This window comes from Tetrao urogallus (genome assembly GCF_951394365.1).
Source record: "Tetrao urogallus genome assembly, chromosome: Z".
Lineage (NCBI taxonomy): Eukaryota > Metazoa > Chordata > Aves > Galliformes > Phasianidae > Tetrao > Tetrao urogallus.
The window spans coordinates 18,877,097-19,165,454 of record NC_136816.1 but is presented as its reverse complement, the minus strand read 5'-3'; the positions used below and the strand labels follow the sequence as shown (position 1 = coordinate 19,165,454).

The 288,358-nt window shown below is 41.5% G+C and overlaps 8 protein-coding genes across 9 annotated transcripts; 5 read left to right on the top strand and 3 right to left on the bottom strand.

Moving 5' to 3' along the window:
- Positions 1-33,784: 33,784 nt before the first annotated feature.
- Positions 33,785-42,022, bottom strand: FUT10 (fucosyltransferase 10; the record flags this gene model as incomplete). The annotated part of the gene is made up of 4 exons (XM_079548955.1): positions 33,785-34,009; positions 34,801-35,636; positions 39,731-40,010; positions 41,942-42,022. 4 exons carry the CDS (start codon positions 42,020-42,022, stop codon positions 33,785-33,787), a joined length of 1,422 nt encoding a protein of 473 aa, XP_079405081.1.
- Positions 42,023-49,187: 7,165 nt separating this feature from the next.
- On the top strand, positions 49,188-57,450 carry FNTA (farnesyltransferase, CAAX box, subunit alpha; the record flags this gene model as incomplete). The annotated part of the gene is made up of 9 exons (XM_079548710.1): positions 49,188-49,312; positions 49,544-49,629; positions 50,223-50,337; positions 51,185-51,289; positions 53,649-53,775; positions 54,217-54,365; positions 55,340-55,402; positions 55,642-55,813; positions 57,322-57,450. The coding sequence occupies 9 exons, from the start codon at positions 49,188-49,190 to the stop codon at positions 57,448-57,450; spliced, it is 1,071 nt and encodes a 356-aa protein (XP_079404836.1).
- Positions 57,451-71,675: 14,225 nt separating this feature from the next.
- On the top strand, positions 71,676-123,855 carry KCMF1 (potassium channel modulatory factor 1; the record flags this gene model as incomplete). The annotated part of the gene is made up of 10 exons (XM_079548236.1): positions 71,676-71,896; positions 81,964-82,039; positions 82,126-82,353; positions 83,598-83,766; positions 98,827-98,994; positions 109,850-109,989; positions 115,617-115,741; positions 117,669-117,832; positions 122,428-122,710; positions 123,594-123,855. The coding sequence occupies 10 exons, from the start codon at positions 71,676-71,678 to the stop codon at positions 123,853-123,855; spliced, it is 1,836 nt and encodes a 611-aa protein (XP_079404362.1).
- A 17,954-nt stretch (positions 123,856-141,809) lies between these two features.
- On the bottom strand, positions 141,810-211,511 carry HOOK3 (hook microtubule tethering protein 3; the record flags this gene model as incomplete). The annotated part of the gene is made up of 22 exons (XM_079548932.1): positions 141,810-141,950; positions 143,305-143,376; positions 143,488-143,592; positions 145,321-145,421; positions 147,366-147,448; positions 148,236-148,270; positions 153,460-153,547; positions 155,302-155,442; positions 156,985-157,054; positions 157,593-157,680; positions 160,534-160,644; positions 166,102-166,303; positions 169,335-169,475; positions 171,637-171,800; positions 173,533-173,616; positions 174,569-174,631; positions 178,943-179,010; positions 181,125-181,257; positions 184,769-184,819; positions 191,778-191,850; positions 198,273-198,358; positions 211,455-211,511. 22 exons carry the CDS (start codon positions 211,509-211,511, stop codon positions 141,810-141,812), a joined length of 2,157 nt encoding a protein of 718 aa, XP_079405058.1.
- A 7,374-nt stretch (positions 211,512-218,885) lies between these two features.
- On the top strand, positions 218,886-232,263 carry RNF170 (ring finger protein 170; the record flags this gene model as incomplete). 2 transcript variants are annotated; one of them, XM_079548155.1, is made up of 6 exons in its annotated part: positions 218,886-219,022; positions 223,895-223,970; positions 225,080-225,188; positions 226,190-226,263; positions 228,460-228,564; positions 231,994-232,263. In XM_079548155.1, 6 exons carry the CDS (start codon positions 218,886-218,888, stop codon positions 232,261-232,263), a joined length of 771 nt encoding a protein of 256 aa, XP_079404281.1. The 2 variants fall into 2 exon arrangements, with proteins under 2 accessions (XP_079404281.1, XP_079404280.1); XM_079548154.1 differs by having other exon boundaries at positions 225,077-225,188.
- A 25,268-nt stretch (positions 232,264-257,531) lies between these two features.
- LOC306956901 (transcription factor Jun-like) lies at positions 257,532-258,833 on the bottom strand (the record flags this gene model as incomplete). The annotated part of the gene is made up of 1 exon (XM_079548235.1): positions 257,532-258,833. One exon carries the CDS (start codon positions 258,831-258,833, stop codon positions 257,532-257,534), a length of 1,302 nt encoding a protein of 433 aa, XP_079404361.1.
- A 1,099-nt stretch (positions 258,834-259,932) lies between these two features.
- Positions 259,933-263,847, top strand: THAP1 (THAP domain containing 1; the record flags this gene model as incomplete). Its single annotated transcript, XM_079549030.1, has 3 exons — positions 259,933-260,003; positions 260,248-260,443; positions 263,380-263,847. 3 exons carry the CDS (start codon positions 259,933-259,935, stop codon positions 263,845-263,847), a joined length of 735 nt encoding a protein of 244 aa, XP_079405156.1.
- Positions 263,848-278,779: 14,932 nt separating this feature from the next.
- CHRNB3 (cholinergic receptor nicotinic beta 3 subunit) lies at positions 278,780-287,881 on the top strand (the record flags this gene model as incomplete). Its single annotated transcript, XM_079548064.1, has 6 exons — positions 278,780-278,822; positions 280,845-280,996; positions 281,726-281,770; positions 285,237-285,346; positions 285,543-286,425; positions 287,747-287,881. The coding sequence occupies 6 exons, from the start codon at positions 278,780-278,782 to the stop codon at positions 287,879-287,881; spliced, it is 1,368 nt and encodes a 455-aa protein (XP_079404190.1).
- Between the last annotated feature and the right edge of the window lie 477 nt (positions 287,882-288,358).

The window sequence follows — 288,358 nt, the reverse complement described above, 5'->3', positions numbered from 1 at the left end:
TCCCAAAACTGACAGTGAAAAAACCCATAACAGAATAACGTCATAAAATGTTCAGCTCTGGCATAATGTGCTTGTTCTAGATTTTCTCATCTACAATTTCATCAGTATAATATTGTACTCTGCGGGTAGCAATTAACCTTTATCCAGCAGGCTCATTTATCACACTAGGTTTCCTGGCACAAAGGAGCATATTCTGATGTTCAGTGCTTCTTTGCCTAAGCAAGACAAAGACTTCAGAAGGATCTGCTTGTATTTCATTAACAACAAGAAGAAAGTTCTTTTACTCAATAAACAGGCACCACCAGAAGTAAATAACAAAACACTGGCAACAAGAATTTAGTTTACTGAATTAATTTTTCTTTCTACTTAGAGCTGTTTATATAATCAGTTTCATCTCTATATGTCTTATAGTTCCTTTCCCTTTTTTGAATGCAAAACTATCCTTTTGCGGGGATAAGAGTTTATCTAATTCTAACCACCTAATGTTTCTCTGTTAACCACCAGCCTAATGTTTAGTCCATTCAAGACATCTAATTCCTTGCAAATTTGTAGATCATCTCCAGCCTCCAATTCGTCTAAAAGACAGATGCCCCAGATGAGAGGTTCCTACTGGAGTTGCTTCCTTGTTCTCAGCTGTTCAGCATGTGCAGAAACAGGTAATCAGATCACCAGACATGTTCGCCAACATGAAGTGGGGCTGCCTCATTAAGGCTAGACATGCAGGACTTTATGATTCTTTGATTTGCAGCAATGCTGTGGGGTCCAAGCTGGCATCAGTGCTCTATTGTAGCACACACCCTTCAAATAGCCAAATGTGGGTATTTCAGAAGGAAAGAAATGGCCTAGCAGGGCAAGACAGAAAAAAAGACCAAAAAAAACCCGAAGAGGTAAAGTGGCTCCCTGAATTCCCAGGCATCTTCTTTTTTTGGGTCCATACCACTTCTATCAAATCATTCTACTCCAAATTAAACTGCTTGTGTCTATCTGTCCTGAATAGAAAGGTCATTTACGCAGTGTCTCCAGTGGGAACGTCAGCTCCAGTGAGAATGTCAATCCCAAATAAAGGAAGAAAAATGTAAGCCTGGCTTCATGTTAGAAAAATAGTATATGATCTACAGCCTTGACAAACCTGTGACTAAATCAGAGATAGATGTGAACACTGGTTACTTTGCATAGAGTATGTTTTTTGGACTGAGTTACAATAAATTGAGAAGGAAATAAATGTCAGTGAAGTGTGCAAGAAGGGAGGGAGAGCATCTGCCAGCCAAGCAAATAGTTTCTTCTTCAGGATGAAGAAGAATGAGAGGACTTCTTAGAACGGGTCAGACTTATTATTTGTTCTTGTGCTGGATGATTTGTTCCGGGTTTTCTTTAGATTAATCCTTCATTTCCTCTCTGTTTCTCACCTTCAGAGACATAGAGACTTTTTTTTTTTTTTTTTTACTGTCCCAGCAATGCTCTAAACTTGCTGAATGATGTTCCCCAGTCTGAAAAGCACTGAAGAGGAGCCAAGGAAAAATGGCTGTGCTTTAAAATGCCAGCCTTTGTCCTGCTGAAAGGGGGCTGGGTAGTGCACCATCACACAAAGCCTTTATCCTAATGATGTCGGCTGTGAAAATTCACTGCCCACTTGCAGAAGCACTTCCTTTCCTCAGAGCAATATGAGTTCAAGCTTCAGCATTTCTGCCCTAGTGTGTGACCATCTCCCTCAAAGGAGAGATGATTGCTAGGCAAAGAGCCAGACCTCCCTACACGGCAAGATATCCATGCATGGTCTTCCTACACGGCCTGGAGATGGGGACTTGGGATTCTGCACCCGCGCAGACCATGCCTCCTGCACACTGAGGCATCTTTGTGCTCTACTCCCGCCTTGGCACCGCCTGGCCCACAGAAATCTCCCTCCAGCTGGCAAGAGAGTTGACACAATTGTTGTTATCCCACCTCTCTTCCACTGCCCAATGCAGGGAGAAAGAGCAAGACTGGATCTTGTGTTCAGTGTTATTGCACTACTACCCTAAAGCTGGAGTGTTCCAGTGACAGCCACCTGTCTATACAGGGACAAAGGGACATTAGCCCCTGCTTTTTGTCTGCCAATGAACCTTAACCCACTTGGGGCAGCAGAAACCAAGGAAGAGCAGAACAATCCAGCTGAAGTACTGAAATACAGAAATGGAAAAGTGCAAGGCAAGCAGTGCTTGACCCAGGAAGACCAAAATCCTTCCAGCCACATAAGCTGATCTGGTGGCAGGCATACAAACCTCACCAATACCTTCCTGTTTAATTCTTCATGGACACAAGCTCTGTCTGGATTTGGAGGGCATGATGCCAGAAGTGAAATCTTCCTCTGAGCAGAGCTGTCTGATGATCAAGGATGTGGGGCTGCAGCAGACTCAGTGAGGTGAGCCTGGCTGCTCCCTGCCTGCTCCTGGCAGACAGCTCCTTGATAAAGTGTGACCAGATAAACTGAAAAATAATGCTCAGAACTTGAGCAGTCTGGTACCTCATCACACACCTTTGATTCCCACACCTGTTTTATTCATTGTGAACTTATTCCTGCACAAAACATGGTCTCTAAAGCCTTCCCATTTGATTTAAACATTTTGATTTCTCTCATTTAAAAGAGGAGATAAAAAAAAAAAATTATACTAATTTTTCCAATAAAAATCAAAGTACTTCTAGGCTAATTAAGTGTCATACCTTTCTTTGGCAGACAGCATTGTAGTGTAATTCCAACCTATTCATATTCCTTAACTCTCTTTCCAAAATGCCAAGAATCCCTTTTCTTGCCAGATGACAAAAATGGTCTGCCATCTGAGAGGTGGTTTTAAAATAATTGCTAGTATTGAAATGGGAAGTAGAAAATAACTTGATGGTTAGATAAATCACCTGTGATGAATACAGATCCATGTCTTCCATAATAGCCCTCCTTGCTTTAGGACCTGTTTTGAGTGACTCACCTGGTGACTTCTAGTGTTAATTTGTGTGCAATGAAACAATGAAATCTATTATTTTATCTCTAAGAACTGCACAGAACGTGGAGCTTTTTGTAATGCTACATGAACAGAAAATGGGTGCTGATATTCTGGGTGGTGCACACTGAAGATCCATTCTGTAAGACTTTAGATCAACACGAAGTCCCTCAAGGAAGATCACAAGTGGCACAGACAAGGAGTTCTGTCAGAATCAAGGAGTGGCAGCAGCTTCCTATGGCACAGCAAAATGTTGAAGTCTGGTTGAAGGAGGAGAAGACATGTCATTTGTCTTACCCTAAAACTCCTTAGCTCAGTTCTAGCTCTGCATACACATTATTAACCTTCATTGCTTCAGAGCATTTGTAAGGACTCTGATTCCCAAAACCACAAGGTTTCCTGATGTGAAATTTTGAACCACAAAGATGGGAGATTGGACAGGGGAAGAAGCCCACATCCAGGACTGTGCACCACTGATCATGCAGACCACAGTCCCAAGGAATACACTCTGTGTGGTAGATGCCTACAGAATACATTCCTTCTTTTGCCCTACCTTCCCAAAGGGAGGAAGAAGTATGGAAACCACAACTTAGTTTTCTTGTGGTGCAGACAGCAAGAAGATGGACTTTATTCTCTATAAGAAAAGTGGATAGGGTGCTCAGAGGAAAAAAACTAGACTCTCCAAAAATTAAAGTAGGGATTGTTACTTTCCATAACTTCCTGAGGCATCTGACAGCTTTCAACTCAAAAAGTATCACAGTATCCTAGAATATACAAAGTTGAAAGGAACACTAAAGGATCACAGATTCACAGAATCATAGTATATTTTGACTTGGAAGGGACCTTTAAAGGCCATCTAGTCCTACTCCCCTACAATGAACAGGGACACCTGTATCTGGTGCTCAGAGCATGATGAACTTCATCAGTTTTACCTAGGCTCACTGCTTGAGCCTGTATGAGTTTCTGTGGATGGCATCCTGTCCCGCAGTTGTGTCAACTGCACCATACAGCTTACTGTCATTCATAAACTTGCTGACATGCACTTGATCCCACTGCTGATGTCATTGATGACGGTGTCGAAGAGCATTGGTCCCAGTGGACCCCTGCAGGGCACCACTTATCATTGGTCTCCATCTAGACACTGAGCTGTTGACTCACCCTCTGAATAGGATCTCACAACCAGTTCCTCATCTACCAAACAGTCCACTCATTAAACTCATATCTTTCTGATTTGGAGAGAAGGAGGTTGTAAGGAACAGTGTTGAATGCCTTACTGAAGTCTAGATAGATGACTTCAGTGACTTTTTGTCCACTGACGCAGTTCCATTATCAAAAAAGCTACCAGGTTTGTCAGACAAGATCTGCCCTTGATACTGGTTATCTCATACCACCTCCTCTCATTCATGTGCCTTAACTAAGCTTCGAGAAGTATCTGCTCCATGATCTTCCTGGGTACTGAGTTGAAGCTGACAGGTCGGTAGTTGCCTGGGTCATTCCTTCTATCTTTCTTAAAAATGAGTGCATTACCTTTTTTCCAGTCACAGGGACTTCACCTGACCGCCATGACTATTCAAGTATAATTGAGAATGGCTTGATGACTATGTCAGACAATTCCCTCAGGACTTGGGATGCATCTCATTGGGCCCCACAAACTTACAGATGTTTAGGTTCCTCAGGCAGCTGCAAAGCTGATCTTTGCTGAAGTCAGAAGGAGCAATGCTCCCTTGATTTCCACCTTCTGAACTCAAGGGCTGTATGTAGAGCAGTTGCTAGTGAAGACTAATGCAAAAAAATTGTTGAATTTCTCAGTCTTCTCCTTGTCCATTGTAAACAGCCTGTATTGTTCACTATGGAGAGTGTGCCCTTCTGGACTTTCCTCTTCCAGCTGATGTACCTCAATAAAACTTTCGTATCCTCCTTTGCACCTCTTGCCAAGTCCAGTTCCAGCTGGGCCTTGGCTTTTCTGACCCCATCCCTACATAGCTTAGCAGCACCTTTATAGTCTTCCAACCACTGGATCCACACAGCATCACCCAAATGCAAACCCTATGTCTGGGAACATTGTCAAAACATTTCTTGAACTGACAAGCTCAGTGTCATGACCACTGCCCTGGAGAGTCTGTTCCTTGCCCAGTGTCTAAATTTGTCTAGAAGCAAGTGGATTTCAAGCAATAATGCCACTATCAGAAAGAAAAAAATATATAATAGAGGGGAGGGAGGGAAATATTCTTGTAATGTGGTGATTTAATAAGAAGGAGAAAACAAGAAAAAGGGTAAATTATATGCAAGCTTAGAAAGAGAGTCCAGAATGAATGTCAAGAAATCCTCAGCAGCCATAACAAGAAAGATCTTAAGTCTTTTTCTTTTTTCCTAAAGGCTATAATGAAATAGGCATTTTTTATCAAAACTTTTGGGATTTTCCAGCACACAGGGATCAATACTTTTTCTCTAAATACTCAGGCAATGAGTCACTGATCAAATGTCAGCCACAATTTATTCATTGTGCAATGTTCAAATTTCAATGCACAGCCTGCACTGTGAATATTCCTAGACTTACTAAGAGCCTATTCTGGTATTTCTCCCTCTCTAAATTGCTTTTGTTCTTGAATGTCACCAGAGCATCTCAGTGGACACAGGCAGTCAAAGCAGTTTTCTTAAGACAGTTGGTTATTTACTAAATAATTCATCAGCTGTACAAAAGCCAAAAAGGGGGCAAAAAAGCTACAGAACTGAACAGCATTTCTATGAGATTTAGTGTTGCTCAGACTCCTCTGTTTCTGGAGGCCACCCAGAATGTACAGCATGCCTTGCTCTGAGAGTGCAGGAGGGCCAGAGTGTATGGTTGGTTTGCAGCTGAACACAATTTGGCCCAGAAGGGAGCAAGCTGCAGACCCAGTTTGCCACAGGATATTAATTGCTAAACACTGCTATGACCTCCACCCCTGCCAGCTCCCCACAACTTCCCTTTGCCTTCACATGCTGCTGCAGAGCTCCTACACTGCTGTCCCATCTCTAGTCCACTGCTAGCTCAGCACTGCATATTGAGGCTCTGAGGGCTGAGGGCAATTTTGAAGCACTAAAGTGCAGGTTTTCTCGAGCTGCAGTGCCTTAGTTCCTCATGTCTAACCCCTTTTCTGCCATGGTGGAAGAAGCAGCTAACTACTGCAGGGTAGGAGCTGACATCCTCATTGGTCAAGTGAAGATGCGGGCCAAATGGAAACCATCAAGGTCAACAAAACTTCTGTGTTCTCCCACCACTTGGACAAAGCTTGATATGTCTTGTGATGAGCACCAAGCCACTCCTTGAGTGGTGGAATGAATCACTTTTTCCAGTGTTCCTCCTGTGTGGGTTCACTTACACCAAGCACAACCTCCCTCCTCTGCAGGGAAGTGAGCAGAGACTTCTCCACCACCCTCCTAGACTGGGAGAATGTAATTATCACTAAGATTTCTCTTTCCCAGTCAAACTGCATTGGAATTATCCAGCAGATTCAAAACATGCTGGGGCTGCTGGGATGCACACATTGTTTCTGCATAGCTTTCACTTTCTGAGGTAATCAGTCTGAGAACAACTCTGTGTTGGCCCCCCAAGGCAGGCAGAAAGGGTCTGTCTTCCTCTCCGTTTTCACGGGTATGTCTGGCTGTGCAGTTCTCCATTCACTTTGTTTAGTTTGCTGCTCTTTATTAAATATAACAAATTGCTGTTACCAAAATTATACACATAGTGGTATCTTCAGCTATAATTGCATTAAAAGAAATGTGCAATTTTCTCTTTCAAGGAGTGGGGGTTGGGAGCAGAGAAAAAGAACAGAAGAACAGCACCACTTCAAAGATTACTAGTGATAGAAGTAAACCTGGCTTTGATTTAGCCAGGTTCAGCCTGATATATTTATAGATTTTCAATTACGCATATCACAGTTAGCTTGAAATGCTTTCCTAATACTGCTTCAGAATTTAAATCACTGTCTATTTTTTCTTCTTATCTATTTCAAATTCAAGCCATTAAAAAAAAAAAAGGGAGAGAGATAATGGTGTTAAAGTGGCCAGAAGAAGCACATATCACTTTTCTGTGCTATTAAGTTGCAAAGGTAAAAAAGGACTCCTATCCAACACATTAAGAAATTAAACCTGGACTGGCAGTTTGGAACAGATTTTCTGCAGATTTCAGCATTTTTGTACACCAGGAATTGTTCTGGAACAACTACTCCTGATTGCCCACTCCATGACAATTCTTGCTCCAGAGCAGATTAGATTAAATTAGCATATTTATGCCAGCATGAGAATTAATCAAACACAAGGAGCAAATAACAAATCATTCTATTTCTTTATTTTAAACCCGTAACATTAACCAAATGAATGTCCCTTTGCAGACAAACATTTGGTCTTTGTCAACGCAGAATGATTTCAGAAAATTAATTCAGAATAACTTTGGAAAGGGATTTGTTAAATTGCACTAAAGCCCCATGATTTCAGTTTAGTTTTATTGGACCTTAATTCATTTAACTCAATTCTTGTCTTAAGTCAATTAAACTCAGAAGAATTATGACCCTTTCAACTCATAAAGAGAATGCCCACACGCTGCGCTCAGCAGTTTAATTACTACACAAGGAACGTACACCTTTTGTTTAATTTGGATTGTTTTTCTTCTCATTCTGTGCTGACAAATCGTCTACAGTGGCCCAAGAGGATTTCCCACTGACTTAGAAGGTTATATATTTGACACCAGACTTACAACTCCCACCCATATTACATGCCAACCACTCCTTCAGTTTCTTCCAGTGTTATGCATAATGCCATGGATACCCATGCACGTGGGGCCAGTGTACAGACATTTTATTTGAGCAGACATTATACAACACCACAGTCACATAGGATATTCAGAATAGGTAGGATTGTCTTTAGCATAGACACATGGCATAAAATGCTATCAGCAGAGTCTTCCCAAAAGTCTTTTCTGCAGTTGAACAGTTCTGGTGTTGTGCATAGAGAAGGTCTTAGTGATTTCTTGATGCATCCTTCTCCATAGACAACACTTCAATCTGTTAGAAAACTTTTGTTCTCTAAAAAACACTTCACTGAAAGTTGCAGTGAAATATGGAGGTGCTTTCTACATGTGGCAGGCTGGCAGATGCATTCTTAACTCAGAGTACCTCTTCTTAGTAGTCTGCAAAGGGGATGCTTCCACTCAGCTCAGTCACTTCAATAAAAATATTCTCTTCTTGAGCATGGTGACCTTAGTTTAAACACAGAGAAGGTGGACTTTGAAGAATGTCTTACTGTTTCCCAACTATATGGACTCTCTTTCTCCTTGCCTGTTATTTCCACTATCATTCTGGAATTACTTTCTCATAAAAACGACAAAGAACTAAGACACAAAAATACAGAAGTGAATGTAGCAAGCAAGAAGTCTTGGGTGATGTATAACTACATGTGCAGTCTCTCGATTCCGACATTTATAAGGTCTGAATGTGTGATTGTTTCATCACTAAATATGTGTAATTTTTAGCTCTCCAGGACTTGCTGTGCATTTTAGTCAGTATGAGTAAGGGAAAATGGCTGAAGAACAGCTTTGGAAGAGAAGAAATGACCCATAAGATATGGGTCATACAGAAATCTGTAGGATATCCTACAGGATCCTCAAGAAGCTCAACACATTTAACTTGTCAAAGAGAATTCAAAAGTATCACAAAAGGGAGGTTAATAACTCATTGCCATACTAACATCTGTCTCTTGGGAATATCCAAGAGAAGAGAAATTACCATCTCTGCAAAGTATGTTTTCACCCTCAGAATGCCCAAAAGGCAAGGACTCTACATAGAAAATGTTACAGCACTGCTATATTTTGCTTTTAGGTTTTGGTGAGCCTTCAGAAAGGCTCATGTTCATCAAGGAAAGCTGTACCCCATCACAAAGATGTGTCCCACAGATATGGAAACGCAGAAGGCACACAAGTTGCACAAAGCTGCTGAGCTGCATGAGGGCTGAACTATTTACTCATTTTCTGTCTGCTCCCAATTCAATGCCTTTTTTCGTACACTGTGTGGAAATTTGGCAGCTCTAGAATAGAACTAGGAAAAAGAGAAGACAAAATCCAGCAAAGACATTATGCTTAATTATGCTAAGAGCTTCTCATAAAATTCTCATTAATCATCCAGTGTTTCTACATTCAATACCTATCCAACAAAACATCTGCTCTTTTTTTTTTTTTCTTCTTTTTTTTTTTTCCCTTTTCTTTTTATAAGATGAAAGACAGAATGGAAATTCCATATCTTCTTTCCAGAAAGGAAATGGGGGAAAGGGTGGCATAGATTTGCCTAGGAGAACTGTGTCTGGTGGAATGTCACAGTGTCCTCTGCAAGCAGGGAGTCCTAGCATATGATAGTGGAAATGTGGAAGGCCGTTTTCCTTCTGGATGTCAAAGAGACTAACCAGACCAGCATGTATTGGTGATTGGTTATAAAAGAGCAAGGTCTTGCATTGAGTAGTGACACTCTTCATTTAGCTTGCATTCTGATTTCAAGACTTGTTAATTTAAAGGGAAAAATGGATATTTTAATGAACATACAACAGTTGCAACAATATTCAGAATGAGAAAGGCATTTTCTAGCTTAAAAGGATGAGTTTTACGTAACTGGCTCTCGCTTTGGGGTCTCCTGCCAGTAGTACCCTGTCCTTTATATTTGCATCTTCACACCTTTACCTTTCTCCAGTATCTTGGTCTTAGAAGGCTTTTCAGCCTGATTAGCATTTGCTCAGCAACTGTGTTTGGCTTCTAGATTTGCAGTGCTGTCAGGAAGCAGCTGCACTGGGAGGATAGAGGTCAGTGAAAGACAACACCAGGAGGAATCTGGGTAAGAATCAGTCTGACAGCCATGCAGCTTAAAAAGTTTAAAGAAATAAAATTTGAAGTTTTCCTTGGGTACTTGAGAAGAGGAAATGTGGATATCTACAGCTCCATGAGACCAGTGAAATACCCTTACTACCATCAGCTATGACCTATATGTGTGTGAAGTGACCTGATAACGTGTTTTGAACCTCAGCCTTCCTATACCACGAGCAGTAATTGTCTGAGGCAGCACCCTGGGGAAAATAGTTCATTTGTGATGGAGGTCAGTTGTTACAGTCAGTTATCCTGATAGAAAGACCTTCATTTTCAAGTTAGTCTCCTCCCCACTCCTCCCTCACCTCTACTGCTCCTCTAGGAACCTGGCTGGTATCTGTGTTCCCTCTTACACTCTCTGGTTCTCATGCAAGAGTTTTCCTCCCACCATAAAAGGCACTGCCAGTCACAGAACTGTAATACCTGAGGAGGGGAAGGATACAATAAATAGCAGAGAGGGAAGGTGCCCTTTGTTTGAACTGACAGCTCAGAAATTTGAGCTGAAGTGAGTTTCTGCCAGCTTTACAGGCAGAGGCATCAGTCCAAGAAAAGTAATTGTTTTAGATGTATATCTTAAAAAATCAACAATCCTAAAGGAGGAATTATCCTTCTCACAGCATATACTAGCCCAGTGCTCTACTGAGTCAACTCCATTGAACTTCATGTCATATTAAACCTAGTTTCTCTGGTTTGCCGTTCTTCCAGCATTTTGCTAGTGCAGCAAAGTTGCTTCTTCTCAGCTCAGCAAGGGCTTTTCCAAAAGCAGACCTCAGGCCTCATGAAAGCTCACTGTGAAAAGCTAGCCCAGGCTCATGCTACCAACATAGTGAGGAACAAATCTGCTGGTGGTAACTGAAGATTCAGGGAATATTTTCAGCTCTGTCATTCCTCCTCTCTTACTATCTCAGCTTATAGCACCAGCTAGTCAAGAGCACAGGATAGTAGCAGCTAATTTCCTGGGTGTACTTGAACACCATGTGCCCCATCTTCAGAGACATCCAAGATCAGGCTGGATGAGGCTCTGTGCACCTGATCTACCTGTAGGTGTTTCTGTTCAGTGCAGGGGAGTTGGACTAGATGACCATTAAGGGTCTCTTCCAACTCAGATGATTCTATAATTCTATTAATTTCTCATCTTTGGATACCTTGGACCTGAGGGAGCACGGTTATATATGTCTGAGTGCCCTATGGGGCTCCCATTTCTGCCTCATCTGCCGCAGATCTTGACTCTGGAGATGTCCAAATGCATACTTGTGAGGGCAGTCCTTAATTCTCAGTGCATCACACAGGGAGCTGAGGTTTTGTGCCCAAATCCCCCATTTACCTGGGGACACCTGAGTCTATGTCCCCCTTGACTGCTTCAGAGAAGTCTCTCAACTTTACCCATGATTGCTGATGGTTTCACACAGTGGATTTAAATAGTGAGTGATGCACTAAACAGGAGGGAATGCCCTAACATCTGGAAAAGGAAAGCAGACAGAAAAGGGCATACCATGCTCAGTCTCCCTCTTTCTAAGCATTCTAATGTCCTTTTTTCCCCACCAGCTCTTTCTTTTTGAAGGAAAGGAATAACTTGGTTGTAGAATGTAATGTAACATAAAACAAGAGCAAAATTAATGACTCCTTGAGAGCACTGTGTATTTTTGGAAGAATTCTTGACATCTCTTACCACCTGGTTTCAGCTCTCTGTACTCAACTCTGCTACATTTCATAATCATTAACCTTAGGTACCTACTCTTCCTTATGCATAGGAGGCAGCTTGGTCAACAGGCATTTGCTTGCAAGTCCTTCCTGTTTTCCTCTGCCTCCTATTGCTTTGAACTACCTGCTGAAATTGCAGTTTTTTTGAGCTGCATAAATGGCAAGGGTACAGTCCTACAGTCATCAGCTCCCAAGGAATTCTTGTGGATAGAGGATTTCCCAGTCTCATCACACATGCTTGAAAAAGGGCTGTCATGTACCTGTTGAGAGTATGACCCTGCTATGGAAAGACATATTGTAGATAAGTATATTAAATGTATCATACAATCTAGCTTTATTTATAGGCAAAGATATACGCATATTTATTTTATATAGAATTACATGGATAAACATGTATTTTTCAGTATCCTCTCGTCCTTGCCCTGAAAGTCAATGGTTATTTTCTGTTAAGCCTTTTGTTATATTTTTTTCTCTTCTAATTTTTGTCTTCATTTCTGAAATCTGTACCAATCTCTGAAGATTAATACAACAAAGAGGCACTACTAGGGGTTGCTGGAGGACATTTTTCTTTTAAATTCTGATAAACTTAAGTGCTGCTCATTAATTTTTGTGTCCCAGAGGAGTGCTCGGAGCCTGCAGAATAATTTCCTTCCCACAACTTGCATAGAATTTTGCACTCCACTTTGGATCCAGGCCAAGTTGTCAGGGTTGTTATTTATTGCAACTAGTAAAAATGATTCTCAGCTGTTGTAACTCAGGCATTCAAATAACACTGTTGTAGCTGTGCTGCTCTGCCTTGGCGGCCCAGTGAACACCCTGCCTAAGAGCTAGCAACATTGACATATCAGCTACTGTCACTGCAGTTATCAGCAGATTTTGAATTATTCAGGGGAAGGAAGACAAAAAGGAGAAAAAAGCCTTCTTATAAAGGCGCAATCATCTAGCTGTCTAGCTCAAGGCTCCACCATTATAAGCCTGCATTTTAGTGCACCTTCATTCTCACACATTTCCACTTTTTTCCTTTTTCATGTAATCCATTAAAAACTTTTAAGAAGTCACTTGTGGCCATGAGCACACATTAAATCCATGTTCTGTCACCAGGGAGCTGAGGCCTTTCCTTGAATGTTCACAAACAAGAAATAAAGTAAAACTAAGAGGCAGAAGCTGTTGTCAATAAATGGGAAAGGGACGAACTGTGGTGCTAACAAGCCCCATCAAACAGTGACTTCTATCAGGGACTGCCAGCACCATTAGACACAGAAGAAACGTGGAGTGATAAGCTATCACTCTGCTATGCAAATGCCTCAGGCTGCCTTAGAGGCGATTGTTATCTGACACGAGAATTCAAGAGAAGACTCAGTCTCTTCAGTAGAAGGAACCTGCTTTACCATACGCCCTTCCAAAAAGAAGCAGAAAACTCTAGAAAAAGTCGAAATTGCAGCCAGGTTTTTCCCAAATCAAATGACTCTGTGTCTCAGTCACTGCTTGCAGCAGAAGCACATATTATTCACAGTGCTGAAAGGTGTGAGCTGAGGGGAGAGCTGTAGATCCTTGCTGTGGGTGCATTTGGTTTTAGGATGCAGCCCACCTGATGGAAACTGAGCCAGACGAGTCAACTTGCAGTAGTCTGGGAGACACAACTTGCCTTCTGCCCACGTGAGCTTTACTCCTAGTCTAGGTAGACACAAGCTGACACCGTGTCTTTCTTACTCCTGTAGGGTGAGTGGCTGACTCCATGCTTTTGCTGTAATGATCTCTCTCTGCATAAAATGTTTCTTAGTGCCATAGCTAGACCATGATGTAATTCTTCCCCTCAAATAAACAGAGTTCCTAGCTCTTAAATCAAAGGCAGTCTCTTCTTGTATTCCCCCTGGGCCAGATCCCACTGTCTTCTCAGGCTGCATTTTTGTGCTCGTTGTTATTTCTGATTGATTTTTAATGTGTTGCATTTGATTTTATGTTTCCGCATTCATCCTGACCAACTGATCAATGTGTTAAATAATAGAAAACTTGAAATGACACAGGCCAGCAGCAGGTCAAGTCTGTTAAAACGACAGAAACCTCTTTGTGCTCTGCATTTTCTGACCCCAAGACTCTTTGCAGTAGCTATAAAGTTTTGGATGTCGATCAGACCATTTATGGCTTTTGAAGTCTCTGGAATCTTTATGGACTAAAGTTTGACTGGTATAGCTCTATTGCCTTCAATTAAGCAGCACAACTTTCAAACTATTGAAGATCTCATCACGTATTTTTTTTCTCTCTGTCCTTCTGCAATTCTGACAATCTCTTGAAGGATCTAGAAAACCAAGATTTTCAAGTTGCTGAAGGGCACAAACCCATATGACTGCTCAGATGCTATCTCATTAGTATGAGTCTGACATGCTGGATACTATAGACCTTGCTCAGCAGCTATCCAACATTTTTTTCTTTTCTTTTTCAGATGTTATTAAAAAAAATCGATTGTAGCTCATGTTTCTACCCTTTATGTCACTCTTGAGGTTAATACCACTGTTACTCAAACAGCGCATTGCAGAGCCTGCTTTTCTTTTCTGGTGTTATTTTTATATCATACTTCTGATCTCAGAAAACCCTTTCAGTCTTGCCCCACTGGTGTCTAGTAGGGTTTTAACTGAGGCTTCATTGCACGTGATGCCAGGATAGCCTTAGAGAGTGAAGAAACTGAGAGTGGAGAGGTCAGGATGTGAGGTGGAGTTTGTAATTGCGGTGGAGATGGTGTGGGAGTTCCTAACTGTAGTGGCACAGTCTGGAAACTGGGGACAATAATGAGCAAATGAGCATAAAGCCATCAAGTTTTCAGAACTTCAGCTAAAGGCAGGAATTTCTTTTAACAAAATCATAGAATACCCTGAGTTGGAAAGGAGCCATAAGGACCATCGAGTCCATTTCCTACCCATACCTCCACTCGGTGACCATTTTCCTGCTGCTCCCATCATCCTACTAGACAAGAATCACCTCTGCTAATTGAACAGATACTCTCAGAGGAATTACCTTGGGTATTTGTTATATTTGTCCTCTGACTACATCTAAAATTGCGGACAAAGTACTTTCTCAATCCAGATGAAGTCCCCGTCAAGCTTGCTAAAGCCAGCTGCTATCAAGAAAAATGGATCACATAGAACTTGGGTGTTACAGCAGTGGTTCAATTCTTGGGGCATCTTGGAGGAACATATCTGCTGGCAAGGTGGGCCTGCCAAACCTGACATAATATGGCATGCTTTGAAGTGTTGCCTGTGTGCAGCTGGTATGGCTGTACTTCTACCAGGCAGAGAGACAAAGGACCTTCTCCTTCTCTATTCCAGCAGCCTCAGAGCTGAGAAGTGTTTGCATTGGTGATGGAGGGGGATGCAGAGCTGCAGTGGCGTGAGATGGCCAGCTGGCTTGCTGAGGGCTTGTGCATCTTGTCAAGCTTGGCTCAGATCTAAGCAGTGGGAAGAAACAGGGACAGCATTTCCCAGAAGTTTATCTGGCATTAGTGGTGAGTGCAATTGCTTAGCAAAGTGTCTTTTGTCACATTTTGCTAACAAAGCAGAGGTCAGGTCTCTACTGTCTGTTTTGATATAAATATCTTAATTAGATCTTTTAGAAAAGGAAAGAGAAAAAAATCTGGAAGCCTGGAGATATTTCGTTATTTCATTATTTCTTTTTTTTTTCTTTTTTTTTTCCTTTCTTTTTTTTTTTTTAGTATTAAAAGTATAAGTCAAGTAGTGCTGGCACCAGGATACATAATCCACTTACCAGGGCAGAGAGGGCTCTGGAGCTGCACCACAAATGCATCATTTGATAACAGTAATGAAAAAGACAGCAATCTATATCTGCAAATAGCATTAGAGGAGACTTGGTTTGGGGACCAAAGGAAACTGATGCTGAATTTATGAGGCAGACATCTCACGCATTTAAGACAAGTACTTTCTTTCCTTCTTGGTTTTGTTTCATCCTCCCTTACTTTTTTCAATAACTTGGCCCTTTATTTGGCCCAGCTTTTAACCCTGTAATAAAACAATTCAGTCAGGAACAGTTGTAGAGTGAAATGGACTTGTCGTACCACATGGGCTGAGTGGGGCCAGCCAGCTCCTGCTCACTTGTCCTCCCTTGCAAGTCTTGCTTCTTTGCCCCATCTTTTTCGTGGTGCATGTGCTCTGAGATGTGCACAGCACTTGGATCTATGCCTGCTATGCCTGCTACTGAGCTGCATCTGGAATAGCTACAGGGGCAGATGGGAGAGACACTGTTCAGCTTGGCATCAGGCAGGATGCTCTCCAACTCAACTGTCCCACATGATTTCTTTTCCCATTGCATTTAGAGACGTGGACCTGTTGGAGCACATCCAGAGGAGAGCCACAAAAATGATTCAAGGGAGGGAAAACCTTCCCTGTCAGGACAAGCTGAGAGAGCTGGGGCAGTTTAGCATAGAGAAAGCTTGGAGAGTCTTGAGAGAGGCATTTCAATATGAAAAGGGGGCTATAAGAAAAGGGGACAGACTCTTCAGCAGAGGCTGTTGTGACAGGATAAGGGGAATTGGTTTCAAACTAAAAAAGGAGAGATTTAAACTGGATATAAGGAAGAAGATTTTGACAATAAGGGTGATGAGGCACTTGCACAGGTTGCCCAGAGAGGTGGTGGATGCTCCATCTCTGGAAACGTGTAAGGTCAGGCTGGATGGGGCACTGAGCACCTGACTGAGGTGTAGGCATCCCTGTTCATTGCAGGGGAGAAGGACTAGGTGGCTTTTAAGTGTCCCTTCCTATTCAAACATATGATTCACACTGTCCATCACATGATTCTCACATGGGTAGGAAAAGAGAGCATACTAGAGAAAAATTGTGAGATCTAGAGGGAACCACTCTTATCACTCTCATGGACTGGAGAGCATAAAAAAATGCTCTGCAACCATAGAACAGTAGACCCGCTGGACAGTATCCTGTCCACAGCTGTGGTAGTAGGAACTGCTACTTAGGAAGAAGACATAAATCCATTCACTTTGCACAGTGCAGTTTTTTCATGTCTTCTGCATCTATAATTGCAGTGAGGATACCAGAATGAATATCTCCGCTCCACCCAGTATTTTCCACAAATGTATTTGTTGTCCATGAGTTTTGCCCATTTCTTTCTTAAGCTATCCTTTAATAACCTCCTATTTCAGCCCATTCAAAAAAATTCCTTTCCCCCTCTGTAGAAACAGTTTATTTCTTCTCTATTTTAAACTATTTTCTTCCAGGTTTCATGGAGTGCCCTCTGTCCCCAGTGTTACAGGGTTTTGTGAACTACCGTTCTACTTCCATTCAGATCAGTCCTCTACTTTACTCATTTTAGCCACATCTGTCTCACACCCTCCACCCAATCCTAAAATAAATATTCTCATGTTTTCTGGTCTGTCTTTAAAAGTGACTGTTGCCTCTCAGTGATCATCTGAATTCCTCCTTTCCTCTCACTTTCTATCTCCAGCATGCCCTTCTTGAGATACAGAGATGAGACCTACACTCAGTGCCCAAGTTGCAGGTCCACCAAAATTTTCAGTAAGAACAGAATGGTTCCCTTTGCCTTGTCAGTTCTCTTTCTCTTTGTCTCCATAAAATTGTTTTAGTTAGAAGGGACTTGTAAGAATAATCTATCAAACTCCCCAGCAGTGAACTGGGAACCTACAGCTACGTCATTGTGCCTCCCAGATCATTCCCTTTTCTGCATGTTGCTGCACACTGCAAGGATTATTGCAGAGAGCTGCTGCAGGAGTTTCAGGATTTCCCCATTCACTCTTTTTTCCAACTCTTTAATGGACGAATCTCTGAAGGTATCCAGCTTTACAGAAGCTATACTGGTTTTGTGTTAGTACACTTTGTTTACATATGTGCTCTGTGACCTTAGTCTTCACTGCAGACTTTTATCACAGTCTCACAATTGTAAGTTATTAGTTGGCTGTTCCCAGGATTTCCTCAATGGGTCTTTCTGCAACCCATTGCTCAAGTTAGCAACCTAGCAGCCCTTTCTGTTTGCACCTTAAGCAGCAGGCCTGTGAGTTCACGCCTGAGTTCCTACTCAGCCCTTTGGTGAGTACCATCTGCTCATAGGAACTTGTTAACATCTTATTAACAATGGAGCCAGACACTACACAAGGGAGCACACAGAAAGGACAAGAAGCAACAGACATAACTTTTGGAACATGTTCAGGAAGTCAGAGATGTCCTCTCTTTTCCAGGAGGATACTCCCCCACTGAGAGAAGGACCCATAAGCATGCAGGATCGACATCCTTGGAGATCTTGCCAGCTCAACAGCACAAGACTCCAATCAACTGGATTGAGTTGCCCCTGTTGTAAGTAAAGGCAGTTGGAGTACATGATATCTAATCAAAACTTCTCTAGAATGCTTTGATTATAAAAAATCTCTTTGTTCTAATGCTGCCTATATATTTATTCCAAGCTAAATTAGTTCCTTTCCTCAGTCTGCTATAAATAAATGTGTCAGCTGTGAAAAGCCCCATGATAACTTAGCAGAATAAAGCAATGATAATAATACATAGACTGTCTTTGTTATAGTTTTATTCCCATATACTCTTTTACACCTTGTCATGATTCTGTGATTCCAAGGTTCATGATTCCATTATTCTATCATGCAGACTCAAAACAGCTTTTGCTGTTATTTGCAGAACACACTCTGTAGTCTTCAAATTCTATTTGGCAGACCTGATTTCCTGTATACATTAAAAAATATATATTTTGCAGGATTCTCTGGCTCATGTAGGTCAATTTTCCATCTCTTACACTAGCATTTAACTGCATTCCATCTCTTACTAGCATTTCACTGCAGTCTCCTTAGCTTCCCCACTGAGTCATGTGGGACAATGATGTGGGGCAGGAACACTCTGGAGTTTCTGAATTATAGCATGCATTCTAGACTTTCAGTATGGTATTTTTAACAGCCTCCAGTCTGTTCACAGGCCTTTTCTTACTGATCAAGGTCCCCATTTTTCTACTGCAGGTTCGCAAGCAGGGAAAACCAGAACCAGAATATCCACATCTCACCCCAAAGAGGCACTGATCTGGTCATAGCAAGCAGTTCAGTGTGCCATCATTATTAACTTTCTCTAAATTTCCACACTTTCTCAGCATTTTCTGGTTCTGCTAAGAGGCCAGTAAGGGTAACACCCATGTTACCCTCCCGTTATGCTTTACCTGGTATGTGCAGCCATAAGCCTCCTACAGTACCTGCCTTTCCCTGTGGTGTTTTACTGTTGATATACTTTTTAAACTCTTCATACACATTACCACGCCCCACCCATACACCCTGCTGCACTGAAGTTGGTTACCATATGAAGCTGATAATCTGTCAGTGACATTTTGTACCAGTTACCTCCTCCCTGCCAGCTCTGAAATGCCTGTCAACCTGGGGATGCCTTTGGAAGTCAAGCATTTTACTTCCCTCAGCCTTCAGAGCCTCTCATAAATTTTGCCCTTGCTCTTTCTCTTGGTTACATACTCATCATCTGGAATTGCAGGTAACTTAATTTACCTTTTCTGTTTGATTGTATTCTCTGTTTCTCTGTTCATCCGTTCTTAGACACACCAAATACAAGTCACACGCACCTTGCAGTCTGAGAAAGGTGCTTTTTCACACTCATCAGCTTTTTCCCAGCTTAAAGCTGGCAGAGTCTTGTATGACTTTACTCCTTTCCTGTGCCAGCAGACAAGTTCTGTTACGAAATGGGATAGCCAAACATCTCTGCACAGGATTCTCTTCTGAAAGTTTTCTCAGATCCTCACTACCTACTTCTTCCCACCAACACCTCATCCACAATTTCAAGAACTTGATTTTAAGTTCTCGATTTCTGCAAGCATATCTGTGAGCCAGGATGCCTGAGATGTTTCTGACAGCAGTGGTAAGGGCACATTGAGATTTTAGCAAGTTGGAGTAATGCAGTGCAGAATTCTCCCAGAACTGTTCCTGGCCTCTTCAGCTCTATTACTTCGCAGCATCATGGATCACTTCTAGGAAATGGCCTGCAAACCTCAGAAGAACAGCTGTAATTTGGGCTCAGACAGTGGTGTAGAACTCTGTCCAGACTGTTCTAAGGGATGCAGACCTGTGTCAGGATGCTCAAGGCTATTGAAAAGTATGGAGGTGGGGAAGGTAGCTAGAAAAAGAAGGAAAAAAAAAAAAAAAAAAAAAAAAAAAAAAAAACACACAAAACAAATAATGCCAAGCCTGTTGCTTACTTTTATTTATCTAAATTCTTCTTCCACTCTCACAATAAGCTTCAGGAGACAATTGTGTGCAGGAAGCTGTCTGTGAGCTGTGCCTGCTGTACAGTGCAGCCAAGAAACCTCTGACTTAATGGAAAAAAGTTTAGCAGGGTAATGACAAAGGAACATGGGAGAGCTTGCATATACAGAAGAGACAATCCTGGAGAAAGAGTGAAAAAGTCTGATGCCATGAGAGCAGGGCACCTGCAGCAGGAAGATCAGAGTGTCAGTCATTCCTTTCCACTTCTCTAAGGCACTGGTGCCAGTAAGGATTACAGAATATTATGCTCAGTATAACCTCAAACTATTCATTTGTGATCTGTGTTATTGTTTCCAGCATACTTTCTCTTTATTTCAAGGAAGCTGACCCAGCCATTCTCATTTGCTAAATTGAAGCAGAGTTTCCTGCTGAGCAGCTGCAGATTCCCTTGTGTGCGGGAGGGCTGTATGTAGTTCTGCATTCTCCTGCAGAAGATGCAAGTTGATATAAGGCTATCTGTGGGCTGTGGAGCTACAAGCTGGAAGCCAAAAGAGAGGAGAATCAGATCTGGAGCAGCTATTAAGTACAGCTAGACAAATGCAAATCAGATAGAGCAATTGGTGTTTAGTTGTCCAGGAAAATAATGTGGAAGACATAATGCATTATAGAAGAGGAGGAAGCAATCAGATGACTTCTTGGCTATGCAACAAGTATATATCCATATAGACTGGAAAAGAAGTGCCTAGGTTATCTATGGTGCTTCCTTTTCTCTCTGTCTTTCTCTTCTCTCCCTTCACTGTACTTCTGTTTGTTAATCCATGTTTTTAAATGGAGAAAAGTAGGTTGTTGAGAGGCAGATAGTTTATTTTTTCCTCTTTTTGTGGTTCAGTCTCATATATTTATACTCTTTTAATGACCACTAAAATTGAAACGTAGCCATTGCTGCTGCAGTCAAGTCCTGCTGAAAAGCTCCCATATGCTATACACCAGAGCCTCAGCTGATGTAAAGCAATGTGTTTCTGTTAAAGGAAGTGGGGAAATTATTCTTGTCATCCCGAGGTGCTGAAAAGAACTCATTGCATTTTCCAAAATGTAAAGTATGTGTATTTTTTCTCTGCCTGGGAAAAAAGAAAGACTATACCATGGGGGAACTCAGTTCTCTGTAACTTAAAGTCCTTAAGACTGGAAGGAAGGAAAGGGGAAGGCAAAGGCAAAGGGGAAAGGAAGGGTAAGGCAAAAGAGAAGGGGAACGGGAAGGGGAAAGCAAAGGGGAAAGGGAATGAGAAGGGATAGGGATAGGAAAAAGGGAAAGGGAAAGGGGAAGGGGAAGGGGAAGGGGAAGGGGAAGAAGGGGAAGCAGAAGGGAAAGGGAAAGGGAAAGGGGAAGGGAAAGGGAAAGGGGAAGGGGAAGGGAAAGGGAAAGGGAAAGGGAAAGGGAAAGGGAAAGGGAAAGGGAAAGGGAAAGGGAAAGGGAAAGGGAAAGGGAAAGGGAAAGGGAAAGGGAAAGGGAAAGGGAAAGGGAAAGGGAAAGGGAAAGGGAAAGGGAAAGGGAAAGGGAAAGGGAAAGGGAAAAAAAGATGAAGAGGAATTTGATATTCCCACACCATCCTTATGAGTGAGGCTCAGAGGTAGGATAGAAACTCCCCACCTATCAGCCCAGAAACAGGCCACAGTATGCAGTAATCACCACTTCACATTTCTGCAAGGCTTGGGCCAAGAGGTGTAACTTCTGTCAGGAAATCATAGGGAAGTGTATTACTTGTGATGAGCACACTGGAGGCTTCATGTAGGAACTGCTGCTGCCCCCATCACATTGCTGTTGTGTCCTCCCTGGAAAAGTCCCTGCCAGATTTCCCACAACTGGCAGTGCACAGTTGCTGATTTTTGATAACTTGGAACAGATCCAAATAAATTTTCCATTCATTATGCTTTGCTTTGCCTGAGGCATCTCCAGAGGAAACAGGTTGCCCGGAGAGGTGGTGGAGCCTTCATCCCTGGAGACACTCCAAAGCCACCTGTACATGATCTAGGTGCTTTTTAAGAAAACCTGCTCTGGGTGTCCTTGCTTGAGCAGGGTGTTGGAGTAGCTGACCTCCAGAGATCCCTTCTCACCACCGTCATTCTGTGATTCTGTGTGCTTGGTGTCCCAGGAGGCTCACCACCACCGCCGCCATTTTGGCTGCTCACCTCAATGGAAGAGCACACCTGCCTCCTCAGAATAGCATATCAAACGGAACGCCAGCTTTTTCTCTGTTTCACCAGCAGGTAGGAATAAACTGATTCCTTGCCTTTTTTCACTTATGCACCTGAAAACATGAGTCATTTTTTCTTTACAAAAATAAATGCATTTGAAATTATTTAAAGTCAGATGAGGTGACTGTAGCTTAAGAAGATGTAGAGCTGCTAGCTTAGGGAAAATGGAAATCCTTATTTGAGCCCTGGAGAAGGTGTGTTTTGAAAAGCTGAAGTCAGCTTGCAAGAGAAACCACTTCCAAACGTGCAGGGAGATCATTTTCTTGTTCTGGATCTGTTACTTGGCCTGTTTAGAGCTGAGAACTGGGAGGTAAAAGGAAGGGCAGAAAAGTTTAATTTTCCTCTCTAATCTATGAATATAAACAAGATGTAAAATGAGATTTATTTCTTTTAAAATCTTGAAGGTCATTATGACCAGAAGTTAAATTCAAATCACTGGATAAGGATCATATTACTTTTTTTTTAATGAATCACTTAAGTTTTAAATGCTGGACATGTTTTGATAAACCTTCTCTTTTGCAGTACACATACAGTACTTAGATGTAATTACAACTGAATCCCAGTTCTCTTCCAGAAGTAATTTAGCCAAAATCTTAAGAAAGAGCGATTAGCTCAGAACAAGTCTTCCTTGTCTTTCAGTATCATAGAAAAAGTAAAAATTATTAATCTGAATAAACATGTTAAACCATGTAACTTTGTGTAGAATAGCTGTGGGTCCTGTTTGTACTCCTTGCTCAGCCAAAAGCTGTGTCAGATGGTATCAGCAAATGAGAATCAGCCTTCCTTGGAAGAGAAAAAATCCTGAAAGCCTATATATGGCAAAAATGTAAGCAATGATTTAAATGGAAGTTCTCTGCTTTTTACTTAAATCATGATTAAATGCGATGTTTTAAATCATCGTGATAAATGACTTCTCCCTTTTGTCAAGACTCTCCTTATTAAACTGACACATCAGTCAGAAGGGCTCAGCTATTTGTCAACATAGGCCTCCCGGAGGAAGAAGGAAAGGGATGTTTAATACCACCTCCCCATCCCCCCATTTTTCATCTAATTTAATTTTCCTCTATTGATTCTATCACAGATACCCGGCTTCTTTGTCATCAGGCACATGTCACCTGCAGTTAAAATCAAAGCAAGCAGAGCAGGGGTTGCCCAGAGCATATGGTAAGGATATACATTAAGAAGAAGCAGAGGAAAGCCATACTTTGCTTACGTTTTTCAGGACCTATGTCTGTGTGAAGTCTCACACTCACATACCATTGCCTTGTGGTGTTTCTCAAATTAAATGTGTCAAAATGCTCCTGCTTGAGCTTCTCCTGATTGTCCTGTAGACTTCTTTCTTTCCAGCCTTACCTATGGCAGGAGAGGACAACAGTTGTCTGACTCATGTTGTCCCCCTTTGCATTACTGTATCTTTCTTTTAGCAGATGCCCAGTTTCTTCCTTTGTATTGTGGAGCAGTCAGTCTTCTGCTCTCCACTGGTCACTTCAGCAATCCCTTGCATGGGCATGTGCCATCAAACACCTCTCAGCAGGTTGCCAAGTCCCTGTGAGCTTTCAAGCAGCTCGACCTAGTTTGCTTATAATGCCATGTTTTCCAAAAACGAGTTTATAAATACTTCTAATGGATAATTTTCTACATGTCTGTTAGCAACTAAATTAAATTGGAGAAATTAAACTTTAAATTCCTAACAAAACACCTATTTCTTTAGTAACCTTTAATTTTCACAGCTAAGTCACATTTTATTATTCAACTTCTCGTGTTACTCCTTTTTCCTAAGAGTCCACTGTACTGTGTTTTTACAGCTTTTAAATTAAAAAAAAAAAAAATAAGGAAACCAGAATGAAGAAGCTCTGCTGCATAGAGGGCATCTTTGTCACACATGTAAAAGGTCAACACAGCAGGGAGATGGAGATGCATGCTGGAGGAACTGTGTAGGTAATAGTGACAGACAAGAAACCAGCATCCAGTGATTGAGCTGAGCATGAAAAGGCAAAACAGGAGGTTTTGTCAAAGAGCTGCACACCTGCAGAAGAGGGACTGCTCCTGCCTGCACAGAAGCAGCCAGACCTTACTGGCTTGATGGCACAATCTAAGCTGTTGTCATAGACAGTACTTTAACCATAAATGAGACTTTAGGAATGCAGAACAAGTGTCAACCACATTTCAATGGACCCTAGGTAAGATACCAATATAAGTACTTTAATATAGCTAATTACCTGCAGATTCTTCATATAACAAGAGAAGCCACATAATTCTGCATGCTTGCAAAACAGCACCTAACCATTTTCTTCATTTGTATGACAAACTGGCTGCACTAAAATCCTGATTCATATTAATTCAATACTATAGTATTACTGATGTAAAGCTACTGATTTATTATTATTAAATTGATTAATAAACTACAAATAAGTGCCACTTTGGTGGAAATGCAGACATTTGTAAATACAGCCTCTTACAACCAGCTGTGTTAATAATGCTGTCTGGATTTACCATTTCCTTTTCTTCCTTTTATGCTTTTCTGCTATCACTGACGGTGTTGTTTCACAGTTGGTTTGCTGTGCAGACCTCTCAGAGAAACTGCAGTGGCCTGAAAATGAATGTTTTCATTAGTTGCCATTTCTTGGTGAACAGGGCTTTTCAGGTTGGTAAGAAGCGTGATGTACTTGCAGGACCTTGGGTACCACGAGTTGTGTTGGACTCGGTCCCCTATTGTGTTAGGCAATGCTAAGTCCATATGGGCCACTGGCAGCGCAGCCAGTTGTGTCACATACCCTGTGCACACCCCAGAATGCCCCCTGGCACAGACTGAGGCATTCATGAATGGGCTAGAAGTCACAAAGCAGTGACCTGCATGCAAGTAGAACAGTCATTTCAGGTGACCCTAGGAGCGGATCACATTCCATTGTATAGAGCAGAGCAGAAATAACACCTGTACCCCACACAGACCTATCCTAAAGGCAAACATGAAGGACCTGAATGCTCAAGATTACTTGTCTTGTGCTTCACAGAAAGGCTTTGCTAAAGAATTCCCTGGACTGGGTGGGCAGGAGCCACCACTTCCCATGACATAAATTGTTCCTTACATTAATATATTTTACTTTTCCTGACCACGTGCTCAAATGCAATCCTGCCCAAAAGAAGGGCGGGGGGAGGATGGCCTTGGGAGGAGGGGAGAGAGGGGGTTTCTTCAAGGTGATCAGAATGGAAAGCCCAAATTCTGCCCAAAGCTCAAAAAAGCCCAAAGCACTCCATTTTCGAGAAGCACACAAGCGACAAGAGGGACCAAAAGCACAAGACAAAGGCCGGAGGGAAGTCCTCGTCCGGGATAACTGCGGCGTGGCAGCAGTGCCCTGCATTGCAGTGGCACCTCGTGGACCTGCTGGAAATTACATCTGCCGTCCGGCGCTAGGTCGAGCCCTTGCTGCCCGCCCTCTGCAGAAACAGGACCTGTGGAATCACCGGAGGGGATTTTGCTGGGATTTTTTTTTTTCCCCTTTTCTGTGCGGAGTTAAATATTGATGTCGGTTGTGAGGCTGTGGTTGACTGAGGCATCATGGATGTGAATTCAAGCTAATCGACACAGGATGTATTGACCGTGAAATGCATCCGCAGGGCTGAGTCAGTCCTGTCATTTCTCAAGGTTATGTTGTCCCATCAGTTAACTAGTATGTGGGCTGACTTCAGTAGCCCTATGCTGTCTGGGACAAGGGAATGTTGATGCAGTACACTGCATTTTGACTACACACTGTCTCCCCTGTATTTGTGGGGGAACAATGGATAGAACCCATATCCTGTATTCAGGAATTTCTGCTTTTCTCTCCTTTAATAACCTGGAACTTGCTTCCAGTTCCCCTGTTCTTCCCTCAGTAGACCCAACACTTGCATTCCTACAGGATATACATTCCTACAAAATCCATGTTGATCTGTGACAGTCCTAGGTGCTTCCATGCAGAGCTAAAAGAGCTAAACATAATGGAGAAATCAAAGTTATAGTGATGAGATTTGTCTCCACACTGTCAACAGCTCTCTCTAAGAAACACCTTACACAGTACCTTTGACCTTGTGACATGTGGGACATGGGTGGGAAAAGCAGAAAAAAATTCCAAACCAACATCAAAAGATCAAATGCAGGAATTTAAGCTCTTGGAATCAGAGATGGATTTTCAGAGTGGCGGGGTATTCAAATATTTCCAATGGCAGGTAAATCCTACCCTAATCACAGCAAATGATATGGACATCACCTTCTTTCAGCTCTGATCTGGGCATGCTCCTAGAAAGACAAGCTCTTCTTTGACGGTATGGATCTGTTTGTTTCTTTCTCAGGATACAAGAGGTCAGTTTTCCATTGTAGCAATCAGGAACTGTATGGCAAAATACCATCAGATGGGCTGTGCCAGTATGTTAACAGGGTAACACTGACTTCAGTTAGACTTCAGGTAGACACACAGCAACTCCTCACTTCCCCTCACTTGCATCTCTACCTTGGTTTCAGGCCTCTGGAGCTGTGGGATTCCCCTTGGTCTTGATATTCAAACTATGCCATAGGGATGGTAGACACAGCCAAGTCTGGCGCCTGAGCATGATTCTCTCTTCTTGATGCATTATAGACCTGAGAGCCCCTCCCAAAAGCCAGATTCACACCCACATGTCTAATGCAACTTGGCCAACCTCAAGAACAAGCTCAAAGTTGTCTTGAAGAGGATTTCATGTATTTCCCAGAATGCTTATCTTAGTGCTGTTGGAAGTAGATGATCTTTAAGGTCCCCTCCAACCAAAGCTGTTCTACGGTACTCAGCCAATTTCTTCTCTGCTTCTAGCATGTAGACCTTAAAAAGCAATCATTATTTCCTTCCCAAGTGCTGCTAACAGTCATGGCAGAGAGGCTGCCTCTGGAGAATGTCCTTTCCCAGCAGGAAACAGCATGCAAAGATGCTCTGCCTATCTCAGGGTGGTCATTCCTTTCTGGAGCAAGCCGACCATGTAGAAACTAGAGCAAGTCTTAATATAGCTAGCCATGAATACTGCTTATTCATATTGCCATGAATATTGCTATGAATACTGCACTGGGGTATCTTATAAGATACTGTCCCTGTGACTGTTGCCTATGGTCCAGATTCCTGGCCATCTCTTGGTTGTGGGCTTTGACTCCGGAGATTAGGCCAGAGACTCCAAATTTGTCCTTACATACATATGAGTTCTAAAATTAAGTCTTTTTAGGCAATGACGGGGAATTTTCTGATTAGAATTTGAAATTACCTTCATTATTAGCTTTCTTTTATATTATTCCCATCTGCTAGAGTGGATCTTCTTGGGTTTCTGTCGTCTTAGCACAAAATATACAGCACAGAGAGAACGGATGTGTTTTTGCTGACTTGGGAAAAATGGCAAATGACCAAATGCATCAGTCAGGAACAGTGAGTAATCGCTTTAAATACAAACAACTGTTAGCAGCACATTTTAGCATATTAATAATTCATGCTCCACAGAAAAAGTGAGAGTTTCAAAGTGAGAGTTTTGCAGAATAGTTATAGAAGGCACACATGATAAAGGGATAAAGGATCCATAGAGAATCTGCTATTCCTGGGGAGCCAAGCCCTAGCTGCCAAGTCTCTTGGTTTCATCTCAGGTCTCACTGTAAAATCTGTAGGTCTCTCTCAAAGCTCCAAGGGTTGGAACAGGGGTGCAGTGTGAGATCATTTCCCTACTCACACACAGGGGGAAAAAAAAAAAAGAAGAAAAACAACAACAACAACAACAACAAAAGGTTATTCTGGTAAATAAACACCTGAAATTGAAAACTTCACAAACCAAAACTCAGGCTGCTAGTTCAAATAACACAGTTATCATCTCACAAGTATCATGAGCCTGGAAGGCTCACTGGATTATTACCAGCGAACTTTCGGTTACATCTCCAGGTTACACATATTGCACTTCAGGCTGCTTCAGACACTTCCTTCCCAGAGGACTGCAACAGCCACTGTCAAGCAGAAGTCCTATGACACATCGCACACCAGTGAGACACAAGAACCTGGCTTCCCTCCAGGGACAACACAGCATCAAAAGGGAGACAGCATAGCTTCCAAGCAGCCCTGGAGCATGTAGCAAAGCCACGATGGCTGTATTAAGCACAGCTGCCTTCACTTAGGCTTCCCAGCACGCACTCTGTAGTATGCATCAGTTCTCTGAGCCTTCTAACCCAGCAGGTTGCTCTCTCTGTCTGGAGCCTGTACTAGGCAACACAATATCTATTTCTGTTTAAAATGGCTTGTTGTGTATGAAAGACTTCCCGATTGGCAAGCCTAATGCACCAGGGCTGAGAGAGGTCAAATGTCTCCTCTGCTCCTGGACAGGGGGATATTGCCTCTGGCTAAGTCTCCTGTGGAGGTGCTGTCCCCATTCTCTCACTTCACTTCAGGTTCAGGATGGACAGCAACTGAATGGACAGGCAAGAAGGCAAGCAATTTGTGTGTGTGTTTAAGTTTGTGCCTCTGTCGGCATTGTCTGTGTGTGTGTAGTTTGGGGATGCAACAGGAGCTGCAAAATGGATGGGGTTTCATGAGACCAGTGGTGCCCAACTGCCCATAATGTTTCAGTGTAATTACGCTGTTTTTAAAAATACCAGTTACACAGATAATTCTCATTCTACCATAGTTTTCATACTTAGCAATCTGCAAGTAAGTTTTTCCCTGCAGGATTTGTGTAGTTACATTAAACAAGCTTGCTTTTAAGGCAGCTCATTGGTCACATGCCAAACTGCTGTCTCCACGCCCCATCTTTTTCCAAGGCCAGACAGTCAAGAGCTCAGCAAATGGTTTTCAATAATTAATTCTTTAACCCTAATTTTAGGATAAATACTAAAAGCAAGCTCTGCATACAAAACAGGTTCATAAGCTATTAAAACTGGGACAGTCAGCCAGCGCAACACAGCAGCATGCATTCACAGCATTCCACATAACCTGGCCCACCACACCTGCTGTTGGAGAAAGTTCTCCTTCAAAGGGTAATTCAAATGTGCTTCTCTTTCCATTAATTACATACAGAGAGCCTACTTTTAATCTCAGTCTGGGTTTTTTGCACAGCCTCCACAGAGTTGTGCAGCATGTGGCGGCATTATGCTGCCTACATTCACATCTTGCAGATGCACTGGTTGCATGTTTTTCTGTAGAAGCACATCACAACCCACACTGTGTTTTGTGTTAGGCTGAGACCATGCTGCTGACAAAAACAAAAACAAAAACAAAAACAAAAAACAAAAAAAAAAAGGAAAAAAGAAAAAGAAAGAAAGAAAAAGAGAGTGTCACAGACTTTGCAAATGTGCACTACTAGTGTAAAGATCCTTGGCTTTCTTTAAAGCCTGCCAGAAGCAACTGTTTGGCTTTGTTTTTCAACAAAATGCTGAATGAGGGAGGAAGTTCAGATTTGACCGCTGAAGATCGCGATGTACAGTTGTGCACCCACAGCATAGGAATGAGTCTTGCATTGAAATGAATGCAGTCAAAGTTCTCCTTGTGTTTCATTTCTCTAATTATTTTCCTAGTTGTTCATTCTCTGAGGTAAATACTCCTTAATGTATGCTTAGTGCAGTGATCTCACATGAGGTGCTCCCACTTGTGCTAATACCCCCTCCCTCCCCCCCCCCCCCCCCCCCCAGCTAAGACCTTGTTAAGGAAATTAAACAAAGCCAGTATGCTGGCTGGTATCATGATAATAAGGATTTTGAAGGCAGGGGGAAAAAAAAAGAATCTGTGAAAAACTGATTGTGTGGTCAGAGTTCAGAGAAAGGAAAAAATTTGGAGTCTGAAGCTCAGGAGATGAAGCAACTCTTATAGAGCTGGAGGAAGATTTGTGATGTACAGGACTGGTGGCTGCAGCCCCTTGGTGTGCTCAGTGCAGCGCAGAGAAGCTGAGGGGAGCCCTCATGGTGGCTGCAGCTCCTCACAGGGAGGGGTGATCCTTGTGGGTCCCTTCCAACTTGGGCTATTCTGTATGACTTACCTTAGCTCCTTCGCTGCAGCTGACACCTGGTTATCATTGCACTAGGTGAGACCAGGCCTACAGCATGGACAACCAAATCCCATGGAGGACAGGAGAGGAGGGACAAGGCCACAGTGGAAGCGAAATGGTGAAATGTAAAAACAGAAACAGAAACAAAATGAAAACAAGATCAACAACAACAAAAAAGACAACACCCAGTGTTTACTTTCTCTGCACAATCAGATGCAATAGATGATGGGAGGCATGAGGAAGCAGATATGTCAGGGTGAGCTGGTAGAGGCTACAAGTAGAGAGGCCAGGGTAGCGCAGCAGAAAGGTGAAAACAAGCCCTGGTTGTGCTCATCCATGTTCCAATTCAGATTTCCCTTGGGAAAGGGAAGAAGTAAGACCATGTCCAAAGACGATCTCCAAGACTTTCTCCATTCGTCCCCAGCCCCCTTGGCCTGTGGCAGGCCTGTTCCAGGGGCACCTCCAAGATAACTACAGCCATCTTCTGAGCAGCCTGGCCCTGAGCTTTTGTTTTTCAGATGCAAAGAACACTGCAGGTGCAAAGGGCACAAACTTCCTTGACTCTTGGGCAAGCTGATGGATGTGGGTGCTTTGGGAATAAATGCAAGCCTAGTAGGAGCCCACATTTTTCATCTCATATCCCACAACAGGGGAAACCATGATAGTTTGTTGCCACTGTGCAGGAGGTTGGTAGATATGCATTTATTAGTCCAGCATCATCTCTAGTTATTGGAAATACAGATGTTTTCGCAACATTTTACTACATTTTTCTTAAAGAAAAAGAAAACCAAAAAAGACAGGCCTGTACCATCCAGGATATACACAAGCCTGCCAAACAAATGGGATTCCTTTTGGTTAGAATTACAAATCCCTCCAGAGAGGGAAGCCTAGCAAATCAGCTAAAAAAAAAAAAAAAGAGACAGACTGAAAGTGATCAGCAGATTCTGCTTATTCTTCTTCAGGGCAGTAGGTGCACACTTCACTAACTTGCAGAAATCACTGTCATAGTATATCCAAATATCCCAGAATGATGATCACTAAAACTTCCTTCCACCCAGCACAGGAGAAAAGGCTCCAAAGGGAGACCAAGAAACTTTAAGACCAAGAAACCAATTTTCGGTTGCTCTGAACTAGCCTGTAGAAGCCAAGAACTCTGTCCTTTAGAAAAGCTGCATCATGAGAGGATCTTGTGAGAGTGAGTGACAATTATCCCATATCACAGTGCACCTTAAGCCAATCACTATGAGAGTTTGCCTTTCTTCTTTGTTGAGTAGTGGATGAAGGGATGTTACCTCTTTTGAAATCTATGCTACTGACCACACTGAATTTCAGAATGTGAGTTGTAAACCAAGAAATTCATTATTTCCTTCCATCCTACTCCACCAACATAAAGTGAGAGATAACAATGCATCACAGACTCTCTGAGTAAATATGCCTCATATCTTTAGATCATATCTATCTAACATGTTACTTGGGAAGCTCAGGGGAAGAAAGATTCCACCAGGGAAACACTTGTTAAAAAAGATTAGAAGTCTTCATTTTTGCAGCTCTTGAGATCTTTAAACAACCTGGCTTAAGATTTTTAGCACCATAGAACATCAAAAAAAGTTAGTCCCTTGGGCTGCAGACATTCTGTGTCATCCACAGAGGAGAAACAGAAATTGATGGTGACAGGCAGGGATTCAGCATTTCCCTTTGAGAATGCTAAAGGACTTATATTCAGTTCTAGATCCTGATTTAGAAAAGCTTTTACATCTAATGTTAACACCAATTATCTGAAGGTCTGCTTTATTTGTAAAGCTTACTATAATTTGTATTGCAGGCCAGTGGAGAGAGAGCTTTAGGTCTATCCAGCAGATTCTGAGTGCCACACTGCTAAAATGCCAAAGGAGAGATTTTGGTGGGATTGTTGCTCATGCAAAAGGAAGTATGAGGTCATACAAACCAAGGTCAATGCTGTATGGTTTGTGACTACAAAACTGCTTTCTTCTGCTAGACTGAAAGATAATTAAGCGTTTACTATTTGGCAAGGATCTTTTTCCAGTTTAAGTAAATTTTGTAGCTGGATTTCCTGGTGTGCACACTATTGACATCTTTCTCAATTATGAAAAAATCTGCCTTTCCAGTGATGTGAAGAACTTCATAACAGTGTCATCATAAAAATTATTCTCCCTCATATGAATGACTTGAGATGTTGCCATTGTGCAGCTCTTGTGGAAATGGACTTCACAGATTGAAAGGAGTGAAAGCTGCAACAGCTTGTACAAAAGTACAAATCTGCAAAGTGATAATCAGTATCACTGAGCTTTTTCCTTGTGCCTCCTATTTTATGATGTTGGTCCATGATGTCAGAGCAGATGTGGGTGGTGTGGCAGTATAGGTTGAACCTTCTCACCAATATCCCCTGTGACAGATGGCAGTGCAGGGGCAGTCTGAGTGAATGCCGTCTGACACGGAAGTGCAGATGAAGTAAAGGTTTGGAATTTAATTCCTCCATGTGGAAAAATGGCACCCATTGACATTCATCAATGCTTGGTGAACACTTGTGGAGACCAAACAGTGAGTGTGAGCACAGTGGGGTGGTGGGAGGTGTGTTTCAGCAGTGGCAACAGTGACACTGGATCACCTCCGCTGGAGCAGATTTTTATGAGCACAGCATGCAGGCTTTTATTCATTGCTGGCAAAAATGCATAGCTAACAGGGATGAGTAACCCCTATTAAAAAAAAAAAAAAAAAAACCACTGAAAAACAGTGTTTTGTAACTGAGAATTTGCTTTATCAAATAGTATTATTGTACTCTTTGTATCTGTTTCCATGGAAATAAATAGGAGGCATTGCTTTTGGAGCAACTTATATTATTCAGGTCTTCTATGAACAGGTAGGAAGTTTGCTTAAGCTTGTTTTCTTGAGCTTTTTGAAGATTTTTCAGCACCATCTGACTCTCAGTTTTATTCCTGACCTTTCAAGCACACAATTCCATGTTTATATATTATACAAAAATTAATCCATCATCAGAAAGGCAAGAAGGCAAGTGAGATTGAGGCCAGCCCTATTTCTGTGGAGTGGAGACATTTGTGTGCTCTGCTTATTTTAGCAGAAGATAGTGGGTAAATCTGAGCCAGCACGTTTTTCATTCAATCTGTCCCTGGACACTAACAGATGGTGCTTTCCTGTGCCAAGTACTAATGCACTTTACGTTGGCATTCAGTGTCAGGACACAAAGCCCGCCAAGTCCCTGCCAAATCTGCTGATGCCAGGGAAATTGATAATAAACAACTAGCCAGGGACACAGTCCCAAATTTTTCCCTACATCCTAAGCAGCACACAAGCTGTAACAATGTCAGCTGTTCTTCAGCTTGTGGATGTCAGTGCAGCAAATGAGGATCCTGGACTAGGGAAGAAAGGAGTCCTGCGGTTATGAATAGGCATGTATCTGAAGACAGGAAGAGATCCATTTGCTTCAAAGGGACTAGCTATGCGATTGACAATGGGCCCTAAGAATCCTGATGAACTTGTGCTATGATGCACAGACATCTGAGCTACTAAAGTACACATACATACATCTACCATCCAGTAGTGTGGTTTTACTGCTTAGCACCTTAGACTGAGCATTGAAAATACTAAAGTCAGTCCTTCATGTCTAATTTCAATCCTACATACAATAAGGCAACTTTCAAAATAAAATAAAATAAAATCCATAGATTTCTCTGAGGAGTTCACTTTGTTTCACAGTTGTTGCATTTATTCTTTGAATACAAGCATCCAAAATTCTTTAGCTGTAAAATTCCTGTTCCTTTCCACCAGCTTCCTCAGCGCCCAGGCTTCCTTCTTGGACTGCTCAAAACTTGCTATCCACATCTCTTGGAGGGAGGCCTGGCTGGGATTTGAAGAGGAGAACCTGAAAGCCTCAGGTTTGGGGCAGTTCAGATGTTTAACCTGAGCACTCCACCTCTGGGGCAGCCATCCCTGGCAATGCAGAGAAATAAAAGGAATGGGTTATTCAAGGACCCTGGCAGACAGAGAAGACTAACTACCATTAGTAAATTATTAAAGCATGTCAGTGACATTCACCCTTCCACCACAGGCCCTAGCCATGCCCCTGCAGATGGCTGAGTGGAAACTCTCCCTGAGGTGCCCAGAATAAGGGCAATTAGGCTGACAAGAGCCAGACTCTCAGATCAAATCTGGTTACAAACAAGCAGCATCAGCTAAGCGAACTTGAAAGACAAGGAGCTCTACTTTTGTCATTATAATCAGTTTTCATCTTAAATACGCACACATTTCATAAGATTTTTTTTGAAAGAGAATTAAAAACAAGCTATAAATTTGATCAGGAGAGCAGACTGGTCTTCATAGTCTGCTTCACTGAAGAGTCACCAAAGTAGGGGAAAGAAATCTCTGCATTTCATCCATTTTATATCTTTCCATATTTGTATTTCATGCTTAAAGAGTGGACATCTGCATAAATTTACACTAGATTAGCTAGGAAAGTCTTGTTAAATGTAATGCTTGCTCGTTCGCACTTCCCATTTCAGTTCACCCAAATAATTTCACATGCCTTCTTCATCTCTCCTCTTCTAGCTGACTAGTTACCATACAGCTCAGATTGTCACCACCACATATTTGGCCTAATGAGTATAGGAGAGCTGTAGGGCACTACAGATGTTCACTGGCTGCATTATTGGGCACTGAAAGTTTTTTTCATCTATTCTGATAACTGCGCTCATTAACAGCTTTAAAAAATGATGAAAACATACCTTTTCTTCTCTTCTGATGTTTTCCCACACTCTGTTACACACCATGCACTCAAATGTGTCAATGTAATTGTCCTGAGTGATATCTTGCACTCCCCATTTGCGTTCCTTCATTGCTGTAAGCAGCCTTGGATTGGAAATGTCTCCTTTCAGTTTCCATTCCAGGTAGGCTTCATACTCCTGGTCATTTTGATCCAGTGTTTTGATATAGTGGGCCAGCTCTCGAGGGTGTGAAAAACTAGATACCAAGATTGCACTCTTGTTGCTGGGAAGCCAGTCTATAATGCTGGGAGAACCAAAGTACACAGGTACCACTCCCAGCATCAGAGGCCGCCAGAGTTTTTCAGTGATATAATCTTCACAGATAGCATTTTCAAAAGCAAGAATGAACTTGTACTGAGCCAGTATTTTATAGAAGTTCCCATCATCCATGGCAGACGGATTTCTGAGATACTGAGGGAGGTCTCTGTTATGCAGACATTCTCCATAAGAGTCTACTTCAATGTGGCACATCAACTCACGTACATAGCTGTCCCGGTCAGAAGGAGCATTGCAGTCAGTCTGCACATACACAAGTGGTGCAAGCCGCTTCCTCAGGCTGTTCTTCATCTGCACTGGGATCATATGTCTCAGGGACGTGAGGACCTCTATGCTCTCAAGGTACTGAGTGGTCAGCGGTAGGTGAGAATGACGGCTGAAAGTTGCAGTGTGGTTAAATAAGGTGATAGCTGGTTCATGGAAAAGTTTGTAGTTGTTTTTTGGTGACTCCTCGTGGAAAAGGGCCCAATCATGATGGCCTTTTCGAGGAAGGGGTAGGCTGTCTATACTGAAATCAGTACCTAGACAAAAGCAAATGGTGTTTAGTCTGGCCTTTATCATGTCACACTGAAGGACAGTACATAGAAACCCAGTTTTCATTTAATATCAGCCCTACAACACTGTGTTTATGAGATTATAAGGCAGCACCACCAAAAGAGTGTTTAATTCAATGACAGAGGAGTGTTATGACAGAGAGAAGTAAATTTGGCAGCAGCAGAATCTAGAGACTAGGGATTGGTAGTTAACATTAGAAGTGATTTATTTTCAGATCATATTAGTTTAAAAGCCTCTCATTTCAAAGCCACGCTAAATTTCATATTTTACTGCACAGAAGGGAGACTAATAATACGCTTAATAATTCTCTGTCTATGTAAATAGGAGAAGCCTTTATCTAAGATGATAGGGAAATGGCCACTACAGGGATGAATTTGGTTCTAGTACCAAAATAACAAAAAAGATGCTAAAACATTGGACACGGTTATGCACAAGGATTGGACGAATAACCTGACACGCTGGAAAGATATTGTATTACACATTTTGGAAGACAATCGACTTGGTTTATCAAAGAGAGAACCAACAGATGATATTTCACAGCTGACTACCAGATACATGAGGGAATAACCTCTGGCAGAAGACTAAATCTGATGTCAGAATTAGAGGAAGAATCAAGCCTAAACTCAAAAAGCAGACCACTACAGCTGCTTGCACCTTAATGGAAGGACAGTGAACCTCCCAAACAACTCAGGGTGAAAGCTTCAAGTCAAACCTAGAAGCATTTTCTCATGAAAATGTTTTCTCATGAAATTTTTTTCTCATGAAAAACATTTTCTCAGACCAGCCTTCACTGGTCTGTGCAAAACTGAATTCAAAATATCAAATCATGAATCTCAACCTTTCTCTCCCTTCAGTTGCGTATCCATACAGCTAGCCTTATTTTAAGTTAAGTGCAAAGCTGATGAATCTCTGCCAAGACAGTTCCTCAAAATCTTAACATTATATCTGGTTTTGACTGAAGTACCAGCACTGGACATACAAAAGTTTTAATCTGTACTGCCAAGCAAGGCAGTGTAAACCAAAACAAAGATAACAGCTGATTTTGAGGACAAAACAAATCCCCTTTCTTCATAGGTGACACTCTACTATCCCTAACACACTCATGAGCTTTTCTTCTCTGCTCTACACTTGATCTCAAACTACTGATGATAATAAATAAATAAATAAAGGAGTTAAAAAAATCTAACCTAAACTTTTCATCTAAAAGCTAATACATAAAGAAGGAAAAAAATGTCCAAGGATCTCTATGACTGTGCAAACCTGCTAAGATGACTCCAAGAGTGACCTTATAAAATCAACAGAAGACCACACTAAAGTAGTGACGATGGATAATGGGTGCCAAGATAAAAACCTCCTATAGTGCAAGACTTTTCAAAGAGCATCAGTTTTTTCTTTGTTTTGGAGTTGGTTTTTTTAAGGCCACCAATTATGTGACTTTGTTTTCCATTGAAGGCTGGTCCCAAGCTCCAGACACTAAATAGGTGAAGTGCTATGCCACATACCAAAGAAAGAGATATTCATTTCCTTTGTTTTTTTTATATGGGTAATGATGAAATAAGGAAGAAAAATTAGAATTAATCAAATTCTCGCAGAATTATTCATACAGCCTATCTGGTCTTGGAAACACATTGTTCTGTGAAGCCCAGAAGAGAAGCATAATGAAATGTACAGTTATTTCTCTTGCAAAGGTGAGGGAGAACGAAAATTCACTGCAAAGGGAGGGAAGAAAAGAATGACACCAGAAAAGGGATGACACTGATAAAAGGATATCGTGTAAAAAACTTAGTAAACAAAAATAAAATTTGCCAAACAGAAACCAAAAGAAAAATGCTTAGTAAATAAAATCACACCAAAATTACTGATTCTAGTATAACATTTAGCCAATCTCACTTCAGAAAGCAGACAAAAAGTTTTTGAGCATTAAAGAGAAGATAACATCATTATGTTACCCACCTTGTGAAAGAAAGGAAATGAACGAGCCTATGAGAGGATAAAGAAAGCACAGCAAGATTGTAATGACAACCAATTTCAACTTCTAAACTAGTAGGAAATCTTAGATTTAGTGATAAAGTGCAGGAAAAAAAAATGAAAGATACTCTCAGGAGGAGTTCTACATCTTTGGAGACATATTTCACTCACAATTCACATCCCAAAGACCCAACTCTCCAGCACAGAAAAGCTGGGCATCTCCTTCTACTGCTGATGCAATTTTTCTCAGGAGGAATAGCATTGGTACAAGCAAAACTCTGTAAGCATGCTATGTTGAAAAAGTAGGGTTTGGAATCCCTCCCCAGAATACAGACAAAACCCAGCAAGCGATTGTCACATCTCAGATTCCAGAAGAGAGGCTTGACAAAGTCATCCTCCACACCCACAGGTTTCCCAGGCCAGGACAGTAAGTAGAGATAAGCTGCAGAAAAGCAGCTGTTACTAGCAGTGCAGTTCTGGTGAGAAACATCTGCACCCCATTTGGCATAATATTCTTTTCATTCTGTCAAACATTCATTTTTTGACAAGTTCACTGACCAAATGTTAGGAGGGAATGAATGAACTTCTTTGGAATGTAAAGCTGTGCCCTAATCTAATCTTAGCATGGGTATGCAGATGTTCAAGGTTTCTTTCACTCAGTAGGCTGTTCAGTTAGAAATTCTGGAATGTCAAAATCTCCCTTTTTTGCAGGCCCACAGCTAACTGCATCTAAGGAATGAGGGGTGGTATGCTTTTCTGCATTGACACAGCATTATTTAACACCTTTGACCCCTTGTCTTTGCAGATTTTGGCACATTGAGAGTGTTTACTGTAGTCTAAAATCGAGTATCACTTCTGAATATGTTGACACTTTTATATGCAGTTCAAAGAGAGCATTACTAGAAAAACTACAAGAAAGGTCTTTAGTCCAGTAAAAATAATCTTTTAAAAATCAGCAAGTAAATTGTGTCCTGTTACAATAAATCATCACCGGCTATAAGTAAACAGTAATTGTTATTTTAATGCTGAAGCAGGCAAACAAAATCGCTGGCAGAGACCAGAAATACCAGACTTCACAACTTCCATGTGATGCAGACCTAGCTTTCCGTGTATTTAATTGGGTCAGCTTCTCATTCCCTTGCTGTTATTCATTTGCTTTCATGCCTGACCACTATATTATCAGCAGACAATGCTGACCTACTTCAAGCTCTGAAAAGATCAGTGATGAGAAGTTTCTGGGTTTACTGTTAACTATTCCACAAAAGGCCCCCCTTTCCCTCTATTTCCCGCTCGCCTGTGTCCTGAACTAGTGAATGAAGATTCAGCACTCTTTTGTTTTGTTTTGTTTCCAGACAAAAGAGCTGAATCTACCAATCACAGAAAATTATTTGTCGTTAGTTTTCCACTTATAATAATAACCCTAAGGTTATTATATGTCTCTGCAATGCTATGAGGAAAAATAACAAAATAAAGACTACTTTTAAATGATGCCTCTTCTGTGTTTTGTTGTTTCAGTGCAAGTAGTGGGAAGTTTCTGAGGCAGCAGAGCCAGAAGAGCTCAGCAGGCTGCCCTAGCTGCCATTCCCTGTGTGGAATCAATACCTTTCTTTCAGTACTTTCCTTTTACAGTCTGCTGGCAATCTCTTGGCACATGAGGCAAGGCAGTTGCACAGTTACCAGCGAGAGCATTATCTTAAGACAAAAGACTTGCACAAGTGCAACAAAGGCCTTGCAGAACTTCTGCTGGAGGTGATAAGCTAGAAGACCGGGAAAAAACAGCCTGATCTCAGACTCCTTTCATTACTTGGCAACTACAGGAAATGATCTTTTCTGCCATAAGCAAGGAACACATGTGACTGGAAAGTAGCACGAGACAAGGGAACATCCCTTGGTCATCCTGTGGATCATCACTTTCATAAGTACTTTTGCAAAGGTCTCTGGCCCTCTGATAATGGATTCAGCACCAGGCAAAATTCAACAAAGTGAGCTGTGTAAACTTTCTCTCCTCAATGATTTCCACCTAGAATATTTAATGTGTAAGAGAAAATGACAGGAGGGAAAGTTTCTCCCTTAGAAAGAAACAGCTCCTTACCATAGAACAAAAAAGCTCTCGTCAGCTGACTGTGCTGGTAGGTCTTGTTAACAGTAAAGAAACAAACATCCTCACCACACTGCCCCAGTCTCCCTGTCTCTCCAGTCAGAGGAGACCACCAGAGCAGGATGGGGTAGTGATCTGTATCAGGCTCCATCCTGAAGTTGCTGTAAAGTTCCTTCTTCTTAAGCTGGGAAGCATGTCTCTCATCAGGCTTCAGGGGGCCACTGTGTAAGACTGCTGCTGCCTTACTCTCTGAATTGCCCAGTTCAGTGATAACCTTCAGGGGAAAAAAACAAACATATCACAGTGCATTACTGCTGTTAGCCAGAACATTCGCCTGACACATTCGAGTTTAAGTATCAAGTAGTGAGTAAGCCTCTGTAAAATTTCTATCAGCTGAAGAAGTGAATGCACTTCACTGAAGCACTGTCCAGGTGATTTACTTCAGAACAGAGAGAGCTTCAATTTGAATAGGTAAGGAAGGGGAAGTAAATAAATTTCTGTACTGAGATATGGCCATGTCACACACGATTGAACAACATGAATTCTGCTTTTTTTCTCAAAATAAGCCATACAGTATCTAAGTTTCTTCTAGAAATCATCTGTAAAATTAGGTCTTCATGTGCCCATGCTTCTTTATTTTTAAACCAGTGACTGAATATATCAGATGCAGATAAGTCTTAAAGAAAACTTAACTACAGTTTCATGGCCAGGAAGAAGAAAAAAAATCTGTATGCAGAGATGTAAAAGACTTTCCAGTAAACCATCATTCAAAATCAAAAAACCTATCAAAGATCAAAACCTATCAAGATCAAAAAACCTATGAGGAGCTTTAAAAACAGTCCACTCACAGGAGAAGCCTCCAACAGTGTCTGCCATCAGCCATGGGAGAGAAGTATCAGGCTTCAGCAGTTCTGGTATTTGTGAAAACACCACTCTTTTCTACAGGTAGTACCCACGGAACAAGTGTCCTGAGGTGATCCCACAGGGTACACAGAAGCTGCTGTTAGTCTCTGCAAGGCAGTGACCTTCCTGCTACCATATGGATGGCTTTTTGCACGTGCATCTTCACGGGCAGTGCTTAATGCCACCCCAGGAACAGCTGCAAGAATGATGGAACTCAGACCCACCAGACAGCTTTGGCTCACAGCACTTCCACTTTTTGGATGGCTCTGAAGGAGGATATTGGGAGGAAGGAGAGTATTATTTATATTAAGTTGTTTGAAAACATTTATCTTCCCCGATAGTGTTACTGCATGCATTCATTTTACTGTTTGCTGTCATTCACTCTTACTGTCTAGTAAAATACACTGATTGTAACTGGACTAAATAGACTCTGTGCAACACAGGATGCTGAGACAACACACACAGTCAACTGTGCACAGTGCAGCTGCACAGAGAACACAGAAAACACTCCCACATTGGCAAGTAGACAGGATGCTGGCTGGGGATAAGGCTTATTTGTCTAGGAATTTGGTAAGATGTAAGTGCGGTAATACAACTCAAATAATCCTGTAAGTACGTACACATCACCGCTTTATGTGCACTTCCATGTTAGACGCCATTGTGTCAGAATGCCCCTCTGCTGCCATCTGTTGCACGGCAGCAAAATGTAATGGGATATTGGTGGGAACATTCAGTCCCTGCTGCTGTACCACTAACATATGCCACTGACATCATGGGACAACATCATAAAATAGGAGGCATTTGCAAGAGCAGCCCTTGCAATATGCCTCCTCATTCATTTTTTTATTGACCATCTACTGAATTCCCAGTGTTAAGAATGGCCAGTGCTAAGTCAGGCCTGCTGGCCTGCTTACTGATTGCTCAGATCACTGGTTACAGAGCTCACAAAATCCTGGTCAGCCTGCCATATCAGCCTGAGATAGGTCCAGCTATATCCCTCTGTCTCACCAGTTAAACACACTGCTTGAGAAGACTGAGAAGGCAGTGCTGGACAGAGGCAATGCACCATGGTGATGCGTGGTACAACACTTCTGAGGAACTCCAAGAGCCAAAGAGTTCCCTACGTAATGTCAATTCTAGGGCCAGCTGGCATCACCAGGTCAATCCTGCTGATAGAGTGTCTTCAAACATTCCTCTCTCACAACACTTTTGTTGCTTTTAATGATCCCTCACATCTTCCAGAACTGTGTCACATTTTGAATATGCCCACATATATACTCCCCCCTGCCCTTGCCCCTATACCTGGAGCATCACCACAAGGAAAAAGAAAGCTGCAAAACAGATGCAAGATGCCCACAGCCTCTTCCTCCTCATCCTGACCATGTTGCACTGTCGGGCCCACAGGATGCCAAGGGCAGTCAGAGTGAGGTGTTAGCAGGACCAGTGTGTCTGAAGCCTTCAGCCTTTGCTGCACTGCTGTCCCATGCCATCTTTATTCTGCTTCACAGGAGCTACTGGTGAAAAAGAGTACAGCATCAATCATGAGTGCTCCTTGAGTTTGGTGACCAACCTACTGTCTACCTGCAGCTTTCTGCAGGAATCGAAACACTGTTCTGAGCCTGGTTAACCCTTAGTTAAATCAGAAAACAGTCTGCACAAACAGCACTCACACACTGCACTCTGCCTCTGCTCAGACTGGACTTGGCCTCCTCTCAGAGCAGCCTCACATGTTCCCTCACCACGCAGGCAGCACAGAGAGCCGCTGTTGGTTCTACCCTATGTGAACATGCTTTACTGAGCTTCAGGTGGCAAACTGTGCTGTTTTTCAACAGGCGAGCCACATAAGATCTCCCACCCCTTGACAAGCCCTAGGAAATTCTGCTGGAGGAGGCATACAGCTTCTGGCTTTGCGACTCACTATAACATTCTTCTGGATCTTCTGTGCCCCAGCATATCACACCAAGTGCACAGAGAAAATAACTACACAGCATATAAACTATCTCCAAATCCAGACACGTCAATGTGTAACAAATTCCCCTTCCCCTGCAATCTACATTTGTGCTAGGTTGCCTGTCCTCAAATGACTCTTCCCCTTCAGTGACACTCTTTATTCATTTTTCACAGATCATTTCGCCATATGTTGGATGTTACTGAGTGAAATTCCTTGCTCCTGACAACTGGAAGAAGTACAAATTCCAATTACAGATTAAAACAAAACAAAACAAAACATAAAAAACCCCACAGGAGAAAGTCAAGACTTTTCTCTCAAGGTATAGGATTCTATTTCGAAATTTGGATATTCTGAATACTCAAAAAGCAGAACAACAATCTATTTTAAAAAAGTAAACTGTTATACTTCTCTTTCAGTGATGTGCATTCTGGAATTTAGCCCTGGCATTTCTTCTGAAGAAGACATATGTGACTGCGTTCCCTCCACATGTGTGTGCCTACCAGCTTCCCCTGCATGCCAACCCCACTGTCAAAACTCCAGAATAGAGATAGGTCCCACAGATCCTCACCACCTCCCACCCCTGTGAGGCTGGCATGTAGAAACAGAAGCTGGTCCTGATTCTGCTTCCACTGTAACAAGAGTTTGTCTCTTCCCATCAACCTACAGAGGAGCGTTTTCTGTAAAGCCTCACATGAAGCCATGCTGGGGAACTTCAGCTCTGCATGGGACAGCTGCTTTCAAAGGTTCTGTGAGGGCACTACAGAGCACCACTGCCAGGTCAGTGCTTTTGAAATCAGGTGGGATTTTCTGGGCCCTGTTCTTTCAGTGCTTCCTGTGCTACTGTCTAATTGAGGCAAAAGGAGGGAGGGGAAGGAGCTGCACTCCAGCCGCAGTGGTGGTGGTGAAGATCTGCTCGGCCACGCACCTGGAGCACTCCAGCGTCAATAGCAGCGTTCGCCTCCCCCTCCGCACTGGAACAGGGCTCTGACGATTTACCGAGAGCCCACGTCTCCCCGCACCCAGTTACAAATGTAGGGATCTTCTTGATTCTAGGAAGGGGAAATACTGATAGCTCAGATTAAGGCAAAGGGGGCTTGGTTCTTGTACCTGCTCCCGCCCTGCCCCGGCCGCAGCGGCACAGACCTTGCAGAACTCCCGCACCTCGAACCATCCCGATGGACTTCAGGGCAGCGCTGGAAACCTCGTCACACCTCCCGACGTCCTGTGCAGAGGGGCAGCCCCCGGCACGCCCTCCCAAACTTTCCACCGCACCCTCTCAACCTTCCCACCGCGCCTCCTGCCGCCCCTCCTGACAGCCCCTGGGCTCGACACCGCAGCGCTCCCTCCCCTCCCGTTCCGTCCCGTCGCGTCCCGCATCACCCGCGTCGCGTCCCGCTGCAGCCCCGGCCTCCTCGCGCCCTCGGCTCCAGCATCCTCCGCCCGGACGGCCCACAGCTGTACTCACCCGCCTGGTACCCCCGTCGCTGTGCTGTTGGGTTGGGGGCTGTTTTGTTGCGGATCTTTGCTGGAGTTTGCTTTGGTTTGCGAGCTTGTTTCTTTTTTAAAAAAATTTACTTTCAGTTTGAGGCTCTGCTCGGGGCGCGCTGGGAAGCGGAGGCGGCTGCTGGAGAGCGCTGCGCGGGGCCCCGCGGAGGGCGGTGCGGATCCGTGCCTTCCCCGCCCTCCGCCTTCCTTCTCCCCATCACTGAGCACCTCCCCCCCGCCCCCCAGAAGAATTTGGCTTTTCTCGGAGTCCCGTAGGCTCCTGCTCCGCGCCCGTCCTGTGCGCTCCTCGCACCGTCCTGTGCTGCAAACATACCTCTCCGCGATGGAAAAAGAAAGGAAAATCTGCTCCTGCCGGTTTCCATAGCTGCTTCCAAGCACACCTGCGCTTTTTGTGGCTGCGTTCTTCTTTGTTGTTTTGCTTTTGTTTTTTATATATATGCATATAAAACGAATATATATATATATATATTTGTTTTTACAAGACTGCCGTTATTTTTGCAGAAGCTCTCTTCAAGAGGACTTGGCTCCCACTGCACCAAGCCAGAGTGCTGTCGGAAAAACAAACGCATCATGGAAGTTAGGAAACCTTTAAGTGCCTGCTGGCCAGACCAGTCACACAGAGAGAGAACAGCACGGTCCCTGTCCCTCAGGGTCAATGCTGAGGCACACATTCTGAGTTGCACAAACACAGCTGCACCTGTGACAAGCTTGTGCTACCATCCATCTAGGGCATCCCTGCATGCTGTGCATGGCCACCAGCACCCAACCGGCTGCTAGCCTGCTGCCTACCCTAATTGAGCCTCTCTCTCTCTCTCTATTTAAGTTTTTGGCATTTGATATTTAAAGTAAAAAGTACCTGCTCAAAAATGCTGGTTGTCTAGGCTCAGGGCAGAGCCCATGTTTATGTATCCTATGCATACGTGCAACCATACATGCGTGTATAATGTGGATCTACCTGACCTTTTTGTTGTCATACGCAAACATATTTGATGCTTCAAGCACTGAAGGAGAAAGTGTACAAGGATGTGAACACAACAGCGTAAGAGGCTGGCGGTCCTCAGCACAAGATCTGGAGCAGGCCCAGAGGAGGCCATGGAGATGCTAGGATGGCTTTAGCATCTCTCCTATGAAAAATGGCTGATGGAGCTGGCCTGGTTCAGCCTGGAGAAGAGAAGGCTGTGGGGAGAACTCACTGAGGCCTGTCAGTACCTAAAGAGAGCTTATAAGCTGGAAGGAGAGAAACATTCTGCGTGGTCTGATAGTGATAGGACAAGAAGGAATGGCTTTAAACTAAATGAGGGGAGATTTGTTAGACATCAGGAAGAATTTTTTACACAGAGGGAGGTGAGGTATTGCTGGCATGGGCTGCCCAGAGAAGTTGTGTGTTCCCCATTCCCAGAAGTGCTCAAGGTCAGGTTGGATGGATCCCTGCACAGCCTCATCTGGTGGGTGGCAGTGCTGCTCATGGCAGGGGGTTGGGACTGGGTGGGCTTTAAGGGCACTGACAACCCAAGCCATTCCATTTTTCTATGATTCATTCACTCCTCCTTTCCCCCGGGAGTAAAATCAGAGGGCCTGATGACTTCTGGGCAAGGAGAGGTAGCACAGCCCAGGCATGAAGGGCCAGGAAGCTGCAGGAGGAAGATTACTAGGAGAGCAGAGGGTGGAAAGATCCTAGAGGAGGCAGAGGGAAAGCCTGGCATACCACAATTGAAATGCATGTGGGATATAACTTACTTATGCTAATACGGAGCACACAACACATCTCCTTACGCAATGGAGAAGTTGTGTCTGTCATGTTCCAGAAAGGTTGACAAGGTACCCAGATGACAAACAGCAGCACACGCAGCTGCGCAAGTGATGTTGGCCATGTAGATCTTGCCTCTTTTCCCTTCCCACCCTCATCCTATCACTGAGCTTGACAGAGCACTTTGGAGCAGGGCCCACTTCTTGCATGCACTGCAGCACAGTTCTGACTTCCCTCAGAGCTATCAGACTCCTCCTAAGACAAAAAATAACAGGTCACTGCAATGCCATGAGCAGTCCATAAACTAAACTGAGCTGCTGGGGCTGGATCAGAAGCCTGTTACAGTGAACAGAAGGGTTTGATTTGATCCCAGAATAACTTGATCTGATCCATCATTTTAAAACACAGTTATACTGAAGGCTTTCATGCTCCCTCATCTTGCATACTCCTAAATTGCTCTCATTAAGGCACAACTTCTCTGTAATCCATTTCAGCCTCCAGGCAGGAGACTTGTTACTGCCCTCAGTTACTGCCCATCCTATCCTTAGACGCGGTGCACAAACTCCAGCAGTCCACAACTCAGTCTGAAAGGACAGAAGATGGTCCAGAGGACAGTGAGGTGGTCATCACATGATGCCAGCCCAGCACCTGAATCAGCAAAATCTCGGACCAGTTTCATCTCCCGGCTGGCAGCTGAGAAATTCACTCTTGGTTCTTGTCCTGACACGCCGCCTCGAGGCAACAAGCACCTCTTGCAAGATCTCTCTTGTAACCTACCTTAAACAGACCGAGAAGGCCAGGCCAGCGTAAGCAACGGCAGGGGTAGGGGCAGGAGCAGGGGCAGGGGCAGGGACAGGGGCAGGGGTAGGGGCAGGGGCAGGGATAGGGGTAGGGGCAGGGACAGGGGCAGGGGTAGGGGCAGGGGCAGGGATAGGGGTAGGGGCAGGGACAGGGGCAGGGGTAGGGGCAGGGGCAGGGATAGGGGTAGGGGCAGGGGCAGGGGCAGGGGCAGGGGTAGGGGTAGGGGCAGGGGCAGGGGCAGGGGCAGGGATAGGGGTAGGGGCAGGGATAGGGGTAGGGGCAGGGGCAGGGGCAGGGGTAGGGGCAGGGGCAGGGGAAGGGGCAGGGGCAGGGGTAGGGGCAGGGGCAGGGGCAGGGGTAGGGGTAGGGGCAGGGGCAGGGGTAGGGGCAGGGGCAGGGGCAGGGGTAGGGGCAGGGGCAGGGGCAGGGGCAGGGGTAGGGGCAGGGGCAGGGGTAGGGGCAGGGGTAGGGGCAGGGGCAGGGATAGGGGCAGGGGCAGGGGCAGGGGCAGATCATCCAGTGCTCATTCTGGAGGAAGCTTGGACGAAAAACAAATGGTTGCTCAGAAAGCAGAGTTAATATATGAGAATTCCTAACATCAGTAACTGAAGCGCCCTGTGTCCATGGAGAGAGCAGAGCCTTTCTTATAGCCACCCCTGAGATACTCAAAGGCAGCTCTCGGTTCTCTCCTGGAACTTTCTCTCCTCAGCCAGTTCTCAGAGGGGAGGTGTTCCATCCTTGGATTGTTTCTGCAGTCCTCCTCTGGACATACTCCAAGAGGTCCATGTCCCTCCCGGGCAGAAGACTTCACATCTGCATGCAGTACTCCAAGTGAGGCCTCACCAGCACAGAGCAGAGGGGCAGGATCACCTCTCTCACCGTGCTTGCCACACTGCTTTTGATGCAGCCCAGGATACAGTTGGCTTTCTGGGCTGCAAGGACATGCTGCTGGCACACATCTTGTCACACATGTTGTTCCCTCTGGGGAGAGTGGAGGGGACCCAGGAGGCCCAGAGCATACTCTAAAGTACCAGAAACAGAAAGGCTCTTACTGGTTTTGCTTTAGAAAAGAACTTTAGGTTTTTATTATTATTACTATTCTGCGTTGTTCTTTTCAATAGTTTGTTGTCCAGTTTTTTGTACAAAAGTCCTCAGGGAGCACCGGGAAGGAGCTTCGTGCTGGATGCCCTCCCTTCTTCCCACCCAAACCAAAGTCTTCCACTTCTCCAATGGAAAGCTATCTTGTCTGGTGCTGCCTGGAAGTCGCAGGGAGCTTGGGGCTGTCCGCTGCATTCCTCCTGGTCCCAACGCAGCCGCTGAGAGGACACCAGTCCCAGTCCTGCTCTCTTCCTCAGGACTTGCCTGGAGGCCACAGGGAGCTCGGGGCTGTCCGCTGGATTCCTCCCATTGTCCCGGTGCAGAAGCATAGAGGACAGCAGTCCCAGTGCCTCCTTTTGCCTCAGGGCTCAGGAAGGAAGAGGTGAGAGGTCTTGGGGAAGGATGAGGATGAGGGACAGGGAAGAAGGGATGACAGAGGGCAGCAGCTGGCCCAGGGGCTCTGGCGGATGGTGACTCTTCAACGCCGAGATGGAAACTGAAAGCCCCTGCTGCACTGCCAACGGATGTAGTGACATCTCCAGGCAAGCATGAAGTTCTATTGCTTGCCCGGGCCTGATGAAGGTGGATCCACCTCCATAGGCTCAACATCGCTCTCCAGAGGATCTACATCCATTGGCTCTGGCTCGCTGCTGCTCTCGAGAAGTCGAGGCTTCTTTGTTGGAGGAGGATACATCCTCCTCCACAAGTGCTCCCACAATGCGAGAGAAGGCTCCCTCTGTAGCTCCTGCTCACAGATAGGTGCTTCCACGACAGGAGTTGGTCATGGGGTACTGGGGTACTGGGGTTCCCATATCTATAGCAGTCAGCAGGGAGGTGGCTTGTGATATCACATGGCCACAGTGTTGTGACCATAGGAGTGTCTTGTGACAAGCAAAACATGGCTGTGTTGAGCGAAGGCAGGCTATGGCCTGAGGGTTGCCCTACTTGCCCCCAGTGAGGTTCTACAGGGCTCCATTTTAGGGCCCGTTCTCTTCTGTGTTTTCACTGTTGATTCCAATAAAGATCTGGAGGTTGTTTGAAGTAAATTTGTGGATGATGCTAAAGTGGGAGGAGCGTTGACTCTCTTGAGGGTAGAAAGACCTTGCAGCAAGATCCGGACAAATTCGAGGGTGGGCACCATCTGTGTGAAGAAGAGCAAGTGCTGGGCTGCGCAGCTGGGATGGGGCAGCCCTGCCTCTGTGTACAGTGTGGGGGGCGAGGGGTTGGAGAACAGCCGTGCAGAAAGGGATCAGGGCGTTCTGGTTCGAGCACAAGTAGTGCCTTCCCTGCCTTTCGCCTCTTGTCAGTTTACCGCGTACATAGCGAACATGGGCGGCCCTACCACCCCGCAGCGCCAGGTGGCGCTCTTCTGTTGCCGTCTCCGCTCTGCCCTCTGCTCTCTCCCCACTTCCGCCAGGCCCCGGAAGCGGCAGATGCACGGCGCGATGGCGTCGGAGGGAATGGCGCCGGCAGAGCTGCAAGCGGAGGGTGGTACTGACGTGGAGCCGGAAAGCGGCTTTGGGCAGCTGCTGGAAGAAGAAGAGGAGGATGGAGGTTACGTGCTGTACAGGTACGGCCGCGGCAGCGCAGCATCCGAGCGGTTGGGCCATGTCTTCCCCGGTACGGGCGTGAGGAGGCGCGGGGGTGGGGGAGGTACGCTGAGGGAGAGGAGGAGGACGAGGAGGAGGAGGAGGAGGAGGAGGAGGAGGAGGAAGGAGTCATCTGTACACAGATCCGTGTGTTTCAAGGTAGCACTTTAAAAGCATTGAAAGTTTGAAAATATGTATGTGTGTGCTTACAGGGACAGGAAAGAGTGGGCAGACATTGAACCCGTTCCTCAAAATGACGGTCCGAATCCCGTGGTTCAGATCATCTATAGTGAAAAATGTAAGTTTTAAACCCTTTCTTCGGGGAAGATTTTAATTGATTACGTTTATGTCTTCCTTTAGTACTGTTAAAGCGAGTCTTCATGCTTCAGGTAATATATTTACTAGTGTACTTGTCCTGGTAGAGAGAAAATTATAAGTATTTTTTGTGTTACAGTAGCTGCATGTGATGTTTTCACGCATGTTTCTGATGTTCAATATATACATCAGATGTTAGTAGCCCAGGTTTGATTTTAAATTCATACATGTAAAGGAGAATTGCAGATAGCAAAGTTGTCATAGGGAGGCACCTCTAGTTTAAGAGGCATATATGAAACTATCACATCTGAGAAAGCAGTATGACTGAGTATCAAGATACTTTCCTGGTTCTTTTAGGAATTATTGAGATGGTGTATTAAGACATTTATGTGGCTTTTCAGTGTAATAATGTCATTAGCCATGTTAAACTGTACTGGCAGAGCCATTTGTAGCTTTGGTATTATGGAGGTGTATTTCAAGTACACAAAACAGGAAGTGACTTGAGAGGGTTATTAACCTTACCCCTTAATCAGCCAGTTTCTCATAGCCTTGGATAAGATACTATTATCTTTTTAGTTCGAGATGTCTATGATTACTTCCGGGCCGTCCTACAGAAGGATGAGAGAAGTGAAAGAGCTTTTAAGCTAACAGCAGATGCCATTGAATTAAATGCTGCAAACTATACAGTTTGGTAAGTGATTACCTAGATTTTTTTTATCCAAGATTATTTTTGTTGTCAGGTAATTGCCAGTGCCTTCTGACTCTCAACAGTTTTGTTAGTATAATCAGGGCATGACTAGTTGAGTTTGCACAGGGGAGTACGGTAGATTCTTACTGAGCTTCTAAGGTAGCCCGTGCTCAGTATATTCCTCGTCTGGTTTTGATCTTGTTGTTTTCATTGAGTTTGTTTTGAGGATGTTATCCAACAAAATCAAAACTAGCTACAAAAAGAACTTTATCTTGTAAGTTATCGAATTTTAAGCTGTGGTATCTCCTTGGCAAAATGGGGAAGCTGTCTTCAGGTGACTTCAAGAAGACTTGTAAAAACACAGCAGTTACTATCTGACTGCTAGATAGTAGCATACTTAGAAATACTGTGTTTTGAAAGATCCGTCCCATTTCTGAGTAGATAATGAATAAGCAGTGAATTTCTGATATTCAGAGGAAGGCTTTTTAAATCATGAATGCCAGCAAATACTCTTGTTATGGTTTTGTTCCACTAACTCACATAAAAATGGAGAGCTTACATTATTTTAAGCAGACAACCATGTAGTTTCTGCAGTGTTGAAACTACTGTGGGTAGACAGAGATTGACTTGAGACTTGTCACCGCTGTGATTTTAGATAACATGTCATAACCAGTCACATACCAGCTGTGCAGTGTTCACTGCCTGAGTGGCCTTTAACAGAACTGGATATGCTCTTTAGTTCCTGGCATTCTTTTTAATTCTGTAGCTATTAGAACAGCTGCAAAGAAAGGCTCCTTTATGAATCATAGCAATGTCTGCTGCAATGTTTGAATGCTTGACTTTTGTACAGGCATTTCCGGAGGGTCCTCCTGCAGTCTCTGGGAAAGGATCTCTATGAGGAGCTTAAATATATTACAGCAATAATTGAAGATCAACCAAAGAACTACCAAGTCTGGTAAAATTACATTTTCTTTTCAGATTGTAGAGCTTCTGAAGTAGTTCGGGGTGTTTCAGTTGTCTAGGAGAGATTAGGTTCATTGATCCTAAAATTTGTTAAGCTGATTCCTGCATGTACTGCAGTGATGGCAGCAGAGAAGTTAGATTGAGTTGTATCACTATCATTGCCAATATGCTCTGTAGCAATTTGTTGTGAATTTGATGGTGATAAAAGATCTTGTTTTCATTTCAGTTTTTAAACTGTCAAAATAAATGACGGAACAACAACTACTGATGAAAAGACAAAGAAAAGGATGAATGAAAAGTACTTTTTATTTTTATATTGAATCTTTGAATTTATCACAAAATGAATGGGAATTGAGCAAACAGCAGTTACAAACTCACAGAATGTTTGAGATGACTCCTGGTTCCATCTGCTCCAAGCCCTGTTCAGGCAGGGATACCGAGAGCAGGCTGCCCTGTGTCCCAGCAGCTTTGGAATATCTGCAAGGAGGGGGAGAATCCACAACCTCTCTGGGCAAGTTTACCAGTAATCAGTCACCTGCATAACCCTGAAATGCTTCCTGGTGTTCCTCTTTGTGCCCACTGCCTCTTGCCCTGGCACTGGTCCCCTCTGAAAAGACCATGTCTCTGCCTCCTTTGCATAGTCCCTTCAGATATTTATAGGCATTGCTGAGATTCCCATCTAGTCTTTTGTTCTGCAGGCTAGAGAGTCCTGTGTCTCAGCCTTTCCTCCTAGAGAAGTGTTCCAGTCCCACGATTGTCTTTGTGTAGAAATGATTTTCTTGTCTTTCTGTGTTGGGAAATGGTTTCCGGATTAGATCCTGTGTCACCTTTCTAGGCACCAAGCTGAGGCTGAACAATCTGTAGTTCCCCAGGTCCTCCTTGCTCAAGATGGCAGTGACATTTGCTTTCCTCTAATCTTTGGACACCTCTTCCAGGTGCTGCAGTGAGCAAATGTTATCTAGCATGGCCTTGCAGTCACATCCTGCAGCTTCTTGAGCACTTGTAAGTACATCCCATCAGAGCCCACGGTCCGGTTTGCTTAAGTGTTCCCTAACGTGATCCTCTTCCTCACTGCAGCCCTTCAGACTGGCCGCTGGGACTGAGGGTTCCTGAGGATCAGTCTTGCTGGTAAAGACTGAGGCAAAGAAGGCAGATGAAGTCCCTCAGCCTTTTCATTTCTCCATATAACCAGGTCTCGCATTTCTTTCAGCAGAGGGCCTGCATTTTCTTTAGTCTTCTTTCTGGCGCTGATGTACTTGCAGAGGCAGTTGTTGCCCCTGACAGCTCTGGCTAGTTTCAGTCTTGCTTCCACCCTTCAAATGCAAGGTTTCATTCTTGCATTTGAATTTGGCCTGGAGTTCCTTGCTGATCTATGCAGGCTTCTTGGGCTTTTTGCCCTACTTCTTTGTTGGCTGAGCCTGGAGGAGGTGACCCTTGAATATCCTAGGATCTTCAACTCCACCGTTATGTGATCCCTGCAGCCAAGGCTGCCTTTGAACTTCATGTTCCCAGCAAGCCTGTCTTTGGTGGCGAGAATGAGATACAGCACAGCTCCTCTCCTCGCTGGTCCCATTGTGACTTGGAGGAAGAAGTTATAATTAGTGCTTTCTAGGAACCGCCTCGACTTCTTCACTGCATTGTTGTCCCTCCAAAAAATACTGGGCTGACTGTACTCTCCCAGTGAGATCAAAAGCTTGTGAACATGAGGTTTCTCCGATCGGTCTGTGCAGGCCTTGTTTGCTTCTTCTTCCTGGTCCAGAGGTCTGTAGCAGACCCCCGTGTCACCTTTGTCTCATAGTCCTGTCCTCACTTTCATCCCAATCCGTTAATTCTGAGTTGGCTCAGAACGTCACCTGTCCTCAGGCAGAGCTCCATGCACTTCTGTGGTCATTGGCACAGAGAGAGCTCACTGCTCCTCATCTTCTCAGCCTGTCTTTCCTGCAGAGCCTATATTCTTCCATTACAACACTCCAGTCACGGGAGCCATGGCACCACGTTGTTATTAGTAGAGAAATGCATGTGGGACAAGAAAAGAACTATTTATTTATTTAGCTGAAGCCTTTGACATTAGTGTTGAAGTGGGGATGTTACTTCAGTTAAACGCAGCTTGACTGAAATAAGGTGATTGACCAGTTCGTACTTACAGAATGTGTCATAGAAAGTTTGTTACTGTATAAGTTTGCAGCATGTATTTCTCAGAGACAAGTGACGCTTGTTTACGTGTCTCTTTTACATAGCACTTCTTTTTGTACAGATACTTTGTAGTAGTAGCAGATGTTAAATGCTGCTTTAATATGCAGTCACACAAGTTCTTGACTACCCTTCAAATAACTTTCTCTTCTCGTCATCAGGCATCACAGACGAGTGTTGGTGGAGTGGCTGCAGGATCCATCCCAAGAGCTTGAGTTCATAGCTGACATTCTTAACCAGGATGCCAAAAATTACCATGCTTGGCAACACAGACAGTGGGTTATTCAGGTATAGTGCACCTAGAACTGATTATGCTTTTACATAACCTATACTCAGGTTGTAGAGTTTGACATCTTAAATGCATCCTGTACGGCACTTGGCATATTGTTTCTTAAAGCTGCGGGGAAAGAGAAAGTAGTTGCATTGTACTGAATGATAGAATTTAGATACAAACTACCCTTTTAAAAAGCAAGCTGAAGGAGACCTGCTGTTTGCTTCCTTTTCTGTGTGTGAATTTAATGATTAACTCATGCCCTTGAGTGTAACTGTATAACATAGCGTGTTCGCAGCACACCCTTCCTTGTTTTCTTTTGAAGTTTGTGTTGATGTTTTTTGTAAATGTCTCTGTATTTAACAGAGCATTTGTTTTTAACAGAGCTCTTTAACAGAAGAATGTGTTCTAAAAACAAAAGGTTCTGATTCATTTTCTCCCTCCTTCTGTTTCTTTAGGAGTTCAAGTTATGGGGCAATGAACTGGAATATGTAGATCAGCTTCTAAGGGAAGATGTGAGAAACAACTCTGTCTGGAACCAAAGATATTTTGTAATTTTCAACACCACCGGCTATGATGATCCAGCAGTTTTGGACAGAGAAGTCCAGTTAGTAAAACTGTTCATTCCCATATTAAGCCATCTCAATTATATGCAAGCAGAGAAGTACTATGACAGGCCTCAACCGCTGTGGGCTTTGTAGTTCTATTCAGAACGCATCTAGATGTCTGCAATACCAGTGACTTGTTAAGCAGTACTAAAGCAGCCTGGACAAGACAAGACTCCAAGGAGACCTCGCTGCAGCCTTCTAGTATCTGAGAGGTGTTTCTCAACAGAATGGGGATCAACTTTTTATGTGGTCTGATAGTGATAAGATGAAGGGAAACAGTTCTAAACTCAAAAGGAGAAGATTCAGGTTAGATGTGAGGCAGAAATTTTTCAGAGGGCAGTGAGGCCCTGGCACAGGCTGCCCATAGAAGGATGTCCCATTCCTGAAGGAGTTCAAGACCAGGTTGGATTGGGCTCTGTGCAGCCTGATCTGCTGGGTGGCAGCCCTGCCCACAGCAAGAGGGTTGGATATTGGTTATCTTTGAGCTGAGATTTAGGCTGTGCCTTTCTGTGGGGTATGCTTAGAGGTAGCCTTATAACAGATGTTCAACTAATACCACGTCCAATGGTAATGTAGCTCTTCCTGGGTTTCTATTACTCCAGTCCTTGTCAGGGTAGTTCAGACTATCTTAAAGTTCAGACTTGGTGAGCATTTCTTGTACCACAATGGTTTAGGTAGTACTGTTTCGTAGGGTTAACACTCAAAATTGTGAGAGCTATTTCAGCGTTGTGTGAATCTCACCTAATGGATACATTTCCGAATTTAAAACAGTTCTTATAATATCTGCCTACTTGAGATCTGTGGTGATTATATTGCCAGACATTTCTGATCAGGGAACCAGCTGTAGTAACCTACAACAAGATTCTGAAATACAGACTAAAGGGATATACCTAGGAGTATCTGAATATATTCAAGTAATTTCTAACAGAGTTGTTAGTGCTTACCTTCATGAGCTGTTATCTTTCTCTCACAGATACACTCTTGAAATGATTACAGCTGTACCACATAATGAGAGTGCTTGGAACTATTTAAAAGGGTGAGTTATCTGTTGGGGGGCAAGCATGCTTTCAATCTAATTTCTGTTCGCTTGAGCATAATTTTACTTGTGTGCTACAACATGAAGCTATGCTATTGCTGCGTCATAATTATACTTCCTCCTTACTGCCTTGCTTGTGTTTGCATCTGTACTGATCATCAAATAAAGGAGTAATAACCAAACCAATTCTCATCAAATTTCCCAGTGTTACATTTTAAGACTATTTACTTATATTTCAGGATTCTGCAGGATCGTGGTCTTTCTAAGTATCCAAATCTGCTGGAGCAACTGTTGAGTTTACAGCCCAGCCACAGTTCACCTTATCTGATTGCCTTTCTTGTGGACATATATGAAGATATGCTTGAAAACCAGTGTGAAAACAAGGAAGAAACATTAAATAAGGCATTGGAGGTACTTAGGATTTGGTTTTGTTTTCAGGGACGCCATCTATTGTTCTCATGTTTTATATTCAGACCAAATGGGATTGGATTTTGTAAATGGAACGGGTCACTTGTTAAGCATGGCATCTCTATGAGGAAGTGGACATCAAAGCCAAGTAATCATAAATGTCTTGTTTAATTACCTATAAATAGTAACTTGTCAGTTACAAAATCACTGTAATTTTTCTTCACCAGATAATAAAGGAAGATTTCTATTATTACCTTCAGAATAAGTTTGAATAAGCAAAGCTTCCAATGCTAAACATATTTTTCTTCGTAAGTTAGGGAACCTTGTTCTCAGAGTACTTATATCTTATTGGATACTCAAGCTCCTTTTGTACCTAGTTATTTCTTAAAAAGCTTATGGAATTAGTTTAAAGGCCAACGGACACTGGGAGCACCACTAAGGAGAGTTGGGCATCACTTCCTGCTGAGAATAAGTGACTCTTAGCAGTGTTTTTTATCTCCATGTTCTTTGTTTTTTGGGATATCCTTGCAGTGGTTTGCAGTGCAATCTTTGTAAGAACAGTTTTTTCACTCTATGAGGTGTGCAGTAACTCACTGTGATTAGAACTGTAGCTACAGTTCTTGCCTGTAGTCTCTGTTCCAACATTGTTCTTTCTCAGTGAAAGAGAACAAGAGAACAATAAATCCTTTTGCTGTATTCCAGGATCAGTCTAAATAAGGGTAGTTGTACCTCCCATTTAATAACGTTTCACTGAGTTTGGGTTTTGCATATATTTAGGCTTTGGAGCTGCTGTTTCTGCATCCTGATTCACTAAGTGACAACATCATTTGTATAATGAGGGAATTGGCAAGGACATCTGTGGGCTGTGCTCCTACTATATAGATTTTATATGTCGTGTCCTTTGAGAAGGGTTGATTTATGCTCCATTGCCCATTCAGATGAAAATAAAAATCAGAATGTGAACCAGTATAGGATCACCTCTAACAAGTTGTGTGAGAGGGATACTGACTTACTGTGAGAATCTTTAGAAGACAGTCTGCTGAGTTAATAACTATCAACAAAATATCTCCTGTCAGTTCATTAGGAGATATCTCATGTTCCTCTGCTGCTTTTGATCAGGGGTTTACAACCTACTGTTCCACCAAGAGACAACCAAGTTTGTCAGAGAATTAAAAATTCCTTGAATTATGCTGTAGGCTGGATAGTCTGGAGCAGATACAAGCAGTAGCTGTGAAAAGGAATCTCAGAGGAAGCAGCTGTAGCTAAAATAAGACTGGCGACTTTGGGGCACTGTCAAGCTGGTTGCCTGCCACTTGGATTTGGCATCCATCTGCAGTCATTGGACACTTGCTACAAATATGTTAAAAACCAAAACCAAACAAAAAAAACTGTGTTGCCAAAAATTATTTATAAGACTGGCTGACCTGGACTGCCATTGCATTGTATGAAGATAATTAGAGATTGCTTCAGTTTTTAGTGTAACCCCACAATGTCTCAATTTTATTTCTTAGCTCTGTGAAATCCTGGCCAAAGAAAAAGACACTATCCGAAAAGAATACTGGAGATACATTGGGAGGTCCCTTAAGAACAAGCATAGCTCCAGCACTGAGCAGAGCACGATGACGGACAAGCAGCAGTAACTGAACTTGGAAGAAATAATGTTAAGCTCTCAGGCTGTGTAGAAAAATACTCAGTAGGGGACATCAACTGTTGTAAAATGCATCATAGCATTCTCCTGGTGAAAGAGGTATTGCTGCAATAAAAGAGGACTGCATAGTGCTGCATAGTTTCTTGAGTTGCCTCTACTACTGGCGATATCTCTAGATGTGGCAAAAAATGAATTAGAGCTTAATAATTTAAATGTACCAACTAGAGGTAACAACAAATACATAAAGCTATACTTGCTATTTATAAAGCACTAAACCAATTTTTCACACCTACTTTTATGTACTTGTTGTTTCTAACAGTCATGTCAGATGCTGCAGTAATGACTGCAATTAATTCTACGCATAGGGGATATAAAGTAACCTACTTCAGATTAGTGTACAAGTAGGTGCTGAAGCTGTTTCTTTACGTGAGAGCAGCTATGCAACACTGGCAGTATGTACTGTTGTATGCAATTAATGCCAACTGTCATTTTGTAATAAAAACAGTTAAAGCATTTATCTGAAATTCTTAGTGATTTCTTTTTTCATCTTTGAATGTTCATGGTGTGTTCTTCTCAGATGCCAGTTGAGATTAAAAATAGAATGTCTGCTTTATGTACATGGAAATCTATGGGTTTTTGTTGATGGTTTTTTTTTCTTTTTTGGTGGGTGATGGGGGTTGTTTTCTTGTTTTGTTTTTTGGCTCTGGTGTATTTTTATCACAATAATTTTCAGTGCACTGGATGTTTTCAAGGTAGGTAGGTTGAATTCCTGTCTGCACAATCAAGAAGAATGCTTTGAAGATCCTGTAAAATTTGCTTAGTTTTTTCTTGGAATTCTGTTCAGACCACTAAAAATGTGAAGTTTTGTTTTGTTTTCCGCCTTTATGACCTCAGATTTCTCTGATTACAGATCAGAAATAATCATAATTAACTGGTTATGCTAAATATCGTCACTGAGCTGGAAGGGGAAAAAAACTTATATTGGGGACCTATCTGCATTACATTCCTCAATCTTCTTGTTCCTTTTTTGTGTCTTTTCCATGCATTTATTCAGCCGATAAGTGATTTTCCTTACACTTAGGAAAGATGTTACCTGCAATACAGAACTGTGAGGGATGTGAATACCTATACAAGAAGCCTGCTGTACCTATCCTCTTTTCAGTAAAATAGCTGTTGTAAACTTTAATCGTAGCAAGGAGTGCTTGTCTGATCTGAAATATTTTCATGCAAACAATTGTAGAGGGAAGAAATAAATAATAATATTTATTCCATAATATGAGCAGTCTTCCTGATTCTAAATGTTAAAAGCTGTTGCTATAATTAAATGTTAGTGAGTGGAGATTATTTCAGAAGTTTGAAATATATTAATCCTATGTATTCTTCAGATTTAAAGCAATTCACAGGGAACAGAAGTAATTATGTGTAATGTAATCAATGTTTATAAACTTACAATGTTTTTGCCACTTTCCCAAAGTAGGCATTTTTGTAGAGTTTGGAATGTTAGATGTTTAGAATGGACATAAGCTTCAAACTTTTGGAAACTTGTTATCTGCTATACCTATCTACCTATATCTATATATATTTTCTAACCACAGTTGAATTTCTAGCATAGAACAAAGCATATATATTTCTACCCAGGTAATTTGTTCCAAACTGAAACTACAGTAGGTCTGTATTACTACACTGGCAGGAGCATTTTCAAGGTCTTCAGGGCAAAGTAAGGTATTTGCCATTACCAGTCAAGAAAGTTCACGAAGACATAGAATAAACATCATCAATCGCGAGGACACAGAGCGGTGGCTTTGCCTCTGCATATGATGCTACTGCATTCCCTATCTTTTATAATGGTTTGATTGGAGTAAGCCAGATGGTTCTTTGCAAACACAAGCATCCATTTCAATGAAAATAATTCTTCTGAGGAAGATGAAAAACTGTGCCTGCTGTGATCTCCTTAGTCTGTTACATCTCTTATGTGCCTCTGTGTCAAGTACGGGGGGATCCTCTGACCACTCTCTTGGACTTTCATGGTTTCATAACTTTGGGCCTTCTCATACTGGAAAATGTGTCCAGAAGTATTCAGTAAGGAGTCAGTATCTGCTGACAAGTTTAACAGAGTTTTATGCCAGTTACACAAGTGTAACAATACTTGGAAAGAAAATACCTCTTCTCCAAGAGCTGACTTTATCAGAGGAAAAATCAACAGATAGGCACTCCAGAAATGTATCCCGACAGCAAAATGAAACATGAGACCCATCTGCTGAGTCCTGATGGAGACTAGAGTTCAGTTAAAAAAATAATAGAATGTAAAGTTACTACATTTAACAAATTTTTATTTTTCCTTTCAAATCTTTATGTTTACTCTTATACTCTTACTGGATTGCCAGGCTGCTCCAAAACTCTTCTCAAGAGTTGCTTTGGTTCTGTGGTAGCCAGCCACGCTCCATAATGCTGAGCTTTCAAAGCTGTGAAAATGACATGCTGCCCAACCAATTTGCAATTGCAGGTACCAAGCCTTTAGATTTAAGAATGCCCAAGTCAGAATTTTTCTCATTAAAATGGAAGTTTGACAAAATATATGAGTTAAAAAAAGTAGGGCCTTGCAGTGGGAAATGTTAGGTGGCTAATCTGCAGGCACTGCTACTGACTGCCATGATCAGGGGATGCATGGAACTGCTGTGCTCTAAGGGCTCATCAGTAAAACTTAGTGTCATTGATTGTATATAGTGGTATGACTCGTGTAAAATTCTACTCCTGCACAGTAGCAGTCTGAATGCAATATTGTATTGGTACCACTGTTGCTTGTAAATCCATGTAACTGGAACCTCAGGTGGAATTGTGTGCAAATCAAAACAGGCAATGACACTGCAGCTGCAGTTTTCCTGCCTCGTGCACGTGAATGGAAAGAGAATATCATCACCTTGGGCCACGTCTAAGATGTTCTCACAGATATGGCATGGTGAGTGCAATACGATGAAAAATGTTCCTCAGCTGAGGCCATGTCCTTTTCCAATATTAGTGCCTTCTGCAAATGTTGGTGTTGTGGGATAGGACTTTGCAGCTTGCATCATAAGAGTCTGGTTTAGTTTGTGGTTATTCTGTGGGTCTTGGGGTGGCAGCAACTTTCGCTAGTATATCTTCTGCTCATCATAATGGGTTTGTAAAAGTTGGCAGGAGAATATTTGGCTGAGTTTTGACAATCCTTCTTATGTGGCAGTACAGCTTTTCACTTTCAGCCCAAGGGTGCCATGTATCCTACAGTACTTAGTCTTTCTTGTAAGTGATCATCTCTATTAAATATTTTCAAGGCGAAAATATTTTATCTCCCTGTAGGGCTGTGCTGGCAGACTTTTGGTACAATACAGCAAAGGGAACAAAAAGTACCAAATAGCATTTGAAGGTGACATCAGTATTACTTTTGTCTTTGAAACAGGTTCTTTTCAGAACCCTGACAGTCTTGGGCTGCTCTGTATAATTTTGTTCATTAATAACATTGCCATTTCAAAGTACTCTGTGTACATTTTGATGAGTACACACTGCATAGGAGTCAACTCAAGGCAGCTGAACAGGGAATAAAAGCTATGAAGAAGGGAGTAGAAATCTATCAAGTAGACAACCATCTGTTTGTCTCCACAACAGCTTATCTAATGCTGGAATGTTGAAATAGGGATGGTCTGTTCCTGGCAGAAATTATAGTTTAAAACTGACCTGGCCATATTCTCTATTCATCTCTTCTCTGTTCTCAGTATCCTTTTATCTTAATGCATCAGTTGACTTAAGAATATGCACCCTTCAGACACAAGACAAAACAAGGATCTTATTTTTGGAGCAGAAATGATGCTGTTGGGAGAGGAACAACTCTGCATGTTCTGTGCCTCCTTCTACCTGCTTTGGAAACAAAGGAACAAATAAAACAAAAGCATTGTACTATTGCATGTAAAAGCTGCATACATTTTCTTAGGAGTCCATATGCTTCATTTGAAGAGCTGAAGTTTTACCGGATGTAGGTACCTCAAGTTAACTGGATTTGTACGTAAGTTGTACTGTGCAAACTCCTTCATGCTAAGGCTCTCTGCAGTCCATCACATGTGTCACCCATCACTGGTGCTCAGGAAGCCATTTAAGTACAAGAATAAGCATACGTAAGATTTTATCTTCAGGAAATTAAAATCTTTGCTCATTTTTCGGGGTATCGCTTTTGATGCACAGCGCAGCAAGTAGATATTCAATCGCTAGATGGCGGTGTGAATTTCACTCTACGTTCATGGATGGCTACTTGGAGACAGGATTTTAACTAGGGCAGCTCTTCCTCCATGCAACCCAACTAATTTTACACCCGCTAATTCAGTATGGAAGAGCAGCTGCTTGGTAAGTCAATACATCACAGCACAGAGAGCTCAAGCACAAGTACTCTGGCAAAGTCTAGGTGGTTATCTTCAGTAAAAACCAGTGGTGTTAATTGGAGACCAATTTTTTGTTAATTGCAATCAAGTAGAGGATCACCTTGCTGCCTCTGACAGTGGACAGCTGATACCAGATTTGAACACCGTTGACCCTGGTGTCCTAAAATAACCAGGTGACCAAACTGTTCTCTTCAATAGCATGGCTTTTGTGGTCAGTTTACACTTTTCGGAGCTATGCCACCAGCCAGAGCCCCATATTCATCCACCATCAAAAGCTGGTAAGTTTTAGGACACTAGAACCAGTCCTGTTATGTTAAAATTATTTAGTCCCTCCCTAAGAGAGAGTTGCATATTGCCAGCTGTTTTTGTGAATAGTAACTGAAGGTCAAGAGGATCTGCTTCTGTTTCTTGCAAGTCCGAGCCTTGGGGCTGTTGAAGAAAGTAAGTGTGATGTTACAGGTCTCTGCAGTGCCAGGAAGCAAGAACAAGGACTTTGGTGAAGAAAAGCACAGGCATCCCTCTTTCTTCTTCTCTGGTTTGACAAAACTGAATTATGTAAGTTGTTACTGCAGTGAGGGGTTCTGCACAAAATAAGAGATTAAGCGAAAGGAGAGAAGTTGAGACGGGGTGTTAGGGGATAGTTTTCACTAGGAGGGTGCTGAGGTGTCAGAACAGGCCACCAAGAGATGTTGTGGATGCCCCATCCCAGGAGGTGTTCTAGGACAGATTGTATAGGGCCTGGGCAACCTGATCTAGCACTTGATCTAGTGACTGGCAGCCCTGCCTGCAGGTGAGGGGCTGGAATCTGATGATCCTTGAGGTATCTTCAAACCAAAGCCTTGATTCTATGAAATGATACCATATCAGTTTGCAATGGCTAAGTGGCCTTGCTCTATCCAGAATTCTTTTGGTTTGGGGTTTCTCTGTGTTGCTTTTTGTCAAGTACTTTGTTGTGACCTTGGTGCATTTCTGGCTGTCATGCAATTAATCTCTCCAGCAGACTCAAAAACAGCTCAACAAATGCTTAGGCTGCTATCAAGGATCTTTGGAAGGTAAAGAAGAAAAGAAAAAGAGGGATGTGTTTGTACTGACAATGTTCATCCTCTTTCCTCCAGCTTCTGCCAAAGCCTGACACAAAACAGAAAGATGGTAAACAGATAACCTTCTCTTTTTAGAGCCAAAATGCTTACATACATCTGTCCCTGCTCTACGGACAGCTATCCTGCGGAGGGAGTTTTGTTCATGGTTTCAGTAGAGAACAGTGAGAACACCCTGTCTTTGTGCAGCAAGAGTTTGTCAGTTGCTCTACTTCGTACACCAACAGTTTCTCCACAGTAGATTGAGCAAAAACAATAATCTGTGGTCATCAACCTGCATTCCAGGTGCACAGCCAGTGTGGAGAGCTCTCAAGCATTGTAGCCTTTTGCAGTGCCTTGCCAGCCCTCTGCTACCAGGTGCCAAACACCTTGCTCAATCTTTTTAGAGATCTGGCCAATGAAGACTGACCTTTACTGAAAGCTACAATAAGTGGAGAGAATGTTCAGCACTTTAAACAGGCAAATGAAAACTGCCAACATCCATTTTTAAAAACACGTTTTCAAATGTCAGTATTGATAATTCTGTACTTGAAAAATGAAAACTTCTAAATTGAGAATAGAAAACTAGTTGGCTTCTGATATTTGGAAGGCAAATGAATGAGTAAAATTTATTTTAGGTAAGATTTCATTTTTAATTAGGAAGAGACAGCTGGACAAAGCCCAAGAGCTGGGTAAGTTCTGTTTGCCACTAGTGGTCTTCCAGTCACAGCTAAGTGTCTCAGAGCTGAAATTTTCTCATGTGCTTGCAAAAGGAAGAATATGAGGGATGACTGGGTCTGGAGCATCCCGAAATCACTACTCATGCATCACTAATAACAGCTAAAAATATTACAGTGGATTATTTCAATAGAGGAACCTGCTGCAGCGCCAGACAGAGCTGCTTCACACACCCAGCAGTTATGCACATTAGCAGTAAGAGCAATGCTTTCCCTCCAAGTTAGGCTGTATTGACTTTCTCATTTCTTTTTTCTAATTGCTAATACATTTTTTTCTAATTGCTAGTACACAGGCTCTGCATGTGTCTGAACTACTCAAGCAAAAATTTAGAGAGAGACACAAGGAAGAGAAATATGGGCTATAATCTATTCCACTGCAGGGTTGCTATTCAGTATCCATGACCAGAACTTGAGCCCTTAACCTTGGGCTTTATACTCCATGCTGCCAGCTTTGTAATGTCATTGTATAGTAGAGGCTCTTTACAGCAGGAACTATGCCTTCCTATGTATGAAAACACCTGCTCCATCTGTCTTCCTATATTTGAAAACATGCATATATTCAGAGATGCCACTGTTCCAGCAAACATAGTAGTCACTTTGTTATCATCTTATGCTCCCCATTTGTAAGCTCCTTGCCTGCACAGCACATTGAAGTAGTGTCTATAGTCTATAGCCACTAAGTAGTGGCTATAGTCTCCTGTCCTTTGCTAGGCTCTGGTTAGCCTGGGTAGCCCTGGAGGTGATGATATTTTGCTGTGACTTCTAGAAGACCCCTTTGCTTATGGAAAATGGAAAAACCTGGCCGTGATGGTCTCCTGCATCCCCCAGCCTTGTCGGTTTTGTAAGCTGGGGTGCATAGCTTCCTAGCAATTTTTCATCACAGCATCCCCACCTGTCTGATGATCACAGCAGGCAAGTTGAGTGGTCTGGGTATAAGGCAGCAATTGGCTTCAATTTTACTGGAAAATAAATACACAGACCTGAAAATTAGCTCCTTTTCAAGGAACAGCCTCTCTGCAGTGTCAGATTAGCATCCAACATAAGAATTGTCACAGAGAAGCACTCAAAAACGTCAGAGATGGTCAATCAGAGACTTGAGCTCCTGGGGAACTTGCCCAGGTGTGGGTGTTATTGTGACGAAAATGGGGGACGGGAGAGAAGAAAAGAGCAGGGAAAAAAGGAAAAGGGAAAGGGAAAGGGAAAGGGAAAGGGAAAGGGAAATGGAAAGGAAAAGGAAAAGGAAAAGGAAAAGGAAAAGGAAAAGGAAAAGGAAAAGGAAAAGGAAAAGGAAAAGGAAAAGGAAAAGGAAAAGGAAAAGGAAGCCGCCATAAAAACCTGGCAGAGAGTCAGAAGCAGCATTAATGGCACAGCCCTGAGAAACGTGTATAGAATATATCTGAGAATCAGCTCAAAAACTATGTAATGATGAGTTATATGATATATTGTTTCATTTGCTTCCTGCAGAAATAGAGCTTTGTAAGCAAGGAGGATACAACCGTGTTACCTCCTCCTTGCTGGAGCAGTGCTTGAGACCTTCCTAATTCATTCACATGGAACAGAGTGAAAACAGTAACATTTGTGGTTATCAAGCAGATAAATATTGTTTGGCTCAGTGGTAAGCTGCAAACAACAGTAATAACAACTGGAAATTATGCATTCTTCTTTCTTCGTCCTCTTCTGTCGGAGAACAAAGCCGTGATGCAGAGAATTTTCAAGGGCTCTTTCTGTTTCTCCATACATTGTGACTTTTGGTCCTGTAATAACATTGCTGGAACCACACTAGTAGAAGGGATTGGTGTACGATTAGAGATAGAGATATTTTGGTAAGAGGATGGAACGAGTTGATGAATTTTCAGTGCTTGTCTTGGTTCAAATTCTTCGTGAAAGTTTAGCCAAAAAAGTAGTAGAGGAAGAGGTAGCTGGAGCACTTTTAGCTTTATATCAGCATCTGATTATATCAGATCTGGATCCCAAAGAGATCTTGGAGATCTTGGGAACATACAACATCTGTTACATGTGGGCTGAGGAAAAGGCAGCCATTTGAGGTTATGTGTGAGTACTGGGAGGCCACTGGTCAGGAAAGGCAGCAGAGATTAAACTGATGCCTGAAGGCACACATGAGAGATGGAAAAGCTTCTGCAGCTGCCAGCAAAGTACAGGCTTAGTCATGTAAGCATCTGCACTGTATATCCAACACCCTAAAGCAGAATTTCTACTTAAAGTTTGAGCTGATGATAAGCACACTTAGTGGTACTCGCTTTAGTTTATCTCCAATACAAAATAATCTCCCCAGAAGAAGGATGTTCCTGGTAAAATACCATGTCCTACTCTCTTTCAGTGAGATGCTTGTTCTCCAATTGAGATCAACAAGCAAAGCCATCTGATGTTCCTCGTGACTCCAAGTATGTTTGTGCTATTGCTCTGTGCTTTTCGTCTTTTCAGCTGGATTGCAAGACATCACCAGTAGGCCTGGACACCTGGAAGGAAGAAGGATCTTTTCATGGACATTTGTGTAGAAATATCATTTCCATCTATAGGATTCCCAGACTCTTCGCATTTTCTGGGAAATTACTATGGCAGAATAATTGTCCTTGATGCAAAATCCAAAACAAAACAGCATGTATGCAAAGCTCTTTCAGGCCTTACCTTATAAATTAGAAAGCAGCGAGACTGTTTTCTTCTGACTGCAAAGTCTTTTGACATTGTCTGAGCACAGACAGTAGGTAGCTTGGCACAACGTGGGATGACTGCTCAGCAAGAGGAGGCAGAACAGCAGCACTTAGAAGGAAATAGTAGTGGGACACCTTGATGTGCAGCAGTGTACAAGGCTAACATTTGAATGTGTGCGCAATGACAGTCTCTTATGACAACTGGAATGATCAAAACCATTGATTGGCGTGAGTCAGACATGATTCTAGTGATGGCACCTCTTGCCTCCACATGTGAAGCAGAATCCTTGAGCAGAGCAATGCAGACAACGAGGAGTTAGTGTTGCACACAGTGGTACGCCCAGCCTCACAGAAAACAAGTCCAGCAAAGTGACGCAGAGACCACTTACACAAACGGTAGTAGCCTGGTGGAAACAGCACTGAAATAAGTGGAACCATCACTTCAGTGGGCTTTAAGTAGCCCACAAAGGGGTGGAAGATTTCAATTAGGCTAATGGACTAAGTGTTTTCTACTGTAACATTTTGTCACTTATTTCTGCCCTGGAATGTCAGTATTCAGTTCTGTACCTGTACTTGTCCTGCTGTTTTCCAGGTCCTGGGTTCCCTTAAAGTAGAAAAGCAAGGAGCTGCACATGGCTACACAGCCATCTCTTCCCTGTTTCCCAGGATGCTGCTGCTTTCAGGTATCAATTTTGTCATATTATGATACCACATTAGGAAAACTCATGACTTTTTGCTTATTCACACTGTGGCTTACACAATGGCCTAATTAATTCTCAGATCTGGGTTTCTAATCCCTTGCCTGCCTCTGACCTTGAATGACCTTGGGTAAGTAAATTCTGATTTCTCTGCTTGCATTTACCCAAAGGAAAACACATATGTTGATACTTTTTCCTCACACCAAAACAGCGAAGTTCACCTATGGAATTTTCTGCTGCATGTGAAAGAATGAGAAACCTGACTATGGCAGGCTCTCCCCTCAGAGACACAAGAACTTCCTAAACCTCAACAAACTCTTCCTCATTCTATGGAAAACTATTATTCAAAACAAGGACATCACAAAACAAGGTAATGTTAAGACTACAACCTTGTACAGGACATTCCGACTGTCTGCTAGGCCATGTCCTACATACAGCTGGAGCTGCTATGTGCCTGCCCATGGGAGCCTGGGTGTCTTGTACTCTTGTGTGCTGCATTTGTAGAAGAGAGAAATAACCAGCACAGTCTCTGCTAAAAGATACAGGAGAGTGCATTTTAATATACTATTGCATGTGCTATTCCAAGAGTATCAAGGTTTTAACCATCCTGCCTCATTTAGAAGAGACACAGGCACTAAGGCAGAAAGCAGTGAATAATTACTGCAACATACAAGTTATATACTGCTACATATGTGCAATGAATAATTCTGCTTTTCTCTAGCAGGCTACAGGAATGTTTCAGAAAGACTGTGTGAAAAGGAGCTCCCTACCACACACTTGACCAAATGCACTCAAGGGTCATCCATGTGATTAAAGCCCAACTTCTAGTGGAGTGTGGACATATGAGGTGGTCAGCCCTCTTTAAACTGAGACTAAACCAAAGCCTTCAGGTGCCCTGCAATGCCCGCTTTGCAGTCTATGTTTTACAGACATATGGAGGGGAGATCCTTCTGCTGAAGGCCAGCTTACTGGTAAAAGCATAAAACCAAGCATAAACCAAGAAGCAGTGTGGTGCTCAGAGTGGGGCATAAGCTGACAAGCTGTTGCCAGCCACTAGAGCTAGCATCTTGCAGGGCAGTGTGCTCCAGGGCTCTTCTAGGAACTGAAGGGCAGCATCGACTGAGAGCAGCTGATGATCTGTATTTTGCATCGGAGCGAGATGATTGCCAATTGCATTTAAAATTGCTGGTGCTAAAATAAAGTAGTAGAAACAGGACTCATTGCCCCATTGTTGCTCTGGAAAGCTGACAAGATGGGCACAGTTTCACCTCCCACTCAGGCTTGGAGGTGCCCCTTTCAGTTTCCTAGTGAGATTCATGACATTTGCAGATTTCTCTTCAGCTGTGTCTCACTTGCAGACTTTGCCATGTCACTGACTCTCCCCTTGTTTTCTCTCTCTTCAGGCAAAAGAGTACTCAGTTTCTTCATGCAGAGGTATTGTTTGTTTCTAATGAGATTGCTGCATTGTTTTAGGCAGAGTGGATGCTCTCAGTAGGCACGGCAGTTATCACATTGCAGATAGGTAAAGCAAAGGTAGAAACAGACAGAGTATCAGAGAGAATTATGAAATCATAGCATAGTTTGGATTGGAAGGGACCTTAAAACTCCTACAGTTCAAACCCCTTGCCACCAGATCACAATGCATCCAACCTGGCCTTGAGTACCTCCAGGGATGGGGCACCCACAGCCTCTCTGGGCAGCCTGCTCCGTGCGTACGTACATGAAGGAGAAAAGCAGAGGTACCACATGACTGGCATGGGTTGGTACAAAACATGAGGCTGGCACTTTTTCCTTTCAGCACTTACTGTCCATTTCACCCTGTCTGATAGTTCGCCTTTTCTGGCCTTTGGGCCTGTGGGGGCCTCAGAACAGGCTGAATGTTCACTGATGTGAACTGAACATACAGGGGTTGCAGAACCAGGGCAGACATAAGTGGGCTGTGGTACAATGTGGTGTGCAGCAGGGAAACTGGGGGTGAACTGTGAATTTCTTCATAGGCAGGTGAATGTGCAGGACAGCAGGAGGAGGGAGTGGGATGCAAAACCCTGAGCAGGGAGCGGGAGGACAATGAGTGAGTCACCAGTTGGGCTTGCACCTCGAGTACTCTGCTCAGTTTCAGGCCCCTCAATACAAGACATTGAGGATCTGGAACAAGACCAGGGAAGGGCAACAAAACTCATGAGGGGTCTGGAGCACAAATCTTACGAGGCGCGGCTGAGGGAGCTGGGATTGTTCAGTCTGGAGAAGAGGAGGCTCAGGAAAAACGTCACTGCACTCTACAACTTCCTGAAGGGAGGCTGTGATGAAGAGGGGTTTGACCTCTTCTCCCAGGCAACAAACAGGACCCAAGAAAATGGCCGCAAGCTGTACCAAAGGAGGTTTAAATTAGACATAAGGAAGAACTTTGTCTCTCATAGAGTGGTCAGGCACTGGAATGGCTGCCCAGGGAGGTGGTAGAGTGGCTGTCCCTGGCAGTGTTCAAGAGGTGTCTGGATAGGTGCTAAAAGATATGGTTTAGTAGCTTGTGGTAGTAATGGTGATGGGAGGATGATTGAACGAGATGATCTTATAGGTCCTTTCCAATCTTGTGATTCTATGATTTTATGAGGACAACAAAGATGTGAAGGATCTGTAACGGCTGAGGGACCTGGGACTGTTCTGTCTGGAGGAAGCTTAAGGGAGACCTTATCACCCTCTACAAACGCCTGAAAAGAGGTTGTGGTGAGGTGGGGCTCAGCCTTTTCTCCCAGGTAACAGTGATAGGATGAGAAGCAATGACCTCAAGTTGTACTAGAGGAGGTTCAGGTTGGATATGAGGAAATACTTCTTTTCACAAAGAGCGGTGAGGCAGTGACACAGGCTGTCGAGGGACACGGGGGAGTCACCGTCCCTGGAGGTGTTCAAGAGCTGTGTGGATGTGGTTGGTGGGCGTGGTGGAGGTGGGATGATGGTTGGGTGTTGTGATTTTAGAGGTCTTTTCCAACCTTAACGATTCTGTGAAAATGGAGGTGTTGGACAGAGGAGAGTCCAGAGCAGAGTAGGACCTGAAAATGCAGAGGAAAAGAGAAGCAGTACAAAAGAAGTACAAAGAGACAGAGGGAAAGACTGTGCTGTTCAGGAAAAAAGAGGAAAATCGTGATGAGAAAGGCAGCATGGCAGCAGGTTGCTTGGTACACACCACGTTCCTCTCAACCAGGAAGTAGCATGGCCAAGTCATGTGTGTTCTACTCATCCCAAGACTATATGAAAGGACTGACATCAAACGTGACAGTACAAAAAGTTCTGTGTGCATGGAAAAATGGAGCGGGACTTCGGCGACACTCAGCAAATATGGCCTGCCTCTCCTTGGCCCAGCCGGTGCACACTTTTGGCAGACACGCTTGTCCTGCCTGATCGTGGAAGAGGATCAAAAAAAAAACCCGAACCAAAGAACGGGGTTCAGGGGTGGAAAGGGAACGACCTTGCGTCTCCCAGCCAACAGCGAGCTCCCCAAACTGCTTCAACGAGTAACAATAAGCGATAGGAAAACCTGCTCGGAGCATGCGCGCTGGTCCTGGCTTTTATTATTATTATCATTATTACTACTTTTGCCTTTAGAAAGGCCTAGGCCGATCCGCACTCGCGCTCCCCCCGGCTCCGGCCATTCTTCCCGGGGGCCGCCCCAGCCGGCGCGCCCGGCAGCTCAAGCAGCAGGACCGCCGCCCCGCGCTTCGGCGGCGCTGGGCGGTGCCGGAGGGCCCGGCAGAGCATTTCCTCTTCTTCCTGGAGCAGGAGGAAGGGGCCGGCAGCGCTCCAGCGCGGCGCAGGCGGGCGGTCCCGCCGCCGCCGTCGCTGCGGCAGCGGGCGGGGCGGAGGGGAGCGGGCAGGGGGCGGTGCCTGGAGCCGGCGGGGCCCGGAGTCACCGTGTCACGGCGCCCGGGAAGCCGCCGCCGCCGGATCCGCCCCCCACGAAGCGAAGGAGGGAGGGAGGAGGAGCGGGAGGAGGGGAGGGAGGCCGGCTCCTCGCCGTCTCTTGTATATTTGCCCCCTTTCGGCCCTCCCCCCGGACCCGCTCCCCTCGCACCGGAGCTCCGTGCGCGCGGCGGCGGCGGTGGTGGCGGCAGTGGTGGCGGCGGGGGGCCAGGCCGCAGCGGCGCCCAAGCAGCCCGCGGGAGCCCCGGAACGGGCCTGGGCCGCCGCCTCCGGACTAGGATGTCCCGACATGAAGGTGAGCGGCGCGGGCCGGCAGGCCGCGGGGCGCGCGGGGCCCGGCCCGGCGCCGGGGCCCGGCGCGGCGCCCTCTCGGGCCGATCATCATGGCGCCGTCGCCGCCGGGAGGGGGCCCGCGGAGCCGGCAGCGGCGGAAGGAGGCCCCGGCGGCAGGAGGCCCCGGCGGCGGAGGGCGGCGGCCGGGCCGCGCTCTGCAGTGTCATGGGAGGGAGGCGGCCGTGACGGGCCGTCTACCCGCGCGGCCTGCGGCGGGGCCCTCCGGCCGCGGGAGCGGGGCCCGTCTGGGGTGGGGGGGAGGCCGTTCCTCCGCGTCCGTGGGCGGGCGGCCGCGAGGGCCCCTCTGCCCCCGGTGGGGCCCGGCCGCGATGGGCGGGCCTGCGGGGGGCGCGGGGCGGCCTGCCGACGTGTCCGCCGCCAGGGGTAGCGGCATGTGTTGTGGGAGTGCGGGAGGTCATCGCGTGCCGCGCGCTGCCCGTGTGCCGCCGTGTACGGTTGCGGGCAGGGCGGTGCGAGAGTTACTGGGAGTCAGTCGCAAAGAGCAGGGCGAGGGAGGACTGAGCGCTGGGAAGGGGGCTGTGGAAAACGGAGCGTGGTGTCGGAGAAAGTCGCTTGGCTGCTGTTGTTGTTTTTGCAGCCTTCCTGTCCGCAGGTAAGGTACTAGGGTAGTACGAAGACGCTCTTTATGCTGCACTTAGTCACCTGAAAGCGTAACTTTCTGCCATATTAGGAACTTATTCCGACCCCTGTCTCCATTTTCTCTGCTACCTCATTTCTCTTTATTTATTCCTAACGTATTTTGGCAGAAACACCGTAGGACAACTTGGTATTGGTGGGTAATGTTGCTGGCATTATGTTGCTAGCTTGTTGTCAGGCCACAGGACACTGTGTACGTTTTCTATCTCACAATCTCACATGCGGCTTGCTAAACAGGAGCACTTACTCGTGTGAACAAGTGACTGTTTTCCCACATCCACAAGCTCGTACTTACTTGGATTAGAGAAAACTTTGTGTGAACACCAGATCCTCTTTCCCATTCTTCCTCCTCCCCAGCTCCCTCTCTTCTGTGTGCAATACATCTTTTCCCAAGAGGGTAGAGGTGAAGGTGCTGGATCTGTGTGTGACTGAAAATTCAGCTGGTAAAGAATGAGTGAAATGAGGATTGGTTACAAAGTTTTTTAGTGAGCTTATGTGATAACGTCCTCCATAAGTCTGTCTATGGTGCTTGCATCCATGATACTCTCTTTGAAGTACAATAAATAGTAGGATACAGGCTTTTCTAGATTGAACAGGTAAAAATTATCAAAGTGATGTCCTGTTGTTTGCTAGTGTTTTTCAGAGATAAGTGTGTGGAATGCGTTGTTTGTTTGTTTTTTAAAGAAAAAGGTTGTGGTATTTGCTGAAAAGATGCTTTCGTCCTGAGCAGCCTTTCTGTACAAGTAGAGAAAATCTAAAAGGTTCTTTACAGGTGAATTTCTGGTGAAGTCTGTATTGTACATTTGCCTAATGGGTGTCAGTTTCTGGTTGCTACAGCAAGAGTAGTGTTCCTGTGCTTGTATGTTGATGTTTAGATGGGAATGATTTGTAACTAAACCAGGTCTATTGTTTTCTTTCTGAAGGGGATTCTTCAGTGTTTCTTCTTTTTGAAAAACTGAAATAGTTTCTCACTGGTTCTCTGTTTATTTCATGTATTTTGTTTCTGTTGACTTCTGTTGTAGGGCTGGGATAGCTTCTGTTAATACTGGAAGCATGCTTTTCCAACTTCTAGGAAAAGAGGCTTAGAGACTTGATTCCATTAGAGATACAGAAGCCCCTGAAGTGAAATATTTGCACAAAAGTAATTCTTGCGTCAGGTCTGTATAATGCCATTGGTAACTGAAATTTTTGATCCAGTGTGACTTAGTAGAGAGGAGCTGACTTTGGATAGCAAGTTTTTATTTCAGTAAGTCACACCTTTTCTGTGTTCTGCCCTAAGAGGGCCCCATTCTGAAAGTTACAAACTCGATTTATTGGTTGTGCCTGACATAGTTTAGAACACTATACCAGTTGTCTGATAAGAGTGGATGTTTCCAGAAGGGTAAATGCTGGAGAAGTTGCTCTTCCAGAATCTTAAGTACTCTTAAATAGGTACTCTTAAATAGGCCACAAAGCATCTGATGAACATCTATGCTTACATGCCACTAGAGTTTCTTGCCTGTTTTTGTTGGTGTAATCATCTATGTTTGTTTTAAATCAAATTTGTTATCTTTCAGAAAAAAAAATCTCACCATTCCCCTTTCCTCTGTGCTTCCTTCTCACCAGTGAGCTCTGAGCTCACGTTTTTCCCCACTTGATGAAAATAGATATAAATTTAACTTCAGTTATTGTTCTTCTTTCTTTAAGTGTTCTTTTGGTGTTTCAGAGGCTTTCTGGTACTACTGGCAAGTGTAATCATCAGTGTTTATCCTCCTTTTGCTATAGCTGCTCATTTCCAATTTTTTAAAACTGTCTTTGTTCTGTAACTCGTGTTAAGGAACTAGCTATTCCTTGCCTTTGGTTTTGTAGAATGCAACACGAGGTCACTCCCAGGTCTTGGATTTCATGTCATTGCCTTTTCAGGAGTGATTCATTGTGTTTCTGGGTTAGCCCCTCTGTTTAGGAGAGTGTGGTGGTGTAATCTTTAGCTACACTACCAAGCAACAGACAGGTGAATTCTTATATTCTGAAACACACAGCAGAAAATACCTTGCTTGTTGTAAATCTACTTTCTGTATACATACATGAGTAATGGCTCTTTTGTACAGCGGTGCGCAGCACCCGGAACAGGAAAAAGGAGAGAACTGTAACTTCAATTGATATCATTAGAAGACTTTTGCACTCTTTTTTTGGTGAAACAAGATTGCTGTAGCATTACTGGCCATTCTGTTTTCCTGTCCCAGTGGTGCCAAAAGGAGTCTCTGAACCATGTGATTCTCTATTGCATGCCCTGTGCCTCTTCTCCCTGCCCCTCTTCCATCATGTTTCTTATTTGCATTTGGAAATGTTTTCTTTAAGTTTCATAAAGCTAGCAAGAGTGGAAGTCATGTGTTTGTGTTGTTTGATTTTCATGATGGTGCCCATTCATCAGCATTTCTTATGAACCAGAAGAGCTCTGCAGTTAATCCCAGTTCCACATGAAGCATGGCCTGGACGTTAATAACATATAAAGGGAGAGCAGTGACTGTCAGGCCCAGTGGAGTTCTGGAATTGCCTGCTGGCTTCAAACTCCTCCCAAAAGGGAGTGGAACTTCAGTGCCGTCAGTTTTTTTTTTTTTCTGTGTGTGTACGAATGTCTTTGAGTCAAGTACCTTATTTGTGTTGGAAGGTAAATACATCTTTAGAAATGCACAAAATTACATGAGCCAATCATTTGAAATATAGTTAATATCAAGGTAGTGTTAACTCCAGTTTTGTAGCAGTACTTGTTGGAAGAGTCTGGCCAATGATGTTTTCTGTGTGGTCACATACAGAACATTAGTAAAACTTTATCCATAATAAAGTCTTGGAAAACATTGCGAACCAATTTCTGACCCTCCAAATGACGCAATAACTGTATCGTACTTGAGCTGCAGGATACCGCAAATTTCTGTAGAGGCAAACAACACCCAGCAGCTGATAGAAATCTTCTAATATTTCGTGTAGCGTCAATTATGTAAGTGCCACCAAATGCAAAGTTAATGTGCTTTTGTATGCAAAACCCTTAATTCAGGTAATGGAACTACACATCTTTCTTACAAAATAATCAAAACAATCCAGTCAATGAAGCGCTGCATTTGTTAATTAAGAAATGCTTGTGTGATTCTCTTACAATTAGTGCCTTCTAATGCATTTTAATACTACGGTTTCATCTCCAAACATGGAGTTTTGCTGTTCTGGAACACAGAGTAACAACAAATTCTTTCATATATTGCTGTTATTTAGATCTGTCTTGTAGGAAATAAATCAAGATTAAGTTGACGGTTTTGCATGTACCGTGAAATAGTGTGTTTTCTAAATTTGCTCTAAGATGTTACTCCACGAAAGTGTTTTCTAACTGCATAAATCAAAGTTTTCATAGTGTTAGTTGTACTCCATATGCACTAACATGTTACCATAATTAAAAGTATAGTGCAGTATCTGAAAATCCACATAATGTGATAATTTATCTAGTGGGAGTATGTTTGGAACACAATATAAGTTAATGTTAAATGGAAACAGCTGCAAATGTGATGCAAAGTAATGTTACACAGTAATTTGCTTTATTATTAAACTATTTCTTTTATTCAACAAAAAGCTGAATCAGCATTTAATAATAAAAAAAGCTGGGGATGTTAGTGGTATTTTAGCCAGCATGATACTACTTCAGTTTTGAGGCAGCTATGTTTTCATTTAAAAAAAAAAAAAAAAGTTTCTGTCTGTTGGTTTACGAAGAGTATTGCATGTGAAGCAGTATGCTGGTGTCCCTGCAGTGTGTGAACAAGGACCTCTGAAAATAGGTGGCAAGACAGACCACTTCTCTCAGACTTATCTTATGCAATAAAAACTGGTGTAGAGCTGTGATAGTTCTACCATCACTAGGTGGATTTGTGGGGAGAAGACAGTGGCTAAATAACTCCATTTGGGCTGATGGTGACTGGGAGGGATTCAGAGAAGGTTTAGAGAGCTGTGCAAGTTGCATGAATGGGGCTGGACAAACAGAATTCATGCATCTTAAATAAAAAGAAAGTTTTTCAAGTGCTTTGCCTGTTTACGCTCCTAATACTAAACAACTTTGAGGGTGAGTTGTGTCACTGCTTTCAGTTGTGCAGGTCTTACTTCAGTTACAGTTAAAAACTTTAGAAACTGAGCAATGACTAATACAAAAAAAGGTTAACGCATTCACAAAGCAGCTGGACACAGCAACACCTCTGAGGAACTGTGCTCAGTTGAGCCCTCAGGAATTGGGATGTGTCAGAATTCAGCTGCACAGACAGCACTAACTCCACCTTCTTTGAGCACCTGTGAGGCTTAGTGACCTGTTAGAGCCACGTGTTACCCCCACTTGCTACCCCATTCTCCTCTGGGGTGTGCAGGAGACTGCTGTATGTTAGAGCATACCTCTGCATCTGGATCTGTGGAGAGAGAGCAGGTAGAGGCACTGCAGGAAGAGAGAATGGTTGAATTCTGTGGGAACTGGAGCAACCCAACTTCCTTGCTCACTGCACAGTCCATGTGGAAGGCGTGGCAGATCACTTAGGAGACAGTTCATAGGTAGCTGTTAGCTCCTGGTCTTAATTTCGTAAAGGCCTGATCCAAGCTTTGGGCATTTGGACATTTGCAGCTGCAACTGTAAGAACTTCAGTGATATGCTTTGGAAATGCACCTGTCTATAGAAAATCAAATGCTCTGAAAAATGGATCCTTTGGTATTTCAAATTGGGCAGCTGGATTTAGTAGACTTGCTGTTTCAATCCTTGTGTTTTGGTTTCCATCAGTTTCAGGGGAAGAATTGTACCACTTTGAAGTACTGTAAAAGTTAATCCAGTATTTATGCCACACTGAAGTCTTTCTGCTTTTTTCTTGAAAGCACTTTCTATCAGAAAGACTGTTGTCAATGTAAGTTTTTAAAAGTGTGTGATTAATAAAGGCTCAGACGGACCAGTGATTATAACATTTAATGATTATAGCAGTTAGTTGTTTCTTTGCTGAATGGTGCACTGAGCAAATAGTTGTGTAAGACTACATTTCCTACAGATTCAGATCTTCGGTTGATCTGTATTTTAATATCAACAATGTTTTAAGTTTTCAGTTTTTGTTCTTGGAAGATTTAGCATAATGGAGGAGACATTTACAAGCTTGATTGGAGGCAGGAATGTCACTCGCCTGTATGGAACCGGCATTTCATGTCACTGTTTGCAGCTTGTGCGTGCCAATCTCAGATTGATACTCAAAGCTCAGGGTGATGTTAGCAACATGGAACATACATGTAATTTCTAACCATGCAGAAATTTCACCTCATATAACTCCTTTCTTTGTGAGTCCGTAATCTCAGTTTTCTAATAAGGTAAGATAATACTCCATTAATTCAAAAGGGTGGTGAAAACTGAAGTGTTTGTACATACATACAGTTGGTATGTGTTGTAAAACAAACAGAAGAATTCTGTTCCAGTGTAGGTTGAATCTGCCAAGTTTTCAGATCAAACAGTTAAAACTTGGGATTTGACATTAAGCATCATGCTAGAGGTCTCTTGACTGTTTCAGGTTTGAATGTGGCAGCAGAGTATCTCAAGCCTCATGATCTCTTTGGTTCCTATATCTTTCCCATAACGTCACCTGAACATCTAGTTTGAACTTATTCCTATCGTCGTTCTGTATTTATTATTCTTGTGGTTACCCATATCTTCATCTTTGCGTAGCGTTGTTATATTAACTTCTATACAATGAAGTAGGACTGTTATGAATTCAGTACAAAACATGGGCAAGCTCCGTAGCTTTACTGGTGGACAGTATGTATAAAACAAGGCTTCAATTTTGAGCTGTTTAAAAACTTTTATTTACGTTACTGACACTTGTTAAGCTGATGAGTAAGGTCTGTCCTGAGTTAAAATTGCAGGGCATCATCATCAAAATGCCTTTATCTTTAATATGCCTTTCTATCTTTGTGTAACTTCTCTTGATCTGTAGTCTCAAAACTGTAATTCAGAGGTGCTTGCAGGTGCTTGCATTATTTTTGCCACTGGAACTCGTTCTTACTTGGAATTCAATTTTTAAGTATGCATATAACTCACAGGAGCCTCCAAAGTGTTTGGCAAAACATATGTGTATGAACGTTTCTTGACTTTCAAGATGTAGTGTGGATGTTAGAGGGAGGCTGGATTTGTTTCGTGAAACTTGTATTTTTTGGTCTTAAAATGTGATTTTTATTATATTTAGTGTGTAATTTACCTAAACGCTGGAATTCTTGTTTTTACTACCTATTTCTTACCCTGCAGTGAAATTCATGAATGTGTTTTGGTTTTTTTTAATCCTGATTGCTTTATTGGGAACTTCTAGGAGACTTTATCTTAATTTTGTATCCACTTGTAATTGGAGACCTGGGAGAATCTCTTTAAGCTTTATTACAATCAAACAGGAAATCTGGACGTGGGAAACAATTTTCTGCCTTTTGCAGCAGAGTATGAGGTAGAGAGTTCATCATTCTCGAAGGCATCTCTACTCAAACTACGAGTAGTGGTGGTGTTGCCCGTTTCTGTGAGATTTATAGGTGCAAGCCTGTTACAGATTTTTTTACTCATGAGGACATTTCAAAGGTATACATTGTTTTCATGTATTACTACATGCACGCTGGTAGTCTGGATTTGTTTTCAATTTAATTTTTCAAACAATTTCACATTTTTCATGAAAATACTTCTCCACTTTTGATTTGGGTCATTCCATTATCATAATGACAACACAGCTAAAGAAAGACTTGTTTTTTTAATAATCAATTTATAATCAATTTCTTTTAAACATCCTGCAAGATATGAAGGAAACAACAAACTGCGTTTAAAAAAATTAAAAATAAAAATCTGGATCATAACTTTTTTTTTTTTTTTTTTTAACCTCAGGTCAGATTTGGTCTTCCCCCATCACTTCTGCTATGTCCTGGTGCCAGATTCTTTTTGGGAGGCAATGTTTCTTGTCTTGACTGACAAGAGGTGCTGTCTCTGGTAGGATAAATTCTCTTCTTTATTTTCCTTCTTTTTTGTCTTTGAACTCTATCCCTCAATTTCATTTTTCTTTGTTGGTGTTCTTTCTTCCATTTGCTGTTCTGTCCCTCTCCTACTTCTCTTCATAGAGAGGGGGTATTTTGTCAGAAAGATCTGGGAAACTGTGTAGGCCCATGTTGGAGTCAGATGTGGCTGAAGCTTAATGCCTGCCTCTGGAAGCCCCTTTGAAAAGCAGAGCTTTAGTATTTCTTGTTAACATAACTAACCCGAGCCTAAGGAAATAAGCATTGCCAAAAATATTTTTAGACAGCAGGTTCTTCAACCTGTTGTAGAAACAAATTTGTGTTTAGGTTTTCAGCTGAAACAAATTGGTTTCAGAAGTGAAAATTCTGTGCAGTTACCTGGATAACACCAAACCATTCTTAAACTGCTTGTTGAGGAGGGTTATTATATAAAACTTTTAAAAACAGTCGCAAGTGTGGGTGGTATAAAAAGCCCGATTTCTTTTAGCTTATTGATAATAAAACAGCTAGTACTGTTGGATAAAGGATATTACTGTTGGCCAGTTTTCTTAGACTGTGTTTACCCTAGGAAATTGAAAGGGTAAGGTAAAATCCTTATGTATAAACAGTCAAGGAATTTGCATGAAGTAATTAGACAGATGGGAGAAAGCTGTTTAAGAACATCAATATTAATATTGCAATTCTAAACCAACTTCTAAACAAATTCTGTACCTCCTCATACCAACTGAGTTACTCTCCAGATGCTTGATAGTGTGGCAGGAATGTGATGGCAGCTCCTGGCAGCAAACATCTGAGCACGTGCCTTCAGTGGCATTAGAATTATTTGGAGACATCCCGGAGATGGCAGTGCTGTGAACTGCTGAAGCTGTGATATTCCTTGGGTACCTGCTTTGAATGTCCTCACCCAAGCAGCAGTAGATCCTGTTAGTGTGTAATCGTGGAAGGATTTGTGTGATTGCCTTTAACTTGTCTTTGCTTCTGGATAAATAATTATAGTAAGAGAGGTTTATTGTTTCTGTATTTTTTTTTTTTTTTTTTTTTTTTGGCATAAAAAAACACACTAGTACATGTGTGTATTAGCTGCGTGCTTAGTTTTCACCTGGAGTAAGTTTGAAACTGCTGGAAATCTTACTACATAAACATTCGATGGTTGGGCCTGCTTTTATAGTAAAAGGAAATTAGCTCTGAAGAAATCTGTGGTTTGGATGCAAGAGTTTGTCTGTGCTCAAGGTCCCATCATTTCACTTTCACTTCAACAAAGCACATGTGTGACTTATTGCAACAATTTGCATGTGCTTTTAATACAGGCAGTAAAGATGAGGTGTGCTTTACACAAACGGTGTTAAGTATACTCTTGTTATGTGTGCATAAATATGCAAGCTGAGGTTGCCTCTACAAGTGGAAAATTTACACAGTGAGAAGCAGCTTGTGGTTCACTAGTGAAATCGGGTCTGCAAGAAAAGCTTCACGAGGGATAATAATGGTAGAACTTAGCTCGCAACTAGGCAAGCATAGGTTTACCACTGCAGTTTTGCAAAGTTTCTTAGGACTTTGCCTTCTCACCTTCCAAAAATAAGTCCATTATCTTCAGCACCCGAATTATTATTAGTATCATTTTTTTGTGTGCTTCAAGTAGTCTTTTTCCACTTAAAGCCAGGTTTAGAGAGAATGAATTGAGGTGTGGAAAGAATTCAGGATGCCCTTTAATGCAGGTGCAGAAGTAAGATACAGATTGCACAATTGTTGCTGTAATTATAAACTTTCCAATATAGATGAACATAACAAAACTCATGTAATATTAGTTCCATACCTGTCCGCTGTTGTTGTGTATGCTGCTCAGATGAAACAAAGATGTTAGCAAGTATGTTTGGATCTCTGGCTATGAAGATGGACGACTCTGTTGTTCCACCTGCAAATAGTGGCCAGTTTTTTTGTGTAGATGTGCATCTGCTGATTATATTAAATACTGTACAGGTTTTAAGAAGGTGCAGTGGAAGCTGTGCAACATGTCTTGATTCAGGAAGATGTCAAATAAGCATTTCAGCACTCTTCTACCTTGTCGTTTTGATTTAGAAAACCTAATGTAAAGGTGAAGAGCCCATTTGCTCTTTTGACTGCAGAAAAAAAGAGATGCCATGACCTGAAAAGTACCTTTCCCCAGATTGTTTTGACGTAAGGCCTCTGGATTGCCAGATATCTGGCAGAATATGAAGTGTTCCTTATTCTGGAAGACTTTTGTGAGGAGTTCAGGAAATAGCTTGATTTTGCTGTAGAAGAGTAGCTTTATTAGTGAAGAATGTTTTCAGGATAATTGGCTGTTATTAGTCAAACATAATGGCAGAGGTTGCTACAGGTTATGTTTTTGTGTCCAAGCTGCTGCCTGAAATTTACTTAGAAGCATAAGATCTGCTGGATGCAAACTCTTAATGTCATATTTAAAAAAAATAGTATAAATTGAGGACTACATAAGTTTTGGGGAGACAGAGGAGTTTAGTTTGATATGATGCTACTGTCTGCAGTGTATTTGAGCCGGTTAGTACAACTCAGGGCTCTGTTAGTGTTTTGTTCTTGGAAGCATTAAGAATTCAAGGAGTGTGACTACGGAGCAAAAGGAGTGTATTGTTGAGAATAATGTGTCAGAATAGACTTGTTTAGCCAAAAATTAAGTACTCTGGGCTGATACTGGTCAAGGTGCAGGACTCCTGACTCTGGCTTTGAGGAATGCTGCGATGTCATCTTTCAGGTCAGCAGATGATGATTACTTCTTGTAAGCAATTGTGTTAAGCATTTTCTTGATCTTCTTCAAAACATATTTTTCTTCTCTTAGTCCTTTTTCATTAATTAATGCTATTGGAAAAACAGACACTTTTGTAGCTGTATAGTAAGCCACAGCATCAAACATCGTTGTTGTGGAAGAAGATCCCGCCTGTGTGCGCCTTCAAGGTACTGAGCATCTGGAGATCTTGGCAGCGTATAGTGATTGTAAATGTCCATACTGTCCTTCATTTGAAGGAGGGCCAACTGGGCGTGGCTCATTGGAAGGCCATGGCACTTCATGCAGGGCATTGAATCAGGGAGTGCTAGCAAGGTGAGTCCTCCCCACTGTCCCCACTGAGGACACCAGCTCACCAACTGGCTCCCTCCCAAGAGTACAAATCTAACTGTGGTCTCCAGAAGGCCAAAGGCTCTTGCCAGCATACTGTCAATCCAGACAGCCTGCCCAAAAATGTGTCAGTTCAGGCCTCCGGTTGCAGTGAGTACCTGAATCTGTCCCTGCTGGTAAAGGGTGGCAGGGATGCCACCTGTCTGAAGTGTGATCAGGGCAATAATCTGCTCAGTATGGTGGTAGAACTCGAGGAGGAGGTGGAGAGGTTAAGAAACATCAGAGAATGTGAGCAGGAGGTAAATTTGTGCATCAACTCACTGCCATACCTGCAAGTAAGGCACAGGGGTGATATATACCACACAGTGGTGGACCTTCTGCCCTCTGTCATTAGTAGAGGGAGGAGACCTAAGAGATGGGGTAGAATGGACACAGGTCCCAGCTTCGTATCAAACAAGACAGACAAAACCTGTCCCTACCTACCTCCATGCCCCAAGTGACCCTGCATAATAGGTTTGAGGCTCTGAAACTTGAGGGAGAGGAAAGTGGGGATGCAATGGAAGGTCCACCAGGAGGTTGTATAGGGTGAAGTGGCTGACTCCATGTCTCAAGACTGCTTCTGCTAAGAAGGAAAGAAAAATTATTGTTATAGGTGACTCCCTTCTAAGGAGAACGGAAGGCGTCATGTCAGCTAGACTGTACCTGTAGGGAAGAGTGCTGCCTCTCTGGAGCCTGAGTTGGGAACATTACTAGGAGACTCCCTAGTCATGTCTGTCTGTCTGATTGTTACCCCTTACTGATAGTTCAGGCTGGCAGTGGTGAAGTCATTGAGAGAAGCCTGAGGTCACTGGGGCTTTTAGTTGATGGAGAAGGAGTATTTTCCTCTATTCCTTCATTGGCAGCAAGGTATGCAGGGAGGACCAGGAAAACCCACCTGATAAATATGTGGCTGAGAGGCTGGTGCCATTGCAGGAATTTTAGCTTTTTTGACCGTGGGACTGTTTACTTGGTATGTGGCCTGATGGCTGCAGATGGGTCTCACTTGTCTCAGGGGGAAATGGAACCCTAGCAGAGCTGGCAGGGCTTGTTTGAAGCCCCCTCAACTAGGTGTGAAGGGGATAAAATAAGACTTGCTAGAGGTGAACCTGGAGGAACAATGCCAGGATTAGAGTGAGTCAAATGGCTCAGCTGTAGTGCATCAACACCAGTGTGCACAGCACAGTCAACAAACAGGAGGAGCTGGAAGCCATAGTGTGGCAAGCAAACTGTGACTTAGTTGCTGTTGCTGAAGCACAGTAGTATTGCTCCCATGACTGCAGTGTTGCTGTAAGCTCTTCAGAAGGGATAGGAAAGAAGAAGGGGCAGTGGTGTAGCTCTTAATGCCTTGTTTACATCTGTTTTTAACAGTCAGAGCAGTTATCCTCATGGTACTGTACCCCCTTACCTCAGAGTCTGGGATGGGGAGTAGAATAACAATCCCATTCCCACTCCTCTCTGTGATTAAGGCGGAAACAGAGACCTACACTGCTCCACCTGTCACAAGTCTATGGAGCCAGATGGGATCCACCTGAAAGTGCTGAGGGAGCTGGTGGATATGATTGCCAGGCTGCTTTCCACCATCCATATATCTGTGTTTCTGGTCCCAGAAACCAGAGAGGTCCCAGAGGACTGGACGTTTGCAGCAAGTGTGACTCCCGTCTACATGAAGGGTTGTAAGGAGGGTCAAGGGAACTGCAGGCCGGTCAGCCTATCCTTAGTGCTAGGGAAGGTTATGGAGCATCTCAATTGAGATCATGTGGTCTGTGTGGATCAGCTGGAGTATCAGAGCCAGCCAGTATGAGTTTGTGAAAGGCAAATCCTGATTGACCAATTTAATCTCCTTCTGTGTGACCAGATGACATGTCTGATGGACAAGGGGAAGGCTGTTGATATAGTCTACCTAGACTTCAGCAAAGCCATTGATGCTGTCTCCCACAGTATTCTCCTGTAGAAGCTGGCAGCCTGTGGCTTGGACAGTTAGATACACTCTTTACTGTGTAATGAACTGGTGGAAAAGGCCCAGAGGGTGGTGATGAGTTACAAGTGGCAACAGGTCACGAGTGATGATCTGGATTGGTGGTCTGGATGAGGGGACTGAGAGCACCCTCAGTAAGTTTGCAGGTGTCAACAAACTGAAAGAAGTATTGATCTGCATGGTGGTAGGAAGGCCCTTCAGAGGGATCTGAACAGGCTAGATGGGTTAAAGCCCATGGGATGATGTTTAATAAGTGCTGGATCCTGCAATTTGGTTGCAACAACACCATGCAGCACTACAGACTTGGGGCAGAGTAGTTAGAAGACTGCTGAGATGGAAAGAGTTTATGTTGTTGGTGTGCCAAGGTAGTCAGGAAGGCCAATGGCATCCTGCCTTGTATCAGAAATAGTGCGGCCAGCAGGAACAGGGCAGTGATCGTCCCCCTTTTAGATGTAGATTGTCACCTATTCAGCACTGGTGAGGCTGTACCTCAAGTACTGTAATCAGCTTTGGACTTCTCACTACAGGAAAGACATTGAGGCCCTGGAGCATGTCCAGAGAAGGGCAATGGAGCTGTGAGGGACCTGGAGCACAAGTCTTATGGGGGACAGCTGAGGGAAATGGGGTTCTTTGGTCTGGTGAAGAGGAGGCTCAGACCTTACTGTTTTCTGAAACTCCCTGAAAGGAGTGGCAAGGTGGGGGTTGTAACTAGCAATAGGACTAGAGGGAGTGGCCTCAAATTGTGCCAGGGGAGATAAAGATTGGCTGTTTGGAGGAACTTTTCCAAAAGAGTGGTGATGCTGCGGCACAGTCTGCCCAGGGAGGTGGTGGAGTCACCATTCCTGGAAACCTTCATGAACTGTGTAGATGTGGTACTAAGGAGTACAGTGAGCAACATTGGTGGTCGGTGGACAGTTGGACCTCATCATCTTAGAAGTCTTTTTCAGGATGATTCTGTGACTCTTCCTGTTAATCCAGGAACTCCAGAGAAGCTACGTGGACTCTAAGGAGTGTCTCAGAAATGAAAAAATACAAAGGAAATATTTTCAGTGGGTCTGGTGACCTATACTCAAGACAAAGCAGACCTTGGGATATAAGAAGACTAAAGAGACTGTGTACAACTAATTATGAATCCTTGTGCTTTCTTCTTGTAATAATTCTGTTTTCTGACTGTACACAAGAGAAATTATCTATTTGTCTGTACCACTGACTCTAAATTGTTGTGCTTAGTTTTGTTATGTGAACTACAAATAAAGAAAACCCCTATGAGTATATTATGTGGACGGTATTCCATGTAAAGTGTCATAACCTTTATCCAGAAAAGTTAATTTGCAGGTAGGTATGAGGGGCTGAGCTGCTCATCCGAGCAATGCATCAGAATGAGGTAGTTGCCAGCTCTAGCACACATAGAAGATTCTATAAGGAAAGCAGTTAATGCTTACTGTTTCCTGTATGATCCACAGAGAGCTCAGAAAACCTGTTAAAGTAGCAGTAGCTTGAAGTTGCCCTGGGAGCACTGGTGTTCTGTACCTTAGATGGCTTGAACAGGGCAGGGGTCTCTTTCTATCCCTGCTCCTATGTGACACCACCTTGAAAGCTTCCCAGGTAAATGGAGAGTTTTAAGCTCAAAACCAACCTCTTTGCCAAGCCTCTGTGGGCCATGAGGCCATGCTATCTTCATGGTAAAACTAGCTGCATGTTTATGAAAGCTTTCGCATACCACAGTTGAGAACCCAGCACAATGTGTAGTACAGCAGTCTTAAAAATATTTGTGTTTCAAGAAGGTACTAACTAAACAAGGAACAAGTATGAGGGTGTGCGTTCTTCTCACAAACGTTTGAGAATGTGAGATAGCAGCTTAGCCAGCGAAAGATTACCTTTCCATGCAGAAATTGAGCAAAGTGCAATAGGAAGTAAAGAACAGAGGTCTAGGTTGATCTGAAAATATTAAAATAAAACTGAAAAATGCAGCATTTATTTGTTACTGTACTAAATTAATGAGATGCAGAAGAAACTATGAGGTAACACAGTGAGAATCTTTGGTATCTCCTCCTTCCACAGCTTTGTTATATAGGCTTTTTTTTCTGTGAAATCTTTGTTGTAGTGCTCACTTTCCTAATTAATGATTTTAAATTCTCTTTAAACAAAGATCTGTCAGAACTGTTTGTACAGCTGATTTTTCCTTATAATTGACATACTGTTCTGTGCATTTTCTAACTTCAGTGTGGCGTCTGTGGTGCCTGCAGTAAGAAGTAATAAGATCTAGTTATTTTTGATGCTCCTTTTTTCTCAAATTATGAAGTGGGATGTCTGTTTTGATAAAATGCTTTGTCATTATGTTTGTACTCTATTGTAGTTCAGCAAATCTCAATAAATTGTAGTGTTAAGGCAGTTTCCAAATTTTTACAGCTGTGCAGTAAATAGGTGTTTTCAATGCAATTGTTATACGTTTATTGCAAAGGAATATGTCAGGAACATAATGTAACTGTCAGTTTTAGACTTTAGGCTTTGATATGGTGATGGATGCTGTGTGGGAATGTATTTTTGTAAAATTTTTTGGCATTGTTTAATGCCCTATGTCATTTTCTGTTGCAAGGCTGGATGACTTATTTTCTCCTATTCAGAGACAGGACATGAGAATGCAATAAGTTGTTTGTGTTGGTTTTGGTTTCTGAAGGAAGATCATAAAGTTGTGTGACCTGACTCTTGGGGGAAATTGAACCAGAGAAGTTACGAATTTTCTTCAGGAATTTCGCATGGAGGATTTGAGAGGTGGGGTTTTGGTGGGACAGAACAGTAAATTTTTGGGTTTTTTTGGGTCTTGATTTTAGTGAACCTTCTAGTGTTTCTAGCAAATAGAGCAGAACAGCTATACTGATGCCACAGTAGCTTTTAAGAGCTTTTGTCCTCTTCTACCTCACTTGAAAACAAGTGCTTCAGATATTGGTCTTAGTGTACTGCTAGTTTCTAGGCAGATAATCCTTGTTAAGGAAGATGGCTTTTTTCTGTTCTGTGAGTAGTTATGAACTATCCGTTCCTATTCTTTTACATTTCTTAATATGTTTGGGATTTTATGACACAATAATAGTGAAGTTGATGAACTTGTATTTGGTATTTGCTGCAGTAAATAGATCTCTTCCTACCTTGTTTGACAGGCACGGTAACTTTTATTATGTTTGTACCAGGTGCTGCTTTTTTTTAACATACTGAATTATGAAGTTTTTCCTGAAAGTCATGTTTTCTTTGAGGAAGGGTTTGAACAGAACTACTGAAAATAGAAAAAAAATTGTTAAAACTTGTTTGAGCTAGTTGCAGAGAAAGCAGTAGTTACTGAAGATTTGTGAGCTGTGATCCATAGATCAGTAACGGCTTTTTAGAGTGTTTTGTGATAGTAATTTAGGAAAATTATTTGACTCCTTATTTTCAGATGCTGTTAGGATCGTTACTAAATCAGCCTGAAAAGGAATTTGGTTTTCTGTGTAGAGAATGGATTGGACTGTAAGGGAAATATTTAGAAGATGATTTCTGTTAACTTTTCATTACTTATGCATATATATATATATGTATGTGGTACAACAGGAGAAGAAAAAAGAGATAAAGCTAAAAGTACTGTTACTGCTGAGAGGAAGAGAAGGCAAGGTAGGCCTTTATGTGGTTGGCAAGTGGCTGGGCCCTAAATTTAGGGACCGTAGGAGTAATTACCAAAGAAGTGTGTAGTGGAGAAAGGAATGGAACAAATGCAGAACTTGATTGGATTTTGCATGAAGTCTTTTCTTGCTTTAGAATACTACATTCCCCACAGCACTTTTCTGCTATAGCTTTTCATTGTAAGCAATTGTTGTTTCTGCGGGCTTGTTATCTGTCTGAGAAGCTGTTCTCTACAAAGAGTGGGAGTAGAAGCAGTTGCCAAGGCATTCTGTTTATGTTCATAATAAGAAAAATGCCTGAGAGACCAGGGTAAAACACTGAGTAAATGGGTATGCTGTAGTTTAATCTCCTGTTCCCATTTTTAAAAGTCATGTTAACATTCTCTTTTGTATTCAGAGAAAATGGATTATTTTTGCAAGTTGAGACCTTATGGTACTATGCAGAGAATTTTTTTATGCCATTGTGGTGTCACTCAAAATGGTGCTGTTGAAAGTAGGCTGTAAGTTTGAAAGTGTTCATCTCTGTAAGGCTAGTTGGGTTGTATAAAGCTTGCTGGCTAATGGGGAGGAATCTGGCTACGGCCTGCCTTGTGTGAGACATCTCTTGCTTCTTTCCCTCCCTCTCCTGTATGCTTTCAGGTTTTGTTTTCTGGACATGAAAAGTCTGTTTATTTCCAGGCCGCTCTGTGCAGGGTTTTACTATAAGTCTCATCTGCTGTGGGTTGTGTTTTTTCACAAGGCATTACTGGGGGTGTTTTTGAAAACTGCTGTCTTTCACTTCTAGCCCTGTGATTGTCCTGCCAGTGCTGCATACATGTTGCATTGTTGCTTGTGCTGAATCTTGCTTGTTCTCCATGCTGAATGGGAGATAGGGTTGCCATGATTCCCTGTTTCTTAAAAGGATCAGGAGTAGGTCTGGATGTGGCAAAAGAAATAAAACTAAGTCTGTATGTCAGACATCAGAAGTATGTACAGGCTAGGTAGAATACTTAATTTCTGCTGAATTTGCAGTGAAAACCAAAGAGTTTTGCCTCTTCCAGGTATGCTGAGACGTGATGTTTTCTCTTACCTGTCTGAAACAGTGGATAGTAGACTTTCAAGCTGTAAAACCTTCAAACTTCTCCTCTTCTTTGAGCCATACTGCGTGGTTCTCTGTAATGCCTGATAAGACACATTTTGTTCTCCTTGTTGATTTTTCTTTTTTTCCTCTTTTGCCAATCTTCTTAAGTAACAACCAAAACATGTGAAGACTGCCTAATTCTGGCAGGGCTCAGCAGAAGTACCAGTTTTTCTGTTTTATTACTCCTTAGAGTTTTCTTAGTGTTTGTTCACATTTCTTACACTGTAGAACTAATTATTGTGTGATGTTGTTCTTCCAAGCCTAATTCCTTTTCAGTTGATGTTAACCTATTTATCTTTAGTCCTGAAAACAAGCCAGGAACTTGGTCCTGCTCTATTAAATGAGAAACTTTGCCACCGATTTTACTAGATAAAGGATTTAACCTGATGTTGTTACTGTTATTTTCTTGCCCTGGCACTGTTTACAGCTTTCCACAGTTTAAGTATTCTGTTAATAGAATTCATGTGCTGTTTGCCATTTCCCAGATTAATGGAGTTGTTAAATAAGATTGTGACTGGTGCCAGTTTCATTGCTGTCACATTACAAACTTTCTGTGCTGTAATAAATGAAATTTGTTTAATTTTAATGTGTTTACAGTACTTTAGCAGGCTTTCATGTTGTGGGGTTTTTGAAGGCCAAATTGTATTAATAGAAAGATCAGATTTGAGGCATTGTTGAAATATTCAATTAGAAGCCCAAATCTGCTTGATCATGAGTCGTTGCAGAATATATGGCAGTTTTTAGATCTATTTTAAAGGTTTGTAAAGTACGTTCTGGCACCTTTGACTGTGATTTAGTTTTTCTGACATTCAGAGTTTTGTTAGTTTTTAAATGTCTAGATGTGTTGATTGTAATACTTTCATCTGAGAAGATACCTAACTTACTGTTATTTAAAAGTTTGGAAGTCCATGGTAGTGTTAGTTAAGACATCTTTGTTCTATAGGAGGCCCAGAGTTAAAACTGTAACCTGTTTTTTTCTTTTGTGTGTGTGTGTGTGTGAATTCAAAGGTCGACTGATAAAGACCCTGATCAGGATATGAAGCAGACAAAGCATTGAAGTCTCAGTGACTATTTAATATGATTTTTTTCAGTCAATCTTTCTGCTTACTTTACTAACGTGTATCTGAGAAAGTGGTTTGTCTTTAGTGGTATCGTCAGTAACTTGTATAAAATAAAAATTAGGGGACGTAGCAAATGTTATTGCAGGATGTTTCAAGATAGATTCCATGGTAATATTTTGCTAGTCAAAATAAAGCATTGTTCAGACAAGATTGACTAATTTAAAAACGTTTTTAACTGATGTCCTGCAGCTGCTTTCTCATCTTACCAGAAGGAGTTGCCCAGGACTCCCACAAGCTTGTTAAAATTCATCCATGCTTGCTTTCCACATTTTGGTACAGGAGTTGCAGTATTTAATCTGTCTTCTCTCTAAAATGTAAGTAAGGTGGTTGTTATCTCTTTAAAGAGGATGGGGACGGATTCCTCCTGGCTTGTCTGGAAAGTGGTTGCTTTGGAGTATAGTCTAACTTACTGATTCTTGGTAAAACATTGTCTTCATAAATTCAGGGTCTTCAGCAGCCTATAGTTTCCGGTTTATGTGCATGGTGTCCCGCTGATGTATATGAAGAGATAAAAGAATCTGCAGGGCTGTGTGTAAAATGTTTAGAAAGGACATGGTGGCTCTTGTTGAGGGAAGAGAGAATATATGATTGGTGTTGTCAAGAACTGATTAAGGTTGTGTGTGCGCGCGTGTGCAGGACATATTTTGGTGTACTTCAGGATAGAATAAAGGAGTAAAAGTTAAACCTCATCTTGCAGAATTATTTGCCTTGTTATATTGCCTTTTTTCAGCAGTGATTTTGTAGTAGGATAGATGAACTATGGTATCAATATGGTTGATTGCTTGTTTTGGACAATGTTCAGTGAATTCATATTGTTGTTTTTCTATTAGGGAAGTGATATTTTAAATAAAAAAGTTGTATGCCAAGATCTTACTAGCTGGCTAGTAGTACTGTGTGGTTGTAAGAAAACAACTTCCTTCTTCCAGCCAGTTTCAGCTAGGATAGTAGTGAGATCAGTGTTTCAAGTCTTCTCTTTTAAAATGTTGCGTGTTGTGTTTGTTTGCTTTGGTGCTTTAAAGGTGGCTAAACTGTTCTTGGACCTGCTGGTGTTGGTCGTCGTGTGATACCACCTACTGGACACCTACTTTATCTCTTCATATACATCATGATTGGTACGTGAAAAGTACATAGAATCTGCCCGTGAGAGTATTAAATCTTGAAGTAGAACCAAATCAGATTTTTTCTCTTTAAATTAAGATACTAAGAGCTAATGAAGTATTTGTGTTTCTTCAAGCATAATTTGAGGAGTAGTAAAAGTTCAACAAGATCAAGTGCTAGGTCCTACACTTTATCTGCAGCAATTGCAGGCAGTGCTACAGGCTTGTGGCAGAGGGACTGGAAGACTGTGCAGAGGAAACAAACTTGGGGGATACTGTCTGATGCTGGTCTGAGCATGAGCCAGTGGTATGCTCAGGTGGCCAAGAAGGCTGGTGGCATTCTGGATGCTATCAGAAATAGTGTGGCCAGCAGGAGTGGGGAAGTGATTGTCTCTCCGTGCTCAGCACTGGTGAGGTCTCATCTTGAGTGATGTGTTCTGTTTTGGGCCCCTGGCTACAAGAGAGACATTGAGGCCATGGAACATGTCCAGAGAAGGGCAGCAAAGCTGTGAGGGGTCTGAAGCATGGGCCTTATGGAGAGTGGCTGAGGAACCTGGGATTTTTTTCAGTCTGGAGAGGAGTAGGCTCAGGGGTGACCTGCAGGTGCTCTCTGCAACTGCCTGAAGGGAGGTTGGGGTGAGGTGGCAGTCAGCATCTTCTCATGTGTAGTTTGCAATAGGACGAGAAGAAATGGCCTAAACTTGTGCCAGTGAAGATTCAGGTTGGATGTTAGGAAATACTTCTCAGAAAGAATGGTCAGGCGCTGGAATGGGAGGTGGTGGAGTCACCGTCCCTGGAAGTGTTCAAGAAATATTTAGGTGTTGCACTGAGGAACGTGGTTTGTCTAGTGGAAAATACTGGTGATAGGTGAACAGTTGGACTGGATGATCTTAGAGGCCTTTCCCAACCCTGGTGATTCTATGAAAAACAGCCTTCACTGTTGCATTTAGATATGGTGGTCTCCCTTTCAAAGTGGTGTTTTTTATGACATTTTAAGGAAATGCATATTATTGTGATTATTACTTTGTTCTTCGTCTGGTTTTAATACTGCATTATTGAAACATCTTGTGAGATAGAAACAAGTTGACTGACTTAGAACAATTGGAAAATTTCAAATGAGGACAGAGCACTTGAAGCTCGGTAGGACAACTTTCTCATCCCTTACACACAAGAGTTAATTTTAATTACCTGACCAAATACTAGTTTGTGTCTGTGACTGTTCCCTAACTGCCTTACTGCATGGGAGATGCTTTTCTGAAGTGGAAGTAGGGCTATATGTGGAGGAAGTCATGGTAAGGCTCTTCTTTTGTAAGAAGTTAAAGGCATGATGAAAGAATAAGCTAGCTCCAAGGGAAAAAATGACAGCTTCATGGTAAAGGCATATAGGTGATAGCTGATGCAGTGGACTTGTGCATTTTCTACCTATATAATCCTATACAATGTTGGGTACTTAGAGAATCAATAAGGAGCAATTAGTAAATGACTTAAATCTTTCTGTGTGTAAGTTCCACAATGCAGGGTATGATAGCCCTAACAGAAAAACTTCCTTTGGCAGCTTTCTGACATGCATTAGGATCAAGGTGAAAGCTGCATGGTCATCACTACTGCCTTTGGGCCAGCTCTAGGCAATTCCCAGACGCAGTGGAAGTGAGCTTCATGAAAATTGTCAAGGATGGGGAAATGACAAGATGTGGGGGACTCTTCTTTCCACTCTAGACCAAAGAGAGGAAGGAGAAGTGCTATTCAGAAAACAAAAGCCTTCTTGACCTTCTGGTCTGACATAGGCCTGATTTCCTTCCTTTCTTCTCCTTTCTTTCTAACTGCAAATCTGCATAATCTCTTAGCGACTAAAGTGCTACGAGATTTGTTTGGAGATGTTCTACTCTGGTTGCTTCTCTTCCACAGCGCTACAGGAAGATGCTGTGCATTGAGTCCTGTTACTCACAGGCTGTATGAGGGGGTGAAGCATTTTCCGTACTTCAGGGAGGGATACAGTGTGTGAATTCTCTGTACAGTACTTGGAGTTGCAGGAGTGATGGAGTATGCTAAGTATTGTAGGCCTCAGTGTTTGCTTTTACAGTCTGATTTAGTAAACATGTGAGATAAAGTAAGAATCAGACTTCTGCGGCTTTTTTGCTAATCTTCTGGTGTGATTTTCACAGAAACAACAAAAGTTTATATTCCTAGAAAATATCCTCTCAAATTTATCAGTAGTGACTGCACTGGGACATGGGGGTACTAAAATGAGAAATGTTTGGCATAATATTTGCAATGCTATCAAATGGCATATATATTGCTATCTTTAGTCCTGGAAGCAACCAAACAAACTGGGTTGAGCTTATTGTGTTAAGGTCGGAAGATGACTTGTGGCACATAGACTACAGACGAGGTGGTTACTATCAAGAAAACTTAATAAAAAACAAGCCCACTAAAAGAACATCTTATACTGAAAATCATCAGGTGCATATTAAAAGAGGTATTACTTGCGATCTTCAGAACATAAAAGTGAAATGCAGTGCACAGATTGGAGCCATAAAGACAGCACAGCTGTATTTTCTTTTTCAATTGTGTACTGAAGTTAGAATTTTTGAAAGGTAGTTGTGAAAATAAGAGGCCTTGAGCTTTGTCTGGTGCCCTTGAAATTTTGGAGTACTAGTGTAGTTGTGTCAGCCTTCAAGAAGGGTGATCCTCCTCAGTGCTCCAGGTAAAGTAAGAAGTAGTGTTCAAGTAGCTGCATTTCCATTTTGGAGGTGAAATCACTGACAGACAAATTTTCTATTTATGTTGGATGCTTAAAGAATTCAGAGATATTCTTTTTTTGAATGTTTCATAATGATTGGTGGATGATATTTTCAGAGATTTCCAAAAATTAAATGACTCATCCAAAGTACTGCTATCTTATGTTGCTTGAGACAGGAACATGTTCCAGTATGTCTGTGTGGGGAACCTTTGGCTGTATGTTCTTCATAAGCAAAAATAAAAATAAATCAAACCTAATGAATAAACCATTTCTAAGTTCTCCTTCAGGCTTCGCTTAATGATGCATAGCTTTTGCCTTGGTGAGGTGTTGAGAAGTCTTAGTAATGAGCTCACATTCTTATCCTCAAAGATGGGTCATTGGTGACATGCAGAAGTGGTGCATCTGCCAACATACTCCTGAACTTTTCCACCTTAGAAGAGATTTCAAATGCAATCTGTTGTATTCTGGGGGATTCCCTTTGTACTGCTGCTTTGTTAGTAGTGTCTGTTGAAATAAGACCACATTTTAGCTCCCCTTTGAAGGGGTAATTTATATGCTGTGTAGTAAGCAACAATTACCTCTTCCTCATTAAAATCTTATCCATCCTGAGCAGGGAGCAAGTTTAGTGTTCCGAAAGGAAGGCATGCTGAGATCCAGTTTTCTGAGTTTTTTTTTTATGTCATATTTGCTTTCAGATGAGATGTCTCAAGGTTCTGGGATCTAAACTAGGTTTTAAGTGTGTGCGAAGCTACCTTTTAAATGCTCTTGGCAAATGCAGTTTTTTTCATTTTTTGAGGAAAATCTCAAAGTTCTGTTTGTGCTCTGTTGGGTGGTGAGTGGAGCTCAGCTTCTGTGCTTTCTTGTGTGAAGTACTGAAACAGGTAATGCTACTGTTGCTTCACTTACCAGTATTACAAAGGTTTTTAAGATTGTCACATTGAGTCTGGGAAGTCATTGATATTTCTGGGGTCTCTTGGCTGATCTAAACAGTGTTGCATGTTCTGTGTCGGCAGTTTCTCAGATTATTTTTATCTGGAACAGTTTATTGGGCAATCAGAATAATATTAAATGCCCACAGTATCTGGGGAGGCCAAACAAGAGAGGGAGTGTAGCCCTTTGCTGTGTTACAAATGAGTGTCTGTCCAAGGCAGTAAGCAACGTTGGTTTTCAGTGTTCAGGAATTCATATTTGATGTTACACTTCAGCTTTGCTTGTGATTGTAAAACAAGCTGTGTTTTACAACGTGTGTGGCATCCCCAGATCCCTTCAGCATTATTCTGTTACAATAACAGAATAACACACTCTGTTAAGTGTAGGATGCATTGCTTTGGTTTTCATTAATTCCTAGCAATATCAGTATTTTGTCATAAGAGCAAATGATTTTTTGGCCATCAGGATGAAAGTGGGAACAGTGTTTGTTTTAGGATGTGTTACTGTTCAGCATGTAATGGGTAAAATGGTTTTGTGACAGTATTGTCCCTGAGGTAATTGGCTCTGATTAGGTAAAGATGTGAATCAATTCGGCATAAAATTAAGAATTTGTATTAAAGGAGAAAAACGGTATTAGTGAAATTTTCACACATTTCCAGATTCTTTTCACTCAAAATGTGTAGTTGCAGCTGTTGACATTGCAATGGAGTGCTGCTGAAGAAGCCATCAGAATTAAAGCCAAAATGAAGCAAGCCTCGTTAGGTTTTAGTGCAATGCTACCCCCTTGTGGAACAGTGTTTCCTTCAAATCTTCATTAGTGGGCAGGAAATTTTTCATTAATAGTATGTGATACATGTTATGGAGTATGTGTACTTGTGTTCCAGCAGCAATGTAGAAGACTTGAGGAAGCCAAGATGATTATCTGTGGTAATTAACTGAAAATTCAAAGGGAATCTTTCTTGCTCTGTGATCATTCCCAATGGTTGTGTTAGAAAAGCTGAACCAAAAGTTGTCATTGAATAGCAATCCAGGTTAAGAAGATTTCATTCAAGGATTTTTCTAAGTCTTTATCAGTCAGAATTGCATACTGACTGTCTAAGCCTTTCTCACATGTTGTTTTGACTTTTCTTTTAAGTATGAAGTCAGAAACAAAAGCAAATACACAGTGAAGCCTTCCGTAGCATTTTTTTTTCTTTAAACTTGTGATTAATATGCGTGCATCCATTGTAATCTGACAGTCTAGAGCCTGTAATATGCCTGCTGAATTTGCAGTGTAAGATTAATTCAGGGAAATGCTGAAGCATAGGTATATGGTGAACTATATGATATGTTAACAGGAGTATTTTTGAATGTTCAGGGGTTTTACAGAGAAAGGAAAGGAACTTTGGTAATTCCAGTTGTAAAGATTAAAGTAAAGAAAAATGATAAACAAGCAAAGCTTTCATAAGGAAATGAAAGTGTTTACGGCAGAAGAAAGAATAGGGTCAGAGGAGATTATTGAGCTGAGTATTTCAGTTTCGGGATTGCAGTTGAGATGGATGGGTGAGTTTTTGGCAGTTGAAGCTTACAAAGAACAGGAAAAACTGCAAGAGACCTGAGTTTTGGTGGAATTGTTTTGGAAAGTGAAGAAAAAGAGTAACTGGTGAAATATCTTTAAAAAAAATAAATAAATAAATAAATAAAAAATCTAGTGAGAGATCTAGGAATTTAAACACAGGTTTTGTTCCTGGTCTAAGGCCTTTAATTTAATTGTGGGATTTATTTTTTTTTCCACTTATTTCCTTTAGGAATGTTTTTCTTTGATTCACAAAAAGGTGTAAAACTGGCATGGTACATCCAGTGCTGTCAGACCTTCCTCTTTTGGAAGGAGAGAATGTGGTAGATTAGAGTTGGGTGTCAAACTGCTAGCTATGAGAGACCTAGAATGCTGCTTTTTGTTTACCTTTATTGTTCTTTCAATCTAACTTCATCAGCAATGCCTACATTTACACTAGTGGCTTTTTTTTTTTCTGTTCAGCTGAGGTCCTGTACTTTTCAATACAGTATTGATTGTAGGAGACAAAATTGAGTCTGTTGTTTGAAAACCTTGTTGTACTTGTTTTAAATACAAACAGTATATTGTGATTCACATTTACGGTAGAACTCTTCTATAGAAAAATCAATGATTACAGAGTATTTTGGGGAGGGAAAGGGGAGACTTGTACTTCAGAATGACATGAAGTATTGTTATGAAGAAAAAGTGTAAAGGAAAAATTAAAAACAAAACAAAAACCGAAAATCACGTTTTTCCTAAAATAGGAACTATCTGGATGTTTGAGAGAACATGTGACAGGAGGAGTTTGGCAGTTGGAAAGAAGCTGACATCTGCAATAAATCAGTTATTTCGAGTTTGAGGCAAAAAAATGACTTACTGGAAAATCATGGCTTTATACCTCGTTTGGAAAGTTGTTAGCCTTTGACACAGACTGTGTTAAATTAACCTGCTTATTTCTGTGTGGTGCTAACTTGCTAATGGAGTACTGTAGGTACTTAGTAGCTAGTAGGCAACAGAGACTCCCAGAGCTTGCCAATAGCTACTAAGTGTTTTGTGTATTGGTAAAATTTGAATGCTGAGTATGTAAAATTTTGTAGATCTCAACATGAAAATGAGAATAGTAGAAATTTTACAGTTAATGTGGAGATGCCCTCAGAAATTAGGTTGCTCTCAGAGTGCAAATAATAGATTGCATTCTTTAGAGTTAATGGAAGGAAATCTGGAGAAAAGGGGGTGAAGGGGAGAGATTATAAAGCTTGAAGGTGTTAAAAGCGGCATTCTGAAAATATAGTTTCTGGCTGTTAACAAAGAGATTGTTGAAGCAGCAGCTTCTGAAAAAGACTGTTCCGTGTTGAGTTACACTCAGGCGGGATATTCAGTAAGGCAACTGAAGACATAGTTCAAGTGTTCATACTGATGCACAGTGCTTGGGTGCTGGAAATGAGGTAGTCCCTTAAGGTAGTACTGTAAGTGGAGAAACTGAAGGAAAAAAGAATAAAATAATGTTGTCTGTTATTCATCAAAAAATGCAATTGAAATTGTTTTGATCAGATAGATTAAAAAAAAGCATGATTGTTGCATTCACTTACTGAATGTGTTAAAGCTTTTGTTCATATGCTACGGAGTAACACAACAAAAAAAGAACAGTTAATGAGTTGATGCAGGCTGGTTTTGTAATTAACACTTGTCATCTATCAACTAGATTAAAAAAAAAGTGGGAGATTAGAGAAACAACATCACTGTGGTCTCTTCTTCAGAGCTGCAAGTAGCAGATCTTAGCTGATGGTAGAAAAGATGTGCCTGAAAACTTTGCCTGTAGTGTATGCGTTGTTCTGGTTTGATTTGGTTTTTTTGTGAAGGCCTTTAATTTACAGATTGAACAGATTGAAAACCGCAGGGAAAAAAGAAAAAAACCTTGGAAGCCATAAGTCTTGCACTGACACTGATAGTATGACTGCCTCAGACTGCAAAGAGTTAGCTGTAGAGGGAAGTATGATGTAGGCATGAGGTGTAGCTTAACTTCAAAAAAAAAAAACAAAAAAACAAAAAAACAAAAAAACAAAAAAACAAAAACAAAAAAAAAAACTCATATTTTCTGTTACTTTAAGTAGGAAAAGGCCTTACTTTGCAACCTACAAAAAATGTTGGGAATGGTTATGGTGCTTTTGAAAAGGAAAGTATTAGGATATGTGAAAGTAAAGGCAGATGGGCTAGTGGATTTTTGTCAGTGGTGTCTTGTTTTGTTTTTTTTCCCCCTTGGTCAACCTGTGTGCTGTTGTTCAACAGTGAGACTCCTAAGTGAATGATCGAAATACCAGTCCTACTATCAAATAAATCTGCCTTAAGCTGTGTCTTATCGTTTGTCCTTACTTTACTTCCAGAATTCAAGATCTTTGTTTTCAAGAGCAGTGAATAATTAAGGATGCAGATATATTTTAAAATTGACCTGTGTAGATGTAAGCTACATTTTTCAGAGATGCTTTATTTTTGTTGTTGAGTGAGAATTGAAACGTATCTGCTTCATGAAAAAATGTTTGCTATTTTTTTAAGCAATTTTATTTGTTTACAGGTGTCAGCTGCGATGCATGTTTAAAAGGAAATTTTCGAGGTCGACGATTCAAGTGCTTAATTTGCTACGATTACGATCTGTGTGCAACTTGTTATGAAAGTGGTGCAACAACAACGAGGCATACAACTGACCACCCGATGCAGTGCATACTAACAAGAGTAGATTTTGGTAAGTGGTAACTTGAGAGTCAAATCATGTGTTGCCCTATTGTGTTAGTAAACATAATGTGGATTTTTCATGTTTCTACTTTACTTAAACGCCTTTTTTCCTATTAGCACACTTAAAAGAAGATCACCTTCCTGTCTTCTAAAAAAACAGGCATTTTTCTTTGATTCTTGAGTATAATATATCTTAGATATTTCTTCTTAATTTAGTCTCCAGCAGGTTTTCAGACTATAAAGTATATTTGATAATAATGACTACTGCTGGCTTCCTATTCAAAAAATGGGGCGTTCTTCCTAACTTAATATGTTTTACTTGCAAGTAACACAGAGTGGAAGCTGAGAAATCCTGTTAAGATTCCAGAGACATGTAATTCTCTGCTGGTTTATATGGGTTTGTTGGTGCAGAAAAGTAATAACTGGCTGTGCTGAGTGTAAAGGACTAGGAACGGGGAGTAATGTGTAATTATTTTGGGATTTGTTTTAAGTTCCACTAATTACAAAATTATTTCTGATAGCAAAACCACACCAGTATTTAAAAACACATTTGTCACATACAACTAGAGTAAGTGGAAGAATGTGTGACAGCAAGGCTGAAACTCAGGAGGTACTTCTGAATGAGACCTCTACTCTCAGACGTTGGTAATGTGGTATGTGAGATACACATTTATTCTAATCCTAGAGTGCTCAAATTTTAATATTTTTTAGCTAATCCAGCTGTGTTGTTTTTCATGTGGAGCTTTTCAAATATGATTTCCTAAAAGCTGAATAGGATCACTTCAAAGCTAAGGCTTTATGAATTGTAGGTTTCTTTACGCTCTTGATAATAATGGAAGTAAAATCTATTTCTTCATTGATTCAGATATTACAGAACAGCTGGATATGGGAATATACAGTTGCTTTTTTCAAAGCAGCTGTTAGATGTCTTTCACTTCCTCCTAATTCTCAGGTCTCTGCTTGTCCTGAGACTGCCTTGTCTTGACTTCAGAAATCCAGGCCTTGGGATTTCAGGGTTTAGAAATCAAGATCAGATTTGTCAGAAATCAGAAATGCATGCAATTATTTTAGCTTCTCGGACTTTTTCTGAGACTGTTTGTCTTCTCAGACTTTTTTTGGTAGTACTAATTAGTTAAAAGTCTCTGTGTGACTGTGTTAATTTAGAGATCTGGTCACTATTGGTAAAGCACAGTTCTGACTGATTTGCCTTCCAGCGATTGCTATTGTTGTGTTTTACACATGGGCTAATATTTCCACATTGCCGTGAACACTGCATGTTTGTAATGCGCAGGGAAAAGGGGGCTGAAACTTGTTTGCTGTAGAGCCTTAAATTAATGTTAGATGCCAAAGCTGCAGTGAAGAAACCTTCTAAACACTTGCCGCTTAAAAATAAAAAATAAAAAAATAAAAAAATTGCCTGTCATGAAATTGTAACAGTGTCTAGAAAATATATTTTGTTTCTTGCAGCTTGTGTTGTTCTGTGGTAGGAGTGCTTGATGAACAAGTGTGTCCTGTGGCTTAATGTGTTTCATTTGTGTAAGTCTTATGTGAAGAATTCAGGGAAGTAATAGAAGGTTACAGAGAAGTGGTATGTAGTGGATTCTCAGGGCTACTCTTGCTTTGTTTAGTGTTTGTGCTGCTATGACCTCTTGAAATAAGAGGAGTAAATAAATTTTGTAAATTTTACATGGCTTGATCTCTGAGCATTGTTATGGCAAATAAATTTGTGCATTTTAATACATTGCCAAAACACAGTCCCATGAACAGCGAAGAATGTGGAGCTGTGTTACCTGTTTTCATAAATGATTTTGAGAACAAGTGTCAGGATTGCTAGAAAAAATCAATTTTTGGTATATTTACAATTCTATTTTCAGTTGACATGAATTACCAGATTATGAAATCGAATATTTAGAGTTGTAATCAGACTTTGAACTCAAAAATTGATCATGCCTCTTCACCAGACTTCTGTTTAAAAAAAAAAGAACAAACAAACAAACAAACAAACTCTCTTACCAGAAAGAAATATCCCTCACTTCACAGCCCCTCCTTGTTTGTGTCATGGTGTTTTGATACTACATATGTCTGAGAAACTGTTTACAAGTATGAAGTACAGGAAGCATGGCAGTAGAGGTTGGACCTTCTCACCAGTGTTCCATTACTTGTTGTTGCCATGTGACAGATGGCAGCAGAGGGGTGGTCAGAGAGAATGGCAGATGACATGGAAGTGCAAATGAAGCAAAGCTGTGTCACTTAATTATTCCTTGTGGAAACTCTGGCACTCACTGATATTCATTGATGGAGGCATGCAGTGAATGCGAGCACAGTGAGGAGTGGGAGGTATGTTTCAGCAGTGGTTGCTTCCACTGGTGCAGATTTTTCCAAGTGTGGCACGCAGGCTCTTGTTCATCACTCATTTTCATAGCTAATAGTGGCCACTATGTTTAAAATAGTATTTTGTAGCTGAGAATGTGCTCCATCAAACTGTGTTACTGTACTCTTTGCATCTGTTGTAGTTTCCATGGAAATAGATAGGCATTACTTTTGGTGCCAGAAAGTTGGACTCCCACAGTTTATATGCAGACAACTGTAGAATTTACTTTTGCATACTGCTTTTAAAGCTGTGAACAAGTTCAGGCTTCTAGTGGATGGTTAATCACGTAGACCAATTCTAAATATCTGGGATTGCTTCACCATGGAGGAAAATGACATTGTTTACCCTCTGGTGAATTTTGAGGCTTTGTAGGCACAGTAATAAAGTTGCAAAGTGTATTGCAGAAGATGGACTTCTTCAGGTGTTCTCAGTGAGCTTCACTTGTCATTGTGTTTTTTTTGTTTTACTTCCCTGGGGACTTAAAACTGGTATAGGAGGCTATGTAGATCACTGAAAGTAAGAAGGCCTGGTGATTTCTGGCAACCTGTCTTGAACCATCCTATTGGCGTATCTGTCTTTCAGAAGTTGGGAATGTGGGATAGTATTAATTTGGAAGATAGGTGAGGTTTTTCAGTCTTTACAGAGACACAGAAGTTAAAATGATCTCTTAGTGTGGATAGAGTTTAAAATACATACGATATGAAGCTTCACTTCTAAAGCATAAAATAAATTCATGTATTTGTGAGAGGTCAAAGAGTAGAACTTGCAATAGGTTTGTGTTTTAAAAACAGGTTTGCCAGGTGCTGTTGGTCGTTGTACTGCTGGTACTGATTAGGACACTGTAAAAGTTCAGAGCAAATGTCATGGGGTTTTTTTTCCTGAAAAAGAATTTTAATCTGCTAGAATGCTTTATGGTTTATATGTGTGCCTTCCACGTTAACCACACTGTTGTAAAGGCAGGGTAATACAAATTGTTAATAGAAATCCCTACCAGAATCCTTTTATATTACTTTTATTAAAGTACTCTATAAACATATATTGAGTTTCTACCTCTGGTGCTTATGTGGCAAAGGCCTTGACATCTTTTGTGGCTGCATCTGGGGCAAAATGAGCTTTTTAAATAAGGAGACCCTTAATAATGTGCAGTGTGAGTTCTGACTGGATTAACTGGAATTAGTCCTGAGGTTTCTGTGGTTTTCAACTGCTATCTATCTAGTAAACACGTGTTTTGCAAGTTACGGAATTGTGAAAGAGTCAAGTTTTCTTGACTCTTTTCTTGGAAAGGGACTCTAGATATCATTTGATTGAATCTTCTGTTGGCAGCAGGGTCTTAAATGCAACGTCCCGCCAAGCCTAGAATGTTTTTCTTGTATGAATTTTTACCATTTGCAGACAATCTTTTCCAACACTTACTTCTCACTGTGTAAGTTGGTGGGTTTTTTCTTCTTGTTTTGTTTTTCCCCTTTTATCCACATGGAGCTTCCTCCTGAAGCATCTTATTCCTGCAGGCTCTTACTCTATCAAGAGAGTAACTGCTTCCTCTAGAACTACCTTCTGGTCACTCCAAAAGCAATGCCTCCTATTTATTTCCATGAAAAGCACAACAGATACAAAGAGCATGATAACACTGTTTAATAGAGGACATTCTCTGCTATAAAATACTATTTTTCAACATGGTCACTACTATTAGCTATGAAAATTAGTGATGAATAAGAGCCTGCATACCACACTTATAAAAATTCGCAGCAGTGGTGATGACCTGCTGTCACTGCTGCTAAAACATACCACCTACTGCCTCACTATGCTCATACCCATTGTTTGGTCTCTGTAAATGTTAAGCAGGCATCTATGAATGTCAGTGCCTTTTTTCCACCTGGAAGAATTCAGTGACGTGTCTTTCCTTCATCTGCATTTGCATGTCACGTGCCATTCTGTCAGACTGCCCTTCTCTGAGCAAATTCTCAACTACAAAGTGCTCGTTCGTTACAGTCATCACTGTTATCTATGCAATGAAAAGGAGCCTGCATGCCACGCTTGTAAACATCCACATCAGTGGAGATAACCTACTGTCATCACTTCTGAAATGCACCACCCACCTCACTGTGCTTATGTCCATTGTTGGTCTTCATATATTTTCATCAAGTCAGCTGAATGAATGTCAGCTGGTGCCTTTTTTTTGTACATGGAGGAAATGCAGTTAGGTAACTTTGCTTCATATTCACTTATATGTCAGATGCCATTGTGTCAGACTGCCCCTGTGCTGCCATCTACATCAGCGACAAAATGTAATGGTGATACGTGGTAAAGTTCAACCTCTACTGCTGTACCACCATCTTCTGCCTCTGATGTCATGGCCCAACATAATAAAATAAGAGGCATTTCTATCAGTGTAGCCTTTGAGGAGGGCTGAGATTAGATATCCTTTGAGCCTTCTCTCGGGGGTTGATGAGCTCCATTCCTTTGCTGTTTTCTTATGACAAATTCTTCAGCCTTCTGTCCATTTTGCTGAACACATGCACATGCAAACATGCATTCCCTCTGCCCTATCCAAAACTTCTTAAATTTTTTGTTGTCTGTCTTGATTTGGAGATTGTGAAGCTGGATCCTCTGTATCTGTTGTGACCTAACAAGTGCCTAGTAAAGCAGGATAATCAACAACCCTTGATTTGATTGTTATTCTTAGTGATGCAGCCCAGGTCATGGAAGAAAGAATTATCAGTTGTTTTTAGGTTTTGCTTGTTAGCATTTTCTTCTAGCAAATGTGATTACTGCTCTGCATTCATTTGTATTGAAATGGGAGGGTTCTAACAAGCTGAGTGGAGATCTTACCAGTTGGAAGTAGATCCTTCCAACCTGTAGAGAAGAAAAACATCTGTGATTTGGAGAATATTGGAATCTAGATGACTAGTGCAGCTTTGACTGCGTCATTTTGTCATAGCATCAGCCAGAGCTAATTATGGTTGGACAGAACTAATGTGGGTCTCTGGTCTAACCTTCTGGTATAAGACTATAGACTGGGAGAAGAATTCATTGAAAGCCACCCTGCTGAGAAGGATTTGGGTTTCTTGGTAGATAAAAACTTGATATAAGCCAGGGTGTGCACTTGCAGCCTGGAAGGCCACCTGTACCTGGGGCACATCAAAAGAGAGGCGGCAGCAGGAAGAGGAAGGGAATTGTCCATGTGTCAGTTCGTCCTCTGTGAGGCTCCATTTGGAGTTCTGCATTCCCAGAGTCCCCAGCTCAGAAAAGATGTAGAACTGTTGGAGTGGGTCCATGAGATACCAGAAAGATTATAAGACTGGAGCACGTCTCCTATGAAAACAGACTGTGGGAGCTTGGCTTGTTCAGTCTGGAGAATAGAAGGCTGTGGAGTGACCTTATAGCAGCCTTCCCGTACTTACAAGGAGCTTATAAGCAGGTGGGATATCAACTCTTTACATGGGTAGATAGTGATAGGACAAGGGAATACAGTTCTGAACTAAAAGAGGAGAGATTTAGATCAGGTGTTAAGGGGAAATCTTTCAGGATGGTGAGGCAGTGGCATGGGCTGCCCAGAGAAGCTGTGGGTACCCCATCCCTGGGGGTGGTCAGGGCCAGGTTGGATGAGGCCCTGGGCAGCCTGAGCTGGTGGGGAGCAGCCCTGCACGTGTATGGGTCTGGGACTGGGTGGGCTTAAGGTCCCTTCCCACTCAAACCACTTTATTATTCCACGATTCTGTTAGCAGGGTTGACTGTGAGGTCAGACCAATTTAGTCAGGTCCTAGCTCAGTCCTCTGCCTCCAAGGATGGAGATGGTTCAAAGCTATGTTAGAGAAGGTTCAGATTAAACATTAAGAAAATACTGTTGATAGTTTGACACTAGAACAGGCTTCTTAGAGAGGCAGTTGCTCTGTTCCTCTCTGTGTAAGTCATTTGGAGAATGTTCTCAATGATATGTTTTTGACTCTGTGTCGGTGTCATAGTCTGGCACTTGGACTCAATGACCTTTGTAGTTTCCTGACAACTCAATTTAATGGATTCTGTTCTTTGGTAACTTGTTTCACCGCTTGTCTGGGTGATGGGGGAACGTTTTTCTGATAACCTGTTGTCCTTCAGTGGTGTTTTCAGACAGGACACAGGGCCTGGACCTGCGCAGAAGGGAGCCCCTGCCCTGCTCACAGCTCCCCAGTACGTGGCTGGCCCTGCCCAGCTCTCCTCTGCCAAGGTGGAGCGCCTGCTCCCAGAACTGTCAATCACTGCCTGCTCAGAGTAGGCTGAGCACAGTTCATTGAGATTAGTGTCAGTCCCTTCCTTGATGTAAATATTTATAAACAGGGCGTTCATAAAAAATTTTTCTTCATGTCTATAGCAGACATGAAGACACGCTTTAGAATGGTTTTGTTCAGAAAACATGAGGCAAAACAGAACAAACAGCGATTTTAAGAATAATATTTTGAATAATATAATTTCTTAATGAATGGCACAGAAACAGCTAATTATTTTTAATGGGTTCTGTTAACACCATTTATTTTCATGATGCACTGTCAAAAAATATTTCAAGTAAATAAGCACACTGCAATTTAAGACCAATAGTTTTACTTATATGTATATACCAAATTGAAATGAAGTTGGTCATACAAAAAAAGTAAAATTAAAATGTGTGTCCTTGTAAAGGAATATATTTAAACAGAAAGCAAGTACAAGCTGTTGTGAAACATAGTCTTGAATCATCTATATCAAAGTCAGATTTTTATCTGAAGGACCCTATTGTAGTTCTGTTTCATTACTAGCCTCCTGCCAAGTTTCTGAATGTACTAGTTAAGGATTTGTGCTTAATGCAAGTAGCCTGTGACTACAGATGAAAGATAACACAGCACTGTTCATTTTTGCTTGAGTTTTCACATAAAATTAATTTTCTTCAAGAGCAGCTATAATTTTTAAACATTGTTGAGCTTGAAGTCTTAACTTCATGAACTATGGTTGTTGTCTTTTAAAATAATATTTCAGTCCTCTTCCTCTCTTCATGTTCTTCCCCTGACTGCTCAGCAGTGGGGTTATGAATCTTCTCCTCCAGGAATGTGATTTCATCTGTTGGTTTTGTTGGTTTGTTTTGTTTTGTTTACTGAGCAGCCTTACCTGCCTTTTAGCTCCCTTGAGAAGAGGTCCAGGGGAGTTCAAAGAGCTTTGTCCTCAGACTTTTTTGTAGGAAGGCATATGGAAACCGTCAAAATGCATTATCTGAAAGATTTCTTTGTGGCCACAAGGGATGATAATTGGTAATGGGCCTATTGCATCAGAATAGTAATTTGTGGAGCCTCCTCATTTATCCCCGAACTGCTGCTAATCTTAAGGGCTTTTCTTGGTAAATGAGCCTAAGTAACCTGACTATAGTAATTATTTTTAGGACTCCTTATGTACTTGTTAAAATACAGTAGAGAAATATCCATTCAATAATTAAGTAAAAGAGATGCATAATACCACTTAATCATCCTGTTTTCTTGTAAATTTTAGCTATAGTTTAAAATAAAACATTCTGTATTTTAGGTTAAAAAAGGCAGAAGCTTGATGGTAAGCAGTGGAAGGAGATTAAAGTTAAGGAGGAAAAAATGCAGATAAGAACTTCTGAAGGGAAAAAAAGTTAATTTACCAATTACTGCGTTTGTTATAAGTACTTTTTGAAATATGTTCTTGCAGATGAAAGCCATGCTTGTTTGGCATGTATGTTATATGTGATTTATAAAAAGGATGTGGAAAAATGTGGGAGACCATAGTGTAATCAGGAGGCTGGAAGGAACTCAAACTTCTATTTTTTTGTTTGTTTTTTTTTTTAATAATAAATGGCTCACTTGACATTCTCTAAAGGTCAGAAAGAGTTTGGCAGCACTTGTGAAACTTCTCTTCTCTGTGACAGTGTAGAATGCTGGGAGCGTGTAATGCTGGGAGTCTTGACATCTGTACTGAGCTAACAGCTTATGTAAGAAAGAGATATTTACCTGCATGTTAGCCTATTTACCACTGTCTTTAGATTCATAATGGCTCCATGTCCATTACTTGAAAATACATAGAGACTTTTAGACCACCTAATAATTTCAAGGAATTTTTTGTAGATACAGAAGCTAATTTGATACACAAGTCTTCTAAGCAGTAATATTTGCTCCTTTTTGTTTGCCTGCCATTTTCAGTTGTTGTCTTCCTACATTCAAACTGACAAAAAGGTGTCGTTACTTGAAAATACACAGGAATAAGACTTCCTGGCCAAGAAGGGTCCTCAAAGGAAGAGAGCTTTGGTGCTCCTGTGTGCGTGTATACAGAAAAAATCTGTATTCCAATCATGTTAATATTTAATCATCATGATGAGGGTCCTACTAATACTTCAGGGAAATCAAAGGATCAACTGAATGAGCAATCATTAGTTTCTAGTGTGTGTGTGTTTGGCATTTTTGCTATTCACACAGGTATACAGATTTCTTTACAGAAGTCATTGCTGAATTACTTTAAGAGAAGAGCATAGTGTTTTCATGTGAAGAGATTAAATAGAGTTAAATTTGGAATTCTTCATAACTATGTTAAGATCAGTACACACAGTAACAACTTGTGTAATCAGCCTCTTTACTTAGAATTTGTCCAAATAAAGTATTATGGAGGATTCTTTCCTCAGTTGTCACTGAAGCTTTTTGTATTTATCTTAGTCAACAATCATCTTTGAATCTTTTCCTTTTGAATATATTTTTCTGTAAGTGTATTTGTTCTCCTTTGCATACAGTTGATGCAGTCACAGGCAATTTAGCAACTTTTCAGAACTTTCTATAAAAACCTTATTCTTTCTTTGTTTGAAATAATGGTATATTGAAATCCTTTATATTTGATTATGCTGTAGCATAGTGGCATTTTTTTTTTTATACCTCCACTCTTGTTTTTAGCAACATCAGAACAGAAGTCTGAATGTGGGTCTTGGGGAAACTTTAGGAGTTCTCAATTAAATGTATTTACTGGAGTGGCAGTGGGGGACTCCACCCCTCATTCTCTGAATTATTTCGGAGAACATTCTCTACAGCGCCTCAGTCTTGAGACCGTTTGATTTTTATTTTGACTTTTTATTGCGTGTTCTGTAAACATGGTTGATTCATCACTTAGGAAGGGAACTTTCTCCTTTGGGTAGCTGGACGTAAGTTTCTGCCGTTTGCACTTGAGAATAAATTAACCTAGGTCTAGCACGGTATCAAACTGTGACGCTTAATTTGTTGGACCACTTTAAAAACATCTGGATTTGTTAGGAAGTGTTTCCTTTTTGGTATAGCTGCCTGTCTGCTTTAACATACCTATTGAAAAGGCATCTTTAATTTCTTGCTCTCCAGCACTCGAAGTCTCTGGAAGCCTTTGTCAGAGCAAGGGAAAAAGAGACTTACTGAACATGAACTCTGTTTTGTGATGTGTTCTATCTGCAGAGCTTTGTTCATCTGGTATCTTTAACTCTATGCTAGCACATTATTAATACGCGTTTCCCTGTGTTGGTTTTGGAGTGTTAGCCCTCATAATTTATGTAATGTCTGTATGGCTACAAAAACAAAAATGCTTCTCTTCCTCATCATTTCTTAAAAACAGGCCACCAGCAGAAGATGAAATAAACCTTGGGAAGCGGTGACTTATGTCCCCAGAAGGAAATATCCCTAATACATTAGATTGATATTATCTTGGGATGCAGGACATGTTCTTTTAGCTCTACAGATTTAGCCTTTTTTAAATTTATAGAACAATATTTATAATTCACTGAAAATATCTTCCACTTATTTATGATTGAGTCCTAGAAAAATATTAGTAAATGAATCTTAAACAAATTGCTCAAGAAAGATGTGTTTTTTAATCTTGATGTGGATGTGAAGTTTGTTCATGTTTCCTGTAAAACATGTAACTTCTGCAGAGAAAGAGAGAGGAAAAGCGTTATTTACTGCATAATTTGTTACGTTGTCCTGCTAGGCATGGCCTAGCAGGAAGTTAGCCATTCAAAGTATGTGTTTTTGTCAGTGCTTGACTTCAACCCATACTACTAAAACCAGCATGTAGCAGTTAGATTTCTTTCTTGTATGATAAACAGTTGCTTAGTTATGGCACAAATATTGATTATGGAGTCACAGAGGACTTCTGAATTTAAATCTAAAACTTGTGATTTAAGAATGCTGTAGTGATGTTGTACTGAGGACAGCAAGGCTGATAGAAAAGTGAAGATTTGGCAAGAGCAGCAGCCAGGACTCTTTGCATCTACTGACTATTAGGAAATTATAATATGTTTACTAATGAAAATGAACTAATGCACTGTATTCTGGCTGTTCTGTCATCAGTAATTGAAAGCATCGTGAATGTCAGCATATGGCCTTTGTGGAGGATAAAAATAGCAATTTCAGTTAAATTTTAGTTTGTCAGTGGTACTGCACTCAAGTACATAAAGAAATGTTACATGAACAAAGTAATTTACTATAATGCTTTGAAGTAACTTCTGTTTAAACACTTTGTGTTCCAGATTTGTACTATGGTGGAGAAGCTTTCTCGGTAGAGCAGCCACAGTCTTTCACTTGTCCTTATTGTGGAAAAATGGGTCATACAGAAACAACTCTTCAAGAACATGTTACTTCTGAGCATGCGGAAACATCAACAGAAGTGGTAAGAAACATCAGAACTCTTTTAATTGTGAAAATTCATTAAAAAGAATATTCAGGAAAATGCGTAAAAAGTCATTCTTGAAGCATGAGTTCTTTTAAACGCTTTCGAAGAAGTCACACTTCATGATATCAGATTTTTTGGGGGGAGGTTATGCTCAGATAGTGAGCTTCCTTTTCGCTTTTATGGTTGCTGCTTTGTTAGTCTGATGTAAAGGTTGCTATGTTTGGGAGCTTATGCTGTAAAACAACATTTAAAGCATTCTTGTGGCTGTTCTTCCTTTTTACAACCAGTGTGCAATTGCCAAATGAGTTTACAGTTGGGTAAGACCACAGCTCCATAGCTATGGCAGTCTTTTGTTGCTGTAATTACATTCTGCGAGCAGCAGAAGCTGTAATTCTGCTGTGACTTGTTCTCGAGGCAGCAGGAGGGGAAGGGATGTGTTTTCCATCTCTTAGCTGATAGAACAGTTGACACCATTGAAAACACACTTCCTTAAAGTACCTTTTTGGGTGTTTAATTGTGTTAGTTCCTACTTTCCCGACTGCCTTTCAGAGTAGGTGAAGCAAGGCTAACAGAATGACTTCCAAAATCCTCTTGTCCAGTTGACTTTTTTCACAGATTCCCAAAAATACTTGTTTGCTTGAAATGGATTACTCATTAGTAAAACATTGTGAATTACTCATAGGATTCTCTGTTCTGATCTTCGGGTTATTTGTTTACTTCCCGTGGAATTCTTTTGAAGATGATGAACCCTTCTTTCAAGCCTGTTAAGGATCTTGAATGAAGGAGTGCTAGGGGAGGTAACTTGATAGTTTTGAAGCTCTGATCTTTGTTGAAAAGATAAGTGAAGCAGTTTATATCTGTCAGTGGTACTGCAGGATTATAAGTTGCCTTACTGATACACTTGGAATTTTAATAATATAGATTTTTTTCTTAAATGCTTCACCTTTCAAACATACCATCAACTGGAGATTCACATTGGGGTGACTTCTTTCATGGTTTAGTGTTGCAGTTCTGATTTGCACCACTTGATGTCAGTGGTATTTTCATAACACCGTATTCATATTCTAGGTTTTTTGATCTGGCATTTCCTTTGCAGCTGCAGCTTCTAGAGTTCAGTATGTAGAGCCTAAATTTGTGAGCCTGCTACCCTGCTGGTTTCTGAAGAAGTTTTGTGTGTTAAAAGGAGCCTTTGATTTTTGTGAGTCAGCCTGCAAAAACAAAATTTTTATCCTGATTCAAGTAATAATAGAAGGCAATCCTTTAATATGATTGCGTATGTTTGTGCCAAGTTGCAAAGCTCAGTGTGCAGAAAATGTAAGGCTGCTTGGGTGCTTGATAGCAAAAGGTGACAACATGACTAATGAAGAAAATCTTAAGATAATCAATTGTGTTATTCCGGGCATTCAGACAACTGTTTTTGCTCATGTCTTGACCTTTTAGTACTTGCAGTAGATCTTGCTGTTGACAGGTGGACCGTACCTGAGATCTTCAAGTCTCCAGGGATAGACTGTTTTTTATTTTGCTGGTGATCACTCTTTACTCCTTACCTATCTTTCTAAAAGAATAAGTCAAAGAATTCTGATCCACTGGAGGGGGAGGAAAAAGCACCGTTAATATTTCTGACAAGTTGAATTTTAACATTTTTGTATTTGGACTGTTGAAGATAAGAGGGTGATTTTGCTGAGTATTTGGCTGCGGTAAATATAGCAATATTAGGTACTTGTGAGCAGGATGAGTCTGACAGTATTATATTGAAGGGTAGTTTAATGATGGGTACTTGAATCAAAAAATTGTACTAGTGTCTGTGGGAGAAGTTGAAAGGTTCAGATTGACTAAGGTCCCTAAGGTTGCATGCTAAAAAAAAAAATAAAAAATTGGCAGTATTGGTGAAAAAGTGTTGTAAAGTCTCAGTGATTACCAGTATTTCTTTACCAGTCCAAGAGTAAGGATAAGTTTTATAGGGCAAGTAAGTGCCAAGAAATATGGGTATCAGAGTAATTACACTGTTGGTGCTGGGTTTCAGTTCAGCCTAACATACTGAGTATGATTCAGCATTCAGTTAGAAGTCAGTGTTGTAAACAAGCTCAAGATTTTGGAAACTATTGAATGTCATACTTGAATCTCTTTTCAGAATAAAGGTAGATTTTCTACTTTGTCACTCTTCATCAGATTTGTCACATTTAGCAAGGCAGTAACTAAGCTCATACCATGAGCTTTGGAGCTGTAAGGTCTAAGTTGTAAATATATTGCTGATTAAGCTGATTAGAACTTTTATTGCAGTAGTGAAACCTTTCCGATTATCTTCTGCTCCATTCTTGAAGATTTCAGTGTCTTCCATCTAGTGACAGGATTTCTGTAAGATCAGTGTCGTTTTATGCCTTACATGTTAATAAGGAGGCAGTAATAAGGAAAGTAAGGAGTAGAACAACATTTCTAGAAGCTAGCAGATATTAGGATTAATTCCTAACTGTTATAGAACTTGAAAGTCATCTTTTGGACGTCATTCATCATTACTTTTTAAATCATCATTATGATATCAATATGATATCAAATACATCATTATTTTTTAAAATATCATAAAAAAAAAAAAGAGCCAGATACATTAGGAATTCAATTTTAAACCCATTATCCTAAGTTGTATTTTTTTGCTATGAAAACTAAACAAGTTCTATTAGCAACAATTTTCAGCTTTGTCACACTTAATCAGTGATGCTTCTGACTTCATCATAACATAGGGTGTTTTGCCAAAGCTAATGCCTAACTAAATTTCCGTTTGTGTCTAACAATGCTTCAGAATGTTTTATTGGTGAGAGAGTTCTTGTAAGAAATTTCATGTTTGGAATTAGGTTTAAGTTACTAAGTTCCCTTGAATATTTTGTTGTTCTCCAGAACTTTTTGTTATCTCATGTTTTTCTGAGGAGTCCCTTTTTTTCAAGCAAATATCTATTGTTCGTGAAGACTTCATCATGTTACACGTGAGGAACTTTGTCTAGCTTTTTAAATTCTATTTTCATGATTATTCCCTTTTTCCATTTTCATAGGTAGCTGGAAAAAAAGAGTACCTTGAAGATTATGTTCATTTGATTTGAACTGTATTCTTGTTTGAAGATTAAGCAATTTATTTTTAACTTTAGAAGTGTATATGTTACGGTGAATTTCTTCTGAAATTGTGTGTTTATGGCAGGTAAAAGTGCAATGGCTAGCATCAAATTTAATAGATAGAAGCAAAATTGTTAGTCTAAATCGTTAGTCCTTAGAGGGCTTTTAGAAGTTAAAATTGAGTAGAGAGGTAGTTTTTCTTTCTTCTTTTTTTTTCATCTTGAAGTTGTAGACCATTTTGTAACACTTCATTCTGCTTCTGTTAAGCTATTATCTGACATCTGAAATGAGTAACTCTTAAGCAGACCCACTGCAGTACCAGTAGTTGTGTCCTCCCTCATATTCTGTAATGTCATTGCTCTGCAGTGTGTCTGCTTGTATTGCATCTGTAGTGATGGAAAACCTGAGAAATGGTTCTCTGAAGAAAAGTACATCATGTGGAAAATAAAGGGGGAAAGATGTAGTAGCAAGAACCATTTAAAAAGCTTAAGTTTCTGGATGAGGCTGCGTAATTAAAATATCATCGAAGATGTAAGCTGCTGTCAAAAGCAGCGGAGAATTTGCAGTGAATGTATTTAAGACATCATCCTCACCTCAATATAAGTAAGCCAGATGGGTATAGTATTAGACGAGGGCTGCTCCAAAAGTAATGCCTCCCATTTCATTATGTTGACCTACAGTGTCGGGGGGCAGATGCTGCTACAGCAGTAGAGGTTGAACCTTCTCAACTATATTCCACTGCATGATGCTGCCATGTGAGAGTTGGCAGCAGAGGGGCAGTCTGACAGAATGGTGTCTGACATGGAAGTGCCGATGAAGCAAAAGGGGTATTGCTGAGTTCCTCCATGTGGGAAAAAACAGCACCCGCTGACATCCGTCCGTGCTTGATGAACATTTATAGATGCCAACTGGTGGTGTGCAGACAGTGAGGCACGGTGGTGTGTTTCAGCGGTGGCTTTGCACAGCCATCACAGCACAACATGAGGTCAGTCTCAAGCAGCTCATCCCCATGAATCAGCAGGTTACAACAAGGGAACAGGCTGCTCATACAGGAGCAGAAGGAACAAGTCAGGGCCTACCGAACTGATATGAGGCTGAAGGCGGAGGTTACTTGGGTGTCACCACTGTGGGCCTGAGTCAAAATGGCAGTCCATGGAGCAGTGATGCGAGTTCCTCACCAAAGAAAACATTCAAGGTGAAGCTCTCAGAGGGTAAAGTAACGCGCACAGACGTTGGGATAACAAAGGGCTCCTGGAACTGCAACAAACCATCAGCTTTGACCACTAAATCGCAACGCTGACTAAGCTGAAGGCGGGAACATCCAGAGTCAGGTCAGAGAACAGGCGATCTTTGTTTTGCAACACAGTAAATGCCAGGCCCTAAAGCAGTCTGAAGACCACAGAGCACGTTGCCCATCCTGGCTGGGCTGCCCTACAACACCCACCATATAGTCCAAATTTGGCCCCTTTTCATTTCCGTCTGTTAAGGCCAACAAAAGACTGACTGCGTAGGCAATGTTCTCTTAGCAACAACACTGTGATAGCAGCTGTGGCACAGTTGATCCTGTCCACTGGAGTAGATTTGAATGAGCACAGCATGCAGGCTCTTGTTCATTGCTGGAAGAAATGCATGGCTAATGTTGGTGGCTGTTGAAAATACTGTTTTGTAGCTGAGACTTGCTCTGTCACATGGTGTTAATGTGCATTACTTTTTGGAGCAACCTGAATATTACTATCCGTATTGTGTGCAGTCTTTTGAGCTCCACAGTCAATAACTTGTATATAAACATGAGGACCACCAGAAACCTGGGCTTTATTGCAACCAGTATTGTTCCATGAATGCAGGGGGGCTATTGGAAGTAGGAGGAGTATAGAGATAAATCTGTGGATAGTAGCTGTATTTGGCCATCCAGGAGCTGTTAATATAAGCATTTAGTGCTTTGGGAGGGTTTTCTGGGCTGGAGATATTTTTAATCTAAAATCTGTAAAACTTTAAGATCAAGCTTCAAAACTGCTGGAACTAAAAATGGAAGGTGCGTTTCAAGGTGTCACAGTTGGAAGAAATGTAATGGTACTGCTTGTCTTTGTGTTTTTAAGCTGAAATATTCATTAACTAATAAAGGAAACGGTATCTTCTGAAATCCTTTTGTGTAGGGATATGGAGATCAGTCTTTCTTTTCCAAACCTTGTAGTTGTGCAGTGCCTAGGTATGTCTTGGTTTGATACTTGAGCAAATGCTTGTGTAGTTTCAGTCTGCTTCCTGCAGTTCTATTGCTGAGATGAATGACAAGCAGGCATATAGTAGGCCTTTGTAATCACTCTGTTGTCTGAGACTGTATAAAATACAAAATACTGCATACAAAACTAATTTATAAAGCACTGCAAAATCTGGTTTCTGTAGTATCACTAAAATCATAAAAGAAATGAAAATTAACATCTTCTCTTGAAAATGATTTTTGCTGTTTTTAATAGTGATATGAGTTCCACTTTCTATAAAGTATTTCTTTTTCCTCTTTGTCATTTCAGATTTGTCCAATATGTGCAGCATTACCTGGAGGGGATCCTAATCACGTCACAGATGACTTTGCAGCTCATCTTACACTGGAACACAGAGCTCCTAGAGATTTAATATCCTTTCCTGAGATGATGCAGTCTAGACTTCTTCATTGAGTAGTCATGATTACTTGTTTTGATTTTGATATTCAAGGGGCTATACCTCTCATTTCCCTGCAACTTGAGTTGCTGGAAAACTGTATGCAAAATTTAAAGGTAATTTTTCTAGTTTTAAAAGCAATGTCCAAATTATGAATGAACTGTATGTGTGTTTGACAGTGCTTTTTAGCCTAGCAGCAGAAACGTTTAAGGAACTTTCATACCAAACTGTTTTCTACTGACACTGTGGTTTATCCTGCCTTATCATTAGTTTTGAGGCCTTTTTTATGTATCCAGGTGGTAGAAACAATTTATGACACAGACAGTGATCTGAGGATGGTTTGAGCTTAGCTGTTTTTTGACAAATAAGCTTGTGTACCTGCTTCATTCACTATACTAAGATACTTCCATAGTATTACCTACTGACATTTCTGTAATGGCTAGGAAAACTTCCAGATAACGTGGGAAATAAAGGGCTGTCTTTCAGTTATTTTAGTAGCAGATTATGCAGGTTAATTACATTTGATGGCTGAAGTATTGAAATTTGCTTTTTGTCCTTTGTTGAAGGGATTGCTTTCTAGGGTTAATTGATTTTTATTTATTAAATGACCTGCAGATTATGTACGATAGAAAGTTTTCTCTCTGAATTTTTTCATTAAACAAATAAGCATACTGCTCTGTCGACATCTTTTTGTTGTTGTTCAAAGCATTTTAAAGGGAAACAAAAATGCTGACAGAAGGATTTTATGGAGGTGGTTGCATTTCATTTGTGATTGTGTTTCAGCTTGATAGTGTTTATTGTGGTTTAGAGTCAGGACAGACTACATGCGAGTGTTAATAGCTACATGCGAGTGTTAATAGCTACATGCGAGTGTTAATAGCTACATGCGAGTGTTAATAGCTACATGCGAGTGTTAATAGCTACATGCGAGTGTTAATAGCTACATAGTAGTTGGATCACTGTAATGGAGTTAGAGTGTTTATTGCTTCTGTAAAGGAGTTAATGAGTAATGCAAAACTGCAGAAGAGCAGTCATCCCTAGTTTTGTGGATATAAGCAGGACTGTCAGCAGTCACGAGAAGACTGAGTGCTGACTGTGGTAGCTCTGGCCAAGCAAGGGGATCTAAGCTGAAATCTTAGTAAATTTCAAAGTATGTTATTTCATTTTCAATAATTATACAAGTGATTTTCAAAACGAAGGGAATTCTTGACTGCTTTGGAAATATGTGCATTAACTTTCTGACAAAAGTATTCTTTAAATAATTTTTTTGCCATAATTTGCAAGCCTATAAAAATATGACTTGAAACTTAAGCATGAGATGGCAAGGCAGGGGAAATGAGGAAATAGCAGGAGTCATTCGTAGAATTTACGCCATTTGTTTGGCTAAAAAAAGAAAGGTAAAGTGAAGGGGTGTGATAAAAGTGCTGAATATTCTGGAAACGTGCAAAATTTTAAGATCTCAAGTGCTGAAAATTCTGGGATCAAGTTGCTTATAGTATAGAAATTGAAAGGAATGCAGTAATTGCCATCTACTTCGGGTAGGAATGGCCGTAAGATCTTTAGTATTTAATATAAGAATGAGGAAGTGGGAGTAAAACCCATGTGTAAGAAGTTTGGCAAAAGGTGTGATGAGCTGTAAGATTACTTGATAGAAAACTTTGATTAAAAAAAAAATCCTGATATTTCTTAGATGTATTAAAAAGCTGAAGAGTGTGAGGTGTTTTACTGTACACAGCCCTGATTGTCCTGAGTACATGTCTGTATGCCCAGCTTGCTCCATAGCTACAGCATCTCAGCTATGCTCTAGAAGTTGAGGCTTTCATGTAGCGTACACTAGAGTGTTTTACACAGCAGATATTCTAGTCATTTAATAACCAATGCCATGTAGTTCTGTTTTCTTAACTTGTTTATTATGATGAATCCAGTGGTGTTCGGCATGTACGTCGAATGTTTCACCCAGGTCGGGGATTGGGGGGCCCTCGTGCACGTAGATCAAACATGCACTTTACTAGCAGTTCCCCTGGAGGGCTTTCATCTTCTCAGAGTTCGTATTCTCCAAGCAATAGAGAAGCCATGGATCCTATAGCTGGTAAGAGCTGTTGTGCCTGTGGATTTTACCCTCCTTATGCAAAGGAGCAAAATCCAATGTGATAATGGTTGCTTTGCTTTTTGTTGTGCTGAAACTGCACTCATGATACATGCAGGTGAGACTGGCTGTGTGTTGATGAACAGTTTTCTGGCCCGTGGTCTTCTGAAGCTGAAGTCACTGCCCTAGTAGGCAGTACTTTTAATTCTACAGTGCAGGATGTATTCCCAAAGCTTGTTATTCACAAGCGCTATTTATTTTTTTGACTGTGGTCGTGTCCAGCTTCTATCCATTACTTGAGTATATATCATCCTGATTTGTTGTGAGATGAAGGTGTTTGTGGACAAGATTTTCTGTCTTGATTTGTTTTAGTACAGGCTGTGGACTCTGAAGGTGAAATTACATGAATATTATTAACAGACATTGAAAACATATTCAGATTGCATTCAAGCTTTAGCAAGTTTGTTTGTTTGTTTGTTTTTTTGTAATATCACAGCTATTTTTTATGATGTACTTGTAAATTCTTACACAAATGTACTGTTACAAGCATTTGTAGCATGCTTTGGTCAAGTTTAGAAGTCCTGTGATGGGAGGAAGAGCATCTCACCTTTAAAGCCAGAAAATCAAGACGTGTCTAGGATTTTTAGAAAAACTTGTTCACTGTATGTTTAATTTGAAAATAAAACATTTTTTACAGGAATTAGAAATAGATAAACACAATTTAAAATAGCAGATACAGCTTTTTCCTTATTAGAAATCTGAGCATTTTTATACTGTGATCTTTTGACCATGCCTGTGTCAAGGCAACATCAGAACTGCCGTAATCTACCTTCAGCTGCTAAGTATGTATAAATGTATAAACTGGAACTTCCTACTTCAAGATCATGACTTCTTCAGAAGTAGCCATCCAGCTTAATTAACCACTGCACGTGAAAGGGGAGCTGTGTCTGCTTAAATGTAATCCCCTCGCCTTCCTTCTGCTGGCTCTGGTACTCCTGGCTTTCTGTGACCTGAAAGAGCATCCTGGCAAAAGAGGGAAAGTTGAATGAGGTCATGCTCAGAGAGTGGTGGTCAATGTCTTTTGCTCTGGTTGTATCCTCTCATGCATGAGGTCATCCAGGGATCAGTACTGAACCCCATGTTATTCAACTTTAATAAATCATCTCAGCATGTTTGCTGAAACACCAGGGTGGGAGATGAGGTGGATTGTGTCCTGCATCTAGAATGTCATGACCATGACCAAAGAGCCAAGTACAGTCTTGCATCTGCATGGCTGGGAGTAGCCCTGCTGAAGGAGACCTGGAGTCCTGGTGGGCACAGAGCTGAATCAGTCAACGTGGGCACAAGTGCAGCAAGAATGGCAAGCTGAATCCTGAGCTGCATTTGCCAGGGCATTAGTAGCAGAGAGAGAGGTTTGATCATCTCACTAAGGACTTGTCAGGCCAGAGGATCCAGAGGAGAACTATGAAGATAATCTGAGTGCTGCAAAAATTGTTGTATGAGGAAAGTAGTTAGGTCTTTGCTCCCTGGAGAAGGGAGGGCTCAGAGCAGGTGTCATCACATGATTCCAGTACTTAAGGGGCAGCTACAAAGAAGACAGAGGCTCTCTTCTCAAGGACCGATGTGGAAGAACAGGGGACAGCAGGAACAGGATGCACCAGAAGAGATTTAATCTTGATACAGAGAAAAAAATACATTTTTGCAGGGGGAGCCATCAGTCACTGGGAACAGTTCCCAGGCATGTGGCTGACTCTCTTAATTTGAGGTTTTCAAGGTGACACGGGACAGGATGGTACATAAGCTTGTCTAGGCTCCCTTTCCTCATGAGAAGTTGTACCTTGTGATGGAGATCCCTTTCATTCTGGGCTGTTGTATGATTCTGTGAGGCTCCTAAAGGGTCTGAGAAGAACTAGAGTTCATCCAAGAAGGGAGGATGTTTGTGTATCATTATTCTGTGATCTTGGAGTGGAAGACCTCCTGGAATGTATATCGCTCTGAAAGTAATGCTTATTTAATTAAAATAGGACAGATAAATAGTACAATAACACTATTTAATAGAGCAAAATCTCAGCTACAAAACACTATTTTTTTTCCACACAGTCACCACTGATAGCTGTGTATTTCAGACATGAACAAGAGCCTGCATGCTGTGCTCATTCAAATCTACTCCAGTGGACAGGATCAACTGTGCCACAGCTGCTATCACAGTGTTGTTGCTAAGAGAACATTGCCTACGCAGTCAGTCTTTTGTTGGCCTTAACAGACGGAAATGAAAAGGGGCCAAATTTGGACTATATGGTGGGTGTTGTAGGGCAGCCCAGCCAGGATGGGCAACGTGCTCTGTGGTCTTCAGACTGCTTTAGGGCCTGGCATTTACTGTGTTGCAAAACAAAGATCGCCTGTTCTCTGACCTGACTCTGGATGTTCCCGCCTTCAGCTTAGTCAGCGTTGCGATTTAGTGGTCAAAGCTGATGGTTTGTTGCAGTTCCAGGAGCCCTTTGTTATCCCAACGTCTGTGCGCGTTACTTTACCCTCTGAGAGCTTCACCTTGAATGTTTTCTTTGGTGAGGAACTCGCATCACTGCTCCATGGACTGCCATTTTGACTCAGGCCCACAGTGGTGACACCACATCTCATCACCAGCAATGATGTGATCCAAGAAACCTCCGCCTTCAGCCTCATATCGGTTCGGTAGGTCCTGACTTGTTCCTTCTGCTCCTGTATGAGCAGCCATGGGACTCACCTGCTGCAGACTTTGTGATATTCCAATGTGCCTCCGTTTCCAGTGCACTGAAGCTGATATTCAGCTCTGTAGCCCGTTCCCTTGTTGTAACTTGCTGATTCATGGGGATGAGCTGGTTCAGGCAGTCCTCATTTTATGGTGTGACAGCAATTCTGACAACATTTCTTGTCTTGTACATTACTGTTGCCACTGCTGAAGCACACCACCCACTGCCTCACTGTGCTCACATCTACTGTTTCATCTTCATAAACGTTCACCAAGTGTCAGTTTATGTCACTGGGTGCTCTTTTTTCCAACATGGAAGAATTCAGTGACACACCTGCTTCATCAGCATCTCCATGTCACATCATTCTGCCAGACTGCCCTTCTGCCATCTGTACCCAGAACAAAACGTAATGGAGTATAGCTGGGAAGGTTCAACCTCTGCTGCCTTACTGCCGACTTCTGCCCACTGAGACTGTGGACTGAATAATAAAACTGAAGCATTACTTTTGGTGCAGCCCTCGTAGTTCAGTTCAGATAAATGTGGAGTGTTTGCTGATGCTTGTCAGTACCTCACCAGGCATTCCTTGTGGAATGCCACAAGCACAGGGAAGTTAAAAATTGGATGAAATGGTATTCCTCTGAACTTTTCTTGATTGATGCTGTGTCTTTGCTTTCAAGGTTCAGTTGTTTGCTGGGGTTGTCTTCTCTTACCAAGGCCTTTATCTCAAGCTCTCATCTGCTTCCAAGTACAGCTAGCTATTAAGCATCAACTTATGCTTAACTTATAGCGAGGATAAATTGATCTGTTTCTTGTCTGATAGTTTGATATGTCTTCTCTTTCAGTGAAATGATGAACTGAGAAGATAACTGCAGGTTTTCTGTTTGAAAATAATGAAACACACAGCATCTGCTACGTTTTCACATCTCCTTTTTCTCCTTTGTGATACTGCCTAGTGATTATAATTGAATTAAAGACGTGGAATTGATAGTGCAGGTTTAGAAACAAAAATGAAAAGCAAAACTTGACTATCCTGAGTTTCTGACATAGAAAATAACTGCATTTTTCTGTATTCCTCCCATGAAAGCTTGCCTAAAAGCAATTGTTTTTTATTAGTGCAATGGAAGGAAAACTATTACAGGTTGGCAGTATTGCCTCCTACGTCTGCCCTTACATCTGTTACAGCAAAGAAACACCTAAGGGATTCTGCTGTGATACCCTGAGCAGTGTTTTACTGCTAGTTTTAATTTCAAAGAGCAGGTATTTGCTATAAACCTACCACTGAAGGGAATACTTATGGTTGTACTCCTTAATTGTCGGGCCTTCCCTATCTTCAGGCAGAAGTAGACAGTGGTTTCGTGAGGCAGATCTTGAATGAGTTTTCATAACAAAATAACTTTTACTAAATGTTAGAAGTGATGGCGTGGTATTTCTTTTACAGAACATATCTTCCCTTTGGGTTGTTGGATGGTAAAACCTGTGTTGTGGGGGCATGTTTATTGAGAAGAAAATAACATCACTAACAAAAGCCAAAATTAAGTATTTTCCTAGTCAGGTACTACGCTGTGATGTGGAGCTTCAGAGAATTGCTGCAGACGACATCATTTGCCAGGCATTCTCTGTAGACTGGCTCTCCTGTTATAACAAATCTGCATCTTCCTTACGCTTTGAAACATCGAACACTGAGACTTTCTAGAAGAGTTTCATGAATTTTCTAACATAATTTACTTTTACTAATTTACTAAACGAATTACTTCATTTCCATTGATGGAAAAAAATGAATTGATGCCCTGGAATTCAGGGTGTATTCATTCTGTTGTGTAACAGTCACTTAAGATATTTCATCACAGAAACTTTTCTCTTCTCTGGCAGAGCTTTTATCTCAGTTATCAGGCGTGAGGCGTTCTGCAGGAGGACAGATCAATTCCTCTAGCCCTTCTGCTTCTCAGTTACAGCAGCTGCAGATGCAACTGCAGTTGGAACGACAACATGCACAAGCAGCGAGACAACAACTGGAGACTGCACGCAATGCAACTAGACGCACCAACACGATCAATGTCAACACCACTGTTACACAATCTGCAACAACAACCAACACATCTAACACGGAAAACAGTCAGCAGACTATCCAGAATTCCCAGTTTCTTCTTACAAGGTAACTTGTTCTGTCTGCTTCAGCATATGTCTCTTAGCATTTCACTCTTTCTTAGCCCTGCTAGAGTCGGAGTACAGTGAAACTTTGGTTACTGTGATTATAAGAAACGTGTGTTAAGCTTTTACCCTTGTATTTACATGTAATTGGGTGTTCATATTTAAATGGTCAGAACTTACATCATCCATATTTCTAGTAGTAATTTAATATCCAAGAGTAACAGTTCATAGGTGACCTGATGGGAATTACTCTGCTTTTGGAAAGCTGGCTGCAGAAACGGCCTTTAGTGCCCTAAAGGTTGCAGAAAGGAGAGACAAACTCACAGCTGCGTTGTATATTTTTTTTGCATCTAGGAATGTATTTAAGAGGTGAATGTATTTAAACAGATGTGAATATGGATTTCTGCAAGCCTTAAAAAGGAGGCTAGTTCTGAGTTTTAGCTGTGTAAGCTACTTCAGGCAGGGGGCTTCTGCCAGATCCCTCATCAGATCTCTTAACATACTGTGCTTTGTTTGGACTGTGTGGATTGTACTGCCTGGTGGGAATCCATAGGTGGTACCCACAGAGCGATGTGTTCTGTCGCACGTGTACAGCTAGGCATTGACCCAGCCCCTAACAGGTATGTAGGAGATTCCAACCTTCCCTGAAAGACTCTCTTAGGTATGGGGGACCCTTGCGTATGGTTTTGAATCTTGAGGGTTCATTCTGGTGAAGGCTGTTTAGTGAGTGGGCAGGGGTTGTTGGCCAGAGGTGCGCAGAGCTGTGCGTGTGAGAAGGGCCAGCAACAGCGTCCTGAGGGGCAGGGCTCTGAGCGCACGTGTCAGGAGTGTTGTCACAGAAACGGGCTCTCACCAACTGCCTGTCTCCTTTTCCTGCTGCCATACAGGTTGAACGATCCGAAGATGTCGGAAGCGGAGCGTCAGTCGATGGAGAGCGAACGGGCGGACCGCAGCCTGTTTGTTCAAGAGCTTCTACTGTCCACTTTGATGCAGGAAGAAAGTTCCTCCTCAGATGAGGATGAGAGGGGGGAGATTGCCGATTTTGGTGCTATGGGCTGTGTAGATATTATGCCTTTAGATGTTGCTTTAGAAAACCTAAATTTAAAAGAGAGTAATAAAGGAAACGAGCCTCCTCCACCTCCTCTTTGATGACATCCCACTTTGCAGACAATGTCCTCTGTGCTGTATTTGCCAATGAAAGTGGACAACAACTATCTTGGGTTTGTTTTGGTGATTGTAATTTCAGGTCTGTCACTCTTGTTACGTTGTGTACATTAAAAAGAAAGAGAGAAAAGATATATATGATAATCATTTCCACTTAACTAATTTTTACTTCTAGCAGGTAAATGTAGGTTGCGGTGCAGAGCAAAAGGCTCTGTGTCCTGTACCTTGACATGCAAAGGCTCTCCTAATACTCCACATTCAAACTGAAGAGGAAAAAATGAAAAATCTCTAATGAAGCTGCTGTGTGTATTTATGAATATTAATGAATAAAAAATGCTTGGATGGTTTACCTTAACTACTGCATGACGTTTTTTGCAGCGTGCATGAGTTTTAGTGACCTTGTCATTTAAAAATTTAAATACAAGGAAGTAAAACTATAAAACCCAAAGCTTTCCCATTATTCAGAGGTTACCTAACAAAAAGGTTAGCGTGGCTTGTAGCCACAAAGTAGCTTTTGAATAATATGTGACAGAATGACATCTTACGTGCTGTTCTGCACAGGATGGAAACTGCAGTGGGTTGTATTGTCGTGACCAGGGTGTGGCATCTTGCTGTATGTGATCACTATGTTGCCCTGTCGGCCGTCGCGTCAGTGTGGAGTTGAACTGCATTTTATGCATCCGTAGGAGACACAACAATAAGGCCACTGCTGGAAGCTACTGCAAAGGGCTTTTGTGTGCCCTGAAATCAAATGATGTTCACTTTTGTTTAAAGTTTGTTTTCTGTGGTTGTTAATTTTTTTACTGTTAAACATGTTTTATTCAGGTGTAGATGATTCATATATTCACTGTGTTGGTTTTTTTTTTTTAAAGAAAAAGTTAACCTGGAACATGTTGTCTTAGTTTAAAAAGCCTTTCACAGCCTCGATCATATTTTGAGTTATTTATGTATTCTCTTCATAGTTTGCAGAGACCTGGTAGTATCAGGAGAGCTTGAGGATTTGGATCCCCAGATTGTTCGTATATTGCAAACAAATTATTACTGCTAACTTTAGCACCTTCTATTTATTGTTTCTTTTGGTTACTTTTGCTGGTGTTTAAAAAAAAAAAAAAAAAAAAAAAAAAGTTTTAAAAGCCTTTTAGTGGAATTGTGCCACCTCTATGCCTATACTGCTAGCCTTCCTGGTCTAAACAAAAACTGCAGTGTTCTGCGCATCCATAACAGCCCCAAGGCAGGGACAGAAAGAGTGTTTGGTTTTGGCTTTCTTTCCTTTTCTGTTTTGTTCTGTTTTTCTAAATGTAAAGTTAGATTATAAAAACAGAAGTGCACACAGCTTCAGATATTAAAAAAAAAACAAACAAAAATAACAAAGAAACCATAGGCTTATCTCATAATGTCTTCCCAGCCTTTTTCACCTCCCCCCGCTCTCTTTCTCTGTCCATCCATCTCTGCAGCACTGCTAGCATTAGAGTAAACTTACAGACATGAACGCCGGGTGGTGTTCCCAGCACAACTGTGACGTGTATGCTAATCCAAAATAACTGCAGCAAAAGAAATGACCCTGTATACTGACTTCAAGTTCATCTTCTTTTTTTTTAAATCCTCAAATCCTGATTGTTTCCCCCTAGAGCAGTACTAGCTTTGTTTTCTTTTAGTCTCTGCAACAGAAAATGTTTGGAGGAGAACTTCACCTAAGCCCTCTGGTTATCCCTAAGGTTACCCCAACTAGGGATTTTTTTTTTTTTTTTTTTTGATTGATTGTTGAGGATTTTCAAAAGATTTTCAAGCTGTAGTCTTTACAACCACATCTTCTGCACATTACAGTAAGACACACGGTTCAATAAAGCATTTTCAAGACTGTTGCTCGGTTGATTTTCTTTGTTATTGATGTGTTATGCACAGTTTTGCTCCAGAATTTTCTGAACTGTCAACTGTGGCTGTATACGAGGTCATGTAGAAGTGCTGGGCAATTTATGTGCATGCAGTTAGCAACTCGCACACTGTGGCAGATGAAGAGGGCTGCAATCCCAACCTCCCCACAGGTAGGTGGATCCAACTTTGCATAAGAAAAAATCAGCGTGAGCCCTGACTGCATGTGTGGCTGCTCTCTTAACATGAGCATCATTTCTGGACTCCACTTAGGGGGTGTAAACCAATATTGTCTGTGCTCAGAAGCAGAGCAGATGGAGACCAGCAGTTTAAGGTATGCCTAGGCAACGCCCATAACCAGTGGGTTAAAAGAAAACAGTCAACCACCTCCTGCCATCTCAGGCCAAGGAGTACGCTTGGAGTTCAGTGGAGCCTGTGTGTTCATCCATCACTATTATTCACAGACTCTTTATTTCTAAATGGCAAAGAGATGCGTTTGAAGGGTGGGGAATTGGTTGGAAGGCTGCAGCCAGAGCGTTGTGTCGGTAGCTCGATGTCCAGGTGGAGGCTGGTGATGAGTGGTTTCCCCAGGGCTCTGTCTTGGCACCAGTGCGCCTCAGCGTTTGTATCAATGACGTGGGATTGAGCGCACCCTCAGCAGTTTGCTGATGGCTCCATGCTGAGCTATACAGATGACACAGTAGAAGAAAGGGATGCCATCCAGAGGGACCCAGATGTAATTAGACAAGGCCAAGTGCAAGGTGCTGCACTTGGGCTGAGGCAATGCCAGGGATGAGCACGAACGGGAGGAGCTCCTTGGGAGCAGCCTTGCCAAGGACTTGGGAGTCTGAAACTGACATCAGCCAGCAGTGTGTGCTTGCAGACCAGAAGGCCAACAGTGTCCTGGGCTGCATCAGCAGAGGGGTGGCAGCAGGGAGAGGGAGGGGATTGTCCCTCCCTGCCTTTGTGAGGCCCCACTTGGAGTACTTCATCCAGGTATGAGAAAGATAAGGAGCTCTCGAAGACGGTGCAAAGAAGGCCATGAAGATGTTCAGAGGGCTGCAGCCTCCCCTCTGAAGACAGGTTGACGGAGCTGGTCTTGTCCAGCCTGGAGAAGGTTGTGGGGAGACCTCATTGCAGCATTACAGCATTTAAAAAGAGATTTATAAACATGAGGGAAATGAATTTTTTTTACATGCATTCATAGTGATAGGACAAAGAGGAATGATTTTAAGCTAAAGGAGGTAAAATTTAGATTAAATGTCAGGGAAGTTTTAACTCAGGATGGCAAGGTGCTGCAACAGGCTGCCCAGAGAGATGGATGCCTCATCCCTGGAGGCTTTTAAGGCCAGGTTGGATGGTGCCCTGGGCAACCTGACCTAGTACCTGATCTAGTGGTTGGCAACCCTGCCTGCAGCTGGGGGGCTGGAACCTGATGATCTCTGGGGCCCCTTCCAGCCCAAACCATTCTATAAAACTGGTGGAAGTGCTTACAAAGGTTTTGAATGTGCAGCTTCACATCTGGGCAACAGCGCTTTGCTGGGCCCATCATCAGCTGAGTTGTGCCTTGAGCAGTGGCACACAGCATTCCTCACACTGCTGGCAAGGAAGCAGTTCAGCCAGATGTTGGTCCAGAGCAAGCAAGACTGCAAATGAGTGCGTTTGGGGCAGGTGGAAGGCACGTTTTCATTACCAAAATAGCAGCTGAGATACATAGGCTTATTTGATGGTGCAAGGGAAGCAAGTCAGCAAGCTGAGTGTCCACTGGCAATTTGGAATTCCACCATCTTCTAATCAGGATGTGTTTTAAACTCCTGTAATCTGCTTTAATCAAGAACTTTTTTTGTTTCACTTCCTCTCCTGTCCTTTACCCTGGCCCATCTGAGCCTCGCTTCACCCACATAAATAGGATGTGCAGCTGACTCCAACTGTTCTGTCCTCAAAGGCTGTTGGGGAAATGCAAAAGGAGAAATGTAAAAGAAAACTGTAGCTGCTGGCTTGGGCTTTCACTAAAGGTCTTACACCCCCAGCCAGGTGCCATGATCAAGCAAATATTATCTACTGTGGCTTTGCAGTCACATCCGTCTGCTCCCTCAGCACTTGTAGGCACACCCATCAGGGCCCACAGTACAGTTTGCTCAACTGACCCGATCCTCTTACAGCAAAGATGCATCTTTCTTGCTCCAGCCCTTCAGACTGGCCTCTGGGACCGAGAATTCCTGAGGGTCAGTCTTGCTGCTAAAGACTGAGGCGAAGAAAGTAACTGTTTCCCTGTGTGAGAAGGCTCTGCTTCAGCAATGGGCTCATGTCTTTCTTAGTTTACCTTCTGTAACAGATGTACTGTGACAAGCTCTTCTTGCCTTCCCTTGTTAGATTCAACTCCAGATGGGTTTTAGCTTTCCTAACTCCAGCCCTGGATGCTCTGTGCTCCTCCCATCTTACCTGTCCTTACTTCCACCCCCTGGGTACTTCTTTCTTATGTCTGAGTCTGGCCACATGCTCCTTGCTTATCCATGCAGACCTGGCATTTTTCCCTTCTCCTGGGGATGCAGTGCTCTTAGAGGAGATGACCTTGATTACTGATGAACACTATTGTTCCTCTCATTCCTCCAAGGCTTCATCGCACATCACTTTACCAAGAAACTCCTTGAAAAGCCAGGTCCTGGGCTACGAGCTTTCTGTGCACTCTCCTCACCCCCTAAAGGATCATGAACTCCACCACTTCATGATCACTACAACCAAGGCTGCCTTTGACCTTTACATCCCCAAGGAGCCCTACAGTGGCCACACACAGCATCTCTGCTGACAGCCCAGCCCACGATGAGACTCTGACAGCTCTCTGCCTCCAGCTCACACTGCTCGAGGCTCAGGAGAGCTGGACTCCACTGTGGGGGCCTGTCTCCTCTTCCCTGTGGCTAGCCCTTCATCCATTGCCCCTACCCTCACCAGGGGTGTTTCTCCGTTGCTGCAGTGCAAGGACCAGCTTGTTGCTGTTGCAGGAGGCTTCAGGGTCTCTGCACACCCCAGTATCACACATGACACGCATACGGGCCCCATCTCGCTCACTAGCTGTTGTCTTCTCATAAGCAATATTCGCTCACATCTAACACCGCCTGCCTGATCCCTCCTCTTCAGCCCTCCCACCCTGAAGAGCAAAGCCACTTATTAATGCAGAAAGGAAGGATAATTGTTCCCATCCATATCAGCAGAACGATTTTTTCATGCTTTGTTACCTCTAGAGCTAAACTTCCATTAGCAAGACTAAGTTCTGTTACTTCCACAGGTCAGCCTTGGTCTTTCCAGAAGCAAAGCATGCAGGTAGTTTGTTCTGCAGTGGCTGATTGTAAGTGTTCTTCAAAGGCAAGGCTCAAATTATCCGCATTCTTCCCACTCTGCCGAGGTCTGTGCTAAGCAGTGACTGAGTATAAAGGCTGCTACCAGCACCCATCATCGCTTACTGCAAACGGCACTTCAGGCTCCAACTGAAAACTTGATCAGGAACCGTGTGTTGTGTCAGTTTCAGTAATTCAGTACCAAAGAAAGGCAAAACAAGCACTTTTGTTTTATATAAGCCTTTATTTACAACTTGTTTAACAACTGTACACTCTTCTGTACCCTTGGAAGCATTAGTGTATTTGACTGGGAAAAAATATTAAACCTTTTGATTCTAATGACCATTACCGAGTATTTTTTTGTCTATGTACAGATTTGTATATTAATACTGCTACCATGACAATCTGGTAGTTACACAACTCATAGATGAACGGAAATGGGAAATTTATGTTTTGACACTCTATAAATCCAATACTTTACAGAAAATATATCACTGTCAACTTCACAAACAGTTACTTTGATAATTGGTCAACACTTAATTTGGGACTGTCAAACAAGCTGCTATGAAGGAAGTAGAAGAGTTTCTACGCAGCATAAATGAAGTTAGTACACCAGAGACATGCTGGAGGTCACGCAGAGACGTGGCACTTTGCCGCCGCTTCAGTGAACTCAAACACGCTTTGTCAAGCTAAACACAATTACATATAAATGTCTTCAGGCTCAAGAACAACTGATATGTAGTTTCTAACTGCACAGACCACATGGAGAAATGAGGTACAGCTCAGCTTCAGCTTGGGATGCCCTTGCAGGCAGGTGTGACAAACAGCTATCCCCGCACACCCTGTACAGGGCCACCCCGGGCCCGCACCCAGCTCGGCCTGGAGAAGGGTGCTCCCAGCTGAAGCCGTGCTGGCAATGGGAAACAAACTATGCCTCACACACAACAGAAAGGAGGTTTTTCTATAAAGCTTGCCCTGACACAGAGCGAGGGATCGATGGCTAGGACCTGGAGAGATGAAAACCCTTTAGCTCTGCTAGGCTCAGTCCGATGGAAGTGCCGCTGGCACTGCTGCAGGAACGTGTGATGCGTCACGGCCCTGATCTGTCCTGCAGGTCACATCAGACGTCACTGCCCCAGGTCCCGTGGACCCGGAAAGACATATCCCCATGTGGGAGTCCCGACGGGCTGTCAGCCGCAGGCTCCCTGTCTGCTATGGTGTCTGGCTCGGTGTCCAGGAGGGAACCCAGCACACGCTTCTCGCTGGGATCCTCACACTGGCCCTCTGACTCCTGCAGGTCCTGCTGCAGCCCAACCTGCCCTACCCTGCTGAGGTGGCACAGGGACGGGCTCCTCCTGTTCTCCAGCACTCTGCTGCAGCAGGCACAGTGCCTGAGGGCCGAGCACCTCAGGTGTCCCAGCACAGGGGTCAGTGAGGGCCGAGCACCTCTGGTGTCCCAGCACAGGGGTCAGTGAGGGCTGAGCACCTCTGGTGTCCCAACGTGAGGGCGCAGCCTTTCAAGGCCCCAGGTGCCTGCAGGGAGCGATGGGCGCACCGCGTCTCCAATATAGGGTGCTCTGGTGGAAAACAGGGCTCACTGATACACTACTGCCTGAACAACAAGCAAAACTACTCCTGGAGTAAGCTCATGCATATATTTTTGCAGGATTAAGATCCAAGTGAGCAAGAATGGGGTTTCTCAAGAACTGGACTTCAACCGAACAAACTTATGGTTTTCTTCGTTCGGATTCCTTTCGGATGTTGTGGAGGGCCCTATGGCCTCCTCTGACCTGTTACATGCTAACTGCTACACAACAAACACCCTAACTTACACCACAACAGTACTCCCTTGCCTTCTGGATCTTGCCAGTACTGGGCATCCAGCACGGAACAAAGATACAGTAGTACAAATGTGCAGATATTTAAAAATATTAAATAAGCAGCTTTTAAAAATTAATAAAGGCAGCACGAAGCATTTTGAGCTATACTGTCTAAATATTGCAAAAATCTTATAGCTAAACTTCGTAATACAAAGAAACAGCCAAACTAGTGCAACTGGAAATGAAATAGCTAAGACTGCAATAATGAGAGAAAAAAGAAATAGTACAGGGAAAATATAAACAACCCAAATTATAAACTGTCAAGGACAATCTGCATAATACTGAAAGTGTGGCCAGCTTTCACGTTTATCCCCATTCGCGTACTTTCCTTGGATTGTTTAACAATTGTACACAGAGTGGAAGGAAAAAGTTCCTGAAAGAAAGAGACGACACAGCTAAAATATATAGAGAAAAATACAACAGCCATAATCTACTGTGTATGTACATAGTAAGGAAGCAGGCAGTGTCTGTGAACAAAGGACTGCACAGTCGTTTGCCTGTCCCAGAGTTTATCTGCAGAACCTTGCTCGGCTTCCTAAGAAAGATGGGCTGGCCAGGCAGCCGCTCCTCCTAGCAACACACCTCCTTGACTTCATTTTTAATTTATTTAAAGATTCAAGGTATATCCTTTAAGGGTGCAGGTGCTTTGAAGTTTTAAGAGTCACCAAAAGGCATTTTTAAGAACTCGTTAAGACTAGATTTTTCTAGTTCAGAATATGCAAATGTTGCAGGAAGTCTGTGTGTTAATGCTGTTAATCGATCAGAATTAAATGGACAGACAGAAGTAAATGTAGAGCGGACAGTGCTCTGTCAGTTTGCAGAACGCCTCCTGTAGAGTTCTGAATACTGGATTTCTGCTCTTTTAGCCCCATAGGAGACTTTTTGTGAAGAGAAAGAGTAAATGGAAGCGGAAAATGGGAAAGCCACTCCCCAGGATGGCAAGCTTCTCTGCAAGTAGATCTCCCTTTGAAATCAGATGCCCGTAAGTGTAGAACTGGTTAAGTTTTGGTTATGCAGTCTGGACAGAAAAGCAAGTAATGCACTGCACAGTCCCTGTTATAATAATGCTGCAGGTCATGCAACCACATCACTGCAAATAAAAGAATAAAGAAGAAAAGTTAAAAAGCAGATAACATTATCATTAAAAAAAAAAAAAAAAAAAAAAAAAGACAACAGAGAACAGTACAGGCATTTGCAAAGTAGCTCAGTAAGGCTGCCTCTCCTTACAGCTGTGCAAATTCATGGGGTAAACATCTTTGCCAGAGCAACTCTTAAATTAACAGGAAGATTATATGTCAAAATTCGAAAGAGAGACGAAATAGCTTTGAACAAAATCTAAATTTAGACATTGCTCAGTAAAATTTAGACCTTTTTGCATAACGTCCTGCAGGGCACCATTCTGAACTAACACAGCTATGGAAACCAAGGGGGCTCTTCCAGCATTCCTGCTGCTTGTAACTAGTTGAAAAAACACAACACAGTATGAAGAGAAAGTTGCCTGTGCGATGCTGTGCCCAGCCATATACTAAAGTGCAACCAGGGTCAGAATGGCTCTGCCTGGGCCTTCCATCTCTGAACGCCAATGAATACTTTAAACGTTTATTAAAGCTAATCCTGTGCACGATGATAAAACGGCATCAGTGCCATCCTACCCTGGCAAGTTCCAATAATTGCATGCAAAACTAGGTTTTAATAACAAGAATATGGCAGGTATTCTTCTTAAAAAATACACAGAGTAGGTGCCATTGAGCAGCACTAAGGACACGTTGTAGTACTGTGTTAATGAAGCTAAGCCTGGAGAACAACCAGATAGGTTGGCACATTGCTCTATCTTTGCTGATAGCTCTTCCTCATGGCAACTGAACTGGAGAGGTGGGATAATTTCACCAATATGGCTACAGTGCTCTCAGATTCCCCCCGCAACACAGCGTGGCACAGCACTAACTAACTGCCCCTTCTCATTTTCACTTGTGGTGATAAGAAAAAGTATCTCCACCAAACTGAAATCATGCTGTGCAAACTGTTACTTTCCTTTCTTCTTCCACTCTAGAACTGCATGGGATCAAGCATGGTTTAGGACAGTTCCCGTGACAGGAAAACCCAGACTGAAGAATATTTATAGCTAAATGCAAGGACTTACTGAAAAATAACAAAAAAACAACCCCACCCTTCAGCTACAGGTTCTGCAGCCTGTAAATTTGTCTTTTTTTTTTTTTCTTCTTCTCATCCACCAGCCCAGAACACTCACTGTCGTTGAAAAACAAACAGAAAGATACATACAGAAATCAAATGGAACAAAAATAGAAAATGCTTTAAAAGAGCACACTCAAAACAGACCTTGAGTGTATATTGGAGTGATTACTGTCTGCTTGAGATGTGCAGTTACACTAGCTGTGCACTGCCTGGCTGAGTGCAGGAAGTTACAGAGTTCAGGATTAACTATACTAATGTTACTGTAGTTAAGTCAATAGAAAAAGAAAAGTTCATCCTACATAAGCATACATCTACTGTGCTATGTACAGATCAGTATAATCTACTTTTTATAACTCACCTTTTATGTGGGTTGCTCCAAAAGTAATGCCTCCTATTTATTTTCACAGAAATGACAACAGATTGAAAGAGTACAATAACACTAATTGACAGAGCACATTCTCAGCTACAAATCACTCTTTTTTTTTAGTTGGTCTCCATAAATATTCACTAAGTATGGATGAATGTCAGTGGGTGCCATTTTTTCCATATGAAGGAATTAAGCTACACACTTCTGTTTTACCCACACTCCTGCATTCAGACACCACTGTCTCAGAGTGCTCCTCTGCTGCCATCAGTCACACAGCAGCAACATGCAATGAGATGCTGATGGGAAGGATCCACCCCTACTGCTCTACTACCAACATTTGCCTCTGATGCCATGGACCAACATCATAAAAACAGGAGGCATTACTTTTGGAGCATCTCCTGTATATTGTTCAGACTTACTGTTCAGCAGTGCTTCAGGTGTCCTGTTGTACATAAATGTGATAGGACAGGCTTTTCTTTGGGACACCAGCACTTCTAAAGAGGTCTTATCAACTTTGGACAGTAAATTCTCTTTCAGGGATGCATCAAATCCGCTGATTCGTTTGAGTGCCATTTTCAAAGCAGTTCTCAGACTGTTCTATAATAACTGCCTGTTGATTTCTTTGTGTCTTTGAGTACCTCTGAAGATGAATCAATACTTGCAGAATCTAGCTGTGAAGACAGTAATACTCTAGAAGATGACAAATGTGAAACGTGACAGTACATTCCCTTAACATAATCTGTTGTTTCCTCTGCACTGTCTCCAGACCAGGTCGGATTATTTTGCAGATGACTTGTCTGCAAAGGAGTGATTTTAATTTTCTTGTCAGTCCAAAATATTCCAGTTACAAATAACTGAAGGCTCACTGTTACCTTGGTGGATTATTTCTCAGAGGGACACTTCCCTCCAGTGTTCAACATGAGAACTGATTAGCTGTACTTCATTATAAGCAGTCAATCAGTACCTTACAACCTCCTTAGCTTCTCTGTCATCCTGTATTTCTTCTAACTCACTGGGATGATTCCAGCACATTACAGCCTCAGAAAGGACAGGAGCTTTCCCTTTCCACCAGCCAGCTCTGGTATGTATCTGGCATGTTACCAACATGCTTCCCTAACAACACTGCTCATACAAAGCAAATACAATCCAAAAAAACCCAACCACCATACCTTATTTCTAAGCAACCGTGTTTTTCCTATTCAGTGTACTTTTGGAGCCTTAAGAGGGAATTGGGCTTCCTCACCAATTCGCTGTCTGTAACCAGTATTCTGTAATATAAGCACCAAAGTAGGAAGAGCACCAAGAGGACCTTTTACTTTTTTACTTTTACCCTTTACTTTGAGGTCTAACACCAGACTCCTCCCAAATATTTCTGTTGAGCATCTACTTTAAGTTAACTGCCCCCAGATTTCTCTTTCTGCAGATTTTTTAACGTTACTTACTGGTGACTACTACTAAGGTTTCTTTTTCTTCCTACACGTATTCTTTCTACATTTTCTCCACGTTATTTCCTTCAGACATTTTAAAAAGTCCCTCATCACATCATCTTCCAGAGCCATGGCAACATCAGTTCACATTTTTATAATTTCTACAACTACAGAATACAAAGTGGACTACAAACTCTAAGATGTGTGGCATTACAGTGTCATGTTTATTACTATTCAAAGATTTTACTAGTACTGTTAAACACAAATTTTAAGATCTCTCTCAAAACCACCGATACTCTCAAAAATAATTTTGTTCTCCTTGTTAACTCCGATGACTAAGAACTAAAATCTCTGCTTTATAAAATCTGTACTACATAAGGGATGCTTTATTCAAATCCAAATCAAAAAGTCTAATGGTTTCATTACAAGTATAACTCTCTCTGCATTACTCCATTTTGGATTTTCTTTTCTTTCATGACCATGCTTACAATGCAAGCATGTTAACAAGCTAACAAATGGCCTTTATGTTGATTTTCCTGTCTCTTGAGGTTAGAGATAATTTTTAGTGATTCCAATTCTTCCAATTGTTTGGAGAACAATCCTTATACCAATGGCAATACTTGCTCCTGCAGTATTTCAGATTTGTGCCACGCTACAGCAGTTAACAGCACTTCGAAGTGCTGAAAAATGTTTGCTTTTGAGAAGACTAAATTAACCATTTTGCTCGTTCTGAAATGCGAGGCTCTAACATCATCTGATAGTAAAGAACCTCTCCAGTGTGAAGCAATGAACAAATTCACCAACAGGAAACATTGTCCCAGCTGTCCTAGCAATGCTGTCCCAACTTTCCTTCTTCTAAGAATGTTCTTCATGTAATACAGCTCATTCTCTGAGATTCAGCAGCAACGAGAACATTTTATCTGACAGAAGGAACAGGTTTCAGTTTGAAATCAACACACAGCACTACTGAAGGATAAGCTAGCAGTTTTCAAAATGATCTTGTATATACACAGCAAACAGCACCCATAGAAATCCTTGGTTTGACATCAAAACCAACTAATACAGGATTTACTTCAGGACAATCCCATTATTTTGCTAAGGTCTAAAAGCAAAGATCAGAACATGGTCTGTAATGAAGTCAATAGAAAAATCGTTCACTAACAACTGCTGGATAAGGACTTCCGTCACAGAATTTAGCATGAGCTCCTACTGACCCACAATAAAGTATCAAATCAGAATAACTTGTTTGGGTGTCTGCCTCGACTATACTGCCAAGGGTTGGTACAATGTGCTGTTGGACTACTTCATATGTCAACTTTTCTATGGTTTCTCTATCTACAGTCATTCATTCATTTTCAATCTACATTCATCAGCGAGTTCATGCATCGATTCATTTAATGAGCTGATGTATTTTAAAAATCATCTTTGTAGCCAAATATTTCAGTGAATTCACTAAAGCAGAGTCAAGCGGAAACAGAACAAGTCATCAGAATCTCCAAACACTGCAATAAGATTGTCAGCTGAGAAAATCTGCAGGAATTTGCCATTCCAGATGAAAGAAGTCTGAGGTGGCTGTGTTCGATAATCACAGCTTCTATCTTAAATAAGGAAAGCCTCCAATACTTAAATCAACCGTGATTCAGAATTAATTTTAAAAATGAACAGCTAGCTACAAAGGCTCAGGTTCCACCTCTTTTAAACTACCACCATAAAGCAAAACTAAGAAAGACATCTTGCTCTTCAGATTTTTGTCCTTAACAGTTGTTTGCATCTGCGACCTCCATCCTCAAACCACGGAAATCGACTCCTATTTTCACTTACAGCCTGCACAGCTATTAACAGGCTACTGCTCTTTGTCTGAGCTTCCAGAGCGAAGAAACATCACAGCAACTAAGTACCAAAATCAGTCATCACAGAGTTTCCTCAATTCCTTCAAAGTTACCAGCCTGTGATGCGGCTAGGATCCTACATACAGCTTGGGAACTTCCTGCAGCCTGCCCTCAGATAAATGATCTGGCTTGAAGTCATTCCAAGTGCAAGTAAGACTCAGCCCTTGCCATTTCTTGGTCCTACAACAGCACACGCAGTGTTTTGAGTCTAGCTCTTTCTCCTGATGAAAGGTACAAAGTAGGAAAGCAACACCCTTGCCAATACAAAAGAGAGTTGAATTGCTCTTACTTGGGAGGGGACTTGCCCAGGCTGCATGCACTTTTTTGTGGCTCACAGCTTCACCAAATTTCATGCCTATGCAATCTTCACATTCAAATTGTTACATTTATAATGGTCCACCTCTCCATTTCAACAGAGCACTAAGTGTATCACACTGCCAGAATCAGTTAATACTGTTGGTCTAAGCGAGGACTTCCAAAAAGGTTTTCCTCATAAGCATGAGATTTCCTGAGATCATATATCAATCACAGTCCAGCTTTCAAACTATTCTGCAGGCAATACCCCTGAAGTACAACCAGTTGCTTTGCCAGGTGGAAAAAACATCACTTCAGAGTCTTCCTATCAAAGGAACCTCTTTCAGCTATTTATTTGCACAACACAGGTGAGGAAAATGCCTGCAAAATTTGCTAAACTTGTTTTGGAGATGTCAAAGCTTATCAACATCACATTATTGCAAAACAAGAGTCCACATATTCTATCTAAAACACATGTGCAAAAACCCACAAGAAGTCAGCAGTATAGATCTGACTTTGAGTGCAAAAATAGCTCCCTCATCAATCCTTGCAAAATGACAAAATGTCCAGAAGAAAAAAAAAAATCTCTAAAAAATGAGTAAAATTCAGTAACCTTTTTGTTTCATCAGAGGAAAAAAGAAAAATAGCCACATTCAGGACTGTATTCAGTCAATCACTAACCAGAAGAAAATCAAGTGGTAAGATTAAAATATTTCCCAATTATTGTATCTACAGAAAATGTCAACATATCAAGACAACTAAATGCACTGAAAAACATCCAGGCAGCTATGAAGTGGATAGCCTAACACAGTGGAGAACTGAGGAAAAGCATAAGCTACTTGCACCTGTCAAAATATGAAGGACTTTAAAATTGACAAATCCTCTTAAACGTTCTTGACAGCCTGCACACTGCACTTACTAGTAAGATGATCAAAGCAGCAGTAGGAATTGTCAACGTTAATTCTTTCATACGCAACGAAAAAACTGATGTTGCTGCTTACACGAATAAAACGCAATGAAGCACTTGCAGAGTTGTTACTACCCACATCAGAATAGCACAAGATTCCCATCTGCTTATTTCCAAGGAGAGACTGAAAAACACGATGTAGCCAATATGGTATTTGCTTCATTTAAATAAAGCACACAGCTGCGCGCTCTGACAGTTTGTTTCCCCTTGCACTGTGGGTGGGACTCACAACCCTTACACTAGATGACTCCAGCTGTCACTGCTCTTGGAAAACACGTTATGATTCAAGTGGCTAACTGATGCTGTAAGAAACCTGAGCAACTTGAATGCTTTTTTTTTTTTTTTCAAATGTCCGCTCATTTATGCTAACAACTGAACATGAAGTGTAGAAACCAAACTGCACACACATTCTGTGAGACGAGAAACTACGCTTCAACTCTGAACAACAAACAACTTTGTGTATTTAGCTGATATCCTTCTATTCAACTGAAATGTCCCAAGAAGACTACCATGTCATATCCTCAGCACAGTTCTTGGAACGTATTCTTATTCTTAGGATTCTTCAGCTGTTTTACCACTGTCCTGGAGAATCCTCTCTCCTGAAGAGCACCCTGAAACTAGACAGGATTTTTTTGTTGTTTGCTTCTGCAATATATCAGGACAACTTATAATGTTTTAACAATTATCACTATAGCTTTGATGTCAATAGTCTGCTGCCTCCAAACAAATCACAAATCTTCCTAGCAGTTTCTTAGAAGTATATATATCAGGATGACTCCATTTTAATTGTATTTTTTTTTTTTTTTTTCCTTTTTGGCTGTATTCTTTCTCTGATGATACAAAGAATAGACAGCATTCACTGCTAGCTCTTCTGCATTTCTCCTTCAAGTCACACTCTGAGCCCTTATTTTTTAATAGCACACTACTTCCAAAGCTCCATAACCAGCAATACTTCTTAAGAACCATCCACATTCAATGATCAAGAAATGTATGCAATAGACAATAAAAGGAAAATGCTAAAGAACAAAGAACTGAATTCCCACTGATGGCTGTCAGAAGACTAAACAAGTAACTTAATGGAACTGGATAGAAAGATTATCTTTAGAAGTAATACCTGTAGGATTGTAACATATTTCTTATATTTTTATACTCAATGCAAGTTCTGTTGAATATACACTTCATTGTATTTTCAACATATTATTTTATGGGAAAAGGAAAGCCCAGTCAAAAAGAGGAGATTCCCAGAGAGTAGAAAAATAAGCCAGCATCCATGAAGAGAGGAAAGAAGCCACAACTAAAAGCTGAAGTACAAATACTGGTTAGAAGCTCTGCCATCTCCCAGCCATCAGAGGCATCTGTCTGTCATCAGAACTTTGGGGGCAAAGTGGTAAAATAGAAGTTAAAATAATAAAAGCGAGTAGTTTTATTCTAGTGCACAGATTACAGTTAAGTTATGTTAGGTGTGCATCTAACTAATAGCAACAACAAATGAAATCTTTAGACAAATTTATAAGATAATACTTCCCACTAAGGTCACAACGTTTCTTTCTTTCACAAGTTTGCTTTGGCAGTTTGATAACATTAAAATAAAGATGGAGTTTTAGCTTTTTTTTTTTTGTTCTTCCTGTAGGTGATATAAAAAGCTGCACTCTCAAACAAGGACAAAAACCTCACTTTGCTTCCGTTCACACAGGAGACAAGTGAAAGGTTCAAGATAGAAAAAAATTCTTCAAATGACTATAATGGATTGCACAAAAAAAGATCAGTAAGTCTTCACACAAATAGTGGTCACTTTGGTAGGTAATACCTATGATTTCATGATCTACATACGACTTTTTTTGTCCTGCTAGCATCTGGCATCTCAGTAAGAGACACAAAAAGACAGAAATTTTTCTAAACTGCCTTTACATCATTAATTTTCTGCACACAGGAACATACCTTTTCTGCCTCAGCTTTATCCTACAAGTATAGCCCAGATTTTTCTTATGTTGAACTAATAAAGAGAATTTTTAGGAAATCAATTTTTTCCCAAATGCGAAGCATAGAAGACAAATCGATATGCAGACAATAGACTTCCTATGTTTTTGGCATGATTGTAGAAAAAGATCAGAACTGAAGCTTTTTCAGATACATATTGAAAGCATTCTTAGCCTAGATTAAAACAAATGATGTGCTTGAGGATAAAAGAGTACCTACAAGTGTCATTCACCTGTTCCTTGCCCTTTAATCCAATGTGCTTGTTTAATGATGCTTTGCCCATCCCACCTATCTTGTGATTAATACAGTTATTCAGATGGTTGATAGATTGCAGTATGGGTATTTATGAAAAATGTCTTCACTCGGAAGGGCATTAAAATAAGCTAAAAGAATAAATGTAGAAACCAGACTGCATGCAGCACTAGGTTACAAACAGCCTCTAAATTATAAATGTTTAAAATAAGATGTACTACACGAAACTTTCCACTCATACTCAGGCCTTTTGTGTTGACCATTCTTTAGGAAAAAAAAAAAAAAAAAGGGATAGCCAAAGCACAGAATCACTCAAGGAAAAAGAATATTTTGTAGGATCAGGGCCTAAATTAATCACAGGAGCCACCATCCACCTGACTGATCAATATGAAGGTAATATTGAGTAACATACTTTCAACCAGCTACACGCTAAGAAGGCAGCAAATCACAGCCAGCTTTCACCAAAGTCAGCAACATGCTCACCTGAAGGCACTGGTACCATTAGTAAGGCAACGGATACAATTATACCCTGAATCAACATATTAAAAGCAAGTTGCTTAGCAGGGGAGGACAACTGGAATACAGCAACATCAACAACATTAACTTAGGCCTTGATCCATTATGTACTGCAAGTACATAACAGTAAATCAAAACTGTAAAATTGTAATAAAAATGCCTTTTTTAAAATGGAAGATGCAGTAGCATATTAAAGCACTTCAAATATTTTTCAGTTTGTTTAATACTACATATTATGCATATAACTTATCAAGAAGAATGGGACAAGCTATTTGAAAATATTCAGTTCTGCCAGCAAACAGGTAACACTAGTGGATAAACAAAAGCTTTAAAAAAAAAAAAAATAAATCTTCCTGCTTCCCTACTCAACACCAAGAACAAGAAGAAATTTTATATATAAGAGATTAAAAAAAAAAATAAAAGCAAAGGGTCATTTCTGTTGCCAATAAACCTTTCAGATGCAAACATTTTACAATAATTTTATATACTAATTTTGCATTTCTGTTTCGAGTTTTCAGTCTTCTTTGAAGCAACTGGTTAGCACACTATTAAGGGTCTAATTCCTTTTAAACAAAGGCAGTCTTGTAAAGTGTGACAACTCTTGTAGGCACAAATATATCAACTGTGACAGGAAATGTACACTGCTAGACAACCCATAGGAGGCTTTTTGTAAGAGACCAGACTTCATATAAACTTACAAGGTTCCATTATTGTACAGCTAGATGTTTTCAAAACTTTGGCACATTCAGAAAAATGCAGAGAGAGAAAGAGAGAGATGGACTCCCAAAAATATAAGAAAAGGGCTTCATAGAACAATGAGAAACCATAATAAAATCCTTTCCTGAACTGTAAAATAAGGGTGGTAACAAGGGAAAAAGAGAAAAAAAATGCTGGTTGCTTTTCCTTGAACGTAGTAATTTGCAATAGAAATAGCCTGAATCACAGGGCAATTTTCTTTCTAGGGGCTAGGCCTTCTCTACCTTGCAATTGTTGGCTGGACATGACCAGGGTATGATCTCCTTGTGCTCGTGGCTTGCCTTTGTCTAGCCAGGAAGGACTGTCCTGAGCCTGTACTTGCCAGCCTGTCTTCTGCTGCTTTTTTATGCAGAGTCATCCCCTGTGGACAAAAACAAATTTCTCAAAAAAAAAAACCAAAAACACAACACTTGACAACTTTATTCATTTATATTTTATCATCTGCATCAACGCTAAGTTGTTCTGAATTTCAAACATAAAGCATTACATTTTTAAAGGCATGACAAAGACATTCTTCCTGATCCATTACAGTTCCTCAATATTTTTTCAAATTACTGTCCAAATTTGGAGGAAATTGCTGAGAAGCAGGTCCTTTGTATTCCCAGATCTGACAATTTGCTTTTCCACATAAGCACACAGTAATTGGACAAACCCTTTCAGAAGTGCCTCCCCTCATCACCCAACCCCCCTTAGTACGCTAAGAAACCAGAAGAAGAACCAGAAAAGTACTTTGCTTTTGAAAACAATGAAATTATTTTTATCTCTGTACTAGCTCACAGCAGGAGCACATCTTGAAAGTGTGTTTCCAGTGGGAGCAAATAAGGAGAAAATGAGAGAAGCGATGGGTTGTGTACAGAATAAAGGCTAATTAGAAAGGACATACACAAAACCATCAACACTCATCTTGGCACTCGTGATTGACTGCTGAACCACATCTCTTTATTCAGCCCTGTATTCTGCACATCAGTGGTAGTAATGCAACAGATCTGGTCAAGGACGCCTGCCACTAGAAAATCCCTTCAATATTTAAAGGATTCAAACACTTTGCTTAAGTACTATTTTTGCCTTACTATTCATGAACGTAACAAGAACATAGAACATCAAGAAGGAAATTCTTCTGAAAGCGAGGAAGAATTTGAACTTCGTGGTGAAGAATGAAAAATGGATGTCAGTTGGGTCATATTAGAATAGCAGCTTCAATGCAGCCACATTCTACCAAGGAGATTTCTGAAAAGCATTTGTTAAAGGTGAAAAATGTCTCTGCATAAATACCCAGCAAAAGTTACATAGCTGCTCCCTAATACTCTGAACAATTTAAGGGGGTGCCAGGCCCACATTCACCTTCACTTGGGACTAAATTTGTACCCAAGGTTAAAGAGGTTGCTAGTTAGAGTTTACTGCAGTAGTAGGCTATTGTTTCTTTTTGCCCCTTCATTAGAAATGATGAGAAGATTGGACATTGCAGAATCAAAGAAATTCAGGCACTGCAAGTCCGTATACAGAAGGGCTAGAACTACAAGACAGCAACTAGAGGCTTCCAGCTTACCCCAACGTTTTCAGAGGAATAAACTCTTACATAATAGAAACTTCAAAACATGAAGAAACATAGAAACAAATGTCCTGCCTGTTGGAAAACACTTTTCTAACAACAACAGCATGTAAATAAATGAGGCATTTATGAACAACCCATGTTTTAAAGTTTTGGAGTCTCTTACCATATTGTACCAGGCACTAACAATAAGCTTCTCCTCCATTTCTCTTTGATTTTTTGTTTTCTCATATTCTTTCTATAAAACAAACAAAATCATAAATTAAAAAAATATATAATAAAAGTATTAGTCTTTATCTAAAAAACAATACGGAAATACGCATCAACAAGGAAATGTAAAGACTGATACCTCCAGTGAATGAAACATTCTATCCCGTTCCTGCAACTGATTTTTCAGAGCCTGAATCTCAGGAGTTGCACCTTGGTTTTGCTTAGGATCTAAGGTACGGATGACCTGTAAGATGAGACCAATTTGTGCTTAATTAAATGCTGCAAAAATCAATCCAATGGAATGAAAAAAAAAAAAAACCTAAAAAACTTAAAGCACATCAGTAGTAAGAAAAGACACACCAAAATGTGGAACAGAGGAATGTGCAGTTTTAACAGGCTGAATCCTGCAAAACAATCTTGAAGAACTGCAAGACAGACGCTCTGAACATCAGCCGCAGTATGTTAGTGCATCCAAACAGGAGCCTCTTCTACATGACCACAAAATGAAACCATTAATGGGAAAAAGTGACACCTAAGAGGTTCAGTATCTCAGACCCACATATGCAGATCCTTTCACTAGTTGCACTACCATGGGCCACAGTGGTGGAAACTTTTTCTCAAGATCTTTTCTCGTTATAGCTCTTGTCTACCTACTTATGGCCTGTCAGCTCCTCCTTTACAGCTTAGAAATATCTTCAGTCTGGAAAGATGCCACCTGGCACCAGATGGCATTGCTTCTAGAAAACTTTCTTATGTCAAGAAGCATGCAGTGGCATATGCATGGACGTTTACCTATTAATAAAACAATGTACATGTAGGTATGCTCATATGTGGCATTCATTACAGGCAGCATCTGGGTGCTAAAAACCACAGAGCTAAACCAAGAAGAAATGCGGCATAACATCCAGATTCCTAACTCTTTAACAGAAAAAAACTGAAAACTTTTTAACAAAATGTGGATATATGGGAAAAGACTTCTTATTTGTCTTTCTACACATTTCAGGTTCACATATAGATGTTGAAATAAAACAGTACTTTAATGTACTGTATTTCTAAGAAAATAAACATTGGACATGGATACAGTTTCAGTAGTGGAAGGCTATGATTGTATTCATTTTCACACACAAAAAAAAGAATAGCAGAAGTTGGTAAGAAGATCACAAAAACCTAACTTGACTAAAATAACTAATACTACTGTTGGATAAAATGTCCCATAGTAACACAGTACATACAAATAAATCTTACTGAAAGGGGAAGTCAGCACTCTTTCATCAGAATATCCTGAGAAAGAGTAAGCAACATAAGGCATAAGGGAAAAAAAAACAAAAAACAAAGTCTCAGTAAGCTACATTTGTGTGTACAGAAGCATAGCCTTCAGGAAAACCATCAGAAGTTCCCAGAAGTCCCAGCATAGATGCTAATTAAAAAATATTTTTGCTCGTAAAGCTTTCTTCCCTTGTTAGTTTATACAGGTGGTTCTCTGACTGCGAAACACAGTGGAGCTATTTCATATCACTTCTTAGTATGGACATGACTTCAACTAATCTACAGCTCTGTCACTCAGAGACACAAGTTTTTAGAATTTAGACACAAATTTAAAGAATTTTGATAAAGAAATAGGTTGTCACAACAGTAGAAAAGGTTTAGCACACTTCTCCTTGTCATTTTCTGACTTCAGTAAGTCAGGTTTCACCGGGTGACTCCAGAAATCTGCTGCCATAGGTATATATGTTTACACAGACAGCAGAAGGGGCTTATAGATAGACAGCAAGAGGGGACAGCCAGGAACACAAAAATAAAACCTGAAGAATAAATCAATATTGTGTACCATAACGGTAAGATGGTAAAGAAACTCACCGTTTCTTTTCTTGTTCTTACCACTGTATATACAATTAACTTCTTTATTTTTTATTCCCAGAGACTGGACACGTGATGCAGCCAGGAAATATTAATGCAGAACAAATACACTTACACTTTTGGCCTTTTCCAAATACTTTTTGTAACGCTCTTCCATTTGCTTCATTTCCTCCTCCTTCTTCCGTAAAGCTTCTTGTAATTCTTCAATTTTGAGTGCTTTATGCGAGGAGGTAAGCACATTGGAAAACAACAATTACATTATGTTTATTTTTCACAAGTTCAAACAGACATTTAAAGCGCAGCCAGAACATACTGCAGTTAAGAAAAGCATACATAAGGAATGTAATTCAACAGATATCATAATTTGAATTACTGAACAGCTCAGGAAAAGAACGAAAGTGTACTCTTCCATAATCTCAAGCAATTGAAATACACAAGTTTTGTTTTAAAAAAATTAAGAAAAATAAAGACAAAGGGAATCAAATCACTGCAATTAGTTAGCAGACTCACAAAATTTGTTTCTTAATACATTATGGATTGTGAAATATCTTGGTACTGTAACTGAGATAAAAATGAGTTTATCTATTCTATGTGAGATTAATGATCGTGTGCAGGTGTGATGCTTAGATACATTCAATTGCAACACTGGACAAAAAAATTACCAGAATTACAACATTAATGTACTCAATTTAATCTCTTCCACAGCAGCACTGACCAAAGACAGTTTCACTGCACAGTCTTTTCCTACGCTGATTAAAAAAATGTGCTGAGCCACATACAGTTTGTATAAACTACACATCTTCATAGGAAAAGACCAATTCCATCATTCTGTATCAAACAGCACATATCACTGGTGTGTGGCTCAGACAAAATTAGACAACTCACAATCTGTTTTGCAGCCTAATTTTGTCATGCTCTTTCATGTTTATCCTATAGTTTTCTCTTGAAGCATTTGGAAAACACTAAGCTGGTAACAAGATCAAGTCATGTTCCAGCATGCCAGAGGACAAAGTCCTGCTGAAAGTCTTCACTGAACAGTAAGAGAATCAAATCAAATGATCTTCAAGATTATAAAATTAATTTTTCATGGTGGGATGATTCTTGTATAACACCCAATCCTTTTGGAAACACCCAGGACACCTAAAAGAACCTGAAGAAATAATTCACACAACTTTTATCCTGAGTGAGAAGTACCACCAGTATTTTTATTTCAATGGGACTGAAAATGGGAAAAAACAGTTTTTAAAAAGCAACTACAGAAGCTTTAACATGTCTTGACTTTTCTAAGTCAGAGAGTCAGTAAATTGTTCTTACACTTAACACTAAGGCTTATCAAGTATGACAGGATCATAAGTTTATTATCTTCTCTTTCAGTCCCTGATCTTCAATTCCAAGAGTTCTACCATTTGCTATGACAGAGTTTTACAACGTATATTGTAGTTTTGGCTCAACACAACTAAAATTCCCTTTTGTATAGAGAATTCGTGCAATGAATACTGCAATTATATTTGTCTTCTTGGATCTCTTCATGACTAGAATATTTTTTTGCATATACCAGAGAAACTAAAATTGGTTGCAAGTTTTTGCCTTGTTCTATAAAGTGAGTAAGCTTCAAAACAACAACGTAGCTCTAGTAATATTTCTCAAGAAATAAATAGCACGACTGTACTAAAAATCAGTCATTAACAGCTAGATGCTAGCAGTTTGGAAACCATCTGTCTATATATGATATAAAACCGACACTCTTGTTGACCACTGTCCAAAAGCTTTCTCAAATTACAACACAGTTCTAATCTGTCACCTGAAAACATGCTGAAGGAATATGTATTGTCAGTAAAAATAACCTAGGGATCTTCAAAATTAAGATGCTAGGAGATATGACAGTTCTGAGCAGCTGAGGTTCAACAACAGTTACGATACTGAGTAGCTATTTCTGTGGTCATTATCATGGTGGTCTTTCACATACCATCTCCTTTATTTCGAGTATTATAAGCATTTTTCTGGCCACAATAAATTCTGAAGAAATTAACAACAACTATCAATGCCATTTAACATGTACATTTTGTTTGACCTGCACTTTCCACAGGCATTCTAATTAAAGACCTCACAAATGAAATACTTTACAAATAAAAGGAATAGACTGAATGTCAGTAAACTCACAACTGTTATTGCATCTTGGTTCCAAATCCTCAATAATAGCTTGTTTCTTTTGTAGCTCATTATTAGCTTCATGGAGCTTCACACTGTTACAAATCAAAAAAGCACACATGGTTTTCCCAGCGTACTTACTGCGATTGAATGAACATTAAATGATATATAAGAAAACTCGAACAGCCATGTATTTCTTACGGCACTACCAATTTTTGCCATGGGGCACAAGGTCAAAAGGCAGGTATATCAATGTCACCGTGGAAATATTTGTTACATAAGCTGAAAATTATTACAGTATATGGAGAAAAAGCAGCTTCATTCTCAGTCCAAAATTAGGAACTTATCTTAGAACTTACAGTAAATTGTGCAACTGATGCCTAAAATGAGTAGTTGTAAGTTAGATTACATTATGAAAGAATGGATGAATCCCAAAGCAACAGAAACTATGTGAACAACTTAGCAAATAAAAAAGTGAGCATCTCCTCATATTTCAGAAAGTAGAAACAGTAGAACAAAATAACGGCACTTCCTAGAAGGTTCTTTTATGCCCTATTAACATGCAAAGATATTATTTTTGTTTACATTACAGTGTTTCCCTCAGAACTTACTCTTCTTATGCAATGTTAGGCAATGTGTTCTAATTATCACAATAGTGATAAGTCAAAAGTGATGGCTCACTTATAGCTTTTACTATTTTGCCAAGGGTATTCTATTAAATGAAAATAATATCCAAATAGCAGATTCCCTAACTCTCCCATGCAAAGCAGTTTCTCTGAATTGTTTATCTTTTAGATGCATTATTCATGAGTGTCTGCTTTTCCTGCCATATGGAAAACACATTTTAAATGGAAAGCAAAATAAGACTAACATAATACTTACAGATTTTCTTCAAGTTTCTTTTTCAGAAGAACTGACTAAAATGGAAAGTTAAATTGTGTTACTTATGTATATTGTGGTGCTTTAACGTAATTTCAAAATTATTTTTAAGATACAATTTTGACATTCTAACCAAAATCCACCTTTTTACTTCACTCAGATTTAGATCACAATTATAAACCTGTCCTCTGTGGTAGTTTTCCTCAACAGCTGTGTGACTACTCTGAAATTAGAATGCTCCATATTTTCACAGATATTTCCCCAGGAACTAGATCAGTATAAGTAAGATCCATAAAGGACAATGTTCTTCAGCACTTTTAATCAGATTTAACAAATTAACCTGGAATAGAAAGTGCAGCAAAATTCACTAGAAGAATCGCCTTAGCAGTACTGCAAAGCAATTGAATGAAGACGTGTAATAAGTTATTTGAACCTAATTCCTTTTCCCACAGAAACTAGAGGAAACAGAATGTTTTGGACCAGAGAACAACAGATATTTTCATGACTTTACTGTTTCTCATCTGTACTGACATGTAAAAAAAAAAATTCATACAACTTACAGTGTTCCACTTTCTGGTTAATTCACATTTCGATAAGCTCTTTAAATAAAAGCTTCAAAGTAAATTTTATTTTAACTTAAAAATCACTTTATACACAGTGAGTACTTTTTGAAAAAAATGAAATCAGTAAATGTCTATGAGCTGAAAGTAGTGTTAAGTAAATAGAAAGCCATACTCACAATAACCTTGAGCAGAAGCCCATGCCAAGAAACAGAGGTATCATTAGTATTAAGCAAAACAGCAGCCAACAGAAGAAACTGTTTAGAAAGTACACGAACAGAAAAGTTAAAGCTATGCATATTTTCAGGCATGCGCATTTTTCTCCTCCGTTCTCATCAACTGCTTCATACTGTAACGTTTTCTAAAACACACTACTAAAAAAATTAAAAAATCATAAAAAGCATATTTTTAAATATTCAAACTAGAATTTCAAAGGAGAACAACTGCTTTTTGAAAAGTTGTGTAAGAAAAAATTAATGCAAGTAACACAACAGGAGAAAATATGCAATCTATTGGACTATAACCACTCTGAAGAGATGCGTATGTTTTCCTGGGGTGATTATGAACTGTGCTTTTTCTCCGTTTTGTTTTGTGTTTATCCTACACCAACTGAAGAGGAACTGTAGCATGTGATGGCATTCTAGAGCAACTGTCATCAGCAACCTTCACTGTTTATCCTCCAGTGGTCTTGCAGTGCATGTTTTGACCAGTAGGAACAATTACAGTGTGCATCACCCCCAAATGCTAGGTTTGTTAAAGGCTTCAAAGGTAAAGGCTTCCAAATGTTGTCTTTGATCACACTCCTGGGTCAAATTTTATGATTCCTAACTTCCAATGTGTAAGCCAATTTCAAAGTTGCATTTCTTTATTGCACATTTATAATAAAATGGGGGAGTATGCAAAAATAAGCCATTTTTTTTTTTAAGCATTCTTTCTCCTTTCTGGGGTCTAAATTTGGCTTTGTTCTGTATGTTAAGGCTGCAGGCAGATGACTGTGATCTGGCTTGAGGTTAGACTAACTAAACAGGATGAGAGAAACTATAGCACGTGATTTGAGAAAATTGCCTGATACAACAGCTAACAATGTCAGAAGCTGAGAAAAGCACCAGGATGGCCAGATTTCACAAACAGGTAGGAGTAATAAGCAAAGGTGCTGACTTCATAAGAAACCAAACAGGCAACAGAATTCTGGGGACCTTTCAGGGAGAAGCTAAGTCAGGAGGACATAGTAAGTGTATTAAGAATAGCATATAAAGCCAAGATTGCCTGTGTAACAGTATGAAAAATTCCCAATTTGTTAGAGAGTTAGCAGAACTTGGTCTAGAGAAGTGGAAGTATTCAAAGGTCAGTTGTTTATTTAGGACTATATTTACAGTAGGCAGAAAAAGAGAGAACAAGTGGGAAGAACAGGAGTGATAAAGCAAGCAAATGACGTAAGGCTGTTTGGAGTTGTTGTTGAACAGCCCTACGCATGTACATGTTCCGAAAGACAACAAATCAAACCTGCTATTCTAACACAGCACAGATGTTTCACTTAATATGGCAGTCTGGAAGATCAGAGAGTAAGGAGGCCATTTCCTGGCTAGTAATGCAGTACCCAGAATGGACTATTCATGAATCCCAACATGCTGTGCAAGTGCCTGTTACAGGCCTATTCACACTGATGTCTTCCTAACGTCCCCTTTCCACAGCACCTTCAGTACAAAAATCAAATTGCGTCCCAATCTGGATCTTGGCAATGACATTTGTCTGGGTTAGAAGCAGGTTTTACTGCTTCTTGAGCAAGCCTAAAACTTCAGCTTTGAGAACAAAAAATACTAAAAGAACAAAAAAACCCCACAATTAAAAAAAAAAAAAAAAAAAAAACAATAACAAGAATACAAACAGGACCTTCAGTTTTCAAGGTTGTTCATATTTACACTGCTAAGTATGCAAAAGCAAGGATTTCAATGCACTATTGCAGAAAAGTAGTAAAAATCAGAAAAAAGTTGGTCAAACAATGAACTGCATGCTGTGTCCCTCCTTATCTCTGTTCTCATAAATCTGAAGAATCACTTTTCAAGGATAGCTTGTGGACAACTTCAAGATGTCTGAGTACAACGTGATTACCCTTGACACTGGGTTTAACTTTGAGGTTTGCTATGCTTTGTTAGACTGGATGAAGTGTTCATTGATTCAGATGTTCTTGCAACCTCTACTGATCTGACTCTATACTCTTTTTAGGCCTGTAACCAGCGGTGTTCCTCAGGGGTCGGTGCTGGGTCCGGTCTTGTTCAACATCTTCATCAATGACCTTGATGAGGGGATAACGGCCACCCTCAGCAAGTTTGCTGATGATACGAAGTTGGGAGGATTGGCTGACACACCTGAAGGCTGTGCTGCCATTCAGCGAGACCTGGACAGGCTGGAGAGCTGGGCAGAAAAAAACCGGATGAGGTTTAACAAAAGCAAGTATAGAGTCTTGCATCTAGGGAGGAATAATTCCATGCACCTGTACAGGTTGGGGGATGAGCTGCTGGAGAGGAGCTCTGCAGAGAGGGACCTGGGTGTCCTGGTGGACGACAGGTTGGCCATGAGCCAGCAGTGTGCCCTTGTAGCCAAAAAGGCCAATGGCATCCTGGGGTGCATTAAAAAGAGCATGGCCAGCAGGTCGAGGGAGGTGATCCTCCCCCTCTACTCTGCCCTGGTGAGGCCTCATCTGCAGTACTGCGTCCAGTTCTGGGCTGGGCTCCCCAGTACAAAAAAGACAGGGATCTCTTGGAAAGAGTCCAGCGGAGGGTCACAAAGATGGTGAAGGGCCTGGAGCATCTCTCCTATGAGGAAAGGCTGAGTGAACTGGGTCTGTTCAGCCTTGAGAAGAGAAGACTGAGAGGGGACCTGATCCAGGTCTATAAATATCTAAGGTGTGGGGGGCAGAATGGTGAGGCCAGACTGTTTTCAGTGGTGAGTGGAGACAGGACGAGGGGAAACGGCTGGAAACTGCAGCATAGGAAGTTCCACACAAACATGCGCAAGAACTTCTTTACAGTGAGGTGATGGAGCACTGGAACAGGCTGCCCAGGGAGGTGGTGGAGTCTCCTTCTCTGGAGATGTTCAAGACCTGCCTGGATGCCTACCTGTGCGACCTGCTGTAGGGAACCTGCTTTGGCAGGGGGGTTGGACTCGATGATCTCTGGAGGTCCCTTCCAACCCCTACAATTCTGTGATTCTGTGATTCTTTTACTTCTTTAAGAGAAGTGAAGGCCTACATACTAAGCTCAGCAAAACAGGCCAAGAGGTTAGTGTGTATCTATTACCACTGGCTTGATCAGACCTATACAGAAGTGAGGAAAGCAGCTAATTGAACAAACTCCAGCTCTGCCTAGCAACACCTGTCTGCATACACACAGCACTGTACCATGGTGCTGTTTTACTACTCGCATAATCACCTCACGTTATGCCTACACAGGCTGCAATCAGTTCTGTAAACAAGCTGCAGACGTGCCCTGAACTACAGCCCAAATTAGAGCTTTAAAAAGGAACAGAATTCCAGTGCAGTAAATAATGCTGAATTCAATTAAATGGGGACCATTTACAATACACAGTACCTGAGAATACCGTTTTCATATTCTTGTTCATCTTGGAAAATCAGATTTTAGTAAATGAACAAGAATGCAAAGAATATATCAGAATCATAAAATAGCATGAACCTATTTTAAAAGAAACTCTAAAACACGTTCTAAATTACTTCAGGAAATGGCCTCAATTGAACCAGACTACGGTCTTTATAGTCATGCAGTATACTCTAAAAATTAATGCAAAAAACTAAATTAAAAACTCTTAAATGAAAACAAGCAGATAGAAGATCTGTCATTTTTTAATATAAATCACTTAAAATAAAAACACAAAAATAGAACACAACACATTACAACTTGTTGCCAATTAGCAGAGCAATACACTGGTATTGTGAGTGCACACTGTATATATAGATAGATAGATAGATATATCCTGCAAATGGCTGTTTTCAAGAAAGTTTAGAGAGCTTCTCGTATCAAATACAGGAGATGGCAAAAGCATTTTTTGAGTGGAAAACTGAAAGTTGTTCTCACGCTAACCTGCCATGATGCGTACTCTCAAATTTACAACAAAAGTAACTCTGTGTGTGGAAACAGAAAATTGCTATATTATGTTAAGTGACTAATCATTTGCCATTTTCAATTTTGGCCTGCCAAGCTTCTCACATTAGCTGATACATTAAAAAAAAAATTACAGGGTATCCACCAGCAGGAAAGACCTTAAATTCCACTACTGAAACAAAAATATCTTCAGATACATTATTAAGATGTGGAGAATTAACACGTCCTTAATTCCCCTCGAAACTCTTTATTCTGTGTAATTTTAAACAATGCTTTCTTTGGTATTGGAACAGACAAAATTTAATCAAATAAAACATATTTGATACTTTCTCTGATTAGAATGTTTGTATTTTTTCCCTTACAGAAATGTCTTATATTCTATCTAAATAAGAACAATTTAGTGTTAAGGAAGTAACAAAGAATATGCTAAACAATGAGAAATTCCTAGCAGTCTGATTCTTTACTAAATAACAAGCTGAAACTTCTACAAAAAGTTCTTGTTTAAGTCACTACAACTACTTGAACGTAAGCTTGACCCAGATTTCTACTTACATCTTCAGCTTCTGAATCTTGATCTTGCAAAGATTTTTGTAGTTCTTCAATCTGGGATTGCACTTCGAGAAGTCTCTGATTTACCAATCTATGAAATAAGTAAAATTTTATTTTTCAGAAAAGAACAAAAAATTTCAAGATGATGCTTGAGACTTTTAGGGTTTGCTGTTTCCAGATCTACATAAGAGATATAATACTGCATTTTATTCACTAAGAATTTATAACAGAACTTAGTACAACAGTTCCAGAGGTCAGAGTCGGCAGCCTCCCAGAACATTTTGATACCTTTCCAAGTCAGTGTTTCATGTAAGTCATAAGAAATTATTTCCATATATATACGAGAAGAGTTTCTAACTCTTTTTGACTTTCTGTGTGAAGACAACTACCGTATTGCCTTTATGCAGTCACAGAACCCTAACAACCTGCAGGCTGGTAAAGACCTCCTGAGTTTATTTATCTAAATATAATTTATAATTATATAATTTATTTATCTAAATATCTTGAAGCAGGTCCAAGTACAGCAGACTACTGTAATGCTGAGGTCTGGATACCACTACAGACGAGGTTCGACAATTTCTTTGTGCCTCTTCTCTAAATTTCTTTTGGACATTTTTTTCCTTTTGTATTCCTTCAGAATCTCTTGTACTTAAAATAGTTTCCACTGCGTCTTGTACTTCCACTGTCAACCAGCTGCCTTCTTCACACATTCCCACTATGCAGATGTATATCACAGAATGATCTCTCCTGTCATCTTTTTTTCAGGCTGAACAAACCCTGTCCTCTGTCTTACCCCACATGACGTGCTCCAGTGTCCCTCACCTCAGTACTCCTGTATGTCCACATATTTTCTACACTGATATGTCCAAAACTACGTGCTACATCCAAAAGTGGCCTTGCAAGTGCTAATCATAAGTGAAGGACCATTTTTCTCAACTAGCTCCCACCAGCTAATTTTTCCACACTGTTGTTAGCACTACTATTCACTACAATTGAGTTCACCACTCAGTCTATACGCCACCGTTTGGAATATAAACATAACATGAAAGACTGTGACAAAGGCTTTGCCAAAGCCACTTCCACATAGGCAGCCACTCATTTCATTGTAGAAGACAATTACATTAGTCAGGCCTGAAATATTGACATTGACCTTCCCTGTCCCTCACGTGACTGGAAGCATATTCCAGATTTCAGTCAGCCTTGGATCCTTTTTCTTGTCTTTTTGAAGGTGAGTGTGGCATTGAGCTTTTCTCAAACTTCAAAAACTTCAATCAATTACTAAGACCTTTCAAAGATTAAATGAAGAGCAGCCACACACAAGTAAGAGTCAGCTTTACTTAGCACTACCTTAGCATCCTCAGATGCATCTTGTCTGTCTCCATGGATATCTATATCAAAGAACATGTGACGCTGTGTTCTGACTATTACCATGCATGGAGACAACCTTTCTGGGCATCACATTCCAGTGTTTAGCAACACTCACAGTAAAGAGGTATTTTCTTACATTTACATAGAATTTCACGTGTTTCAGTTTTTGCCCATTGCCTCTTCTGCCTCTCTACTGAAAAGACTCTAGCTCCCTTTCCTTTAGGCACTTCCACTAGATATTTTTAAACATTAATCACATCCCCCCTCTAGCCTGCCTTCTTTCCAGCCTCCCTATCTCTCAGATTCTTTTTGTTCTGCAGTACTTCAATCACATCCTTTCAGCTTTTCACTCAATACAGTAAGTCTATTCTTTTATTGTGCTGGGGAACCTTGTGTTGGACAAAAAGTGTCAAAAGTGTACAGCACTGTCTGAAAAAAATCAGTGCAACTTGGGGGGCAGAAGACAATATTTCTTACCTGTTCTCTGTCTCCAATTCATTCTTCCGTAAATCTGCATCATCAAGAAGGCTCTGCAACAAGGCGATCTTTTCATTGTCAGAACCTTCCTGGTTCAACTTTAAGATCTTGTTTTCATGCTGAAGACGGATGAGTTTTTCCCTAAACAATTTGAAACACAATTTTCCAGAAATTGTAATCAGATTACCACAGGATGTGTAAAGATTGCATAAAGATTCTCTTTACCTATTTAAGGAAGACATATGAAACCACAATTAGGTCTTCAAGCCCCCAAATTAAAATCCAGTTAAAAGAGCTATAATTTTTGAAAGTAATACAACAGAAAGTTGCCTGAATCACTCTATTAGATATTAGAGTATAGCACGACATGTTTATTAGGTAGAATACAGAAAATCTAGAACTAAGTGCCAAGCATCAAGGGAGGTTGTAATCTCAGTTGTACATGAACTACTGCTAGAACCTGGGGAAGCTACTTCTGCTTCAGAGTTTGCTTTTCCTCATGTTTCCTGTTGATTCACACAGATGCAACTAACAGGCCTGACTGCAAAAATTTCCCAGCTAGTCCACTGGCTTCCTCCATGAGGTGAAGAAAGGTGCTTGCAAACAAATTAATGTCCTGTCACAATGTGGGGAACGTGAGAACAGTAGCTGCTGCTTGAATGGGTGGGCTGCCTTCCTTCTTTACCTATGGAAGCAGCAGCCCAGACCTCCAGATCAGGAAGTTCTAGTACTAAGGCAGCTACTGTGACTGCCTCTGCGTGCTAGGCAAGGAGGCTGAGTTGAGGATCTGTAAATAGTCTGCACTGATGCATACTTCCATAAAATCCAGATTTCATCTTCAGTTTAAGGTGAGGAGATGGTGAAATGTCTCTGGGTCTTTAAAGCATTTATGGCTCCTGCCTTCTATTGTTCAGTCTTGTAGGTTTAATCAGTAACTCCATACTTCACTAATACTGCCACAAAACATTATTTTTCAATTCCTGAATAAAACTGAAAGAAATGCTCTTGAATTTAAGGTGTATCAGCAGAGATAGAAGAAAGTCAACTGTATTCTATGACTAACTTTGTAAAAAGTTACTCCTTTATCACTGCTTTTAACCAGATAAGGAACTTTCCAATTTTTAACAACTGTATCAGTATTTGTAGGGATGAAAAAAATTAAATGCCTACAGTGTCAACACATATCTGAGACATGACTGTCTTTCAATAACTTAATTTTCAGGTTATAGTGATAATGAATGAGCTTACTGGTATAACGTAACTTTCAACCTCTTTCAGCTCTGCCATGGCTGTTCTGCTCTTGCATAAATCAATCATTTACTAAGATATAAAATTGGTTACAAAATCTATTGCTCCTTTCAAGTGTTAGCCATTTTTTCCTTTCACAACAGCAAGTAGTGGTATTCTGTCAGAGTACATACAAGCTGCAGTTACATGAACTCTCTGCAGAAAAAGTACAGTCTGAGGTGAAGTTTGTTGTTTTTCCTTTTGGAGCACAATACAAAAACTGAAGAGAGGCCAAATGAACTTTGTCTAAAGCATAAAAGCTTTTGTTGCACAGAAATCCAAAATGAGTTGGAAAACATTAACTGCATAAACTTTCCAGCACTTATTAAGATGTAAACCACTCATTTATGGGTACATCATAATGGTTAGTATAACAAAGCACACATATTAGCTTACTTTATTTCAGGAGTAACAATTTCTGCTGCTAAACTGTCTGAAGATTCTTGTCTTCCTAGGAGCATCGATCCTGAGTCAGAAAAAGTAAAACATTTAGCAAGCAGACCAGTTACTTTCTTTTAAAGAAACAGAAGTAAATTCGTTCTACAAGTTTGTAATTTTAGAGTAATGCTACAGAATGGAAAATGACACAGAATCAAGCTACAGGAGGACAGGCAAGCACAATTTCATTTGAGAAACAACTGCTATTTCTGCCTACAATCAATCTGGTCAACATATTTTGTGGTGATTTTCTCAACAGATTATTCAAAAAGCTGTGCAACATAATAAACACACTGCAACACATGAAATACCATACATACTTGAGAAAGCATAAGTAATTTTCTTCAGACTGACTAAACAATTTAGAAATACATCCTAGAACTACCACAGTGAGGAGTCTGAAAGTTCTGAAATCAGAAGTTACGCAAGTTATGAGTAGTAAAAGCAGCTTCTCACTGATGCTTTCAAAGAAGTCTACATTTATTTTCTCCCAAAGTACAATCAATACTGTTCAGATAAATCTCATGAACTTTAGAAAAGATGCTTTTAATCTCCACATTTGTTACCTGTAGTGGTGAGTTGACCCTCCTGTGCTTGTACACACCTGAGCTCTTCAATAGTTTCTTTCAAAGAATCCCTTTCTGTTCTTAATCTCTAAATAATTGGAAAGAGAATAAATATAAGTTTTGGCACTGCCATTCCATCTTTAAACTATGCAATTTGATGAAAGGCATAGCATCAGCACTTTCAAAAGAATTGAATGTGATATCAGAGACTGGTTTTCGAATTAAGGCATCTCAGCTTATTTCACAACAGAATAAGAAGAAATTTAAAGTATTTCACACAAACAGTGTTATTTTTGATGCTCTGCTAACACAGCTATGGGGAGTAAAAACATTAGGATACAAGCTGACACCATCATTTTATTAGAGACATAAAGTTCTGGTACCACATAGGAAACAGTATGTACAGGAACCAGTAAGCCATCTTCCTCTTCACTTTCCCTTGGAACAAATCCCTGATGAAGGGAAGTGAGAAGACACTGCAGACGTTTCCTTCACCATGAAATCAAGACTTAGCCAAGAGTGAAATAAAAGACACAGTCAACACAAAAGACAAACTTGATTAACTTGGTTTTGTTTCTCTTTCAGCAGCGAAAGTGTGAGCAGCAGTTCCATAACCCCTTCCTGACTTGTGTTAACTGGCCCTGCCAATCACCAGCCAGCATCTCAGGTACTTAAGATGACTAAGACCTAAGACTCAGTCCAAAGAACTGAAAAACAGAACAGGCCCATCTTGGGATCTAGACAGATGGGCTCTAAAGTAGCATCATCTAAATATACTCCCATCTGACAGAAGTCTCCTTTTGGCAAAAATGAGAATTAACAGATAACAATAAGTTTTAATCTTGAAAGACTCCAACAGTGAAAAATGAAAGGAGAGAACAGCAACTATTTAAAGATCTAAGTTGTAGTTTGCTCCAGTATCAGAAATATCCAGCACCACTAAAAGGCCCAAGTCAAACCTCAACTCTGTGTAGGTACAGAGCTGTGTATACTGATAGCTCCTTGAATCCAATCATATTAACAGTTTGATGTATTTTATATTTCAGCCTAAATGGACCCCTAACTTGGAAAACCCTTGGCAAAGACTTTATTGGTGAGGTGTGGCAGAGGCTTCTGTTGTATTTCTGAATCCTAACCAGGGAACTCTGGTGCAACTGTCACAACCATCTGGATACAGTGTGCATTCCGCTAGCACAGCAAGCCACTTCATGAGTCTTGCAGGTTAATGGCTTTACTATAAATACAGAAAAATGGCTGGTCAGAGGAATGTTCAAGTTCAGTTGCTGAAAGCAAAGATTCTGCAGTTTGTTGCAGTGAGAAGACATTAAGCCAATTAATCAAGTGCTAGAATATTCCAACGAATAGACAATGCTCAAAGTCTTCATTTGTACAGTGAAGACAAAGTCAACTCATCCAATAATATTACGTCTCAAAAAACAGACCACAGAATTGAAATTCACCTGCAAAGCTAGAGATACAAAACCTCGTACCACCCTTGGCCTGAATATAAAGAAAAGGACAAAACTGCCTCTAAAATGTAACTGACAAAGTACCGTCACGTGGCTTCTGATCTGCGATGGGCAACGCTAGTGATATGTATGTGATCACTGGGGAGAGCAGATAACATTGGTGGTGTATCTCTAATACAAACGTTGAGAATCTTCAACTATAAACTAGTTCTCAAAGGTGCGTATCAATTCAGAAGAAAGTACTGAAAAACAACCTAAGTAAAAAGAATATGCTATTAGCCAGGCAGTAGCAAACTGAAAACTGTACAACAGTCACCTACAATTCAGATCCTTTGTGCAAGACAAAATGGTCTATCAAGCAACAGACAAGCCACAAACACAATCTTACTGCTGTTAAACATAATAAAATTGGAAAAACAAGCTTTAAATAAGAAGCAGAGATGAAAGCCAAAGCACAAATGATAACTATAAGCATTCCAATCTGAGCTGAAGAACAAATGGAAGTGAAAAGGACAACTGTCAGAGTAGTTAAAAAATTAAAATATAGAAATCAAAGACCTGTGAACTGAAAATAAGTGAAGATTTACTACCTTACAGATACTATTTAAGGGTAAGGACTGCCCTTTCTTGAAAGGATTCAGCAGGCAACACGATATATTAAAGGAAATGCCTATAAGGAACTTTCCTGATGAATAAATGGATTTATACTTCAACCTTGAGAAATTTCTAACTCAAAAGTGCCAGCCATGCTTAGGAGCACTGCAAATGCATTCCTAGGAAAAACAAACAAAAAACTGGTGCGAAATAAGAGTATACAAGAAAAAGTCTGAAAGTCTGGTCTTAGCAAGAGGGGACAGAGTAACTGATCTCAGAATTATTAGCGGTAAATGACAGAGAGGAACAGAACAGACCAGTCCTGTGTATTCCATGTTAACACTACAAGACAGGTCAATGAACTATCGTGAAAGGCAAGACTATAACAATGGAAACATCCTTCTACAAGACTCCTAAGCCTCTTGCTGCAGCATTCACGACTACGTAAACAGAAGCATGCAGTTGGTATTTCAAAGAAAGATCTTAAAAGAAAAAAATAATAATTTAGTTATAAGGAAGATACTGCAGATACACCTACTTTAAATAGTCATTCAGAATACATGACAATTATGCTGAGCGTTTATTAACCTTCTCATGAGGAAAGGGCAAGAAACAATTTCAGATCTCAACTGTGAAGGCTCTTCATTTTTAAGAAGTGTTGCATATGATTTTAGTCGTTTAATTCTATGCTGTACAGTTAGATTTAAAAAGTATATTATAAAACATACATGAGGAAATTATAAGTGAAAAAAAGGCTTCCTAATTTAAAAAGGTTGCTGTAAATGGCTAATTTTTGTTATGACATCTCTCTGTTACAAAGGACACAAAGTTGCTTTCACTACTACCAAAAATAAAAACCCCACCACCTTGGCACTTACATCTTTTTCTTTTTGGAGGCTGTCTACTTTTTCTTTCAGCCGTTTGCATTCATAATCTAATTTATCAGCTTTCTTGGATTCTTCAGATAACCTGTTTTGTAGTTCAACTGCCTGTGAGAACAAGAATCAATAATTTGTCTGCAAATATTAGTATTAAAACAAAATACATAAAACAGAAGTAGCCAATTACCATGCACCACAAGTTATTTTGTAAAACAAGCAAAATGTTTATCTATAGGACTTCCAAAAACTTCTTGTTTTTCTGTGTTTCAGCAAAACTAACAGCATCCAAGTATTAGGTCTCATGACAAAAACAAGAAGCAAAACCTGTAAAATACATTCAATATATCTACAAACAGGACTGGAAGCTTAGCCAGGTCTAACAGGAAAAAAAAAAGCTATGTACTTCTACAAATTGCTCAGGAGCAGTGCAAAAATCCTTCTGCTTTCTGAGAAGCCAAGAGGAAAAAAAAAAACCTTCAATGAAATTATCTACAATTGTTGTGAAGCCTTACTCAGAACTCAACTGCCAGTTTATGTAGTCAGATAATGTCTCCTAACCTGAAATTTTCCTAATTATTTTTTAATACACTAATATAAAGATTTGGCCAGAGGCTCATTATCAGTTTACTAAGAATGAAATACACGTCTAACAGTGTCAAGTATATACTTTTAACCACAGATCAGTAAAGAGTTTATTTAATACATAGAAACAATCAGTGAACAGAAGGCAAATCAGCAAAGTTTTGCCTTTCCAAAGTTCTCAACCTTTACTAACGAAAGCTCATTCTCAGATATTAGTAATACTCATAATGTAGAAAGCATAGAAGCAAGTAATCTGAATAAAGACTTAGCTGCAAATACATAAGCTGAATGATGATTCAGCTGAAGACATAAAACTTCTTCTGAAGCAATTCATAAGGTGGCTTTCTCTTCGGTTTCAGATCATAGAGAAGTGACTAACAATCTGTCAGTGCAAAACAGTAGCTGTGCCTATATAAGACTGCCTAGCAGTTGCAATTACGTTTTACTTTCACTGTGAAAAACTATAAGAAAATAACCAGGCCTGAAAATCTGCATGGTCTTTGTCTTAGAATGAAAGATACTGTTTTTGTTTTTTTTTTTATTTGTGGTGCTTTTTTGTTGTTGGTTTTTTTTTTCTTGTTAATAAAGACATGAAATAATAAATAACACCTGCCATTTCTGAGATCAGAAAAAATTTACAATGCCAGATTGGAAAATATTTAATTTTTCAGATGTGACTTCCATCACTGGGGATACAAAAAGAATCGAGGCCTTCATCTACGATTTTGCCCTCTTTGTAAAATAGATACATTCCTATCTGAATTAGAATAAATACATTAATGTCTGTAATAATTCAAGCTATGGTAATGTTATACAGAAAAACACAGCAGGAAATAAACTGCCCCAAATCAGCATTTGGGAGTGTTCAGAAAGATACACAGCTACATGGTAATGCAGAAGACTAAAAAATAAATAAATAAATAAATAAATAAATGAATTGCCATAACGTTTACTGAGCATTATCTGACATGTGGAATGAGTAAAGCAGTAACCTTGCAAAGAAAAGCGGGACATACTGTTAAAAATAGAACACACAAGCACAAAGGGACTGAATCAAAATTGCAAAAGTAATCATGGAATCTGCACATCTGAATTCTTCATGGTGCAATAAAAAGTTTCTCAGAAAATGCTTGCACTTGCTTTCGGAAAAGTGAACAATGCCTCCTAAATAAGTGCTATTATGTCTCCAAGTACAATATGCCATCACCAAGCTTATCTTAAGGAAACTAATATTGATGAGATTTCCTTGCAGATCACTACAGCAGCTTGAACCTTCACCTGCACAGCACAAGTTTTCTTAGCCAGATAAATATCGCCAATAACTCTACTCTAATATCTTAACTGGGGTTGGATTCCTCCACACATCAGGGAAGACATGTTGCTCTACAGTAGCAAATGAGTGATCAATTGTATAACATCTGAATCTTTAAACCTGGCTTCATTTTTATAGCAAAAGTTAAGATTCAGAGAAAATAATGAAATGACAGTTCACAATTCATAGCCACGTTCCAAAAAAATCCAACAGGACATGTAAGGTATATACACTTTATGATCATTTTGAGACACTGTAATTAGGTGAAAGAAACTATCACCAAACTATCACCTCTCACGTGAGGGCACTTGATGTTTATTCCAGTCTCAGACAGTGGACCGGTTCTCTACAAATTATCAGCACCTCATATTGGAAATCTCACCCACGGAGCACTGAAAAGAAACAGTGCTTTTTGCAGAACAAATGACAGGACTGCCCCTTCCAAAATCCTTACCTCAGTTATGTACAATCAGATCTAGACACAAAGGTTACAAAGTCATCACAGAACCACAGAATTGTAGGAAGGGTCCAACCCCCCTGCCAAAGCAGGCCCAATAAAGAAAGCTGCACATGTAGATGTCCAGGCAGGTCTTGAATTACTCCAAGAAAGGAGACTCCAAAACCTCCCTAGACAACCTGTTTCTGCCAACCTGCTCCTTCACCCTCATCATGAAGAATTTCTTTTGCGTACTGGTGTGGAATTTCCTCTGTTCCAGTGTATGTCCATTTCCCCTTGTCCAGTCCCCACAGACCACTGAAAAGAGATTGGTCATATCCCTTTGTCTCTCACATTTAACGATACTTACAAACATTAATGTGATCCTCTCTCAGCCTTCATTTCTCAAGGTTGAACATACATAGGTCACCCAGCCTTCCTTCACAGAGGAGATGCTCCAGGCCCTTTACCATTTTGAGGCCCTCCGTTGGGCTCTTTCCAGGAGATCTCTGTCTTTTTGTACCGGGGAGCCCAGAACTGTGTACAGCACTCCAGGTGAGGCCTTACCAGGGCAGAGCAGTGGGGGAGGATCACCTGCCTTGACTTGCTGGACACACTCCTTTTCATGTATCCCAGGATCCCAACGGCCTTCTTGGCACACTGCTTGCTCATGGCCACCCTGTTGTCCACCAGGATTCTCAGGTCCTTCTCCACATAGCTCCTCTCCAGCAGGTCTGCCCCCACTCTCTCCTGATACATCCTGTTACTCCTTCCCCAGTGCAAGACTGGACAGGTACAATACTTGCTCTTGTTAAACCTCATCTGGTTTCTCACTGCCCAGCTCTCCAGCCTCTCCAGCTCCTGCTGAATGATAGTACAGCCTTCTGTGGCCTACAGGCCACTTCTCCCAGCTTTGTATCGTGGGCATACTTGCTGAGGGTGCACACTATCCCCTCGCCAAGGTCGTCAATGAGGATTTTGCACAAGACCAGGTCCAGCACTGAGCCCTGCGGAGCACTGCTAGTCACAGGTCTCCAACCAGACTCTGCACCACTGATCACCACCCTCTGAGTTTGGCCAGCCAGCCAGTTCTCAACCCACCTCACTGTCCACTCATCTGTCCCACAGTTTCTCTGCTTCAGTATCAGGATGCTGTGGGAGACAGTATCAAAAGCCTTGCTAAAGTCAAGATTGATGACATCCACTGCTTTCCCCCCAACTACCCAGCCACTGATGTCATCAGAGAAGGCTGCAGAGATGGTCGAGCACCATCTCCTCTTGATGAATCCATGCTGACTACTCCTGATAGCCTTCTCTTCCAATTGCTCAGAGATGGCATCCAGAACAAGCTGTTCCACCACCTTTCCAGGGACAGAGGTGAGACTGACTGGCCTGTAGTTTCCCACATCCTTTTTCTTGCCCTTTTTGAAGACCAGAGTGACATTGGCTATGCTCCAGTCTTCAGGCACCTCTCCTGTTCTCCAAGACCTGTCAAAGATGACAAAGCGGTCCGGCAGTCATCTCTGCCACCTCCCTCAGTACACGTGAATGCATCCCATTGGGTGCAGCCCATCAGGACCCATGGATTTGTGCACACTGATCCCACCTAGATGCTCCTGGATCACTCCCTCCTCGACCAAAGGGAAGCTCTCCATTTCTCAGACTCTCACCCTCAGGACTCCTGGACGCTGGAGGGAAGAGTCTTTGAAGTGACTACTGAAGCAAAGAAGGCGTTCAGCATCTCCACCTTCTCAGCATCCCCTGTTCCCAGGACACCTCCATCATTTAGCAGGAGACCCACATCATCCCTAGCATTCCTTTTACCGTTAACATACTTAAGAAAACCCTTCCTATTATCCTTTATCTCCTTTGCCAGCTTCAGCTCCTGGTGAGCTTTAGCCATACTCATCGCTTCCCTGCAGGCCCTGACAACACTCCTATACTCTTCCCAAGAGGACATGCCCTAATTTGCACATTTCATGAAGTTTCTTTTTCCCTTTGATCTCATCCACAAGCTCCTTGCTCATTCAACACAGGTCTCCTGCCTCCCTTCCCCAGTTTCGTACTCTTAGGGATGCACTGATCCTGAGCTTGGAAGAAGTGCTGTTTAAATGCTGCTCAGCTCTCACAAGCCCCCTTACTTTCAATCACTCTAGCCCACGAGATACTTATATTTGTGTGCTCAGCTGTTAAAGGCAAGGAATATTTACTGCTAGTAAACATGAACTACTCCTGTGTGATCAGTTACTGCTTTCTGTATTTACTTTTTCCTTTGACTGTTATGTCAGTATTTTTCTCACCCAAGTTCTTTGTTTCTCATGGTATCACTTGAACTGTATCTACAATTAGTCCACAGGGGCTGAAGTTTGTTGTCTTAACAGTAAAGATGACCACATGCAGAAAAAGTTTTCAAGTCCCCGGACCACACATTGTATCAGGGCTTGTAGTTTGTGGTCACTTTTGTGTTCTTTTTCTGCTGTAAGCTGGCGTGTACATGTAAGCATGGTAACATGACCACCCGGAGTATCAGATCGAGCAGAAATACATAGCAGGCACTACCACTCTAACAAACTAGCCTCTGTCTGGCCCTGAAACAACAATCCAAGAATTATGTCACATCAGTGTAGAAGCAGAGAGATCAGCACACCCTCCTTCTTTACAGAAACAGGATCATGTAATACCTTGTTAAGCAATACAAACAGACGTCCTTCACACCAAAGAGTGTGCTGATTAAAAATTCTGTACTCTTCTGGGTGCATATAAACAAGGACAGTATACGTCCTTCTCTCTTTAGACAGTATACATCATTCTTCCTTTAGACCTGTATATAACTAGAAATTTCATACGTATCAGACAAACTTGGAAAAAAAAGGATACTTAAACAAGGGAGTAACTTACCTCAACTGTGGTACATCCCTCGCTGCTGTAAATTTCTAAGTATATAATTTCTAAGTATATCTTAAAGAAGAGGCTGTAACCCAAGCCTTACTACTGAGTTTGAAAAAAATAATTCTCACACCCATTGATTTTTGTAAAGTACAAAGATGTGCGTGCTGACAAACACATTTTACACAGATGTAAGAATTGCAAGAACAGATAAGAAAGGCAATACCTAAAAAACAAGTAAAGAGGTGTTTGTTCATCATTTGTATTTTACCTTCAGGTAGCAACTGTGTTACGACAAGGAAGTGTTTAAAAATGCAGAGAAATGTTGTGTTGATGATGACTTTCTCACCTGCCTCTTATACGTCTCCAGCTGACTGCGTGCTGCATTGGCCTTCCTCAGCTCCTCTTCCAGGCTTACAGTATTTTGCATGTATGCTGTATTCTTTTCTTCTAAGAGTTTCACTTGCCGACGCAAATCACCCAGGTCTTCTAATTTCTTCTTATAAGATTCCACTTGGCTTTCTAACTTGGCTACTTTATCAGAAGAATGCCTGGAGGGAAAGATTTGTATCAAATTTGTATTCTGAAAATGAAGAAAATCAAATGTCCCGAAGCTTCCTTCATGTTTAGAAGTAATGTAAAAGACATCCCAAGGCATCACAAGTAACACAAGGAAGTGATCATATCTTCACACTACCATATATTTTCACTACTGAACTTAATTTCCTTCCACCATCTGTTAATTCAAATAGCTGCTGATGGAAGGTACAATAATACTAAAACTATTATTTGACCACAAGTCTGTACCATCTTGAAGGTCACAGTACACATTTAATGTTTATTCAGTGTGGCCAGCTCCCCAATGAAGCCACATGTGCAAGCTGCACTAATAGCTGAGTTGGTAGAAATAATGGAGTCTCAGTCCATCCACTGGTACAGATCAATACAATAATCCTGGTATTCCTGAACATAGAGGAAGTACACTTCAGAACACCAGCTGAAGCAAAAATCAGTTTGTTTTTTTTTTTAAAGCCTCCTGCTGGCAGACCAACATAATTTCAGGAATGAAGGTGCTTAGTGTGACTCAGAAGAGAAGTAACACTGGGAAGCAAAAAGACCATTATTACTCAGATTACTAACAAAGAGTTTAAATATGGACTACGTGCTGGAAAGATTAAAGGCAAAAGTTTATAAAAAACAGAATATGATCATCTTCACTGAATCAGTAGGGAAAAACTGCACTGATCATATGGCAGTTTGATAAGGCTGCTTAACAGAAAGAAAAGTAAACTATATAGTGAGGAGAGAGGCAGGATTATGGTTGCTACTTGGAAGTTGCCTGAGGGCTATGGTACACACATTAAGAAATGAACAAGTTAAAATATGTTGGAAGCTGAGAAAGAAAATATTACCCCAAAGTAGTACCGCACAAAATCCCAGAAATTAACAGAGTAAAAGCTTATGCATTATGACCCCAATTCCCTTCTGAAGTTCAGCAGCAATGGCAACAGTTCTTAAAAACTGTTAGATTTGTATTTTAGAATAGGTCTAAAGTTATTACTGCTAGTTATGAAGCTAGGACAAAGACTATGGCACATCCAAAGTCCAACATCTCCAGCAGTTGAACACCATGTAACAAACTCCTCTGTCTCACAGGATGACAAAATTCAGATAATGGAACCCATAATGAAATTAGAAAAACCTGATGCATGCATCACCAGGAAGACAGTGACCATTCCTTCTCTGCTCTTAACCCCATCCCAGCTTCATTTTACAATTAATTTACGTACTCAGCTGCCTAAGAAATCTGGAGAATTCCATGTTGATGATCAATTTATGAGACACTGGGGCAAGTAAAATCTTCTTAACTCCTCAATAAGGACAGACTCTGGAGCAAGACTCTGTTGTTGAACCTGTGCTTGTGACACTGAAAGTGTATGGAATTGTGCAGTACTACAGGCTCATAACCAACATGAATGACAGAGAACATAAAGATAGATGCTGCTGAAATAAATCCAGTGAATTAGAAAAGTCAGTATTGTAATAAGTCACGTTAGCCTTGTGACAGACAATCTGAATAACTGATGGTAGCAAGAAGACAGTGATAAAGAATTACATTTCACAGCAAAAGGGGGCTGTTCCACTTTATAAACCCCCAGCACAGTTGGTTATCACAACTATGGGTTCTAAAATCCAGTGGTAAAAACAGCTGTCACATGTTAATATCATACAGAATTATAGAACAGCTTGGGTTGGAAAGGACCTCAAGGATCATGAATCTCCAACCCCCCTGCCACAGGCAAGGCCACCAACCTCCACATTTAATACTAGACCAGGCTGCCCAGGGCCACATCCAATCTGGCCTTGAACTACTCTAGGGACAAGGCATCCACAACCTCTCCAGGCAGCCTGCTCCAGCACCTCACCACTCTCACAATAAAGAGCTTCTCTCTGATATCCAACCTAAATTTTCCCTCCTTCAACTTAAAACCACTTCCCCTTCTATTGTCCACCCTTCAAAAGAGTTGACTGCCCTTCTGTTTACAGGTTCCCTTTAGGTACTGGAAGGCGGCAATGAGGTCGCCCTGCAGCCTTCTCTTCTCCAGGCTGAACAAGCCCAGCTCCCTCAACCTGTCTTTGCAGGAGAGGCGCTCCAGCCCTCTGATTAACTTAGTGGTCCTTCTCTGGACCCTCTCCAATAGCTCTGTCTTTCTTGTACCGGCGGCCTCAGACTTGGATGCAGTATTCCAGGTGGGGCCTCACGAGGGCAGAGTAGAGAGGGACAATCACCTCCCTGCCCCTGCTGGCCATGCCTCTTCCAGTGGAGTCAAGGATACCAATGGCCTTCCAAGGTGCAAGAGCACACTGCTGGCTCATGTTTAGTTCTTCATCCACCAGGACCCCCAGGTTCTTCTCTTCAGGGCTGCTCTCAAGGACTGCTCCTTCTAGTCTGTATGGATGCCTGGGATTCCTCCGGCCCAAGTCCAAAACCTTGCACTTTGCTGTATTGAACTTTGCTAGATTCATCTGGGCCCACCCTTCAAGCCTGTTGATGTCCCTCTGACTGGCATCCCTTCCTTCCACCATGTCAACTGCACCACTCAGCTTGGTGTCGTCAGCTGAGAGTGCTCAAACTTGCTGAGAGTGCACTCAATTCCATCATCAATGTCACTGATAAAGATGTTAAGGAGCAACAGTCCCAAGACAGACCCCTGGGGGACACCACATGTTACCAGCCTCCACCTGGACACAGAACCATTGACCACCACCCTTTGTCCGCAGCCTGGATTTCTTATCCACCAGGTGGTTCAGCTGTCAAATCCACATCTCTCCAGTGTGGATGATGAGCCAAAGTGCCACCCAAAGTACAAACACAATACCACAAGAGGTCTATCTCCTTCACAAGAATGAACTCCCATATCATGAAGGGAACAGTAAGTGGAGAACAGTCTGCACTCAGAGATCAGTACGTGACTTGTTACAGCCATAAGACAGTATAACATCGCTACATTTGCTAATATTCATTAAGTGCCTAATCAATAGGTAATATTTGTTTAAGCAAAACTGTAGTGGTCTGTGTACCTCAGTACATCTATCTCATCCTTCAGAGATTGAGCTTCCTCTGCCAACGTAGTAAGCTCTTCTGTCTGTTGTCTCAATTCAGCAATTTCCTTCTCCAGTTCTTCACAGCGTATTCTGTAGTCATCTTTGGCAGCTTCTAATCTGTAGAAATAATGTAAAACAGAAAACAATTCCTTAGCTTGACCCATAGTTATCTTTCTTCACCATCTTCTCTATAAGAATACATCTTTTCTCTAAGATGACATACATAGGAAAGGAAAACAGCACTCTGATGTGCAACATCACATACACACCCAAATGCCAGGCTTATTGGAAAAGGATAGAAGCAGATTGAGTGTTCTGATTATTTTAATTTTATGTCAGTATTTCTATTAGGAACATCACAAGGTTGTGATCTCTTAATAGAAAGACAATCTAACTTTTTTGTCACTGCACTTTTTCAGAAATGGATTTTCAAGCAGAAATTTCCAATCTTTTTCATCTTGAGCTGTACAGAGTTTGAATATGATGACTTTATTCCAGGACTTTATTTAGCTGTTCCAGTTCCATACACTTCCAATAGCACTGACCTGATGTACCATTGCCAGATGTAGTATAAATAAAATAAGAATAAATAAAAAACACTATGAGGTGTTCTTATTTACTCTTACAGCTTAACTTGTTCTTAAGAATCAAGTAATTTAGCTACATATTTTGACCAGCACATAAAACAGAATAAAATTTCAGGGGTGAACTACTCATCTACAGTATATATAGGCAAAGCTGCATTAACCTGGCAGTGAACAGGGGGTATAACTAAGAGAAATTTTATCAAAGCATTTGAAAGAGTAGAAACAGAAAACAAGTTGCAACATAAAATACTATCCTAATTACGATCCAAAATTAAAATGAAGACAATCCGAAACAAGTACAAGCAAAAAAAGTACTTCGTTAATTAAAGGAATTCAGTAGGAAACCGAAGCAAGTTAACTGTAGCAAGAATAGAGGATAAATATGATCAGTAGGCCAGCTAAGCCAAATACAACAAAGGCTGGAATTTTGATAGTCCCAAACTGTCGACGGACACAGAGTTAAGTTTGAAATAACAACACCAGACCACTCTTCCCATCAGTTAAGCTGTACATACTTCTTGTTTGGTTGGGTAGAGCTGGAGAAAGAACACAGACATAAGATAGCAAATACTAAGAAAGAAGCGAGAGGAGGTAAAGAACTGAAAGACAGGCTTCAGGTAAAAAAGATTTACAAAGCCCTCCAAAACCTGAAACTACAGTAACTGGCAATGCAGACATTGATTAAGGGGAGAAAAATCTGTTTAATACAAATAGGAAACAGTCAAAAGGCTCAGGTACTTCACTTCAGTGAATCACTTCAGAGAACAGATATGACTCAGCAGAGTTAAAGGGTTTACACTAACGAGATACCACAGTACTATACCTTCACAGGGTAGACATACAGAAACAAGAAAACACACATTGGCTGCTACAAAAGAGAAATGTTAATTATTTTTCAGGGTACTGGAGGGAGATGATGCATCTGAACACTCAGAAAAAAGTCTTTGCAGGACAAGTGGAAAACGCCAAAATAGACAAAAAGGGAAAGTTACTTGACAATTGGCAAAAGTATTTGAAAAACGCAATAGGGCAGGAAAACAAAAGAAAAAGGAGAGAAATATTACAGTTTCAGTCACAAAGAAGAGGGAAAGTATAGCAGTAAGTATGAAAAGACAACAGTGAAGTAGACTGCCTTTCCTCAGCATTATAGGCTTAGAGAGGCTGAAAGCAACAGCTGAAAGGATCAGGAAGGACAAATAAGGAGAAACTATTTTTCCACCCAATGAAGAAATGCAAATGAGGAGTTGAGCTCAATACCTCAAAATCTCCATCTCTCAGATATGACATATTTTGTTTTCAGACCTAACAGAAGGACATACTTTGTTGCATAATACTACCACCCACAGTAAACGTTCAGCTAGGAATTTCTATGCCAACATAATAGAATCAGAATGATTTATACAAAGGAAAGCATGCTACCTTTCATCACCACTGATTCTCAAATACTGATGAAATGGTTGCTCCCAAACAGTGTAAATCAGTGTAAATGGGGACAGGCAGACAGTATTTCATTATTGTACACAACTTTTGATACTACAACGTATGAAAAGGTATATCTTAAAATCTTAAATATCATCAAAAACTTCACAACTGTCATAGTAGCACCAACTCCAATAATTCAGCCAGTGAAAACACAAACATATAGTTATGTCTGTTGTCAGCTACAAACAAGTTACAGGTAATTTCCATACCTGAATGTTTCCTCTTGGAGTTGTTCTAGTTGTGTTTGCAGTTGCAAGTGCCTACGACCAGCAGGGCTGTTGGGATCTTCAATAGAGTCAGACTGATTTAAACGTTCCATCAAAATCTGGTTCTCAGCAAGCAAGCAGCTCTTCTCCTCTTGAAGGGCTGCAACCTGTTTTAATAGTTATGCAAACAGAATAATGGAGCAATCCAACTCTACAGATATATATATATTTTTTGCATACATTATGAAGTAGTAACACAATCTACAAAAATAAACATCCAGGTTTCACAAATCTCATTTTATAAGATCACAGTGTAACATTAATAGATATTCAATTGGTATGTAATGTAACTAGCATATGCCAGCATTAACAGCATTATTTGCCATTCAAAAATGTAATTCTTAACTGTAGTTCATGAATCCAGTATATCCAAGTCTGCACACTTTACAAACAAGTAAAACTAGCACTTCAGAACAACTTTTAAAACTGATTTCCAAAGGAAACAATGTTTATCAATTCCATAATGGGTATCCAAGGAAAGCCTGTATCCTTCCAAAAACTTTTTTGACCAGCAACTAACTGCTAACAACTGCAATTACTTGAACCTGGAAGACAATCTTAAAGATGACATGGTTTCCAACAGCTCTGTGAAAAAAAGCAGCAGTACAGAAGGAAAGAGCTGCAAACAGAAGCTGAAGCATGAGTTTGTATATTATTAAACATTGTAAGATCAGCATGTTGAGGAAGAAGGCTAAAGAAGAAATACGAACCTCAACAGAAGGAAACGTTTCAGTATGAGCTTGCATTATTAAATACACCAGCATCAACCACCGAATACAACTCAAGGAATACAACTTCATTAATTCTAAGAGTTACTGAACAGCATGGCAAAAGGCTGAATTATACCCCAAAGGTTTCACTGACAGTGCCTTCCTGGGCTCCTACTTAACCCCTTTCATGTCTTCCAAGCACAATTTACAGGAAGGCTCAATTTAAGCCCACACACAGCTGGCAGACAAGTGTAAATTGTGTCCACAATTTAAAAGGCAAATCACAGAATCAATCTGTGAAAAGATCTCTACCATCACCTAGTCCAACTGTATACCTACCACCAATACTGCCCATAAAATCACATCCCTAAATACTACATCTACCCTTCCCTTTAACACCTCCAAGGAAGGTGACTCCACCATGTCACTGGGCAGCCTGTTCCAATGTCTCACTACTCTTTCTGAGAAATGTTTCCTAATATCCAGCCTGAACCTCACCTGGAGCAACTTGATGCCATTCCCTCTTTTTCTATCACTAATTACATGGGAGAAGAGGCTGACCTCCACCTTATCAGCTGGATTTAACTCCATTCACCATCACTCTCTCTGAGCCCAGCCCTTTAGCCAGCTGTTGACCCAGCAGAGATGGTGCATGTCCAAGCCGTAAGTGCTGACATCTGGGTAGACTAGACTACGTTCACAGCCTCTCTCATATACCAAGCGGGTGACCCAGTCACAAAAGGAGGGTAGGTTGGTCAGTGAGAGTCTGCCTTTTATGAACCCAGTGCTACAGTTGCACTACTTCTAGGAGTTCTACTTCAGGCGTTGAGCCACACAGCTCAATTCCCTTTCTACTGGAATTGAAAAAAAAAAAAAGAAAAAAAAGAAAAAAAAAAGAAAGTTTTGATAGTATTGATCATTTAATAATGGCAATACTGTATCAAAATGAGGGAAAGTGAATTTCATTCTGTTCACACAAGTAAAGCAAAGTAGTAAAAGTGCAAAAACATTATCATGCAATTTTCTTTTCCCTTTTAAAAATTCCTAGGACTACTTGTCTTAAGAAGTTTAAAAATTAACACATTTTTATCTCCATTATTATTAAAGAGGCACAATACAGAAAACTCACCTGCATATCTAACTCATGACATCTTTGGGCAATTTCTTCTTTTGTTGACAGTGCTTCATTCAATTCTTCTGTAGTTTTCTTCAGCTACCATAAGCAACAAAAATTTTTAGTTTCATAACTCTCTGTAAAGTGAGTAGAAAAATTCTGAACTACATCACTATAAAATTATTTTAACTTAAGGTAACATGTTACATTTTTTGAAGGTAAGACAAACTTGCTCTTATAAAGGAACAAAGAAGCAGATGTGAACACTATTTAATTTGCACTACAGAAGTAACTTACTTAAGAGAGCATTACAATAATGACATTTAGTCTAGAAATAGCATCTGAAAACCCTGAGGAACTTTTCAACTCTGTACATGAAAAAACTGTCAATACCACTTTTCTTTACGGATACAAAGAGTGGATAATTTCAGTTTTTAAACCTACTTTTTAAAATACACAAAGGGTTGGAAGGTGGAATACAGGCAACGGACAACTAGGGTAAAATCTCTTTAGTCACTTGGAAGCCCGCTTAATAAGAATACAATTAACATGGTGATGGAGAATCCAAATATCTTCTGAAAAAAAGGCACTGAACCTTACAAGCAGTGCAAAATATTCACATATTCCTCTTTATGGATTTCATTTTCAAAGTTGCATAATCATCTGAGTTTGTACATGAACACTGATAACATGAAAGGCAGCTACAAGAAAACTAGCCTGATTTGTTTATTTATATGAAAATACAGGTATCTATTACTAAAAATGATGCATTTTAGATTAGCTTTCTATTTCTTTTTTTTCCAAACATGAACATTGTATTTTACTTCTTCAACTTCATTTGTACTGGGACTGAAATTTTCTCTGCAAAATAAGAGTATTTGATTTATAAAGCAAGATAATTCAAAATACTGAAGCTTAATTTTCCACTCCTTATGTTAATTTCCCACAAAGGCCTTTCACGATTAGATAAAGACAAGCTTCTTAGTAAGTCAAGAAGACTGGGCACTGATGCTCTAAGATCGAAAGAGAAGAAAAATCTAATCTTAGATACCTGTCGATCAAGGTCAACGTAAGCATCATCTCCAACAGAGACAGGAGACTCTTTACTCATCAACTGCAATTAGATTACAGTGGATTAGAAAAAGCAAATATTTACTTTTAAGCCAAGCTTTAGTAAAATACTAAGACGATTTTAACTTCTGTGAGCTTCATTCTGGCAACTGAAGTTTTCTACTTTGTTTTTATATATGTCATCCAGAAATAATTACTGAAATTCTCAGTAGAATTTAAAGATATATAAAATAAATATTACATCATGTCCTTTTTCCTGTATTAAAGCACATTTTCATCTACAGTGTAATCTATGGTGTGCTTTGCATAACACTAGCATGCATCTGCAGAACATTTTCTGAAGTGGCACTGGAATGATTGTAGCTATCAACATATTCTCTGCCAGTGGTTTTCATTTTTTGATCATTTGGAAGCTCATATGAATTTATTTAGTTAGTTAACTAAATTTAGGGCTAAGTCAAACTCAACCAATCATGCAAAACAGTGAGAAAGTTCCTGTGTTTTGAAGTTTTACACAATTCGCAATATATAAACTATATAAAATATATAAAAACTATATAAAATATATTTTAAAAATTTTTATATACATATAAATATATAAATATATAATTTCTAAAAATACTAGTCTTGAGAACAAGAAATAAAATTGCTTTTATGATGACAAATGGGAGGAGGGAAGTCTTCTAAATTAAGTGATATGTATTAGCGAAAGAAAAAAAACAACCCGATAATAAAGGAAGGTTTCTTTCTAGCCCCTCAAGGTCTTTACAAGTAGTTAGAAGTCAATTCAAATGTAACACAAACTATAGCCCTAGGACCTTCTCCCACACAAGTGCAGAAAATATATTAGGGTTATTATTATTATCACTGAAATTGTGATCAGCTCTCTAAGACCTGCACTGTAATTAACTAGGAAGCACTGCAGAAACAAAATTTCTGCAGACACGCATGATATGTTTTACTACCTCTAAGCACCATTCAAAGAAGTCACAAAAGAAAGAAGCCGAATTCAACTGAAATCAGGACAAGAGTCCTTTCCTGCCATATTCTCAGGGCCTCCTGCCCAGCTAGCTGCTCCTGCCAGAGAAAGAGCTTCCTTTATTCCTTCACTCCTGCCAGAAACCCGAGCTTTTGCATTAGTCTCCATTGGCAAAGTTTCTCTGGTACACAGCACAGAGCTTGTGTTTTCTCTGCATCCTTTCTGTTTGTACCACCATGTGCAAGTGCAAATCTCCGTTTGACATTTATGCTACTCAAATATTTATACACTTACATTTCTCTCCATTTCTCCATCTCCCTACTTGGGATTTAGATGCATGCTATATGTTTAAATTCATCAGATAACCATGACCATGTTTGTTGCTAGTTGCTTAATTCTTTCCCTTTTGTCGATGCATTTACAGTGATAATCTACCCTGACATGAAACTCTCCACAAAATTCAGATTCTCTAGAACTGAAATTAGAAAGTCCCTAGCCTCAGAGTTCTCCTGAAAAATGAAGACACACCTTCTTCAATATCACAGAGGCTCTCTTCTTAGTGATGTAATATATAGTTTAATTACATCATCTATCTAGCAACTGTCTAAATGGCTTTTCAGATGACTAATAGGAATGTCAAGACTAACCAAATGCTCTTTACCTTGTTCCAGATCCAACACCACTGTTCACACATTCCCTCCATATCCCAGACAATGTCAGTACTATACTTTAAGCCTTCAAATTCTTTCCAGCTGGCAGCTCCCAAGCTGTGCACCACTTGTAAGGGACAGTAGTAAGCCCCAACATTCAACATGTAATTTCTGACCACAGTACAACTTCCTTCTCAGAATTTCAGTTTAATGAGCTCTTCCCAAAACAAACACAGGAGCAATGCAATAGCCTGTACAACTTACTAGAGGTTACCCTGGTATTTCTGCTTTCTGTAGATTACTGTCAAAGAAGCAAGCTGCAGCCAGAAAACATAATGCCTTTATTCTTCAGTGGGTTTTGCCATTTATCTTATGACTTCCTATACTTGAGAGATATTAGCAGAAAAAAAAAAATCACAGTATGTCTGAGGTTGGCATGGGTTCCATCTGCTCCAATCCCTGCTCAAGCTGAAGTGCTTTACAGTGAAAAAGAACAGTCTACTTAAGTCCTTGGCAGAGCAATTAATATTTCTTTCTTACCCCCCCTCCCACCTAGTTTAAATGCTATTAAATAATAAAATGCTATTTTTTCCATTTAAGCCCAGTATTTTTTTTTCCCCACGAGAAAAAAAAGGATGGCAGATTTTTTTTCAAAACTGTTTTCATACTAAGATCATTTATGAAAACCACTGAAGTATCAAAAGGCATTTATACATAAAAATGAATTACATAATACATTAGTAAAACATAGAGAAGTCTTTTTAGATACCTAATATAGAAGAAAGAGCAACTGCTTGTCAAGTACTTTGAAATGTTTGGATTTGATGACATATCAACTTTCCAGCTATGCATATATAGCTGCTCTCCCAGGCACCTCACTTTGGTTTCTCCTACACACTGCCTAGTCCAAGTCATTTAGATTCTTAAAGTTGTTGTAAAGAAATAGAAAAACTCCTTAAATACAATGAAGTATCACTCCTCCAAAGTCAAAGGCTGCAGAAGCAGCCCTGAAAGGTCTCCTTAGATCTAAACTCTTGTTTTCGAGGATGCTTTCTGACCTCCTTGGTAAAGCACCCTCCTCTGGTAAAGATCCTCCTCACTTGCTTCTGAATACCTTACATTCTAACCATCTTATTTTTTGGAAGACAACATTAAAATCACTCAGATCTACGCTAGTCCAGAATAGTAAGTTCTGATCTTGATTCAATGAATTTCAAGTGTGTTCAAGAGGAACAGATCCTCATGTGATTTCTCCCCACTTCTGGTTGCTGTATCTAAGAAAGGCCACAAATGCCATACAGGTTCAATGCCTACTCATCAAATGGCGAAACTATTGACTGCTTCAGATCCAGCTATTTTATCACACTAAGTTGGTATCCAGGAGATTTTTCAGAGAAGGAGTGAGGATGAAGGAGTATTTTCTATTTTAAGGCAGCGCAGGATAAAGTGATGCTGAAAGCCATGTTTAATGAAAGATGATATGAGAAAATCCACCAAAACGTTACCTCACAGTTTAGGGGGAAAAAAAAAAAAAAACAACCTGCAAAATTCAAGCAAACTAGTTGCCTGCTCTTGGCAGCACTGACCAGAAGATGATTTTGCAACAGGATTCTTTTGTCAGCATTTCAGAAATACTGTCTGCAATACTATATATATATCTAGGATTGTGTGCAATATATATAAATATACACATATATATACGCTATATATATGTGAGTTCACAAACAGCCAACTAGAAGACCACAATGACACAGCATTGGTTGAAGTAATAATTGCGGGTGGAGTTCCCTTAGGCCAAGTGAGCATTCTTCCTTTCTTTAAGCAATAAAGAAAAGTCAAATAGCTCAAGAGTTCAATGTGGAATGTAGTTTCTCTCATTCATGCTCAAGATGAAATGTTATTACCAAGATTCCTGCTTCTCTGAGTTGCCTTCCAAGCAGTAAACCTGCATGCACGAAGACTGGTAGGCACTTCAGACACACAAGAAGTCATTCAAGAGCTTCATGGCAACAGTGGTTATATTCTGGTTTACTTTACTTCTCTGATGTGCCTAATGCAATTCACCAGTGACAGCTAACTATGAAATCCTTCACCATGTACAGCACCTCTTCAGCTTGATAAGAAGAACCACTGCAGTCTCAGAAACAAAGTTTCCAACAGCACTTTTACAAGATATACAAGTTACAAGACTATAGAACATTTGCCAGAATGTAAAAAGGTGCCTCACAAATACCTCCATTAACCTATCCACAATACTACATCTGACAAAAGAATACTTTGCTAAACACTTATCTTCCTTTTCTTGTCCAGTAAAGAAAACATTAACAGTTCATGGAGTTCTTCAACTACAAAGTAGAAATTTTTAAAAAAATTTACAGTACTGGCTTCTCATATGAAATCTAGCGCACTTCAGGAGACATGGGGTAGGAAAAATAAAGGAAAGAGAACCCAGGATCAAAAATATCTAGAAGCTTCAATCTTCTAGATTTAAAGAAAAGTGGGACATTCAAGCAGAGTTCCATGACATAAAGCATACTTAAATAGCTTTTTCATGAAAAATTAAGAAGATATTTTTCAAAGTAAAATGGCAAAATCTGTACTTGTTACATTTACTTAACTGGGTTTTTTTGTTTGTTTTTTGTTTTTTTTTTTTTTAATGAAAAAGTATACTTTTTTAATATACTGAAAAGCTGAACTTTTACACACTGTAGACACTCCAGCATACCTCTTGAATTGCTGCCATGACCATATGTTGAACCGATTCTTCCATCATCATTATGGTCTGTATGTACTCTGAAAAAAAAAAAAAAAGAGCATTCTGGAATGTTATATACAAAACATGAGGTTGGAAGTTGCATTCCTCCTACAAAATGACTAGATGCCAGAGATTACACTGAAATGCATAAACACTGTTCAAGTGTTGCCACAAAAAATTAAATAAGATTTTATCAGGAAATCTGATCAGACAAGCCCAGGCTATGCATCAATGAAATAAACTATGTAATTATCATCCACATTATTCCTTCTTGTATTTCACATGATTCAGGCTATAAAAGTACCTAATGTGAAAAGAGACTGTCCTTTTCTGCAGATTAAGATTAGTGTCCTTTCTACATCCTTATTTCAAGCCATTTTCATTTCCATTCTTAGTTTGCGTTTTTATTTGTTATATCACAAAGTCGTCCCCCTCCCCCCCCCCCCCCCATTTTCACCCCCTCCTCTGTAAGTTCAAGTGAGCTACATAAGTACTTCTGCAAGATGTGGCAGTGGCAGTATGACATCTGATGTTTAGACCAAGTCAAGAGATTTATGACTTGCCCAGTATGATACTGCTTCCAATCAGACATGATTGAGGAGCCCTGGAGCGTATCCAGGGAAGGGCAACAAAACTGGTGAGGGGTCTGGAGCAAAAGTCTTATGTGGAGCGGCTGAGGGAGCTGGGATTGGCCTCTTCTCCCAGGCAACAAACAGGACGCGAGAAAATGGCAGCAAATTGTACCAGAGGAGATTTAGATTAGACATAAGGGAAAATCTTTTCCTCTCACAGAGTGGTCAGGCACTGGAATGGCTGCCCAGGGAGGTGGTGGAGTCACCGTCCCTCGCAGTGTTCAAGAGGTGTCTGGATGAGGAGCTGCGAGACACAGCTTAGTGCTTGTGGTAGCAGCGGTAATGAGAAGACAGTTGGACTAGATGATCTTGTAGGTCGTTTCCAACCTTGCGATTCTATGATTCTATGATGATCTATACACAATGCATTCTTCAATTCTTTTTCTTCAAAAACATTCTCTAATGATCTGCTGAAGTGGGAGATACTGGGGATAAGTATCTCAAAGTGATCGATTCCATAATGCCAAATCTCATACAAAATACATATAACTAGACTGCTCAGATATTTTTTATAGTATGTTTCTAATGTTCAGTCTGACAGAGCAAAACAATTCAGTAATAAAACATCTCACTCAAGTGTGCCAAATAATCACTAAAAGGGAGAAAGAGAATCCTACATAAGACAGAGAGGACAGACGGCCTAATACAACAGAGTTATTTATATATTTGTTGAAGAAAATTAATCTACTTTAATTAATAAGAAAGCCATATTGTCTCTTCATCAAAAGAACAATAAAAACAATTTCAGATTAGAGAGTAAAGTGATTTAGACACCTCAGAAAACTGAAACAGGTAAATCAGTTCAGAAAGCTAAGATGCACCACCATACAAAAAGACAAAAGGGTCTGAAAGCCTACCTGCCATTTTGGCAAAAAGGAAACTGCAATGGCTTAAATCACAAAGAGGCAAATTTTTCTGCAACTTTGATGTAAATACTTAAAAATAATTTTATTTATCCACCTATTTTATACACGTTTCCATGCTTCTCATTTAAATGTTAGGAATAAACTGTAGTTTGTTATCTTACACTGGCTTAAATTAAGTGTAATTTAGGGTAGTTAGACAACAAATACATAATGCACCAAAGCACATGGCAAATTTAGAGCAAGAAACTTGAGTCAAGAACTGCTGCCTGCACAGTCCACTACATCCTCTGCAGCATTTGCAGTAAAGTGAATGGGTTCCCATTTTAACTGTGCAGGTGAGATAGACAGCTGGTAACATAAAAGACAAGAGAATCAAAATTGTCTTTCAGAGATGGACCAAGAATTTGCGGTTCTTGGCTCAACAAATCAAACTTGAAAACACGTATGTGGAGCAAAACCTGCTCCACAGTTTGAGAATGCAAAGCCAGTGAAACTCAAAACAGAGGTTATCTGAAAGACAAAATAATGTTATCTTTGACAATATTAATTTGTCTCTAATGGCAGCCTAAGAAACATCATTTTCCCCTAAGTGATTACACAATGAGCTGGTTTTTCATTCAGTGTCTGGAAGCAAACATTTTCAAACCTTAGTACCTTGCTTCTGTTCACAATTCACAGCGCATCCCAGAATAAGCTGAAGCATTCTTCCAAGCTCTGCAGCATCAGCATGCTCTCCAATTAAGTTAACATCAGGAAGGGTGAAGTCATTTATCTGTTGCCCTAGAATCTGTATAAAGACCCAGTACACGTCTGTATCAATAGACATACATACGCATAAACTTTAACATACAAAGATGATTCAGAATCAACAGGAAGTGCTCACTTTTCACTTCAGTGTAGTCTTCAATCTACCCTTAAAACAAACTAAATTGAGTAATGCCAGCTTATATAACAGATCTTTGAGTATTAAACCATCTGTAATCTTTGGTACTACCAATATTTGGCAGAACACAAACCTGTGCCAACTAATAATAAACTACTCATTATAAACTTTGTAAGATTTGTTTATTCTGGATAAGAAAGTAACAAAAGCAGTCTCAAAAGATGATCCACCATTACATTTAGCTTTTGAGCTAGCATGAAACGCTTCACACTAGTCTCATATTTCATCCCACTGGAAAGCTGAAATTAAAACGTTTCACTTATGCAAAATGTATCTAGCAGTGATGGATGACAAATATGAGACTATAAAACACTTGATCACTCAGTCCCACACTTCCAGTAAATTCAACCATATTTAGCAAGTCCTAGAGCTGAAAAAGCTGGTCTAATGGGAAAGAATTTGAGGTAGCAGTATAACATATAATTAAACAACCCACACACAGAAATACAAAAAAACCCATCCTGAAAAACATAAGAAAGAAAACATGTGACTTATAATTAACGTAATTTGATTTATAATTAAGAAGGATTTACATTAATGATTGTCAGTAGAAGGAATTAAATAATTCTGCTGGATTTCAAAGAGCTTTCAGGGAGCTGAAAATATGAATATGAAATGTGGAATCAAATGTATCTCTGACACATTAATTGCAGATAAAAAGAAACTGTCATTTCTTAAGCAGAGAGAAATAAAGAAACAATGGAGGGGATCAGTCTCTTGTTTGCTGAATGCTCATTCAGACTTTAACATTCAAGGAAAAAAAAACCCAAAAAACAACAGAAAAGCAGGTACAGGTATGTATTTAAAAAAAATCCTAATACATTTATATGAAGAATACAAAGAATTCAAGCCACCAAGAAGTTTGACAGGGCTATGCCTTATATATTTGCTGTGGCTAGGTTTGTTCTTGTTTTGTTTGGTTTTTCTGGTCTTCTTTTTAATTTTTCTTATTAATTTTTTAAAAATTATTATTCTTAACAGCTTTCTCAAAGCATGAGCACCAGCACAACTAAAAGCTCTGCATACTGGAAAGAATGCATGAATTGTATCAAAATACTTTCTTTAGGTCATTCTAGTGAGAAAACAAGAATTCTATGAACACATCAAACACAAAAATATTACCACTGTATTTAGACTGCAATAACATAGTAAAACACAATATTATTTGAATGATTTAAGCCTAGTATGTGTTTACGTGCTCACGTAATGCTTACGTATTCCCTGAATTTCTTTCAAATGCAGTACCAAATTTAACAATAATATAACTGCGTTATGCTTAATGACAATATAATTGCTGTTGAGAAATGGTGCAGGGACAAAGCATATCAGCAAAAACCATAACGAAACATGGGAACTGAGCATAAAAATAGAGAATTCTGCAATAAACATGAGATAAGTTATACAGCAATAACAATGAAATAACAACCAAATCTCAAATAAATATCTTAAGAGGGGAAAATGCTCCTTCCTCCACTTATTCAAAAAAAAGTATGAAAGACTTCTACAAAGAGAATGAAAGTTTCCATATGAGAGCTGTAGAGCCCTGCAGCGAAATTACTGGGGCATCACAAAGCATGCAAGTCATAAACAAGTACCTTTGGCTTCTTGCTCTTCCATGCCATATGTGACAAAGAGAGCAATGCATAATTGCTATGGAAAGACTGCCCTGCTTGCTGTGGTATTATTTTTTTTTTATTTATTCTAAAAATGTACATATTGTGTTTTCAAATCTTTTCACTACATCAGGCAAAATTCATATATATTCACATTCACATTCACATGTATGCTGTGGAGAAGGTGCCTGATAGGAGGAGGAAATCAGGTTAATGAAAATATAAAGGATTTGTTGTAAAATCCAGATTGTGTCCACTATCATACTAACATTGCATCAGAAGAAAAGCAAACAAAAAATCTAGTCAAACCTACTTTAAGAACTTAATCTAAATCAGGTCAAAAGTTGGTGACCTATTGAAGCAGTAAAGTTTTCAAGAACTTAATCATCCTGTCTTCCCATCACCCAAAAAGAAACTGACATCACTTTGACACAGTAATATTAAGTTTCTGTAACAAAGAACTTCTTTCTTTCCTCCTAAAATGATCTGCTGTGAGGACTTTGCTTTCTGAGACCTGCACTGTCTGGCATGGATCCATGCTGTAGCAGATTTTGAAGAAAAGTGGCTCACAGGAGACCACATGGTGTGAGAGGCATACCAGGCTGAAGCAGATGAAAAGCATGAGGAGGAAGAGGCATGTGACAGGGCAGAGCATCATGGACTGACCACAACTCCACTTCCTGTGCCTCTATGCCGGTTAGGGCAGGGGAACATACAACTGAGATGGAAGTAGAGCCCAGGAAGCCAGGAGACAGGAGGAAAATGCTTTTGGTTTCCTCTTCATTCTCACTGCTCTACATTGTTATTAATTGGTAATAAATCACATTAATTTTAGCCAAGCTGAGCCTGTTTGTCTGTGATGATAATTGCTGAGCGATCTCCTTCTCCTTATCTCAAACCATTAGCTTTTTTCATGGTATTTTCTCCCCTTGCTCTTCTGGGCAGGGGGAGTAATAAGAGCAGCTTGGTGGGCACCTGGCAGCCGGCCAAGGTCAGCTTATCACACAACCAATTTTTCATAATTAATTTAGAGCCTGAATACGAACTTACCAGCCTAAGTTCTCTCTCTCAAAATCTGTTAATTTTTAAAGACTTAATTTTCTAACTAATACTTTCCTTACCAAAGTATTCACAAGTAGCTAACAGTGGGTTTTTCCTTATTTTTGGATGTATAAATTAAGGATTTTACATAGTAGTCTGTACTGAACAATTTGCTTCAAAATATCACTGAAGCAAAAAGTAAAATTTAACTGAAGATTCACCACTGAAAAATATTTTATTGTTTCTTCTCTGGAGCAATTCATTCTGATTTTGCTAACAGAGAAAACAATGGGCTGACTCCACTATCTCAGGATTAAGATATTTCATTAACAACTGTAATGCAAGCTGATGCTAGAAATGTTTTTTCCTTTCTCTCCTCAAGGAAAAAAAAAGAAAAAGCAAGAGGTAGTCTCTAACTGTAACAGAGGTAATATCAGAACTACTTTTTAAGACCAACATTGGAAGAGTCAAAGACATCTACTGTTTTATGACAAGACTTCCAAGTCAGATTGCTCTGAAAGCTCTTAAAATGACAAATAAAGCAGGCTTACACCTCAGGAGAGGCAATGACACACAATGTACATCAAACATTTTGAAAGATAAAGTCAGAACTCAATGCATCCATAATATAGTTTACATTAACCAAACTGAATTAAACATGTAACAGAAAGAACACAAAAATTACACTGGACTGTTCTTACCTCATGGTTGTAATCCAATATCCCTTTTAAAATTTTCTTCAGGTTGCTTACCTATTTGTCAAGAAGAAGAAAATGCTGTAAGTGCAAACAATAAATCACAGAGACGGAATCATAAAAGAGGCAATCACAGAACAATCATGCAAAAGAATTGTACAATCATCTCTTTGCATTATAAAATTCTGTTTAAACATCTTCAGATACAATTAAGGAAATTACGCAGTATTCCCTTGTGATCAGACTGCCATCTGATCACAAATCTTTATGAATATATAGAACATATTTAAGTTATGAAAAGTAACAGTCTTAGACAGTCTTTAGATTAGATTCTGAAGCATGAATCTTCCTTTGAATAGTTGATTGTCTTAATATACTTTTGTTTTTGTGTAAATTGAAAAAAATCCTCTTTCTTTTCTTAAAGTACTCCGTGGTCTAATTTCTGTAGAGGTAAACCTCTCCTTCCAAACCAGTATCAGTTACTGCTCAATACCATCCTTTGTTTAAAATATACGTAAGCCTAATTTATTAGTGTTCTCATTAATTATTCCTCCCAGTTCTTTAATTCGTATTTGTTTCTCCTTTTAATGCAGTTCCTAACAATCAAATGTCTGCCTTACACTACGAAGGCAAAATTTACACTTCTCAGCTATGCCTCCAGTGTCACACAAAGATAGCTTCTGTTCCATCTGCAAAACCAAAGGCATCAGTTACATATCTCTTGCTATACAGAATCTATGCTACAATTCTTCATTATTGAAGTCTTTCAGCCCTCTTTTTGGCAAAAACTCAGATCAAGTACTGTAGATTGTGAAGAAAGCCATAAAAATTGACAATTGATCTCATAGATGATGTTTAAAAAATACATCTATTTTTGAAGTAATTTGTATAGATTCCAAGAATGTCCAACTATTAAACTTAGATAACAGAAGCAGTGCATTATTTCCTGTGATAGGAAGTCTACAAACAGGTTCTGTAAAGACTGAGCGGAAATGAGAGGGTGGCTAGAGAACTGAATAATCACATCCCAATTTTATTCATCTTATCTTAGACATGAGTAGCATAAGAATTAGGATTCACAAACTACTCTTGCTGACAACAGTACCCACAGTGCCAAACTGTGAGACTGTAACGGAGGAAGAAAAATGAAAACATATCAAACCTCAACTGCAATTACTTCTATATTCTTGAATATATTCTGAAATATCCAATAAAGAACTTTTGTCAGTGGATTGAATCTATCTTCCAAAAGATCTGAGAAAACACTGTGGAACACAGTTTGGAGACATGATACTGAAATCCAGGGAATGTATTTTCTATGGAAAACTTGAGAATGAAATAGGCTACACATGATAACACAAAACATCTATTAGCACCAAAGAAATCATCGTCATATCTCCAGAGCTATGAAAAATTACAGCTAAAGACTACAACAGATTTAAGATTTTAAATAAATACAAATTATTTAATTTTTATGTCAAATCACCACATTGAATACGGCACCGATTGGAATAATAATTTTCAAACTTGATTCATTAATATCTTCCAGTTTGTAGTTTACCTGAGTCTGCTGCAGAAAGTGCCAGAGAAACCCAAGGGCCATGTTGTAGAATTTAAGTCCAGTTTACTGAAGAGAACACTGTGAGGAACCTTGAACTTGAACATAATCCCAGAAATGAGAAACAAAATGGAATGCCCTACCCTAGAAAATACTTGCTTTCCCCTTTTCCAGTGAGCTTTGTTTGAATTAATACTTTTAAGACATTTTATCTTCCTCCATATTACTTTCATAGAGTTCAATTCTGTGATGATGTAACAAAATCAGTATCGATCAAAATCTGTCATGAATACTACTGTATATGACAGCATCTTCAGAGAAAGAAAACAAAATGAAAAAAATGTTGTATTTGAGGTCCCACTTTATTCCACTGTCAATTAAGAGTATCAAGATAATTTGCTTTCAGGAGTTAACTACATCATCTTTGTACCAGGCAGACAATCAGACAATTATAAAGCTAAAGGAGCTTCTTTATAGACTGGCTTGAACTTAACAATAATCTTCAGTACTGCTAGGGGAATTCTCTCTTTTGATTTCATTTTACTTGTCTGCAGTGAATACGCTTAGATGGTCCTACTGCCAGAGGCAGAGAATCAACAGCAAACCACCACAAACGCCTTCTGTTTCGAGATTCAACTCCGACAATCTTTTAACACTTGCCAGACCATAGCATAACCTCTAAGAAAGATTTCAAACAGAGATGAGTGAAAATGAGCAACAGAGTAATAGAGAAAAGCAAAGGAAAGCATTAATTATTAATTCTAGAATTCTAGCAAGTGATGGTTTTTAAGTTTTTCTTCTTTCCTCTTTTTTTCTTAAGGACAAAGAAGAATAACTACAACTCGTTAACAAAGACTATTAAATCATACAATAGCAGAACACAACAGATACTATTTCCAATACAGATCGTCACTATAAAGTGTCTTCCAATCCCTTGGAGATCAGCTCACAAGCATGTGGGATCCCTATTTGGTTTCATGAGCAACCTAACCAATTTCACTAATATCCACTGCAGATTTGTGTTGACATTCCTTATGTTAAATGATCACTGACCAGTCAGTTACAGCCATGCTGGCTGTTGTATAGCATTACATAGCTATTACACGCTATAGAGACCTACCCTAACTCTGCAGTATTAACCTGATAAACTGACTAGAATGAAAGCAGATATGATTTCCCTCAAGGTTACTAGAGAAAACACAAAATCTGACACTGCAAGGCATAAGGTTGTGAGGTGGGTAAAGGTGGAAATGGTTTTCTTCTCACCTGTCACATGAAATTATTATTTTTACTGATCTCCAACTTCCAAATTGAAGGTCTGTAAGGATAATATGCCTAGATTTCTCTCCCTAGGAATATAGCTGACCAACACAAGAAAAGCCTAATGTAATGGACAGTGGAAATGCTGTTCAGCTTGCGATTACTGACAGAAAGTAGTCAGGGGTTATTTAACCTCCCGTTTACTCTCTAGTATTTTGACAGCTTGCATTTATCCTTCTTTCATACATATGTCTGAAATTCTGTTTGTAGTGAAGACTCCATGTAAATTAATTTATCCTTGTACATTTCTGTTCAAAGTGTCTAAATGGGAACCCCAGTGTTCTGAGATGCTGTTCTACAGTATCTCTCCTGGATAATTATGCACAGAGGAATTTCCCCTCACATAGCTTATAATCAACAACCTTATAACCTCTGGAAGTGTTACTAGGGCAGACTTACAGTGACAAGAGAATTCTTAATCACTCAGCTACAGAAATGTGACTAAACTCCCTGGCTGCATATAAAAAAAAAGCGTATGCATAGATTCCACCACATTAAGTTTCTGCCTTAAACTGCATTCTGTCTCTTCTCTGTTATAAGTGGGGCCCAGAGAGAGACTGTGCAATTAGCTTCGTGGGTTATCCTCCTCCTGCCTGTTTCGTGAGAAAAGAAATCACGAGAACAGATACAAGAACATCCTTGAGTTAAGGGAGGGAGGGAAAAAAAAAAAGCCAGAAAGAACAGAGAAAAACGTATCTGTTGCTTATTATCTTTTTCACAGAAGTAAAAGCTGTCTTTTGTAAGTATGTCTATAATTCCCACTCTTTTCATGCAGAAGGACATCTGTATGACAGACATGACAGCACATTCTATCTTTATCAGAAAAAAAAAACACAGAAACAACAAAAAACTCAAAAGGCTGCTCATGAAGAAGTGTTCTGTTTCTTACAGAGAACATGAAAGTATCAGGACAATTGTACACAGAAAACTAGCTTCCACAACTATACCAGTTGTCCTAGCTTGTACTATGGAATAATTCAATACAACCATAATTCTACTACTGCAGGGAGTCAAAGATACACCTTGTAGATCAGGTTAGTTGGATCACAGCACTAAATACTCAGCACTCGAATTTCACTTACGATTCTATTTTGCAATGTTCTATTGAATACAAGGCATTCAAACTGCACTCACTGCAGAAAACCTAGCAAATCATTTGAACGTGCTATTCAGAAGTCAAACAAATTCAGCTTACTGCTGGAAATATGGATAAAATTGTATTTTAAACTGATGCTGCAGTCTGAATGCTTAAAGCAAAAGTCTGGAAGACAAAGTCAGAGACCATGCACAACAAAGTATTTCCTGCTTACTCCAAGGCAGGCACAGCCCACAGGGAATGGAAAGGGGGTGGTTTTCCTACAATTCAGTCAAATAATATATTCAGTAATTACCAAAAAACAAGAAAAAATAAAAAAATCAATAACTGACACGTGTATGAAACAGTTACTGGTTAAAATTTCTGTACTATTTGACACAGAACTATTCTTGGTTCTTCATTCCTGCAAAATTTTTTTTGCAACAGATTTATTTTCTACGCCATTTTGTAATTTCAGTGAACACTGTTTTGTCTTCAAAATATTATCCTCTTCAGTATAAAATACTAATCTGTACACAGTTTCAACTCCAGGCATACTAAAGCGTTCAGCTTTTCCTGATACATATCAGGAAAGAGATATATATTTTATATATATATATATATTATACTTTTTTGTTTTCTTAACCAATACATAAAACTGCAGTTAGACCAGGAGGGGTTTTTGTTACACAAAAGAAACAACAAACTGCAGAACTAAACTGATGCATGCTGTGCCCCAGAAATTTTAACCCCAAATACTGGACAAGGTGCTTCTGTATGAACACACTAGATAGAGAGATCCAGTCAGCTATAACATACAGAATGTTAGCTGACTGCTTCCTACTCTGCAAGCCCCCAGAGTTCTAACATTTTGCACAGACGGACATCCATCTGAGAGTTAGACACTACATAATTTCCTTAATGCCTCTATCCAAGTGGATAGGAGCACCTTACGCAGGATGATACAGCCCACCTTATCACTGTTCTATGATGTAGAATTACACACACATTTTGTCTTAAGCCTATTTCCTATTTCCTCTACTAGACTGGCTCCTTTATAAGCTTCATAATACTGAGAATATAATACTATTGACTATTATACCATGCAGCTTTGGAACAATCATGCTTAGTAGTAAGAATATACCTTGTCTCATTATCCCCTCTTGTGAGGTACCGAGTTAACCCAATAAACATTTTTCATGTGCTTCTTAAAATATTAAGAAAAGTTACATTAAGGAGGCACACAAAAACACGATGCCTACATTTAAAAACTAGTGACAAACCAACAAAGTTTACAGATTAAAAAAGCTCCTGCGAGCAAGGCTACGAGTCACTGACACACAGACAATTGAAGAACTCAACTACTGTTTACATACATATAGAGAAGAACAGATGACAAAGTATGGCATTACTCTTACAGTTAAAAACTGGGAGTTAAAACAAATATTCATAACATTTAATATTATACATGACTGGGGAAACGGATTATGAAAAAACCGTGCAAAAAGCTGTAGTATACTCTTATTTGAATCAAGAAGCATAATCAGTCTTAGGTTCTTATTTACATGGAAATATGAATGACAAGAAGGAATGATATCAGCAATGAACTGAAATTTGAGATATGTTCACATAGATTTCAGTCACACAATGAAGTTGGATTCAATGATTGCCTGGTCTTCCTGTTATATTCACACCTGCTAAGATTTAGAACCTGCTACATTAGTAGATGATTAAGAAAAAAACCTTCCTCAAGTTCCCTCAAAGAGTTACAAAAACTGCACTATTTAAATCTGAATCAACTGAAATGTTGTTTTTCTCCAAACTTCACAGCCAAAATTTTAATATTCCTTAGAAAAAAGCCACAAAATGATGTTAGGGAAAAGTTAAACCTTGTTATCAGATGTTTACTTGCAGTTCCACACACTTCGTTGAAAAGCTAACTTAAATTAATTGTTGTAATAAGCACAGAATAAATACAGCTGCTTTTCTTGCCCCCTTTTTTTTTTTATTTTTAAGGAGCCATGTATTTTATTCTATCAGTCTGCTACCACTGTATCCCCATCAATGTTCCATATCTTTGCTGGCAACCCTGTTAGACAAATCACTCAAGAGCCTAGACATGCAAATTACTGGCCAGGCAGAAGGATCCGCACTGATAAGTTTACTGATAACACACATGCAGCAATACTCTTCATCCCTTCCTCAGGCAGATCTTGCCTGTGCCTCTCCCCTCTGTTCAGCCCAAGTGTTGATAAGCCTGTAAGAAGTACAGCATTTCATAGGTGCAGCCCTTTCCTCTTGAGAGGCCAGGGGAAAAAAAAAAAAAGTGTTTATGGCAAACTCCATCTAACAGGAAGAAAAAAAAAATCAGAAATAAATCAGGCTAGAAATGGCGACTGAGAAAGGTACATGTATTATCCCATGGACAAATCTAGCCATGGACTAATATCCACACATAAAGCTATGTTTATCAGGTTTTATACCAAACACTCCAAAGCTTCACCATGTAAATTCTGTTGACTGTAACAGAAAGTACTCCAATACCAAGTAACGCAAATGACCTAGCAAATAGGCTGTTGTTAGAAAGCACACTGACTACAAACACACATACAAGTATCAGCTCCTCTCCTAAAACTCAGTTGCTGCGCAAAGCTGGCAAAGTAAAATGAAATAACATTTTCCCATTTTTATTAAAATCAATTGGTTACTGGTCTGCTATTTTCTGCAGTCGTTTCTCAGAGCTTTTTTTTTTATTTAAAGAAAAGTTACTTTCACATGTAATAGTAAAAAAAAAAAAACTTTCATATTTCTGTGTTTTTCAAATGTTAATTTAAGCATGAAGTTTATTTTAATATTTTTTTTACATTACTGAAACAAACTTACAAAATGTTTTCTTCATTCAACTGTGCAAAGCTACATCAGTGTAAAAAAATAAGTACAACAAAATACATCCTAAATTCAACAAACGATGAAGCAACATATAAAAACAAATGCTTTTATTAAAACACAATATTATATTAAGAACTAAAATACAGATATGAGAAGCAAAATAAGTAAAATACCTTTAACCTCCAATTATCTCCTACTTCTGTTTTGATCCTATTTAACCAGTTTTCATCGAAGTACACTGGATCTCTGAAACACAAAAAGTAGAGTATTTGTTAAAAACAGGTTCCAGAAACTAGGAAGATACCTTAGCAATTAAGCTCCTATCTCACACTGAGGTTACTTAAATGCCTGCCTACTCTGCATTCTATGTATGGTCTATACAGAGACCACCCCTACTGCTCTGCAGCACAGCTCCATGTATCCATGTATCCATCTGCGTGCCATGAGTAGGTCATGCTTTGGAAGAAGCTGCTGGACTTCAAGTGTATTTCGTCAGTTCTCCCTGACTGTAAGTTCTTGCTCTTATTTCTCAGCAGCACTGGAGTAGTGCTTGTTTGCACTGCTTCGAAGCATACAAAAATATTTAGTGTCTCATATATTACAGATTCCTACAGCTGTATTCTGATTGTAAATAATCTTCTTGTAAATGGAAAGCCTGAGAATGAACAATGTATGCTCTATGCACACACTGAACAATTTAAAAGTACCTCTATAGTTAAGTCTTTTCTATCAAGAACAAACTTCTCTCTTATTTAACATTATCAGTTTAATACTATCAGTTTTTGCAAATCTCTTTCCACAATAAACCTTGGCTAATAGTTTTGTGAATGCCTTTAAAAAAAAAAAAAAAAAAAAAAAAAAAAATCAGTTTTTCTACTGTCTGCTCTCTTAACAATGCAATCAAGATACAGACAGAGACAAGAAGAATGCCACTGCTCGCAACGTATATTTTTATTTCCATAAATTTCCTTCCTTCCCTACAGGCACTTCCGCTTAGCTGTTTGTTCAAGGCAATTCATAGGAGTCTCCTGCCCCTTGTAAGGAAAGACCCATATTTCAGACAAAAAAATGAAGCAGTCTGGGAAGAAATTTTTTTTTTTTTTTTTTTTTTTTTTTTTTTAAGGCTTCTAAGAGTCAGCATGGTAAGCAGGGTTAGAGTCTCACAGCAAGTATTCTGATTTCTGGAATTACAGTGCTGCATTTGCTGCAAAGTACTATTAGATTTACAGCTGTATCCTCCGAAGATAAAAAGGTTCTACATTGAACCCTTCCTTTTTTATTTTTTCTTTTTAGGGGCAAGATGGCATGAGACAAAAGCTCAAAAAAAACCAGCAAGCCTGGAGATTCAAGCAACATCTCTGCAATCATATATGCAGCAGATCAGCAACTATCTCAGTGATTGTATTAGGGCCCAGTCTTTGAAGAAGAATCTTGCTCCTGATTCATCCCCTCTTCTGTATTCCATTTTCTGCACAATGTCTTCTTCACAATGTACCAAGGTCTTTAAGTATTCCATCAACATACTCCAGTGGAGAGAAATCATAAACAGCAACATTTCTCTACTGACACATTTCAACTACTATTTTTACATTCTTTTACAGACTCTGCTGAAGATCATGCCATCTGTCTTTTATATCTGCAAATATATAGCTGGAAGAAAGGAATTACTAGTTAAATCAATGACTCCAAATTGTTCCTATTCAAAAACAGTATAGTTCAGTACAGACAACAAAACCTAAAAGTACGAAGCAGAAAAAACAATGTCTTAGCCAGAGTTTTATCTGTTTTGAAGTAGACATTTTCCAAATAGCTTTTGAATGGCCTCTGTGCCCTCAGAGACCAGTAAGTATAAGCATAAAATTAATTTAAGACATACTGGATCAACCAGAGATGAGAAAAGTTCATGCTCACGTTTTACATTAAATAAACATATCACTTTGCAAAAGGTCTTTATTTCCTTAACTTTCTAATTACAAAAAGATCATTTGGAAAAAAGCCTGTGAGCTGAAAACACACAGACCTATTTGAACTGCTTCGACTGGAACTCTGGCGTTCAAAAAGGACTCTATTGTATTTTGGATTAGTACTCTGCCAATCACAAGCAGGCTGTGCTCAGAGATCCACAACTAACAAATGTTTGCCCAGCTCAGTAAGAAAGCAGGTACCGGTGCCTCACCATAAAAAAAAAAAAAAAAAAAAAAAAAAAGAGACCACTGGATCCTTCTTAAGGACTATATCTTATTATTTTATTAATTATAGTTGGTAACAAATTTCAGCTGCTTCAACATCACAGTGCCATTAATACAGCAAATTCTTGATTTACCATTTTAACTGTAAATAATTACTCCTATAAGCATAAAGAATTGTCTGCAAGCAGAATCCTACTGAGTGACTAGGGTAATGTTACATACCCCATCTTCAATAATAAAGACATAACAGAGGAAGAATCACAATATTTCATGATCACCTCCAGCTCTGGATGTCTGCACATCAATAGCAAATGAAAAAATGTTGTCAGTTACTACTGCAATTAAAGTAACACATGCAAATGTGCTTACTTTCTTAATGAAGCTTTTTGCTGCCTACACTCTTATAGCATAAGGCAAACTTGAAGAAGATGCCTGGTAATTACATCTAAAGTAAGTGTGGTAGCCGTTTTCCACAGATGTCTTCGGTTTTTAATTTTAATGTATACAAATCTCATGGAGAACCCAAAGTCCAGAACCTGGTAAGCAATCCACTCTAAATCACAACAGCAGTAAAAACAGTGTCACCAGTTCCCTTTAGGAGCATTTTAATCCGTGTTACGCAATAATCAGATGCATACTACAAAAACATTTTGCCAGGCTGGCATCAACAATCAAAGCAAATTTAGAATGATCACCCCTTTCCTCATGTATGCATCACCTCAGAATTATTCCACATGTGTTTTTATAATTTTAGTTCTGCCCTCAGAATTCCTGTTAAGATTCAGAATCAACATTAACAACAGCACTTTTCTCCATATTGAACCAATAAAATTAACTATCTGTAACCAAAAGTTTTCCATTAAAATTTCTAGAAATAATTTTTTATAAAAGGGTTTCCAGACACTCTTCCCAAAGCTTTGCTAGCTCATTCACCACTTATGTTGCAAAGAAGTCTCCCTCTGCTGAAACTTCAGTAATCATGAGTCAACCATACTGAGAGCTCTTGGTCTCCCTTTGTCACATCATAAGGAAAGATGCTGTTATTTCTTACAGCAGTGTTTGAAAAACATCACCCAAGCAAATACAGAAATTTATAGCAGAGAACTGAGCAGCCAAGATAAGAAAGTCCACCAGTTCTGTGCGAAGATATATGCACTAAACAAGGAAGCAGACAGTGGAGCACCACTGTTACTTTAAGATTATGTGCTTGTACTCAGCACTTTGAACAGAGAAGGTTCTTGAACCTATACCCAAAGTGGGGGAATCTACTGCACTAGATCACTTACCAAATTCATAAAAACATTTGTATATCAATTGATTGCTGCATAGCCTCTCAGTAGCACTGCAGGTAATCGGGACTTTCCTTTAGAGCAGGAGATACTTATGCTGTTCATGTGATACCACTTGTAGCAGTGCTCTGGCACATCCAACTTATTTTGTATGCAAATTTTCCTTTATTTAAGCAACCATCTCTCCAAATCATAGATGCCAAGAGACAGAATTCTTTGAAAGAAAAGAAAATCAGCCCACTGAGCATAACACCTGATTATTACTCACTTTAACAGCGGAGCGGCAAGCTGCTTTAAGAAATAACTGTTTATTAAAAAGATCCCTCTAGAAAGAACACTTAAAAGCATGGCTTTTGTATTTCACATGTGTCAGAACATACACAGTATGCTGCAATGTGTAATATCACAAATGAATATTTCAGTAAGAGGGGCACAACACACAGGCTACAATCAAAACACTAAAAGAAGAGGAACACTAAACAGTTTCCAGAATGGGATAAAAGGAAAATTTTGCTATTCTGGGGATATCAGCAGACAATAGGAAACAGATAAATTCTTCTCCATTAGCACTGGAGAATTACTTTCATTCACACTCTAACGTGAAATTCAAACATAAAGGTTTTATGATAAAAACAGAGAAGTTGTCTTTCACTGTTTTCAGCAGGACCTGTTTATTAACGTCAGAATCCATAAGTAAAACACTCATGCTTGCTTACATAATTCACAGTTCTGCCATATGAACTTACATAGTACGCTTTTGAATAGTTTCTGAAGGTGTATTTCCCTCTTCTTCATGCAGCCTCTTAGAGAAATTTCCTGCAGAAAACCCTGCTATAGGAACTGACATTTCTGCAGAATGGTCTCTACTTACAAACACAAGCTACTACCTCAGTAAAAGTACTGAGGAAAAACATACATCAAGCCCCCTTATCAACTGCTGATACAAGGCATGGTTTGTTATTTTTTTTATTCTCCGAAACATCCTCAACATAAAGTAGTGTCAACTTCAACTTGTTTCAACTATTGCCTGTCCTCATAAGTATCAATGGACACTCTTTCCATGAAAGCACAGGTTAAAAACAACAACAAAAAGAACAATAGAGAGTTTAGACACTCAAATCCTGAAGCTTTCAAGTAAATCTCAAAAATTTCAAGAACAAAGCTATCCTTACTCTCCTATGGAAGTATACCAGACAACCAGATAAGGCCAACATCTTTTAGTTTTCATTAGAACTCTGCCTCATTCAATTTGAGTTCTTCAATGACTGCATTTGCTTACTAAGTGCTGGGTCCTGCACTTTGGCAATAACCCCAGACAATGCTATGAGCTTGTGGCAGATGGCTGGAAGACTGTGTAGAGCAAACAGACCTGGCAGTATTAGTCAATGCTTGGCTGAACATGAGTGCTCCAGCAGTGTGCTTGGGTGGTCAAGAATGCAGACAGCATCCTGGTTTGCACCAGAAATAGTGTTGCCAGTAGGAGAATGGAAGTGATCAGCCCCTGGTGAGGGCATACTTTGAATACTGTGTTTAATTTTGGGCCCCTCACTACAAGAAAGACATTGAGGTGCTGGAATGTGTTCAGAGAATGGCCGTGAAGCCGTGAGAGGTCTGGAGCACAAGCCTTATGAGAAGAAGCTGAGGGAGCTGGGATTGTTCAGTTTGGAGAAGGCTGGGGAGACGTTACTGCTCTCTACAACTGCCTGAAGGGAGGCTGTGGCGAGGTAGGAATCAGCCTCTTCTTCCATGTATCTTGCAATAGGACAAGAGGGAATGGCCTAAAGTTGTGCCAGGGGAGATTCAGGCTGGATGCTAAGAAAAACTTCTCAGAAAGAGTGGTCGGGCCTGGAAATGTTCAAAAAACATTTAGATTTTGTACTGAGGGACATGGCTTAGTAGGAAATATTAGTAATAGACAGACAGTTGGGCTAGAGCTCTTTTCCAACCTTGGTGATCCTATGATTCTCTGATTCACTCACAGATAACTCTGAGGAAGAACTATTTTTTAAAGATTTATTAACCTTTATAGATGCAGTTAAAATTGTTACAATTCTCCCTATTTCCCTTTATTTTTATGCATTATGGAGAATCCAAAATAAGGGGCAGCCATGCTGAAGGATAACCAAATTTCAAGGAACGCACTTTTTAAGAATAGTAGTCTACAATTCTCAATGGAGTAAGAGTGACAGAGTTTAGGAGGGTTTGTGTCTCATTATCTAGAAAATAAATGTCTTTTCACAATTATCTTGATGGGGGATTTTCATATTGAAGGTTAAGTTTTCAAGTGTTCACTGAAAATGACATCTGTTTCCAATGACGTAGCCCAGTTTGCTCCTATTCAACTTCAGTGCAAGATTTCTCCAAATGAGCTCTGTGAACAGGCTGTCTTGCTCTTATTTCTACACCTGAAAAACTTTTCTTCCATGTAGTAATTTTTCTTGTGACAGAGAGGGAAGCAGTACTGGTAATACAGAGAGAAGGGTAAGTGGAAAAGCCTGTTCTACACTTGCTTCGTATGTTTAAACATTCCCTGATTCTAAAATAAGTATTTTTCCTCTTAAATCTGTTTGATTACAATTTCATTATGGTTAGCAAGATTTCGCTGCTAGTGCCAAGTTTGAAAAAGTTGTGTTTCTGCGAAAATAGGTAATACTGGATTACCACTACACACCCAGCTACACTTCAGATGATTACTCACAGTCACCATTCTCGATTAGACTGAGGCTTTGAATTAATGCATTTCAAACCTATTTGACCTTAGAGTTCAAGGAAACAAAACCATTACCTAGTGCAACATCTACTATTCCCCCATTTACTCTCAATAATGTTATTACCTCTGGATACAATCAAACCAACAGCTTACTTCACTGAATTTTATCACGTGAAACTAACTCCAGCATTACCAGTAACTTGGACCTCAGTTATAACCCAATTCACTTTTCAGTAAGATTACACTTGAATAAATGCCTTCACAGCTTCCTAAAAACAAAACTTCTCTTTTTTCAGCCTTTAAGATAGTTATTTGAAAGCTATGGATATTTGTCATGTTCCAGGTTAAAGTAATGTCTAAACGAAGGATTAGTCATGCCTTTACAGAATACCAGTCAAGTCTGAATCAAAATACATTTACATCAGACATGTTCATAAATAATAAATCTGCATGCATGTAAATATTTAAATAATTTCTTACATTTTTTGAAGAACCTGAGCCATCACAACCCCACTCGTTAAATCTTCCACAGTCTGGCATGGTGCCTCAACATTAAATGTCTGGATCTGGGAGAGAATGAAAAAGGTCACATGTTTTCATTTCAATGTCAATCAATTTTTACACATAAAACAAGCCAGCTACTAGCAAATGGAACAGAGTAAAACCAACACATTTCTTGCAGGAGCTAAGAAGAAATAAGCTTAAATTTAATAGCAAAATAAGATATTAACCACTGTCATAGCTTAGCATCTTTGTTTTTGGAAGTACAAACACTGTAAGTTTAACCACAAATGATGAAAGCACATTTGCAAAAAAAATTTTTTTCACAGCATATTACTTGGATTTTCTCTCTCTTCAGTATTTCTGGAGCACATCTTCAAGTATGTTTAGGTACACCCTTCCCAGTGAACATATGAAAGAAATTCTGGTATTAGAAGTTAACACTAATTACACAAAACTTTCACAAGTTTCCCACAATCCTAAGACTTAATTGTTCTCTAACACTGGACATAGGAGCAAAGCATAATGCTGCTAAACCCTAGCAGATCCATATAGTACCAGTGCTCTAGTTATTTTGGTGTGCTTAGTTAACAAAGTGACAGACATTAATTACAAGTCCATATCGTGACAAGACTCTGGTCCTCAGATGAAACTAACATACGTAAGTGTTGTTACTAAGAACTGCAGAAGAGGAATAGCAAGGTCTATGTGACAGAGCAGTTTGATGACAGAACTACTACACCTAAGAAATGAGCTAGGTCACAATTTTCCCTCTCTAGACTGTGCTCTGAAAACACTGACAAAACTTAATTTTCTGAGGAGGCCAGGTAACATCTTCGAAGAAAAGAATTACGAAGGAGTAAGAATAATCTCTTTTATAAATATTAAAAAAAAAAAAAAAACCAACAACAACAAAAAAGCACGTCAGTACATAGAATTTCTGTGTGGCTTCTATTGTTCTACTCCATTTTCATGCTTACAGCCTTCAGGCTATCTGCAACCCTCCCCCCACCACCACAACAGCAAAGCACAAAAACACAAGGGAGAGCTCTTTTTTTCATTTCTCTTTTGATGTAGCAAAGAGTCTTCTGCTTCAGCAAAGCCTTTTCAACTGGTCTAAGGTATCCAATCATTTACAATATAATGAACATTGGTTTTAAGGGATGTGGATGCGTTTTCCTAAAATATGACTACATGACATTTAGAGAATATTTGCCTACTTCTCTCTGCTGTTATTCTCCTTCCAGGGAAGACTAGTCTTCTTAGTAGGAATCATTATCTGTATGCACTAGAGATAAGAAAGCTTGCAAGACAGCTTGCAACTGCAGGCTACATAAATTTCAGATAATATCAACAGGTTTTTTTCTGAACATTACGTGCAATTTTCCTGCTTTACTAGAATACAAAATACTAATGCTAGTGTAAGCCATTTCCTAGTAAACATCCTCTAGGTATATATCTTACAATTCGCATAACAAAAAATCTTATCAGTTCTTTTTTTGGTGGAAAAGACTCTCAAATATCAATGTCCAGATTCTCAGTTACTTGGTAATATCAAACAAGCACCTTACCATAGAACCTGAGTACCATAATAGAAGAACTACACACTTAAAAAAAAAAAAAAAAAAAAAAAAAAAAGAATACGAAAAGCCACATAACAGGATATAAAATAAATTGCTATTTTGCCAGAAACTGCTAGTTACCTAGAATCTCTGAATTACAGTAATACTATCAAAAGAATATCAAGGAATACTGTGACAATTCAGAAGCACTTCAGACAGGAAATGATTTCTTTCTCATGAGAAAGTTTGCAATGGCATCAATGATGCTTATGCTTGAAGTTCAGGACATAACAACATCAAAATTTTCAAGCACAAACATGAAAACTTCCAAGTTTTGCATATTATCCCTTTAAATTATCAAAGTTTAATTGCTGTCTGCTGCACAACAGCCAAACAAACAAACAAAAAAATCACCTAAAAGCTGTACTCTGCTTTTTTCAAGTACAGTCAAAGCAAAATGATATTTCCAAATAAACAATACTGACAATTAATGTCTTTACTCAGACTGCAAAGGAATCCAATGTCTTTAAATTCATTTTGCATATTGATACATGAAACACCTCCTTGACTAAATAAAAGTGTAAGTAACAGATACTACTATATCAAGGCAGGAAGGGAGTTTGCTTATCCTATTTTCAAGTGACAAAAAACCAAGGTACAGTCTAATTAATTTCATCATCATTCATACTTTATAAACAAGAAAAGATCAGAACTGCCAGTAAGGGCCAGAACAGGTCAGATTACCCATGTGAACTACTTATCCCACACTCACGCATGCAAGGCCACCACTGACGACAACCCTGCTTTATATCAGATGAGACAGATCAGAGAAAAATTCCCAGTAGTTATACAGCTTGTTCACATAGCTTTGTAAGATTGTACACATAACTTTGTAAGAAATACTATGTGTTGTATTCCTTTCCTTTGCAGACAAATACATTTCAACTGAGATGTTTAATAGCTTTTATTCAGCTTTTAAAAAAAAAAAAAAAAAAAAAAAAAATTATCTTTTTCATATCCTTCAGGCACATGAAAACAAGATATTTCTCTTCTTCCCACCCCAAACATATAAAATTTAAAAAATTATGTCAGTGTTAAACTGTGAGTCCACTCTCAGGTCAGACCACAAAAAGCCAGTATGAAAAAGCAGAATCCATTTTCCAGAAAGGAAAAGAATGGTAAGAATGTGGAAATATTGAAGCACAGTCCGACTGTAGAGACAGCAGGCTTTTTTTGGTTTTTTGGTTTTTTTTTTTGTTTGTTTGTTTGTTTGTTTTCTGCATGCCTCTGAAATGCTTTTCGGCAAGGCCTGCCCTCATACACTGCCCTTCCTGTACATTACGATCTCCTTCTGCCTGGAAGACTTCTCCCTCATCCCACTGGAACTGTTCCTGCTTCTTGAGAGTCTGCAGTACTACAGTTCCCCAACGGTTTAAATTCATGCTCTGTTATGATCCTTTTTTCTGCTTCTTGAACCACTATATGAAACCTTGACGACAAACTGGATGCACTAACTGACAGGGCAGTCTGAGGAAACAGGGAAAACCAAAAGATCAACCACTGCCCCACTAAGCCTTCCTGTTTTCCATCAGTTTCCATGTAAGACACAGAAAAAGTTTATGTTAATTTGTCTGTCCAAGTTTTAACTCAGAGCACCAACATACGACGCCATAAACATACACAGTCAATTTTTATACAAAACTTAAGAAAAAAATAGCATTGCAGGTGATTGTTTCAATGCAAAGGGCTCTTATTGGAACTGGATTGCTGCAAGGAGTCAGGACCTCGGCAAATCAGAATTACAGTTCTAAATTACATTATATGACTAAAGAAGATTTGTCAGATACTGGGGAAAGGAGGAAGAAAAAATGCATTTCATGAAAAGTTATAATACGAAGGTGAGGACTGGACAGACTCAGTACTCAAAATACACTAGCTGAAGTTTAGGATGTGGTTGTGGTCTAGCATTCCATGAAGCTGGAGGAAGACAGGCACAAAAAATAAAGGACAAAAAAAAAAAAAAAAAAAGATCTCCAGCAAAAAAATCTCCCTTCTCAACACTAAGTATGAAAGCTCTGTTCTTTGTGCAGTGATTATATCCACAGCTTGTTTTTTTACTTGTGGCACAACTGCATAATAAATATTTACTGTCTTTTCATAGTATCTAAAATCTCTTTAGAGAATCTTAGGTAATAAAAATACTGTGTGACTGGGCTAACTTATGCATAAAGGCAACAAAAGCAGCATTTTTACTGTGTGACAGGTAACAGTCTCCAGACAGTTATTGTGGAGGGTAGAGTACCCCGCAACACTTCATGATGCTTCAGAATTATTTGTCCATTAACTATACTTTTCAAACTAGCTATGCAAGATGACAACTCTTTGCTCTGTAGGGCCAACATCAGTAAAATCACCACAAATGGAACAAAGCACACAGCTGAGATGAGAAAAGCAGCGAAAACAAAAGGAAGGAAGGAACCAGTCTCAGTGGCATGCATGCAAATTGCAACAGGCTGTTTGCAAGAATACTTGAAAGAGCAGAACCTTTAATAAGGTTTTGTCACTTCCTTCACTCATTTTTCTCCACCTGGCTGGCAGCACTGCTATCTTCTCCTTGGATAACCATACCACAAGTTATTTTACATGCTTTCCAAGACAGCAGCAGACTACATACAGTAAACAAACAGGATTCAGACTCTCAGACAACCAGGAGTTTTTATTCAGTGATTTAGATTTGGGAATATTTTTATCTGGTCACTAGACTCTCCTCATTAAAATCTCAAGAGTTACTCTGCAACTTCGTTAGGCACTCCAATAGCTGAATAAGGAAATGACAAGGCTTCTACGTTACTGGCTGTGGTGCTTCATACAGACTGCAAGCTCAGCTCCACCGCACTGCTCTCTCACTTCTCAAAAGAGCCAGGGGAAATAATACAATGAAGAACAGGCAAACAGATTGAAATAAAGACAGGAATACACGCATTTACCATCACAGGCCAAACACTCAGTTTAGGGAGGTTGATATAATTTATTGTCAATTAATAACAGAACAGAGCTGTGGGAACTAAAAACAAATTAAAAGCATCCTCCCCCCAACCATTCCCTTCTGTATCCTCCCCCAGGCAGCACACGGGAACATGCAATGGGCACTGTGCTCAGCCCATAGCACTCCACCTGCGTCACTCGTGCTCAGCCTCTCTGCGCTCCCACACGGCTCCCTGCCATGGTCACCTTCACCCTTTGTGCAGCAGTGGCTCCCCTGGCCCTCCCACCCCACCACAGGTCACTCCCCATGGACATTTGGCAGGGGGGTTGGACTCGATGATCTCTGGAGGTCCCTTCCAACCCCTACAATTCTGTGATTCTGTGATTCTGTGATTCTGTGATCTGATTAAGACAGTGAACAGATAGGCCTGCTGATGAAAAAACAGCACTACGGAGCATTTGTGATAAACCTAACATTCAACACATAAAATGAAGGCCTAACATAGTTAAGCCTAAACCAACAGTTTTTTGAGTTTTCACCTACTTAATTGTTTTTTATTTAAAAGTAATGGTTACCACTGATACTTCATATTATTTTTCTCAAAATACAAGCTATTAGTCAGTGCAAAACTGTGAGAGTAAGACTCTAGCACATTCTAATTTGTAGGGCACGTGCGGTCCATTAAGCACCAAACACCTCCTAAGACTAAAAACAGCTTTTCATGGAAGATACAAATGGCACAGCCTATAGGTGAACAAACAATTTCCTCTGCTGAGCAGAGTGTAAAAACTTACACAGTATACTGAGTTGGTCAACTCATGTGATTTCAGCAGCGGAACATTACCAACCAAACACAGGAAGTTTGTTAGTTTCAGTACTCTTAACTTATGGAAGCCAATATGGCAATATGAACCATATGACAGGGGTGCATTTTTGCCAGAGAAGGAAAATATAATTGACGTCTGCTTTCAGAAAACAGTTATAAGAAGCCAAATAGGGCTCAGTGAACAAAAGAGATAAGCTCCTTAAATGAACATTGCTAGACAACTAGAGACCAGAACAGCACCAGGCAAACACACCCAAATTGATCCCTGTTATGATAAAGTAAGGCAAAGCAAAGTTTGTTAACTTCTTGGATAGCAGTTAGAAAAAGCCTAGCATTCTACTAGTCCAAGTAGAAATGTAATTCTACCATTAATTAAAAAAAAAAAAAAAAAATGATGAACACAGACGACAGCCTTGTTGCTTTGCAAAATACAGGAAAAAAAGAATACTTAAAATCTACAGCTCCACCCTCTTGCAACTATAATTTAGATGAAAAGTGCTGGCTCTTGATAGGTGGAATAAATAATTCTCCTCCAAAGGCGCAGAAGATGAAGCCAACAACACCAAGCTGGACTGAAATATCACCTGCACAAATCTTCTGATCAGTGTAGAAACTGTCGTCACAAGATCACAAGAATACAAGAGACTTATCACCGGAAAAATGGGATTCAGAAGGAGATGGCAGTAAGTCTTCATCAATCTGAAATTTCAGCCTTAACAGATTCTACAATGGGTAACACAGACGTAGCACACCGCTAAATTTAGCATATCGTGCAGTTCAAGCCTCCTCCACTTCTAGGAACTTTATTTCAGTAAACATTTCTCTGGGCTTCACCTATGCAGAACATATCTTGTCAGAGGATGACCAAGTCTCATGATTCCTTAAGAAAGGCAAGAGACACGATGAAACAGGCTGCCATCTTTTAGTATTGTCCATATGATGAGATCAGCTAAACCACAGTAGACTGTATAAATCCTGTTTGGTTTTGTTTTCCTCCCAGTCACTGTAGTGGCACAAGAATTGACAAAATATCTATAATCTCTGCTGCAGTTAAACACATACCTCTATTTATTCCACATAGGGATTAAACTATGGACACCTTGCTGCCATGGCAACCAAGGTCATGCAAAGGATTGTTTCATCCAACTCCAGAATAGAAGGAAGGCCCATTTAACATTTTGCAGCTCTGGAATCAATAAAATGCCCTCATTTCCCAGATCTTCTAGTGCCCATCATGAATGGTACAGATGTGTGCTTGGCCTCTAGTTTAGGTACCTAACTTAGCTATCCTGAGAGATGTAGCTCAAAACAGACAACAAGACTTCCACAGACAAAAGAAAGCAGTGCACAGAAGCTTGCAGCTAAAGGTATGAAAGAGCCATACCATTTCCAGGGCTTTATAATCCCATTTATAATGCACTTATTCATGCAGTACTTGCTCCTCTACACACAGCACTTCAAAACCATTTCCTGCACAACCCTGCGGAAAAGCCACAACCCTTTATGTCTCAAGGTACTTCATTCAAACAGCTCCAGGCCTGCATTCACTGCTTTCGTCTGCCAGTGCAAGTGTGTTGGGGGCTAGAGCACCCACTCTGACATCAGAGAGCCTTTCCTTCCACCAAAGCTTTCTCTTCCTTTCCACGTTGTCTCCTGCTCATTAGCCTGAATGAGAAGCACTGGGGAAGTCACAGGAATGATTAAATCACACCAGGCAAAAGCAGTAAGCTGGGAGAACCGCATGCACGCACTCTGAGGCAGGAAGCCATTGTCAGTAGGCTGGATCGCCTATTCCCCTTCCCTGGGTGGCAGGACATACCAGGCTCTGGGCAGCACAGGCTACCAAAAGGACACTTACCCCTCCACACTGCCAGCAACACGATCCTCCCTCAGCCTTATGCTAGCATTATTGGTCAACAAACTTTTTTTAAATTTCATTTTCAATTAAAGACTTGGTCTTGCAATTTGAACTGATTAAGCAACACTGACCTTTAAAGCTAGAGAAAACCTAAGTTAGTTAAGTCTCTGAAGCAGGAGAAGAACTTCACTTAGAAAAGTCTTTCTGAACTGTCATAGTACTGAGTCCTTAGCTCACCTAAAAGAGTAGGCAGCAGCAAAATAGTGTCTCATGTTTTTTTTGTTCTCCCTCCCCTACTGCACAATTAGAAGTGCATGCAATTGCTCTGCTGATGTCAAATGCATTGTAACAAAGAATTTCGATGGTCCAGGAAGAACAGAGCATCAGAATATTCATCTTCCAGTTCAAGAGCCTCAAAAAAATCCCACAATAATGACAAATGAGCCAAACGCACAATTCAGATATTTTTCAATTAACTACTGAACTATCTCAAACAGATGGGAACAAGATTGTCCCCTCATTCCCATCTTAAGATGAGTAAACTAACAGTTGTTTCCTCATTTCCTTTGTACTGCTTTAAGTTCATGGTTCTCAGCAGACAAACCTGCTGCTTCTCCTGGCAGCATCTCATAATCCACAAATAAATGGGCAGAACTGAGACAGAGCACGTACTGAATCAAATTGCAATGCCTTTTTTTCTTCAGAGATTATTCAGAGAATCTTCAGATTCTTCAGAGACTTACTCAGCAGCTATTCAGAAAGAAGCAAATTGGAAAAAAAAAAAAAAAAAAAAAAAGCAAAATTTGGGACAAGGCCATGACATACTAAAAACTAACAAAGACTAAAAAAGTAAACATGAAGAGTATTGTCCAAAACTAACAAATCCTCTGTTTCATCCCCCAACAACACATTAAAATTCCGTATTGTCAAATAATGGTATGAGATACCTCAGCTCCTCCAAACACAGTGCATGAGATGCTCAGAATATCAGCCTTTCAGATAACTATGCCTAAAAGAGTGGAACAGCAAACTTTGCCATCCTCCTACTTAGAGGCCACTAATAATAATAAAGGCTTACTCTACAGGTCTGTTGCAGCAGATGCAGCTGGGCCAGATACCCCCACCTATGCTCCACAAAAGCTGGCAAGCTCTGTGTTTTCTTCTCTCCAAACAGTAACATATGTAACATATCCAAAGGACTTTCTGCCCTCATCACTCATCTGCCCTCATCACCAGCACAAGCAGCCACTACCGAAATTTGATGACTTTTCTTCAACAGGTAAGAATTGCTGATGCAACAGTATCAACAAAAGGAAATGAAAACCTACAACTTTGTGGTCAGCGATTAAGGATTGAAAGAGCACAAACAGGCTTAACTAGTTTCAATCTTTGCATCCATTTGCAGAAATCAGATGAGTTCTTAAAAGCGCAAATGAACAAGGATCAAGAACAGCGTAGTTCAAAAAGGAGACATAATTGGACAGCAATGGAAACACATTTTCACCAGCAAATTCTGGTAACACTGGTCCTCTCTGTAAAAGGAGCCCAAACAATGCTTACAAGCAGACTTCTTGAAGAGTAAAAAAATGTCTATTTCAGCACTTGCTCACACAGTCTCTAATTTTCAGACTAGCACAAGCAAACGCTTCCAGCTGGAGATAAGGCACCACACAGAAGACAGATACACTGTACTGAGACTGTCCAGCCAAAACGGAGAAAGATCGAAGAACTGCCACCACATAAATGGCTAGATGTGTTTTTCAACTGAAGAAAGCCAGAACAGTGGTCTTGTACAGCATTTACAAAATTCAGTTATCATAAGGCTTTAACATGTTTACCAGGAAAACTATATCTGGCCTCGAGGGTTGGAAGAGAAAGCAGAAGCAGGCAAGACAGCAAGCAGACAACTTGGTAAAGGCAGCATATGGCAAAACAAGTTACCTACCAACATGAAGGAAAAAAAGTTCATAGCAATGACCTCTTTGAGGAACTGTGCTGTTTTTACATCAAAGCTAAGCAATCTTTCCAATATCAGACCTTATTTCTATGTTAAAAAAGAAAATTTATCAAGTTACGTGCCAGAAAGCCCATAGACACCACAATGATTTCAGATATTGGCACATTACAGTGCAACTGCCACATACACATTTGACAGCTCTCCATGTTTTATGATATGACTCAGTGATGCATCTGAGTGAAAAGCATTCCTAGCACTGAACACAAAGCAAAACAATCCAGATAGTCATCTGTGAACTAGTCACAAGTTTTAAAGAGAAAAAAACGTTGTGAATCTGTGTTAGATACGCTGAAATGATCTTAAACTCATTGCAGGCTTACCACACTGCCATGTTTTTCTAAACAGCGTTGGCTGTAGTACTGCGTGGATAACTACACCACAGTGCCCAGAATAGTCTCAGGAGAGGCTCCTGGGAGATTTTTGGTAGGGTAACAGTTCTGCAATTACAGCAGCCTGCAAACACCACTCAAGTATAAATATCAGCTTTGAGATGTCAGTAGTAGAGCTCCAGTCCTTCACTGATCACTCTAGGTACTACTACACTGGCTGCCTCAGAAGATCATCATGATCACCTGCTGAAATGGAAGGAAGCAAAAGCTCGCTCAGCTTAACATCCCACACAAAAATTATTCAGGAACCACACTACAAAGCTCTTGGAGAGGTAAAAGGAGGTGGGGTGAAATAGTAAAGAACAAAACACATTCACAAGTAAGCAGTTTGCTATAGCTTAAAGATACCAGAAAAGGAACCTCAGCCACACATGGGGTAAGATTTGAGGAACACTCTCAGTTATTAAAATCATGAGTTGGCAGAGGGAGGAGCAGTTTCAGCTCACCTGTGCCTGAGCCACCAAACAGTAGTGTTGGCTGAACAAGTTCTCAGTCCTGTGGAAAGCCTTATCTGCTCTACTTAAAACAGACAAACCTGTTCAAGTACCTCTGCATGAATGCTTAATCGGGGAGGTTAAACCAGTTCTTAACTACAGCCACCTTCTCTAGCACAATGGAGGAGAGTGGCCACCTGAGGTATGCATAAACTGTAATTAAGACAACTCTGTTTTCCCTTCTAAATGAGTGGTTTCCTGAGAATCATCACAGGACTTGGGAGAAAATCCAGGCAAAAAAAACAAAAAAACAAACAAACAAACAAAAAAAAAAACCAACTTGCTCATACAACTAGTTTCACTGAGGACTAAAAAAAATTTTGCCCCTTTTTTTTTTTTTTTTTTTTTTTTTTTTTGCAAGTTCCGTGTTTTGGAAGAAACAAAAGCCACCTTTCTTCTTCACTTTTTCGTTTTGTTTTGTTTTGTTGGTGGGGTTTTTTGTTGTTGTTGTTTGTTTTTAACTGAGACAGCTTCAAATCTACAGTTACACAGAAATACTGAAATAGTAAAAGTAACACCTAATCCCATGCATTTATTCAGTCAGAAAATGCACTAATTTTAATGCTTTTAGATAAGGATTTACTAATATTTCACTCACCGAAAAATAAGGAGCTGACTTCTTGCTTAGCTCAACAGGAAAGGTTGGAAACATAAAGGGATCTGCACAAACCATTACTACAGACTCCACTAGACAAGCACACAGTTTAAGGACCAAATATCATAAGTGCAAACTACTGCTCAAATCTGTCATGACCACATGACTGAGTGGTAACTCCTATACAGTTACTAACCCCCAAGAATGGCTTAACATTTCAAAGAAATTGAAAATTTTCAATGTTAACAATGAAGTTTGGTGATTGACACAACTGAATTGCTAACTGGCAACATTAAACACAGCAAAGAAAAAATTACCAGCTGGTTCCACTGGTTTTTAGAATAATCCAAGACAAATTAACATTAGCTTTACTGATGTGCAGCAGACTTCTGTCCCAGCTTTGTCTGGGATACAGTGTACTTCGGATTTAAAGACGAGAATAGTGTCGATAGCACACCAACACTCGAGCTGCTGCACAGCAGGGCTTACACTAAGTCAAGGACACTTCAGCTCCTCTCCACCGAGGAGGTTGGGAGGGGGGCACAAGGAGCTGGGAGGGAACACCACCAGAACAGCTGCCTCACCCTAGCCAAAGAGATGTCCCGTAACACACGGTATCGTGCCGAACAACAAAACCAAGGGGAGTTGGCTGACGGGCAGCCATTGCTCAGGGACTGAGTGGGCCCTGGTTGGCAAGTGATGAGCAACTGCATTGTGCATGATTCTTCTGTATATTCTTCTATCACAGTTATTTGTCCCCCTTTTCTGTCCCATTTAACTGTCTTTACATCAATCCATGAGTTTTGTTTTGTTGGTTTTTTTTTTCTGATTGTCTTTCCCATAGCATCAGCAGGGAGTGAACACCTGATGGGTTAAACCCCCCCAGTTGTCCTGCTCTTTGCAGACAAGAACTGCTAACTCTGATTTATATCAAGAGTAACCCAGCCTCCATTGGATCTGAACGCATGGAAGTGTTGACAAGACAGGCCTTCAGAAAACATGTTTAGATCACGTTTGGTTGTAGAAAGACTTATTGCAAGGAGGAGGAAAGCAGCCAATGCCTTATTTCTCTGTGTTCTGTCTTCCCCCTTACTGGCATTTTCTCAAGTCTATTTTGCCAGACTATGATTGGGTAATGGGAAAGATCAACACTCCACATTACTCCTACTGGACCAACAAGAGAAAATTCAATCTCTTTGACAGAAAATCCTGCAGCAGCTCACATGTTTAGGTACAGCAGCCTCATGCTTAGAAGTAAAGATCTCATCTACTGGTTACCTGGAAATCTGGGGAGTTACAGAAGCATTGAGAATGTGTGCACCTGCTAGGCGTGCTTCTAAGTTTATGCTTTTCTCAGAGGCACAGCTGCTCTATTGCCACAGAGAACCAGAAGCACGTATCCGATAGGTGAAAACAGATGCTGGCAATGCATGTGAACAGATCTTCTCCCATGACCCCAAAGGGCCTTCCTCATCCTTCTGGTGCTGAATCCTTCTCTGCTAGGACTCACACACGTCTACTTCCTTAAATCCTACCAGCAAGAGGACTTCCACATCCAGCATCTGAGAAAGAGCAAGGGGAGCCAAAAGCAGGACATGTGACCAACCACTGCAAAAATACAAAGACTGGCAAGGACGCAAAGGAAGGAAACCAAAACTGAGATACCTCCGACCGCATACAGTGGCGATTGGTGCAGCCAGGTATTGCACATAGATCCTTCCCCAAATTCTCAGCCTCCTGCCCTTTCCAGGCCACTTGCTCACTTCTAACAGCCGTACTTCCATTGCTCTCCTCCTTTAATTTCAGAGACACATATCCTATTGTTTCCCAAGTAACCTGTCACCATCGTAGCCACATTCAGCTCTGACTTTACACAATCTAAACTGAAGGCAGATTTCAGCCATCGCCTCTAACAGCTTCACACAGAGGTTATTCCCATGGCAGCGCAGGGAGGAAACCCGCTGACCCCAATGCTTCCCAACCACAGAAATACAGCATTGTAGGTGTGCTACAACCACACTCCATGCAGCTGCAGACCCAAGGCCAACATCCCCTACAATCAACAGAAAAAGGCAATCCTTAGGATGAGTCCATTATATCTCTGACCTCCCGCCCTGCGACTGGGGCTAAAGCATCGCTTAGGAATACGGGAAGAAACGCAGACGGACAGAAAGCCGTAGGCCGGTCAGGCGGGCCGGGCTCTGCACCGAGCTCCTCCGCACGGAGCCGGGCACCTGCCCGCCGCAGGCCCCGCTCCCTCCGCCGTGCCGGTGGCGGCGCCGCGGGGCGCCGGCTCCTTTGTTACCGCGGTGCGGATACAGAGCATGAAGGCAGGGCCGCAGCACTCGGGCCGGGGCGCGGCCGGCAAAGGAAAGCGGAGGCCGGGGCCGGGGCCGGAGCCGCGGCCCGTGGTTCGGGCGCGTCGGGCACTCACCCAAGTGAGGAGACTCTCGCCCAACTCGGCCCGCTCCAGGCTCTCCACGTTGAACATATCGGGGCGCTGCCCGGCGCGGTGCTGCCGGCGCTCCCTCCCTGCCACCCCTCGTCTACCGTTGACCCGTCGCGGCTGGGCCGCCGCGCGGACACGTCACTACGGCCCGGCGGCACCGCCCGCCCGCGCCTGCGCCCTGCGCCCGCCTCTCCTCCCTTCTCCTCTCCTTTCCTCGCCTCGCCGCACCGCGACGCTGCTGCCGGGGGGCGGGGCGGCGGCCGGCGGGCAGCGCGGCGCTCCCGGAGCTGAGGTACCGCCGGCGCGACCCCGCCGCCGGGAGGGTGCCGGCCTTGGGGGGTGGTCGGGCGCGCGCAGGCGGGCGGGACGCGGCAAAGGCCGAGCGGGGCCCGGCGGCGGAGCTCAGCCCCTCGGCTGGGCGCTGACGGGGGCGGAGGGCCGCGGCCTTCGGCGGGCTGAGATGGGGCTGCGGCCGGCGGCGCGCGGCGTTTGCAGTTCGCTTCCCCTCTCCGTGCCGGGGATAACGAGAAGCGCCGGCCTTTGCCGGTGGACGGACACGCAGCGGGGCTTCTAGTCTTGCTGTTCGCTGCAGGTGTGAGCTTGCGTGCAGAAGCACTGCTGTCTACAGTAAGGAGTTGTTGAGCTTTTTTTTTTCTTTTTTTTTTTTTCTTGGAAAGTAAAGAAATGAAAAGCCCTTTTGGCCTCGGTTTGAGTATTGCCATATTTCACTGAGCATTATTATACTGCTTCACCTCCCTGCCTGCCTGCCCAGAAGTCATCCAGCTGAAGGCGCTTTCACGTGGCCCCGCCCGCACGCAGTCTTAGGGGTGGATGGGAGCTCTGGAGATCATCCACTCTGACGCCCTGCTTAAACAGGTTCCCTGCAGCAGAACGCACAGGAAAGTGTCCAAATTGTTCTTGAATATCTCCAGAGGAGATTCTGTGCACAGCCTGTTCTGCTGCTCTGTGGCTTTGAAGTTAAGGGAGTGCTCTGTCTGCACATTACTTCAGTTCTGCGCTCCATGTCTTTATAGCTCTGTTCTTTTATAAGCCTTGAACCTCTGTCTGTTCAAGCCTTATGGAGGAGTTGAGAACTCATTTGGGGCCTGTTCTACACAGGCCACGCACCATCCAGACAGATACCCCAAGCAGAAATTCTGCACGTATCATGGCTTTGTCTTTTTCTTCAAGCCATCAACAGTTGCAGGCTGACAAAAAAAATGAGACTTACTCATTGGAGTATTTTGCCTTGTGGAATGTGCTTGTGAAGGTTGCATCCTTAGTGATTCTAACTTGCAAAGCATGATTCCATTCAGCCTGGAGAAGAGAAGGCTGTGAGGTGACCTGATAGAGACCTTTCAGTGTCTAAAGGGGAACTACAGGATAGAAGGGGACAGGCTCTTTCTGTGGTTTGTGGTGGTAGAACAAGGGGAAATGGTTTCAAGCTCAAAAAGGGTAGATTTAGGTTAGGTATAAGGAAAAAATCTTTCCCAGTGAGGATAATGAGGCACTGGAACAGGTTACCTAGTGTTACGATTGATGCCCCATCTATGGAGACATTCAAGGCAAGGTTGGATCAGGCTCTGCACAACCTGATCTGATTGTGGTGTCCCTATTCATTGCAGGGGAGTTGGTCTAGATAACCTTCAGAGGTCCCTTCCAACTCTAAGGATTCTATGATTCTATTATGTGATTAGGAGAAGCAGAATACCTGTTTTCTTTTGTGTTTTTTTTTTTTTTTTTTTTTTTTAGGGAATGTCACACAGAGGCTGCTGACCTCCAGCCCTGCAGAGAACTGCTCTGTCAGGCAAGCATGTTGGTGAGGCAGATCTTTGTACTGAAGAAATGTTATCCCGTGCTGAAATGGCCCTGCCCTGTTATGGCTTTGTAGTAAATCTAACAGGACTGTTTACATTTTTATTTTTCTCTTCTGCAGTGAGTGTGTGTGCACATGAACGTATTCAGCTATAATTTGCTCAGTCAGCTGTTCTGATTTCTGACTCCAAAGTAGCTTATAACTCATAGCAATACTGTATGAATAAATTGCATGAAGTCCTAGTAAAATATTACCAAGTCTGTATTAACATTCTCACAGTTTGTATCTTGTTAATTCGTATGCTGCTTTATTTTTTATTTCCCATATTACACATGCCCTTTGGTTTCTGATATTAAAACTGATGGAGATACATATCACTGGGGGTTGTGTGCTTCATGCAAGTAAGAATTCAATAACAAAAATGAAGTAAGCCCTGCTTTGTCAAAAAAAACCATTTTCTAAGTATACCCACTGCCATTACCCATTTCTCTGCTAAAAGGTTGTATATTTATTGTCTGCACTGCTGCCTCAAAGACCAACTTTGAGCACACCTTCAGTGTTGCTTGTACATTCCCTCTTGCTCATCGTACGTGCTGAAAGCATGCCATTGTTATGGTCTCTGAATGCACTCTCGGCATACCCTTCAATCTTGCATGAAGGAAAGTAACTGTAGAATCCATTAGCAAAATTTCCGTTCTGAACCAAACAGTGGTGTCAGGTCCCACCTGTATTTTTTGCTGGTCCTTCACAAGTGATCAGAACACACTAATACCGCAAAGTAGAAAATAGGCAACTTCCAACAGGAAAGATCTCAATAGAAGGGCTGCTACAGAATAAACCTGCCCCTTTTTAGTGTACTTAAGTTGATTTCTGTTACCTAAAGTAGGTCACTTAGGAGAAACCTGCTGTCACAAATGAAACCAATTTATACTCATTCCCTTATCTTGTGAGGACTCAGTTTAGGACTTAGGACTTGAGGACAGGTCTTTTTGGTGTTTAAAAAAATGAGAATTGAGTTGCAAGAGTGATCGGTACTTATGAATACTATAGTTTTGTAAGCCTGCCTTTCTCAGTAGTATTTTCCTGGTTAGGAGGTCGTTTATCCTGGAGAACTCATAGCCTCTCCAAAGTGAGAAACATCTCTAAGGAAATGAAGTAATGGTTCTGCTAGTAAAAGACATTAGCCAAAATGTATTATAATTTCCTGCATATGCTTTGGCCTCCTCCCCTGTCTTCATCTTTCACTTTTTCATATTTTGAACACTGTTGGTGGCTGTCAGTATTGCAACAGAAGTAGCACTGAACTGAAGTAGGTTATTCTTAGTCAGTTGCCCCTCAGCCCATCCTTGAAAGGACATGTTGTTATCAAAAATATTTTTCAGATGCTGAGCAAATTGCAGCCTTCTCTCCAAGGCTGTGTCACTCTTGGTTGCTAATCAGTATTTCACGGCAGTACTGCATCTATATTATCTTATTGTTTTCTTCTCTGAGGTGAAGAGAGCCTCTTTGTTCCTTAGGCTTATGTCCTCCTTTGGTGGTAGATCCTAAGATCTTTGTCTTTCCAAGAGTATATCAGCATATGGCGATATACTTGCTGAACTTGGAATATACAAATCTTATAGCTGTGGGGATATTCTGACTTTGGGTAGCTAGCAGCAAGTACTTAATACATCATGGCAAAGTTGGTTTTTGTTTGTATGCAAGTTATGGCATGGCTATTGCTCTTACTGTGCTGTATGTAGTACGTCAGAGTCTCATAAGGAAACAGTGATGTATCCACAGCAGTGTGGGGTCTTCATGCCCTCATATGTCAGTATTATCAATATGAGTTTTCAATAATAATATTGCCACAAACGTAATGTTACTTCTTGCAGTTCTCTTTTTTTTTCCACATGAAGTTGTATCTATTGCTCAACTTAATCATGAAATGGGAAAATTGCTATTGGAAGTGTAAGCAAAACAGTTTTGCTTTCTGTCTGTAATCTGTCTCAGCAAAACTCGGGAAAAGCAAAGCTATTATGTGTTCAGGTGAGTAGTATGAAATGTTTCTTACCAGCATAAATTCCATCCCTTTCTATTTTGAAGTGTTCTGTGACCAGCTGAATCTGTTTGAGGTTATTTACATTCTGTAGCCATACAGAATCCTGGGTTGCGTAAATCTGCACTGTGCTGCAGAATCCCGCTGTTATTTAGTGAGGCCAAGGAGTGGAGCAGTAATTGCTTCTCCTTCTTACTTACTGGGCAGTTGAGCTAGTTTGCCTTATGCAAGTGCTTGAACATGAGCTGAAAATTAAGAGTTTTTGTTGTTCTTGTCTTTTTCTACCTTGCAAGTTTTTGTTGTTTTTTTAAACTTTGCAACTATGCTGTTGTCATTCTTGTTGCCATTCAAGTTGATGGTATGAATTCCAATTTAGATGGGAGTTTTTTGGTTTTTTTTTTTCCTTTAATTGGAAGGCAGGGTGAGGTTATGCTTTCTTTTCAGAAAGCCACCTTCCTGCTGACTGGTTAAAAAGAGAAAAAAAATCATTAATCTAAACAAAGATCAACTCTTAGAATTTAATCTGTTTCTTACTACTTGCTTCTTTAACTGAAGTCATTGTGTTGTTGTGGAGCTTTTCTTAAAAAGCTAGAATGGACTAGAATTAATTTTTTGTATGAAAACATCAAAACTTTGACATCATCTTTGTAATAATTAAACAAAAAAATTAGTAGAAATCTAGATAGAGACAAATAAACAACTTTAAAATTATTTAATGTCTGTGGTCTCCAAGGCCAATCTGAAAAAGCTGAGAAAATAGTTATTTTTGGATAATCATCCAAATAGGATGGATCAAGTTAAACAGGTTGAACGAAATATTTTATAGAAGTAGCATCAAGTTTCTGTTGTATGACATCCAATTATTACTGCATAATATTTCATGAGAGATTAGGTATCCTTGCTAGTGTCGGGTTCTACAAGTCTTCTCTGAGATACACTTAGTCCATGTCAGTGCTGGTTGTCACTGAGGACAATTTCATTACATCACTTAATGTTAAGTCTTATGAGCTAAGGTTGTTGTTCAGCTTTTTATTGTGCTGGCTCCTGCTAGGCTCTTGCACTGGAAAGCCAGATTCCATAGCAGCAGTTGGAGGGCTATTAGCATTCAGAGCACCATGAATTTGTTTGTGTGCTATTGTGGTTGCACTTGAGGAAATATAAACTGCAAGCTTGCAGTTCTGTATATTCTGTTGGAAAATGTTACAAGCGGACTTGAGATCAGAAAATTCCTTTCTCCTTCAGTCAGACAATTTTCAAATAGTTTATTTCAGTAGTGTTCTCTTTGGGACCATTGTTGGGTCTTTGTTTTGTTTTGTTTTTTGCATACTCACCCAGGCAATTAAAGCCAGGCTGTGAAGGCATCTATGTGTCTCACTGCCACGGTGTGCATTTCTGAAAAATTGCTTAGAAATCAATAGGATGCAGCTATTGTTAGCACACTGGTCTGTTCTGACAGAGCTGTTTTATGACTGTGGACCAGTTCCTCGCTAGTTATTTCTGCAGGTGCATGGAGCAAACAACCCAGGAATGACAACGTGATGTAGTTAAGGTTAGTGCAGAGATGGTGGTGCTTAAGGAGAGACAGTGTAGGAGCTGAAAATAGCAGCATTCTCCCTCAGATGCAACTGTGAAAAATGAATGTCCCAGAATGAGGAATTGTAAGAGAGAGAAACTTCAAGACTGATGATGAGAAAAAAGTGCACAGTTTGGGAATGTCGAGCTGGGGAGGCATCGCCGCATGCCAGGAATTCAGGCTGGGAAGATTTCCACAGCAGCTTAGCATTGTAGCTTTAACAAAAGGTATATCATTGTGTAACAAGGTATACAGCACCATGCTGTAGCTCTTTGTGTAGTTTGTTGTTTCTGTGTAAGACCTTTCCACAGATATCTGGTCTTTTGTTCATTAGTATATATGAAATCTGTGTCAATATTGACCTACTTCAGACATGGCTCTTCATGAGTCTGTGGTATTCTGTGTTTAGAAAAACCTACTCTTTCCAAATGTGAATTGGCATTTCAGTAGCTAGACTGTGACAGTTGTGTGTGAGAAGCTGCATGTGTCACAGCTCAGGCTGAGGCACACGTTAAGCAAATGTAGCTTATCGTTTCACCTTATATATGCTTCATTATTTCATTTTGTTTTCCACAGTGGAAGTCCAAAAATGAAAGAACAATGAAAGGAATGTACCCTTCGTTCTCAGTGTTTTCTCTGCTCTTATGGTACTTAATTATATCACTTACCCCTTTTATAGTAATGTTAGAATATACTGGTTTTCCTTGCCTTACTGCTGCAGAGGTAGTTCCCACAACTAAGCTCCACGATTCGTACAAGAATGGATCTGTGGAGCAAAACCAGTCATCTTACAGAGAAGATGACATCTTATGTTAGTGTAAACTGGCATGTTGAAATTTTGTCAGGATTGCATATTACAATTGTGCACTAAAATCCCCATAACTTGAAAAATTCTCTTTCATTTTTGCACGTAATTCAGAGCTAGGTAATGTCTTTTGTAGCAGTATTTGTTAGACAGCAAGGTTCAAATTTGACAGTGACATATGAGCTGTGAACTAGTGTGATACTCTAATGAAAGTTTGCAGGCTTAAGGCACCCACACAGGAATAGAAAGTGAAGTAAATGATGCCAGTCTTCCCTGACCTCGTAAACTGATGCTGAGATTTTACGTCAGTTCTGTATGGGAATTCTCCAACTATGTAAGGACACAGCTTACATACAACATTTTTTTGTTACTTTTACCAGACTTAGCTTCATTCTTCTGATTTCATAGTATTCACAGCTGCAGTTCATTTCACTTCCTGGTTGCAGCAGGAGTGATTTAGAAGTATGTTGCAGACTGTTTTATGTTGCTTGTTTCTTGAGCTGTAGGTAATGAATGTTAGTGCTGGCAAGTCATTCTGTTTTGCATATGCAAAATAAATTTAAAACAAACAAGTCTGACCAGGGAAGACTGAAAATACCCTTTTGTTTTCAAGCTTTCCTCACGTTTCTCTCTGAAAGGTAAGGCATAGAAGAGATAGATAAAATACAGAATTCATCAGATGTTTTATGTGTATACAGCTGGACATTTAATACTGCAGTACATTGTCTTACCTTAGCAGCAGTCATGTGTTATGCAATAGCAAAAATTCTTGATAATGTAGAACCATACTTTTTATAAACAAGATTGTGGTTAGAATATGTCAAATGCGGTAGGATGTCCTGTCCTTGATGTATTTTGTAAAGGTTTACAGGTAAGGTATTTGATTGATGTTTCAAAAAAAGTCTTTAGATTGCAACGCAGTCATTAAGACTTGCTTACTGATGTACAAAACAAATGTTTTGTACTCCTTTGCAGCAAGCTCTATTAGGCAAAATGCATGTTTTATCTTTTTTTTTTTTACTGTTTTTTCCCAGCAGTTGTTTTTTTTCTTCAAGAATTTGTGTGTAAACAGATACATGCATATATATTACTTGTAACTGTTTAATAATATACGTGTATATGCGTATGTGTATCTCTAGATATTCAGTATACATATATATTTCTTTTTGCATTTTAGAGCTGTGATGGACAGTCACCAGGCAGAAGTTCAGAGTTTGAAGCTAGATAATGATTCAGTTATAGAAGGAATAAGTGACCAGGTACTGGTGGCAGTTGTGCTCAGTTTCACTTTCATTGCTGCTCTGATATATACGCTTTTCAGGTGAGAATATGTTGATAGGAATTGGTCAACATGCTTGGGTTTGTCAAATTCTAACTTTCTCAACAAATTGAAAAATATACAACACTTATTTTGTGACATAAAGGAAATGATTATTTGATCATTTACTCTGCTTAACCAGTTGCTCGGTCGAGTTCATAATTTAATTCAAAGTTAGAGTTAAATGATGAATTTCTCAAAACTCAAGTCTAATATTTCTATACGTTCATCATTCTTTATTACTGAAAATAAATTCACAAACTGGTTGGTGTGTTGTATTTCATTACTAAGTAGAGATTTATTAATAATGACTCCACAATTAAGGCTGAATATTATCCTTCAATGCGCATTCTAGTTGAATTCTCATAAATAAGTAGGCTGATTTATTTATTTATGAGAATATTTGGAAAACAATGGATTTTAATAGACTTTCTGTGAAAGAAAAGGCTAAGTCCAGAATGAAAGAACTTTAAAGGTCAAGTAATCAAGCCTTACTTGTAGTTTCAGAGTTTTTCCTAACAACCTAACAAACATTTTAGCCTGTGTGTTTTTGGGAAGATAAATCTGAGCTTCAGACTGGCTTTTTACTGATTTTAGTCTGTTTTTTAATGCATGTCTGTAGAGTTATGAATACAAAGGCAATTTTAACGTTTTAGAGAACCGAATGTTAGTGATGAATTGGCATTAGGAAACTTAGTGAGGAGGACCTGTCCGTATGAGAAGTACTGGTAAGGTAGGGTGTGTTTGAGAGCGTGCCATGAAAGACACCAGGAGCTGAAAAGCTTAGGTAAAATGCAGGGCAGTGCTGCGGTTCACAAGCAGGAACTTTAGAGAAATTAACACACATCTATGTGCTTTTCCTGCTGAGGCTGTTTCAGATATTTAAATGACATAACAGTGCTTCTCTTCCCTCAGGAGTCCTCCCTCTCTTGTGCTTTTGTTATCTCTTATGTTATTCTTAGCACATGTGACTTGAATTCGAAGTTTTCCATTAAGGTTTAAAAACAAAATGTTTACTATTTATAATGGAAGGTAAGTTAAGACAGAAAAAAAAAAAAAAAAGTGAGCAAAATAAGGTTGGTCAGCATTGGGCAAGGGCAATGGAAGTATTCAGGAAGATGATGCACTGATGATGGAGGGCTGTGCAGGAAGGAGGGGGAGGATTTGGTACTTTCTACCTGAATCAGATTGTCTGTGGATCCTGGTACATGCCCTGCTGGTTTATTTTCTAGAATGGTGAACAAATTCAAGCAAAAAGTTCCCATATTTTAAAAGTCTACAAATCATTTTGTTTCTGCATGATAAAACTGGCTGCTGTAGGTCTTGTCAGCATCATCTTAGATATACGCTTTGCCTTCTGTAGCCTCTGAATGTTGTCTGTATTAAGCAGTGTTTTTCTCTGAGATTCTTTATGTTGTCTCCATCAAAATCTGTGTGTTATAAAATCCCAACAGTACATGAAGTACAGTAATATTTGGCAGTGGAGGTGACACAGGAGACAGAAGGATTTTCTTATTTGTCCCTGATTATCTTTCTGTTTCCTATTCCGTGTTTGTTGCCCCCATTGTCTTTGCTACCAATGTTAAGTTGGGTAGAAATAGGTCCTGAGCACGAATATGTGAAGGAAGCATCTGGAGATCTGAAGGAAGCTTAGGAGAGTGAATGCAGTTGCAGGAAGTAAATAAAAAAATACTAGAGAAGGGAAAGCAGGCAGCATGGAGTCGTAAAACCACAGAATATTTTGGATTTGAAGGGACCTTAAAGATGACCCAGTTCCAGCCCCTGCCATGGGCAGGGCTGCCCCCTACCAGCTCTTCCTGGCCTTGAACACTTCCAGGGATGGGGCACCACAGCTTCTCTGGACAGCTATGCCAGGGCCTCACCACCCTCTGAGTGAAGAAATTCCACCCAACATTCATCTAAAATCTTCCCACTTTCACTTTAAAGCAGTTACACCTTTGTCCTGTCACTACATGCCCTTGCAAAAAGGGCTTGTTCCAGTAAATTTAGGGGGAGGCAAAAGTTGAATATGAAAAGAAATTTTAGGGGGTATTGCTACTCTCCTTCTTTACAGTGGAAAATTCAAGGAAGGATGACATTGGGGCAGGAGCTGAAAGTCTCTTTGCTTTTGATTTTGAAACTTAATTACTGACATATATACCAATTTGCAGATGTTTGGATCTGTTTCTGTAATGAACTTTTGTTGACCCTGTATATTTTAAAGTTGTTCATTTAGATGAAATGCAGCCAGATTTTTACTGTCATCTTTTAAGTATGTGGAGATCATCACATTGCAAACGAGTACTAAAGGTTTGATATAAAATGCGGTTAGTACTTTCAGCAGAAATGAAGTCTTTATCCTTGGAGGAAAAAACAGCAGTAATGACAAACAAACAATAATGGTGCCAGTCTGAACATATCCTGTCCCTCACTTCCCTGCGTGACAGCTCGCACTGAACGAATGGGCAGCCTTCCTCCTGGTAGTGATAGTTTTGTGGGGCCCTTTGTAAGACATGGTGAAATCTTGCCACATTATGAGATTTCTTTCCTCAAGTTATGGGGTCTAAAACTCAGAAGCAAGAAGAGTTGTTTACTTCTAACCTTATTTCTTTCTGACTTGTATTTAGCTAGGCAAATGTCTGTAGTTACATAGCACTACACTGTGTCTTATTCCAATTTTCAGTATTCCAATAATCCAGTATTGCTTTTCAGAAAGGGTGGCCAGGCACTGGAATGGGCTGCCCAGGGAGGTGGAGTCACCGAGCCTGGGGGTGTTCAAGGAAAGGCTGGATGTTGTGTTGAGGGACATGGTTTAGTGGGAGCTATTGGGAATAGGTGAACAGTTGGACTGGATGATCTTTTAGGTCTTTTCCAACCTTGGTGATTCTATGATTCTATGAATTTATTTTCTCACACTAACAGCACAACAGAAGCTATGATTCCGATGTGTCATGAACACTGCCTGTCCCCTTCTGACATTGTGCAGTGTTCTGCCACTGATGCATCTGATGCATAAGCAACAGATGCTCTACCTCTGTGCCTCTATGGTCACACACATTGAAGATAGTATGTAATACCAGACTGAAGTCATGTATGTAAGTTATTTGTGCCAAGATTAAATGCAAGATATGCCCTGTTAATTACAGTTCGTCTGTTTTAGATAACACTGGTAACAAATTTGCAATTAGTTGTTTATGAGGGAATCGAGGTGAACTGGCTTGTAATTCACACTATCCAGTTACATGTGGTTTGCTTTGAATTTCAATGTGTATCAAACTTTTGACAAAACAAAGGTGCAATACATGCCAATTTGTAGAGTCCAAACAGGAAAATACTGATAAACATGTAACTTGAATTACAGACAACTTCCACAAGGTCAGACTTTTGAAGTGCAAGCATCTCATATAGTTTTCATTTTTCACTCACATTACTGCTAAATAAATGCAATTTTTGCAAATAATCACAGTTATTGTTAGCCTGAAAATACAGTTTTATTTCTGTTCCTCTTTGAAGAAAGAATAAAGGAGAAAATGTTATAGCAGTAATGCAGTGCTGTAATTTCTTTCATCAAACGAAGGAAATATTGCAGATGGGCCTAGAGTCACCGAGGAATTTGCATAAACAGATTCAGAAAAAGTTGTGAAAATTCAACCAGTATAACCTTCAGCTCTGATACAGGATCAGGCTGCCTAGGTCACTCCTGGAATCAGTATAACACATTCTTCAATTTAACTTTTAGCAAGACATAGCTCACAGTACCCTGAGGTAATCTTGGTTGACTTGGTCCACTTTGTAGTTTGAAATGGTTTACCACCAACCTTTAGGTAACGGTGGAAAACAATTACTCATTTCTGTTAGATTGAAAGATTTATCTTGCCTCCTCTCCATAAACAGTCTCCCATACAAGGTCCCATTTCTTCTGCTTTTCTCTAACATTTTACAAACATCAACATTATCGATCTTATCATTCTCTTCTGGCCTTTCTCTAACTTTCCTACATCTTTTTATGCATTTTGCTCAAAATGGAAGACACAACCCATCTGAGACCTCTACAGTGCTGAGCAGTTAAATCCATGTGGATAAATAAAACAATGTTGATGACTCATATTTTTTGTAACTCAACACCTCTTAATGTTGTCAGTACCATGTCTAATTCCAATCCCATTCCTGTTGTGCTTTTGAATTTTAATATATCCAGCCTCCTTTCTTCAGTGAGTGTCTTCCCTCACATTCCTCTTTATTTTGATGTTTCTAACCTGTAGTCTTCTTGCCAGTAGAGTCTGCAGAGATTTCTTTTTATAGCCAATCTGCTGATAGTTACGTAAAGTCAACATTCTAAAGCAAATTTGCCTACCCTTCTTATGTAAATGTAGATTCATCTTTTGTGTAGCAGATAAACCTGAAGTAGTTCAGGTTTTTCAGTCCATGATAAATTATGTAGTAAGTGGGGGGAAGGAATTTACAAGTAATCCAGCAGTACAAAAATGAGAAATCAAGACAATTTTTCTGCGTGATGAATATTAAATCTTTCAAGCAGCTTGATTTTATTTTATTTTATTTTATTTTATTTTATTTTATTTTTTGGCAGGCTGATGGAATAATTTTTCAGATCAAAATTGAGTTTTAATGTGGGTTATTAATTGATTATGGAAACTTAGAAAAATTTTGCTGCTGTACAGCTTGCTGGCCAGAGTTACTTTAGAATCTACAGTAATTGTCCTTTTTCTTTAATTATTTGTGTACTTCCTTTAAAATGCTTTCTTGCAGGAAATAATTGTTTTTTCTCTTTTGTTCAAGTCATTTTTTTCAGTCAGTTATTTTTCAGTGTTGGTTCACAGTGCTTGTATTTCTTACTGCTTATATTTCCTTTCACAGAAATGAACACCAGAACATACATCCAGAAAATCAAGAGCTAGTACGAGCTCTTCGTCAGCAGCTTCAAACTGAACAGGTGCTTTGCTGAGCGTTGGAATCATTCTCAGTCTGGTTTGGGGTAGGCTTCTCTCCAAGGTTCTGGAAAAAGCTAGTCTTGGGAATCTTTGAACCTTATTTACTGTACAGAGGCAACCTTAAAATTGATCAAACAATGAGGTGATGTAGGGTTTTTTTTATGGGTACGTCAAGTCATTACAAGAAGTAACTGGTTCTAATTTCAAGACAGCTTTTGCCACAAGGTGGAGTATGTTAGGTTATGTTTTGTGGTTCCTGCAGTGCCCCTGGGAATTTGGTGGTGAAGAAAAGGAAATCTGGAGAACAACTTGCTGCCTTAGGACAATGTTCAGATGATTAAAAGGACAAGTTGTGTAGCAGAACAATGGTACATCAGCCAGAGCAGTCAGAGCAAGGCAACAGGGTTTGCACACAATTCTGGCATGCAGATGAGAGGCTAACGTGTAGCCACATTATTAGCAGTTGCTGAGGCCCAAACCTAGAATGAGAGAAGCCATACTTATCGGAGAATGTTCAGGAGAGTCTTCAATCATTCATGAAATAATGACAGATTTTTTTTACAAGAGTACATATTTAAGTAGAGGAAGCACACAACAAATTGGGAAGGAAAAAACAGGTCATAGCAGTGATGTACACAAGCTGGTGTCAGTGTTTGAGAACCCTAAATTGTGCAGTTGGTAAGCAGTGCAGTTCAAGTGCCTGATTTGGGACAAAGCTAATTAGAAAAATAGGTGGACCTGAGTTGATATCAATGCTTCAGCATGCCTTGCCTTATGTATTCTACTTAGTGTGGAGGACCTGAAGGCTTCTACCTTTCTGATCTTTAACTGGATTGAAGCTCTTACATATGTAACAGGTGAAGGGTAAAGTAATGTGCTTGTCACCAGAAGAACATGCTTAGTGAAACAGTTTTTGCATTTAAACGTATTTGATTTTTTTAAATTTAAATTTAGTTGTGTTTTATTTAGTTTTGCATGTTTGAATATTCAACTTACAGGGTTTTTTGTTTGTTTGTTTTGTTGTTTTTTTTTTTTTAAATTTAAATTCAGTGGAATTATTATGTAATAAATAGTATCTCTGGCATTTCCTATTTCTCTTCTGTCCCAGCAGGATGCTTCTAATGGTGACAGACATCGCTTCTATACAGACATGTCTTGTCCAGTCTGTTTGCAACAAGCAACGTTTCCCATAGAAACAAACTGTGGGCATCTCTTCTGTGGTAAGTTGGAAAACCTCCGACTCCCACAGATAAAACTAGAACAGAAGCAGAAACTTCTGGCAGTCGTACTGTCACCCCAATGGAAAGCTGTGCTGGATTTTAACTGCTTATCTTCACATCTGTGTTAAAAATAATTTTTATGTAATTTGTTCATAAAATGCATTTTAAGAACTAGTTACTTCCAGAATGTGCTAGATTTTTTTCTATGCTATCGAAATTAAGAATACATTTAAAAGCATTGTGGACAAATAGTATCGTTTATTTCCTGCTACTGAAAAACAGCAGGGATTGAAATACACTTGGAAAGGTACCATTTTAAAAACTAGCTTAGAAAAAATTAAAAAAAATCTTATTGGTCTTATCATCACAGAGTATTTTGTTTGTTTGTTTTGTAGAAGTCCTGTAGAATTACCATTATCTTAAAATGCCTAAAATATTCGCCTGTCTTTGATGCCCAGTTGTTTGAATTGAGAAATGCACATATAAAAGCTCTATTTTGCTTCCTCTCCCTCAGTTCTCCCAATAGAATTATTTCACTGCAGTTGTCTAGTTTTACAGTGTATATAATGCTTGGTTGTAGGAAAAAAAATCACAGATAAGGAAAAGAGTAAAAGAAAACAGATTTTCATATATTTTTTTCACCCATTAAAGCTCTGATATTAAAGCCAGGTTTTCAGGATGAATTTCTCGTGTCTTGATATTTTTATCATTTCTAACTTTTCAATTCTTAACAGTTTTAATTATTTGTTTTCTGAATTAATAGTTAAGGCATTTTCTGTTTTTTTCAGAAAACAATATCTTAAAATTTATGATGATTCAGAACCTGTTCAGGATTTTTCTGATTAACAGTGGTGAATTTGAATGCATCTGTTCTTGGTATCTTCACTGAACAGTCTATTGAAAATCACACATCTCTGTTGTTTTGCTGATGCTTAACGTATCATTTCATGCAATTATGTTTTAACTCATAAGTGTCAATATCTGTAATTTATGTGTGTCAGGTTCCTGCATCATTGCATACTGGAGATATGGATCATGGCTTGGTGCCATCCGTTGTCCAATCTGCAGACAAACGGTAATGTTTTAAGTAATGCTGGGCCTTACGGTTTAGCAACCTAGTGCAACTTACCTAGTGCAGTACTTATATTTGAGCTGCCTTATTAAGACTGACAGAAGAAGGAATCTGAAGCTGAAAGTACATGGATATGTGAATGTCGATGGTGGGCATTGTTTTTTAAATGTTTTGCTTTGCCAATAAGAAGTGTGAGAAAAAATACTAAGAAAAACTAAGAAAAACTCAGATTTAAGTGAACAGCACTGCTTATCCAGACATTTTTCTGTAAAGGAGTATAGAAAAACAGAACAATATAAGATCTTAGCTATGATTCTTCTCTGCTTTGTGTTTGGGATGTTAAACAACTTGTTAAATCAGAACTTGTATCTGAGAGACCTAGCTGGTCTGGAAGATTTCCAGTAGTTAAAATACTACTGGTTTCTAGTAAGTGTCCTCTTCCTTCCTGTTATCTCTGCCAAACAAAACACACACAAAACTGTCAATTTCTTACTTTGGTCCTACTTTTAGTTTTCATTAATTTTAACTTTGCAGAGGAAGCACATTAACTTACTCCCTGCACAGTTTGCTTATGTTGTTAGTTTGAAATATGTCCTTGCAATTCACTGACACTCAATATTTGAGTATCATTCTGTTTTAACAAAAGTACCTTTGTGTTTTAACAATGGAAACACTACAGAGTTACATAATCCATTAGAAGTTACTAGCATGCTTTGTGGCACTGCCCATGCATTATATCCTGTTTTGTTTTGGTGTCTTAGCAGGACCACAAGAAAGCAGATAAAAGAAAGAGAAGTAGATATTCCTAGAGAATTAATGAGTTTTGAGTGTAGCCTGTGAGGAGAGACGGAGAAGGTACAGAAGATGGAAAAGCTGAAATTAAGATATTTTGAAGAGTTTCTTTTCTTTAATGTCTCCCTGTAGATAGATATTCCTCTGTCATCCTCTGAGTAATAAATACACTGGATGGGATTGCTTTCATGATTATGCATTCATTCTTATCCCTCTTGCAAGATAAAAGTGAAGCATCACTAAAATGAGGAACGGAGGTGTATATACATGAACAACATGAGTCACACAGAAGGATTATAGCAGGGCTGGAACTGGAATGTAGCTCTGCTTATGCTGTTATTTTCCAAGTGTGACTGCTGCATTTAAAATCTCCTACAAGACCATACCTTGCATTACACTCTCAAAAGCTGCTAGGAGTTCAGTCTCTTGAAACACATTAAATATAACATCAGAACACTTGAAGAAACATTATTTTTAAAACTTATTTATCTTGACACGAAATGTAGTGAAATGAATAAATGTTGCTCAACAACCAAGTAATGGTTTCATGCTTGGGAGAAAGGAGAAGACCTTCCTTCTGAACATTACTTTTTTCCCCCTTTTGATGTAACACAGAGCTGGGAATTATTAGCTGTTAGAGCCGTAAACTGGTTTTCAAAACTTCTAATGGTTGGTAGAGAGAACTTATGAAAATCATTTTAAGTATAAAGATTTTCTGTTTGCTATGATAAGTTACGTTTTTATAGCTGAACATGTTTTCAAATACAAGACTTACTTCTTCAGAAGCTCCTAAACAGAAAAATACGAGAGACATGAACACATATTCACGTATTTTTGTTTGCATGATAGTTTGTCCAAGAACATAAGTGAATTCTCTGTGCTTACAAGAGATATGAAGGCTGTTGTCTTTTTACTACTGTCTTTTATTATTCACCTTGTTTTTGGTACAGTTGTCCACAGGGAGAAATACAAAGTTTTGCTTGTTTGTGGAAATGCAAAGTGATTCTAAAGGTGACAAAGAACGGCCTTAGCAGCTGCTCTACTTGATTTTTGAGTTAAAGAAATGAAACTAGGTTAATTTGTAGAATTAACTTTATTCTCTGAATCATCTATCCAACTTCTGCTACAGTAAAGTACTCTTAGATGGAAGGTTCTTATGCACATTTTTAAGGGTCTTTTAAAAATGCATCAATATTCTTTGAAGAGTTATAGGCAAATAACTTGTTAAAATATAAAAGTTGTATCCGTGTAAATATTAGTAGTCTTCATTTTAGTTTGGTAGTAAGTAGTTTGCACAAAGTTTGTTCTGCGTAATTAACTGAAGATATAGTGTAATATAGTGTAATTCTCAATATCTGCATTTAAGAGATGGTTGAACATGTACCAAAATCTTCCTGCTGTGCCTAGGTGACGTTGTTTTTACCACTCTTCGGTGAAGATCAGCAGGGTGCAACTCAAGTATTACAAGATGTTAATGATTACAATCGGAGATTCTCAGGACAACCCAGATCTGTAAGTTTGGGGTAAATTTGGGTGGAGGTCAGTAATTTCAGGGGATGATTAACAGCATTTGGATAACTTTTTTTCCCCACTGAATTTTCTATATCCGATACATACAGACTACGCAGGTTTTTCTTAGGACAGGCATATCCAACCTGCAGGTCACTCACGATGCTGGGCAGCTAGTAATGCATCCTCACAAGATCATAGAATTTGGTATTTATTATGTGATTGTAGGCAGTGTTTTTCATAAGTTTGTTGTGCGTAGCTTGAGTGTGGACTGCAGAAGTGACAATGGAATGCTGTGCAGGGCTGGACACAGGGCAGTGCTAACTCTGCCTCCTCTGCACACCCTACATACTCAGCCAAATTAAAACCCACATGTATTCTACATTACATGTGGTTGTGCAGCCTAGGGAGAAAAAAGCAGTAATTGCTGATGATACTATTGCAACCTACCAACACATGTGCCTATGAAGACACACATTTTTTGTTATTAAGCTGACATATAAGTTGTCTTGTTTAATTATTGAGCTTGGGCTTGTGTTATTTCTTAAAATAAATTGGTATATTAACACTTTCACTGTGGAAAAGATATCCAGAATACTCATGCAGTACTGACAAATCCTGTAATTTTTAACATCTCAAAAAACTCACAAGAAGTCTGTAATATCTTGTGATTTTTTTTAAATTAGTTTTGCAACTTGTATTTAATTAGCGTTTCTGCTGTTCTGACCACGTGGGGGCAATGTACAAGTAATAATCACCTTGTGTCCGTTTGCTAATCCAAGCATGTTGAAGGGTGGTTTAAAGAGGACACTCATTATACCTGCATTTATTCATATATATATATGAATATATATATATTATATATATATAAATATAATATATATATATAGAATATAAATATATATATATTCATATATATATTTATTTGTAGATTAATGGAATCATGCATTTAGCAGCCACCTTTTTTTTTTTTTTTTTGCATGAAAGTAACACAGTAAGTTAAATGTTTTATGATAAAGTCTAAAATACAAATAAAAGGAAAGTACAAAAGAAAAAAAAAGTATGTATTTCAAAATATTATAATTAATGTATATTAAAACATTGTTATATACATGCAGTATATTTTATATGTGGCCCAAGACAATTCCTCTTCATTCAGAGTGGCACACGAAAGTCAAAAGGCTGGACATTCATGCCTTAGGAAATCCATGCTGATATGGTTAATAGAGTTACAGAGCCATAAAATAGTTTGGACTGGGAGGGACCTTAAAGTCCATCCAGTTCCAGTCGCCCTGATTTGGGACATGCACCAGATCAGGCTGCCCAGGGCTCCGTCCTACCTGGCCTTGAATGCCTCCAGGGATGGAGTGATTAAGTTAGATAAGTTAAATTAAGACGGCTTGAAATATACTTACTTGTAATATCTTTGTGGAAATTTCTATTTCTGTTGTGAACAAGAATTACTAATAAGCCTTGGATTCCCTTTTCCTGTGTTAACCTGTTTCTTGAAATGTAAGTCCTTACTCTGAAAGGATTTAATAACCAGTAAAAATGCTTAATGAAATAAATGAGCTCCCTCATTATTATAATCATGCTCCCTTGATTAATCTCTTTAAATTGATCAGAAGAATCTGAAGTTCTACTGTGCCTTTCTTCAGATTTCAAGCTGTATGCAGTTTTGATTTTTATTTTTTTCCCCGCTAGGCTATATTACAGTGTGTATTTAGACCTCTGAGTGAAGAAAGCAGGATTTTTTTTTTAATAAATAGCTAAGAGACATGGTTGCAGTTCTGTGAACTTGAGAAACTCAACCTTTGACTTGAGAAAGTCAACTTGTCTTCTCTGTGCATGTCTTGACTTGTGAAATGAAACGCATGTATGTGGGTGCCAATAACTTTGATATACTGCTTGTCTTCAGCTGCTCATTGGATTTGGATGTACGTATGTAATGGTTTTCCAACCTTTTGGCTTGTCTGGGCTGCACTGAGTAAAGATAAATTGTCTTGGGCAGCATATACGTAAGTTACTCTGAAAGTAATTGTTCCTATTTACTTCCATGGAAACTGCAGTAGATACAAAGAGCACAGTAACATTATTTGATAGAGCGTGTTCTCAGCTATGAAACACTATTTTTCAACACAGTCACCACCATTAGCTGTGCATTTCCGCCAGCAGTGAACAAGAGGCTGCGTACCGTGCTCAGAACAATCTGCACCGGCTGAGGTGACCCACTGCTGCTGTCACCACTGCTGAAATGCACCACTTGCTGCCTCAGTGTGCTTGCATCCACTGTTTGGTCTCCATAATCCTTCACAAGTGTTGGCGAATGTCAGTGGGTGTCATTTTTCTGCATGAAGGAATTCAGCGACACAGCTTTGCTTCATGTGCGCTGCATGTCAGAGTGCCCCTCTGCTGCCCTCTGTCACACAGCAACAGTATGTTGGAGCGTTGGTGGGAAGGTTCACCTTCTGCTGCCATAATGTCAGTGTCTGCCTCTGACGTCATGGGTCAATATAATAAAAAGGAGGCATTACTTTTGGTGCAGCTGTTGGAATAATGAAACATTGCTAACGGAAAAATTACAGTCCAAAGAGACAAATGATTTTTGGTTTCTGTTCTAAAGCATTTGATCCAGAATGGATAGAAACTAATTTTCAGGCTCCAGCAGACTTCTCTGGGAGCTGTATGTCTACCAGTCAATAAACTGTCCTGGATTATCCCAGAAGTCTGCATTGAGACCCTAGCCCGGGTTAGATATTTTGTTTTCTAATTATACATGATGTGTTGCCTTAACCACATGTAACATCCCTTTCTTAAGTGCTTTTTCAGTGTTTTGATATCATTTGATATCCATTTGATATCATAGCTCTGTATACAGTAGAAATTGATTCAGTGCGAAAAATACCTATTTTCTCTTGTGCAGTCTCTCACTTAAGATGATAGAACTATAGTATGGAAGAATCCAGGGATGGATTAATTTAAAGGTTCTTTAGTTTATGTGAAAGTTTGATCCTCTGTTAGCTTTTGAGAATCACTGTGTATCATGAGGAAAGATGTGTCATGTTTCTTTCTGAAGAAATACAATCTCTTTTACCTTAACTACTTTTTTTCCCCCCTAGGAATCCATAGTTTTCTTCTCATAAAAACTTCAGTAACAGTTTGCTATGTGTTGTCTCTGTGTAGTTTGTTTTCATCCACTGCTTTCCCTTCTTAATAGATAATGTACTTAGTGACAAATGAAATGCATGTTTTACTCTGAGCAATATAGCTTAAGGCTGTTGCTTGAAAACATAAGTGTTCTAACAGTGACATATAACACAGCAAAGTTAAGTCTAGAGCGTTTGGTCATTTTTCTTGCAAGTGAACAGATACCTAAGCTGTAATGCAGTATTAGAAACTTCACACTGAAACTCTTGGCTTGTTTCTTCATAGATTATGGAAAGAATTATGGATCTGCCCACTCTGCTGCGGCATGCATTCAGGGAGATGTTTTCTGTTGGAGGCCTCTTCTGGATGTTTCGCATCAGAATATTCCTCTGTTTGTTTGGAGCCTTTCTCTACTTGGCGTCACCTCTGGATTTTCTTCCTGAAGCTCTTTTTGGAATTCTGGGGTTCTTGGATGATTTCTTCGTCATTTTCCTTCTGCTGATATATATTTCCATCATGTACCGAGAAGTGGTGACCCAGCGTCTGAATAGATGAAATGGCTGAAGGTCAGCTAGACACAGAGATGGAATGTTTCAAAAAGAGAACCATGAGTATGGAATAGCAAGGTGCCTGTGTACAGTTTCAGTAGTTATAATTCCATAGCTTCTAATTGATCATCTTATACAAATATGAAAGGTTAGTGTGTGGTGATGCTTAACTGGAATCTTTAACTTTTGTATTATGTATGCTTCATAATGATGAGGTCAGTTTTATAATGTAATGAACTGCCTTCATCTGCTTATACCTGAGGTACAATTGTATGTGATCAAAGCAGAAAACACCTCATTTGAAGTGGCTTGTGAAAAAAGGGGTTCTAGCAAAGGACTTAAAGGAAAACGAATATGTTCGGTACTCTAGACATGCATAAAGAAATTGAAAACTTCTTTGCAGGACAATTATCAGTATGTTTAATGTCTCACTGTTGTGGGCTTTTAGATAAAAGTAGCTTTGTGTATCTCTGTGGAAGAAATCCAATGACCACAGTACCATTATCACCCTGCAGTTTGTCCACTTGCTTCACAGAAACAAGGGGAACACCTCAGTATTGCTTGAGCTGCACTGTGTACAGTTGCATGCAATTCATACAGTTTTATTTTTATGTTTTATAACAAAGCACTCGCCCTATGATCTACAAGGAGAAACCTATGTTATACACGCCGGACTGCCTAGTGCTCTGCTTTTTGATGGCAGCATGTTTTTCTTTTCTTCTGAAACTTGTTTATTTAGTCGGTATGTATCTTGAAAGTGTTTTTTTCTAATGCAGCTTTGGGTCAGTGCAGTGTATCTTCATTGGACATTTGCATGCCTGAGGCTGCATTAAGCATTTAGGCAATAGAAAGAACCCTCAGATTTTAGGCAGTGATTATAGAAGTCACAACTGGATGTTTACACTACGGAACTTTACCAGATTGTACATTTTCAACACGAATATTAATCAACTTAGATATGAGGCGTTCAATTTTCCCTTGGGATTTTCTTGTTTGATTGACTGATTTTGATGTGGGTAGAGGGCATTTTGAATTAACTTGAAAAAGATCTTTGAGTAGGGACCACAAAAAAAAAAAAGTCCTGAAAATGTTTTCAAAATGACTGGGCTACTGATGATCCAATCCCTAAAAGTTTGTGGGGTTTTTTTTGGTTGTTTTTTTTTTAGGGGGCTGGTAGAGAGGTGTTGTTTCGGTGGTTGTGATTTTTAACTTCAATTTTTTGGGGGGGTCGGGGTGTTCTGTTTTTCGGTTGGTTTTGCTTTTTTATTTTCTGTTGAATTTCAGTATAGGCTATCAGAGCTACAGAATTCATTTGAAAATATTTTCATTTTATGAAAGGGAATGTCACTAGAAAGCTCAAAAATATTATGTATCTGTGTAAATTTTAGTTAGAAAACTTAGGACAGATAATTAGTTAGGAAAGATAATTGTCATTTTACTTTAACTTCCTGAGTACTTGAAAGACTGTGGTGAGACAGGTGATTCTTTGCATGTTTACATATTATTCTATGAGACTCAAAATGAGAGGGACCTTCTCACGGCTTCTCTGTGTTGCCCACGTAGGCACCTTTCCACAGCTTCTAGTACCTAGGCTGAGAGAGCTGGGGCTGTTCAGCATGAAGAAGACTTCTCTTCTTCTTCCAGGTAGACCATATAGTGGCCTTTCAGTAACTGAAGGGGTCTGTAAGGAAGAAGGGACAGATTCTTCAGCAGAGTCTGCTGTGATAGCACAAGAGGAAATGGTTTCAAACGAAAAGAGGAGGGATGTATGGGATACTCATGAACTTATGTAAAGCAAGATAATAATTTAGAACGTTAGATAAGGCAAGATTTTGTAGTTTTGCTATAGGCAGTATTTTTGTTGTTGTTTTTTCCCCAAGAGATCCAGCTGAGTGCAAACTCCAGAAAGTATTTTTAATCAAGTTAATTTAACACCTCTGGAGTTTGGCTTGTGGGTCTACCTAGAGCGTCAAGTGAACTGCTTCTGTAGGACAACTGGAGTCCATTCATAGAGTCTGTCAGTCTGGTACCTCCCACGTGTTTATCCTTTGATTGTGGTTATACTTTTTGTCGTGACTCTCTAGATCTAGAGTGGACAGAGGTGCATGTGAAAGTGCTTGGTGATTTGTTTTCAGTGAGCTCCCTAATTCTACATGATACTGTGAAGAAGTTCATGGAGAAATGACCTAAGGAATCTGTTCCTGAAGAACAGACCTTTTGTACCTGAAAGCATGTACTTGCCACATCCACACAGATACATAAGGTTTACCTGTGTTCTGTTCACCATTTTTCTGCTAGCCAGAATGATTTCACTTGGAGTTCTCTGCTTACTTTTGAGTGTTGAATAACATTGTAAGCTTTAATTCAGCAGAGTAAACACTTGACAGGATTAGGACCATCCTGTCTTTTCACCAGGGTGTACTTTTTCTTTTTCCCTCTGGTTCTTCAAGACACGAGGGAACAGTATTATGACTTGCTCAGGCTTTTCTTTTTTTGAACAGTTGCAGTGTGAAGCTGCAGCTGACCAGCAGTGCATGGCTGCTGCTCCTCCAGGCAAATCTGAACTAGCTCTAGGTTCACTGCCTTGGGTGCTGCTATCATATTCAGCTTAATTGAAGCTGCAGAGCTCCCAAGAAGCTGGTGGTAAATACATGACCGTTTAATATTCCTGAAGTATATACTTACAAGTTATTCTGGTGGCAATGTTCAGTGTAAGTGCTACACCTGAGCACTAGCTTCAGAAAAGAAATACATGATGCTTTGAGGGGAGCAAACATCGCTGCGGTTTTGTTGTGTGGAATGGGGCTAATGTCTCTAAGTAAGAGGAGGAGAAAGGCTTTAGTAGAAAAGAAGCAATATGGGGGAAAATAGAATTCTTCAAAGATACTTAAGACTTCACCAAAATCTGTGAAACATTTCATTATTCCAGCAATATTAACAAAAAGGAAAATCTGTGTTCAGAATTCTTGCCAAATAACTTGTAGCATCTCAAGGCCTAATGATAACCCTTATCACAAGCACTGCATAACACAGTCAGTTTCATGTTGTTTGTGACTCGCACCATTGATGCCTGGGAGGATAGGGCAGAGTGGTGTAATTTGGGGATGCAATTTTGCAATAGGTTTTGTAGAACTGTAAGAGACCTGTGTGTTACACTAGATTTTTAAGACAAAAAGATTTAAACCTACTTCTTGTTATTTTAATGATAATAAATTGGTATTAAAGTAAGAGATTCTCTTGATTTATTTTACTGCCCTTCTGTCTGTGAATGTCTTTATTCCTCCTTTTCTCCTTCACCAGCCTGCTGACAGCTCTGCTACAGTCTTGATTGATTATTATGTTATGTCTGGACATCCTGTCCACGGGCTCTAACTCTTTCTAGCTTTGTTGTTATCAACATGGGAATTACAATCTCAGAGGCCTTAGTCCCAGAATTATATTGGTGCATTAAATGTCTTCTCCTTGAACAATCCGGCTGATGTCTTCAGGTCCTCCTCATCCCTTCTGGATGGGTTTTTCTCATCCCTCAGTCTCTACTAGGGCAGTGTCATAGGACCTAAACTTTCAGGATGCTGAGTATAGACAATTATTAAGCATGTTCAGATATCAATTCTCCACACAAACAAAGCATGAAGTAGGAAGAGGAGTGGCTCATTAGTGAGCTAAACTGAAGAAAACATAACTTAGTCTCTTTAATTTTAAAGGCTGGTGTGACACAAAGAAGTGGATGTGAATGGCCTGTGCTGCAATCCTTTACCTTCATTTCAGGAATGGTTCCTGGCTATTGGTAAGGTATGATCTATTCTGATAAGAGATGGGCCAAGTTAGGCCAAGGTCTTTTCAACTTGCAGAGTCACAGAAAGTAAGGTTGGCAGGGACCTCTGAGTCCATTTCCAACCAGTGCTCCATCGGAACACCCAGAGCAGACTGCCCAGGCCCATGTCTCTCCGAGGAGAAGGCTCCACAGCCTCTGTGGGGAATTTGTACCGCTGCGGAGTCACCTGCGCAGAAGCGCTTCCTCATGTTCACAGGAAACCTCCTGTGTTGCTGAGAGCATACTTTGAAGCAAAATTTTTAGCTTGCTTTGGTACGCAGTTCCTTGATTATGGAAATACGATGTTTGTGGGAGGAAAAAAAATACCAGTATGATGCTGCTAAACAAGGTTAAAGTTTGGAGTGGACAACTTTTCCTTTTGTCTGCTGCCTCTATATTTGCATTGGGAAGATTAGATGGACGCAAGTCAGATCAAAGCTGCCAGGGTAGATGGTAATTTTAGAAGGGTTTGTGCCATTTGTATGCCCCTGCTCTGTGTTACATTGGAAGTCTATCAAACATAGCTACATTTTCTTCATGCCCAGGTAACTTTGTATTTTGTCTTAGGAATTTCTGTTGTAACTCTTTGGGGTTGTTAGGACTATACTTTCTGGTGGGAAAGGACGCTCAAAATATCTACTTTTGTGATAACTGTTACTTGTACACCTCCATGAGAACATCTAAATATCTTGTAGCTCTTTTTTTTTTTTTTTTTTTTTTTGCTAATACTAGTAAAAAAAGGCACATGGATTATGAAAAATCTACAAAATGCAACATTGGAGGGACTAGCATTTTGTCTAGAACGCAGACTGACGAAGATGCAATAGCTGTCTTTAAATACATTAGAAAGGAACGCTACTCTGTACATCTGATATAATTGGGACAAGTGACAGTGATCTTGAATTGTAGCAAGTGAAGCTTAGATTAGAAGAAACTTGCTAAAGACAACTGAGGACTTACCTGGGACTGTGGTGGAACCTCTTTATGAGAGGCTTCTAATAGAAGATTAGAAGATCTGGCAGAACTGTCTTCTGTACTGTTTCTTCATCCTTGGAAAGGAGTAGACAAATGAAAAGACGTCTCTGTTTCCAAGGCTGCCAGCTCTGGGCCTTACTAGAGATGAGATTAGTTGAGTCTTGATCTAAGTTTGTCTTGGGTTTCTAACTGACCTATGTGCATCAGCCAGCAGACCTGACCAGTGCACCCCAGGAGTCTTGCTTAAAATCCCTGAGTTAACGATATGGCTTCACCTTATTTCAGTACACCTTAATGACTACAATAATATTCATTTTTGATTTAAAAAGAAAACAAAACAAACAAAATAAAAACAAAAACATTGTTTGTCCCGTATTTTCCAGGAATACATGACTAACAGATCAATTCGTGGGAGGGAAGGGGAAAGGAACACAATGAAGTCAGTAACACAATATTAACACAATATTAAGTCAGTTGCTCATTGCTGGCAGGTAACTAATGAGGAACCATGGGTATGTGAGGTGTTACTAATAAATTGGCTAGAATATGCTAAATGGAAAGCTGTTCAGCTTCACACTAGCATATGTTGTGCTTCACAGTCAAAAATTTATTTCTCCCTCCTCCCTGTTTCTCCCTTCATTCTGGAAACTTTCTTTTCCTAATATAAAGGTGGGGAAGTAGCAAAACAAGAAAATAACCTGTGCCATATTGTATACAACACAAGCATCTATGGATAAAACGTATTTTTGTGAGAGAGACTTGTCATCCTTTAGGAAACATGTTACTCTCTTAAAGTGCAAGGTCACACTTGTGTCTTTCTTGCCTTCTTCACCATTGTAGTAGCTGGGTGCCAGGGGCTGTGCTACATTCATGTCCGGGCTCATCTCAGGAGCTCACGGGATCCTGTTTAATTCAAGTTGACTCAAACTAGCTATTAGTACATGCCTCATTGCTGAGCTAGTTTAAGTCGAGATGATGTTTTTATTCCCACTACAGTTTTCAGAGTTCACCATACGAACCTGAAGTTGCTCCAGGCTCACTTCTCTCTTCTCTGTTGGGTTTTACATCTTTCCCAACTGACTTTTTTTTATTTTGGTGCACAGTAAACACTGACAAGCAAGTTTTGATTAATCACTCCTACCTCACCTCTTAGCTCCTTGCCCCTGGATGTCCAGCCTACCTCTCAGCTCGCTGGCTCTGGATCAGTAAAGAAGGTGAGAAAGGTGCCTTGTTAAAAAGTCAAGCGTAGCAACCTGAAGAAGACAGTTCAGAACAGCCTCATCCTCCTTGCTCAAGAAGCTGGGCACCCTTGATCTGCTGTCTTCCCCCCAGAAAGAATGAAAAACATTTTTCAGGTTTTTCACAGAATCACAGAATTGTAGGGGTTGGAAGGGACCTCCAGAGATCATCGAGTCCAACCCCCTGCCAAAGCAGGTTCCCTACAGCAGGTCGCACAGGTAGGCATCCAGGCAGGTCTTGAACATCTCCAGAGAAGGAGACTCCACCACCTCCCTGGGCAGCCTGTTCCAGTGCTCCGTCACCCCAGAATAGATAGAAACTATCATCAGAATAGATAGAAGCCATAGAATTAGAGAATGGCTTGAGCTGGAAGGGACCTTAAAGTCTAATTCCAACACCCCTGCCATGAGCACTCACCAGATCAGGCTGTCTAGGGCAGCATTCAACTTGGCCTTCGAATATCTCCAGGGATGGGGCATCCACAATTTCTCTGGGCAACCACTTCCAGTGCCTCATCACCCTCTCAGTGAAAATTTTTCCCCTGACATCTAATCTAAATATTTCCTCTTTTAATTTAAAACCTTGTCCCGTATTTTTGGTTCAGGTTTCTTGATAATGCCCCTGGTTTGATTACTGCAAGAGAAGAAAATACCAGAAAAAGCACAGCAATGTAGTGGACATGCAGTTACCAGGGCTCTATTTGCACCTGGGAGGCTGGAGAAAAGCCCATGTACTGAGGAGCTACTGCATACAGTTTCAATCATGTCTGGAGAGACTCGTTTTCTCTGTCATTGAGGTTGTCGAGTGCAAGTCTTTTCTTGAAGAAAAGCAAGGCATTGCTTTGAAAATTATCTCTGTGGTGTTAACCTTTATTTACACATAGGTATTTTTTGAGTCCCCAGGGTTCTTGTTCTCATGGTTTTGTTCACAGCTCCCATAAGGAAAAAAAAAAAAAAAAAAAAAAGCTCAGTATGAGAAGAAAAGGAGAACTCAGTAATTATATTGCAACTACAAGAGGCTCAGAAAAAAAAGGGGGGGGGGAAATCAACAAGAACAACAACAATCAAAACCTAAAATATGTAAGACATGATTAAAAATCACGAGGAATTCACAGAATCACAGAATCACAGAATTGTAGGGGTTGGAAGGGACCTCCAGAGATCATCGAGTCCAACCCCCCTGCCAAAGCAGGTTCCCTACAGCAGGTCGCACAGGTAGGCATCCAGGCAGGTCTTGAACATCTCCAGAGAAGGAGACTCCACCACCTCCCTGGGCAGCCTGTTCCAGTGCTCCGTCACCTCACTGTAAAGAAGTTCTTGCGCACGTTTGTGCGGAACTTCCTATGCTGCAGTTTCCGGCCGTTTCCCCTCGTCCTGTCTCCACTCACCACTGAAAAGAGCCCGGCCTCGCCATTCTGCCCCCCACACCTTAGATATTTGTAGACCTGGATCAGGTCCCCTCTCAGTCTTCTCTTCCCAAGGCTGAACAGACCCAGTTCACTCAGCCTTTCCTCATAGGAGAGATGCTCCAGGCCCTTCACCATCTTCGTGGCCCTCCGCTGGACTCTTTCCAAGAGATCCTTGTCTTTTTTGTACTGGGGAGCCCAGAACTGGACGCAGTACTGCAGATGAGGCCTCACCAGGGCAGAGTAGAGGGGGAGGATCACCTCCCTCGACCTGCTGGCCACGCTCTTTTTAATGCACCCCAGGATGCCATTGGCCTTTTTGGCTACAAGGGCACACTGCTGGCTCATGGCCAACCTGTCATCCACCAGGACACCCAGGTCCCTTTCCGCAGAGCTCCCCTCCAGCAGCTCATCCCCCAACCTGTACAGGTGCATGCAATTATTCCTCCCCAGATGCAAGACTCTACACTTGCTTTTGTTAAACCTCATCCGGTTTTTTTCTGCCCAGCTCTCCAGCCTGTCCAGGTCTCGCTGAATGGCAGCACAGCCTTCAGGCGTGTCAGCCAATCCTCCCAACTTCGTATCATCAGCAAACTTGCTGAGGGTGGCCATTATCCCCTCATCAAAGTCATTGATGAAGATGTTGAACAACAATATCAACATGGTATCATTAAATCCACTTATTTGGAAATCCCATGAACAGCCCATTCTGTCTGCTAGGAAAACCCTTTCCAAGATACAGATCTTTGCTGTTGATTCATTTCATCTTGCTTGGAAGAAAGAGGTGATCAGTAACAGCAAGTTTATTTGTTAGATCACCAGTAGAAACAGCCATGTGGGCCTCAAAGCAGAAGACATTTTTCTGTTTTGCCTTGTGCTCCACTTTATATCTCACTGAGCCTCTTACTGATTCACACTACAGATGCCACTGTAGATTTGGGGGCAGAAGGACATAGGGAATAGCTGAAATGCTTCCTCATAAGTCAGGAGATTACACAACAAGAGTTTCATTGCCAAGGAGCAGGAGGAGGCAAGTAGATCCTTACCCTTTGGAGGGAGAGGCAGGAGAACACGAGCCCACCAGAAAATGGCTGAAAGAATAGCTCTGGGGAAGGTATACTCCCTTGCAAAGGCTGGGGAGACCAAAGCATAGCAGAGATCTCTGGTGATCCCATGAGTACAGTGAGACAGTCAGAAAACAAAGCACGCAGCAACAGCCTGGGTACCAGTGTTGGTGAGTAGATGGGGGGAAGTTACAGCTAGGCAAGATGAGCCCCACTGCACCCTTAGTGCAGCACAGGCACTTCACCTCGTCACAGAGAGGCTAGCTGATCCTAGGCTAAGCTGTATGATCTGGCCCAGAACCTCTGTGAGCTGTGAGGTTGTTAAAGTCATAGAATCATAGAATCATAGAATCATTAAGGTTAGAAAAGGACCCTAAGACCATCCAGTCTAAACATCTATTTATCACCAAGTGAGCGAGCCTTCTCACACTGTGCTCCTTGATGGATCTGCAGAGCTCTCCAACCTTCCATATGGCTTTTTTGAGGTTCCTGGGGCATGGCTTACAGTATGCTGAGGAGTTACTGCCTTTCTTTGAGCTGCTGCGGACTGACCTAAGCCCAGCAGGAATTAGTTACACAACTCTTCACAAAGTAGCACAGCTTTGGCTTGCTTATGTCCTCCTGGCTTCCATCCAGAGTGATGAGTCCTGGTAGCACTTCCTGGAAAAGATGACAGTTAGTAAGCAGAGGCTGCAGGGCCCAAGCAGCCCTTGTCATTACAGGAACATTCATGAATAGAGCCAGGATGGGTGGGCTTCTCTAGTCTTGGTTACTTGCCTGACTTCCTGTAGGCATTTTCCATAGTTTCCTTTGTAGTTTGATTTTTCTGTGCATTCTCCTGCGAGTATTTTTCTTTTCTTTCAGGGGGCTCTGTGTCTCACTATTTCAATTACCTTTGCTTTTATCTCAGTCTTGGGACTTACTGCTTTACATACAATTAGCACTGGGGTAGTGCCTTAGAGCCAGCCTTATAGTATTTGAAAAATACTATATGATAGGTAGACACTAAATGGTTAAACTTTTTCAAACACAAAAATCCAGTGAAAATAAAATAATCCGAATGGGAAAGGGGAATCAACTTGTGGATTAGTCATTACTGAGTAGGATTTACAGAGGAGTAAAACTAGCGTAAAAATGTAAACCAGCTTTGCATCCACCCACCATACCATGTTTGCTTGCTAAGAAACACCAAGCAAGAAACAGTAGGAGCATCATCTGATTTACTGCAGTGAAGGTCCATGGGTCAAAATAGTCTAGTGAAAGAGAAGCATCTCACCCAGCAGGTGCATATGCTCAAGCTGTGAGAAACATTTATAAATACAGTGCACCACTTCTCCATTGGCCACTAAGAGCCTTTGCCCAGAGCCTTTGCCCAGAGCTCCGCCTGCACATCTTGGCATTCCCCACATGCTCCTTCCACATGAGGATTGTCATGACCAAAAAAAATTTCACCTAGAACTGCATTGTGTAGTCATTCCTGTTAGCCTAATGGCACATGGCAGATCAGATACCTGTCTACTCATAGTACTACAACTCTGATGAGATTGTGGGCAGGTGTGCTACCTCATGGAGACCTTCCTTCCCTCAGACACGGTCCTTTGCTGCAAGGATGCAAGTTAGATCCCTTGTGTCCATACAGAGTTCCACTCTGACAGCCAAGTCACACCAAGCCCTAACCACCATCCAACAGATGGCAGCAGCCTTGCACAATGACCAGTGCAAGGCTTGACTTTGTGCACAAGGATGATGCGATGATGCTCGTATCTGGCAACTTCAGTGGTTATTTTCACCCCTAACATCTCAAAGACCTTTTGCTTTCCAGACAAATGTAAGCTGGATATTTCAGTACTGTGGCTGCTCATATATATATCACATATATCTCCTTTCTTCTGACAGCAAGAGCACTTCTAGGTCAAACCTAGCTGGCAACATGCTTACACTGCCAACTCTGGAGTCACATGAGTGTGTGGAAGTTCTGGTTTACAGTAACTCTCCTCCTCCTTCCCAAATCTTATTTTTCCAGAGAAAATATGATATCACCCTGAATGCTGAAAGAGGAACAAGAAACCAACTGTTGATCTCACGCTTTGTTAGATTTTGTATTTATAAAGTAATCTCATGCTTTCGTGGGACATGAGTCAGACCAGCTTTTGAGCACAGAGTTTGTCAGAGCTACCACTTCTCATCTTCTCCTGCCCTCCTATTATTGCCCATAGGTCTGTTCTGTCTCACTTTCATCTTTTCATATTCATTGCTGCCTTCTCCTATCTCAATTGCAAGTTTCTGTTTTCTTACTACTGTCTCCTGTCCCTGCATCTTTAATGTGACAGCTCTTCATGTAACTCAGGGGGAAGGTGAGGGAGGTCCTTTTGCTGAAAACCTCAGCACTGGTGCTGTAAAAGTAAACCCCATAGGCTCCAGAAAATGTGCTAACTTTTAGATATATTTTCCTCTCAATTTAAAAAAAATAATGATGCCAAGCCATCTGTTGCAAATGTAAAAAGAGATGTAAATAGATGATACATAGTGTACAGAGTATCATATGAGTGCTCCATCTGCTGTGGGGAAAGTCAGCAATCCCCAGAAACAACATTGGGTGCTAAAGCCCAATCCCAGAGCGGCCTTAGAATTTCCAAAGGCATAACCTGTTCTGAAGGCTGCTTTAACAGAAAAACAAGTCAGATTGGAGTGGACTGAGTAGATCTCTGCATGTCAGTGATTATGTTGTGGACAGGGTAAGCTACACCTTCATGCTTTTGTTTCAAACTCTTTGCAAACTTGGGGACTTTCCTTCTTCACTTGTACTGTCAGGGTTTATGTGGCAGCCAGCAGTCTAGCAAGCTTTTTACCGAATAGCAGCACAAGTCTTCTCCAGTGTCAGAGTAACAGACCAATTAAGTGACACATGAAACCCAGCTTTGATGAATACAGAATAGTGTGCACAAGGCAAAAGCAACCCTTGCCATGGCTGAATACACACAGACCCCAGGCCCAAGGTCTCAGCTAGAGACCCAGGAGGTGCCACGAATGGCTTGGTGTGCTCAGAAGAGGTCAAGAGAGGAAACCAAGGGTTAAGAAGGTTGAGAACTACAAGGAATGGAATGAAGAACCAAAAATAAAACTGTTCACATAATTCCTTGTTGTGTCTGTACTGTGAGCCGCCTGTGTAGCTCTAGTCTCCCCACCCACAAATGGGTGTAGTGGAACCAGGAAGGACTCTGAGGAGCAGGATGTCTGGGACTGCTCTGTACAAAGATGCAGCAAAGACAGTAGGGCTCTTCACCTGCAGAGCAGAGGAGGTCTAAGAAACCAAGGCTAGAATGGAAAATAGGAGTAAACAGAGATCCACTACTCCACACTTCTCGCCATGAGGCCTGGGGTTATCTCATGACATTCGCAGAGAATAGGTCTTAACTCAGCAGATGGATGGACTATTTTGTAAGGTGAACCATTAACTTTTTGTTGATGAGGTCAGGAGTGCGTGTGGTTTTCAGAAGTTTCTAAACATATCTGTGGCACTTCTGTGGGAATTATTAAATGTGGAGTTCCAGAGCAAGCCCTCCTTCCAGAGGTTCCACATGCTTATTGATAGCAGCAGGGAGGAGGTGAAGGTGGAAGACCTTTTATCTTGTCATATTTTTTTCCTGAAGTGCCTACTACCGTCTGCCAGAGGAACTGCATCAAATGGCCCCACCTTCTCACCAGCTTGGACCAGTGTTTTCCCATGTTTCCAGCTTACACCAGGATTGGGACAGCAACTGAATGTGAAGCAACACAGACAAAAGTCCAGTTGGATGATGTAGCAGCCCCCACCCCCATAGCACCGACAGTCTGTTCTACCCCAGATGTGAGTCCATTTGTACACAGGGCCAGGTACACCTGTAGACCAGGCCCAGCATGTCTTGGCACAACAGGTGCCTCTTGCAGCTGGCCTGGTGCTTCGTGAGGGCTATCTGGTGGAAATCAGCAGGGAGAAGGCTCTCTTCCTGGGCAGTTCCCACAGGTGTGGGAAAAAGACGGTGGATCAGGCCAGCCTTTGGTCCCTAGTTCCAGCAACCTCTGCAGGAAGGTGATGTTTCAGGGTAGTAGGTGAACCATTCCTCAGGGGTGTGCATGAGTGTTTCTTCTGCTATTCAGGTGCTGAGGTGCATGATCTGGCACTTTCTTGCCTCCAGAGTGGCACAAGGCTTTCTGCCAGGATTGCAACTGCACATTAGAAGCTTTTAAACCATGAATAGTGCTGGTAATGCATTTGGGCACATGGTCCCCTCTCCCCCTCCCTAACCATCTTTCACCTTCTACCACTGCCTGAGAGGCCTGGGTGACCCAGACTTTGTTTCAGAGTCCCCTCCACAGACAAGCAAACAAGCATTGCCTTGTCTACTCTGGACTTCTCCACCCTGTGCTGGCTGCCTCTCAGCTATCTGCCAAAGTTGGCTTTGCAGGCCAATATTTGCTCCGCAGTCCCAGACACTACCTCACTCCTGTTTGCCCAGGTTCTTACTTCACTGTGCCTTCAGTATCATGCTCACACTATCCACACCCTGAGGTGCTCAAACAGACGTCAAATTACAAGAACATGGGCTTTCTTGCATCCCTCCTGCATGCCTCATTCACTGAGTGAGAAAGAGAAAGGGGCAACCTAGTGGTACACTGCCCAGCTGGAGACTTGCAGCTTCGCACCCATGTTAGTGAGAATGCTGATGGGGAACCACATGACTTGGAGCACCAGCCACTTCTTGAAAGTGCCAATGAGTCACACCCACACAGTGTATCCTCTGAAGTAGGCTGAAAGGACTAATGGGTAAGAGTGGGGAGAGTCTCCCCACCAGCCACCCACAGCAGCCAGTGCTATGCAGGTGTCAGGCAGCACAAACTGTCACCCACAGGCATTGTGACATTGCCAGAACAGGTTGTGATGAGACCTCATAGCTTTTGAAATGAAAGTTGTGATCCTAAGGGGATAGTGAGGGTTAAAGATGCTCAGGGGCTGAAAGAGCTCTGTCCTTCCCACAGGACATGCTTTCGGGCTGTCTGGAACCAGATTACGGAGAGGTCAACAGCAGAGCAGTCAGGGAGAGCTCTCTCAGCCCTGAGATGACCCAGCTGGCTAGCACCTGCATCTGCAATTAAAACCCCAGTACTCTCCAAAAACCTTCAGCTAGGAGAAAACCAACTGGAAGACTTTCTTTCCAGCAACATGTATTCAGTCTCCAAGGCTGGAGAGTCTTGCCCTGTGGCAAGACAGTAGAGGTAATCCAGCACTTTTGTTGTTTGTTACCTTTTACCTGGAGGTTATTGATTTTCTGATATAAATTACACGGAATAGCTGCAAGTATTCTAATTTAGTGTGTTTATTGCTCTTTCTTGCGTAATTCTCTCTCTGGAATCTTCAATCATTTTCTCCCCACTTAAATTACGTTAACAAAAATCCCAGTGCATAGTGCAGCCTAGGAGCTCCTCAGAAACGAGAGCCAAACCTGTGAAGTCCATCCAGCTTTTAGGGCCATGTTCTTGCTGTGGTTGTCCCTGGGTCTTACCCAGCGTAGACAGCAAGGCAGCACTGACTGCATTCTCACAGCACTGGCATAACGTGCAGTGCCTTCTCTGCAATGCAGCTGTCAGTCAGTTGCTAGTTTGCTGAATGGCGAGAGTAATAGTGAGGAAGGTGGGAATTTCAGATGTGTCAGGGTAGCTCACATAAGGAGGCATTTGCCCAAATGTGACGAAAGCTTGCCGTTTACACTTCCTGATCTCATTTACTGTTGGTGGGGGGAAACCCAACACAGCTTCTGTGTCATATCTCAAACACTGCTATGTCACACCTAAGAAGGTGGAAAGTTTGGAAAATTACAGTAATGCAGCGAAGGCTGTTATCCATCTGCAACGTAAAATAATCAGATCACATCAGATCACAGAGAGGTGCCACTGCTTTGCTGCGTCACCTGCCATTTGGCTTCTAGTAACCGACGCAATTGCCAGATCCACCTGAAGGACGTGAAGAGGAAGAAACTTGGTCTAGAAGCTGGCAATACCGCTAGACTGTCTGGTGATGGTCTGAGTTACTACCTTAGGATGCTGTCTTTGGAAGCCTTACAAGGGCTGTGTCTGCTCTGTTCTTGCAAGGCCTCTAGTGATAGGGGGTGAAGGGAAAAGGGCCATCTCAGCGGCAAAAAAAAAGATGAATATGGTCCTGCAGGCTAGCATTCAACAAACACAAAGCATCCAGCTTTTACTCCACAACTACTGAATAACAGAGCGCAAACAATTGAAACTGTGTCCTTGATAAGCACTTCTAATTCTGAAGGCTCCTCTGGACACCCACCACCAGAACTGTGAGCTTCAAAGGAACAAATAGCTTGGCTTTTCTCTATTACACTTAAAAACACTTTTCTATGTAAGTGGCTCTATAGGTCAAATCAGGACCCAAAATTAGAAACAATACCTTCAAGCACCCATCAAAGCACTTAAGACTCTCACCATCTTGTTGTTCTCCTTCTTGTCTGTATTTAGTTTAGAAAGTGTGAAGAGTATTGCAAGAGTACTGAGGGCTCTATGAGGAAAAAATCTGCACTGGAGTGGCTAGCATGTGTGAAATTGAGCCTGCAGCCATGCACAAAATAAAGATTTAAAAGTATTAAATAACTCCCAGTGCACGAAAGAGGCATGGTTCCAATTTAGAAGTCACAGTAATCCCACACCAAATGGATTACATGGTCATAAACTCTAAGTGCGTATGTACAACCATTTGAATTACAGCACGCTCACAGCTTTTTTCTTCCCCTCCAACATTTGCATGCTAGATTCTGTCATTTTAAAATGCACAATTTAAACCAGAAGTCAGCTGCTCTGCCATCTCTTCAGTGCCAGAGCACCTGTGTACTTCTGCAGAGCTAGTTAGGATCTTGCTGTATTGCAGAACGCAGGCTGGCCTTGCAGCCTCCGCAGCTCAGCTTCTCTGCTTTTGCTAGAGCTTGGCATCCTCTGAGTTTTCCTGCTGAGGCTTGGCACTGTGCCACTCTCCAAGTGACTGGCTGGGAAGGATGTATCTGGGAGGCAGGATTGCCTTCCCACAGCAAAGTTTTTAAGTGGAATCTCTGGGGCGCTTCCAGCACGCAGCAGTGCTTGCTGAGCAGCCCTCCCATGGGAATATGTTGAAATGCAGTTACGGACATGAGGATGATCACGAGAGGGGGAAAAAAAACAGATTTGTTGCAGATGTGACTTCAGAACAAGCTCTTACCATCCCTGGTTATACTACAGCAGAAAAACAAAGATGCAATCAACCCGAACCCACCCAGCAGGGCTGTGTTAGGAACAGATTGAGATCTGATGTCACAACAACTGGGCTTTCTCCTCTCTGCCTCTCCTCTTTATGTCGTTTTTTTTGTTGTTGTTGTTTTGTTTTTTGGTGTCGCATCTACACTAGCGTAGAGGGAAGTTATCCTGAAGAGTAGTATCATTACCAGCAGAAATCCTTCCTTGCACTACAAAATGCTGACACATTGAAAGTACAGTTTCAACTGCCCCACAGTTGAAAGGAGTGGGGATTGGCACAGTAAGCGTAATAAGAAGACATTACAGGAAAAACCTAGATTTACTAGCTTTTAGATTTTCCAGCAAAATGACAACTATGCCTTGAGGTGAAATAATTAAAAATTAAAATAAATCAGCCAAAAATATGAATATAAAGCAACTTTAATTTTCCTGTAGATATTTATATCAAAGAAATAATACTCATGTCCAAGTATTGTACATACAATATCTTCCTTATAAATTCTTTAGTTTAAAACACGTGTACAAAATTGCACATTGCATTTTGCAAAAAATCATAAATACCTTTTTGCATGTAAACAATTCCAGCACAAGGATAAATGTTATACATTCCAAGATGTCTAAGTCTCTGATCATAAACAAACAAAAACGAACAAAAATCCCACTGTGATCCCCATAAAGGTCCTAGTGTTACAAATCAACCATTAACAGAGTTCTAACTGATGTACTGCACACAGGAATACATAAATGAGCACAAGGCAAGTCGCCTTTTAGTCATAAGCACTTAAGACAGAGACTTGGAATACAATTCTGCTGCCGTTTAAACGCATGGTATCCATCCCACGGTATCTAGTGGTAGCAGGATTGCATTAATTTTTCCAAGATTGACAGCTGCAGTATGCCTTACTTTTAATTCTTAAGCAAGTTGGCTACCGCTGAACAGTAGGAATTGTAAAGTTATTGTAAACACAGTCATCACCGTTGTATATTCAGTAAGTTACAGTATTCTCCTAAACACATCACTAAATTAAGAAAATGTTTTACATTTAATCAAGTGCAAGTTGCCAAACAATATTGTCCACTTCGTTTCGGAAATAAGCATTTTGATTATAGTACTACATAGTTTGTTAAAGTAACATAAAAAAAAAATACAATGGACATAATCCTCAGTTGTATATTATTAAGCCCTATAGCTTCTATTTATGCGGAAAAAAAAAAAAAATCACATCAGAAAAAAAGCTGCCAGAGGCATCCTCCATAAATCCTTCCCCTGACCAAATCCAGCCAATCAGTAGCTACTGCATTTTGTTTCGGAATTATTACCTCGGTTTGTGTGCAATTTTCTGGCCAGCACACCTATCTCAAGAGCTCCCCGAATAATCAGATTTAAAAGAAAAAGCAGAAGTGTTTCTGAATCCATTCAAAGTAGGGTTTTTGAAATCGGGTTTTTTTTTGGTTGGTTTGGTTGTTTTTTTTCCCACCTATTCAAATACTATAATTTTTAAAAATTCTTCATGAAGAAGAGATTTTGGAAGGGTATTTCAGAGTATTCCTCTGTGCCAGCTAATTTAGTAAGGCAGAATATGAAGGTGCACATAAGCCCAAATTGTAAGAATCCAGAAAAGCACGTAGGCAGACAACCACCCACTAACTACCTGCACATGAGCTACTGCAAGAGCAGAGGCAAATCTGAGCTGCTCTGTCTCCACCTTTCGTTTTGAATAGCCACCCTGAACGAGTACATTTCAGTGCTATCTATGCCCAAAGGCCTAGGGAGAATCAGTTTGAACATCAGAATTGTAGGAAGTGACATTTTGCTCATACTTCTCCTTTTGGACAGAAAAAGAGCATGGGGATGCTGGTGGCTAACCAGTAAGGAGGGGCTGCTTCTCCTTTTCTAGAGGTCCCCTGGGTATGTTGATCATGCAAGGGAAGACCACAGGACGCGAGCAGTTCCCGCAGCTACCCCAAGACACTGTATTGCAAGGCTCACGGTGCTGTGAATAAGTATTTTCTACAAGGACACTGAGCAAGAAACAAACAACAGTAAACACAAAGTGCTCCCAATGCTGAGTCCAACTGTGCAGGAGTCCTATCATTCTTAGCTGATGAAAGATCTCCATTGAAGTGATGCGCTCAAGTGGTCTGAAAGACATATTGCTCAAAGAAAGATGGATTTCTGCTTGCCTACCTTGCACCCATCCAGAGCTTCTCCCTTTTCATGGGTATCTGAGTGACACAGCATGAGTCATATTACCATACTGTGAGGGCACTTATGTGGGCCCCTAAACCTCAGGAAGATCTTTAGTCTAGGCAGAAATTGCAGAAAGAAGAAGCAAGCCTCAGCAAAAAAAAAAAGAAAAAAAAGAAAGGAACTATCCTGGAAGAATGCCCTTCAACTCCACAGTCTAAGAAATATAGAAGCTGAAACACATCTTCAACAACAATACTTGTTCAGAAACAGAGAGCCAGCTGTGATTGCTGGTAGGAACCTGCTCAGAGGTCCTAAGGTTTTTCTCCAGATAGCATAAACTAGAGATAATATAACAGATAAACTTGTTTCCAGGAACTGCAGACTCACTTTTCACTTTCACAGTAGAGCATCCCTTAAGGTCTCTACTCTTCTTTTGACCTTAAGCCTACAGACCTATTCGTAATTAAGAAGAGTGGGTGTGGTAAGAATCGGCAGCCAGATTTTGGTGGGTAAGAGGCCTATGCAGGCTTGCTCATCGTTTTCAGTTTGAAAGCCAGGAATTGCACAATACTATATTACAACACTTACTCCCTTCTCTTTGACCCCTATTGCAATCCAAGCAAAATTATTGGTGTAAATAAATGTTTACATTTATCACGGTGGCACAACTACCCTAAGTGTCTCCGTTAATCAATGAATAGGACATTGCAACAAGAGAAGCAATTCTCCAAGATTTGCTTGTAATAGGTCTTTTGTTCTCAGTTTTTTTTTTTTTTGGGGGGGGGGGGGGAGGGGGGTGAGGGTGGACAGACAGAGGAAAGGAGAAAAAAATTAATGAAGTGTGAATATCTAATCTGTTACATAGGGAGGAATGCTCAGGGGACTCGCAAGAACTTGTTTTGCCACATATTGAGCAACACCACATGGGAAAGCCTTGAAATTAGAGCAAATGCTTGAAGCCAGGGCGTAACTGCCTTTTGGAACTCGCCCTTCATGAGCCTCTTTTTATTAGAGAGCAGACCTTTGCATCATCAGCCAGTGTTCAGATCTGGACTGTAGTTGATGACATTTCAGTATGGTGGTTACCATGGCTTTAAATAAATAGGGGTAAGTGTGAAATTACTGTTCGTCAGGCAAAACAGGGAGGGACACAGCTTCCAAAGAGGACAAGTTTAGAAGACATTTAAGCAGTAATAGTGAAGCAGAATAAAAGCATTTCAGAGAGCAACCCTAATTCTCCCTACCTTACTGCACAATAAATATTACCATTAAATAATCTCTTGCAGATGACTATATTCTTTCCTTGGATTTCTTGCCTTTTTTTTTTTTTTAACTGTTGTTTTTTTTCACTTATCAATATCTAACTATTGCCATGGAGAAAGGAATAAAAAAAGGACAATGCATGCTGTTGGCCTGCTGGAAGCATGATACAACACCATATACCACAAACACACTACAGATATACCAGCTTGTGCTGTGAAGTTGACATACCATTTTAGTAACAAGCAAAAAACGGTCTGATCTGGTAACAAGCTAGCAAAGGAAAAAAAAAAAAAAGCAAAAGTTCTGCTCCTGGTTCTGTTTGTTAGGAGAGGCAAGTTTTCTGTTGGTGTCATCTGAAGTTTTCAGGAAAGAAAGGGAGGATATCCTAAGCAGGCTCTCCTGAGCTGTCTACTAACTTTATGCCACCATGCATCATAAGAAAATCTGAAGGTTTATTATACAGAGGAGGGGAAAATAGCTCTGAAGCTCAGCATGATCTTTAAAAAAGCCCTGTGTGAGCCACAAGACTATCCTCACAAGCTTTTTTTGAGGGCTGTCCATTCTTAAAAGCCAACCTTTGTGTCAGACAGGAGGGCCATGCTCTCCTGATAGCAAGAAGTCTTCTGGAGAAGACAGGAAAATGGTACCAAACAGTTCTGCAATTTTCAAGCTCCTGATTAGAGTTTTTTGAATGACAGACCACAGCCTAAGAACGAGGATGCAATGAAAAGTCTGACTTTTAATAGTTTCACCTTTCTCCACCTAGTCCCCAGCAGAAATCGGGGAGCACACCCTTCTGCAGTTGACAAAGACACTTTAAGGTACTTAGTAGAAAGATTTTCAAACTGCTCAATTGATAAACAAAAAATAAATAAAGACTGCAATCCACGATATTTTCTGTGATGGGATAGGGGGTCTGTTGTGGATACAGCAAGACTCTACAGACCTTACTTCAGTGGCTTACAATTCTACTCTGACCTAGGTTTTAATCAGTAAGCAGCAGCAGAAGTAAGTCTTCTCAGAAGCGTGCTAGATACCAGAACCCAGTAGTGTGCTAGCACATCTATTAGGTTTTAGCAGGGCTTTGTAGTCAACCACCGTTCCAAAGCATTCCTACAGAAATCATAATTTCTCCACAAAAATCAGCACTTAGGTTTATTAATCTATTGCAGACGATGTTTGTTCCCAGTACAGAACCCAGAGCAGAACTGAACTCACAACTAGCTGTGCTATGGATGCAGACCTGTCGATGGCAGACACAAAAGCAAATGACAGGCAGGTAATGATCTAGAGCCACCCCCCTAGGATAATTATTTATAGTAATCTTCCCTTCACAGAACAAATCCTTAGTTTGTCACACATGGCCCCTCCAAGCAGAAGCCACCCCTGTCCCCCCTCAGAGCCACTGTCAGTCACTATGAAGTGAGAAATTTCACAGCACAAATAGCTGCAAGCCATTTTCTAAGCAGCGCAGAGAGAGAGACCTCTGACACCAGAAGACAGGAGTAATTGAGAACTAATAAAACCTTTCATCTACCATGATGAACCATAACGGCCTAAGTCTTAATACATTCAGATATAATCCCTCAACACCTCAGTACAGTTTCACTTATTTGTGACAAGACTAAATAGTTCATAAGAAAGGTGAGGTTCTGCCTTTTCCACACCAGGTAGTGTGTAGAATCCTGATACAGCATCACAGCAAGTGATTGCGGATTCCAAGACGCCAGTCACCATTTGCAGGATTATTATGTACAGTGAAATCTTTCTGTTCAAGGACTTTTCTGCTGATGCAGGCCTTCCAAAATACTCACAGAAGCATGAAAGTGATGAGTGTTACCATACACCTGTGCTAGAATACTCACAGTCACTGCACACAACACTAACCACATAAAATGTCCAAAAAGTGGCAAAACTCCCTCAGAACTGTCCCAGTGGTCTCCCATGGTTACAGCAAAACAGCACATAAAATACTTGGAAAACAAGCAGTTTTGTGCCAGTCAAATATGTACACAGAAATGTCATATTCCAATTTTTCTCACTGCTAAATACAGAAAGTTAGAGAATCAGGTAAGGAAGAGGCAAAATCATTCAGCTGCAGTTATAGTTGCACACACACAAAAAAATGTAACTTCTTCTGCTCAGAATCCAGAAGGCTGCATAAAACATATTGCAGGATGACATGTTACAAGCATATTAATTTTTTCTCACGTATTAGTTTTGGATATAGGGAAAGTTTCTCCAAGAAGCTGCTGGACTCAAATAGTTAAGATTCACAGTGTAGCAGCCAGGTCCCGATTTTCAGCACAACAAACAATTCAAATATACTGCGCCTTCACACGTCAAACAGCACTGAACAATACCTGTTTAGAAATTAGATGCCAAATAACATTTCTACCTTTAAGAGCTGCATCCTGCAGACTGCCCAGGGGCTTAACCTAGGGAGACCGCTGCTTTCTCAGAAGTGAGATGGACACATTTAGCAAGATAACCAAAAGAAAATAACTCATGAGTTGCTCATGATTCCTGAGCCAGTAATGACATAAACACAAACCAAGGTGATGGAAAAGGCTTAGATGGACACACTTTTTTTTCAAGAGTGCACAATATTCAACAGTGATTTACGATATGCAGCCAGGAGTCCAAATCCCTTGAGGTACTGATCTCTTCCAAGACTACCTACTGCTGTTCACAAGAAATCAACCAGCAGAATCAGCCCTTTCACTAATGGAGATGCACCACTACTACAGACCTACAGTCCTTAGAGTGCAAAGAGCATTTGTGTCTGGGAATCTGTTCCTCGGGCAGGCCAAATGGGCTGCCCTGAGACATGCTGGAAGCTGCAAGAACACTTCCCACCCACACCGACTGCCTGGACAGCCAGAGACACCCAGATGTCACTGCCTGAGGCGCTGAGGAGCACAACCATTTCTTGTAATCAAAACAGATAAAGGAAGGGACTGTACCACCTCCAGAGCAGAGACTACACCTGGGGCAAGGAAACAAGCATTGTCCATTTGTCATGGGTTTGTATCTGGAATGTGAAACCAAGGCAGAAGGGCTTGAGAGCACTATGGGAATCTTTGTAGAGACCAGCAACAGCACGCTTAAGTATGACAAAACATGGCACAGCTTTGAAGGATGGAGAAAAAAGCACTGAGGCTCCAGAGAACTTGAAATGAATTGTTTTTTTACAGTGACACTTAAGCACTCTATGTATTCGCAGTTACTGAAACCGAACCACACAGATCAAAGCTGTGTAAGTGGACCTGGTATCACTCTTTGAGCATCACACAGTGACCAACATTCATGCAAAAGATCAAAACAAAAACTAACTGATACAGAGAGGGAAAAAACAGCAATTAATTGACTTATTAACTGTAAGAATAAACTACAGAACCCATAACCGAAGATACAGGAACACCATAGGGAAAACAGAGTAGTGATCCACTTTAGAAGACAGCAATGGAAGAAACAAGCACCTGAAGCAAACCCAGCAGCACACCTAAGCCTTGCCATGTGTTTCAGACCACGAAGTGCTTAGGTCATCCATTCTCATACTGCTGCGGAGCAGCACCCTCTTGCAACACCAACAAAACCCAACCTCACATGGGAGCCAGAGCATGGGGCAGGCTGCTCGGGGAGTGCATGTATGAGCTCTCTGAGAGGCAACACATTGTGCTGAAAGCCAGAAGGGTAAAGGGATAACACAGAGTGTTTGCTGGCTTAAGGACTGGCTAGTTACAATCAGTAGGGATAACAGGGATTGCCTGTGTCTGAGGATGCACCCACTTCCTGAGCATTGCCAATATGTTCCGGCTGGAGCACTACCAAAGGGCGAGGAACAGGCACTGAGCACTGCACAGCCTTCATCTGCCCTGCCCACCCAGCCCCGTGCTCATCTGCCGATCTAAGAACTGAAACAGAGCTGCCCACACACATAACTTCTGCATATTTTTCCAAGGCTCTTTAACAAGAAGTACACTTGGTACACGTGCAGCGAAGGCGAGCACCTCACGTCAGTGGATTTCCCCAGAGCATGACCTCTCTCACTGGGGAAAGCACAGAAGGGTGGGGAAAAAACAGCTTCTATCAACTTCTCAGTCTTGCAGCAACTTTGCAGATGGGTGATACCTGCTACATAGTGAAAACTGCCTTTTGCCTTGCTATCATGCAGCAGGTGCTGCTACAGACTGTAGCTACCCAGCTCAGAACACCTGTAAGGAAGTCTTCAAACCCATGTAAAGATGAGAATTGTTTTGTTAGAGAATCTATTCATTGGTATTCCCAAAGCTACCCTAAAACCAGCAAAAGATACCATTACACTCAAGCACTTAAAACCCCAGAACGGGCTCTGATGATGTGATTTAACAGTTACAAAATTATTGATATGGCTTCTACCTAATTTGCATATGCACTGGGAAAAGAAATACCCTTAGAGCATCCTGGCTTGCAACACCCCAATTCTGATGCACTGGCATATCACCTTACGCCTATGCTGTGACCACGCACCAAACGTGCTGAACTTTGGGAAGAGACAGCACTAAGAGCACTAAGAGCGAAAGAAACGCAAGTCCATCCCAGGCCCTCTTCTTGAATTTCAAAGCGCAGGCTCCAGGAGAGGTAACACAGGTGTTCAGCAGCTGCTGGTGAGGCTGAGCAGACCAGAAAGATGGCTGCACCATGGGATGCCCGTGGTTCCCACCACAGGATGCCCTTGTCGAGCTCCACATCCGGGCCCCAGCGATGTGATACTGGAGAGGTGTGGGCTCTGCTCCACAGAAGGACCTGCTCAGGAGCTCTGCTCTTAACGGTGGCCTCCACACTCCGACAGACGGCTCCAGGGCTGCGCGGGGATGCTCAAAGCACACAAGTGCACAGAAGCGAGGCAAGCAGAAGCACTGAGCAGGGGATCTACAGCTTTCCAAAACTTGTTGAGGATTATGTCGAAGCAATCAGAGGAAAAAGTCCCTGTGCTGTTCCCTTCAGCTAGTGAAATCTTGACAAATAAATAAACTGCCTCAGTTCTTCCCAACCAGAAGCGTGTTCCACATTCCAGCACTGACTCTTTCCATCTCTGGAATATTGCAAAAAGGTTCTTCAGAGCAAAGTAGACCAAGAGGAAATGTATACAGATCTTTACTGAAAAATAAATCTATGTCTCCGTAGTAGTTCTGCAATTTATTCAAACAGCATACAACAGAATTGCCATTTTATAGCGAATCCGCCCCGAATCTGAGCCCTTTTCTGTATAGCACTTAATTGTTGCTATACTATGTAAAGAGCAAACACTACTGGAATGTACACAGTGAAAGAAAAGGAGTAAAGCTCTTCTTGCCAAGGAACTGCTATCACTACTAACACGTTATCTATAAAAATAAGGTCTAGGCAACATCCAAAAGTGTTCAAGTTTCAATAAATAACTATCAATGCCCCAGATTCGCACTGGCACAAGAAATACAGAGCTAACAGCTGAGAAATGTCCTTTCCTACAGCTGAACCAGCAACGCGTCCTGTCCTGCTCCGGACTTAACACCGCTCTCCTTCAGGTTCAGTCTCAGTGCGCGAGCACCCACCTGGATGACTGAGCTCTCAATGGCAAATTAAAGCTCTAGAGAAAGACAGTAGTTAAAAAAAATCTTTATCAATGCCAAGAAAATATACAGAGCCATATTATGCTTTAAATATACCTATATACACGCACATCTTTTCCAGAGGGCACAATTCTGGCCTTTTTTTTTTTTTTTTTTCCCCTCTTTTCCTCTTTTCCTTTTTCTTCAAACTCTGAGAAGCTTATCGATTGCTATACACTCCGGTATGGCGCATTAGGAAACATATATATATAGACATATATATATATTATTATTTTTTATCCCCACGTGAAAGTAAAGTTCAGTCTTTCTGTAAACAGGAGTTACCTTAACCTCCGACACCTCCACAGGCCTCGCGCACTCCGCCCGGCGCACAGCCCCGGCTCGCACAGTGGCCGCGGAAATCAACGGGCGCGGCGGCCCCGCTCCCTCTCTCCCGCTCCCCCGGCCACTCCTCAGCAGGCGCCTGCCTCGGGCGCGGTGGCGGCGGCGGCCTCCGGGGGCGGCTCGCGGGGCGGCGGCCCGGAGGGAGCGGCGGCGTTGATGTGGCAGCCGGAGGAGAGGTGGCTGCGGACGCGGCCTTGCAGCTGAGTGACCTGTGCGCGCAGCAGGTTGGCGGTGGCGGCCAGCTCGGCGTTCTGCCCCTTCAGCGCCTTCACCTTCTCCTCCAGCCGGGCGATGCGCTCCAGCTTCCTCCGGCGGCACTTGGAGGCCGCGATGCGGTTCCGAAGCCGCTTGCGCTCCGCCTTCAGGCGCTCTTGGCTCTCCGCGTCCAGCGGCGACAGCGACGGCGGCGTCGGGGCGCTGCCTCCTCCCTCCCCGCTGGCGGCGGGCGGCACGTCGGGCACAGTCTGCGGCTCCTCCAGGGCTCGCGGCGCCGGCAGCCGCCCCGCGCCTAGCCCCGCCGGCCCGAACGGCAGCCCCGGCGGCGGCGGCGGCGGAGGTGGGGGCGGCGGCGGCGGCGGCGCGGAGGCGGCGGGATAGGCGCTGCCCGAGGGGCTGAGCGGCCCCGCGGGGGTGAAGCCGCTCAGGTTGGTGTAGACGGCAGGCGGCTCGGCGGCGGCGGCACCGGGGCGGGCCGGGCAGCAGGGCCCCGGCGGGGAGAGCGGCGGCGCGGTCAGCAGCTGGTTCTGCTTGTGCAGGTCGGCCAGGGCCTTGACAAAGCCGTCAGCAAAGCCCTCCTGCTCCTGCGTCACCGGCTGTCGGTAGAGGAACGTTCCCGCTGCCGCCGGCCCGCCGGCCCCCCCGGCCGCCGCCGGTCCCGGGCTGCCGGGCCCCAGCCCCGCGCCGCCCTGGATGAGCAGCTGCTCCAGGTCGGCGGCCGGCGGCAGCTTCAGCAAAGGCAGCTCTGCCGCCGAGCCCAGCGCGGCCTCCGGTCCGCCGCGATTCGCCGCCGACCCGGCGCCGGCCCCCGGCGCCGAGCCCTGCGCCGAGCCCGGGGGCGGCGGCGGGGCGGCGGAGGGTGGCAGCAGGCGCAGGGCGGCCGCGCTGCCGCGGGCGCTGCCGGGTGGGCGCAAGGCGAAGGGCCCGGGCAGCGGCGAGGGGGCAGCGGGCGGCAGGTCGCGCTTCTTGCCGGCGCCCAGCAGCAGCTTCGGACCAGCCGCCGCCTCGGCGCCGGGCCCTGCGGCGGCGGCGGCGGCGGCGGCGGCGGCGAAACCCGGCAGCGGCACGAAGTCGGGCAGCAGCTCCAGCCCTTCCTCGGGGTAGAACGGCGCCTCCATCTTCACGGCGGCTCTCCCGCTCCGCCCGCCGCTCATGCTGCCGGCCGGCCGGGGCGCGGCGCGGCGCTCCCCGGTGCCCGCCCTGTGGCGGCGGCGGCGGCGGCTGCGGGGCGCGGCGCGGCTCGGCTCTGCTCGGCGGGGGCCCGCAGCCCTCGGCTCTCAGCGGCGACTGAGCCGCCTCCCGGCGCCACCGGCCCTACGCCCCGCCCCGGGCCCGCCGTCTGCCCGCCCCGCCGCCGCCGCCGCCTCCCCCGAGCTTCCCGCCGCCGGCCCTCGGCTCGGAGGGGCTGTGCGAGGCTCCGCGAGGGGCCGCGTTCGGAAATTCGGTCCTCGGCCATAAGCTGTCTCATCACCCTACTCTCCATCCTCCATCTCTGAGAAGGGTCCCGGACCCGATCCCGGAGCCGCCTCCCGCGGCTCCTGCCCGGACTTTGCCCCCACGCAGGGTGCGCCACGGGGCGCTGTCCGCACCACTGGCCGGCCGCGGGCCTGTCATCGGCGCCCGCTTCCTGCCCCCCGCGGGGACAGCGAGGTCGGGACAGGGAAGAGGAGGCGGGAGCCCGGGCTCTGTGGCGCTCCGGGGGCCGTGGGGATCGGCCTCGAAATTCCGCGCCGGGAACGGCCCGCTGCTGCGGAGCGGCGTTGGTCAGTGGAGTAATACAGGGCAGGGGTGCGACGGAGCGCAACTTACATTAACTTTTTGTAACCCGACGCGCTGATTTATTGTTAGCGCACATGCAACACTGGAGGACGGGTCAGCCATCCCCACTATCCGCACCGCTCCCGCCCTGAGGGCGCTCTGCCTCTACAGCGCAGCCGCCCCTGAGGTGGTTCCGGAGCGAGGGGCGAGAACAAGTTCAAGCGCCGCTCTGATTGGAGGATCCGCCTCATGAAGCTCCGCCCCCCCGCGAAAGGACCCACCAATGGGCACGGGCGGCGCGCCGTAGCACCGCGAGAGTTGCGCTGAAGCTGGTGCCGCCATCTTGGAGTTGGGAGAGGCCGCGTCCCGTTTCTGTCCCTCTCGGAGGGTCGTTAGCGAGGGGGAGGGGGGAGGATGGTAGCCCGACGGTGAGCGAGCGGCACCCGGGAGTCCCTCCTCGCGCCGCCGAGCGGCGGCGGCCGCGGGGCTGGCGGGATGGTGCAGTCGTGTTCCGCCTACCGCTGCCGGAACCGATACGACAAAGAGAAGCCCATCTCCTTCCACAAGTGAGCGCGGGCGGTGGGGCGTGGCGCGGCGCGGTGCGGCGCCAGGGCGGGGCCAGGGCAGCGAGTGCGCGGCCTCCTGACGCAAGGGGGCGCTCGGCGGCGGGGACGCGCGGGGCTGGCTCCGCCGTCGGTGTGAGGGGCGCCTCGGGGCGGGCCGGGCGTGGCGCGTGGGTGTACGCCGCTGCGCCCCAGGCTGGTGGAGCAAGCGCTTCTGAGAAACGCTGAGAGTGGCTCTTGTCGTCAGGTTTCCTTTGACCAGGCCTGATCTATGCAAGAAATGGGAGGCGGCGGTGAAAAGGAAAAACTTCAAGCCCACCAAGTACAGCAGCATCTGCTCGGAGCACTTCACACCCGACTGCTTCAAGCGGGAGTGCAACAACAAGCTGCTGAAGGAAAACGCTGTGCCCACTATATTCTGTTACACTGAGCCCAGTGAAAAGGTAAACGCACGCTGCTCACAGCCCGAGGTGCCAGAGTGCGGTTGCTGATCTGTCTGTAAGGCCATCTGCCATCACAGCAGTTCTGATACTGGTTCTTCTTTCTTGACATAACTACTGCAGGCTGACATCTTGTCATTAACTACGTTAGGTAGGGCTTTGGTCATACGTGACCAGACCGCCCCCAAAATTTGACAGATAATCCAGGTCCTTGCACCTCTTGAGGACTGGTGGCCCATTCTTTCTCCTGTTAATAAGAAGACAGAGCTTCATGCGTTCTCTGTTGCAGATAGAGCTGCAGAGGCTAGTATTAAATTGTCAGTATTAAGTTATAGCTTCACATCAGGTGGCTTGTCCTCATTAGCCAGATGCTGAGCTACTAAGCTGTGGCTACAGGTAGGACTATACAGATATCTCTGTGAAATAAACTGGAAAGTCCAGCCTCCTACAAAATAACACCAATTGTAGAATTGTATTATAATTCAGAGTACCATTTACTAGCCAATTTTCTTGATCTTCTGGAGTGTACTTTGGCCACCACTGATTGTATACAGTATCTAAAAATCTGATACAGTATCTAAAACTAGTGCCTCTGTGTTGAACATATTAAGGCAGCTTACTTGTGTTTCCAAGCTAACACCAGCCCTTTCTCACAGGCTTGTCACCTGTTCAGGCTGTCATCTTTATTTTCCCACACAGTGTACAATATTGGATTTGATGCAGAAATAAAAAAGGAACATCTAGAAAATAAAAGTGGAAATAACAGACAAGAGACCATAATGCAAGGTATCAAGTGAAACACGGACAATTTTCAGGTCCACTTTTCTGTATTATGTCTTGTCTGATAATGCTTTCCCACAGTCTGAACAACACACTTCCTGTGTCATTTAAAATAGTTTGCAAAACTTCTTGCTGTGTGAAAGCTGAATGTATGTGTAGGGAAATCTGCTAATGTGACATCTGTGCGGCTGGGGTAGTGTTAAGCCACATTCTCTCATTCATTGCAGTGCCTGGCTATGCGAACACACAAAAGAATGACTCCTTATGGAGAAGCAGTTGGTGCTGTTCCTATTTATGTCACAGCAACTTTCAGTGTATCTTCAAGACACTGAATAGTAGTGAAGGAGGAGGATATTTTTTTAAAATTGAATTCCTACTGATTTTGAAATACATCATTTTTTGCATTATGATTCTTGAAATACCTTCTAAATCTTTTTTTTTTTTTTTAGTTATGTCTTAGGAGAACCATTTATTGGATGTAAGAAGGAATAAGAATTCATTTGTGACATGTAAGCAATATGAATAATGAGTTCTCTGTGACACACTGTGACAGCAGTAACTCTGTGTGCTGCATAACTCGTGAATAGATGCCTCTGTCTGAATCCAGCTGTCTGGCAACAATGCAGTTTTTGCTTGTGCACTCTCTGCACATTATGTCTTTGGTTTGTCAACTTAGCTGAAAATTTTGAAAGCTATAGGTTGAACTTTTTAGAATACTGACATGTGATTTGGGTGGGCACATCTAGATCATCCACTTCTTATAACTGAAAACTAACATAGGCAGTTGGCTGGTTTTGTACTTTAAGGTGATCAGTAATACCTGAGCACTAATGAAACTTCTCCTCAATACCAAATGCAGAATTGCATTGTCAGTTCCTTTACCTAATGTAGTCTGTACAAGGATGATATCTGGACCTCCCAAGTTGAGTGTTGGTTTGTCTTTACATTAACGCAAGGAATTTAATGATGTGATCTTCCAGTCTGATGAGGGGACAGTTGGTGGCTGTTAAAATTGATGTTGTGAATGTCTTCATGCTTTTATTTGTAGTAATAATGCTGGGGACGGGGAATTAAAAATGGGTTTCAGTGTCTCACTGGGACTTTCTTAGGCTTTTATTTATTTATTTATGTGTTTACCACTCATATGCACTATGTGTGCATTTCTGAATTAAGTATGTTCCTTTGGGGCAGAAAGAATCAGATTTCTCTTTGGCCTCCTCCCAAGTGATGAGAGGTATGCATTGTCCTGAACCATGCAAGTGTCTGAACCTATTTAGAGCAGTATGTTGAAGTCTGTAGTATGACTGGGCCTGAGTTCATTTGGTGTTCTGCTCTATCCCATCTGCCAGCCACCCAGTCCTGTTTTCTTATTCCTTCCGTATGCCATCTCTCATTGCATGGCTTTGACTTTAATGCAGAACAGAACTTTCTTGCAGTGATGGTGGAAGAGTGAATAGCTTTCTGTCATCTTAGCAAAATCCTGTGTTTCAGAAAGTGGGTTAATAGCAGAGCTGGGAGAGCTGTTTATTTTGGCTCATCACATCACCAAACCCTTCTGCTACAATCTCAAAATAATGTGGTGGTCAGCCCTAGCTGTGAGGAGGCAGGTCTTCCTGTGCCTACCTTCTCTGCTCTGCCAACTTGTTCACCTCCCTTGGTGCAATGGTTCTTAATCTGCCCTAACAGAAGATTCTCCAGTTCTGCTGCGTTCCTGGTTAAATTAGCTGACAAGTTCAAAGTGCACGTGGTCGGATGCAGTAGAAAGAAAGAGGAAAAGGGATAGCCTGGATGAGCTACCAGGTCAGCTGAACTCTTTTTCACAGAACTGCATCCAGGATCCTCAGCTAATCCGGGATATCTATTTCACATATCCTCAAAAGTGAGAATGACTTCGGGGCTCTTCAGTTTCAGATTTGTTCTGGATATCAAGGATTTGAGTTTCAAAAGAGAGTGGAAATGAAGTTTCTTAAAATACCTCAATTCAGAAAACAGACAAAATGAGCCAGTTTTGAAAGCTTAGGCTTTGAAATGTGTGGTGGGTTTTTTTAATCGTTTTTTAAATTTTAGTCCTACTTGTTTACACTGTAGTTGCCTGTACTAATGGAGTTGTTTTGCAAAAAAATGTTATGGTTACAAATGTACTTTTTTGTTTGTTGCAGCCTGAGGAATTTTCAGAGCAGCCAGATGATCCGCTTCCTCCACCGCCACCGCCGCCGCCTCCACCGCCACCGCCGCCACCGCCGCCACCTGCAGCTCCCATGCTACCGCCGTCTCCATCAGCTCCTTCTTTTCATTTATCTCAGATAGATGCCAGATTTGTAGATCCAAGTATCGGATTATTGATGCCTCCTCTCCAGACCCCTAGCAATCTTGCTGTTTTTTGTGATCACAATTATACCGTAGAGGATACAGTTCATCAGCGAAAAAGAATTCAGCAGCTAGAGGAACAAGTTGAAAAACTGCGAAAGAAGCTCAAAACGGCGCAACAGCGATGCCGACGTCAGGAGAGACAAATTGAAAAACTGAGAGAGATTGTTCAGTTTCAGAAAGAAAAAGACATCCTGGCAGGAAAAGGCTATGTGATTCTGCCCAATGACTATTTTGAAGTTGTAGAAGTTCCTGCATAAAAGTCATGAGCGTCCATTTCCACTTGGCTAGGCTAAGAAGTTTAGTTTAAAAACTCAATGCTCTCAAATTCTGTTTGGGAGACTCTTCCAGAATCCTAAATGAGCAAATAAGCTGTCATGCATAGGAGATCACATTTTTTAATTTGTTTTCATTTAAGTTTGATATGTTTTTTAATGTACTGAAATTGGAAACATCTCAGAATTAGGATGCACATTTATTTTTTGAAATAGGAATTGCTTTGCAGAAGGAAAGGATGCATGGTTAAATACACTTAAAATCTGTACTTCTCTCTCTCTCTCTCTCTTTCTCTCTCTCTCCCTCCCTCTCTCTCCTTCTCTCTGTCTCTCTCTGTCTTTTTTTTTTTTTTACAATGGTTATCTTATACTTACATAGGCTGAAAGTGAAGCTGAGGTTGTTCTACACTTAATACAAAACTTTATCAAGGCATTTAATGTTTGCATAGGTGGTCCCCACAAAATACGATTTTTTTAAGCCAGCTGAGTACAGCTGAGTACAGCTGAGTAAGCTGCAAGTGCTGCTTTGTATAGAGAAAAGTAAGATACATATATATGTGTGTATATATATTTCAGACTGGGAACACTTCTAACCAATTGTTATGCCTTCAAAATACTGCAAAAAGTCAAATTCCTAGATCCCTTTGGTTTGTAAATGAGCCTTTTCTTTTGGAGTATGTGTGGAGACTGAGAAGGGGAGACTTCATTAGTATGGCTGACTAGAGCTATAGGAGTTTTTGCTTTAAGTACTCTTACCTTGCTGAAATACAGTGCTGCTCTGAGCATGCATGTTGTCACATTATTGGCAGGATCAGGAAGATGGTGTACTGTTCAGGGTGACTGCTTTCTAAAGTGTCCTAATAATATGCAGTTCCCAGTATACTGGAATATGCCACTCTCATAAGCACTGTAAGGGTAGAACGTTGTCCTTGTCTGTGATTGATGCACATTTCAGCCAGCATGGGCTCATGAAAGGCCTGCTTGACCAATCTGATCTCTGTGACCAGATGACCTGCTTGGTGGACAGTGGAAAGGCTGTTGTCATAGTCTACCTAGACTTCAGCAAAGCTGCTGACGCTGTCTCCCACAATGTTCTCCTGCAGAAGCTGGCAGCTCGTGGTTTAGACATGTACATTCTTTGCTGGGTAATGAACTGGCTGGTTGGCCGAGCTCTAAGAATGGTGGTGAATGGAGTTAAATCCAAATGGTGATTGGTCAGGAGTTGTGTTCCCCAGGGGTTGGTACTGGGGCCTGTTCTGTTCAGTACCTTGATTGATGGCCTGAATGAGGGGATTGAGAGCACACTCTGTAAGACTGGCTGGAAGACTGTTTGGAGGAAAAGGAAGGACCAGGGGGTGTTGATCGGCACTTGGCTGTATGTGAGCCAGTTGCGTGCTCAGGTGGCCAAGAAGGCCAGTGGCTTCCTGACTTGTATCAGAAACAGTGCAGCCAGCAGGAGCAGGGAAGTGATTGTTTCCCTGTATTCAGCTCTGGTGAGGCTGCACTGTGTTCAGTTTTAGACTCCTTACTACAAAAAAACGTTGAGGCCCTGGAGGTTGTTCAGAGGAGAGCAGCGAAGCTATGAGGGGTCTGGAGCACAGGTCTTATGGGGAGTGGCTGTAGGAACTGGGATTGTTCAGTCTGGAGAAGAGGAGGCTCAGAGGAGACCTTACTGCTCTCTACAACTGCCTGAAAGGAGATTGTAGTGAGATGGGGGACAGCCTCTTCTAGGTAGGATAGACAGGAATAGCCTCACGTACTGCCAGGAGAGATTCAGGTTGGATATTAGGAAAAACTTATTTTCAGAAAGAGTGGTGATGCAGTGGCACGGGCTGCCCAAGGAAGTGGTGGAGTCACTGTCCGTGGAAGTGTTCAAGAACTGTGGATGTGGCACTGAAGGACATAGTTTAGTGGGCAACACTGATGGTAGGTGGATGGTTGCACTAGATGATCTTAGGCATCTTTTCCAACCTTAGCGATTCTATGATTCTATTATCTCAAAATGTGTGTAGCTTCAGGAATGAAGGTTTTTTTTTTCCTCTGGAGTACTGGACATTTGCTACTTTCATTATACCATACTACAATTTTCTTTCTATCCACCCCTCCCTTTTTTTAATTCCCCCAAAGTCCACCATTGGGCAGCAGTGGATTTGGACTTTGGGAGTTGCTTGGTGCTAGACTGGTTTTTAATATCTCCAATGCTGCTGTCTTTCCTTCAGCCTTATTAAGAGTTTCAAAAATTAATTTAGCATGACGAAGTAGTGCCACAGTTTGCACTTATTGTCAAATAATTTACTGAGTCAATGCACCCATTCAAAGTCAGAGAATGACATCATACTGACTGTATTGTAGCTTTCACAGCTGAAATTCACAGAATTAAACAGACATGAGGAGGATGAGTTTTCTCTGTGTCAAGCTTCTATGTGGTGTGAAATCTAGCTCCAATGTTAATCAAGCCTTTTTCATGATGGTTTAAAAACTTCCCTTATTATCCATTAGCATGACAATTTGAAATTTGCTGCGGAGACCAGCTTCAGGGCAGGGTAGCAAGGAAAGAGAAAGCAAGAAAGACCGTCTAAAAGCTCTTTTTAGGGCTGTTTTGAACCAGCAAAAGCACAGTGCCGGTGCTGGGGGTGGCAGCAGCTGGCAGCTGGTGGGCGGGCTGCTGAGACAGCAGGGGTGGAGCAGGCACCGCTCACTCTTATCTCTGTGATTAACCTTGACCCTTTCCCTGTGAGGGTATAAGCAGCCCCCGGGAGGGTGGGAGGGAGCTCCTAACATGCCTGGTGAAAAAAGGGTGTTGCTGCCCACTGCTAACTGGTGTGGGAGGTGGATCTTTTAACAGGACACATCAGCGTTCTTGTCCTTGCTCAGGTGACCGCTCTGCCACTCGCTGACCCGGAGACTGTAAGATCAAATAAGATCAAACATGGTCTCTAGCAGACGGCGGGCTTGCTCCAAGAAGACTGTGGCGACCCAGATGGAGGGACTGCCCAGAACTGTGGCAGCTCAAGTCTCTGGCTGCAGGGAGTGCCTGAGTCTGCTGCTGCCAGGGGACGATGGGAGGGATGGCACCTGCGTGAGGTGCGAGCAGGTGGATGAGCTGCTCAGCCTTGTGGTGGAGCTTAGGGAGGAGGTGGAGAGGTTAAGATCCATTAGAGACTGCGAGAGGGAGACAGACGGGTGGTGTAACTCTCTGCGAGAAACGAGCAGAGATTGCACCTGGGATGCATTAAAAAGAGCGTGGCCAGCAGGTCGAGGGAGGTGATCCTCCCCCTCTACTCTGCCCTGGTGAGGCCTCATCTGGAGTACTGCGTCCAGTTCTGGGCTCCCCAGTACAAAAAAGACAGGGATCTCTTGGAAAGAGTCCAGCGGAGGGCCACAAAGATGGTGAAGGGCCTGGAGCATCTCTCCTATGAGGAAAGGCTGAGTGAACTGGGTCTGTTCAGCCTTGAGAAAAGAAGACTGAGAGGGGACCTGATCCAGGTCTGTAAATATCTAAGGTGTGGGGGGCAGAATGGTGAGGCCGGGCTCTTTTCAGTGGTGAGTGGAGACAGGACAAGGGGAAACGGCTGGAAACTGCAGCATAGGAAGTTCTGCACAAATGTGCACAAGAACTTCTTTACAGTGAGGTGACGGAGCACTGGAACAGGCTGCCCAGGGAGGTGGTGGAGTCTCCTTCTCTGGAGATGTTCAAGACCTGCCTGGATGCCTACCTGTGCGACCTGCTGTAGGGAACCTGCTTTGGCAGGGGGGTTGAACTCGATGATCTCTGGAGGTCCCTTCCAACCCCTACAATTCTGTGATTCTGTGAAATGATTAGAGCCAGTCTCAATACTTCTGACCTCACTCATGCTGTCTATCTACTTTCCCTGCTATTTCACATACTTAAAATGAACAAATTGCTAATGCATCCTTTTGTGTACATTTGTTAATTAAAAATAAAAAGCAAATGGTGTGTTAGATTTTTAACTGTTCTCTATCTTCTTTTCCCAGGACTTTGCCAAAACTAGATTTACATTTAAAAAAAATCTTTTTATAGAGTAGTTTCCTTGTTTAGATGCTGATTTTTTCCCTCAGTATTCATGAATCTTGCTGTTGTTACTTTTGATGCTTAAAATAAACTCAAAAAAGATCAAATTCAGAAAGTGACAAGGAAAAGAAGTTTAAAGCACTAGCCACATGCTAGCACTTGTGGCCATTTAGTGGATGATTTTCACTTTCTCTGTGAGATATCCCTGCCTTTCACTCTCCAGTAATCTCGTGATTGGAGTGCCACCCCTCTTTTGATCACAGTGTGTGTTCACATCACCATCCTTTCTGTCTGCATCCTTTCAGTCTGGTGCTGGCTGCAGCCTTCTGCTCTCACTAAGCAGCATTCTTGGGTTGGGGTGGGGAGACAGAGGAAGGTGTGCAGTATTGGATCTGACATTCAAAAGGGCCTGGGAGCAGGGGATGAGAAGAAATCCTCTTCTTTGGCTGCAGTGAGTACTTTATTTCAGCTGCTTCTTAACTTTCAGCACTGTTACTTCCATGACCTCCCCCAGTTTTTGTACTTGTTGCTGTGCTCAGTGAGCTTTTTCTTCAGATACTTCCTTTAAAATTTCCTCATAAAAGCAACCCAATAATATAAGTAGTAATGTCACTTTAAGGCATGCTGAGAGATGGCTGATCCTGTGGGTAGATCTTGTGGGTAGCAACACTGGCCATGAGAGAGCTCAATGGGTCTCTTCCAGCCTTTGCCATCCTATGCTATGGCTGGTGTGCCGAGATTTTGTTGATGAAGTTGGTCTAATGGCTGACTTAGGCCTCAGGTAAATGTTGTGTTCACTAAGGATGGTAATTACTAGTTGTCCAGTACTATGAGGCCGAAGAGGAGGATTTCTCTAAATAGAGGTACAGTCTGTTCTGGCAACAGAATTTCTCCTGTAATCAGTCCTTCCTCCCACCCCTCAGCCTTTTTCTTCCCCCTTCTTTTCAATTCTTTTTTCTTTTTATTTCTCTTTTCTTTCTTTTTTTTTTAGCTCTTGATGCTGCTGGAGGTAGATACGAACTTTGCTAGGCCTGTGAGGACTGTCAATATCACTGAGCTCTGAAACAGTTGATCCTGGATGCTCCTGTTCTCCAGGAAGGAATAAGTGAGTTAAAACTAGCTCAGGATAGCTGCCCTCCTCAAAGTGCATTTTGTGAGCTGTGTAGTTCTATGAAGGCTGCTTAGGCAATTTGAGGACCCAGTGGCACAGCTGCGTACCTGAAACAAAGGTTGCCATCCAGTTCCCCTTGTGTTGAGATCTTTCCAGCTTTCCCTGCAAAAGTTTGTGGTTATTCTTCCCATTCTTCCGTATGTTTGTCAATCCTTCACATCTCCTCCAAGCCATCTTTTGCTGCCAGATATCTGTCAATCAGTCACACTGTCTCCTTGCACATCCTCTGCAGGAAGAACTGAGCTCTCTATTGGCTTCAGGTGCTTTACAGTCTGGATCCATGGCTCAGAAAAGAAAGAATTTTCAGAGGTGACACTTCTGTGTGAGAGAGGAAGTGACCTTGCTCTGGGCTTGAGAAATCCCAAGGCTTCTGTCTGCATCTCAGGTTTCTGGCAAAAACCACAGTAACTGGTTATGTGGAGAAGGAGGCTACAGGATACCCAGTGAGCCAGCTCAGACTAGTGCTCCACTTCTTCCTTCTCTCTCTTCTTCTGTCATTCACTGTCACTGATGTCGGTGCTGTCAGGTTCATGGCAACCTGCATGCAAAGGAAATCTGAGGGGAGCCTGAACTGTTCCCAACATGGCTGTCAGACACCACAGTGGAGGCTTTTGTTCTTAGCAGAGTATGCTATGTAAACTCACTGGCAAATATTTATCTTTCTAAAATTTTAAGCTAGATCTGTACATGCAATCTTGTCTCAAGTGTTCCTGAGCTGTCATAGTGCTTTATGGAGTGATTTCATGGTGTCTGTTTATCCAACGGACTCTAGGAGCAATTGCTCATAGCTGATGTGTCCAGCATGTTGGGAAACCGAGCAGGATCTGCTCTACAGCAGGAAAATGGTTTGACTGTGGGTAATAGGACAAATGTTTGTTTCCCAAAGTGAAGGTATTCACTTGAGGAACTCTTGGTATTTACAAGTAGTCCATAAAACACAAGTACAAACCACTGTTGTAGCATGAGTGAAATTATCTTTCTTTGATTCTGCCATTAGCTGACAAAAAGAGATTTCCTGGGGGTAGCTTTTTATATACTTACATGTATATATGTATGTGTATGAACATGTGTATGCATATATATGTATATATAAAAAATATTTTTAAACACAAATATCCAGGGAAGTTGATGATGCTGTCATAATAAATATTGCAGTGTCAACATTAAATGTCCATCGGTACTGACATTTACCTCCTGGTTTTACCATCTTGGGTTTACCTCCTATCTAGTGAGCTTGTTATAACTTAAATTTTTTGATTAATGGTATGCCAGGTCAACAACTCTGACAGATAATATATAATTAAACTGCTGCCTATGAATGGTGCTTTCTGTGCTGTTCTCAGTCCTGTATGACAAAGTAGATTCCTGTATCAGAACAAAACTAGCCTCCATCGACACATTTTACTCCCTGAGTCAAAAGCTTCTACATGCAGTAGATGGCAGTGGTCTTGCTTCTTTTTCACAGCACAGTCTCCACAAAGTCTTGTGTATATGCTGCCTACTCAAGTCATCATCTATGTGGTACGTCTGAAGTAAGACTTCTTTGCCCACCAAAGAATCTCAGAATCTCACCACTGAAAGACCTCTCCATTAAAAGGATTTCCCTACTAAAAAATTAGGAACTTTTCATAATCACAAATCATACAGTCATACAATCACTGAGGTTGAAAATGGCCTCTAAGATCATCTAGTCCAATTGTCTAGCCACTACCGATGTTGCCCACCAATCACATCCCTCAGTGCCACCTCTGCATAGCTCTTGTATACCTCCTGTGCAGCCTGTGCCAATGCCTCACCACACTTTCTGAGTTTTTCTTAATACCCAATCTGAACCCCCCCCCGGCACAATGTAAGTCCATTATCTCTTGTCCTATACATCAACTCCTTTTTTTTCTTGTCTGCATTGCCTTGCTCCTCTGCTAGATTGCTATCCTCTCCTACCAAGATTTGTTTATTCTGTTCTATTAATACTGTCAGAACTTAAGCATCTGTGTCTACTACATCTGTCTTTCCTTCTTTTTTGCTTCTGAACATAGCAACAAGACATGTGACTGCTCAATTACAGCTGTGGAGAGCTACAGGATTTTTGGGATGTGAGACAACAGTCTATCACTACATGCTGTTAACTGATACTATTGCATTCTGCATAACATGCAGGATGTGAAAATGTCTTGGCTGAGAACTGCTTTGAGTAAATGGATGTTTGGCCCAAGTACTGAAGAAGATTAATTATTACTCCAGTGGATTTTACTCTCCTTCCTTTCAGTTGATTTTGATTTAGTTTTATTCTACTCTGGCTCACGTCCCACATGTGACTGCCAGATCTGCAAACAAAAACGTCTGTCATGTGCAGGCAGAGCAGTGAGCTCAGGTGCATCCCCTGGTCCTCAAAGGAGCTAAGAGACTTCCGGGCAGTATGTTCAGCAGGGGCATGGCTTTCCTCATGAAGAAATCAGTGCAGAAATGACAAAAGTCTGACTACGAATATCCATAGGTCTGGGATTTTTTGTATGTGTCACTGAGAATTGTGCCATTGGAAACCCCTCTATGGTTCTTCCCATCAGTGTCACTGGACATCCCACCATGTTTTTTCTCGTCAGCCCACGTAGAAGAGAGAGTACCAGGCAGCATCACTGTCTGAAAAAGGCACAGCTGTATCATTCCCTGCTATTAAGCTCTGGAGCCAGCTGTGACGTAGTGAGTGTTTGCTCATGATCTCACAAGGGGATCGGTTCTACCACGGTGTGAGGACCTGCTGCAGGGAGATCAAGGTAAGGTAACAGCCCCTTCACCAGTAAGGACTGTTCACCTGTGTTTGGCAGCATTTGCAGCCAAGTGGTCCACCTCACTGCCCACAGTGGAACTGAAATCTGAAGTGCCCCTGTGGAGAGCTCCTGCAGTCTGTGTTTCCCTGCTGATGGTGGCCTCAGACAGGCGTGCCACACTGAAAGTTAGCATAAGGAGTTGCCCCAGTGAGGACCAACGTGGGTGACGAGTGCTGTCAGACAGTGCTGACAGCAGCTGGGTTTGTTTACTTAGGGCTGAGGTAGCGAAAAGGCATTCTGGGGCCCTGGCAGAGCTTAGGATGGTGGCATTTGTTCCGCAGACCCTCCGAGGAGCCATGCAAACTGTAGCCTGCCACTCGTCCTGCCAGCCAGAGCCCGTGCCCTGCCCACCGCCACCGCCCCGCAGGGCAGGCCCGTTCCTAGCACGGCCCTCCCAGCAGCGTGCGGAGCGCTTGGCGTGGCCCAGCGGCGGGCTCCTCCTACGAGAGCACACAGCGCCGCGCACCCGGGTACTCCCTACAGCTTTTGTTGTGCTGGGCGGAGCCAGGCATTAGATACCGTATCGTTAATGAGGTTAACTCCCCTGGATAGTCACAGGCGCGCCGGTAAGGCTGCTCTGGGAAACAGCTCTTGTTTTTATGTACTTTATAAGCAACTCTTTATAGTAAGGTGCGACTGTAGTCATTTGGTGCTCGTATTCACTGCTTTGGCTAAATACAGCAGAATGTTAGCATACTTCCAAGCTAATCATATTGCTAATCATATTGCTCAGAACTGCTGCTGTAGACACAGGCTACCAATGCGTGCTTGTCTACTTATTTCTTTCATACTCAGTACTATCAGACACCTCTTATGAAAATCAAAGACAACTGAAAAAATGTCACTGAAAATCTGTCCTTTCATCTGTGTCACTTGGGAGTTTAACTGGGTTTTGCTTCTGTGTACTCATGAACACAAGTGGGAAACACTTTAATGTATTGAACAAATACCTTGCAGTAGTGTAGGCTGAGTTTTGTGAGCATAGTCCTTTTTGAACAGGGACTAGTGGCTTTCTGCTATAAGTTATTAAAGATAGAAAATTCTAGATGTTATTGTGAATGAAAAATGGCTTCTGGATCTGCATTTATCCTTCTAAGTTGGGAACCTGATAACAAACCAGCTAAAATGGAATCTCAAACAGATGCTCTTAACTATGGCTCTGCATATCCTGTCCCTTCGTTTCCTACCTGTGAACATTTCCATTTAATTTTATGGGATCTCTCGATGGAATACACCTTATTCTTTGTAAATTTGACATTAACCCAAATCAGACTGACTCATCATGGCAAGCAAAAATGTTCCCATACCAGCTCAAACCATGAGATAAGCTTCAGAACAGCAATGGGCTGAACTGATCTCTGCTGTGAAATGACAGGAGCGAGTTAGGAGGAGGTGTTAAATAAACACTCACGAACTCCTGCCACACAGTTTGCCATGGAGAAGCTGGATTTATGGTCCTGGCTAGGGTATAATACTGTAACAGAAATGAAGCCTGGTCAGTTTATTTGATGCTACCAGAGAAGGTTCTGCATTTTAACCAGGAATGATTCAAAGAAAAATGCATGCAATTCATAGGAGCTAGCAACTTTCAACAAAGTCCTGACTCTTATGTGGAAATTCCCACTTTTCAAAATTCTTGACTGTAAACAAGTAGAACCTCAGTATGGAGGAGAATTTTGTTACGCCACATTCTGCAAAAGATGCAGGATACTATCAGCCCAGGGCCCAGAACTTCTTACTAATCAAGAACTGCAAGCATCCGATATCATGAAGAAGATGGGTACTTCGAACACCAGGCACCTCTTGGTCAGAAGATAGGTAAACAGCCTAGGTCCTGGCTTGAAGTTTCTTGACATTTCCAGTGGCTCCAAGCTTAAATGGACCTGGCCACTGGGCACTCTTTGGAATCTGAGTGTTTCTAGGTGTGGCAAGCTTCTTTTCCCTTTGCAGCACTTTAGAAGCAGATACATTCTCATTCACTGGTCACCTAGAAAGCCAGGCACGTAAAATTTCAGAAATACAGTGCCCAGGTAAGGTGATTGTACTGTATTCACACGTGTGCTGATGAGTGATTGGCATGGAAAGCTTCTGAAGAGCTCTCAACATGAAGGGAAATGGTCAGAACAATCTGAATCAACCAGAGTGCCAACACCTTTGCCCCCAAGAAGGGATTCAACACTTGTTTGTTCTTTGTATTTATTTCTCTTGTCCTTTCCACTCTGTTTCTGAAAGAGGCACAGGCACCTGTCCTGCTGCTCTGTGACACACAGAGCATGCACTTCTGGTGCTGATGCTGCTTAGTCTTTGAAAATAGTAGCTTTAGAAAAATGAAAATGTTTTACTGAAGCTCTGAATGGTAGAACAAATAATAATGTACTAAAACTTGAGACTGAATGCTTGTGTTCACGAAGCACAATCTGATAAAGTTATTGTGTGCTTGCAGACTTAAGTACAGAATATTCAACTTTTTGTTTTCTTCACAGAAACGTAAGTCCTGATACACATGCTGCAAATACACATGATGGGGAATTTGTAGACTATGGAAAATAATATAATCCAAGCAGCCAGTAAGAGGCATGCAGCAGGAGAGGAAAATGTGCAACAACTACATTTGTTTTTATTGAAAGATAAGGAAAACAAAAAGCCTCAAGCTCCAGCACACCATCCAGTAACACAATAAAGCAAGAGATAAAAGAACACAAGCCTCCAAGCACTTATAGCAAAAACTGCAGCTTCATCTTTTAGACAGCTGGAGAATTACTGTCTGACTTCACTGAGATACATTTCTAAAGCTAAGAAGGAGTCTCCTTGTGAATCACCTGTGTAGATGTGGATCTACAAAACAGGCATGTCTCTTAACTCTGGAGATCATCATGAGCAAATGCCCTCAACCACAGACAGGAGCAGAGCTGTTGGGCCAATCCATATTCATCTCCACCAGGGCTTTCTACCTTCTGGTGAAGCACTTGGTTTCATTGTGCTGTCTTCAAGGGAACCTCCCAGTGTGCTGCATCAGATACAGCAAAGCAAAGCACAGCAGCAGCTCCAAAATCGAGTTCAATCAGCTACCATCATACAGGCAGCATGGAGAGGCTACCAAGTTCGAAGAGGGCTGGAAGAAATGAACAAAGCCTCTGTAAAGATTCAGGCAGCATGGAGAGGATACCAAGTTCGAAGGGAGCTGGATGAAATGAACAAAGCTGCTGTCAAGATTCAGGCAGCTTATCGAAGCCATAGGACGCGGCAGGCATTGCCTCTAGGGTTTTACAATTGCTTAAGAGATAAAAAGGTTGCGCTGGATGGAAAAAACAAAGAAGAGGAGGGAGTTACGTCAGTGCTTGGAGTGCCTGGCAGCCTGGAGTGCAACATGTGGTGTGAGGAAATCTCCCATATGCCAGCTGCTACCATCAAAATTGAGAGTCCATCAGGTTGTTGCAGGGACAGGCGCAGTCCAAGCTCTGATGTTATTCCTGGGGCAGCTGTGTACAGTCCAGAGGTTTATCTCACACCCATTAAAGCTGTGAACCATGAAGACAATTTACTTGCCTTTGAGATTCTCCCAGCTGTGACATCTGAACAGCAAGTCCAGAATGCTGCAGGTAAAATTCAGGCTGCAGGGGGAGAGCACCAAAGCACAGAAGAGCTTGATAAAATTGAAAGACCAGCTGAGAAAAAGTCAGAGCAGAACCTGGTCCTAGCCTACAGTTGTCAACTCAAACAAAACTTTTGTGAAAATTTTCAAATTTCAGACATATGCAGTGTCACCGGAGTGCTGAAATGGACTTCGAAGCCCAAAGACAAGGGGCCATACCCCAAACAAAGCCTCACTGTGCAGTTAGAAGTGAAAAAGAGGAAAAAAGCATCTGATGCTAAGAGTGAAGCCCCATCCATCGGGAAGGTTGAAGTGCACACAGTGGTGATGAACCTGCCAGCATCCCAGCGGTGCTCCATCTCCCTCCATGTGTCCAGTCCCAACGGAACTGTGCAGTGCTCTCAGAGGGAAATGGATGTGAGGCAGCTACGTGGGCTGTATGCTGTCAGAGGACTCAGGGGCTCGCAACCTGCTCACGTCTCCATCTGCATCAGTGTGGTGGAAGTGGGAAGGAAGGCAGGTGCGAGCTCAGCATGGTAGGAAAGCTCCGAGGAGATCTAGCACTGAAATACCTCTTCTCATCCCGTGCTCGCAGAGCCTGGCCATGGCTGAAGCTCCCATCCTGATACAGTTCTGGCAGCACCCACTACGGGCTGCCATCAGCTCTTCACAACAGACCTCCTGCTGCTGCTTGCTGTGGTCACATCTCTCGAGGCAAGCTCCAGTTGCTGCCACAAGCCGGTCCAAGCAGAAGCGCAAGATTCGTGCATGCTTTCAGAGCTGTTACTTAGCTTGGGGCACGCTTATGCAATGCTGCAGCTACAAGCCCATCGCGCTAGGAGTCAGCTTTCAAGCCACCGCGCTGCTCTCTCGCAGCAGGCCCAATAAACGCCGTGCAGAGGCCGTGCCCGCGTGCTGCGCTGCCGCGTCCCGCCTGGGAGCGGAGCTGGAGCGGCGCGAAACGGAGGGAGCAAAGAGCGGAGCGGGAGGGGACAGGGGCCCGAGGGGAAGAGTCGCGTCCTGGTGCGGGGGCAGGAAGCGGGGAAGGGGCCGTCGTGCTGGGACGCTGCGGGAAAGGATAGGGATGCTGGGCAGCCTGCCAGGCAGTGCAGATATACGCGCTGCTCTGCCGCTCCAGCTTCGCGGTGTTGGAGTCTTCAGCCGTACCCGATGTTAGGGACAGGTTCCCTGACACCTGTGGGAGAGTAAAGGTGAACCGTTGAGAAGGTTCAAGTTTCATCCCGGTGTTAAAGAAATTTCGTCATCTCAGGGATGGAATATTCACACGTTCCTTCCCTTTCAGAAAGTGTTGGAGAGGACAGCTGGATGAAGGCTTGTAAACGGGAGGCACCATCACCAAGCAAACACGAGAAAATGCAGCAAATTATTTCCCAGTGCCCTCCTCTGGTTGTCAGACAACGCTGGCAGCCAAAGATCAGACAGGAGAGGTCCCTGTCTCTTGCTCAACCTGATCAGTGTGTGGAGGCAATGGTAAAGCAAACACGGTCTTTCCCTCCAACAGCGTCCATGTAAACGTCTAAAAAGCCAGTTAGTAGGTTATCTGCACTACCTGCAAGCATGGGCTTCTTGGCCTGCACTGAAGACAAGCATCTCTCCATCCTGCAGTACAGCAGCGTCCAACAGAGAAGTGCCAGATTCAGTCCCATCCTGTGACTAAGATCAGCCCTGCAAAGTGAACAAGGCAGGTCCACTACACTAACAGAGGGCCTGCAGATTTTCTTTGTAAGGTTTGAAGATAGAAAAGTAAACCCACCAATTTGCTGTAGGATCTGCCTAGGAGATACAGATAAGCCCATGGCAGCAGGAATCAGGAGGTGAGACAGAAAAAGACGAGGTGAGACAAAAAGAAAGTTTCTGGTATTGTAGAATTCTGAAATACTAGAATGGCTTGTGTTGGAAGGGACCTCAAAGCCACCCAGCCCCAACCTCATGCCATGGGCAGGGTTGCCACCTACCAGCTGAGGCTGCCCAGCCTGATCCAGCCTGGCCCTGAATGCCTCCGGGGTGGGGCATCCACAGGTTCTCTGGGCAGCTCATTCCAGTAGCAGCAACATGACTGAACTGTGTTGACACAGCTTCTTTTTCACTAGAGGAAGCTAAAAAACATGGTGAGGTTACAGTGCTAGTTATCAGTCCTCTATACGGGCCTCAGATGAGGCAAATATGAATTAAGACTGTGACAGCACCAAAATCTGTACCTTGCTGGAAAAGCACACTTCCCATACAAAAGGCAGCAAGCAAGGAAACTCCTCTGGGTTATGAATGTGCGTTAGAGCATGAGGACAGTCTCTAAGGATATGCAAATAGGAACCATTTTGTTTGTGGAGAGCATATAGGAAAACTGTGCCAGCACAGAGATGGAAAGCATCTGTTGGAGCAGAATGGATGCAAAAGTCTGGATGCAAACTAAAGTAATTTTGCACTGCTCTCTCTTGAACTTGAAAATTTCCAGGGGAAAAAAAAAAAGCCTTTCTGCAGGCAGAGATGGTGAAGTGAGTAGAGGTGCAGGAGATGAACCCAGAGATTTACAGCATGCTCTAAAGGAAGCTTAGCCCAGGGCATTGCTGCTGTTGCCACACATGGGGCCAGCGGCAGTGTGCACCCACAGCTGTGTTGGCTCCCTGTGAGCACTTCTGTGCTGCCCTGTGTGTGTGATGAGACACAGTCAGAAATCGCCAGTCTTACCACCTATAATGTTTTGTCCCATCCCCCTACGCCCCCTTTTTTTTTTTTTAAATAGCCATTATACTACGAAAAATGAATAAACTAAGTCAGCTCTCAAGGGAGGCCACCAGATTTGTCAGACCTACAGATACAGCTGGAGCAAACAATCTGTCAGGCATTTGGTGTGTTTTGGGGGCTGATTTGCAGCCTGGTGTGGTTCTGGTTTTGTTGTTGTTGTTGTTTTTTCCCAACAGTAATTGGCAGTATCACAAAATGCATTTCTCCCCCTTAAACACTTTGCCTCACATTGAATCCCAGACAGCGGTGGCTGTAGCCACCCGAATTCCATCCCAAGCACATCAGCCAGAGCTTAGGACCCAGAGCCCTGCTTTAGGCTTACGGGATGTGACAGCTGATGGAAAATCAATGAAGTGTGCTTCACGGAGCGTCATAATGATGCAAGATGAGGCTCAAAAAGTGCCTGCTTGCCTTTCAGGCTCGGCTGTCTGCCTTAGGTTTTAACCAGATTGTTTTAGCCCCCTTCTAGGATGAGATCAACTTGCCTATGAAAAGAAAGGAATATATTTAAAGGAAAAGCTACAGCCATGCCCATGCTGTGTCTGTTGCTCTGTGTGCTGTGTTGGAGCCATTCAGGTAAGAGCAATTTCTGCTTCTTCCAAACTGAACTACAGATGTTCCAGATTTTTTTCTGACACAGAGTTAGCTGCTCTTTGCTGGGAAGAGGCAGATACGGCTTCTTTTTGTCCTCATCTAGCACTGCCAGAGCAGCAAGGCAGCGCTGTATCAGCTGCTGACTTTGCACTGCAACCTCAGTAGCAATAGAGCTTTAAGATTTATGGTGCACGGGAGGGGGGGGGGGTGTCACAGTTAGGAGTTAAGCAAGGAGCCAAGGCTTTGCCCTCACTGCTGTTCCGGGCAGACCTCCATCATGGGGAGCACAGTGAGATGCCCCAGATGAGCTGATGAGGTGCCCTGCCAGCCTTTCTCAGGGGGTGCGTGTCTGTGTGGCAGAGCCCCTGACCAGCCCTCCCCGTTCCTGTTCCTCTGACAAGCTGCCACCAGTATGAACTGCAGCAAGGCAGGGGGCTTCTGGCATAGGAGCAGAAGCATGGGGGCAGATGATTCTCAGTTACTTGTCTTTGTGACAACCTAATACGGAGCTCCAGAAGTTTTGCCCTCTCTCTATTCTGTGTGATAAACTCAGGAAATCTAGGCTACTGCCCATGTTTCAGTTCTTCCAAAGGCAGCATTGCTTTGTTCAGTGTTTTCTCTGAAGCTTTATCTAACTTAATCATCACAGGTGATCAAAAGAGCTCCTCGGCTATTTTTTCCCCAGGTACATTTTCCTTCTCATTAAAAACTTGTACTCTTAAACTGTTCCCCTGCATGTATTTAGTCTGCCTTATAAGAGCTCCAGTCTTGTTCTTTCTGCTCTTCTCCACAACACCTCCCAGGAGTGTTTGCCTCCAGCTGTCACTCCAGTGGGGATGCTGGGCTTGATGCTGCAGGGCTGTCCCTCCTCAGCTGTTTGGAAGGGGCAGAAGCCACTGTGCTCTTGGGCTGGCAAAGGGGGTACAGACTCCCTGTGCACAATGGGGCTGGCAAGGCATGTGTGGTGGAAGTGAGGCAGCAGCAGGGCAGAACTGTGGCTGACAGTGCAGCTGTCCTGGCACAAGGACAGTACAAGATTCTTTTTCCTCTGGGAACTCTGAACCAAGGTGAGATCGTGCTCACCTTTTGGTGCAGCATGCGTGCCAAGGAAGAGGCAGAGTGTCAGTGGGATTGCTGTTGAGGAGAGGTGGGAGGTATCAGTTCTGAGCTGCCCTCCCCTTCTATGTGCAGGGCAGTGCTGGGGGAGTCCCAGGCCTTGCAGGTGCAGACCCAGCACTGAATGCATTGCCTCCTGCTGCCAGCTGAACACCTTTCGGTTTTTGCTCCCCTGGTGCTGTAGCCTTTCCTCTCTCACTGTCAGAGAGAACTCAATTATTATTATTATTATTTCTCCCTGTGGTTTGCTCTTTTTGCTAAACTCAAGAAAAGGGTTTATTACTCAGAGCTGTGTAGGGGTCACTCTCATTTGGTTTACAGGCCCTGTGGCAAGAAAATCATGCAATCCACATTAATATGCTTGGGTGGGAAGTTTCTATTCCAAAAAGGTCATATAAACAGAATCACAGCGTGAGTGGGATTGGCAGGGACCTGGCCCAATCCTTATTCAGCAGGAACGTCCATAGCAGCGTGCCCAGGCCCATATCCAGATGACTTTTGGAATGCTCTAAGGAGACTCCATCACCTCTGTGAAGAGTGGATGCCACCTCTGTGGCAGTGCTCCATCACCTGCATAGCACAGAAGGATCATGCTGTGTTCATGTTTGTCCCCATTGCTTTATGTCCTGTCAGTGGTACCACTGATAAGAGCCTGGCTCCAGAAGGAGAGCAAGTGAAAATCCATGGACCTGAAATGTCCATAGTTTATTGCTGTTCTTTCTGTCTATCAGCCAGGAATAACCCCACAGCAACCACCATCTCCCCATAACTTCATCTCTCCACAGTAACGCGCAGGTAGTTGGAGAACCTGGAGTGTTGTTAGCCAGGATGATTGATCTCCTTGGGCTGTGACATCCCATACCTCCTGCACGTCCTTCTCTCTTCCAGATGTGGCTGCCCTTGGTTCAGTTGTGGAGAATGAGGATGCGCTCTTGAGACACTTATTTCAAGGCTATCAGAAATGGGTCCGCCCTGTGGAAAACTCCAATGACACCATCAAAGTCCTCTTTGGGTTAAAGATATCACAGCTTGTGGATGTGGTAAGCGCTGTGTCAGGCTCAATAAAGCATTGCTTCTCCTGTGGAGAGCCCTGTGCCTTGCTGTGATGCCAGTTGTGCTGATGGCCTTGGCTCCTGACACAGCATCCACTGGTCAAGCAACAAAGCACCACCTGGTGTGGTGCCAGGGTAGGACCTCCAGCTGCCCTGGGGCTCCTTCATCTCCAGTAAAGCTGAAGGCCCCCTCCTGCCTGCAGCTCCTGTCATTAAAGCCTTGTCACATCAGAGGCTGTCCCTGGGCCTTGCAGGATAGCAAGGTACAGGGCTGGGTATTGCTAGCCCCAGGCAAGGTCTATCCAGGCCAAAACCAGCAGGTGACTCAGCCACACAGCGGGGGCCTGGGGTGAACCAGACAACCTACGCGTGAGCTCACTGTCCCTTTCCTCTCCGTCTGTGCAGTGCATGGTGGGGTTTGCACAGGATGGGAGGGCCAGAGGGTGCCAGATGGCAGCAGTGCTCCTCTTGCTGCAGAGGACAAGTTCTCCTTTTGTGCTTTCTTTACAAGCTTTGTCTTCTCCCTGCCCAGACTCACCTCAGGTTGGGCAGCCTGGGGATGTGAGCCGCCCTGCTTTCTGTCCTAGACCTGTCATCTCCTTGTGCCTCAGCACCTGATTCCATGGGGGCTAAGATAGGTCCTACTGGATCATATGTGGGGGTTGTCTTCTCTGGCTGTCCTGGTATTGCAGGCCTCTCTACCTTGTGTTGCCCTAGGATGAGAAGAACCAGCTGATGACAACCAACGTGTGGCTGAAACAGGTAAATCAGATGGCCTCAGACCTTCCCATCCACTGCAAGGCTGCTGAGTGCTTTGGATGAGAGGCCGCTGCAGCCTGCCACTCTGCCATTCACCATCCATGACAAACTCAGTGCCACATAGCCCTGCCTGAAGTTCTCCTCTCCATTCAGCCAGTGCCCAAAGAGGAGTAGAGGCAGATATTGAGCTTTCAGGATGCAAGGTACCCTCTTTCTGGACTGCATCCCAGCTATCCCAAGCCATCTATATTCTAGGGAAGCAACATCTCCTGGAACTGTGACAGTTGTTCAAGGATGCTGCCTGTGCGCTGAGGGACTATCCTATCTCAGACTTAGAGGTCATCTGAGCACTCTGTCCCTTGACCAAGCTAAGACAGTCTTCTTCTTCAGCACAAGTAAAGAGAAAAAAAAAGGGTCAGCATGTTAAACCCCCCAGATTAAAATCTGTGGGATTTCTGCAAATTAGTCATAACTGTCTGTCCTGCTTCTGGAAGTAATTTACACAAGAGAAGGAAAAGCGCAAGCTGAACTGTTAGATCTCCTTCACTCCTGAGGAACATTGTATTTGGTTTAGATTACATAGCTCTGGTTTATTGACCTTGTGACAATTATTTTAAGTCTTTCAGCCATGTGAGCATCTATAGATGTGTCAGATGATCTTAGGGAGAGGACACAAAACCCAAGGCTTGCACGGAATGATTCTGTAAGGAATAGTTCCCAGACTGCTGGGGCTGGTGGAGGAGAAGTGCAGCTCAGTTTGTTTCCTCAGTTTGATGTCTACAGCCCTGCAGTGATTGAGCTCTGGGATGGTGTGGGATCCTGGATACTGAATGGGTACTATGCAATAAGATGGCCTCTCCCCTGGCCAGTTCCTCTATCCAGGACAAAAAAACTCCAGTGCCCTGGGACAGCCTTCATCCCTCTGGCTGTGTGACATCTCCATAGATGTATTAATGCATTTGGGGCAGTTCTGGTCAGACATTCTGGTCAGGCATGTGACACCTTTTTCTTCACAACACTGACCTGATTTCGAGCCTGTGTCACCATTCGCACTGTAGGAAACTAGGTTCTGCTGCAGGTTCCTCTGAGCATGCTGCAGGGCTAGAGCAATGCCACCATCTTCTCCTTGCCTCACAGGTATGAGGAGAAGAAGAAGGAAACCATTTTTTCTGATCCCTCTGCATTAAAGCATAGATAAAAGAAAGACCTGACCAGGAAGTTGCACTGCAGACATGCCGTTCCCTTGCAGGTGTTTGGAAACCAAGCTCAGATTTTAGCCAGGGCAGCTCCCTAGGATAACTGAACACTGAGGTGTTCACACAGGTTTCTGAACTGGGCTCCTGCTGGGTGCTATTCTTTCTAGAACCTCTTCTGAGCATTCTGAGGACTCTCAGATGGGCTATCAAGGAAGTGCAAAGTGCATGAATGTGCAGAGCAGAAAATAAGTGAGACATGGTCATTGGTTTTCACATATGCTGATATCCTCAGGAGGATGGGCTGAGCACTAAATACCCATGGTCTGGCTCTGGTGTTCCATTCTAGGAATCACAGTCTAGGAATCTAGAATTCGCATAGGTATATGTGAGCTGGTTTCACATGCAATTCAATACTTAGAATACTGTTAGAAATTGCAAGAACAACAGCTGAGAAAAGATGCCTAAAACTAAGCAGCATTAAAATATCTTTTTGTTTTGTTTAGAGAAAAATGAAGAACATCCAAATCTTTCCAAGGACTCAGAGTTCTTTACTCTGCAGGAGCTGGGGAGGTCAGGGAAGGCTGATAGTCACCTTGGAGGAGAAGGGGGAGTCAGAGATATCATTCCTATGCATGAACTTGGCTTTTCTTAGATGAGCAAAGCTCAGATGAAAGGATTTTCTTCTTTTATTTCTCTTTCTTTTTCCTCTCAAATCCAAGTTCTAAAGATGCTGGAAACTGAAGTGGGCTTCCTGGCAAATGTAGAAGGTGCAAAGGAGTTCCAGTGGTTGCTGAGATTTATCTGTTGCTGGGCAAGTTGTAGAATTAATTGCTAAGCCTGGGCCCAAAGTTTCTTGACCTGGCTTCACTGGCTTAACAACCTGAGCACAGAGGCAGGAGTTTGGCAGAGCTGGTGGAACGGGAGAATACTGGGGAATCTGGGAAGGCAGGAAGCGGAGAGGAAAAGGCCCTTTACATCTGCTGCTACAGTTCAAGTCAGCATAGCCCATGGGGAGATTCCCATTTTAAACTGTTCATCTTCAAATTCTTCATGCAGTTTATTTTCTGCTCTAGTAAGGAGACACGCAACTATTTGCCTTGCAGACATGAAAGAGCACTTTAGCTTGGAGAGAAATCAATGCAGGGGATGGGGGAGGGAGGATTGCTGCAGATAGACAGAGAATCCAGGCCTTCTGCCAGGCTTAGGAGAGCTCTACCAACCTTGCATCCGTGCATGACCTTGGGCCCTATCTTTCCTTTGCACCTGGAGGAGGAAGGCACTCTCATCTCACCTGGGTCTCTGCTGAGACTCTGGGTTGCTGTAAAGGTCTGAAATAACAAGTGGGTATGGTTATGAAAGGCAGGTGGAAATGAAGCAGTAGGAGCAGGCTATATGATAGAAGAAGAAGCAAAGAAAATTGCTTCTAGGTTTGTCCTTAGCTTATGAAGGAAATTGACGTAGGAAAGCTGATCCCTGGGGAGGTCCTAGTGTTGGAGATTGATGGAAAGTGCTTCATTATTTGCTTCATGATATTAGCCACAATCTGCAGATCTTGTTTCCACTTGCTTCCATTCTTGTGAGCAGCTGAAAAACCGTACCATGAAAGAGAACAGAGAGATGCTTCTTCACTGCACCTCAATTTCTGGGTTGTTGGTGCCACTTTGCTAGGCTTTCTCCAGGTAACAAGACACAACGGTTCAATGTGATGAAAACGGCCAGGACTCTTCTTGCTTTTTGCATTTTTTTTTAACGTAAAAATGTATCTTCAGAATTGTAACCAAATTCTTTGCAACATGATCATATTAATTTTCCTGTAATGGTATGCCAATCTTTCTCATGAAACGATTTGTATTGCAGGGACAGTGTAATTAAGCACATAGAGATAGATGTCATAATGTAGACACTTCTATAAAAGATCTTGCACACTGACATTACCATTACTGAATCGCAAAATAGCTCAAGTCATCTTTGTCTCCCATCCAGCACTGGGAAATATCTATAGGAAAACAGACAGTACTCTCCACAAGCGCCCGCTTCAAGGCTGCCTGGATAGGCTTTTTTACGAGGCTCACCTCTGGCTGAAGGGGCAGTGCTTATGGGGATTAATGTCTTCCAGCCATGCCTGCACGACATCCCTTCTGCAGCTGCTTCATCATATGCCAAGCTCTTCCCTCAGTGCTGTACAATACAGAACAACAAGGCAGATGGGGGGGGAGGAGAAGTAATGAGGCTGCTGGGGGCTGAGCAGGCAGAGAACTGCTGATTCTTTGCAGGAATGGATGGACCACAAGCTCTCCTGGAGTCCAGAGGAATATGGTGGGATCACTGCTATCCGTGTCCCTTCTGAGTCCTTGTGGCTTCCTGACATTGTTCTGTTTGAAAAGTGAGTAGCATGTTTCTTACTCCAGGCTTAGGCTGTAGCACGGATGAGACTTGCCAGCTATCATAGAGCTTGCGTGCACTCTTAGAGAGCTGCTTGTGTAGGCAGTATGAATGTTGGCTTTCCTTGCATGGGACTGTGATGGTGTAGCTCTGGGGCACTCTGATCTTGGTACTGTTTCTTTCTGTCTGACTCACAGCGCTGATGGACGTTTTGAAGGGTCCCTGATGACCAAAGCCATAGTGAAATACAATGGAGTGGTGACCTGGACACCACCAGCCAGCTACAAAAGCTCCTGCACGATGGACGTAACCTTCTTCCCCTTCGACAGGCAGAACTGTTCCATGAAATTTGGGTCATGGACATACGATGGCAGTATGGTGGACTTGATTCTAGTGGATGAAAATGTAGACAGGAAAGACTTCTTTGATAATGGGGAGTGGGAGATCTTAAATGCCAAAGGTATGAAAGGCAACAGGAAGGATGGGCTGTACTCTTACCCATTTGTCACTTACTCCTTTGTGTTGAGACGCCTTCCACTGTTCTACACTCTTTTCTTAATAATTCCCTGCCTAGGATTGTCTTTTCTAACTGTCCTAGTGTTTTACCTGCCCTCAGATGAAGGAGAAAAGCTCTCATTGTCCACTTCAGTTCTAGTCTCCCTCACTGTTTTCCTTTTAGTGATTGAGGAAATAATCCCTTCTTCTTCCAAAGTCATCCCTCTGATTGGTGAGTATCTACTGTTCATCATGATTTTTGTGACCCTCTCTATCATTGTGACTGTCTTTGTTATCAACGTCCACCACCGCTCCTCAGCAACCTACCATCCCATGGCTCCCTGGGTTAAAAGACTCTTCCTCCAGAAGCTGCCTTGGCTGCTCTGCATGAAGGGACATGTAGACCGTTATTCTTTCTCAGACACTGAGGAAAAGGAAACCACCTTGAAATCAAAACTCCCAGGAAAGCAGAAACACAAGCAAGCAAAAGATGGAGAGAAGATCGTGATTGCCTTTTTGGAAAAGGCAGCTGATTCCATTCGGTACATTTCCAGGCATGTCAAAAAGGAGCACTTCATCAGGCAGGTAGGTGAAGGGAGGGCAAAGAGGCATCACAGCCTCCTAGTCAGCAGTAACTTCCAAGTTTTTCCTTTTCTGCATGCCCTTCTGACTGCTTCTTCCTCTTGCATTCCTCTTGCACGTGTTTTGGGAGCTTTCCCTGCTGGGTGTGTGAAAGCATGTTACTTCAAGAACAGTGTTGTGTTGTGGGACTCTCTGTTCTTCCCAGATGGAAGGGGGGCAAAGCTGGCTGTCCTGGAGGAATTCCTGTCTTAGGAGTATTTGAATAACCTGGTCTTGGTTAAGATGGGGACAGAAACAAATTTGGAAAACCTGAGTTGCCATATGCTCTGAAATTGTGTCTTAACTGTTCTGGGCAAGTTTTGTGGCAATCACTAGGGCTCAGTCTTGGCCTCCCATCTATTCTATGTAGTGTATGTGCCCTGTTTTGAGCTGAGGCCTTCATGGCTTGCACTAACAGAAGTTCATTTTAGACACTCTTCTCCTCCATCTTTCTCCTCCCAGCAATTCACCTGGCTATTAACATTGCAAATTTTAGAAGTTAGTTAAGTAATGTGTCCATAAACAGTGCACCTCACATAAAGGTAGGATAGCCAAGCAAGGCAACCAGCAGCACATGTAAAGAGAAGAAGTTCTCTTAGCACCCTCCTAGCAAAGGCCAAGGCTTTGTTTAAATTTTATTGATGACATCACAGGGTGATGAACAGTAAACCAAATGTGCAGTATGTGAGCATTTAGTGTGACTGAAGTCTTCTCTTTGAGGCTTGAATTATTAAAAAAAAAAAAAAAAAAAAAAAAAGTCTCTTGAATCTGTTTTATAAACAGTGCTTCCATTTATTCAGGGTTGTGCCAGTACACACAATGCAGAGCTTCCCTCCTAAATGCATGCAGCATGAGCCAGCAGAGCACTTAAGCAAACACAAGCTGGTGGGACCACTTGTACCGCAAGTAACATCTGCGTCAGAGTGCTTTGCTACAGCCAACTCCTAGCCCTCCAAGGGAAATGCTAAAAGAAAACCTAAATCATTGTAAAGACATCTGCAGGCTTCAGTCAGCTGTAAGTTTTTACCTATGCACTTCGCTAAAATCTTTTGCACAGCCTGAAAGAAGTCTAATTATCACGTGCTTATACCATGAAAATGCTCTGGTGTCTTGAGAGACTGGCATGTATGGCTGCTGAAAAGCTGACCCATATTGGTTTCAGGCTATGGCACACTGCAGTCTGATTTTTAAAAGCAGGTTTTTTGGAGTTGAAATATGTTTAGTAATACCAACAATGTACTGGCCTCCTTGCTGTTTCTATTTGCTTTTCCTCTCTCCTTCACAGGTTGTCCAAGACTGGAAATTTGTAGCTCAAGTCCTGGATCGGATCTTCCTGTGGTTATTCCTGGTGGTGTCAGTGGTGGGTTCAGTTCTCATCTTCACCCCTGCGTTACAGATGTGGCTGAATAGCACCTTGTAGAAAATGCTCCCACACTAACATACAGCAAGCCCGATGACGTGGGATAGTGGTGCCTTTGAGACTGGTTTCTGTTCTTCAGGATGGGAAGCAGTGCAAGAGCAAGAGAAGGTGATGTTAGCAACAGGCATTGGTTACTACTTCCTGCACGTGGCTCTGACTGTTACAACCTTGGTGGAGACTGGAGAAGGGCTCGGTGAACAGCAGAATCCAAAATTGAATTGGGGATGCATAAATGAGTTATAAGTATTTTACTAGTAGTTCGGTTATAATACAATATTATTATATTGTTATTTATATTATATTGCCGGGATTATTAGTTGTACTTGGGGATAGTAGTTCTGGCACAACCATTATGTGTAATGAACAGATGTGTCAGTTAAAATACTACTTAATTAAAGAAATTAGAGTATAGTAGCAACATTGTGCTCAGTTCTCAGTGCACAGTAGCAAGTCAGTATTCAGTTTATCTACATTACC